General features: G+C 45.9%; 26 protein-coding genes across 37 annotated transcripts; 11 read left to right on the forward strand and 15 right to left on the reverse strand.

Annotated features, from left to right (window-relative positions):
* Positions 1–19,165: 19,165 nt before the first annotated feature.
* LOC122624002 (dual specificity protein phosphatase 3) lies at positions 19,166–27,840 on the reverse strand. Of its 4 annotated transcripts, none has more exons than XM_043803415.1 (7): positions 27,679–27,840; positions 27,282–27,516; positions 22,209–22,268; positions 20,761–20,930; positions 20,562–20,690; positions 20,044–20,168; positions 19,166–19,554 (listed from the first exon to the last, which is right to left on the reverse strand). In XM_043803415.1, the coding sequence occupies exons 2-7, from the start codon at positions 27,297–27,299 to the stop codon at positions 19,349–19,351; spliced, it is 708 nt and encodes a 235-aa protein (XP_043659350.1). In that variant the 5' UTR covers positions 27,300–27,516; positions 27,679–27,840; the 3' UTR covers positions 19,166–19,348. The 4 variants fall into 4 exon arrangements, with proteins under 4 accessions (XP_043659350.1, XP_043659351.1, XP_043659352.1 ...); XM_043803416.1 differs by having other exon boundaries at positions 20,044–20,141; positions 27,679–27,839; XM_043803417.1 differs by lacking the exon at positions 22,209–22,268.
* Positions 27,841–31,989: 4,149 nt separating this feature from the next.
* LOC122623887 (succinate dehydrogenase [ubiquinone] iron-sulfur subunit) lies at positions 31,990–33,721 on the reverse strand. Its single transcript, XM_043803256.1, has 3 exons — positions 33,343–33,721; positions 32,457–33,273; positions 31,990–32,403 (listed from the first exon to the last, which is right to left on the reverse strand). The coding sequence occupies exons 1-3, from the start codon at positions 33,569–33,571 to the stop codon at positions 32,196–32,198; spliced, it is 1,254 nt and encodes a 417-aa protein (XP_043659191.1). The 5' UTR covers positions 33,572–33,721; the 3' UTR covers positions 31,990–32,195.
* Positions 33,722–34,359: 638 nt separating this feature from the next.
* On the forward strand, positions 34,360–38,988 carry LOC122623886 (fl(2)d-associated complex component). The gene is made up of 5 exons (XM_043803255.1): positions 34,360–35,257; positions 35,314–35,956; positions 36,157–37,288; positions 37,554–37,968; positions 38,091–38,988. The coding sequence occupies exons 1-5, from the start codon at positions 34,558–34,560 to the stop codon at positions 38,681–38,683; spliced, it is 3,483 nt and encodes a 1,160-aa protein (XP_043659190.1). The 5' UTR covers positions 34,360–34,557; the 3' UTR covers positions 38,684–38,988.
* Positions 38,989–39,174: 186 nt separating this feature from the next.
* LOC122623394 (ubiquitin carboxyl-terminal hydrolase MINDY-3 homolog) lies at positions 39,175–43,696 on the reverse strand. The gene is made up of 6 exons (XM_043802534.1): positions 43,012–43,696; positions 42,073–42,206; positions 41,285–42,008; positions 41,032–41,191; positions 40,815–40,974; positions 39,175–40,756 (listed from the first exon to the last, which is right to left on the reverse strand). Exons 1-6 carry the CDS (start codon positions 43,370–43,372, stop codon positions 40,610–40,612), a joined length of 1,686 nt encoding a protein of 561 aa, XP_043658469.1. The 5' UTR covers positions 43,373–43,696; the 3' UTR covers positions 39,175–40,609.
* Positions 43,697–49,904: 6,208 nt separating this feature from the next.
* Positions 49,905–64,013, reverse strand: LOC122623025 (zinc finger SWIM domain-containing protein 8 homolog). 2 transcript variants are annotated; one of them, XM_043801912.1, is made up of 8 exons: positions 62,221–64,013; positions 56,307–56,546; positions 56,082–56,245; positions 55,637–55,947; positions 50,821–55,569; positions 50,404–50,742; positions 50,188–50,337; positions 49,905–50,106 (listed from the first exon to the last, which is right to left on the reverse strand). In XM_043801912.1, the coding sequence occupies exons 1-8, from the start codon at positions 62,498–62,500 to the stop codon at positions 50,040–50,042; spliced, it is 6,300 nt and encodes a 2,099-aa protein (XP_043657847.1). In that variant the 5' UTR covers positions 62,501–64,013; the 3' UTR covers positions 49,905–50,039. The 2 variants fall into 2 exon arrangements, with proteins under 2 accessions (XP_043657847.1, XP_043657846.1); XM_043801911.1 differs by having other exon boundaries at positions 56,307–56,549.
* Positions 64,014–64,157: 144 nt separating this feature from the next.
* LOC122623447 lies at positions 64,158–66,026 on the forward strand. Its single transcript, XM_043802608.1, has one exon. It carries the CDS (start codon positions 64,269–64,271, stop codon positions 65,727–65,729), a length of 1,461 nt encoding a protein of 486 aa, XP_043658543.1. The 5' UTR covers positions 64,158–64,268; the 3' UTR covers positions 65,730–66,026.
* Positions 66,027–67,043: 1,017 nt separating this feature from the next.
* Positions 67,044–67,794, reverse strand: LOC122624129. The gene is made up of 3 exons (XM_043803572.1): positions 67,765–67,794; positions 67,538–67,717; positions 67,044–67,486 (listed from the first exon to the last, which is right to left on the reverse strand). The coding sequence occupies exons 1-3, from the start codon at positions 67,792–67,794 to the stop codon at positions 67,085–67,087; spliced, it is 612 nt and encodes a 203-aa protein (XP_043659507.1). The 3' UTR covers positions 67,044–67,084.
* A 146-nt stretch (positions 67,795–67,940) lies between these two features.
* Positions 67,941–69,814, reverse strand: LOC122625034 (U4/U6.U5 tri-snRNP-associated protein 2). The gene is made up of 4 exons (XM_043804876.1): positions 69,699–69,814; positions 69,585–69,638; positions 68,376–69,528; positions 67,941–68,316 (listed from the first exon to the last, which is right to left on the reverse strand). Exons 1-4 carry the CDS (start codon positions 69,718–69,720, stop codon positions 68,061–68,063), a joined length of 1,485 nt encoding a protein of 494 aa, XP_043660811.1. The 5' UTR covers positions 69,721–69,814; the 3' UTR covers positions 67,941–68,060.
* Positions 69,815–70,534: 720 nt separating this feature from the next.
* LOC122625035 (L-xylulose reductase) lies at positions 70,535–72,095 on the forward strand. The gene is made up of 2 exons (XM_043804877.1): positions 70,535–70,912; positions 71,608–72,095. The coding sequence occupies exons 1-2, from the start codon at positions 70,605–70,607 to the stop codon at positions 72,026–72,028; spliced, it is 729 nt and encodes a 242-aa protein (XP_043660812.1). The 5' UTR covers positions 70,535–70,604; the 3' UTR covers positions 72,029–72,095.
* An 80-nt stretch (positions 72,096–72,175) lies between these two features.
* LOC122625032 (serine-rich adhesin for platelets) lies at positions 72,176–84,326 on the reverse strand. Of its 2 annotated transcripts, none has more exons than XM_043804874.1 (5): positions 83,962–84,326; positions 81,516–83,370; positions 72,974–78,154; positions 72,686–72,901; positions 72,176–72,620 (listed from the first exon to the last, which is right to left on the reverse strand). In XM_043804874.1, exons 1-5 carry the CDS (start codon positions 83,965–83,967, stop codon positions 72,430–72,432), a joined length of 7,449 nt encoding a protein of 2,482 aa, XP_043660809.1. In that variant the 5' UTR covers positions 83,968–84,326; the 3' UTR covers positions 72,176–72,429. The 2 variants fall into 2 exon arrangements, with proteins under 2 accessions (XP_043660809.1, XP_043660808.1); XM_043804873.1 differs by lacking the exon at positions 83,962–84,326 and adding an exon at positions 83,489–83,621.
* Positions 79,296–81,483, forward strand: LOC122625033 (sulfite oxidase, mitochondrial). Its single transcript, XM_043804875.1, has 2 exons — positions 79,296–80,505; positions 80,569–81,483. Exons 1-2 carry the CDS (start codon positions 79,596–79,598, stop codon positions 81,381–81,383), a joined length of 1,725 nt encoding a protein of 574 aa, XP_043660810.1. The 5' UTR covers positions 79,296–79,595; the 3' UTR covers positions 81,384–81,483.
* Positions 84,327–84,656: 330 nt separating the features above from the next.
* LOC122623094 (vascular endothelial growth factor C) lies at positions 84,657–94,852 on the reverse strand. Of its 2 annotated transcripts, XR_006326377.1 has the most exons (7): positions 94,601–94,852; positions 89,208–89,548; positions 86,958–87,036; positions 86,870–86,896; positions 86,285–86,775; positions 85,450–85,705; positions 84,657–85,254 (listed from the first exon to the last, which is right to left on the reverse strand). XR_006326377.1 is itself a non-coding variant. In XM_043802025.1 (6 exons), the coding sequence occupies exons 2-6, from the start codon at positions 89,481–89,483 to the stop codon at positions 85,162–85,164; spliced, it is 966 nt and encodes a 321-aa protein (XP_043657960.1). In that variant the 5' UTR covers positions 89,484–89,548; positions 94,601–94,850; the 3' UTR covers positions 84,657–85,161. The 2 variants fall into 2 exon arrangements, 1 of the variants encoding a protein (XP_043657960.1); XM_043802025.1 differs by lacking the exon at positions 85,450–85,705 and having other exon boundaries at positions 94,601–94,850.
* A 179-nt stretch (positions 94,853–95,031) lies between these two features.
* On the reverse strand, positions 95,032–96,680 carry LOC122623093 (zinc finger protein 343). The gene is made up of 2 exons (XM_043802024.1): positions 96,135–96,680; positions 95,032–96,071 (listed from the first exon to the last, which is right to left on the reverse strand). The coding sequence occupies exons 1-2, from the start codon at positions 96,613–96,615 to the stop codon at positions 95,494–95,496; spliced, it is 1,059 nt and encodes a 352-aa protein (XP_043657959.1). The 5' UTR covers positions 96,616–96,680; the 3' UTR covers positions 95,032–95,493.
* A 388-nt stretch (positions 96,681–97,068) lies between these two features.
* LOC122624040 lies at positions 97,069–114,277 on the reverse strand. 3 transcript variants are annotated; one of them, XR_006326435.1, is made up of 11 exons: positions 112,933–114,277; positions 107,240–107,518; positions 106,035–107,061; positions 105,878–105,974; positions 104,899–105,814; positions 104,333–104,836; positions 102,472–102,732; positions 102,254–102,406; positions 101,091–102,188; positions 100,792–100,995; positions 97,069–99,517 (listed from the first exon to the last, which is right to left on the reverse strand). XR_006326435.1 is itself a non-coding variant. In XM_043803469.1 (11 exons), exons 3-11 carry the CDS (start codon positions 106,722–106,724, stop codon positions 100,935–100,937), a joined length of 3,888 nt encoding a protein of 1,295 aa, XP_043659404.1. In that variant the 5' UTR covers positions 106,725–107,061; positions 107,240–107,518; positions 112,933–114,277; the 3' UTR covers positions 97,069–100,934. The 3 variants fall into 3 exon arrangements, 2 of the variants coding, with proteins under 2 accessions (XP_043659404.1, XP_043659403.1); XM_043803469.1 differs by adding an exon at positions 103,821–103,928 and having other exon boundaries at positions 97,069–100,995; XM_043803468.1 differs by having other exon boundaries at positions 97,069–100,995.
* A 105-nt stretch (positions 114,278–114,382) lies between these two features.
* Positions 114,383–120,238, reverse strand: LOC122625109. 2 transcript variants are annotated; one of them, XM_043805011.1, is made up of 14 exons: positions 119,959–120,238; positions 119,295–119,810; positions 119,156–119,205; positions 118,905–119,100; positions 117,811–118,834; positions 117,619–117,753; positions 117,338–117,549; positions 117,205–117,276; positions 116,855–117,132; positions 116,617–116,797; positions 116,309–116,557; positions 115,807–116,256; positions 115,566–115,742; positions 114,383–115,504 (listed from the first exon to the last, which is right to left on the reverse strand). In XM_043805011.1, exons 2-14 carry the CDS (start codon positions 119,328–119,330, stop codon positions 115,352–115,354), a joined length of 3,213 nt encoding a protein of 1,070 aa, XP_043660946.1. In that variant the 5' UTR covers positions 119,331–119,810; positions 119,959–120,238; the 3' UTR covers positions 114,383–115,351. The 2 variants fall into 2 exon arrangements, with proteins under 2 accessions (XP_043660946.1, XP_043660945.1); XM_043805010.1 differs by having other exon boundaries at positions 119,295–120,238.
* A 205-nt stretch (positions 120,239–120,443) lies between these two features.
* LOC122625110 (serine/threonine-protein kinase S6KL) lies at positions 120,444–138,322 on the reverse strand. 3 transcript variants are annotated; one of them, XM_043805013.1, is made up of 9 exons: positions 137,718–138,322; positions 136,182–136,285; positions 135,899–136,115; positions 135,713–135,836; positions 135,550–135,648; positions 135,335–135,493; positions 132,934–133,022; positions 120,780–121,067; positions 120,444–120,720 (listed from the first exon to the last, which is right to left on the reverse strand). In XM_043805013.1, the coding sequence occupies exons 1-9, from the start codon at positions 137,997–137,999 to the stop codon at positions 120,613–120,615; spliced, it is 1,470 nt and encodes a 489-aa protein (XP_043660948.1). In that variant the 5' UTR covers positions 138,000–138,322; the 3' UTR covers positions 120,444–120,612. The 3 variants fall into 3 exon arrangements, with proteins under 3 accessions (XP_043660948.1, XP_043660947.1, XP_043660949.1); XM_043805012.1 differs by having other exon boundaries at positions 120,450–120,720; positions 136,182–136,291; positions 137,718–138,321; XM_043805014.1 differs by lacking the exons at positions 120,444–120,720; positions 120,780–121,067; positions 132,934–133,022 and adding an exon at positions 133,274–133,646 and having other exon boundaries at positions 136,182–136,291; positions 137,718–138,318.
* LOC122625111 (protein bangles and beads) lies at positions 128,992–132,546 on the forward strand. The gene is made up of 3 exons (XM_043805015.1): positions 128,992–129,000; positions 129,176–129,319; positions 130,459–132,546. The coding sequence occupies exon 3, from the start codon at positions 130,460–130,462 to the stop codon at positions 131,804–131,806; it is 1,347 nt and encodes a 448-aa protein (XP_043660950.1). The 5' UTR covers positions 128,992–129,000; positions 129,176–129,319; position 130,459; the 3' UTR covers positions 131,807–132,546.
* LOC122625112 (autophagy-related protein 101) lies at positions 133,642–135,321 on the reverse strand. Its single transcript, XM_043805016.1, has one exon. The coding sequence runs from the start codon at positions 134,921–134,923 to the stop codon at positions 134,267–134,269; it is 657 nt and encodes a 218-aa protein (XP_043660951.1). The 5' UTR covers positions 134,924–135,321; the 3' UTR covers positions 133,642–134,266.
* A 226-nt stretch (positions 138,323–138,548) lies between the features above and the next one.
* On the forward strand, positions 138,549–140,530 carry LOC122624433. The gene is made up of 4 exons (XM_043803967.1): positions 138,549–138,784; positions 138,847–139,370; positions 139,427–140,168; positions 140,225–140,530. Exons 1-4 carry the CDS (start codon positions 138,705–138,707, stop codon positions 140,304–140,306), a joined length of 1,428 nt encoding a protein of 475 aa, XP_043659902.1. The 5' UTR covers positions 138,549–138,704; the 3' UTR covers positions 140,307–140,530.
* A 144-nt stretch (positions 140,531–140,674) lies between these two features.
* LOC122624434 (coactosin-like protein) lies at positions 140,675–146,913 on the reverse strand. Its single transcript, XM_043803968.1, has 3 exons — positions 146,458–146,913; positions 141,101–141,424; positions 140,675–141,043 (listed from the first exon to the last, which is right to left on the reverse strand). Exons 1-3 carry the CDS (start codon positions 146,506–146,508, stop codon positions 140,927–140,929), a joined length of 492 nt encoding a protein of 163 aa, XP_043659903.1. The 5' UTR covers positions 146,509–146,913; the 3' UTR covers positions 140,675–140,926.
* Positions 146,914–148,246: 1,333 nt separating this feature from the next.
* On the forward strand, positions 148,247–156,818 carry LOC122624563 (cholecystokinin receptor type A). Its single transcript, XM_043804201.1, has 5 exons — positions 148,247–148,968; positions 155,291–155,491; positions 155,565–155,858; positions 155,918–156,104; positions 156,190–156,818. The coding sequence occupies exons 1-5, from the start codon at positions 148,362–148,364 to the stop codon at positions 156,689–156,691; spliced, it is 1,791 nt and encodes a 596-aa protein (XP_043660136.1). The 5' UTR covers positions 148,247–148,361; the 3' UTR covers positions 156,692–156,818.
* Positions 156,819–175,257: 18,439 nt separating this feature from the next.
* On the forward strand, positions 175,258–177,072 carry LOC122624386. Its single transcript, XM_043803897.1, has 3 exons — positions 175,258–176,387; positions 176,447–176,500; positions 176,553–177,072. Exon 1 carries the CDS (start codon positions 175,299–175,301, stop codon positions 176,265–176,267), a length of 969 nt encoding a protein of 322 aa, XP_043659832.1. The 5' UTR covers positions 175,258–175,298; the 3' UTR covers positions 176,268–176,387; positions 176,447–176,500; positions 176,553–177,072.
* Positions 177,073–184,413: 7,341 nt separating this feature from the next.
* LOC122624652 (cofilin/actin-depolymerizing factor homolog) lies at positions 184,414–185,133 on the forward strand. Its single transcript, XM_043804310.1, has one exon. It carries the CDS (start codon positions 184,579–184,581, stop codon positions 185,023–185,025), a length of 447 nt encoding a protein of 148 aa, XP_043660245.1. The 5' UTR covers positions 184,414–184,578; the 3' UTR covers positions 185,026–185,133.
* A 13,524-nt stretch (positions 185,134–198,657) lies between these two features.
* On the forward strand, positions 198,658–216,341 carry LOC122624132 (gastrin/cholecystokinin type B receptor). Its single transcript, XM_043803574.1, is given in 6 exon segments — positions 198,658–198,902; positions 198,904–199,511; positions 211,263–211,463; positions 211,525–211,878; positions 215,569–215,860; positions 215,924–216,341. Coding segments are annotated over 6 exon segments (2,118 nt in total).
* On the forward strand, positions 199,567–200,326 carry LOC122622962 (mitochondrial import inner membrane translocase subunit Tim13). The gene has a single exon (XM_043801791.1). It carries the CDS (start codon positions 199,660–199,662, stop codon positions 200,017–200,019), a length of 360 nt encoding a protein of 119 aa, XP_043657726.1. The 5' UTR covers positions 199,567–199,659; the 3' UTR covers positions 200,020–200,326.
* On the reverse strand, positions 213,556–215,191 carry LOC122623993 (probable cytochrome P450 308a1). Its single transcript, XM_043803406.1, has 4 exons — positions 215,010–215,191; positions 214,431–214,961; positions 213,905–214,375; positions 213,556–213,841 (listed from the first exon to the last, which is right to left on the reverse strand). The coding sequence occupies exons 1-4, from the start codon at positions 215,189–215,191 to the stop codon at positions 213,556–213,558; spliced, it is 1,470 nt and encodes a 489-aa protein (XP_043659341.1).
* Positions 216,342–227,635: the final 11,294 nt, after the last annotated feature.

Here is a 227,635-nt window from a genome sequence, read left to right on the forward strand (position 1 = left end):
GCACACACATAGAAGAAAAGCAAAGAAGTTTTAAGGGAAAATGCGAAAAAGCCGAAATAAACTGAACAACGAACGGAAAACACGAAAAACAAGCTGCTGCTGCATCCCATTAATGTTTACAGCCAGGGTATGTAAGTGCCATAATAAAAAAAATACATTTAAATTATTAGATGGAGCTTTAAATTTGCTGTTTTTAATTTTATACTTTTAAATAAGTTAAAGGAAATGAGTATATAATTCCAAGGTTCTCAAAAATTACAAGTTCCTAATTAAAATAATGATGAATAATCCCTTAAACTATTTTTATAGGGCTAGAAATAACCTCCAGGAGTTAATCCGGTTAATGGGTAACCCAAAGTCTGCAAAAGAAGTGCCATAGAATTGCGACTTGTGTCGGTTTTGTGGCTTTATTTTTTGTGGGCAGGAGTGGATGGCTAACCGGTTCAACAGGATGCAGGAGAGCACTGCAAATCGCTACCAAAACAAAACAAAACAAAAGTGGGAAAAAGGAGAAGAGTTCCCAGGCCTCTGCCGTCTCAGTCGCACCCAGCAGTCGCCGTCTCGCTCTGGCTATCTTTTGCATTTTACCAAAGAGCAAACCAACCTGACAACAATTTTCCTTCCTCTTCTCTCGGCCAAATGCAACTAAAATGGCAAACAGAACCGGTTGAGGCTCGTTCGCCCAAGGAATGCACAAAAACAAGAAGAAATAAAACTAAAGCAGCACCACCAACAACAACTAAAACAACTACAACAACAACTACAACAGCAACAACAACAACAACAGAAGCAGTAACAGAAACAGCAGCAAAATGCAAGGCAAGATAAAATAGCAAAAGGCGCAAGGCAGCGACTTCAGAAGTACAGCTCGACCTCGATAAGTTGATCCCGTTGAAACTTTAAATAATAACCAAAAAAGTAACAATATATGAATGTTAAAAAAAGAATTTGAAGAGAAATGGTATTTCAAAGAAATACAAGTGCGGCCAACTTAGTCAGACCGCACTGTAATCCAGTGGTTTCGGTCAGTTGAAGTCTCTGGCAAGCCCCCTTCACCCCGCCGCGCTGGCCGTGCAAAATGAAAACCAAAAGGAATGACATAAATCTGCGTGGCAAACAAAAGACTCAGGCAACGAACGTGCCACAAAAGCGTGTTGCAACAAAAGCTCAAAAGCCTGCAACTGGATTACTGTTACACGAAATGGTGCGAAAAGGACGGCGATGGCGAGCAGCATGGCAACGAGCAGCCAAGTGCAAGGAAGACAGCAACACGGGGTCAAATGCTGCGGGTCCGCGAACTTTTGTAGGTGAATTGACTTCTGCTCGAGTCACCCCAAAAATGGTAAATGGGTGGGAAGCAATCAGCGGATGCGGCAAGAAGCGAGAAAAGGCGGCAAAGAGGCACAGCCATGAAAGACGTCTTCTGAAGAATGCAATGCCACGAAATGTAATCATTGCTAAAGAAAAAGTAAGTACGTTTTATAAAATATTTTACAAAATTTGTTTACAATGAATACGAGTGTCAAGCTAAATGAAAAAAGCTCACTAAAGTCCACCACAAATGCAGCGAAGCGTAATATTTAACGTATAATTAAACAGTAGTATAAACAGTATAATTAAACAGTAGTAACACAGTAGTGCCTAATTATGCAGGTTAAATGTGGTGACTAATGGCACTCTTAATTGGGGCCTCACATATCATATTTCGCTATGAGGCTATGAGAAATTATCTGGGCCAAAATAGAATCAAATTCAAGCTAAGCTTAACAGAAAGTGTAGTTGAACTAAATGCTCACGGTGATGCATACATATTTGTAATATATATACATAATATTAGTTCAAATTGATTGAAACTTATATGTAACTGTGTTTCTTTTAAGCCCGCACACTTTCCATATAGATAATATATATTAGGGCTCAAATGATTAATTGCCCACACAGCGATTTAAAGTTTTAACCATATGGACAAAGTCTCAATTAATCCACCAATCAAAGTGAGAAATTGCAGTTATGTGAACCGCACAATTGGCAGATATATAGATATATATATATGCAGCCCCGCCCCCTGCGCCTTCGATTCCCACCATTATTTTGGGTGACCATTAAAGCCCCATTTGGAGGCCGAACTCTGAACTTTATTGTTTCTGCTGGCTGCTATTTCATCGTATCACTCGACTCGAGTCGCGAGTCTCATTTATTGTTCTGCGGTTTTGTTTTCCTATTGACTGTGCCCCGCTGTTGTTTCGCTTTTCTTTTCGTTGGCCACTTAGAAGCCGCCACACAAAACACTCCGGCACTCCAGCAGTCCGGCAGTCGGCGCAAATTTGCTGCGCACCACGAAAAAATATGACCCAAAATGAGAAGGAGACAAGCGGCCAGCAAAAATAAACAAAATGAAAAAACCGCAAAATAAATAAGACGAAAATTATGCAAAGCGCAGACAAATGCGCAAATTTGAAAAATGCCACAGCAACAACAATGCCAGCAGCTGCGCTCCAAAGCAACAAAAGTGCGCAGAGTTTTCATCAGCGATTCATCGATACCCTAATCACAAGAATTTGCAATCCTTACATCTCTTATCTCTTAGTTTTCCCAAACTTCAGCGCCTTTTTATCCCCCAAAAAATAAAAACTACACAAGAAAATGCAGTTCGGTTTAAAAGATCAAAGTTTGTATTTTATTTTCAAAAACCATTTCATTAGCTCAAAAATCTTGTTGTTTGCAATTAAATATTTTTTTTAAATTTTATTATATTTGTAATGCCTTTACAGGGTATTTTAAATCGGCGCTAGTTCAATTTGAAGCGGCGCTTGACTTTGCTAATGGGTCTCATTCGCGGCTCAACTTCATTGTACCTCTTGGTCCGGTTCGTTTTCGTTTTCGGTTTCTGTTTCTGTTTCGGTTTTTTGGTTTGGATGTTGGCTTGCTTTGGGTTAACTTGGCCAAAATGGGCGGGGGCGGGCCGACAAAAAAGGGCGTTGCTGCTGCCGCTGCCGCTGTTGCTGTTGTTGCTGCTGCTGCGGCGGCCTATGTTGAACAAATATTACTCATGGCTCTTGGCCTGGCCCGATCATGTTGAACAGCATAGCTAACACCCAAGAACAACGTGACGAACAACGAACAACCAGCCACAGCAACGCTCGCCGATCGTCGAACGATGAACAACGAAAGGCGAACAACGAACAACGAACAACGTGCAACGTTCAATGAGCGGCAAAGTCGGCCCAAAGCTGACTGCAAGTTGTGCTGACTGATTGTCATGGCACGATAATGAAATAACAAAATAACAAACTAACATTTCCATACCCTCACCAAAGCCAGTCCCATATGACCTGTGATTATCCAGCCTATAACAGCCTACATATGATGATTGAATGGCAAAATACGAATGCAGTTAATGGTTTACTTAGTTTTGATTATAACTTTTTTTATATTTCAAGTTTCGCCTGCTTTTCTCATGTTTTTATGCTGCATATAGTTGGAGTATGTGAGTTTATGTGGCATAGTTTCTTGGACAGAGACCAGCTAAAAGGAACGTGCAGCAACGCAAGGGGCGTTCTTAATACGTTTTCTTGCTTTTTGTCAGTTTGTCAGTTTTTTTCCTTTTTTTTTGTTGTTTTGTTATTTTGTTTTTGTATTTGCTTTTGTCAAACGAGTGCGACTTTGCTGGCTCTTCGGGGTCTCCTCTTTAGAATGCAGGTTGCGCATGCGCAGGGGAAAATTCGGGGAGGGGGAGGGGGGTCTTACGTGCAATATGTGGTATCATAATCATATTATTTATGATTGTATTTGTTCTGCGCCCGGCCGAACGGATACGTCGCCTCTCAATGGCAATGTGGCAACGTAATTGCCGTTTTGTGGTTTCCACTCGCTGCTACATGATGTTCGTGTGGTGTTGAATGTTGCCAAGTGGCACAGTGCCACCTATTTTTGTAGAACCCCATGAAAATATATATCGAAATTAGTGCGGGATTTCTTGTTTTCAAATTGCAGAACTTAAATGTTAAGTGATAAGTAAATGTTTTCAATTTGCAGAATTTAATGCTAAGTGATTAGTAATTAGTAAATAAAAACAAATCATTTCCCATCGTAAATTGTAAATATTTTAAAAACAGTTCCAAGAATCGATATGAAACTTTGTACTAGCAATTTTGAGAACTTTTTCCTTATAAAAATTATCATAGTTTATTCGGAAAGACCATAGTTGCGCAATTTGAGTTGCTGCTTAATGAGCCCACTGTGGCAATGCTGTTGCTCATTTTGCCAGGCATCTTTTGTGTGCCACTCACTTCACTTCACTTCACTCCAGCTCACTCCACATTCACATCCACATCAACTTCAACTTCAAATGGACTGGCGACTGGCCACAAAAGAGCATGGATCGATGGATGGCTGCAGTTCCATGGAGCATGTGTTTTTGCCATTTTCAAGGGCACTCGGTGTCTCGCTTCACGGGTGAAGGGGGCCGGAGGGGGGTTGGGGGTTGCTAAGGAGGCGGGGGGGTGGTGGTGTCCAGTTGACTGAAGCTGTCCAGCCCGTTGAAACGCTTATCGATCGCTGCCTCGATTTCGATTCCGATGCCGAGCCTATGAATCATTTGTCAATTGTTCCAAACGAAATGCAAATTGCTTTGGGCCTTTTGCCCTCCCTCTCTCCCTCTCCCTCGCACAGCCTGTTGCTTTCTCTGTCCCACATCTGATGTGGAGTGTGAATCATATATATAGAAGTCTATATATATCTGCATACATAGTAAATACGTTCATTTACCTGCTGAATGCGATTACACGATTGGTAACATGGCGAATTATTCACTCTGAAATGGTCATTTGAATATATTACGTGCAATGTGGCAATATCACAGCTCACATTGTCGAAATGGATTTTCTTTGTTTATCTATAAATTTAAGTTAACCAAATAATTCACTGCCCAGCTGCTTGTTGTTTTCCACAGGCCATATAGTACATACATATATAAAGGCCAAAGCTAAAACGATATAAAAGAAACCGAAGATACGGTAAGTTATTGAGAAATGATGGGAAATATGCAGCAGAAGAAAATGCAGCCATGCAAATATGCGTGGCGATAACGGAGCCTTGGACTCGACACCGAGTTGAGAGGGCCCCACCTCAGGCTACACTGCGAGAAAACTAAAACTTCGAAGAGTTTTAAGTGCTATTATTTCTATAAACCTTCTATAAACCTCCCAGTGAGATTTTGTGTGTATGCTTAGGTATGCGAGGTTGCGAATTTCGAACTTTCGTTTATTTGCAATCAATTATTGTCATTTTTTTGTGCAGTGCATCGCCTAAGCGCATGGGAGAACTTTTCCTCTCTGGGCCACAATTCATTTAGTTTCATTTCCATGGGCCAGTCTGGCGATTGAAGGCCACTGAGCAATGCACGGAGATAACTCCGCCTGATTCCAGTCGCAGTTCAAGCCCAACTTTGGAGTCCAAGTCCGGCCAAGTGGCGGTCAATGTTGCTGGCCGATGGCATCATGCTGTTCACACAGCCACGGCAGTAATCTACAAACATTTTTGGATGCAAAGTATGTATTTCGAATGGGGATCGAAGGGGGTGGTTGCAAGGGGCCAAGATCTATGCATATTGGTCCACTCCACTCGGCTTGTGGCCTCAACCACGCACAGTGGGCCGTCGCCATTTAAATTAAAAACACATTTCAAATAAATAGAAGAAACACAAAACACAAAACACGAAACACGAAAATCACACTTAAAACCAAATTGAAAATTTAATTAGGTGGATAAGGCGCAGCTTTGGAGTGATGAAATCTATTTGACAAAATAAGCCCATTTAATCCAGATTAAAGTTGCCTAATGTGGCCATAAACAATGGCCAACAAGGCGAGTTGAGTGGAAAGATGAAATAGTTCAACAAAACGAGGCTTTTCAATACAGGAATAATGTGAAAAACTCTTTTACAAAAAGTCCTAAAATCTGAGACATATACTAAATTCTTGCAATGATATCAAGTGATATTCTTAGTCATCCAATTTATTGTCTTTAGTTGAAAATCTATTACAATAATGATCTAACATAAAAAACTGTAATCATTTTATTTATTCACTTTTTTCAATCAGCGTTGCATGGCCTTTTGTTGGACTGTTGGTAATCAAATTTCGATTGGAATTCAAGCCAATGTCGAAGGGTTTAAATGTCACTCAAAAATAATTTGCGGAAAGGCATTTTCGACCACAATCGCTTGAACTTTATTCGCGGTACTAAGAAACTGAGCAACTGAGTAACTGAGCAACTGAGTAACTGAGCAACTGAGCAACTGAGAAACTGAGCAACTGAGGAGCCTTCGGTGGGTCATGTTCAGGTTCTAGGTTGCCCACTGAAATGGCAAGAAAACCACTGTGGTGCGAAGTGAGTTCGTGTAATGCGATTCAATCAATCCGTTCATCGCATTTTCCACTGCAGTCGACTGCAGTTGGCTTCAGTTTGGGTTCAGTTTGGGTTAGCAGCTGAATTGGCCGCCGTTCTCCAACGGAGTTGGCTTATTCACTTGCGATCGCTATCGTGGCTGCTGTGATCTTGGCCTGGTTGTCAAGTTTTCCCCCCACCCCAACTCCTAAAAACCCAAGTCTGCCCTATACCCTAAAACTAAAACTAAAACTAAAACCATCTAATAGGTGATGAACTATACTGCGAACTATTTCAAAGCATTTGCTAATGTATGCAAAACGAATATTTAATTAGATCTGAAGATAAAAAATTAATTTAACGCTCAGAATTAACTGCTGATTTATTCAGAGCAAATATTCACTTAGCTGAACTCTCACTCCTGGTTTTTCACCTGTGTGCCATTCACTCGTCACGCCCACCATTCCAACCATATGATTATCAACTAAATTGTATAATTTACTCCACTTGAAGGCGGTGGTAAGAGGGGGGTTTTGAATGGCTTGTATTCACTTCAAGTCGCTCGGCAAGTGCTCCGAAATTTGCTTTCCGATTCGGTTTAGTGAATGGAACTAAGTGGAAACAGAAACAAAAACAGAAACCGAAACATAAATAAGTTTACCAAAAATAGAGGCAGTGACTGACAAGTTGTTGGTGTTATTAGTGGCACACGAAGCAGAAATCGTGAAATGGAAGCCCAAAATGTGTACAAAACGAGTCGCATGAATAATCGAAGCAAATCAGAAACTTCAGAGTGAGTGTTTGAATAATCACATTACCTGCAATTGTGTTGGAGTTCTTTTGCGAACTAACATTTCTTACAAGCACATAAAGTGGCAAATAAAACGCTTAGAATAGAGCTGTATATATCTATATATATGTATATATATTTGAACAGTTTAAATTCCAGTTGATTGTTGATTTGATTTCTGTGTTTTTTGACCTACCATTTGTGAGTTGCCACTGCTGCATTTGCAGTGCGCTTGCAACGCGAGTATAAATCAAAGGCAAACAATTAAACATTCTTCGGCTCGATTCCCAGACAATGTGTTGCACCAACCAGCCCCCTCCACCTCCACCTCCCTCTCCCCCTCCCTATTCCCCTACCCCTGCAAACACAACCCCCCCATCCCCCATCCACAACCCTTGATTATGTCTTGGCTTAATTGCTGTAAATGTGCGGCTGCAGTTGGAGTCGCAGTCGCAATTGCCTGCCCATAGTTGGGTGTTGCACTTGGACACACTCGGCACACACACACCAGCACGCCGATGCACGGCGAGAAATAGTGTGAACAAGCAAAGTTTCATTCATCAACAAGCAAAGTTTCAGTCATGATATATGAAATCAAGACAGTGCATAAATCTTGAGTATTTACATCATTTGTTTTATGCTTAAGTTCTTCAATCTTTGGGGATACATTCTGAGATAAGATATGTTTCTTTTCTTACAGTGTAAGTTGTGGATTGTGTCGCAGTCTGAAGTTGTCTAAAATTTGACAGTTGTATGAGATTTATGACGCCGCGCACTCGATCATATTTGACTTAATTGACAGCGGCAGCCACGACAAACTGCCATCGGCATCTGTCAGTCGTCGCAGCAGCCGCAGAAAGAGACGCAAGATGTTGGTGCGACAGAGACAGAGCCATGGCGTAGGAGGAGGGTGGGGGGAGTAGCGGTAGAGGGGCGAAGGCGCTGAAGTCTTATTTGTCCATCGCTGCTCTAATTTTAGTCTGTCTCACTGATTGTAAGCTCTACGACAAAAAAAGGTGTAAAGTACCGGCGACCCCAAAAACTTGCCGCTCTATAAACCTTATCATCTTCTTCTTTCCATGCTCACCCAGCAGCTCATATTGCATACCCTGTACGCCGATTGGGGGGTATTATTATGACTTACTTTCAACTTGAAGTCAGCAACATAACTCAATAAAGTAATGGAACAAACTCAACTTTAATTTAGAGTTAAAAAGTAAATTTTAGAAATTATCTTGGATCGTTTATTTATTTAATCGAAAGAAAATAGGGTATGGAAAGTACGAGGTATGCACTAGTCGCCATAACTTTCTTTACATTCGAAATGCCTCGCGCGCATCAAAGAAATCAATTACAATGAAATCAGATTTTTTCGTGTTGCTCTTGGTTATCTTTTTGGGTCCCAACACTCCCCCCCTGGCCCCTTCCCTCCTCATATATTAGCGGTGGGCCAGGGGGTTTTTAAGAGGGCAACTGAAAGGGGGGGAGGGGTGCAGGGTTACTGCACTTTGACTAAGTGCGTCCGACGAGCAATAAAAATAATAAGAACGAGACGAAAGAGTGCGAGATTCGTGGCTCAGAAAGCGACGAGTGATGGCAAGGGGAATCGGGATGTGGAGGGGGGGAATGTGACCATAGCCACCCCCAGCCCCCTGCCACACCCACTTATTCGTAGATGCCATTCGCCCACCATAAATTGGACACATTGTTGATAAAGCGCAACTTTATACGCTTTATATGAAGCTTTCTGTGGATTTGTGTGCGTTTTATATGCCTGCGGTCACGGAGAGAAAAACAACAGCATTACACAACTTTTTCAATCAAAAGTGTTTGCCAACACAATAATCGCAATTCTATCGATGGGAACCGCAGACCAAATGATATAGATTTTAACGATAATGCAACTCAAAAATGCTAATGATAGAGATTTTAAAGGTAATTCAACTGAAAAATGCTATTAAAATCCTAAACTTGGTGGTGTTTTCTTTGGTTAGATAACTCTACGCAAATGATAAAAAGCAGTTCTTTTTTTTGACAGTGTGTTTTAACCAGACGCCAGCATCGTCATGATGATGAACCCCATCGACTGCTTAATCATCGTCCGCCTTTGTCATCATCATCATCATCATCGACATCATCTCCATCGTGGACGTCATTGCTGCAGGTCCCGTCCCATCAATGGCTTTCATCATTCAACATTGTTATCAGTGTTGGCGCTGTATGGCAACAACAGCAAGAAGAACAAGAACAACAGCACTTGTCGTGCCACACATGCCACACAACTCCCTCTGATTTGCCACCCGTTAACTGGGCTATGAAATTACGCTGCAAAAATAGCGAAATAAAAACCAAAAACCCAAAAAGGGCGAAAAAAGACAATATAGGAAGCAGCCAGGAGACGCGAATAAATGCTGATAATGTTGAATGTGCCGCATAAAATGACAGCCGCACATATCCAGATCCAGAGATATAGCCAAAGCCAAAGCCAAAGCTATAGCCGCACTTAGATACAGATACTGCTGCTGCTCCCAAAGACTCTTAATGAACTGCGGCACAAAAAAGTTGCTGACATGGGGCAAAAGATGGATTTTGGTGGCAAGGGGATCTCACTTATACTTAGTAGGTGAGAAATGGATATCTGCTTGCGAACTACATTCTTGAGATGCAAAGTGGCATATTATCACGTATTAGATATAACAATCAAATATATAAAATGAGCTAAGAATAATAATAACAGAACTTTGAACTTTAAAGAGTAAGAAAAGAACACGGAAATAAATATAAATATGCGAAATATACATGAAATATCTATAGATAAATACCAACACGAAATAGTAATATTTATATATTTATAAATTGCCAAGAGATATTTATGTATATTGAAAAAGCTCAAATCCATATTGCCATTTGGCCATATGGAGTACCCATATCGAATGAGCCATATTTGGTGTTCACAATTCGCTCACTTTTTAATGGCCCAGCGCTTTGTTTTTCGATTTATTTCTGCTGCGTGATTTGGCTTAATAAATGTTTATTTGCATATTCTTCTGGCATTAAGCCCTTTATTTTTTGGCATTTATTTAATTGGTATATTTGTCACTCACACTCACACGCACACTCACACAGACGCAGACGGACGGACACTGAATACAAATTGTTATGGCCGAATTTTTTATTAATATTTACATAAATCCATTTCTGCTCAGTTTTCGTTTTTTTTTTTTTTTACTTTTTTTCGCTTTTTTTTTTGGCTGCCCGCAATTTTTTTCGGGTCGCTTGTTTATTCCATCATTCTGTGTTTTTTTTCTTCTGGTATTTATTTGCTGTTTTGTTTTAATTTTTGTGTGTGCAGCTCGCTTCCTTCTGTTTCTGTCTGCAGGCGTTTTGTCGGTTGATAGATTGCAGCTGGTCGAGGGTATCTGGTTGCCCCAACAGCTTGCATACCCATTACCATTGCGCTGCAGAGGGGTTGCCTTGACTCAACAGCTATTTATTGCATTTATTATGAATATTTTGCATTAATACTCAAAGTTAAGATAAAATACTTTCTACCCTCTATAAATTACAAATTAGTTTATATTTTAATAAAAGTGTGTGGGTAATAAGTTATTAGCCTTGAATTCTGTTGCATTGAGTAGCTGCCAACATGGCGGATGAGCATTCTTGTGCAGCACTAAACACAGCATCAGGCAATTCGATCAGTTTCCGCTTCCTGTCGCGCATTTCTGCTTCTTGCCGCGCTCTTTTTTATGCGTTTCTGCCAATTTTTCATACATGTGTGTGAGTCCGTCTGGCCGTGTGTGTGTGTGTGTGTGTGTTGGTGCGCTGAGAAAATTGCCCAGCTAATGGCTATTAAGGCAGACAGAAAACTTAAAACTGAAAACACACAAAACTGCGAGCTGGAAACTGAACTGTGAGTTGCAAACTGAACTGAACTGAGCTGCAAACTCGAATTGGGACTCGAAGTCCTCGTGAAATGCTGTAGCTGAAATGCTTTGGCGTTCCCAAATTGCAAATTGCATTTGTCGCTCGTTGAGTTCTTGTTCCATTTACAGTTCCAGTTCACATTTTGTTGCTCCTCCGACTCGCTTTTTTCTTAGCTAATTTATTATTGAGACTCGTTTTCCTCCGCCCCTTTCCGCCCATCCGTCAAACGAGCTGTCAAATTATTAAGCGTTACGCGGACATGGGAACTCTTCCAGAAGCCATGGTCAAAAGGATTCACCCACCAAGATTTGCAAGGCGCCCTATGTATAATTACTTTCAATGGGTATATACATACATATGTACATATGTGAAGTACTTCTACTAAATGCTACCAAGTAATTGATAATTAAATTGTTTAAATAATAATTAATTGTTTAAGGTTTAACTTAGATAGTCTTATACTCTGTTCTATAATATGCATTACTTTATTATTTTGTTAAACTTCTTTTGTATCAGTATAGACAGAGGTTGGTTTATACATATAGTTCAGTTAAAGGGTATGTGTTAGTGCTTATGAATATATTAAAGTCGTTATGTACGAGTGCTACGCATAGCAGCCAGTCAAAGCCACCAAGATTGATCACCATTAGAAGAGTCCATCCTTTTGCTTTTCTTTTCTTTTATTTTCTTTTCATTTCATTTCGTTTTATTATATTTTTGTATGCTTCTTTGCGCTTGTTGCACTTTTCAAAGGCTGAACGGCATTTTCAGGGGCAGCTTGGCAATTCGTCACAGGGGGGCGGGAGGGAGCGGGGGGGTGCGGAAATTAGGGGAAAAGGAGGGCTCACACTTGACCATAGACCATAGACCATAGAGCAACTCACACCCGCGCCCTTCTTTGTTCACACTCCGCATCGCAAGTAATTCATCAGCCACGCATTCCCATTGTTTCCCCCCCCCTGACTTGCCACCCCCCGCCCCTCAAGCTCGCCACTCCGCTGACGCATGACACCCCCACCTGTGCGCACCTCCCACCCCCCCGGGCAACACACTCCCCCCTCCGCTCCAGTCCACTCCACCAGGAAGACGGATGTGAACACGGAACACGCACTTGCCGTCGATTTGCTTAATTAGTGAGCGTAAGAAGGCCGCAGGGCTACACAACACAAATTTAACAACAATTTCATCAATAATAATAAATAATGTAAAATAATAGTATATAAAAAAGTTATATTCTCTCTACATAATTTGCTTAAATAAGAATTGCAAGCCTAACTTATTTGAATAAATATCACATACATACAACTATGATTTCCACTAACAATTTGTGATGCATTACAAATCTATAAATCTATAAAGACAGGTATTTGGGTATTTTTTCGCAGTGTAAGCAGCCTAGTAAAGCCTTAGGCCAAACATAAAATTAGCAAGTAACCTCAAAAGTTGGGTATTTTTTAAGTTTCGCGAGGAATACAGAAAAGGTAGGGTGCACTTTTGAAAGTCATTTTTCACGAAGCTCTCGAATGCTGCTCTATTCCTACGAAAACTTTCCCCTTTCTTGGCTTTGGTGATGTACTTTAAGTATTTAAGTATTTGTAGTTTCGCCTGAAGGGTCGACAAAGTTCTGTGTGATTCTGATTCTGTTTCTGATTCTAAGTAAAGCTAGATATCCATCTCGATTTTATGCACTCCGTGGTTTTCAGTTTCTTTGGGGCTCTTGTGTTTATGGGTCTTGTGGTTCTTATCTCGTTGTGTCGTCGATCAGAACTTCGCTGGGCTGCACTCACAACATCTATCTTGCTATTTTTCCATTTGGTGTGGTTTCTATGGCTATTTCCCTATTTTCCTATTTCCCTATTTTTCCCTAGTTTTTTCTATTCCTCCCTCGATTCTATATCGCTTTGTCGCACGCGTTTTTCATGGTCGAGAAAGGTGCGTGTGAAGTTTTTAATTTTCAACATTAATTCAGAGACAATTCGTTGTCTCTAACTTTTTTCCAAAGGCGACGAAGCGTGTCCAATTTTTTCTGTTTTTTTTTTACTTCTTCTCTACGAACTTCTGTTAGTTTAGAAATAAAAAAGTAAAAGGGAAATTAATGAGCTGTGCTAAATCCACAGAATGTCAGTGCAGAAATCAACAGAGTGTCAGACAGCAAAGGAGTTTGGAGTCCGCCGTCCATAATGAGTCCTAATGGCTGGTGCTCCACGGCCACCGGCAGCTGTTCCAGATCCCCAACATCCATCCCCTGTCCAGATCACAGAGTTTCCCCAACGAACGAAGTTAGGTGTCAGCAGGCTGATCCTCACCCAGGTGGGAGAGGGCGTGGCTGCAATTTGACTCGCAATCGGAGGACTCAGGTAGAATGCTCCACCAGTTCCATGCTTCCATGCCATGTGGCAGGCTCCTCCTCGCTGCTCCTGCTTGCCCCACTGCGTGCCCGATCGCCTCTCAGCCTTGGACACCTTAGCCTTGGGGCACGTGGCTATCATTTGTGTTCGGGGTCAATGTCTGGCTATGGTTTTGGATCCTGCTTTGCTGGTAATGTACAAAGGACTTTCGAAGCCAACAGGTACAAAGCTTAAAGTGGAACTTCAAAGTCCATAGAATGTTAACTTTAAGATGCATATACAATTTATAAAATACTTTCTATTGGCATTGAAAAAGTGTTTATATTTGTGATTTACGTTTGCTATGTCAACTAGTGTTGTTTAAAGCGTTTCGGTTTGGCGCTTAAGTTAATATTTCGTTGATCGGTTTTCTTTTTCACCCAAATTGTTTCTCATGTTTCGCTTTTTGTTTTTTTTTTGTTGCTCTTCTCTCTGTCAAACCAGCAGCCATTCCCCTTTTACCACTTCTTTCTCACCACATTGCACTCAGAGAAAAAAGGTGTTGCCATTTAAGATATTTTTGAACGATTATAACTAGAGACTAGCTGAAAACAAATCAAATATTAAAACTCGTATGCCTTTAATACTTTCTGACCGGGTTAACTTACTATCATATATGTGCTCGAACCAAAGTGAGCAGCATTTTTTCTCGGTGCACATCTGAGGACCCCCCTCGATCCCTCCCCCCCCGCCGCACCCCTCGCTCTTGTCTGGCACTTTGCTATCTGGCTGTAGATTTATTGTGTGAATTGGCATTGACAAAGTGCATTTGATTGGTTCTCGTTGCGATGCGTTCGGCTTGCGTGTCCGTCCAGCTTCCCCCCCCCCCAGCTCAGCCCCGCCCCCTTACGCCTCTTACTGCCCCCCCTCACCACCCCCCCTGCTCTCACTGCTCTCGCAGCCCCGCCAACCGACACTCACTCACTCATTCTGCTTGTCTGTCGTTTTTAATGTGTTTTGATAACAATTCCATTAAAAGTGAAGAAGTTTATAATAATAATTTCGAGTAGCCGAGAGGCTGGACGGCCTGTAGCTGCTTTTATTTCTTTTTCTCGGTCAGATGATGATGATGCTGCTGCTGCTGCTGCTGCAACGCCGTGTTCCTGTCAAATTGCATTGATTTTTCTGGTTTTGTTTCGCTTTTTCTCGTTACACTGCGAAAGAAATTATCCGCGGATAATGCAAGCTTCATAATAATAATTGCTTTAAAACCGCGTGTGGAATAAATAAATTACAGATGGATTTGGACAAATACTACCATATATTATATCACTAATATTTTATTAAAGTTTACTGAAGTTTACTGCAATTACTATTACTATAGGGTATGCTTTAGTCGCGCCAGCTCTGCCACTGCGATTACTCGTTCCATTTTTAATTGATTGTTGTCTGTCCATCACATCACACCGAGCAGATAGATGACCATATAGGATATAGCATAGCATATATCTATGGCTAAGTGCGTGCTTCCGATGGCAGAACATATATCTACATATATATAAATGTATGTATGTATGTATATAGAGTTCGTATTGGAACGGTGGCATGTACATGCTATATAAGTTAACCCACATGCCATGTGCTTTATTGCATTCAATTTTCTGTTGTTTGTCAATTAGTTGTTATTGCATTTGTTGTTATGTGCCTGCTCGTGTTCATTTGTTGTTGGCCAACGCATTGTTATTGCTGTTGCTGGTTGCTGGTAGCTGGTAGCTGGTTGCTGTTGTTGGTGTTGAATTTGAAGCCAAACAGCCAAAGTTTTAATTGGCTGCATTATTTATTGTTTTTCACTCCGTCGAGCAGCCACAAATTTCCCATCTCTGCTCCTGCTCCTGCTCCTCCTCCTGCATCTGCATCTGCATCGCATTCATCTGGCATTTTCCCTTTTGAATTTGCCCATTTTCGTTGAATACCCATAATGCATTTAATATTTGCTCAAGTTGCGTGAGTTTGTGCGCCGTAAGCCCATCCAAATTACGGCGACTCCCAAAGCTTCTGAGCTCATTAATAATTTCGCAAAAATAATATACAAAAATCGCTTTACAAAGCGCTCGAGTGTAAAAATGAATTGAAATTTTCTCAACATTTATTATTTTGTTGGTACATTTAAATAAACGCTGCCAATTGAACATTTGTGTACTGGACGCAAATGAATCCCCGGCATATTAATCACCTTGGACGGCCGTCCGCGTAGTGACGAAGCGCACCTGGAGAGCACCCGCTCCGACGAGAACGGTCACCAGCTCAAGGGAGCGTAGATGGAGATTGGATGCCTCCGATGGAGTATGTGCAGCAAAGTGGATGTCCAATCCTCGAGGATGATCATCCAGGAGAAACCTTCCAGCAGAATGACGGCGATGTCAAGGTAAAGTTTCTTACTTTTGAATTAAAGATTTATGCTTTTAAGTATCACGCTTGGGAAATTTTTAAAGAAATTTATAATCATTTTAATGACGAAACATAACATTTCATGAAATCAGCACTGTCGTATGTTGAAGGTGCGTTCGTCACTACTTATATTATCGCTTTAAGAGGACAAAATGATTGAAAAGACTTTAAAAAGACAATGCTGCATTGAGTAAATGCAAAAAGGGTTTAGCCTTCGATCTGATTAAAAAAAAACAAAAAAAAAACTCAACGTTACAGAAACCTCCATTGAAAGGAATACATTTATATTTACGCAGAGTACCATTTTGTATTGAAAAATGAAAATTTTAAACAACCATAGTGGGCTTGAAGCCGATGGATAGCTGCGCTGGCACGGATATAAATAACATTACAACACACATGCAGGTTCCGTAAACAATTACAGGTGCTCAAACAAACCAGTAACAAGGTAATTCCCCCCGTGCCAAACGGAAACCTGGACTCAACATGGCAATCTATCTGCTCCTGATTCGCCAGGACACAGCTGCTGGGCCATCCACTATTTGTAGAGCTTAAAAGGACAATGCGAGGGGCAGCATAGTGGCAAATGCACTTTGAAAAATACATATAAACAATATTACAATGTTTATGTTGTTCATGCTGTTTATCTTGCTTACTGAAGGCGCATGCACTGCTATTTACAAGGGGATATATAATATATTTAATTTGATATTTAATTTCCTCTACTAAAATTCTAGAACAGTGTGGCAAACTTAAATAAATATGTTCTAATTATGTTCTGTGTACCGAAGGGTTGCGATCCACACCACGCGTGAGTAGTGTGTGTACTTATAATTATTTAACTCTTTCGCATGTAAAATCCTCCCCCTGGAAAACCCTGCCCCTCCCCAATTCCCCCACATGATGTGTGGCAAACATAGCGCCAGATGAAGATTAATTATGCGAGAGGAAAATTCGTAACATTTTTCATGCTTAATCTTATAACGCAATTCGAAGGAACGAGCCAACTGGAGAGGTGGCACGTGGTATAGAACAAAACTAACTTATTAATTATAATAATTGTTTCATGTGCATAGAGTCCTCATCTATTTACCCACTCCTCGCTGTCCTTGTATCCCCAGCATGTGTCACCCTCTGGAGCGAAGGGACATGTGGATGTGGATTGGGATTGGGATGTGGATGTGGATGTGGCCATAGTTATGTATGGTCTATATCGCGGACCCGAGGGGCCAGCTGTTCCATGGAGTGCGGGTCTTAAGTGTGGGCTTTGAAAAATGATTTCCAGCAGCTTAGGCCGAGGCCTGGGAAACCGACAAACTAGTTTAGCCATGGACAATCCCGAAAAAGCCAGTCGAACAGACCAACAACGCCGCTGGACATCGTCGCTTTTGCCATTTGACCTGATCACCAAAGCAAGTGGCTCCTCTACGAATATGGAATGCTCTTCACTTACCTTTTGTATGTATTAATGAGAATATAATGTACATTGTATATTGTAGTTTTGTAGTGATTGCTTGTGGAATATCACTGCATTAAGTTAAAATCGTGACAAGCTTCTAATTTCACCAGATAGCCCAACACACGGCCACTGCCACACACAGTGCTTTGATTTACTATTTATAACACATTTTAATGTATTAGCACCCCGCATACCAATTTTCCCAGATATCGTATCAGCCAAAGTCGAGTTCCATCAGCCTAGTCTGCATACAAGAAGCATTTTGACTGTTTTTTTGGAGTCTTATGGCTGGCAGAAGTGTTTGTACCCTGCATACGATGTTGTTCGGTTGTTGTTCCATTTGTTGTCCAACGACTTTTAACAACTGCTACCTGTTTAGGGCTTAGAGGAATTCCATTTCGGTACCACTTAAGTGGCACCCGCTGATCCCGACCCAGCCGTGAACCCCGTAAACCCCGTGAACCCGAGCGGGGACATTAATTTTATTGTTTTGACTGTGCGCACGATCGAAATCTTTGTGGCTCTGGCTTCGTTGGATTCTGTGTTCTGTGCTGTGAGCTCTAGGTTCTTGGGGTTTCTGTGTTTCAGTTATTGATAGTTCCAAATTAGGGTCAACTATGCGGTTAGCAGCAGCCCCAGTTCCAGGTAGCCAATATCATCTGTTTTAATTACGCGCCGAGGTGAGCCTGGTGAGTCCAGAACCTCGATAAGACTCCGATGCCTCTGCAGGTGTTTCCAGGCAGTTAGCAGGCGCAGCTAATGTCCGAGACCCCACAACACCATCAAATCGGATGGGAATGGAATTGGAATTGGGATCCGGGATTGGGAAAGGTTGGGAATCCCTGGGGAAATCGAAATCGAATTCAATTTCCTTAACACTTCAATATGATTTAGAAACTGGAGCAGTTTCCCCTTCCTCGGAGGTAAGATTCATCATATTATATGGTTTATAAACCTAAAACCATTCAATAATTTTGTTCTTGTTCTTGTTTTGGTTTTTTTTATTATTAATCACTCCTTAAGTTTAGTTTTAGTTTTTAGTTACGCGTTCTGCTCATTTGATTTGGTTTAGTTATTTTGTTTTGTCTGCTCTTAAACATCGTACATGTTCTAGAAAATATGAATTTGGTTTTATTACATTGTCCACACTTGGTGTATATAGTATATATATATATATATATATATGTATATATATATATGGTATAGGTGTATATAACGCATGCTTGTATATCCGTTACACAGTTATATATCAGTATATATGCATCTGGTTACGTTTGTGTCCGCGAACATTGTTCATGATCTAGTTTCAGCTCTTCTTATATATAGACATACCATATCAGGATATGGGGATATAGGGATATAGGGGGATATGGAGGATTTTAGGGATTTGGAGGATTTGGGTTTGCTTTTGGGGTTTGGGGGATTGGTGTATATGGTGTGGTATGAAACAGAACGTTAACACAGATGAGAGCCTTAGAAAAAATACGCATAGATGTGGGTCCGGAATACATGTATATAAATCTGTACGTCTAGGTATAGGCAAGGTATATAGGTTGATCGCCTCGTATTGCTTCGATCGTGGCTCTACCAATCTAGGTCTCTAAGTGTGTGTGTGTGTTGGTGTGTGTTTGTGTGTGTGTTCGAGTGAGAGTGTGTAGATAACTTGATTCCCTTCTGGCTGGTTGTGTGTGTATATATATTAGTCCTACAATATGGGTATGCCGCGATTATACAGTTTTGGGGATGAACAGTTTATATATCAGAAGACCAAGTTACCATTATAAGTCGTTAGCTTTTGTAGCCTTCAATTTTTGTTTAGAACAACGATTTTCAATTTTCATTTCATTTCATAATTATAATCTTTTTTCTTTTCTCTTGTTTCTTTTTTCTTGTTTCTTTTGGTTAGTTGCAGGATCCACTCAAGAGCGAAGCCATTACCCCCCCGGTTCCTCTCCCTGGATCTTTGGTTGTCTCCTAGGCCATCGCCGTCAAGTCCCTCGAAGAATGCAACTAGTAGGGATACAGGTTCTTGCGCTTGAGCTCCATGTCCAAGTCGGCCAGCTGCTGCAGGAATCCGTCATTCGGCCGGATATCGCGCCTCATCCGCACCGTGCGTATCGCGTCCACCGCCGACATCTTCCGGCAGATCATCAGGTAGGCCAGCACACAGGTGGCCGATCGCGACATGCCCACCAGGCAGTGCACCAGGATCTTGCCTACGGAAGGAATAGCGGGATTAGTGGTGAGTCTTATGGGGGTTATCATGGTGGTAAAGGATCCAAGCTCGTTTCAAATGGATATGGGGATTTGAATTTACTTTGATTTTTAGAATAAACTAAAATTGGAACACGAGTAAGTTACAAGTCTGGGTCACCTTACTGCATATAGGAACTGCTGTACCTTCTGCAGCTAAGATGGGTTATTGAGAGCTATCATTGGTACCCAGAAATCAATATTTCTAGTAGTGAAGTCGATGAAGAAGTTTTATTATTCAAAATCAATAATATCTCATTTCAAGCAAACGATCTATAAACATTCGCGAAATACAGAGCCCTTCTGGGTCACCAAACACAGAAACCAGAAAAACCACACGGTTCCATCGTTTCCATTAGGACTTTAAATGAATTCCAATATTCTAATATTCTATATTCTGATAATATCCATTGGTTCTGCTTACTCTGGACCCAATATACCCCATCACTTACCGCCGCTGCTGATGGCGCTGTCGATGAACTTGGAGGCCACGTAGAAGTAGCGCGAGATGTCTGTCGTTGGGGCGTCGACCATGGGGAAGCCCATGTACCTAAAAACACAATCCTTATGGCTGCGTCTATTGCACAAACAAACACACACACACACAGTACACACAACAAACAGCAACAACAAAGTTGAGCCAAAATCGTGGTGATAACGGATAATGGTGATGATGTTTCAGTGCAATACAATAATGATAATGAAGAGTGCCACAAATATTGCATTTACAAAGGTGACGAAAAGGAAAAAAAAAGGAGAGAAAGAAAAAGAGAAAGAGGAATATTTTGTGAAAGAAATTTTGAAATGTGTGGAAGTGCAGAAACAAATCGAAATCAAAACAAAATATGAACAAATTTAGAGCGAAAGTTGGCGCAAATTTGCATTCCTTTTCGATTGTTCATGTTGTTGCCTCTTGTCGGTTCAGCAAGTTCATCAGGATCAGCAAGATCTGCCAGATCCTTGGACTAACCTGATGCTGGGCATATCCCGGTAGTAACTGTGTCCAGTGTCCACCTGGCCATACCGACATCCCTCGGCCGCGTTCAGCACGTGGGTGATGCCCATCAATCTCAGATACGTCTTGTTCTTGGCCGCCGCGCTAATATCAAATGTAAATATATCATATCATATCATATATATAATAACTTAACAAATATATATTAACTTACGCATCACCAATGTAGATGCCCGGATAGACCTCATCACAGTCAACGTCGTGGATGGCGCACTCGGCGCGCCTTAATCCTGGAAGTGCCCGGCTAGGAGCCATCGAGTAGTGCAGGACTCGCTGCAGCTGGCGTCCTGTGGTCTGTTCGGAGGTCTCCAGGCGGCTGGGCGACTGCAGGACGAACATAGGGATCACATTAAATGGATGGGCTCCAAGTATTCATGAACAGGCAGTGAAAGTGGGGTTTACTTTCCATATTATACGATACACACACAGGTGGATCAAGTTTTAGTAAATGACAAAGCTATTAGTTTCGACAGATTTTTGCAAACCCCATCAAATGATAATACAAATAATAAAGTCTATTTAAAGTATGAAAGCTTTGGCATTGAAAATCGATTCGGCAGCACCTAAAAGTCCTTCGGTAATTAGATTTTGTGGACATTCTTGGCAGGCCTCTGAAGATGCCCCCACCTCACATGACATCATTGTCCTGGCGACAATTGCCAAAAAAAAAAGAAAAAACAAAAAACAAAAAACAGGGAAATAAAATGCCTTGGCTTGCAGATTTATGGCAAAGGCGAAGGTCGCAATTTGGTTACAAAAGATGACAAATCAGACGGATTGAGGGGAGGTGGAATCGGGGCATTTCCTATATATAAATATATATATATATATGTATATATATATATATACCCATTTATATGCGATTTGTTGTCTGACAATCTCAGGGACAGAAAGTGAAAACTATGTCTTGCCTTTTGTGATGTCTTACATTCTGTTTTCCCTATTCGAGACCATTTTGTTGGCTATCGACTGTCTGACTTGTCATAATACCATCACCTGGGTATTTGGAGGGGGATGGGGGGAGGGGGGCCTAAAGGGTTTGGGGCCATTGGTGTTCACGTTTCGGAAACTTTTGCTTTTTGTCGCGGCATGCGACCCTGAAATTGAAAATAAGCAAAACACGTTGGCGGGATCGAGAGAATATATAAAGATATATATTATATAAATTTAAAGCATCTGTCGCCAGAGTTCTTTAACATTTTGCCGCTGATCTATTGTGACTGATCTATGGCATATACGTCTCTCTTTATATTTATACTTATATTATATATAGTATAGACCGCGATTGAGATGCTTTTCTATGCGCAAGGTGTGTGTGGGTTAATTGTTCTAAATCTGTTGATGAAAAGCCCCACAAGATGTGGACATTATTTATAGCATTATTCTCGCCGTGGCCCATATATCCGCCAGATACGAGTGTTATGTGCTGTCGCACCAGAAGTATGCGAAAATGTATCTTCAACTTTGGTTAGTTGCGAAATTCGAGCAAATCAAGCGTTTTCGATGTCACCAAACAGCACAATTTGAAGTTGAAAACACAGTTTGGATTCCACATTTAAAAAAAAGCTCATGCAAAGATACTTTTCCGGAGACTGGACAAACCTGATAATAGTGGGGACTATATCTATCGCCGATACTGCTGCTGTATCTGTCTGTGAGAAGCTGAAAAAGTATTTGAAAATAAATCATAGGGGGCATGAAAAAATGAAAAAGTGGTAAAGAAGTAGATGTTGCATGTTTGTAAATAACTAAAATTAAAGATATGAATGCATCCCAATTCCCTGTGAAATATTTTATACCAAAGCGTAACACAATACGAAATGTATCTGCAAGATAGCCTAAATATATCCCATGCCAAGCATTCTGGGCATCAGGTGAAAACGGAAACTAGTGGCAGAGCTTTTCCTCAGGTGAGCGAGTGAAGCTGCGCCTTGACCTTGTCCCGCTTGCCAAGAAAACTGCGCTCCCACCCACGCGCCCACCGATTTGCATCTAAAAATACTTGATAGAAACTAAATTACTCACCGATGTGCGATGAAAAACCGAACGCCAGTGGCAGTGGCAGTGGCACAGAGAAAATATGTATTGGAGCAAGTGGAACCCAGCAACGAATTTGTTGTCTGTGACTCATCCCACGCCCCCGTATCCCCAAGTATCCCCCTCTGTACTATATATTTATATGTATATATATATCCATTTGTGAGGCCCGCATGACAAGACAATTAGCTGGACACGACAAATCCAAAGGGGGCGGGGCGGGGGGTGAAAGGGGGCGAAGTACCAGATACGAAGGCACAACAAAATCGAAAAGCGAGTGAAAAACACTGGCATGATTGAATGTCGGAGCGGTGCCCCAACTAATCGCCAGCATACATGCACGGATATAGCCAGATAGCCAGATATATAGCACCATTCCATTCCCCCACCGATATTCCCTACCCCCCCTCTGCCATGAAGCCTCTAAGCGATTCGTGCGAGTGTATCTGCATCTATTGGCAACTTTGAAAGCGCTCGTATCTTATTATAGCCGCTTTGAAAACATTTGAAAGCAGTCAACAGACAGACACACAATACCTGCGAGGTGCCACTTGTAACTTTTCCACCAATTTGGCTGTGTGGCATGTGCACCAAGACTTGAAAAGAGCAAAAACCATTCAATAAAAAGTATTTGGGCACTGCATCAAAATCTAAATGCAATCTTCTTATGAACTAGTTCTCGCTCGGGTCAACCACACTGCAGTCATAATAATGAAGTCATAATCTCGTTGCGATTGCGATTGCGATGGAGATTGGGATTGATGTCCTTTGGCGCCGCTGGGTGGGTCAAGTCAGGCAGCCAGGCAGCCAGCCAACGATTGACCCACATGCGCTCCACATGTTGCGGCTTGCAGGTGGCAACAGTTGGGCAACTACTTGACCTCTGGGCCCCACACAGTTCCCTGCCGTGGATCCGATTGCCTGCTCCGACGGCAGGAAGTGCAGCAAACTAAATGGAAAATGGTAAATGGAAAATGGAAAAACAATGCCACTGTGCAACAAAGTGGGGCACGAAGGAAGGATGGCGGCTAGACAATGCAATCAGCTAAATAAACTCTACGAACTAAGGAAGGACGAGAAGGGAAATTATGCGGTCAGCCTTGCAAAGCTTGCCATTTGCTTTTGCTCAAAAGGATATAAGGTATAAGATATAACAAGTCATTCTATTATAATATAATAACCATAAATATCATTAAGGATATGATTTAATAATAATTTGTAGATCGAAATATTCAAATGTTATTAAGCATTTATACTTTAACATTTACTATTTAGTAAATATGGTAGTTCATCCATATACAAACTATGCCCATCCGCAAACTATTCCATCCGTATATTTATTAAAGAGTTTTTTTTTTGTAATTTATTCGCGATTTACTTGCTCGGCCTTGAGCACAGAAATTCCCAGAAATAGAAATACGAGAGCGAGATGAAAAACACGAACAGCAATTTTCCCAAATTCATTTTTCAAGTGTGAAAATGCTCGACAGAAAATGTTGGAAATCAACACAAACCCAAAATCAAGAGCAACAATTAATTTTCAAGCAAAAAAAAACCAAAGAATTTACATAGCTTTTTTCGTCTGGCCAACGGCATTGATAAATTCGTACATATAGATATGACACATACATATACATATATAATCTATATAGCTATATAGATGTATCTGCATAATCTGCATAGTTTTTGGGCACTCGGCAAATGCAAATCGCATTGACATGCAAGCCAGTATCCTGCAGTAACTTTTTTTGTTATTGATTAAACAGCCAAAGAACCAGTTTCCCCCCAAAAAGGAAAATGTAAACAAAATTCCCTAGATAATTATGAAAAAAACTGAAATAACTGAAAGAGACATTCCTCACTCGATTTCCCAGCATTGAAGGCGAAAAACTTTGGCAGCCGCGCGAATCAACGAAACGAAGCCAAAGCGATTTCCCACATTGCAAAACTACAACTAAATTTCAATTAAATGCGCAATTCATTCGATGCTTAATTTGCCTTTTAAGGCGGGCACGTTTATGGCTTGCGAATGATATTTACATACATATATACACATTCCCCATCAAAAAGGCGATCCACAAATTTATGCATCTGCCATGCAAATGCGATGGGCTTGAGAGGGTTAAGGATCGCCATTAAACGATTTACAACAATGAATTGTTAATAAAAGAAATTATAAAAAAGTAAATAATTCAATAACTTCGAGTATAAGGTATCAAATACCTAGATTGAACTGAATTTGGTACTTTTCAGTATTCAATATTATATCTATCTATAAAGATAATAAGCATATACAAGCACTGCACTGCAAATATGGCATTTATTTATTAAAGAATTTTGAATAGGGAAGTAAGTTAGTTAAATAATAATTTTCGCCATATCTACGCGAATATTTCTTCCATTTCCCAAGGCCGACAACAGATCGTCGATCGACCTTGAGCTTGGGGAAAACGCATTCCCCCGTTTTGGGTGGGTTTCCAGCTCGATCCAAATGGGGAAGCGCTTTCAAGTCGCCGCCATTGGCTTCAGCTTCTGCCGCAGCTGGCACAGAGAGAGAAAAAACTCAGATTTTATAACCAATTTTAGTTTGGTTTTTAAAAATCTAAGTTCTCTAAAAACATTTCTATGCAAAAATTAATATGTGTAGAATAAGAATAAATGCGCTGATCGGAGATTTTATGAAACTTTTCCTGCTTCGATGGGATTTTCAACATAAATGGCCTAGAACTCGAGCTGAACCCGACTTTTTCTCAGTGCAGCTCCCAGCTCCAAGCGCTTGCCTTTCGCTTTCTGCTCAATCAGGCGCAACAGCTGCGATGCGATGCGACGCGATGCGACACGCCCACAATCGGCACAAAGCGTCTATATATAGTATTTACCTACAATACACAACACACAACACACACAATATGTGGGCCTAAACGTTGCTCTATCGATTGTTCAATTAGCGCTCTCGATGGGCTTGACACTGAGCCAGCAGCTCAAACGGCGGCGGCAGCGGAAAACGGCGATGACATTGACATTTCAGCCAAGCTCTGGCTATATGTCTATATATATATATGTATATATGTATATAGACTTTACACCCAAGTCCATGTGGACTTGAGAGCTCTTCACAATGGCCATTACACGGAAGCCGGGCAATTAATTTGGAGCCAGCGTTTATTTGAAATCGCGAAAGAGCAGGCTGGAACTTAATGCGCTTCATTGCCTCCGAATTCATTAAGTTTTCGCCTTCGATTTGGTGGGTGTTTCAAGTTTGTTGGGTGTTCCTGCTGTTTGGCCCACTTCATTTTCCGTTTTATAATCAACTTAATTGGTCCACGCGGCGTATGAGTAATCTGCTTTAGCCAGCCCACAAAAGACAAAAAGCCAAAAGCCTATTACCAACGAACCGCGTTTTCTTTTTGGGTCAATCAAATCCAGTGCAGCGTCACTAATGCGGTTAGTCTAATGCTAATGACCAGTGGCTAAGCTTTTTGTTTTCAATTAGAGCAAGGGGTCTCCATTTAATGGCACATTTTTAAGTTTAATCGGGGAATGAGTGCAGTGCTTACAAGCCAACTATTTCTAGACAATGTGCTGTATTTTAGAAATAAAGTAGCTGCACAAGTTCTGGGAGCAGCAATTCCAAGGACATGGTGACCCAGCGCACCGTGCGGTGGTGACCCACAAAAAAGTAGGCGCCAAAAGCGAGTTAATGCCAGGATAATCGCCTGATAAAAGCCACAGACAAAGATGGTTATTTAACGACCCACATGTTGGGACTAGTTTGGTGGGCATTTTCGGTTGGTTGGGGGCGTTGGGTGGTTAAGTGGTTGGGTGGTGTGCTCGGGTGCCACGCCTTGGAAAGGCACTTGAACTTTGCATTTGCATTTGGAGGCCTTCAAATGGGCGGTGGGTGATGTGGGTGGGTGGTGTGCGGTGGATGGTGCACACATGTGCCAAGGCCTCTGTCCCACAGAAAATAGAACAAATTCTATTTTCCTTACACTGATTTTTTGTGTCGTTGTTCTCCATTCTCTGTGGGTTATAGGTGAAGTGGTGGGTGGTTGGGTGGCTTGGTTCGGTTGCATGGGATGGGCAAATTGGGTCAGCGGAGCGGTGGAACGACATGGCCAAAGATTGAGGCAAGTCAAGGTCATCATCATCATCGCTCGCCAACACCAACGCCAACGCCATCGTCATCGTCATCAGCTGTTTTTGACAGATGCCCGAAGTCAGCGTCGCAAAGTCTGCCACGCGGCACTTGACAAAGCAGCCTGCGCCACGCCCCCATCCACTCATTACACTAAGAGAAAACGCTTCAAATAAAGCTCTCTGTTTTAACAAATATGTAAAGATTGGTTGTTACTTCAAATTGAATCTATTTGAACTTATGAACTGTTGATGGGACTTACAAAATAATAGTAGTGACGAAGCGCACCACAGGAACCACTAGTACTTCCGCATTTTGTTATTCAAATATTTCCCAATAATATAATTATCTCAAACTATGCCGGGCTTTTCCCTCAGTGTTCTGTACACTTTATTACTACCCTTATCCGCCCACTCTTCCTGTATTTTTTTTTAACCCTACATTCCCCCCATTTTCCGCGGTCCCCACTTTCCCCATTTCCCCGTTGTCCTTTTGCTTACCGCATATCTCCATGACATCTTTGTGGAGTGTGTGTTTTGGGTTTGTTGTGTTGTTTCGCTTGTGTGTGAGTCCTGCCCCTGCTGCTGTCGTCACTCCTGGATTCGCTCCTGGATGCGCGGATATCTGGATTGTGTGGATGGGGATAGTTGGCTGGATGGACTGATGGATTGATGGACTGATGGAGGGGGTCGCACGTTTGCGGGGCAGCGCTGTCGTTATCCTCTCGGCGATATCCTTGATTGATTCGGGTAAATAGTGACAAGTATTAGGATCAAAGTGCAAACAACAAATAAGAGCAAGAAGATTCTGCCAGTCAGCCACACACTCACACATACACACACTTGGGCACACAAAAACACTCTCTCACTAAAAAAAAATCGTACAATTGTTAACTACCTTGATAGTTTTCCCCTAAACACTTCGATTTTTGTGGCAGCTCTCGCTTTTGGCTGCTTTGTGTCACTCTGTCACTGTTTCTATCTCGGAATCTATTTATTTATCTCAATTGTTTGCTGTTTTTTCAGCGTTCTGGCGACGGGCACTTTTTTGCGACTGATTCGCGGTGCCGCTTTGGGGTTGTTTTCTAGGCGCCAAAAGCTCGCCCGCCCCCCAAAAGCGACCCTGTGACGTAGGCGCCGCCACAAAGCTCGCCGCGCGGCTCTCTTTCGAGCTGAAGCTTTGCAGCGCTCCGCACGTGGCAATGCGCTCACTACACTCGCAGAAAACACTTAATAAGAACTTTCAATAAAATAGTCGCCATATTATGTAAGTGCTCAAAGCAAATCACTTCCAGCAAATAACAAACGATGTCAAGTATCGGTTTTCAGTATCAAATAGTTATCAAAAAGCTGAAAAGAAAAAGTTTTAAAAGAAAGGATTTTGTTTCTTTAGCAATAGATAATTTAAAGAAAGGATTTTGTTTCTTTAGCAATAGATCATTAAAAGAAAGGATTTCGTTTCTTTAGCAATAGATCATTAAAAGAAGAATTTTGTTTCTTTAGCAATAGATCATATACTATTATTATATGACATTCCTTATGTTTAAAGTGGTAAACAATATGCTTACCCCATTGCTTTCTCCAAGTGTAGTTCGTGTGTGGGTTGCCGACACCCACTTACGCATATGTAAATATTTTCGTAGTTACATTAGCTATTTACGAGTAATTCATTTACATATCCAAGCGATTCAGTCGGAGAGAATTGGCCAGAGAAAGGAGCAGAGAAGCGAGCAGAGAAACAGCCCTGACGGCGGCCAAAGCTTTGGGCCAAAAAGTTATCGGCCAAGTTCAGATGCCCTCGGAGCACCTGGAAAACTGGGGCTCGAATGCAACGGGACAGCTTATCGATAAGTTATTGCAACTCAGCAACAGTGTATCAACATTTATCGATCTCGTTTAGATGCATAACTGAGTGATCCAGAGCATTAATCATTGATATATTTCAACTTTCAACTCTGTATAAGTACTGATCGATAATTTCCAAAGTTAATTAAACGAAATTTTATTATTGTCAATTATTAAAACAATTAATCATCAGCGCATCAATCATATGTGATTCATTGAAGCAATATGCTCCGAGCAAAATGAGTGAAAAGCTTATTCAATATTATTCGAATTTCGAACGATGCTCTCTCCCTTTGGGCAAAATGACTGCGAGATGCGAAAATAGAATGTCAAATATATTTCAGTCTCAGGAGATTAAATAGCTTAGGGGTCTACACAGCTTCCGATTGTCGAGCGATGACTGATCATGAATAATTCTAGTGCGCACTGATTTTTAATTATCTTAACCCAATGTAAAGTAAGTAATACTCGTATAACCAACATAAAGATGATGTTATGATCAATGCAATCGAAAGGAGAGTAAACGAAAAGTGATTGCCAGCGATAAAAGGGGGAAAAGCACTAGGAAAGCCATCAAGACATAAAGTGGACAATCAGTGGTGGGCATTTTTCCTCATTGAAAACTTCATTTTACAAGTGACTTACTTGCGTCGACAACACTCCATGCCAAAAAGACAATTGATTTGTGCATCCGCTTTCGCGTCTGGATGCCAGCAATCAGCCAGATCCCAGCATGAATGAAAATTTAAAAGCCATAAATCTTGGGGACTTTATAACAACAGTAACTATGCCATCAAATGAACCATCCAGCAGCAGGAAACAGTTCCCATTATGCCGTGCTGCAAATTTAGCTGTTTTAGCAAAAATTTATTAAACTTAAATAATAGTAAACAAAAATCATATAAACAAAAATATTAAGTAAATACTTTGAAGAGAGAAATATAAGCCACCAGAGTCACCGTTAATCTGGTTGAAAGACAGGATCGGGGTCACCAAACTAATAAATAATCAACGTAATGTTGAACACATTCTAAAGTACATTGGGGTCACCATGCCAATTCAACTGGCAGTTCATTTCCATTGCTGGGGCTAGTTAGCATCATCTCTAGTTGCATGCATCTGAGTCATTTGGTCAGGCTCTGCTAGCCATCTCTTTCACTGCCCGACTCCCCGTCTCTTTCGCACGCGGCTAATTCCAGCACGCGTCTATGACGAAATGTGCCAGGAGAATGCCTGTTTCCCGGCACTCGGATGCTTCGATTGCTACTCCCCGTGCCACCTGTCAGCCGTCAGCGGCGGCGGCTTAACAGCTTAGCATCGTGAGCTAAGAGGAGAGGGAGGAGGAGTTGGGGGCATGCTCCACATTGTCAGCGGCCTCAACACCTTGGAAATGCGACAAAGGAGGAGCCAGCGGCTTTAGTCCAACATCATTTGCTCCAAGTATTTCGGAGTCTGCATGTGTGAGATGTGTTTATTTTTAAGGGCACTGCACAGTCAAATATGCACTTTTGGTAATCACGTTAAATAATAATAATACCTATTTTAAATAATAATATCAGGGTCTGTTGAAAATATGTGACTGATGTTGCATAGTTGCATTAACTGTTTAATGAAAATGAAGCACTAATTATTTAGTTATAAGTCAGAAGACTTTCAAGATACCAATTATAGCATGTAAAGATAATAATCAAGTGTGGATCTTCTTGTGACCCGAGACAGATAAGAGTATATATACATTTTTTTATTTTTCTTTGCTGTCTAGTGTAATCATCGTGCTCGACTGCCTCACTGTTGACAATGTCGTTTGTCGCTGATATCTGGACGGCAGGTGCAAACAGGCGCATTGCTGGAATTGCTGGAATTGGCTTTTAATTGTCTCCTCGCCTCGCCTCACGATTCCTGATGGGCTAAGCTTCTGGAGAATCGGCCGGGAGATGATACTCCATACTCCAGCTTCAGCAGAATGGGATGCTGCGGATCAACTGGCTTTGGTTAATCTCCCGGAGCTCTTGCCGCAGGCTTTTCATCTGATTTGTGCCTGTCAGCTTGTGTCAAGGCGATTGAGTGTTGTCGCCGTCCAAAGAAATAAATACGACTCTCTGTAACGAATGCCAAAGGCGAATAGTTCGATACTCTATTCCATTAAAAAATTTAAATAAAATATGTAGAGGCCCCAAAGCTCGTAAAAAAGGTGTTAAAAGTATGCTATAATATTTTGAATATTTCACAGTCCGAAAGTCGCGGGAATTTATTTCAAAACTGGTTCTCCATAAATTTAACAACTAATTAAGGATTTCTACAGAACTCGGTATTTTTTATTTTTAAATATAAATATTAAATATCTACATTTCCTTGTTTCCTGATATAGTTAATAATACAAATGGGATTCAAAGCGACGTAACCGTTGGAAGGGTATTTTTAGAGAACCGACTGAAATAAGATGAAAAGTGCAAGTTGTGTAAATGAGAGCGTGACAAGATTTCCCGCTTTTCCTGCTTTCATTTCCCCGTTTTCGCGACGGCTGCTGACAAGTTCGGAGGGCCTTGTTATTTTTAAAGAAAACAACATCGAAGTATTCCACACCGAACTCAAGTGACTCCATCTCCGATTCTTCTGCCCGGCGCAAGATTTGCGCTGGCTTATTTATAGACGCCCATCGAGACGTTTGGACCGTTTTCACAGTTGGCTTCATTCACTGCCCTCCAATGCTCCTGCTGCAGGCCAATTGGAAAACAAATCTCCTTGCCTGCACGGCAATAAATTTGAGGGCTTCAAAAAGACTGTAAAGTTAATCACATAATACTATATAAAGATTATGCAATGTAACAAGAAAGTTTAGTTTTCAAATGCACTGTGCAGCGAAGCACCACGTAATTTTTTCCAGTGTGGGAAGTGGCTCATTTCATACGATTCCATTCTTTATGTGATTTGTTTGGATGGCTCTGGTGCAGACACGAACATTAACATCCACATTGCAACAGCATTTTCCCACTTAATTGCAACGAGCGGCGCAGAAATAGCACACAAACACGGAATCGAGATCCGGATCGGAGTGGGCACTGGAAACGGGATCGGGATCGGCATCGGGATTGGGATCGGAATCGGGATCTAGGGGCATGGAAATGCTGGAGATTCATGGGAGTGTTTGGCGTGCTTGGTATCAGTTGCATTCATCTGCCCAACTGCAATCCATCTGCCAGACGATCTCTTTATTTCGTATCCATGCTGACATTTGTCAGATTGTTTTCCAATTGATCAATTAATAGACGACTTGAGCTTGTCCAGCATTCTCTGCCGGAAAACTCCATATATGATGGCGATACTAAGAATATTCTACTCCACCTCAATCGACTTTCAAACGAAATAGTTTCCATTCAGCATTTATTGTGCACTACCTAAGCATAGTAAAGTCCATAAAGTCCATTAAGTCCTGTGTTAAAATTTAGTGTAAATATAGGATGTGTCCTTGGTATTATTGCCCGCTGTGTCGGATTAGTGTATATTTTAGTTAGTGTTGCCTAAATATGTACATCCCATTAACGTTATGCCGACATCCCAGTGTGCACCTGCCTACGCCTTGCCCGCGAAGAGGGCGTCGGTCTTGAGCTGGGGCTTCCCCTTCTTCTTCAGGCCCACGAGCAGCTGCTTCAGCTGGATGATGGCTCGAGCCGGATTGAGGTGCTTGGGGCACGTGTTGGTGCAGTTCATGATGGAGTGGCAGCGGTACAGCTTCCACGGATCCTTGAGGAAGTCCAGTCGCTGCTCGGTGGCCTCGTCCCTAAAAGCGGAGGATCTTAGCACATTGGCAGCCAACTAGCAAGGCCAACTCACCTGGAATCGATGACCCAGCGATAGGCCTGCATGAGGACGGCGGGGCCCAGGTACTTGTTGCTGTTCCACCAGTACGAGGGACACGCTGTCTGGCAGCAGGCGCACAGGATGCACTCGTACAGCCCGTCCAGCACCAGACGATCGTCCACCGACTGCAGGTACTGTGCCGATCCAGCTTCGCGCTTGAGGTCCTTGCGCTGCAGCCACGGCTGGATGGAGCGGTACTGGTCGTAGAACTGGCTCATGTCCGGCACCAGATCCCGCACCACATACAAGTGGGGCAGTGGATAGATGCGGCAGCACTTGCTCTCATTCTGGTCGATGGACGACACGCAGGCCAGGGTGTTCGTTCCATTGATGTTCATCGCACAGGAGCCGCAGATGCCCTCGCGACAGGAGCGGCGGAAGGTCAGCGTGGGATCCATCTCGGTCTTGATCTTGATTAGGGCGTCCAGCACCATGGCGCCACACTGCTCCAGGTCCACCGAGTAGGTCTGCGTCTGCGGCTGATCCCCGGGCTTCCAGCGGTAGATCTCGAAGCTCTTCATTCGCGGCGTCTTGGCTCTCACTGGGGGTGCAGATTTGCCTGCTGGCGGTGGTGGAGGTGGTGGAGGAGGTGGAGGAGGTGGAGGAGCTGCTGGGGCATTGCCCGAAGCTGGCTTTCCGGTGGACGCTCCTCCGGGCTTGGCGGATCCGGCTGGGGCTGGTCCTCCGGAGTACTGTCTTCTTGAGGAGTTTCCTCCGGCTGCTGATCCTCCGGCGACTGATCCTCCTGTGGTTGATCCTCCGGTGGCTGATCCTCTGCGGGCTCTTCCTCCTTTCATGAATATAGAAATGTACTTATATGAAATGCCAACCTATCGACTACTCTTCCCTTTGAACTCACCTGCTCCTTGTCCACCTCCTTGGAAGCCGGAGTGGGTGCACCCGGATACCAGGGATACGGCGGATACGGGGGATACTGCGGATACTGAGGCGGATAGCGATAGGGTGGACATAGGCGCCGCAGGACGGGAAACGGATTTGGACACATCCCCGTTGGCCACCAAGTAACCCCTCAGCAGCCACGCGGACCGCTTACTCAGCAGCCGAGGCTGCCGGCGCAGCAAATTCATCGGTTTTCACCCGAATGAAACTTCTAGTTGGGGTTTAAAAAGCCGTTGAAAATATTACTTATAAAAAAACACACACTTTTAAGCTTTTAGTTGCGAGGGATTGTGAACTGATGTGTTGAGATGTCGAGCCATGTACCAAAACTGAGGAAAAGCCGGAAAAAAGCCAGTAAAACGACTTGACGCTAGGAGCACAGCCAGCTAGATTGGAAAACCTATTGGCAATGAAAACTTCAGCTTAACTAAAGTGGTAGCACGGCCTGCTTCCTACAATGTTTATAAATTTAGCGTTTTTAAGATTTAATTAGGGTTAAATGGAAATAAAGTATTGAACGTTAAGTTATTGAAACTATTAAACAAACAAAAAACAAAAAAACGGAAAGATGATGTTTAAAAATGTATCAGAAATCAGGTTTAAATCGGAGTATCTAATTCTACCCGGTTGGCCAAGCAGCTGCAAAACCGGGTAGATACGCTGAACCGGTATTTCGATATCGAAACCATAATTCGAATCAGCAACGAACTCATTTTAACCAGAAACTGTCAGAAAACAAAGAAATAAAAGTATCCAATACATTTATTAAAAATTAGAAATTAAAAAGAAATAATGTTACAATTTATTTGTCAATAAAATCCTTTTTAAGCAAATATTTCAAACTTAAATAGTTTGCTTTTCCTTCGGATTGACAATCGATATGTGCCGCCGTGCTGACCAACACTGTTATCGATAAGCGATAAGCGCGTGCTCGTGTCGATCGACTATCGGTCGACTGCAAACAAGAAGAAGCTGATGAAAATAAAGAAGAAGAAGTAAGGAAACGCCAACAAACTGACAACAAAGCAAGGCAGCGCCGCCGAGCAAGGACCTCACCTAACTGGATAAATCCGCAACTAGTTATAAGCCACACAATCGCCGTGTTGAACTTAACCCGGAGCACGAAGGGAAAGCAGCCAAAACGGAGGCGCGCAGGCTAGCGGAGATCGCGGCGATGGAGAAGAAGGCCAAGGAGTCGCTGCGCCGCTACAAGAAGGCCGCCCGCCACAGTGCGACGCACTCGAGCAGCTCGGACTCCACCTCGGACTCGGACAGCGGGAGCAGCTCGTACAGCAGCACGGACAGCGAGCAGGGCGTGGGCGGTGGCGGCGGCGGTGGAGGTGTGGGCGGACCTGGTGGCGCCGGTGGTCCCGGCGGCAGTGGCAGCGTTCACGGGCATCCACATCCCCACGGCCATGGACATCATCCGCGCTCCGCGGAACGGCATCATCGCAAAAAGAAGAGCTCACGGCGCGGCGGCAGCACGTCCGGAGATGAGCCATCGTCGTCGCGGCGCAAACGAGACAAACGGGATCATGTGCAAAAGAAGCTGGTGGCCAAGCGGAATCACATCAAACGGAAGCTGAAGGAGGCACGTCTGAAGAAACGGGCTGCCGCCGCACTCAGTGGTCACGTCCATCGCTCCCTGTCGCCCACGACGCGGGCCAAGCTGAAGAAGCTGGCCGAGCGGAAGCGGTTACGGGCCGCCAGCAAGGAGCAACGGGAGCGGGACAAGCTGCGCGTCGTCCAACGGGACAGGGAGCGAGACCATCATCGATTGGGCAGCAGCAGGAGTCCGCCGAGCAGCAGCACCACCACCACCACCAAAATCCGCATCCACCAGGACATCGTGGGTAAACGGCAGAAGAGTCCAGGTAACTATCATACCTAGTATAACAATCTAGTTCCACTAATGGTTATTTACATTCAGGCTTAGGTTCTGGTCTTGGAGGCGGCAGCAGTAGCTCATCCTCGCGCATGCATCACCAGCTGATGTCGCGGGAGAAGATCATCATCCAGACCCGCGCACGTGGACGTACTCCGTCCCTGGAACGGGAGCGCGAAAGGGAGCGTGAGCGAGAACGAGAAAGGGAGCGTGAACGCCACGATCTCTCCTTGCGGGAACGAGATCGTCGGGATCGGGAGCGCGAGCGTGCAGAACGTGAGGCAGCCAGGGACAAGGAGCGCGCCGAGGCCTTGGCTCGCTGCCAAGAACGTCAACGGGAGCGGGAACGCTTGGCTCGCGAAAAGTTGCGCCGCCAGGAGGAAGAGGATGGTGGCAAGCGCGGTGGTCCCGGTCGAGACTTGGATCTTCCGCCGTATGGCAGCCGCGAGCGATCCCTGGACACCGTCGAAAGGGAACGAGAGCGCGAAAGGGGCGGTCGTCATGTGCGCGATAAGCGGGAACTAGATCCCTACGAGCGTGAGCAAGAGTATCTGGAGGAACGACATGGCCACGGGCTGATCGACGAGATGCGAAGGTATCGGCGCAGAGACCTCAGTCCCCTGCCCGAGCACTATGCGCCCAGGATGCGCGATCCGCGGGAACTGTACTCCGAGGAGGAACGTGAGAGGTCAGTAAAGAGTCTGCATTTAATTATTCCACGAAAAGTCGATTTCAGAAACTGTACCATTTTGATAACTTTTGTTCGCTTACCTGAACTTGGTTAACTGTGTAGGTAGCAGAAGGTGAACCTTTTCTCATTTCTGTTTATAGCCCTGAAATCTGCATAACCTAATATCTAATCCATCACTTGGAAATTCCTGTTTTTAGGGCCTACAAGCGCGCCTATCTGGATGCGCGCTATTCGTCGCGGGAACGAGAAGCCTGGCTAGAGGCACGTGAGTTGCGGGAACGGGAGCTGCAAGGACGCGAGTACCGCGACCTGGAAACGGAAGACACCCTCTATCCGGATGAGCGAGAACGTCTAATCCGGGACAGGGAACGGGATCGGGAGCGAGAGCGTGACCGTGAAAGGGAGCGCAATATTGGACCCCGTGGCGACTTCCGACCGGAGTGGGAGCGTGAGTGGGAGGAGGATGGCGCTGGTGGCGGCCCAGGCGGACCTAGTGGAACTCCTGGTCGACCTGGTGGCTTTGCGGGCGGTCCCAAGCGAGGCAAGCCACCAACTCATTCGGGCGGAGGAGGACCTCCCTCGCAGCAGCAGCACCATTCCGCTTCGGAGCCCGACTGGGATGCGGACGAGCGGGAGCGCGAGCGAGAGCGGGAACGAGAGCGCGATCGGGAACGTGAACGAGATCGCGAGGATCGGCCGGACACCGGAAGCGGAGGCGCTGGCGGCGAGCGGCCGTCTATTAAAAACGAGCCCGCTTGGCTGGAGCACGATCAGCGGGAGAAACCACGCGCCTGGCAGCAGCAGTCGTCCAATACTGGAGGTGATTGGCGGGATAACGATGATGCCCCGCCACCACCATCGCATCCACATCCAGCTTCGCCGCACCACCATGTGCATCCGAGGGGCGAACGTGGATCCGGCAGAGGATTTCGGCGTGGTGGCCATGGTGGTCATGGCGATCACGGCGAGCGGCCCGGCTACCGATCCCATCCGCCACCGCTGATGACGCTGCCGGTGCAACCACCAGGCGGCTATTCCCGCGGATTTCCCCATAAACGATTGCCTTATGGAGCTGCCCGAGATGGCGGCGCACTGGGAGCCCGGGACGGCGGTCTGCCCAGTTCCTCCACCTTTCTCAAGAAGCACACGCACGCACCGCTGGTCTCACCGACGCAGACACCGCTCCTGAATCCACTCATCAATCCGGCCAAACCGAATGCAGCCGCACAGGCGAGTGCCGTGGCGGCGGCCACCACTGCAGTGGCAGCGGCAAAGGCGGCGGCCCAAAGCGCCGCCAACGCCACCACTAATCCCGGAATACTGGCTCAGGTGCGCTTGATTTTCGTTTACTTCGCTGCCGTGACATCGGATGCAGCGTATCATATCTATGGGCTATGGTTTCGTCTTTGTTTATAAGTATATGCATGCGTTTCTGTTAACTGAGTGCAACGTTCTTCCATTTGAAACCCATTGTTTGCTAACCGTTGTGCAATAACGTAGTCACTTTCTTCATAGCAAAATGGTAAAACCATTTCATTCCATTAGTAATAAATTTTCTTGTATTCTTTATTGTAATCCGCAATCGTTGTTTTAGGTGAGCAAACTGAACACTGTGTGCATCAAGCAGGAAGATGCGTCTGAGGACTCGGCAGGCACACCCGAATTGGGCGCCCAGGATTCGCCAACGCAGAATCTGAACCTGAATCAGTCGCTGACTTCCGAGGGCAATCCAGTTAAGCAGGAGCCAATCCGCACCAGCGCCGTCGAGGGTGAGCTGAGCGAGATTAGCGACAGCGACGACGACATACTTAATAAAACGGACAAGGTGCGGCCCAAGAGCGAGCTGCCAACGGAGACGGAGCAGGAAATGGACGCCAATGCAGAGGAGGTCAAAAACGAGGCACTCCACGGTGTGGCAGGGCATCCCATTAAGGGCGAGGAGGTGGACGAGGTGCTGGACTTTGAGGAAATATCCGATGGCGAGCTGGAGGAGGATGCGCGGCACAAAGGTGAGAAGATGCCAATAGTTTTCCTACCCGATGCTGCAGCTGGTGGTTCCAATGCCTTTTCAATACTATAGACTGTGATGAATACAATGTCATAAAATGTAATTTCCCCTCCCATTTCGCAGGCATTGGTGATGCTTTGGGCGTAGACTGGCAGGGATTGATAGCAGAGACGCGCCAGCAGGCCACCGAAGCACAGGCGGCGCAGCAGGGCGTGGACCGCGGCACATCCGCCAAGCAGAGATGGCAGCCACATCGCGTGCTCCTCGACATGGGCATATCGTTTGGCATGGCGGGCGAGAGCTACGCACGTCGCGTCATGGAGGAGGCGCGCCAGCAGTTGATCCAGGAGAAGGAGCAGTGCCAGCAGCGCGAAAGGGAGCGCGAACTGGATGGAGACCAGGAGCCGCCGGCTAAGATAGCCTCGCCACTGCTTGACTACCGCGAATTCCTGGCCAGCCAGCAGCAACTGGAGCCACTGGCATGCGTGCAGATGGGTCTTCGCAGCGCCGCCGTCGAACGCCAGCGATTGGTGGGCAATGTTTGCGGTCCGGGCAGTCGAGCCCTGAGCGCTCGCCAGGATTTGCGCTTGCGCCGCCAGCTGTGCGGTCTGCCAGCGCGAGAATGCGAGTTCCCGCGTAGTGTTCCCATTGTGGGCGAGGGACTGCGCAACCTGGCCATGCAAATGTTCCAGCGCAGACTCCTCGATGTCAAATGAGATCCGATGCCCGGCGAACGGCAGGGGCGGCACCGAAAGCCACGCCATTATCGACTGGATATACAGATCTTTATGGGCGGGCATGAGGGCAAGGAGCCCAAACGGGAGCGCTACTAGGTGGATTTTCAGATTAAGCTTAAGTTGTAAGGATTTAGTTCGTGTGGATTATTGATTGAATTGTAGAAATTGTGGATTACGAATTGAATCATGAAAATTGTGAATTATGAATTGATTATGAAAGTATACAAAATTGTGAATATCAACTGCATTAATACATGTTCTAATAAAAAGTGTCGTCCTATAAACAGTGTAGTGCGTTTTCATGTGCTTCTTAAACTCAATGCATTGCAGAAGTTCTGAAAAGGATGTGATGCGTGTGGCTTATGATGCAGCAAAGAAAGGAGGGGAAACATTTGGTATTTTCAATAGTAGATTTATTACATTGTCGTTGGAACAGTTTTATAAGAAACCTAGTGCCGAAAATAATGTTAAATTATTTGTTACTTCAATAAATACATTCAGAATGGCTATCGTGTGTGTTAGGTTATTCGTAATAAGCAACTCAGCCATCATGGAATCATCTGCAAACATTTTACAACTTAAGAGCTCCTAATTGATTAGCGCTACCCCATCGTCAGTCCTAATACCTACATATGTATGTGCAACGATCCTAGACTGAAACATTTTGGGTTTGGTGTTGGGTTATCACATGCGATGGAAAAGCTGTTGCAAAGGAACCAAGCAAGATATTCCGGACTTCCAGACTCTCTTATCGCAGCCAAATGATCGAGTCCACCGATTTACAGTGCAGTTAGGGTATACATTGAGTCCACCGATTTACAGTGCAGTTAGGGTATACAGCTAGTACTATGCAAGAAATGCTGGGAATAGGGACGCCTATTTGACACACTGAATGCAATATTTATGAGCACTTTAGGAAGAAAAGTGGGAAATCGTGTAGGTTTTGCTACAAAAAAAATGCACAACAGTTTGATGGGATTTTGGATTTTTCTTGTTTATTTTAAATAGAATTATTACTTTTGTTAATTTATACTTATTTTTTGTTTCACTTGAAGTAATCTTTGCTTTGCTCTCTCTCCCTCCCTCTCTCTTTCTTTCCCTGTTCCCTGTCTCTTTCGCTTTGCTGTTGGATTTAAATATGCCCTTTTCTGCGCCCTGTTTTCGTTTCCAATGCATCCGTGTTTATTTAATTGTATTAAATTGTTTAACACTACAAGTAATTTGTTAAAAGGCCAAAAACAAATTTTGTTCATACTCTCTCTTTCTCTCTCTCTCTCTCTCTGCGTTGTCTAATGCTCAATTACGATTTGTTCTTTTAGATTTTTAGTTTATTCATAAAGGTATATTTGTGTTGCCTGTATTTTTAGTTGAGTTTAGTTTTTGCAATGCAAATTTAAACGTACAATGTTCGAAATTAGATTTGAGTGTTTTGTTTTTCTTTAAGATGTATGTTCTTTCTTTTGCCCGCACGACTCCTGTTTTCCATTTCCATGCTGCATACAACTATGCATATATGGGAAATTTTCTTAGGGCGTTTTGTGTGGTTTTAACGCTTGGCGTAAATCTTCTACTCTCCTGCGGATTCTTCAACATGGCTGCAGCTTTTTCCGAAGCGAATCTGTTAGTGTTTAGCTGCTATTCTTCTTTTTTGTTTTTCTTTTGTTTTTTTGTGTTTTTTTGAATGTTTGTTAATGGGTTTGGTTGGTGCGTTCCACTCCAGCAGTTTCTCGAATATTTTCAAATAAATACAAAAAAAACAATTGAAGTGTGTGTGAAATAAAAACGTGCAATCGCGTCTTCTTGTATCTACAGCAGTGGCTCCTTCATCACAGTACCATGTCCATGGCGTACCATGCGACCCTGGTCAACCTTCTGCTGTGATTTTTTCTGACCCCCTTGACGGCGTCAATTCAAGGAGGGCATATGGGCGTCGTGCCAGTTTATCTCGATGTTTGGCCACTTGGTCTGCAGGCAGGTGACCATCGGGTTCGAGGTGCAGATCGATTTCAGATCGCCCTCCAGCAAAATGGCCGACCCACAATAGTAGCGCACCTGCAAAGAACAATAAATTGACCATCACAGTAGGCAACAAGATCGGCAACCTGCTTACCTTGTTGTTCTCATTGGAGCCCGGTATGCCGTTGTAGTGCATCAGCTCAAACGTATCCGGCGTGGAGCGGCGCTCCAGCGGGAAGAACTCGTCCATGAACGCATTCAGCAGTATAATGCCCAAGTTCTCCGGATCAAGACGTTTCTGCATGAGGGCCACACTGCAAATTGGAACGATTACAAACCGAGTTTAGGGAACGACTGTGGGTTAAGCTTACTAGGCCGGCTCGCTGACCAGATTCAAGGCGGCGAGAACTTCGCGCAGCATAGTGGTCGATATGAAATTGTTGCCCTCCGGGTCGTAGGATTTGAAGATGCGACGACCAGTTTCCGAGGGCGTCTCTGGCGAGACAAGCCTCTTTTCGTTGCTGAACAGAACTGGGGGAGAGATAAGAGCACTGCAATTAGTAAGAACCCAAGGCGAAGGCACACAAAGCGCTATCAATACGGGTAGATTATTGGATGACTAACCGGTTAAATGCGTATCGGACCCCATCACCCATACGGGATAGCGTGGGTTCTTGAAGAAGGAACCCACGGTGCAGTAACGCATCTGCTCCATCAGCGTTATAAAGCCGATGTCGCTCTGCTCACAGATGCCACGCAGCTTCAGTCCGCCAACATCCTGCTCATTATCCCAGACATGGGCGACCGCACGCCCAGTTAGCATCAGGTTAATCAGCGACTGGCCGCCATAGCCGTACGTGCTGTGTATCAGGGGCTCCGACGTGTCCGATATATCGGCCGCGACCAGCTCCGAGCCCTTGGTGAGGAACACCGAGTACATGAACAGCAGCACGCCGTAGGTGTGCGCCAGCTGGCCGTAGTTCTCCATATAGTAGCGGGCCACGGCGGCGATATCCTCAAAGTGCAGCGTGTGCAGGCGCTCGTGGAACTCATCCGGCGACAGTTCGCGGTGCATATCCTGATCGAGCTGCAGGTCCTGGGACAACTCGTTGACCGAGGCGGGAGTGGCTTCAGCCGCCACCTCCACCTCTTCGGAAGATCCTGCCGCTTGGCCAGCTGGAGCAGATCCTGCCTCGCCGACAGGCGATCGCTCTTTGGTTGATCCAGCCTCTGTAGCATTTCCACGACGGCGCAAGAGATGGACGATGCGGTAGCGCGGCGCCCGACAATTCTTCAGGATGTTGCACAATGCCTGGATCAGCAGGTTCTGCGATTTGTCGAGGGGAATCTGCATAATTGTGGAGATTAGCTAGATACGCGCTTTGGTATTCGTATAGTAGATGTTGACTCACCTCCGACAGCTTGACGCCTGGCAAGTCCATGATAATAATCTTAAGCAAGTACGCCTGCACCGGCGCTATCACAGCACAAGGACCGCCCTGCTTCTGCACCAATGCAGACGGTTCCACTTTACTAAACTCGAATCCTGTTGGTAAAATTAGTATTAGTAAAATTAATGTAAACAGTAGTATGGAAGTTAATTCAGAACCATAAGAGGAAGGGAACTACGGTAATCTTTACCATCCTTTATAAAACTACCAAATCATTTATATTCGTATCTATAATTGTGTGCACTTAACCAGCAATCTATTAGTTGTCTAATGAGCTAATCAATTTGAATAGCAGAAAAATCAAAAGTAGTTACTATGATAACAAGGAATGGTACTTGAAAGATAATATTTATTACTCTTATCTTAACGATAACATGGAACAAAGAGTATTGAAATTAGAATCATGTATTTATTCCAAAAATTGATGACAGGCAAACAGGCTTTAACTTGTCTTTGTCTCTAATCGTAGTCATAAATAACTATAACTACTTGTGGTAGTCAAATAAGTAATCAATTGATGGCCAATTAAAAAAAACTAAGATATAGAAGAATAAATAAGTCTTTGAAAATAAGTCTTGGCAGTGATTTGAAATTGAGTATTTACAATCTTTCTGTTTGTTTCTTGACAGAAATATTTTAAACAAAACCTGGGCTAAGTTGCTATTCTTAGCGAAAAGGAAATTTATTGTTGTTGCTCGAAAAACACGAGTAAATATGAATGAACATGACCTGGGCCAAGTTGAAGATAGAAGCGCCCATTCCAATTGGACGCAGCCTTGCCGAGCGCAAAAAGGGCGCGCTTTTTGCCCCACTGTGGGTGGTGGTGCATACTACGTGCCATGAGGGGGGATGAGGAGATGGGAGATGGGGGGGACGGGCTGTTGATTGGGTGGTGGTTACCTTGAGACCAACGCTTGAATACATCTTCGCGCACATTGTCGCCCCACAGCAACTGCTTGATTTCGCGCAGTTCGCGCATATCGGTGGCATTCAGCAGGGGCAGCTGCATCGGCTGCTTCTCCTGCCCGCTGGACGCCGATGCTGATGCTGATGCCGATGCAGATGGAGAGGATGGCGAGACGGATGCACCTGCTCCACTGGTGGGGGGGTTGCTACTGGCGGTTGTGATGGTGGTCGTCGTGTGCGATTCCAAGGCCGCCGAGGCCAACGTCATCGACGCCGCTGCCGTTGCACTTTTCGGTGAGACGGAGGATGAGGAATCCTCGCCGCCGCGCTGCTCCCGCACGATTTCCTCGTTCATGTCCGCTAAACGGTGAACTGAACGCTGAACACTGCTCTAACTGCTCTCCTCCGCTCCGCTCGCTCGCACGGTCGCTCCTCCACTGGTCCACTGGTGGTCAGCTGCTACTCCTACTGCTGCTCCTCGTCCGCGATTTTCTTAACTCTGGTTCGGATTCACTTTTTTAGCCCACCAACTTGGTTGGCATTTCCGGCTAACCCAGCTTTTATTCGCTCCGCGCTTCACGATTTCCTATGTACAAATCTATTTAATAAATTTTATTTTTTCTTGATTGATATCGATAGCAGGAGGCGTTATTTGACACAGCCTATCGGGCCTATCGATTGGCTAGTGCAACAGTGTGGGGTAGTGTGGCCAGAGTGTGCGCAAATCCCAAAACAATCGATTAGGCGGACTGCAAAATCTTACCAATTTGAAGAGAAAGAGATTCAATTTAAACCTTTTCTGGTATCCAAACCTTTTGCCAGAAAATAAATGAATTAAGATAAATACTACACAGTACTTGTACTGTCATATAGATAAAGCTAACTAGCTGAATAATCCGTTGAATATCGATAAGATAGTTGCGACTATCGGGGAATAGTCTCGAACAGAGTTGTCACCTAAGCCAAAGAGAATTAAAATTATGAAATGAAAAAAACGAACAGTTCTTATGTCTTTTTTTTCTTCTGTTTTTCTTTTTTATTTGAGTGTTTTTTTTTTTGTATTTTTTTCCGTTTCGTTTTCATTGTTTTAAAATGTGTTCATTTTATGATCGCCTTTGCGGTGTATATTTTTTTATTTTCCTCGTTCATTTATTTGTATTATTTTGGTTTTCTTTAAATATAGTAGATATATTGCATATTAAATTAGTTAATAATAATGCGCTGCTCTAGCTCTTCTCCTCTCTCTCTCTCTCCCTCACTAACTCTGTGTGCTGCTGCTTCTTGCTCTTCGGACCGTTTGAAAACGAACAAAATTCGAAAGAGACTGGTTCAAATTCTTTACATGGTTAAAAATCATTCATATACACTATATTTCGGTTCGTATATAATTTAGTTCATTAATGGTCATTTTGGTTTATTTTATTGTTGTATGTTTGAATATATAAAATAAGCTTTTTAATTTCCATTCTTGTTATTCGTTCTGCTCATCAAATCGTTATTTAATCATTTATGTATAATTAGTTATTTCCGTATTATATTCTTGTTTAAAATTTGTTGCTATTTTTTAGAGAAGATTTCGGCATTTATTTAGTTTTTATTTTTTCTGTCTGTATTAGCTTGATTTTGGCAGAGTTCTTGTTTTCTGTGTTCTTGTGTTTCGTCTGTTTGTAAAAAGTTTTTTAAATATACTTAAGAGAAACGTATTTTTTTTTGTTTAAAGCACTTTTGCATTGCTGTGTGGGTGTGTCTCTCTTTGTGTGTGGCAATAATTAAAGCTTTGCATTGTAGTGGTGTTGCTTTCATGGGGGGGGGCGTGGCTGGGGGCTGTGGCCGAATTGTGGAGACAGTTTGCAATTTAAAAAACAAAACACAAAAAAGCCCGCCAGAAAAGTGTGTTGCTTGATATTTACAGCGATTGTTAAATAAAACATGTATGCTTTTGTAAAATTAAATATTCAATTAAACATTTGTCGCTCTCCACTCTGTTTTTTGTTTTGTTTTTATATTCAAACTTTCAACTCGCCGCTGCATCTCAGTGTATAAATATTTTCTGTTGCTTAATTTAATATTCTATTTTCCGCTCTCTGTATTTATTTTGATGTATTTTTTTTTCGTTAAAAAGAACACTTTTGTAGCGTTTCTACGATTGGTTTTTTTTGTTTTATTTTTATTTCCGATGTCGAATAAAACGCTAAAATACGCAATGTAAATAAGTATTGTATATATATATATTTATATATGTATGTATATATTTTTTTGTATATAATAGTTTTTTTTTTGCATGTTTCTGTAGGCGTATATATAAATAACGTCGCTTCATGTATGTATATATTTTATGTTAAACTTTGCGCGTTTTCCATTTGTTTGTTTAAACTTTTTTAGCAAGCAATTTATATATTTATATGTTTAATATTTTATTTTTACAGTGCAAAAATGTACAAAGAGTCATGAGTAGAGAAGAAAAGTCAATGGGGGATTCCCCAGAATGGGAGATAGTCCAAACCCTCCAGTTCTTCACAAGGAACACCCCATTTAAACTGCACTTTTCCTCGGTTTTCCGGTTTCCCGGTTTCCCGCTTCCCTCTCACAACTGGAAAATCATATCTGCTATTCGTTTCACAAATGATAGAATTTCATAAAGCCTAAGTTCGATTGCTACAAAAAAATGGCCTATATTTATCGTGTATATGGTATATAATCTATATATTTTCGAGTGTTCTACTTGTAACTGTCTTCATAAGTTTTTAAAGTATGAGGTAATGTTTTATTTCCGACTTAAGATTAAATATTAATTTATGTCCGCTTCAATTTTAATATGTATCTGTAAATATATATATGGGAGTTGTCTATATATGTATGTTATGTATGTGATGCAGATCCGAGCGGGAAGCTGATTCGCAAGCTACATAGCTGATACATAGCCGCACTCCATCCACATCCCGATCAGCTCCGGGTGATCCAGTGTATGGCTATATACACGCCAGGGTGCAGAAATAATTGTCTGAATGCCTTGTGGGAGGGGAATCGTGGAATCCTACGACCAAATTGGTGGAAACTGAATCTTGAAATGAATACCTCTGCATATACGTGTTACTATCATTTACATTGGTATTACTTCTTAATATTGTTCTAAAATAAACCTAGTGTCAGTGGCAGTTAAATGATATGGGACAGATCTTAAGAATCTACTCAAAGTCGAGGTTTTCGATTTTTAACCATTAAAAAAGGGAATTAGTTGCAAGAAGGTTTTTAATTTTGAGATCTAAGTGGGAATTTTTTTCAAATTTAAAACTTTTCTACTTGAGATGACTGAAATAATGTCTGGGGGTTTTAACTTTCCCCAATAGGTGTAGGTGGTGATTTATGGATCTGTGTTTTTTGGGTTCGTGGAGTTTAAAAATTTAGTTTGGAAATTGGTTCACTACGCTTGTGTAAAATATGCGCTATATGTGATCTAAAGGCTAATCGGCTACGTTAACGTTATGTTCGCATTTATTATTATTATTTTAGATCGAATGTTGTTGGTTTGTTCGTTTTACTTTTTCAGTTATTGTTATTGAGTGGCTCAAGTCAATGGGTTAATGGTCTTCATCTGTCTGTTAGTTGCGTTGCTATAGTTATATTTTCCACAATTTGTTCTTTGATCGGTTTGCTAATTGGGATTATTGATATTTTACAAATATTAATCGTGAACAAAGCGAGAAATCGTCTGCCTAATCGTCTTTTCTAATTGGGTTTTTTCTTCTTTTCCTTTCACGGAAAAAGTTCAACTATAATGTAATTTAAAAACATGTTGTTAATTTTAATGTACAGATTGCGTTCGTTTTACATTATATAAATAGATTAAGTTCCTTTCGGTATTTTCTTTGCTATTTTCTTTGTATAAAACACTGCCTACTAAAAGTTTACAAATTACGCGATTGCTTACAGAACTCGAATCCGAATTCGAGTTCGAATCCAAATCGAAATCGAAATCGCTATGGACTCGATGTAATTTCATTTATATACGCATTATAATCGGATTCTGGTTGCTCTACTCGTAATTATACAAAAACACAAAGGAGTTACAATACTTATATAAGACGTCGTCCGTATTTACAACCTGTAAGCGGGGGGACTGAGGCCTACCGGCGGCTTCGATGCCAATCCACGGATCCGAAATCCGAGATCCGAAATCCCGAGGAGGTCAGGCCGCCTGCACTCGAGGAATCGTCAGGTGCTCGCGATCGTGTATAACTAGTTATTTATAATATTTAATTTATGTAACATTACTGAATCCTCAAGAAAGTGGCAGTTTTCTTTTATAGTTTTTGCTTGGGATGTACATCGGTTGCGTTGGAATGGAATGAATGGGATAGGGTTGCAAAACCGCAAAAGCATCAATTAAACTATTAAATAATAATAAGAACTTAAAACAAAAGATTAAGTTTAAAAATGATGTGATCTGGAAAAGAAACCAAGAAAAATAAAACCAACATAGATTATTTTGTGTGTTTTTGTTTTTTGTTTCGTTTTTTTTTTTCGCTTTTCACTGCGTTTTGAAATAAATCCAAAAAACCATATTTATTCAAAACAGCACTGTTTGTATATAATAAAAAAAATTGTTTGTTCATCTTTTTTTTCGTTTGCTTTTTGTATCTTTTGTGTATTAATGGTTTAATAATAAGAATGTTTTATATGCATGGATATAAAAACCATTAAAAAAAATAATTAAAAAGGGTTTTAAAATATAAACAAAATTTGTAAGCAAAAAATATATATTTTTTTCATTTGTTTTTGTAGTTTTTTGTTTTTTTTTTGTTTGTTTATTTTAAATGTAAAAATAGAAACTCCTCTTCTGATGATTCAGCTAAACTCGTTTGATTAACCAACAAAAACCATTTTCTTTCTTTCAATAGTTGTATATCATAAAAAGTGTGTGTGTGTGTGTGTGCATGTGTGAGCATAATGATTTGCGTTATCTAGAAATCTGTTCGATCTGCTGTCTTTGCTCGATCGTTATCATCGGATAAGATGGACACACATCGATCGAAGCAATCCTGGCAGTTTGTTTCCAATATTCGCTATCTATAGTTTAGCTTTATAGACCTAGATATACATCCATCAGATTCAGCTGTTTGTGGGCATGGCGCTGTTTCGAAATCGTCTCGATATCGCACTTTTCCGGCACTTTCGAAACGATTAGCAATGCTTTCCATTTTCACTGTACTTTTTAAGCAACTGATAAGTTGAGGATACTTTAGTTGAGATCGTTGGTTAGCTAGTTAAACATTCGAAACATACTGCTCAGCGGAGAATTTCTAGTGCGTCGATGGGGTTCGTGTGCATTGGATGTTGTTGGTCAAATAAATTTGAAAATCCTAAAAAATTGCTTAACCACAGGTATTAAATATGTATAAGGTATATAAACCGTTTCTTTTCTCATACTTAAGTCTACAAAATATATATATAGAAGAAGATTGGTATTTTTACGTTTTGCGAAGCTGGTGTTAGTGAAAATTATTTAAAGTTAGGTTTAGGGATCGTAAGCATACATGTATAAGTCCGAGTTTTTTTTTATAGCTGTAGGTGTAGAAAACTATTTGATAGATCGTCTATAAATACGTTAGTTTAACTGAACACATTTCTGAAAAATCAAACAGAGCTTTTCCATCTTGAATGGTTGTGGGTGTTGTTGTTGTTGCTGGGCGTGGGTGTGTGCGTGTGTGTGGGCATCGGTATTTGTTGTTGTTGTTGGCAGATATCTCAGTCTAAAAGTGCGCACACGCACACACGCGCACACACCACGCCAGAAAAGTGGCTCCATCGTGTATCTAAGTATAGCTTGATTAAATATGAAAAAAAAATGCCTAACGAAAACTGAAGATACAAATAAAAACTATGTTTAACATGAACTAAGTGCGGTGGTTCTCGGGAGGGGAATGGCTGTGGATGTGGATGCGGATTAGAGGAGCAGCAACAGCAGCAGCGGCACACCCAGGACCAACAGCAGCACCAGCAACACCAGCAGCCACAGCCAGAGCCAAGTGTCGATGGTTCCCTGGGCAGCCTCATCTCGGACAGGCACAGCTGCCGCTGGCTGCTGCAGTTGCACCTCTTCCTCCTCTTCTTCATCCGACGCCGTCGTGGCCGCTGTCGTATTGTTCTTGCGGCCGCCAAAGCGACGACGCTGCAGCAGGAGCAGCAGGCGCACCAGCCGCTGGTAGCCCGTGCCCGTGGGCAGTGCCAGCGACACGTTGTTAAAGTTGCTGATGGTAGTGGCTTAGCGGCTGCAGTTGGTACTGATGGGGGTGTGGCTGCGGATGCGCGTGAGGATGCGGATGGGGCTGCGGTTGCTGGTGGGGATGGGGATGCCCGTGCTGCGGTGGGTGCGCGTGACCTCGGGCATGGCCATGCATGTGCAACTGCCGCGTGCTGGGATAGTAGTTCGGCATCAGCGAGTGATATGCGATCGCTGCGGCCGATCGGCCGTTGTTGTTGCTGACCGCGGGCAGCGCTGGTGGTGCTCCCAGTAGTGGTGGTCTTCGCTCCGGTCGCTCGTAGCTAGCCACACTGCTTGGTGCTGCTGAAGTTGCTGCAACTGCAGCTGATGCTGATGCTGATGACGACGATGCTGCTGCTGTATTGCCAGCCGGTATTGCAGGCACTGGGATAGCTGCTGCTGTACCTGCTCCAGCTGCTGTTGCTGCTGCTGCTGCTACTCCCGCAGAGCTGCTGGCCGGTGTTTCCAGCAAATGATGATGCCTGTGGTGGTGGTGGTGATGATGATGGTTGTGTCCGTTCACAGTGTCGCTGATGCCGATGTTGATGTTGCCACTGTTGCTGTTGTTGTTGGTGGCGCCGCTGCTGCTGCTATTGCTGTTGCCGACGTTGTTTTGATTACCAGCGTTGTCGTTGCCGCTGCTGCTCGCAGCCACCGTTGTTGTCTTGCACTCAGCTGTGGCCGATGTCCCCGCTGCCGCCGTCGTCGCCAATGTTGCTGTAGCCACTGCCGTCATTAGATTGCAGGAGTCAAGTCTTTGTCATTTGGAGTTGCTCTGTAGGGCCGCATTGATCTGGGTCCACAGCTCTTTCTTGCACGATTTCGAACTGCAAATGGATGAAAGCACCCAAATTAGTAAGCATAATCACACGCATAAGCATAAGTCCACATCTCTCAGAATATCTTACCGCTTGATAGACTGCAGCCAGTCCTTGAATTGCGCGCTCCCCTCCGGTGTAATCTGGAAAGCGGCGCGTGCCGCCACCACAATGCTGGCAAACTCCTCATAGTCGCCCTGGGTCAGATGGTACAGCTTCTGGTGGATGCATTGGATGTACCTGCCACAACGTAAATAGTTCACATTAGCTCAAGATGATTCGTACAACAGCCGCCTAAGTACTCACATCTGCTGGCACTTCTGGACGAGAGGCGTGAGCGCAGAACGCAGGTGCTGCATCACCATCTGGTGGTTGTTCCTGCCCAGGTAGTGGGCGGACTCAATGGCCACGTCGTGCAGCACGAACGGACTCACGATCGAGTTGACCGCACAGATGCAGAACTGGTGCAGATACTGGGTGCCCAGTTTCTTGCTGATTCGCAGCAACCATTTCACATCCTCGCCGTACGGCGGATTCCGGGCATACTTCGCCTGCGGCCGATCGTCGTGGACGCGTCGCGCCAATGTCTCCATGGCCAGCATGCCTACGTTATAGGCAGCCAGCAGATATCGCAACTGGGTGGGTCTACGGAAAGGAAGAAGCAATTAATTAATGACGTCTTTAAGCTGACCACAAATGAGGCTTATGGTTGGGATAACTCACGTAAACTGATGCGGTTGTCGTTGTCGCACGGGTGGCTGCGAGGGCGGAGGTTGTTGCTGCTGCTGCGGTTGCGGCGGCGCCTGTTGCATGAAGGGGTAAACGGGATGTTGGTGCTGATGCTGGCGCATTGGCATCACGCCCACTCCAACGCCGACGCCCACGCCGGGTGGTCCGTTCGGAGGTGGTGGTGGGGGAGGACCATAGTAGCCCTGGGGCGGACCCATCGGCGGACCCGGAGGACCCGCTTGCATTGCCTGATAGGCCTGCGGCGGCAGCGCCTGGAATGCTCCAGGCGGTGGTTGCTGCTGGAAGCCAGAGGGCGGTTGGCCCGGATGACCTTGCTGCCCGGGGTGACCTGGTGGCGCCTGACCTCCCATCTGAACCGGCTGCTGTTGCTGTTGCACCACCTGCTGCTGCTGCTGCACCTGCTGTTGCACAACCTGCTGCTGTTGCTGCGGATTGGGCGGCTGCTGCGGCGGCGGCTGCTGGTAGCCACCGTATGCTTGCGGTGGCGGCGGCGGTCCTGCCGAAATGAACATCTGCATCTGACCAGGCGGATAGCTTAGGTTGTGATGGTGCGCATACAAGCCCTGGCAGAAGCTGTACGGTGGATACGGCGCCAGTCCGAGGGGAGCCAGGGAGGCGACGCCCACGGGTTGGAATTGCGCCTGTGGATTCTGCACAGAACCAACTACTGGTGGCGGCACTGCTACGGGGAGTCCGGGTCCGGGTCCCACGCCGCCTGGCACCACGGGATTGGGCATGCCAAGCTGTTGCTGCTGCTGCACCACCTGCTGCTGTTGCTGCACCACCTGCTGTTGCTGCTGAACGGCCTGTTGCTGCTGCACTGCCTGTTGCTGCTGCTGGAGCTCGTGCTGTTGCTGGGACTCGATCAGGGCGCTCAGACTCACGGCCGAGTGGTCCATGGTGTCGTCGTGCGGCTCAAATTCGCTGTTGTTCGGCGTGTTCCGCATGTACAACTCGTACCAGTAGCGGGCCACCTGGAACAGCACCTCCGGATAGACGCCGCCGCCCTTGGCAGCTGTCTCCACCGTGAGACAGGCGCGCTCCAACATCAGATCGCTTTGCTCCTTGCACTGCAGGATCGCACGCTGGATCTCGTTGGGATTGAGGGCAGCTGCGTGGGGCAGAACGGACAGAGCAAGCTCCGCAGCCGGATAGACCATGTTACTGTCCCATCCACGCGACGCGCGATCGGCCATGCCAGCCGCCTCGGGAGGCGTGAGGTGCGCCTCCCAAGTGTCGATCAGAAAACTTATCGCCGGCGCACCAATCTCCATGGCTTGTCCCAGGATCCAGGAGACGTGCGACGAGTACGTCCTCGATAGCCAATTGGGACTCACACAATTGTGCAGACCGAGGGCATATAGCCCCAATTGGAAAGCGCACATGTGGAGCGCACGGTGCGGTCCATGGTGATTCTGGCTGGTGCTCGCCTGGGTGAACAACGATGTGGAACTATTGCCGCCGGCCTTGGTAAGCACGTTCTTGGCCAGCTCGAACATGAAGTGGGCACTGGCTTCCGATGGCTGGTTAGGTATCGAGGGATATGCTCTTTTACCCTTGTAGCGGCTTTCCTTACTGCGGCTACTGGTGGAGCCTCCACCACCACCGCCGCCGCCTCCGTTGCCACCGCCGCCATTACCACCACCACCGCTACCACTGGGATTACCATTGGGATTCTGGCTCCCGCTGGCCGTCGTGCTGCTGGAACTGGGTGTTCCTGTGGTTCCCGCTGCATTCGGTGTGGGCACCATGCCCTGCACGCCACCCGATTGACTGCCACTGCTGGCCATGCTTAGGGCGCACATGCTCAGTTCCAGTTCGGCACTCGTGGAGCTGTGAGGTCGACTGTTTCCACCCACACTGCCGTAATCCGCCGGCAGAAGCTCACACAAATTGGCTACCGGATTGCAGTTGGAGGAGGCGCATCCAGAGCCGCCTCCATAATCGTGCTCCTCCCTGCGCGTTGGCTGATTACTTCGCGTCCTCACTGGCGGATTACTCGAGTAGTAAGCGGGCAGGAGTGGGGCATTCAGAAGCGTGTGTATGTCCCTGTCCAGCAGCTTATCCATGATCTTGGCTATCTTGCGGGGCTCATCCTTGTAATGGGAAAGCAATGTGAGGGCAAGATCACCGCGCTGCCGGCGGGTTCCTTCGCACAACAACGGATGCTCTGCTTCCGAGACATTGGCTTTCAGTCCCAAGGCAGCGACTGCAGCATCGAATCCAAGACTCTCATCGCTGTTGTGCTTGTAAAGCAGCAAACGTGCGCCTGGATTGACCATCGATTTGCCTGCCGCACTTGATACACCGCTAGAGGATGCCACTCCAGGGACAACTGTGGATCCGCCTACAGGACTAAGGGTAACCAGGGCATCGAAAATAAACGTGGCCAGGTTAATCGGCAACAGGGCCTCTCCTCGCGTCTTAAAGGTGCCGCTGCGCAGTTGCTCAGCTCGCTCTCGGATAACTTGTAGCTCCGCGGATCCCAGCGGCAGGCGCTTCAGTAGAGCCAGTATGTCCGCCTCCTGGTTGGCCAGCTTGACCTCCAGGGGCTTGGTGCTGGCTGGCGGTCGCGGCATCTCCAAGGCGAACAGGCATATCCGAAATCCGATGTGGTAGTGTTCAGAGTTCTCCGACAGCACTGTGCAGAGAAAAGCACACTTGGACAGCGTAGCAGAGGCCACAACTGTCAGCTGATGCGAGATGGGATTCACGTTTTGCTTCTTGCCCTTCCTCTTGGGTGCGGGTGGCAGTTCCAGCAGAAGGTTAGGCGGATTGGCCAGCATTTGCTCCGCCAGACGAACGGCCAGGATGCAAGCCTCACCTCCGTGACCGTGGGCATGCAGACCCTCGGCTCTGGCCAGCAGTATGTCCCAGGCGTCCTCTGTGGGCCGCACATTGGAGAATACATGCGGCTTGTCGCTGGAAGCAGCCACTGCAGCTGCCAGAGCTCGTGCAGCTTGCGCGGATGAGGTGCAAGGCTGGTCTGCCGAAGCACCCACACCCAGCACTCCCAAGCCTCCAGCGGCGTTGCTTGCGAGATGAGATGAAGTAGAAATCGCGGGCGCAGTGGAGCTGGCGGCCAAGGCAGCTCGGGCAGCGGCCGACGTACTTGGCACCGGCGTCAGATCTCCGCCAGCTGTTGATCCCGCTCCTCCCACTACTGCGTCGCCAGCACCTGATCCGCTTCCGGCGGAGGCCATAGCCACTCGACCTGCAGATCCACCCACGGCCCCTTGGTTGAACTCGTCACTGCTGCTGCTAAAGGATTCATCCTTGCTGAGGCGACGAGGTGTTTGCTGCACAGCGCCACCAACCCCAACAGTCGCCTCCTGTCCAGCCATCAGCATGGAGGAAGTGGAACTATTGGAGCTCCCCGAAGCTGTAGAAGCAGATGAAGATGAGGAGGAGGCCGACGAAGTGTCCGATGTGGAAAGAGCTTGTTCAACACCCACTGCCACACCCACTCCGACGACTGGTGGCTCATCCTTGCTCTGCTGCGACACTGCATCGAAACTACTCTGCGAATCCGACTCTGTGAGTGCCGATTTCTGGCCAGGCACAACCGCCTGTCCAGGTGGACAGTAGTTGTGACTGCTGCTGGTGTCGCCGCCGAAATCTTCATTCTCGCAGAATCCCTCGCTGCTGGCACTCGAACGATTGCCATCCGTTGCTACCACCACCTTGCCATTTGCCGCAGAGGCACCGACTCCCGCCGAGCCACTGGGCAGCTGCTGCTGCACGGCATTCACTTCGGAGGCCGCTGACCCTCCAACCGAGTTGTTTACTCCTCCGCTTATCTGACCCAAACCACCTGCACCAGCTCCTCCCACAGCAACGGAACCCAGTCCCGTGGAAAATCTGCCAGATCCTCCGGCCGCCAACGCTGCTCCTCCCTCCATATCGGTCGGATTTGTATAGAATCGCGACTCACGAAAAGGCCGGTCCAGCCTCTGCTTGAAGGCTCCAGCGTGCATGCCATGATCGCTGGAGGCACTGAAGTAATTGTAGTGCTTGTTGTTCGACATCAGCGCTTGGGTGGCATTCAGCTGGCCGGGATTGTTGGACTCGCCCTTGAGGTCCGTGTGCTTGAAGCAAGTGAACGGCGAGTAGTAGATGGGATTAGTGTCGTGGGTGTGCGTCACTCCCGGAATGGGGTAGCCCTCCCAGTCCAAGTAGCACGCCTCGATTGCCGGCTTAAAGCCGATGAACAGTTCCGTCTCGGATCTCGAGTTCTGTTGGTGCTTGTTGGTGTACGACGACGGCATCATTCGGCTCTTGACCACCCGGTCAAGAATCTTTAGATGCCAAGCCGTGAACTGCGCGTGCAGCATATCCCGCTCATCCGGCGCCAGGCCGGGATTGAGCGCTGCCAATCGCCACAGTGCCACGATTTCGTCGCACAGCGAACTGCAAGCATGCTGCAGAGCCGTGGAGTTGGAGTGTGTGTTGGAGTGCTTACCGCCCGAGTGTCCGTGGGAGCCCATCATCAGCGCCAGCTTGGTCTGGAACCACCAGATGAGTATCTGATCGCAGTACAAGCACTCCTCCGTGATGATCTCCAGCAGACGCACTGCGTTTCGATCGCAGCGCCTGTACATCTCGCGTACGATCGATAGCAGATTCCACATGCCCTCCGGCTCACGTCCTCGCAGCGGTCGGAGTAGCGAGCTCCACTCGGCCGCCGCTGGGGGAGCCGAGTTCGTCAGATAGTTCACATCGCTGTGGACATAAGCAAGGCGACAAATTACAAAGGAGTTTGGCTAGACAGTAGTACAAGAATGCTCACCTAAACACAATCGGGGCGGGCAAACAGAACTTGATGAGGATCCGTTTAATGTTGTTATGCAGCGTCTTCTCGTCCAGATACCAGCTGGTCTGGTCGTTGATCGAGGCCCCAGCCGTGGGATCGGGTGCACCGCACACAGTGTTGATCGCCGTTGGCTGGGCGCTGAGCAACTCATCCAGGAGCCGCTGGGCCGTCGGCAGGATCTGCTGAGGCAGCTCGCTGATCAGATACTGGGCGAACTTTTGCAGCTGGTCGCGCTGGAGGCGAGTTAATGACTCTGATACCGGAGCTCGCAGACAGACCTCCTGGGGCTGCAAGACGAAAGGATTTAAGTTACTTGAACGTACATATATATTATGCCCTTTGAACATGATTCCAATTTGAATGATACCGCTAGGGAGAGTAAACAAAAAGCATTCAATACATCTGCTCCCGCCATACTTACGCAATGGATGCGATGCAGACAAACGGCGACTACGTGGGAGCACCAGTAGGCGGACGACGTGCAGGTGCAGTTGCAAGAGGAGATGCGTCGGCGGTCAAAGGTGACGGCCACATTGAAGTATGCACGCGGCGTCTGATTGACCACGCTGGCCGATAGGTGAAAGCCTGCAAATGGATGGGTTTAGTTTGCATCTAGCATTAATCCCATGGAGCTGGACAAACTTACCTATTTGCAGCGGATCCTTGACAGCACGCAACCGAAACAACGAGTCGCCGCGATTGAACTCGTCCGCCGAGCTATTGGCCAGGCAGGAATAGAGCCGGATGTCCTCCTCGTTGTCCGGAAAGCTCCAGAACGCAATGCGCAGCTGCAGCTGCTCCGGCACCGGCGGATACACGTGCTCCACCAGCTCGAACGGTATGTAGGAGGCCACACAGCGGGCTGCCAGTTCGGCCAATGTGGATACTTCTGGAAGAAGGCGAACGGAATATAGAAGGCACCTGATACTGTGTGAGGGGCATATACTAAGTGCAGTGGCACTATTAAACTTTGACTGCTCAGTATATTTTCTTTGCTACACTTAAGTTCACTGTTTGAAGGATATTCGATTAGATAAATGTCGAAACTGTAGCATAGCATTAAGTCCAAGGAACACCAACCAGTTCAACAAAGGGAAACCATGACAATATATATACATTGAAGAATCTGTCAAATGACTAATGCCATATTTCTACCACCATAATTAAACACAAACAAAGCGCGGAAAAGCCACATGCATGCACACAGACACAACTTCCACATGTCGGGCATTTTATTAATTAAAGAACTTTTTCTGAAGCCAACGGCCAATGACCAGCGAAAGGGAGGTCAAACACGAGGTTTTCGCAGGGGTAGAAACGAGCACACAGCACCAACAGGTCAACAAAATGTAAATTAGATTGTCTGGCAAAATAAGCGTAATCATATTAAGTTTATGCCGCATCAATATTTTGGGGTAATTCGATTAGTGCAGAGTGCAAAATAATTTACGGATTGAGTTTCTTATAATTTCTGGTTATTTCGGTTCCAACAAAAACTATAATCCAATCATTTCTTTCCTATATCATATCAAATTGATGCCACATCCTAACTCGTTTAATGCAAAGTGAAAAGAATTGCTTTGTGGAGCTTTATGGCTCTTACTTCCCATTCTACATATTAAAGTCCCTGAAACATATGACTTCTGAGTATTATTTGTACTTTGCTGCTATTGCCCCTGGTACTTTGTTTACATATAGTTTTATATAATAATCTGTACTACAACTGCTATCCACTATCCATAAAATGTTAGATTTCCGAAGGGTTATCGCCTTTATGGACATTTAGGATTCAAACAGAAGATAATCCTCCGGTCGGAAACGTAATCCCTCTTGCAATGCGACTGTAAATAAACCATAGGTTTTCTGCGACGTGGTTGTCGTGGGAAAACATGGCAATCTTGGCCACGCAATTTTCCCCTGCGTAAACCAATGTCATTATCTTTGCAGCGCAATTGAGTTGTAGATAAACAGAAATCCACTGAATTGGCATGCAAATAAACAAATGGCAATGGAAGAGGGGACTTGCATTTTAAAGGTCTCGTTCCCAATGCCTTTAAAACGCAGAACGCAGAACACAAAAGACAAACAAACAAACAAACAAAAACAAAAAAACAATGACCCCAAAGCACAACAAAGAATAGCGAGCTTTGTTATTGTATTTTGTATCCATACGTACATACATACATACATACATACATATATATGTATATATGTATGGTGTGGTGTTGCTGATGATGCAGCCACCAAGAAAACAAAAAACAGGGTTCAAGTTCACCCACGCAAATCAAATATTCGAACAGGAGGAGAAGCAGATCTCACCGATTTCACTTTCAGTTATGTGACTTATTAGTAGGGTATCAAAGAATCATATCTATATTCAAAAACTATCCCAGTTTGGGCAAAAAACATAATATAATCATAATCAAAGTTATTTCAGTGATTAATCAACGAATGGCTGATATTAAGATTAATTCAAACTAGTTTTAACAATTAGACTTACTCAACCATAAAATATATATAATATTTATATGTATTATTTCTGGAAACATATGGTAAGTGGGCTCCATAAAAAAGAGCCAAATTGGCAGCACTGAGCGAAAGAGCTCATTGTTTTGTTTGTTTGTTTGTTTTCTTTTGCTCGTTCGTCGGCTCGTTGGCCCGCTCCCATTATTCGTGCTCCCCCCGCACCCCCCGCTATGTCGACGCTTAATTTTCAGACACTTTGGCACCATTTTATTCAAAGTCATTTTCCGCAAGCGCTAACTTATTGCTCATGCCTGTCTTTTATGCATACACACAGAGCTACAGCGCAGGCTAAGAAAATAGCAGCGACTGTTGGAATTTTTTGCAAACTGAGAAACGCTAAAGCTTTAAGACCCAATTATCAGCATATGATAGTATTTAAAATTGAAAGCATATCAACTTCATTTTTATTTTCCTTTTCTTTAAGTTGCAACAGTATGCAGACATATTACACTAACCGTCACTCTGAGTTACATTCGGTTTTAATTAATTTAATTCCATTTGACTGACGAGGAGAGAAAATGAGTCAAAAAGCAACAGCTTAATGCATTTGTAGGATGAAGAATTCAGTTAAAAAGGACTTCGTGGAAACCGAACGGCTGCATGAGTCAGATTGATTTGATTGGAGAAGGCTTAATAACTGATTCACGTACATACTCGTACATATATACATATATATATATATATATATTCAGTTTTTCCCATTGAACTTCTTCTCTTTATGGCAGATTCAAGGCTGTTGCTGCCCCTTCAAACTGGTTTGCTCCTTGCTTCAACAGGGCTTGCTCTTGCGTTCGCCTTCGCAGTTTTTATTTGCACTTTAATTTGTTTTCCATTTCCATGCGTCGCACTAACAAAACGTGCAACACTAAAAAGGGAGTATTTGCCACACAAAGACTCATGCTCTAGTTATTTGTGCCCCTCAAAGTTGAGCAAATGGTGCCGAAGTGGCCGCCTACAGCGAATGCATTCGTCACACTACCAACGACCTACCTATTAACCACTTCGATCGAAGTTGTTCCCTAAAACCTCTATATATATGTACATCATACCTATCAAAAGGATTTATTTCGTAAAGTAATACCCACACTAAATAAGTTATCGAAATGAATATGTTTTCTCAACTCAATACCATTTAACACATGGTCACGATAATTTACAAGTCTTTTGAAGACTCTAAGTGATAAAATTGAGATACACTGCAAGAATGAAATGCAGTTTATTTGTTTAATTATACATTATGTTATATCCCTATGCCCTTGTAAAAGTGTTGCAAATATGCTGAAAATTACAATTTTGCCATGCTCCCACATATTTTGTGTTACCAACGACAAATTCAGGTTGTTCGGCACAAAAAGCTCGCACGAAAAACAAATAACAAAAAAAAGGGGTCAGGTCAAAGTGCCAGCAAGCATTTCTGCACATGTGTGTGCTGCATATGTTGGTGCAATTGTTTTGGCTGCGGAAGTGCATGAAACCGATATGCACGGCGAAAAGTGAAAAATACAGCTGGTCGCTGGTATCTGTATCTGTAAAGTCACCGCCATCGGTATCGGTGTATCTGTATCTGTTTCTGGTTCAGTTTCAGTTCGAAATTGACACCGAGCGAGCCTCGACCCACTAATTAGATGATGACATGTGGCAACGCCGGCCACTCAAGGCACGCACACACACACAGCCCGCACACCTCTCACGGACACGGACACAGCACTGCAGCGTGACCATTCCACGGTTTCGGTTTATTCGGGGTCATTGCATCGCATCGCATCGCATGGACGTTCTGCGTTACACGTTCCACGTTTATGCGGGACGCACTTGGCGAACGCCCTTCATCTGCGATGTTCCTGTCATCCCCTGGATACCAGATCTCGATACGAGAGTTTTGGAATAAATGACATAGGTCATCAGAACCACCAAAGCCTATACATAGCTTCATACAAGTTTATATTTTAAAAATGGTGTTCTATTTTCCCTTAGCGAAATAGTAATATCCTATATCCAAGTATGCAATGTTCTCAATGGAATGTTGTCTTAAATCAATTTCAATTTCAATTTGAAAACACGCTTTGCCATTTGCCATTTAATTGAATCAGGCAGGGAAGCAATCAGTACCTTAATTAAATATATATCGATCAGGGTCACCATACTCTATTTTCCACCAAATACCCGTGGCTTATGTGCATTTCGGTATAAAATACATTTTCATTTGCCTTTTGAAGACAACCGACAACAGTATTTGATAAGGCCAACTAAACTTATATTCAGCCAAACACAAATCGGGTTATGAGATGTTTAATATTCGGAATTCATTTCGATTTGAAATATACTGTTTAACAATATCTAATGTCATCCGATTAGTAAGTAATTTGGATGCCAGTTAAACATGAACAGGTCGGGGTCAGCAAACCCCCTTACGAGCACACAATAATTTGGCTCAAATTATTTCAATTATGGCATGTTAAATGCTTGAATGCACAGAATTCTTATGACGTACATATGTACATACATACATAAGCCTTCAATCGCATCACAAGCCGTTGACAATTCTGGATCGAATCAATGGGCTTCTTCCGTTCCAACTATCTGAAGAACTACCATATCTGGGGAGCCATAGCAAACGCGGCGGAGGAGGAGCTGCAAGGTGCGAAGGGAATAATGGATTCTCGTCGTCCGTGTCGACGTCGTCTTTATTTTTATTACATCCCCTTGGGCAGGTTGTGGTGGTATCCTTGAAAAGGTTCTTTGACACAACAAAGCGAGGCTCTCGACGCCTCAGCATCGACATCGACGTCGAAGTCGAAGTCGGCGTCAGCGTGTTCAGCTGGCAGCAGCGACATCGTTTTGAGGCAATATAGTTTTTTGATGCGGTTATTATGTCTTTCGAGCATGAAAATGCAGCTGGCTTTGCCTCTCTGCCTCCAGCCGCAGGGCTAGCTCTTTGGCTATTTTCCCGCCAAAAGCAAGTAGCTTGAACTATTTGAGCTGGACTTTTAAGTGGAACACTCCTAACCATCAAGTTATACATGCCAACAGCATAAATAGCTATTTGACCAGCTTTTCTCTTTGAAGTAATACCAGAAAGAAGAAATTATTAAATTGTTCTGGTATTTGCTAGTACAAATTTAACATTATCAAAATATTTGTAAGTAACCTGGCAACCCTGGCTATCAAAGAATCCACAGAGAAGACAACTGGATGGTTAGAGGTTACTCTTGGTTTTGCCGCTCTGCTTAGTCCTTTGACCCTTCCAAATATAGTCCTTGTCCTTTTCCCCCCCACAGGAACATTGCTCAGTCGAACAAAGGGAACTAAGCAAACGAATGCAGTGGATGGGCAAATGACGAAGACGAATGGAGGAACGGAGAGAAAACAGCGTCGAGGACGAACTGCGCAGTCGCAGCCAGATATCCAGATATTACATGATGATAGTGCTGCGACGGCGCACAGGATACCGAAAACGTGTATGGAACGTCTCTTGGCAGACCCAAATACAACAAAAAAAAAAAAAAAAAACAATGCCCCAGCCACATGCACAAGCGTAATGAGCCACAGAGAAAAGACAAAGGGACGCAACAAAAAGGTAAAAAGGAATCTCGCATAAACGAATGGAAATAAAAAAAAAACGTTGGCAGCCAAAGTCGTGATTTTGACTTCAGCGATAAGCGGAGGACTTCGAGGAAATGCGGGGAAACGGAGAAGACAATTACAGACAGAGGGCAACAACAATTACAGCCTGCTCGTTGTTGTGCCTAAGCCAATTTTACAGAATTTACCAAAAGCGAAAAGGTCATGCGTATAATTATAGGCAGCTCAGTGTGGCCAGATGTGCTTTGCAAATAGCTAAATGTGACCGAGTTAGTATAAGCATAGAGCTGAAGAAATCACTCTACAGCGCTTAAAAAATGATTGCAAGTAATAACCTACAATACTAGATAGACAGTTAAAATTCGTATCTGTATTTTCCACAGTATTTTAGAGTCCCTAGGAATGAGTTCACTGCCACAAATCGCGACCTAGCAACATGAAGATGTACTCACCAAAATGTCTGCCGCAGGTGGATGTGTTGGCCATGGCCGTTCCACTGCCGCCCGGTGTGCAGGAACCGGAGGCACCTGCTCCTCCGAACGCTGGTGCTCCTGAGCCGCCGGCGACAGCCATGCCGCCCATGCCGCTCAAGCCGCCATTGCCTGCGCCGCTGCCCGCAGCGGGCTTCTTCCAGCCGCGCCAGTTGTTGCACAGCGATTCCGGTTCGGAGCTCCAGCTGCAGAGGGAGTCCTCCTCGAAGCGGATGGAGTCGTCGAAGCTGAAGCGGTCCATTTCCTCCGGATTCCATTCGTTGGCCGCCGCTCCTGCAGCGTCTCTGCCCGCGGCTCCGGCTCCTGCGCCTCCGCCTGCTGCTCCTTCGGCGCCAGCGCCGACTGCAGCCGCTCCTCCGCCTCCTCCATTGTTGTTGTTGTTACCGCCGCCTCCTCCTCCTCTGTTGTTGTTGCCGCCGTTGCGATTCGCCAGCGTGAGGCTGAGATTGTGTGTGTTTACAGTTGCTCCTTCTACTGCTGAAGCTGCTTCTTGTTCTTCTTCAGCTGCTCCCCCGTTTGTTTGTTTTCCTCCTCTTCCTCTTCCACTCTCTCTCGCTCACACTGTTATTTTCCTCTCTTTTTGGATGGATGTATAATGGATCTCTGCCAAACGCTCAATTTAAAATCGTGTAAAAGGCGAATTTCTTTTGAGCGTTCCTCTCTCCCTCTTTTCTCTCTCTCTCTCTTACTGTGCTCCTCTCCTTCACTTCTCCCCTTTCTCACTCTACCACTCCGCTTGACTCGCTTGCTTTTAATTAACTTATTAACTGTAGATTTATGCTTAGGGCTTTAGGTTTTACTTTTAGCTTTAACTTAAGGTTTAGATTTAGATTTGGGGAGTTTAAAAACTATTTTTGTTTATATGTACAAAATACGTTTAGTGCGCCGCGGTCTCTGTCGCTGCCTCTGCCCGCGTCGACTGCGACTGCGACTGCTATTGTTTGTTGTCGTTGTTGTTGCATGTGAACTTTTTCGTATCCCCCAACGAATGAGAGAGCGAGATGGGGCTATGCTATGCGACTGCCGAAATGAGAGGGCCAATTTGTAGTTGTAGTTCTTGTTGTTGATGTTCTTGCTGCTGCTGTTGTTATTATTGTTGATTTAGTTGATGTTGTTGCAGGGGACCCCCAGTCGTTGTTATTGTTGTTAGCGCTCCTCTTTTATCCGCTCTGCGCTTTGCACTCCGCTTTGCCGTTAATTATTTTTTCACTCCTTCGCTTTGTGGCTCATCTTCGCTTTATCCTGCGCGCACCGCACTCACTCTTTCTCACTCGCTCTCACTCACTCACACAGCAGTAGCAGCAGCAACAACAACGGTGCACACAACATCAATATATTGGATATATATCAACACTTTTTCGCCTGCGTGCTCGTCAGTGTGTGTGTGTGCATGCGTGCGCTTGTCGATTTTCACTGCCTTCTTTTCTTTGTGTGTGTATATGCGCTGCGCGTTGTGTTTGTCTGCGTCTGTGCGTGTGTTAGGTTAACGTGTGTGTGTGAGTGAACGAACGAAATGCGTTTAGCGAACGTTTTTTAAAAAAATCCTTAATTTTTTAGTGGATTTTGGCGATTACCGACACTTGAAACGGCACTGCACACGCGTCCTCAAAAACAACGGCACCTGAATTCGCTGGTCGAGTTACGATTTGTTTGATGCTACGCACGGTTTTCGGACACTTTTACACGGGGCTTTGTTTTTACCCATCGCATCGTCGACTCTTTTGCTCCTAAACGTTGTTGGTGTTAGTGGTCAGCGATAGTGCTCACACTCGATATCGGTTTTCGATCATTTTCAGCTGAATATTCGATTCGGTCAATAGTATCGGTTTTCCGTGTGCGATTTTTTATAACCATAATGACGGTCACACTGCATTTCGTGGTATCGCTTCTCGACAATCGATAACTTCTGACAAGTAACGCTCTTAATATCGAAAAACGATAGGTCCCGATAGGCCCATTTTGTTCCTGGTTATCCCAATCTTCTCGAGCTTTCCCAGGACCTGGTCAAGATGCCCATCACCGGGCTGTGCATCGAGCTGCGCCCCAACCTACGCAGCGGCGTGGCCTTCCTGCAATTCGACCAACAGGTTTCGCACAGCCACGAGACGCGCGTCATCATCCGGGACTACAATGTTTACATCAGCGAGAAACCCGAGAATCGAGCGATCGACTCGGATTCCAGCTCCGAAAGCGACAGCGAGGACTCCGACGAGCTGCTGCTCATCCGGCATGATCAGTACGGTATGGACATTGGCTGCCTGTCCACGTTCTTTGTCAGTGGCAGCAACATCAGTTTCCGCTTCAACTACAACCAGATTGATCTGACCAGCGTTGATGGAAGCGCTGTCGAGGTGCCGCTGGCGCCACTGCTCCTCACATGCCAGGAGAACGAGGCCATCACTATCAACTGTCGCGATTGCCGTGCGGAATTGGTGGCGGCCCAAAGCTATCGCAGGCTGAGGGAGTTCCCCAGCTTTTTGGTGGATCCCAGTGAGTTCTTTTGCCACAATCATGGACCAGCGGGCAAGACCCAACCAATTAGCTTGGTGCCCGCCGAAACGGATCTCTTCTATGGCCTCAACTATGTGGTCATAAACTTTAACGAAGCGAATTCGCGCATGCTCAATCGCGATGATCACTTGTACTGCAAGCGCTGCATGCGTTTTTTGGGGCTGACCATGTTCGATGGCGCCGCCGCTCGCATCTGGGCAGATGCAGTGCGTTGGCTTCCCGCAGGAGCGGCGGCCACTGCCCCCGACCGCCACTTCTTCCAGAGCTCCGCGCTGACGCAACTGGTCAAGCGTCTGCTGTACTCGCTGTGGCCTCAACCGTTGCCTCAGCTGTGTTTGACCACCAGTCGTGCGGTGCTGGTCACCTCGCTGCCCAACCGGAAGCAACAATACATGTTTTTGCACGTGGTGGAGTCACAGCTGCGTGTGCTGCGTCCCATTCGCCCGGACTCAAACCGACTGCGCTGCTTTCGCGCGTGCAAGCTGTATTACGGCGTTTTTGGAGCCAATCCACCGCTGCTAGAGAAGTGGCAGGCGCAGCAGACGCTGCCCCAGATGGATGTATCGCCGAACATGTTTCTGGAGCTTCAGCAGCGGCTCGAGACGAACGGCCACTTGATTCCGGACGCCTGGCGCGTGAACTGTGCGGAGGAGCAGCTGCAGCTGTCATACTTCTTCTATGAGAACGAGGAGCAACCTGACGGCGGGATCGTCACCTCGGATGAGTTTTCAGAACAAAAGAGTCAGCTGAATGGCAAGCAGCACAAGGAGGAAGATCCGTACGAGACGGATGCAGGACATGCCAGCGAGAGCGATGACGAGTACTCGGATACGGACACAGCTTCGGAGGATGCAGCGGTCCACTCGCTCGGCAAGCGGACACTTCTCAAACGCAGCCCCACGCCGCCTCGCGTCAAAATGGCCACCTCCTCCCCGTTCGCCTCGCCGGAGGACAAGTAATTCCGCCAACCTAATTCAAAATTCAAGCATAGCTTGTAAGTTAGAAACGCTGTACAAAGGCGATAGAATCAATCCTAGCCGACTTGGCCCAGTAACTTGTCGAGAAACACTGATTTTGGTATGATTTCTTTAAGTTCCCCCTTGATAATCAATTCCATCCAAAATACTCAGCTATGTCTTTGATTGAAGTCTTCATGTCCTTTGCTTGTATATAGTTTGTTGTATATAGGCTTAGAAAGAATTAACAGCGCGCGGAATTAATAACGCCAAAGAATACGTTTTGTTTTGTGGAGAAAAACTTGATTTGATTTTATTGCTTGACTCGATCGTTTCATATATATTATATATAGTTTAACAAACGTTTTGCAACAAGTATTAGCTGGATAAACGACTTCTAAGTGGTGGACAATGCTTCCTTATATGTATGTACTAGCTCAAAGGCAGTGCGTTCCGTGACTGTAAGCCCATTACGACGTATAATAGTCTTGGCCTTACAGCTGCGAAACGCACTGCACATGTTATGAAAAAAAAACTGATTTCTTCCTTTTGTTTAAACTTTTACGTTCCCTTTTAATTCACATAAGTTAACAAGAAATGTAATAGAGATTAGTGTAATAGTTTCAAAGTAGAATTGAAATATTGAAAATATTCAATTTTAATATATTTCCAAAGAACTAAAGAAAAAAGTTTTCCAAAATGTGACTTACCAAAAAAAATGTATAAAAACGAAAAAAAAAAAAAAGTTATTGTTTACTAAAAACATATTTTATGTATATATGTATATGTATATGCTTCAATTGGTTTGCAGGAACAAGATTAAAACAAAAAGTGTATGTACTATGATTTAGCCACGCAAATTTATCAACATAACCATTATTGTCCAACATTTGTAATTCTGTTCTTAACTACACATGTCAACAAATAGCCGCGAAAAAGTTCTATATTTTTGAAAACTCTGATGTAAACTATATAAAACACCTATTTATATGTATATATAAAGTCAACGGGATGAATGTAAGGAGGAGGAGCAGTGCGCGCCGGGACTGAAAGACGGTACTGCAGACAGTCGTCATGACACGCACTGTCTGCACACACTCGATAAATGTGATTGAAGACGCTTTGGGTAATCTCAACTTGTGTTTAGTTTAGTGTTTAAGCGAAACTCATGTGTTCATCCAAACAAAGAAGAGGACAGAAGGCTGCCCAGAAATCAGGCGACGGTTATCACCTGAAGAGTGAGGATAAATAAAGTTGGAATCATATACACATTCATTTCATGAAGCAAACGAGTGTTTTTTTCATGCGGGCCTCGCGGATTGGCAATGGATGGGCATCACCTGCTCGATGGGGGCACTTCACTTGGCCAGGCGACGCATCTGCTGGGTCTGCTCACTCATGGCTATCTGAGCGTTGTCCGCCTGGTTGATCAGCGCATCCAGCTTGTCCAGCTGCGAGTCCATGCGCTTCTGCTTGGCCGCCTTGGCGGCGCTAACCTCGGCAGCCGTCGGCGGTGGCTTGGCCAGCGGCTGTTCCTGGACAGGAGGACGCTCCTCCTGGCTGGCGATTGAGCCCGATCTGCCAATGCCCGCCGATAGATCCACCGAGCCCGAGCTGCCACGGGCAAAGATGTTGGTCAGACTGCCACAGGCCGTTTGCTTGAAGCGATTCAGCTTCTGCTGCGTGCTGGACAGGATGCTATTGAGCTCGCCCAGCTTGCCACCCACATTGCCCAGGCTCTCGTCTTGTTGCTCCAACAGCTGGAGAGCGAAATTTAGTGGCGATTCGTGTGGTTAGAGGTCAGAACATACCACCGCCTCGGCGGCCTCCTGCTCGGCCAACTCGTGCTCCAATCTCGCCTGCCGCTTGCGCTCGAATTCCTCGGGATTCGGCGGCTGGAGGCCCAGCAGCTCCGCCCGTTGGCACTCCTGCTCGTAGCTGGTGTTCTCTGGCTGCTCCGACATGCTTCCGAACACTCTGTCACCCAACGACTGGCGATGCCATCGATTTTTGCTGGTCGTGGCCCCAATCCACCCACTTGGTCGTGCGTGGAGTGGGCACAACGCATGCGCAATTTGGCTGTTTGGGGCCACAGCTCATGCTGATGCTGAGGCTTAATGCTTAGACATACACCGAGTCTTAAGTCTGAGTTAGTGTAAGATCAAAGAATTTCAAAGCTCAGCCCCTCCTTATGAAAGATGAAACACATTTGTGTATATTTCTCCTATTCAAGGGCCACTCATAGTCTCTATACTCGACTACAGCATATTTTACTTTTGGATCATGGAGTTTGTTAACCGAAATACAGCTAGGAGTAACTAAAAGTCAGGTGGATCACGAGGAGTCCGCACAGCGCTCGTAGATTTGAATGTACGACTCGGTGAGCGTGATCATCTGCGGCAGGATCTCGGTGACATGCAGGTCCTGCATCTCGTACCACTGCCCGTTGGCCTTGTGCAGGATGTGGGCACGATAGGTGCCCTTCTTGGGATCGCCGTCGTGCACAATATTGGCCACCAGATTGTACTTTGTATCCTTTACATCCTTGTCGCGCTGCCGCATGCCCAGAATGTCCCCAAAGTCCACGTTTCTGCAAAAATTAAATCAAGTTGCAATTAAAATAATAATATCTCGCGTTTAACCGCTTACTTGATGGGGAAGTTCACGATGGTGGGATTCTTCTCCAGGAAGAACGTGTTCTTGGTGAACCGCTTGATGTACAGAATGATGAACTGCGGCAGGCGGGTGATCTCGAAGCGCTTCATAAAGTTGTCCTTGTAGGTTTTGTACTCCTTTTCGGCGGAGCCATTGAACTTGCCCAGCAGCTGATACAAGTTCACCTGCGGTATGATGTTCTCACGGAACTCGTCGGTGAACAGCGGCGGCGGCGGTAGATCGCAGGTGAGGTAGATGAAGTTTGTGTGCTCCACCTGGTCCTTGTACTCCTCGGTGGCCAGCAGTTGCGCCTTGGCCGCGTCATCCAACTCAACAGGAGGTATCTTGCGCGTATAGATCTTCATCTCGCCGAGAAAGATCTTGTAGAGGATAGAAGAATTCGGCTGTTTGTTGCCCTTGAGGGCTCGGTGGAGGGTATTGAGGAACCAGGACAGAAAGTCTATGGGATCGCCTTGTTCCGTGATCTGGAAACGCTTGCTGGACCAAAGCACCACAGCTTGGAGCATTTCGTGCGGCGATACGTGCGACTTAAAGTTCCGCGGATTCCACATCTTACGCATTAGCTCGCCGAAACGTTGCACCAGCGTGAACATGGAATCCCCAGGTGGCCGCTTGACATGCGCATAGCTTTGCTCCCGCAGAAAGTAATCCCGAAGTGGACCGACGTGGGAGAGTGCATGCAGCACCACATTACAATAGTCGTTGGCTTTGATGTTGTTCAGACCCACGACGCCGGGTAAGTACAGAACACCGTCCACGGTTCGCGAATGCTTCGGCTGCAACTGATCCAACTTGCTGATCTCCTGGCGCGTGAACGTTGGATTCAGCACGTATTTGATGTCGTCCAGCGAGGAGTCGATGATCTCGTAGTTATCCGGCAGGCAGTAGAATCGCAGCGTGTGCAGATTGAGAAACACGTGATGCGCCTCACCCACGGAGTGCGTGTAGGCGTGGGTGTTGGTGCCACGCCCCTGGAAGTACTTGCCGCACACCAGGCACGCATAAACATTGATCCGCGTCAGCGAAATGGAGCACAGCTTCTCGAAGTCAAAATCCAGCAGGTTCCGGTTGATAGTGTCCAAGTAGGGACACACCCTGTACTTCGGATTGAACACAGAGGGCGTCTCTGTAGATGGAAACGTGGATTAATGCCCTGGAAACATGTTTACTACCAATATTTACCATCCTCCTCCACGGGATTCGCCGGCTTCTTCTCCAGCTTCATGCGCTTGGCGGCTAAATGGTTGTTTCAGACATGAAATGCATGTGGGCTTATTGGAATGACTTGGAACTTACCTGGTGCTTGCGTTTGCGCCATTTCTTCCAGCTGATTTAGTCAGCAATTCATTTATTCCTAAACTAAAATTAAGATTTGTTTTGTTGACTGCTTCTTCGACTGGTCGCAGTTATCGATTAATATGCGAATCGATAGGTCCTCTCCCAGCCGTGTAATAACTGTTTCCACTGCCACATTTCAAAACGTTCACACCGCTAAAATACAACAATTCACATTTTAATATGAATAAAAACAGTTTTAGCCGAAACTCAACATAACTTAGTTACTTAATAAGATTGTTTGATGAATTATATAATGTTATAGATCATATTTAATAGATCAAAGTCACCAAATAATTATTTCAAATCCAAATTTCATCATTTATGCTAACTTAATGGGTTGAAATGTATTAGAAGACCTTAGAAGCTAACTCACTAAAATAGGGAAGAATTTAATGCCGTATACAATTTGTTATTTATACATACTTTTTATTTATATATACGTACAAGCTTATTAGTTAGTTTAGCTCAGAAATTCACGCTTTCAAATAGATGCAAATTGACAATAGGAGCTTCAACTAATTGAGGAACAGGTTGGGCTTGAAGGAGCACCAGGCCGTTCATGAATCCGGATTCGTGGCCTTATCGTTGGCTCTATTAATAACCGAGAGTTTATCAGCTTAGGGGGCCACCCCACTGCCACCCCCTGGAGGAGATCCGCTGCAGATCGATCTGCGATCGAAGAACGACCTTAAACGCCCTACCGAAGAGAGCCAAAGCTCCCTGGCTTCGGAATCTCCGAAGAAAGCTCTGGACTGGCCGGCGATTAGTGGCCCCGATAAGGTGTAAAGAGTATTTCCAATTCAGTTCTCCCAGCGATCCCCTTGCACTCGGAACGGAACTTTCCAAGACCTAGCAGCTATCATCATGTGGGCAGATCTCGCGGGCAAGGTGATCTTGGTGACCGGAGCCGGCGCCGGAATCGGCCAGGCGTTGGTCAAGCAGCTGGCCTCTGCGGGAGCCACCGTCATTGCGGTGGCCAGGAAGCCGGAGCAGCTGCAGGAGCTGGTGGCCTTCGATCCGGTGCACATCCAGCCGCTCCAGTTGGATCTCAGCGGCTGGCAGGCGGTGCGCGAGGGACTGGCGAAGGTGCCTCTGCTGGACGGACTGGTCAACAACGCCGGCGTGGCCATCATAAAGCCCTTCGAGGAGCTCAGCGAACAGGATTTCGATACGTAAGTGGATGGTTACCCTATTGTCATCTAAGAAGCTATGCTAATATGCCTAGATTCGGGTTTAGTATGTTTTAACTGCTTAAACATCCATATTTATCAAAGAAATGTACTTTTACCTTGGATTTTTAAATGATAAATGAATAGAAAAGCGTTTAAGTTAATATCCCTAGAAAACGCAACATTTTAATTAATCTTATCTTATGTTTATAACTTTTTTATTGCCGGCACACGTATTTAGCTTTCTTCAATAAAAATAAAATAAAAAAAATAAACAAGAAATTTAGGATAAACGGTGGTTTATTTTATACTACTCTTCATATGAAGTGTATTTATCAACCCAGAGATATATATTTCTCAATTAATTAATTAAAAATCATCCTATTTGAAAATTATGTGGCTCATATTCTTATCAAAAATTAAGTTTGTTGTTTTTTGGAAGATCACGATCACCGAATCGTTGAACTATGATAACGATTATCATGATCAGATTATAAGAAAGGGCAACTGAAAACCCACTTTAATTGACCTTCAGTATTCATTTTAGCATTAAACCAATTATCGATACACATAATGATAATTGGTTTAATGCTAAAATGAATACTGAATACTAAAATGAATCTGAAATATTTCTTATTTAATAAAAAAATCAATGGGATCCAATTTTCACTAAATATATGATTTCAATTTCCTTATAGCCACTTCGATGTGAACATCAAGGCGGTGTTCAATGTCACCCAATCCCTGCTGCCCCGCCTGAAGGATGGCGCCTCCATTGTCAACGTGTCCTCGATAGCGTCGTCCCGATCCTTTGGCGGCCACACGGCCTATAGTGCCACCAAGGCGGCCCTCGATTCGCTGACCAAGTCCCTGGCCTTGGAGCTGGGTCCGCGCAAGATTCGCGTCAATTCCGTCAATCCCACCGTGGTGCTGACCAAGATGGGCGCCGACAACTGGTCGGATCCCGCCAAGAGTGGACCGCTGTTGGCCCACATCCCGCTGAATCGGTTCTGCGAGGTGCAGGAGGTGGTGGACGCCACCGGCTATCTGCTGAGCAGCAAGTCCAGCTTCGTGAACGGCCACCACATCCTGCTCGAAGGAGGATACTCCGTTTCCTAAGACTCCCACGTTATTTTAACTGTGTAAACCCGAAATTTGATACAAATTAAATATGATTGAATTAAAACTGTGGAAGTTCCATGATTTTATAACTCTTTCCATACACTAAAACACTACAGTGAGGTAAAAAAAATGCCATTTTGTTGCTTACGAATACATACATCTTATGAAATGTATTTATATAGACAATTTTGTGCTTAATCCTTAAGTTTTGTGGCTAAACCTAGAGTTGGAAAAAAAATCCATAGATATACAATTTCTATTCATATTAATCATATCATATCATCCGTTTATCAACGATCCGCAATAGGCTCTCCAGTCGGTCTAAGGTCGTTTGTATTTGCACAAGATTAAATAAGAGAGTCGCTGCTCAACGCATGCTGATGTGGATGCCATCCGAGCTAGGCACAGATCTTGCCCTGCTGTTGGCTATGCAGCTGTTGCTGCTTCTTCTCGCGCTCACGGCGACGCAGCTTCTTGCGCCGGCGATCGATGACCGCCAGTTCACCCTTGATGGTGTTGTAGGCCTTGCGCAGATCCTGGATCTGTTTGCGCAGGATCGTGATGCACTCGTCGGAGCTGAGCGCTGGATCTGGAGTGGAAAGCGGAGTGTTAAAACCAAAACCAAGCGGAGCGGGAAATTCACTTTGCACTTACCCAGCTCAACGAGGAAGTTGTACGGGCATGGACGCACGCCCGAAGAGTTGGTCGACTGGATACCCTGCTGCAGTTGCGTCTGCTGCTGTTGCAGCAGTTGCTGTTGCGCGTTGCCCTGGGGCATCATCTGTTGGCGGGCGCTCTGTCGTTGCTGCTGCTGCTGTTGTCCTGCGTTCGGCGCTATGTTATCCGAGTTGTCGTCGGTATCGGAGCCCGCTGAAAGTGAAAGCACGCGCCATTATTGGGCTGGATCTATTTGGTTGAGGGATAAAGTTAGCGCTAACTTACCGGTGGCGGTTGTGGTTTTCTGATTGCGCATTCCGGACACCTGGCGTCGCCTCTTGCCCAGGGATTGGAGCTGGGCCGCCACGGCTGCCGCCGTCTGGGCGCTCATCGGTAGAGGTTTGCGGGTGCGCTTGCGCTTGTTCAGCGCTCCCAGTCCGCTGGAGTCCTCGTGCTCGAGCTCGGCATTCTTCTTCGTCTCCTCGCCACTCTCATCCTGGCTGGCCGAGTCCGGCGAACTGTTGGGCGCCGAGGGATTGACCTCTCCCGCCTTGGCCGCCTGCTGCTGCTGCTGACCGCTTTGCAGTTGATGCTGCTGCTGGATGGCAGCAACTGGTACGGGTGGCGGCGTATCAGGCGGCAGGGGCGTAATGCCCACGATGGCTAGCGCCGAATTCACGGCGAGGGGTAACTGATCGGTGCCACCGTGAATGGGCGCCGGACTGCCCGGTATGGTTTCCTCGCAGAGCAAATTAATGGACTCGTTGTGAGGATCGCTGATCAAAGGCGAGCTGGCGGCAGGTGCGACCACATTGAACAGTTCCTTGTTCACGGGGTGCATCACAAATGGCCGAGCCACCACTGGGGCACTGCTGTTGGCAGCATCGGCCATCTCCGCGTCTATAACGTAACTGGCGGCCATCTCCGGGGCCGCTTGCGCCACGCCTGCCTGCTGCTGCTGCTGCTGTTGGGTGAAATTGGAGATGACAGTGGGTGTTCCTCCGCCGGCTGCTGCTATCACGCTTCCGGCTGGTACTGCTCCTCCTGCCACCACTGTTCCGCCCACTCCTGTATAGGCCTTCAGCAGCAGTCCACCAACTTCGCCCACTTTCGGGGCGGTCAGGAACGTTTTGGGAGAGATCAGGACGGGCGCGGGCGAGTTCGACGTGGAGCCAGGACTGTGACGCATCACTGTGGCGGCGGAGGCCACCATGAGGGCTGGCGTGGCCACCACAACAGAGGCGGGGATCTCGGGCAGCACAATGGGAATGCCGAAGGAGCTGATACTCTTCGACTGGCCCTGAGACTGACCCATCTCCTCTTGTTGCTGGAGCTTGGCCAGCGGTGGGGGTTGAGCCACACCGGAGAGTTTCCCAGCAAAGGAGCTACCCTCGGCGGGCTTCAGAGGAATGGGTGCTTGGATTCCTGGCATAGCCTTGGCACCCAGTTCCAATTTAACGGGCGCAGGAACCGGTGGCGTGGGTGTGCTGCTGCTGGTGCCCTCCGTTTCGGCGGTAACCGCCGTCGCCATGGTGGCCGTGTTGGTTTGACCCTCCTCTTGCTGGGATCCCGGACTCTTTTGCTCGCCAGTTGTTGTGGTCGTTGTGTGCTCTTCAGCTATCACATCCTCGATGACCAGACGCTGCTCGGAGTCGGTGCTGTCCATTGATTCGTCCGAAAATCCTGCTCCTGCGGTGGCCGTCGAGTTCGGTGTGTGGGCTGTGGGTGGTGTGCCTGCCGTAGAGCTGGCCAGCGAGAGGGCTCCACCGACTGGCGTCTTTCGCTGCTGGATGGCACACTCCAGTTTCTGAATCGTCTCGCTCAACTCGCTGTTCTTGGCCGGCAGCGAAGACTCCAGAATGGATTTGGTTTCCGGACTGCTAGTTGCCGGTCCGGGCCTGTAGAGTTCGCCCAAAAGTGGACCCGTTTGTATCTTGAGTGGTTCGCTCAACAGCTTGAGGGTGTCGAGCTTGATGGCACTGCTGCACAGTTCCAGTTTGACCGTCGGACTTGGCACCACCTCCTCACGCGCTGGTGTCTTGATGGCGGCGGCGGATGCGGAGGCGGATTCCACCGGTGGCTTGCTCTTGTTGTTCTCCACCTCCTCCTTCTTCTGACTGATGGCCTTCAGCACCTTGTCCGCTATGGAGCTGGTCTTCTGCTCATAGCTGCCGGCATCCAGGTCGAAGGGCCCCACTGCTCCGGCGAGCAGGATTTTCACGTTCTCCAGTTTCTCAAACTTGTTGTCCTTGGACTCGCCCGAGCTGTAGCCACTGCCCTCGTTGGAGGTGCTCAGCTCGAACACGTTCCTGGTCTCGATGAAGGGGCTGCCCACAATGTGGGGAGCAGGCGGCTGCTTGCTGGCATTGATGGCCTGCGGTGGTGTGCTCAGCTTGGGCGAGGCCAGCACTGGGTTCGCACCCGTGGGCGGTGTGCTGGGACAACTCAAGGCGGCGGACACAGCTGTGGGCGTTGGTGTGATCACTGGTGTCACTGCAGTTGCTGTGGATCCACTCGACGACACGGGCGGCGGGCCAGGCGTAGTTGGCGGCTGCAGTGCATCCGTTAGCGCTCGCGTGGTCTCTTGCACAGTCTGTGCCAGTTCCTCGTTCAAGGCGGTGATGTTCAGATTAAAACTGGGCGACTTCCTCAAGGCATCGAAAGGTGTGGCATGGTGCGGAGTCAGTTGGCTGTAAGTCGAAGAGCCCGACGCCTGGGCATGGCCGCTCGATGTAGTTGGCGTACTCAAGGGCGACATGGGCTCCGGTATGCCTGCTGTGTACGATTCAACTGGCCCTAGGGTGGGTGCGGTTAGCTGCTGAGCCTTCTGTTCCACCGGCTGCTGGACTTGCTCCTTGTCCAACTTGAAGATCTTCGACTTTTCCAGGCACAAGGCTGGCTCCTTCAGTGGAGAGCCCCTCTTTTTAAGCTTGGGCGCTGTTAGTAGGCTTAATGATGAAGTCATACCGCCGTAGCCACGCTCGCGACCAGCGGTGGGACCCTGGTGCTCCAGGATGTGCTGAATGGCGCTGGCCTTGAGCGCTTGCTTCCTGGCCGCCGACCCAACCACCACTGGGGCCGAAGTGGAGGCACCTGCTGCCCCACCTGATCCGGAGGCTGCTGGTGTTGGCATCACTGTCGTGATTACCGAAGCAGCTGCTGCAGTCGCCATTGCTCCGGCTGCAGTGACTCCGGCAGCCAAAGTTCCGCCCACAGAGGCCATCGGTGAGATGCGCTTCTCGAACTCAAAGGGCTCCGTGTCCTTGAACTCATAGACATCCGACGATAGTAGCTTCCGCATGCTTATTCCCGAACCTGCAGCAGCTCCTCCACTGCTGCTGTACTTCGACTCCTTGGCCGCACCGGACGAGCTGACTTGTGTGGCATTGGCTGACTGCGAAGGCGCTGCTCCCGGCGTCGGTCCGGGGACGGTGCCACTGCTGATCTCCAGCTTGCTCATATCCGGCAGGGAACGAGTGGCCGAACTCGAGCTCACCGCGGATCCTGTCGAACAGAAGGAACTGGACGAGGAGGAGGACGACGAGGGCGAGCAAGCTGCCGGCATTTCCACTTTCAAGCTTGCCACAGGCTCTGCAAACTTCTTTGACTCCTGACTGGTCAGGGAAGAGCTAGCAGCCGTTCCGCCTGCGCCGCCGGATTGCTTCTTGAGCAGCTCTGCCTTCTTGGGCACATGCTGCTCCACTGACTTCTTGCCGCCAATTGTTAGGGGCTTCTCCACGATCACCGATGTGTATTTGGCCGTAGTGGAGCCCGATCCGGATGAGCTGGCTGCTTGGGGAGCTGAGGTATTGCCGAATCTAGCTGGCGCTATCAGGGCGGTGGGTTTGATGTCTGCGCCCGACAGGAAGGGTTTGCTCTTGGATTCCTCATCCTTGGGCTCCGTTTTGGGTTCGATTTTCAGAGGCTCTTCTTTGACAGCCAGTTCTCTTTTGGACACTGGTTCATGATGCAATTTGGAGGGAGTGGCTGTGGGTTCCTTTTTGCCTGCTCCAGATCCCTTCGGTTGTTTGCGGTAGTCGGAGGACTGCGAGTCTTCGTCCGCATAAGATTCCGTTTCCGAGGACAGTTCCGTGGAGCTGCTCTTGGCTGACGACTCCAGTTTGGGCTCCTTTTTGATGTCCTGCAGCGCTGGCTCGTCGGATGGCTCTTTCTTGGCAAGATCCTTGCGCTCCTCGTTGGTCGCGGCGTTCGTCAGGAGCTTCGGCTGGAATCCCTTAAGCTCCGACCTAATCTCGCTGAGATCATAGTCACGTCCCTTGGCGGAAGCGGCGCCACTGCTCATGGCACGATTGCCGCCAGCCCGGGATCCCCGCAAAGAGGCAGCCTGCTGTTGCTGCTGCTTGGACGGAGCTGCTCTGGTCGCCGATGGTTCCTCTTCCTCCTCATCATCCTCGGAATCATCGCTGGGATGGGCAGCGGGTGCTGTGGAGGAGGCCCTACTGGCCACGCGTCCCTTGCCTGGCGGCGGCGCTTTGCCCGCTTGTGGTTTGTCCTTGGTACTCTGCCTCTTTGGACGCCGCACCGGCTCATCGGAGTCTGAATCGGATTCGGAGGCCATTGAGGCATCGGAGACGCGACGCGGAGTGGTGGTGCCGGGAACGACACGCGTCGGGCGCTTCTTCATCTGTTGCTGTAGTTGCGGCTGTGAAGCAGCCGGTGACTTGGTGCGACCAGAGTGGGTCACCACCGATGAGGGTGTGGTGGAACGCGGTGGCATGGAGTCGCTGCGTCCACGTCCGCGCTTGGCTCCTCCCGTAGTCGGGGTCTTGACCACAGTGGAGAGCAGCGAGGGTGTGGAGCTGGCGCCTCCCAGAGGTCCCGACTGCGATGGAGCTCCAGGTCCAGTCGAATTTCCCGATGAGGGTGGCATTTTGGAACAGCCATCCTTGCCTGGCTGATGCTTATCGGACACTCCCGGCGGCTGTGAGCCCTGCACCGAAAAGGAACCTCCACTTCCTCCTCCTCCACCACCTCCACTGCCGCTGTTGGCACTGCTGGTGCTAATGGTGCGAGTCTTCTGCTTGGATCCCTTGGTCAGGTTCTCGGCAATCCGTTCGCGTGGCACCCACTCATCGTAGCGATTGTTCCAGCCTGTGTAGTGGACCAGGTACATCGGCACTCCGCGCTGGACACTGATCTCGATGACCTTGGCCTCGTAGGTGCTGCCATGCGAGCTGGGCGACTTCTTCTCGTGGTAGTTCACCTTCAGCTTGTCACCGATGCCCACCACAAAGTCGCCGGTGTCGATCTTCTCCACGCTAATCTTCTCCTTCTTTCGCTTGCCGCTGCTAGCCTGCTTCTCCTCCTTTTCCTTATCCTTGTCCTTGTCCTTCTCCTTGTCCGCCTGCTTGCTCCGCTGGTGCTTCTCCTTCTTGGTGGACGTGGGCTGGGCGGGGGCAGCTGCTCCTCCGGATGTGCTTGTGCCGGCAGAGGGTGGTGCAGCGACTGGAAGAAGAAAGCATATTTATTAAGGTACTTTCAGAATTTTATTCTATTTTTTTTAATATTTAAAATAAAAATATTTTAAGCATATTCATATTCAATATAGATGAACAAATTTAAACATTTCTTTAAATACTTTTCTCAGCATTAATAGCCTTATCAGTCAAGTACTTAATTGCTTAGTCTAACAAAACAAAGTATTTAATCCAAAGAAATAAACAGCAAAATAATTAATATTTATTTACACACGCCCTCGCGCATTTTCGCCTTTTATTTATAAACATTTCTGAGACATCTTGGTGCGAAAGAGAGGGAAAATGCCAAGGAAATATGCCTTGGAAGACAATGAATAACTTATCAACATGAAAGCATAATCGTGCTTGTATTACTACAGATATATCCACGAAATACACGAAATTGTGTTTGATTAAAAAGCGTTTCAAAAAGCTTTTACAGTTAGAAAGAGAGGGCCGGTAAATTAATTAATTATTTAGCATAACCATATCAGTGAGCCATCAAAAAAACCAAAACAAACTTGCTGGTATTCAGCAAAAATAACATTTATAAAATATCTGTATATGGTTTACTTAAACGTTTTTCTTCTCGTTTATATTGCTTCTTCATAAACATAACACCTCGATTTAGAGGGAGACGGGAGATAAAACAATGTCTTATCAAATTATCATACCCATAAAACCAAACAAAGCAACAAGTGCTTTTGTCAGAGCTTTTTATCAGCAGATATGAGTGTTTCAACGAGCTTAGTGCCTCTATTAACTTTCATTTTAGTTATTCACTCTTGGCCGACTACTTTTGCTCAAGTATCGATACCGGAATCGATACTTTCAGGTGTGCCTGCGAGTACTTCGCGCGTGTTGAAAAAAGGGAAACAATAGAGTCGCATCTCACATACCCTCTAACTACATCAATATATAAATGTGTTTCAAATTATACTATCGAAACTGCAATCGTTTCTTAATAAAACTTGTGTTATTGGAATTTATTGAAATTTATAAAATTCAGCTTTTACTACCATATAAGTATTATTATATTATTATTTCTTGCTAGAGAAACACCAACGTGATGGTGAAGTGATGCTACCCTCTGCTAGGGTATAGAAAACAAACAACAGGGTTGCCAACGTCGTGAAATATCGCATGGGGACTGGATACAGTCTGTTGTGTTGTCAAGAAGCGGCCGGTAAACAGCCGAATTAGCGCTCCCAAGATTGCTTATCAATTAGTCCAACGCCGATTGGGGGCCAGAGGCTGCTGGGGCCAATGACGCCACTGGACAAACACAAGACATATCACTAGGAGGCCACATAAATCAGCAGTGAAGCAGACTCACCGGAGCGGCAAGAAGCAGAGCGGGGGAGCTTGAGATTGGTTTGGATTTATTTCGAAACGAATCGAGTGACTTACCGGTGGTCAGTTACATAACCATGCGCTTGGTCAGGCCCAGCTGGTCGGGATTGGTGCGCGGCAGGCAGCACCAGCATTCCCAGTATCACCGGCGTTTTCTGCTGACCACCGCCAGTCGCGGGAGCAACGGAGAAAGGGAGGAGCAGCAGCACAGCAAATGGAGTTCACCGGGTAGCAGATCGGAGCAACTGCTCTATGCTGCCTGTTGGGCAGGTGGCCTGACCCTGGGCTACCACTGGCTGAGCGACAGGAATAACCTTGTGCTGCTCGAGGGGCAGAGGGTGCCAAGCGAGGAGGAACTGGAGGCAACGGCCCGACAATGGCACGTGACCATCAGAAAGGAGCTGCCCAACTACAGGGCCGAGCAAGTGGAGCAGCACAACTGCGCCGAGAAACGCATTTGGGTCACCTACGGCCTGGGCGTATACGATGTCACGGACTTTGCCGATAATCATCCTGGTGGCGATAAGATCCTGATGGCCGCCGGCAGTGCCATCGATCCCTTTTGGGCCATCTACCAGCAGCACAATACGCTGGAGGTTCTGGAGCTGCTAGAGGGCTTTCGCATTGGCAATCTGGAGGGTCAGGTGGTGACCAATGCGGACGATGAGCTGGGCTCACCGTGGTCGCAGGAGCCGCAGCGCCATGCCCTGCTCAAGCCGGCCTCCAAGAGACCCTTCAACGCTGAGCCGCCCATTGGCCTGCTGGCCGAGCAGTTTTACACACCCAACGATCTGTTCTATGTGCGCAACCACCTGCCAGTGCCAGTGATCAATCCGGAGGATTACGAGCTGGAGATCGAGGGTGGTGCCAAAGAGACGACCCTCACTCTGGAGGGGATCAAGGCTCTGCCCAAGCACTCGGTGACGGCGGCCATCATGTGCGGTGGCAATCGGCGCTCCGAGATGACGAAAGTCAAGGCCGTAAAGGGTAAGTCGTCTGCTGAGGTATTTCTTTGATGATTGCCTTAGTTCCATTTGTGCTCGTTTTCAGGACTTTCGTGGGGAGCTGGTGCAGTGGGCAATGCCAAGTGGTCCGGAGCTCGACTGTGCGACGTTCTGAGGGAGCAGGGAGTGCAGCCGGACGAGAGCAAGCATGTGATCTTTGAGGGTGCCGACCTGGATCCCACTTCCCACCCGTACGGAGCGTCGATACCACTCGCCAAGGCACTGGATCCTCGGGGGGATGTCATCCTGGCCTACGAGATGAACGATGAGCCGCTGAGCAGAGATCACGGCTTTCCCATTCGCGTAATCGTGCCCGGCACAGTGGGCGCCCGCAACGTTAAGTGGTTAACGCGAATCGTGGTGGCGGATAAGGAATCGGACTCCCACTGGCAGCAGAACGACTACAAGGGCTTTAGCCCTAGCACCGACTGGGACACGGTGGACTTCAGCAAGTCGGATGCCATTCAGGCCATGCCGGTGACCTCGGCCATCTGCACGCCACAGCCAGGAGCCAGGGTGAAGGTGGACGACGATGAGGGTCACATTACGGTGAGGGGATACGCGTGGAGCGGCGGCGGCCGGAAAATCGTGAGGGTGGACCTGACCAACGATGAGGGTGTAAGCTGGCACGTGGCCGAACTGGAGCAGGAGGAGATACCCGATGGCAGACACTACGGCTGGTCCCTGTGGACCGCTCGTCTGCCCGTTTCCGAGGCCCAACGGAAGGCCGGTGACGTGGAGATCTGGGCCAAGGCCGTGGACTCGGCGTACAATGTGCAGCCGGAGAAATTCGAGCACATCTGGAATCTGCGTGGCGTTTTGGCCAACGCGTATCACAAAGTCAAAGTGAAGATTGTGTGAAGTGGGGGAGATTTCTTGCAATACTCAGATGGGAGAAGACATTGACACTAAGAACAAATCTTGTCCACAACAAAATACAGAAAAACGATTTTGGAAATCATCCGGAGAATATTCTACTTCGTTTCCACTTACCCGATGGTGAGGCATCACGACTGCGCTGCATCTCCGCGGAATTCGCCTTGCTGGAGGCGGAGGCACTACTGCCCGAACTGATGTTGGTCTCCTTTTCCATGCTGTGCCTGGTGGAGGCGGCCGCCACAGCCGCTGCCTTGATCTTGGCCAAGGGCAGATCCGATTCGGCATCCTTGTTCATTCCCGTAGTCGCAACAGCAGCCGAGCCTCCTGATGTGGCTGATGACGAGTTGGTCGGCGTGGAAATAGCTGCCGAAGTGGTTGGCACGGCTGTAGATGATCCGCTGGCTCCCGATGCGGCCACTGATCCAGACGATGTGCCTTGAACTGCAGTGGACTTTTCCTCGTACTTCTCCACCAGACTCTTGACCTTGCCCTGTTGACTGCTGGCCGCTGAGCCCTTCCTTTGCTTCTTAGGTGGCTCCACCACCACGCTGGATTCGCTGGTATTGCCCGACTCCTCAGCTGCGGACTGCGAGGCGGTGGACACGGCTCTGGCCGGCGTAGAAGCTGCCGCTGCTGCTGCACTGCTCGATGTGGAGGCCACCACGTTTGTATGATTGGGCTGGGCCAGTTTGCTGATGGTCTCCGTCTTCGTGGTCTCCATGGGCTTGGGTGAGGCCACTGAATTGGCGCGCACCAGGCTTCTACCCTTGCTGCGGTTGGAGTTGCGCGAGGTCATCAGCATGGAGCAGCCCAGCTTTCGATGAAAGTCACCGTATGGTTGCAGGAACTTCTTGTACGCCTGCTTCACCAGATTCATCACACTCACCGTGCAGGGCGTGAAGCCCAGGCGCATGGCAATGAGCTTCCACTGATTCTGCGAGGTAACGCGGTTGTAGCCACCTCGCTTCTGCACCGCACGGAAGAGGCGGTACAGATCCACATCGCGGCTTAGAATCGAGGGCACCTTGTTCAGCGGTGTGCCCCGGTCATCCATATACTTGTACAGCTGGGCCACGAACCGATCCTTCTCCTCGTGCGGCTCATCGTCGGAGGAGTCCGAGTCAATCTCGCCCTCGTCATCGCTGGAGATGTTCGTGAGGCCGAACAGCGAGTCCCTGTCCCAGTGGGCAGGCAGAACACTGCTGTCCAGAAACTCGAGGGCCGCCTGCACAGCAGGCACATCCTGCTTGCTCGCCACTTCGCGCGTGAACTCGGTGGCCTCCTTCTTGGGCACCGTGTAATAGCGGCCGTCCTTGAACGAGCGCACCAGGTATTCGTCCTTCACTCGGATGCGTACGGTGGCCTGTGCCGTGGGTGCCACCACCAGAGCGGGGAACCACTTCTCCTTGTCCTTCTTCTTGGACTCCGTCTCCACGCACACCACCTTGCCGATGTTCTCCTCCTTCTCGTTCACCACCTCCTTGGCATCGCTTTCGTCGTCGTCCTCGGAACTGTCCTCGTTCAGGTGGCCGCGCCGTCTGCCCCTTCGTCCACCCACCACGGGATTGCCAAAGTGTTCCGGATGGGTAAGTGGCAGCTGGTCCAGCGTTTCGCTCTCGTTAAAATGCCTGCCGCTCTTGAGGCACAGGGCCGTTCGCCTGAGAGTGGTGATGTCGCCATCGTCAAAGACCACCGTGTACTGCGAGATATCCTGGATCTTTGTGATGGTAGCCTCCACGAGCTCCTTGCGATCCGGATGACGCACCTCCACGACCGCACCGACGCGCAACTGGCCCGTTGGCGCTTTGATGGCATCATCGGGGACAATGCCGGATCCTAGGCCCTGCTTGTAGGCCACCTTCACCTTGATATTGCGCACCACCTTGCTGACCTTCGCCTCGCAGAAGGCGCCCTTGTACTTGGCACTCACCTCCGTGCCCACGGGCAGCGACGGCGGATCGTCCATTTGCTGAAAAGACAAAAGAGTTTAAGATTTGGATGAGTATGTTCCAGTTTAGTGTATAAAAGCAGAGGCGGACCAGCTTGGGCCACGGATATATGCTGATTAGAATGGCTAGCACCTATACCTGCTTCGTCTGCTCCTTACTCTTCTGGCTGCGCTGATATGCCAGCATAGCGATTCGCGAATTGCTTTGGTACATTTTGAATGCTTTGAACTTAGTCGTTGAAGGGAACAATATTCTGAATACGCTTTCTCTCAAAATTTTAACACTTCGTTAAGGCGACTACTGTGCTCATGTGCAACTAAGCAACTATGTTGGGAATTTCGTATGTTCACAGTAAAAGTGACAAAGTGAAAAAGTGACAGGAGCACATTGCTTTCCAAGTGCAAATGACGAGGGATCCTAAAGTTTCAGTTTTGGAGTAGAGTGCATGTAGAAACTAGGGTCCCATTTTCAACTACTTGTATGCTTCCATTCAGAATGAGTTGAAAGATAGATGAATGAATGAGTTATTATGAAATACATCCCACTAACTACGCGTAATTGGATCAACTGACTGGCACAGTGGGTGTTTTGTTTTGGCTCTGCCCGCTTACCTGCATCGTAATCTGGAGATTTCTGTGTTGCTGGACCAAGTGTATGGATCGCTCCCACTATCGCCCGCCTGGCATCTTGTCCAGGTGCCCGATTTAAATCCTTTTTTCCGCCTTTTCGATCCTTTTGTTTATCAATTGGGAGCGCAGCGTTGCCGCTCTTCTTCTTCCTGCGCTGCTGTACCACCCACAAGGTGGAAATTGCGTTTTTCCAGCCGCCTGCGCGCAGGATGCACTGCAGCGATTCTCGAATTGTGCGGGCGTCGGTCTCAGTTGCTGGTAGCGCAGTTTATTGGGCAGCTGGTCATTCTCGGCATTAACTTATCTCCAAAGATACTCGTTTAGTTTACGTTTTTGGCGCATGAAATTTTCGTGAAATTTTAGTGATGGCCGGATACCGATAGCCCTTATCGGCGGCAGTGGGTGAGAAACAGGGTTGTTGCATTTCTATCGATATACACTAGCCGTGGACGATAGATGGCGCTAGTTGCAAGTAGCATAAAGTGTTGGTTACTACCCATAGATGGAGCTATGTTCGTTTACTTAAAGTGCTCGCAGATGGCGCCACCAATAACATGGGCTTAAATAACATTTAAATAATACTGCAAATTTAATAACATTTTTTCGTACATTCAATTTTTTTTTAACTTGACACCAGTTTATCCCCCAAAGACGATGTGAATTAAAATACATTTGAATAATTCAATACTTTGTCTGTATTTTCTTTACGTAAACTTAAGTCTAACAGTTTTTTACAAAAAAAAGTTACATGCAAATGAAGTACGGCGGATTATTGGAAAGCGTTTAATTTGTGGACAACTCATTTTGGATGACTTAAAACTTAAACAAACGGAAATCAACAAGTGTGTACAGGGCCGCGACAAAGTGAAAGGCGCTTAAAAAGTTATATAAACAAATTCATAAAAATTAATGCACAGGATATGCGCAGAAATCTCTAAGGGTCTAAAATTCTTTTGAAAGTGTATCTGAAAGTGGAGATTTCAGCCGAGATTTCTGCGCAGCCATTTAAAGTTTTGGTTGCAAAAGGGGGTAAATACTGTGTGTTAAGTGTAAGGGGGATTGCAGTTTTAGCCTAGGTTTAATCGGTAACTATAAATAATATAAAGTACACGGTGCAATTCCCCGGCAATTGCCTTCTCAGTACTCGGGGATTCCCCGCTAGGAAGCTGGCGTTCGTACTCCTCAAACGCTGTACAGGGTGGTGTTATCGGGGTCCACCTGTACCGCCTGGACAATGAAGCGCTTGCGATCCAAAACATTGATGGGTGCAGCCGGCTAAGAAGGGTAAATCAAATTAAATCAAATTAATTAACAAATTAAAGTGTTTCATTGCGGAATAACTCTAAAAGCAGGAAATTGGGAAGGCGTTATCGAAATATTTGAATTTTTCAGGATAGATTAGACATGCAGATGGAGATATTAGCAATTCTGAGCGGGTTCAATAAACATTTAAGCAGGACAAGTACTCACACAATGCAACTCCCTTCTCCCTCTTTTTGCCTCAACTCAGCTATATTTATTAAATGTATTTTCATTTATTTGTCAATCCTTAACCAATCGCTAAGCAGAAGTTGCTAATTTAAAGTTAGTTTTTTTTCGTTTTTTTTCGAGAAAGTTAATTTAACAGTATCACAAGAGTTTTAGGACTCGCAATCGAACAAATTTGTGTGTAGTGTGTGTGTGTTGTGTTTTGTGGACTCTAAGAATAATACTCGACATTTTTAATCTAAAACGAAACACAAAAGAAACAGCGGTGAAAACATACATACATTTATAAAGTGACTTAAATTACGTAAAAGATATGGAGTGTGTGCCAGCAGTTGAACAAATAAACAATAATAAACGGTATTAAAACAGTCTACTCTAAGATTAAACGACAACCAAAAACGAGACAGTGGGACCTGAGTACTGTGAACTAATAGCTATTTAGTGTTTTTCGCTAACTACTTTAACTGCATTATTTGTATTATTTGGAAAATATAATTGGTTGGTTTAAAAGATCAAATCAAACGGAAACTCCTTGGCAGAAACTATAGTGCTAAAGAATTCGCGCAGAGCTTTTAAACTCTATTATTAAGTAGTTCTATAAATTGCTAAGAAACTATCAACTGTAGGGAAAAACTACAATAAATAAGCGAGGAACTTGTCGAGAGCGCTTAAGCTAGGGAGCCACCACCAGGAACCAACCGCAAACCAACCCTGGACGAGCACAACCGATCCCCAGACCAATCCCTGCCCGTGGAGCCTCAAGGGAGCCTCCGTGGAGCCTCAGGGTAGTAGTTGTGTCCTATCGGGAGCCACTCACGTCGGTGCACTTGCACTGCGTCTCATCGAAGACGGTGCCGGTGGTGCAGCTCTGGTTGTAGCGGCAGACGCAGGTGCAGTTGTCGTCCACCCAGTACTTGTTCTCCGCCTGCTCCAGGCACTTGTCCCTCGCGTCCGTGTTGTGGCACTCGCAGCGGCACAGATCCTTGCGATACGACTGATACACGTTGCAATCCTCCGCCTTGGTGCGGCAATCGCAGCGGCACTGCGTATGCTGCTCCACGGTGATGATGGTGAACGGCCTGCGACCGCTGGTGGCCGCCCGGTCCACCTTGCGCACCCGCAGCTGCACCTGCTCCACCTCCGTCGGCTGGCAGGAGATCAGCGTGGAGCCGCAGCATCCATTGCACCGGCTGATGCGCGTGCACGCTGGCATGTAGTAGTAATTGGCCTCATCCTCCGCCGGCGGCTTCAGCTCCACGATCGTCGGTTGCGGGGAGCAGCTCGCCGGCGTCGCATTCCTCACAGTTGCTGCAGATTGAGGATGGGGTTATCAACTATCTTGGTAGTGCGAGGCTCAAAGGAGAGTATATCAAAGCAAGAGTATTTGATTAGTTATGCTTACATTTCATGATGCTGCGCTTGAAGTTTTCTGCAAAGAGCGAAAGATGATTGGATATCGTGGATATGCCATGTGATGTCCCAGTACTCACCCTTGGAGGAGGGCATCTCGCCGGACACATCGTAGTCGGCGGTCACGTTGGTCAGCTCAGCGGACACGGCCAGTGGCAGCTGTAAGATGGATGGGACATGGTTTCAGCTCACCCGCACATTCATTTCCACTTAGTCATTGGCCACTACCACCATATACCACATAATACTACCGTTTGCCCATTCCGAATCGAACTCCCCGTCGATTGGACGCCGTGATTCCATTGAAAAACGGACGGCAAGTGCATAGAAATGGTTTGAATAAACACCAAAGCGACGCCAACGTGCGTCACCTAGCTATTTCGACTGTTCCCAGCGGCGGAGGAGCAAGTGAATCCGCCTCGTAACCACGTGCCGAGTTCTCAGTTTCGGCCAATTTGCACGTACATATGTACGTACGTATGTATGTATGTATCTGTAGCCATGCTCTGGGCCATGATTCATTAGCGACATTTGCGACTCCAGCCGCTAATTGTCCAATCTGGCGGAGATCGGCATATATATGTGTGTATATACATACATATGTTTATAGAAAAGAGCAGCAGCAACTGCGTCACAAAGCGGAGAAAGTTCAAGGGCAAACGACAAACGATCGCCGAGGAAATGGCATATTTTATGAGCCAACCAACCGCCGTGATAATCACGATCGTAAGGAAAGCAGCTGTGCTATTAGAACTATTTGTGCAGGCAAAACTTAAATTATATTTCTAACTTTTCCACCGAAAATGAATAATAAGAAAAAAGCATGTTCTGCATGCTTTTTAACTCAGTTTTTGACTATCAATTTAAAGAAGAAAAGCTATGAATAGCACCTTTTGATACAAATATTCCAACAATTAGCAGTTCCAATATTCCCATTTAATCATAACCATTTATTTACGCAGAACTAATTTCCAAAAGGAATGTTTACCGGGAATAATAGATGCCCCAATCCATGTACATATTTATTTATTGATAAGCTTCCAGGAAGTGAATCGCATTTCTACCACTAATTGCCATCCGATATCGGAACTGTTTTTGTTTCGACTTCTGTGCTTAGTTGGTTCACTGACTTGGTATTTGCCGAGTGCCCAGAAACCGATCCCCCCACTTGTTTACCCAGCCAATATGACTGCTCCACCGTAATCCCCCAAGAAAGCAAACCCTTCCACCATAAATATAAATGTATGTATCTACATAAAAGTATCTACATAAATGTATCTGCATTGCTTTCGCCGCCGGGGAAGGAAATCTTTTGTTGATCTGGGCAGCGAGGCAAACAAAACTTTTGGTTAGAAAGTGTATGTGGGATGTGGGGGTCCAATGTGAGTAACGCCCAATTAAAAGCGTAATGCGAATTATTTGTTTTGGAATCAAGGCGGCACTCGTTATCAATGCCAAAGACGCAGACAGAAGCAGCAAAGGCGCGCACTGAGAGAAATTTAGGCTGCACTATGAAGTGTTACTAGTCCGTTACTGTTAGTAATATAATGCAAAGTAATATATATATAAAAATAGCCATCTGTAAAGGTTTGCTTTCATTTCATTGCGTAAACAGATCAGCTTCGTAGATACTCAGTAAACTTCGTTTAGTTTCTACTCCTTTTTCGCTGCGTGAGAAGATGCCGAGACAACGGCGCCACTGTCCACCGGCTGCTCCCGATCTTTGGCGGGGTTTTGGGGTCTGGGGTCTGGGATTGGGGTCTCTGATCTGGGATCCGAGCTCTGGGATTGGGGATTGGGGATCGGGTTGGGGTTGGGGTTGGGGTTGTGCAGCGAGGCTGCGCCTTATCAAGCTGCAAACAAAACGGCGGCGATGACGCTGACCCAAATAGGCGATGTCTCTACGCGACACAGTGGCGCCACCTAGATGCAGCCCGATGTTATAGTAATATTTACTACATACCACACTGACTAACTAATAATGCGATTTACTCATGGGATTTCGTAGGATACATTTTTGACTGCAAAACTTTACACTTAGTAAAGTGACAGCAAATCAAAGTCACATTCTTGGTTTTTTTTGAGCAGGGTTGAAAAACCCAAAAATAGAGTAACTGGAATTACCCTCGAAACTCTAAGAAAACCCATTTAATTATATCACTCCAACCCGAATCTGATAAACATATGAAATATATGTACTTGCTCAAAGCAGTTTTCAAATATTTTAACTTGATTCTTACTCTTTTTCCAATAATATATGTTCATACTTATATCCCAATAACATATTACTTTTAAATATTATCGAAATTAGATTGTAGCATTTGTCTTACCGTCAATGGTTTACCGGCTTCCGCGGCTGCTCCTTGACAGCAGCTGCCCTCCAGTGCAGCCGGCGCCGCATTGGGATCGTCCGCCTGGCGCAGCAGGCGCACCTTCGTCTGCGTGGAGGAGGAGGACGTGGCGGCGGCGTAGAAGAACCGCTGCGATGGCTGCCTATTGTTCGGGGACACCAGGGAGCCCGCCGCTGCCTTGCCGTCGACCAGGAGGACGAGGAGCAGCAGTGGCAGGAGGAGCAGCTCCCGGTTTTGGTTTCCGATGCGGGACATGGCCAGGCGGATGTGTTGGAAGAGCAGCTCCCAACGGTTGAAGACACGGAATCTGTTACAATTAGCTAAAAGCAAGAGGAGAACCACTAATTAATATAAAGATTAACATACTTTCAGCTATTACAATTCATTAATAGTTTACTAATTCAATAATTAGCGCAAGTAAACAATTGCAAGGTGAGTCATATATGAAATAGTTCAGCTAAATCTGGTTTGGAAAATTCTTTCCAGCCGCGAAGATTCGAGATGACGAGGATTCCTATTCTTCTGATAGTTTTATTTGGATTTTTTTATATGGTTTTTTTTTATATAGTTTTTTTTTTTAATTCTGTATGCCGAGAGAGGTGTGAAGTCGCCCTTTTATTCCAGACTCCCTCTGACTGATTTACGACTTGGGGTTGGCAGATGTCAGAGTCAGAGTAAGATTCAGAGATTCATATTGTTTTCCTAGGCCACAATAACAATAACAATAACAACACCAGGGTCAATTCTTCGGGCAGGTGTGTTCTTCAGCTGTGGGTGGGTGAGAGGTGGGCGGGCAGGTTTTCCATTCGAATTGGGGTCACTTCGGTTGCGAGCGCGTTGTTGACCAACGATGGAGGTAGCAGCGAAAAAAACCAACTTGACATTGATACAAAAACGTCTTATCACTCGCGAGGGTACGAAACGGTGCGTCAGGCATATCAATGAGGCAATCAACCTGTCGCGGGCACAGGAGACAGGTGACCGGAAGTGCCGTACGTTAGTCACCAGCTGCACTAGATAAACACCCCTTTATTGCGATTGAAATCGTAAAGTTTTCAACAACTAACGCACAATGCCGATTAGACAATTCTAGAGGTGTAACAAAACAATAAAGTGATACATTGTGTAAATCAACCAATTCTGACTAGTTCAAGATGGTTACCAAACGACTGAGTCAACTAATACGCCCTCCCCTGCGCACTGTGCTTACACGGTATTAGACAATGCAACGCCACCACCACTTTTGGCCATGAATGAGCCGCGTTTGTTCGACGGCTCTTTTATTATGGCCATGCCCTGACTCATAAATCAGCTACACTTGTGTAGTGATGGCTTCAAGCCATTAAAACCCTTCAAGGCGACAGGATTCCTGTGTAATCGCCGGCAATCTGGAGGAATTCTTCAGTCTCTGTTTCCTGTCTTCGGGGCTCTATTTGGTCTATTTCGTATGCCAAGTGCGTATGCAGCTTAGTATTTCCTGCATATGAAAGTAGCATTCAGCGTTCTGTCACTGATTATGTTGCACTGGAAAAAATTATGCAATTTTGTGGAAAATAAATCTTAGGTAACATGAGCCAACTGAAGAATTCTCCCTCTGCTTGCGAACTGAAGAATTCGCGTTCTGCTTGCGAACTGAAGAATTCGCGTTCTGCTTGCGAACTGAATAATTCGCGTTCTGCTTGCAAACTGAAGAATTCGCGCTCTGCTTGCGAACTAAAGAATTCGCGTTCTGCTTGCGAACTAAAGAATTTGCGCTCTGCTTGCCAACTGAAGAATTTGCGTTCTACTTGCAAACTGCAATACGAGTTGGTAAGTTCATGAATTTATTTGCAGTGCAGGCTCCACTGCGGCTGTGGCATTTAGTGCATTTTATTATTATTTGTTCTTATTCTCGGCACTCCCTTGCGTTCGCATGTTCTTGTTCTTCTTTTTTGCGTACTGCTCAAATATGAAAATTCTTATTATAGGTCAGTTCGCGTTTCCCTTTCAGCTGCCCAGCCTGCGCTTCTTCTTCTTGGGCTGTCGATAACGTAACGCACGCCTAGTGATAGTGATAGGTCCCAGTAGTACATGCATACATACTATATGATATGATACATATATACAGATTTGTATATAGCCTTATAGCTTGCTGGTCAAGGCGCTTTATCAGCCTAGTGAATAGCAAGCAATAAAAAAAACACAACAAATAGATGGCTATTGTAAAATCGCAACAGTCGTTCATTCATTAAAATGCAAAACAAAAAATAGAAGACAAGGAAGTGGGGAAGATGTAAACATAGCTACATACATATATGCTCCCCCATGGATCGGAAAATATATAGATTGGGTCTGGGAAACAAGGTCTAACTGCTAGCATCGTTTTAAAGTCGAAAAACGTTTTTGCAAACCGTGTGTAAGATAATAATAATACAGATAATAATAATAATTTAAATGCATATGTCCGGATATAGATATAGATATTTAGATATCCAAAGTTTCCAACTTTTACTCATCCTAACACTAAGCTAAAGAATTTGCGTTGATCTTTGTGAAGTGGTCCTGATTTCGTGCAGTGCATGCGGGGAGACGAAGAAGGGCAAAGTGAGCAGAGAGAGTGGTGCAAACAACAACACAGGAAAGGAGATAGCAGAAAGTGTGGGAGCGGAGGTGAAAGGGGAAGGAGAGCAAGATCGGATGGTGTTAAAAATAGCTTTAAGCTCGCCATGTAACGGGACTCCTTGGGAGTTTCAATTCGTGTGTGTGTTTCTGCACTTGCGTTTTTAGGTGCAGTGGGTGTACAACTGTTTTTTTGTGTGTTGCAATCAACATACACACACACGCACACAGAAATCAGCTATCATTGTTTTCCTTTCGGGTTTCCTTACTTTTCTTGGCTCTTTTTAACAGTTAAACAAATGCCGATTGATATGACTGACCAAAAGTCTCTCTCTCTCTCTCCCTCTCTCTGTTGCCAGGTGTCACGCACACCTGTGTGATTCATCTTGACATTCCTGTGCCCTCTTGTTGTTGTTGTTCTGTGTTTCATTTTTGGCGGCTGCTGCACAAGCTTTGTGTGCAATAACAGCTGTTAACTTAACAGTGGATTGCCAAATTCGGGATAATTTCCAATTGGATTTTTGAAAGTATTCGAATAATTCACTAGTCTATCTGAAAAGCATTTTAATGGATCTTACTTTGGCTTAAGGAATTAAAGCGAACTTGGATGTTGGTTCTACGTGTGGTAAGCTGATGATTGCACAACCTGCCGCATCGAAGGTCTCTTCAACCCGATTCAACGGTTAACATTGCGCGTCTAGTCAGTTATCAGTTATCAGTAGTTGTTATTGTTGTTGTTGCTACTGAGGCATTTCGTCAGCGCAGATATTACAGATCGACAGGCAGTGTGAAAGAGAGAGAGGGAGAGAGAGAGAGAGAAAGAGAGACGGGGAGTTGGGGTGGGAAAGAGAGAGCGCGAGGCACTGACTGCGTACAGATTACAAAATTCAGCACGTTTTTAAATTATAAATATGAATGCGAATACTTATTGCAAAAGCGACAGGCTTGCGGTTCGCTTTTAATACCTCGTACTAAAGAGGTATGCCAACTTCTGGGACATTCTATCAACAATGCGTATGTGACCAGGTAGTGTACCAAACTAAGCAATAAGGTTTAAGGAGTAACCTTCATTTCTTAAAAAATGTTAAGGAAGGTATGTACCTATATGCAATTTCTATTCCCCAGGTATCATATAGTCGATAGACCTCACCTAAATGATCTGTATTAAGTTGGCGCAGGTGGCAGCTGTATTTACTCTCCCACCTTCGAGGCATTCCTTCCCGGTGCGTCAACCGAAGATATCAAATCATTTCCAGTAATCCCAAGGAGAAGGCGAGAAACCGAAAGGAATCATCTCGGGACCGCGATCCCCACCACTTGGGCGGTCCCAAATTAAGCGAAGGGAGTGCCCCCCAGCCAGGCAATTGCTCCACCCTCACCCCCCCCCCCCTGCGGCACAAGAATTCCAAAACAAAAGGAAGACTCGAGCGTTAATGATAAGCCTGCGGAGGCGGGGGCGTGGCAGATCAGGGAACAGGCCCAGAGCTTGTCTCCCCGTCTGGCTATGCGCCCAGGCAAATCAATTACAATATAGACATGATAATCATTCCACTGCATCCATGGGCCCCTGTGGATGGCGAGCCGCGGAGCAAACAACAAACAAGAAAAGGCAAAACTGGCGGCTACCGGAGGGCAATGGGCAATGGGCAGTGGCCAGTGGGTTCTACAAGTTCTACAAGATAAATTATGGATTTGCTCCCCAAAGGGCTACCAATAGCTTCCAAAGGGATCGGGTCAACGGCGCCGTCTGGAATGCGAGCTCAAGATTAACCGATTTCAACTTTCGGAAGGCGGAAATATTGGCAAGTTTTTGAAAAACTAGGACAGATCTTGATCTAGGAATGGTTTCTTTGTAAGACATACAATCCTTGCAAACTGTTGGTCCAGTTTTTCCATCCCATATAAGTTCCGATTTGGAAATATATATACTATATTTGCACACAACTTAATGGGGCATTTTAATGTTGCTGAACGTGATTGTTTTACAAAACAAAATGGTTAGAAAGTATAACAATATTAGATTAGGTGTGACTTTTGTGAGCCAACTTTATCATAAAACGTGTTACTTTTTAATAAATAAACCCGCAAATGTACATTAAAAACAAAATAATTTTTAGAAAACGGCCATTCAAAACATGAAATTTGGTTTGTTATAAAGTTCTATAAAAAGTAACTCCTTAGTTTGTTGAACTTTATTGAAGATTTATCCGCAATAATTCGATCATAAACAACTTGATATACGGCAATTTAAGGCAGCGACTACATTTAAGCCAAGTTCACTTGCATTAATGAATCACAAATCTTCGATTCGCACGCGATTTGACGCAGTTTGATTTGAATACCGATTAAGCCCGGCTTAGACTTTGTTTTTTAGCCGCTGGGGAATTCAAGCGCAACAGTTTTCACAGGGGTTTTCCACAGGCCCACTTGAATAACTCAACAGCCAGATCAAAAAACGTTAATTGCAATTGTACTTTTCTGTTTTCATTTTTTTGCTTGTTTTTTTTTTTTTTTTTTGCATTTGTTAATGATAAAACAGTGTTCTGGTTTTGGTCGAAAGCTATTTGGAAAAAAGTATAACAAAAGGCTGTGCGCTGTGGAGAGCTTTTTTAAGGCCCGGCTTCACTGGGGCAAAAGTGGAAAAACATATAAACAATAACAAAAAGCAGTTTCAGTTTAAATGTTAGTCGCAGTCGAGGGTCGCGCTGGTTTTGTTTGGTTTGTTTACGCTGCTGATTTGTGTTGAAATGATTTTTTCAACAGCCATCACTTACTCTATGGAAACACGGCTCGAAAATTCTGAATATTATGTTATTATGTTCTACACGAATATCACCAGCACACAAATGGTTTAGCACGTAACGGTAAACAAACAAAAAAAAAATTAAATATATAGGTGTGCACAACTAGGCTTTTGTATTTGGCGATTTGTGATATATGATTTGAGCGACGAAGTCGAAGTCGGTGGTGTTAGCCTCGCGGAGATCGGCGGAGCTGCGATCCAAGCACCAGCAAGTTCCGTTCAAAACTGTCGCGTCGTCGGTGTGGGCCAAGTTACTGCGCCCCTATCACAGTCCCCAAATAGCAATAACAATAACAATAACAGTAGCCGTAGCCGTAGCAGTAGAAGTAGCAGTAAGCAGCGGTCGCAGCATTACGCTCTCCGCTCCGCTCCACTCCACTCACATCCAATCCGCTCAGCGCTCTCCCGATCTTGGGGCTGCTCTGGGGGCCTGGAGCGGATCAGCTGGCAGCTAACAGCTAACAGCGGCTGCACGAGATCAGACCTACTGTTAACGCTGTGAGAGCGCCGTCGCGACTTTCGCATACCCTCGCACAAACTCGGTTCAAACAAAAAGCGATATATATCTTGCACTCTATAAAGTGATGTGTCTTAAATAACATTGGTACCTACTAAAACAATTTCAATTATTTATAGTATCAGTAAGTTCTAAGGGTGTAAATTAAGGCGTCTTGTAAGCAGTTATTATATAGAAAAAAATTAAGATACGATTTTCAAGTTCAAGTTCGCTCGGAAAAACATTTGCGATACCCCCGATGTGGACTTTAAAGAATAAATACCCAATATATTAAGCGTAATTCTAGGCGTGAAATGTTGTAACTTACAACACCGAAGATAGCTAGGATGCCCGCTAGGATGACTGCCTCACGGATGCTTCTCATACACATGCCGTTCGAGATCGATGGCCCGGAAGAAGGGCCACAGGCAGAGTTGGCAGACGTAGTTGCCTTGCCCATGGCCGCGATCCGTGGCCATGTGCTGGGTGAGGTGGCACCGCTGAGCGAATCTCTTGCCGCAGGTGGGACACAAATGCGGTCGGTGGTCCAGGTGCTGGCTGTTCACGTGCTTCTTCAGATGATCGGCGGTGGCGAAGTCCGCCTGGCAAATGTCGCACACATGACCGCGCAACAGAACGTGGACACGTTGCAGGTGGGAGCGCAGGGCTTCCCGGCTGCCATGGCTCTTGCCACAGTAGCAGCATTCCTGGGGACTGCGTTCGTGAACCTGTTCCAGGTGCCGCACTAGGCTCAGACTGCCGGTGAATCCGTTGGCGCAGAAGGGACAGACAAAAACGCTTGGCTTAGTGTCCAAAATACACGACTCCTTGTTCAGGTCCATGGGCCAGCCAAAGGTCAGATCGTCGTCCCAGTCGATGCTGGGCAGTATGTCCTCGATGTTCTCCTCCAGCATCTCAAGGTCCTCCGTTTCATCGACCTGGCTGCCTGCCGGGATTGTATTCAATATTAATATTCAACACCACAACAGTTTCTAAGCAGGATACCTACCTGCATCACTGGCGGTGGACTCCAGGGAACGCAGGCTATGCACCTCCTCGGCATGCTGCTGAAGCTCCAGCATCCCGCTAAAGGTCTTCACATCGTTGCAGTTGTCCGCGCACATGGCGCAGTAGAACAGCGACTGCTCGCCGTGCCAGGTGACCACATGGCGGTACAGGAACGTGGCGGACGCGTACCGCTTGCCGCACTGCAGGCACAGGAACTGACCGTCGACGTGCTTTCGCTCCCGGTGCCGCTCCAGCCGCGCCTCCTCGCCGAAGAGCGTCAGGCAGTGGCGGCAGACGAACAGCCGCCTCAACCTGGCCGCGCACTGCTGCTCGTGCCGCTTGGTGGCCAGATGACCAGGGAATCCCGCCAAGCAAACGCCGCAGTGGTACATGCGCTTCTTGGGCGGCTTCTTCGCTGCCAGCCGCAGGGCTCCGCGGTTGCCCGCTCCTGGTGCCTTCGGCCGGATGGCCACCGGTTCCATGGCTAATATTAGCTTGTTTAATTTAAATTGTATTTACAAACAAAACTACTAGCTGTCTATCGATATCAGAAGGCGCGATATGTTATCGATTGACGGCAAATGCCGCGAAACCAAAAGTGTGACCGTAGCTTGAAAGCTGCCGAATATATAAGTATGCGACCACACTAATTGATAAATGAAATTATTTTTATTACCGATAATATAAAGATTAATAGCAACAGTACATACAGATTCAGTTTAAATAAAGAACCAATCAATCATTTGACATATTCCCATTGAAAAGAACCCGCGCTCGTACATTTTCGTCACTTGAATATTTATTGTACTTCATTTAAATCATTTTGTATTTGAATTTTTTTTTACATACTTTTATGGTTTTTAATTTCATCAGCATAATTCAATAATATATATTTTTTGTATAGTATAATAATTTTATAACACGTTTTTCTGCACTGTGCAAATAATTTTCCCATCAACTTCTATTCAATTTGCGAATTTCCTTTTAGTTATTTGCGTGATGGAGTGTTGATATTCAAATTTCCTTGAATTCTTTAGTACAGTCTACATTAAATTGTTTTACATTTGATTTCATTTACCGACTAACATTTTGTTGTATATTCATTTCTTTTTTTTTTTTTGGGTTTCTTTTTCTCAAAATAATTCATGTTTTTAACACTTTTGTAATAGTATAAGCTGTATACACTTATAGTAAATGACTTGAATACATAATAACAAACGCCTCGGTTACAATCTTCAATCTTCAATCTTCACAACTGTATTCATGACCCAGAATTTACATGGCGTTACTAAAAGCTCTGGAATCTTATGTATTAAGCATATTGTTTTGCGCATTCCTGTCCTCTAATCAGTGATATGAGCACTAATTATCCAGAAATTAAAGTAAATATTTGTAGGGCAATCTCGCCCACCTGTCGCGTGAAGTAGTACATACTTAGGTAATTCATTAAACATACATTAGTTATCGAATTCTTTGTTCTTTGTTCTTTGTTGTTTGTTGTTTGTTCTTATTATCAAAATGGCGCTGTGGCGGCTCAATCAATCCATCGGAATTCGAATGGTTTCCTAGTTCTATGCTCACCCGATACTCAAAAATCCAAATAATCCAAATAAATAATGGTACGGTACGACTAAGTGCACAGGCAACGTTCTTGGCTTCGAAATTCCAACACTACAGTCGAAAAATCGCCCACAGTTCTAAAAAATCATTTCTGATTCATTATAAAATGTAGAACTTCTTTAAACTGAATATACGTACATTTTAAAGTTAAATACTTGAAATTATATATACATACATATGTATATTTCCTCTGTTTTTGTGAATGTATGATTTTGTATAGCAATTTTCTATCAACTGGGACGATTTTTGTAGAATGTAAACGTTTAAATATAGCGAAATTGAAAACAAATAAAATCAGTTAACAATTAAATACGATCTAATAACACGATTATCCATTAGCTAAAGTCGTTATCTGTTGCATCAATGATTCAATAAATCTATTCACTTTTTTCTTATTTGAACATTTTGAGTACCGGGCAGAGTAAAGTCGACAGCCGCGCTCTTGTGTTATATATTTTTGTGTTTATTTAAGATTTCTGTTTCTGTTTCGGCAAGGAACCCATAAATATGCATGGGAACACTTAGTGTAAGCGATTAAAAGATATTCACCATTGACTACTAAAAACATTCGGAACTTGTTCTTGCGATTTGCGTTTAAAGTAATTCATATCTTGCCTGCATTTGAATCATTTGTTTGTTGTAAACTCTTAGTAAACTATTCATTTTTGGCATATTTGACTTACAACAACGGTAATACAAAAAAGTAAATGTACATAAAAAACAACAACAATACAATTTTCCTCCGCATTTACTACAACTTCTTTTGGTGTTGTTCTAAAAGCTGCTATTTATATTTCGACAACAATTTCGGAACTATTGCTGCTGCTGATTTATTCTGCCTGCTTTAGGTATTCTTTTTTTCATTTTTCATTTTCCATTTTTCATTTTGCATTTTCCACTTTTCATTTGTATTTTGTATTCTGTATTTTTTATGATTTAACTCTTTAATTGCTCGGCTCGCATTAAGCAAAGTTAACGGTGGTTTCATGTACACATTTTGTACGCACGCCCTACACATCGGCACATCGTTCCTATTTTTCTATATGCTCTATATAAGTTCAATTTGCTCTATACTGATGCATGTACTCCCCCCCGTATCCATCGTAATGTTTCGTAATATCTATGCAACACTTGCTTTGATTTTTGGTACGCTCTTTACATTGGATATCAATTTTGTGGACCTACTACGTGTGGATCTCGGATTTTCATGTGTTTCAAGTGTTACAGCTTTGGATTTTCGTCTCGTTAATTGAAGTAGTTCAAAAATGTATGTTTAGCAATAGAAAGCACAAAGAGAATTCAGATATTCAGATATTCACATATTCAGATATCCCATATAAAGATTGTTTACCAGCAAAACGGGTTTTTTCGACAGTAAAGTAGCTAATTCATATGCACAATGAAAATAGAAATATATGTACTTAGATTGTAATAGTTCTTCGATAAGTTATCATCTTTCGATTCATATAAAGGTATTAGTCGCGAACAACCAGGATTTCATCTTAATTTGATTCTCTAATTTCTTTGTTTTATCTGTTCTCATATATTCATATATTCTTCTCGTCTATATCTGTAAGATTCACATTAAGTTAAGTTAAGTTAACACGTTCGAATCGAACAGCACAATTTGATCTTAAAGATGCGGCCCATCTCGCCTCCCATCTCCCCACTCCCATCGATGTTGGCTCTAAGTGGTTTGTGTAATTACGGCATAGCTCGATTTCTGCGATTGTTTGGGGTTTGGGCGGGCAGCTCAATACATTTCTAGTCAAATAGAGAAAATTACTAGGTAGTCGGTAGTCGATAGTCGGTAGTCATAGGACATACATATTATGTAGGTATATAATCTAAAACGCACAAGTTAATCGCGCAAGTCAGTTTCGCATGGGCAAATACATAATAATAATCTGGGATAGTAGATCTACACTTTTGATTGGCTACGTTGGCTCTATGCTAATCGCTAAATATTTTGCTAAATATTTGCGTTTTTCAAACTGTGTTTCATTTGCACTGCACATCAATTTGGGGCTCGTGAGTTCTGGCATGTACGCGTGAAATGAAACTATTAAACTAATAAACTGAGATTTCAAGTGGCAACTACTTGCGCAGCAACTTGTGCATTTAATTATCCGAGGGGCTTGTAACTTCCGTAACATTTTTAGCTTTATAGTTGGTGAATCGGAGCCACTTTGTACTTACTAGCTGAATAAATCTCGGGGGTTTTTTGAGTTGGCAGAGGGCAAGGATGATCCCCATCACAATTTCAAATAGTATTGTCCCCATTACTGACCGCCATTCGCAGGCAGGCAGCAGTTCTAGCTCAAGGCACCGAGAATACAATGTGGATATTTAATTTCAAGTACCAGGTAGCAGGTACTAGGTACCAGCTTGCCCTTTACCAACTCAGCTCAGCTCAGGGTTCGATGTCACAATTTTTGCTGGGATAACAAGAGCTTTTCCGGGGAAAAAATACATAGTTGATCGCAGATGCATTGTGAAAACTGTTCCCACTGCTGCTGTCCTAACATTATAATACAATTTATGGTCTATTTATCTCGATCTTGATTACTGTTTTTGACTTTGAGGGGGACTCTATATATGTATAGCTTGGAATTAACTATGGAAAATTTGTTTTTATGTGCAGAAAGATCATATACATTGTATACATTAAAGTGTGTCTGCTGCGCCGAATCTCATCTCCGTTTAATTATCGTTTTTTACAAGTGATCAGAAGGCGGCACTCGCGACTTTAAACACATTAATATCCATTTAGTTATCATCTGATTTTTCTCGTTATTCTAGTTAGCCATGTTAGCCACGTTAGCCACTTGGTTTTTGTAAATAAGTATGTACGTCTGTAGATAAAGTATGTATTTTTGTAGCATTCATAGACCGTTTTCATTTCATTTCATTTCATTTCAATTGAAATTGAAATTTTCAGCAATAAACCACTGCGCCTCGTTTGATTGAATGGTTTTAAGAACTTGAGAAGCATTTAACATTTACATATGCATACACTCAATTAATCAAATACTTACATTTACATAATATGTTTGCATGTGTAGGTATTATAATAGATACTCCGTATAATAAACTTAGCTACCCAGGCCTGGCCCTACTTCATCAATGGCTTCCTTTTCAGCAACTTGTTGACCACCGTCTTGAACAGATTGGGCTTTATTCATAAGTATCCCAGTGTGGCATATGTCTTCACGAAGGTGCCGTCGTTGGTGCTGACGTTCCTGTGGATGAGTTATTGGGAGTGGGAGTGGGAGGAGAAGGAGAAAGCGAACTTAGCCAGGATTATGGGTGGTGAAACTGATGGCTTTATACTAACTCGTCTTCCCAGGGACACACCGCATTGTGGTCAGCTGCATCCATGCTGCTGCCGCCGGCCTTTTCGCGCGCCTCCCTGTCCTTTTCGTCCTGCGAGCTAAGTTTCTTGCCCTCCGAGTTTCGCTTCTTGCGCCGCTTTCGCGCCTCCTCGTTGCTGGATGTGGGCGTGGCCGAGGCTGAGGCCGAGCCGGAGGCCATCACCAATTCTCTGCTGCTGCTGCTGGGCGGTGCAGGAGGAGGTGCTGACGGTGCTGGCTCGCACGGCTCGTCGTCCACGGTGTCCACGTCCAGCACGGCCAGGGGCGCCATGGATGGCGCCGGGGTGGGTGCCGGCGGTATATAGCCAACGTCTATGCTGTCAAAGTCGTCCACTGCATCCTTGGCATCGCCAAACTGCAGTCCCTCCTGGTACTCGTCGGTGGTTGGTGAAAGCTCGTCCAGGACCGTCGGTTCCATATCCGTGGCCATTTCTGTGTCGTCCACCCGCATTGCTTGATCCTCGGTGGTGATGGTGGTGGTGGCGGCGGCCATAGTGGCCGTGGTGGCCATCTGTTTCAGATCCTCGCCTGGTTCTGCTGCTGCAATCTCAGCGGACACGGGCGTAATTGCTTCTAGCACCAGGACCTTAATGGTGGGCGGACTACCTGGCTCTGTTTGGACACCACTGCTCTGCTCGATCAGTTCGATTTGGACCTCCTTGACCGTGGTCACAGTCGCCGGTGATTCGTTGAGCTGATTGGCTTGCGCTGAGCAGGAGCTTTCCGGGATCGGGATCTCGGTCGAAACGACCAGCTGCTCCGCCTGATTCTCGCTTTCTCCCGGCGGCGGCGTGATCTTGGTTATGGGCGGCGGGGTCTGTTCGGGGGTGGGTACTACTAGAAGCGGCGGTTCCGATGTCGAGGACTCGCCCAGGGATATTTTGTTGAGTTCCTCCTCCAATTCCGCATCGACATCCGAGCCGGATGGTGGATCTTTGGCGATGCCTTGGCCACTGCCGTACACAGCGCTGCGCGCCTGCAGCGGCGTGGAGCTGCTGGGCACCACAGTGGGTGAGGAGGTGGTCGTTGGAGTGCGTCCTAGCTGGAAATCCGGAGTGGGGCTGGCGAGGGAAACACAGACACTTTAGAATTTGAGATGGTATTGGGTATGATATTAATGGTTTACCTTGGTGTAAATGAGACTGAGGCCCGACGCTGCTCCGGAATGTTGGGAATCAGACGCTTTATGCCTGCTTCGCCGCTGTCCACGGTATTCTGATGGCGAATGCCCAAATTGCGCTGCATTCGATCATTCACATCGCTGTTGTCCGAGGAAGTGCTGCGCATAAAATGTTGATTACTTGCTGTCCAAACATCCGGAGTTTCTGGGTGCTGTGCGCCTACCTATTCAATCGCAGTGGTTGCCCGCTGGAACTTGGGATCTTCGACGCTCCTCCTACTCCAACTGCTGTTGGCGGCTCTGTGGCACTATCGAGTTCCCAGGGACACACGGATAGCTTTACTTGCGCTGGCGGCGGCGGGACTGGTTCGGCTGGCTCATCCCACGGGCAGACGGCACTGCTGGCCGCCGCCACAACCAGAGCTGTGGACGATGATGTGGACTCCGTGGCGTCGAGGACGGTGGTCTTCGTTTTTGGCGTTTCTCTGTGGAACAAACCATGGTACATACACATATACATTATGGCAATTTATATATTAACCATATGCTCTATACACTTAGACGGTGGTTAAAAGGAATGCTGGTGTTCAACACGTAGACTTACATATATATGCATATGTACAATTGGTAACAGAAAAGGGTAAGAGGCGCATGGGAGAAGCATCCGGAAACGAACAGTCAATATTCGGCCATATTTATCTTATGTCCAAATGGTACATAAATAGTACAGAGAACACACACACAATATAACAACAGCAAACATTCGAGCATAGCAACGATTGAAACTATGTATATTCGGAGACAGTTGGTAGATAAGTCTGGAAAAGTCTGGAAAAGAGGCGAGGCAAACAGGATCGCAGCGGTGGACAGTGGTGACAATACAGACTTCAGGGGCAACTGGGAGATCGCTGGACAGATGACAGGAAACAGCGAGTGGGAATGCCCAAGTCGGTGCATCCGACTTTATATGTAAATATATCCGGTACTCCATTCAAAACACAAGATCTACATTGTACATCCTGCTAGTAAGATCAATCGGACCGGGTTATAGTCTGAAATAACTCAAATGAGTGAAGTAATTGTACCTATTACTTCTTGGAACCTTTGTTTAAATTATTGAGTAAAAACTAAAGGCTGAAGTACCGGCTATATCACTGGCATTGCGGTGAAGTTAGACAACAAGTATGTAAGTTTACAAAAGAGTTTGCTGTCGCCCATTCCCCCATGCAATTGGAAGACATTCTGTTATCTTAATTAGATAAGTTTTAACTTTCAGTTGGCTGAACAGACCACAAAGCACTTCATTGCGAGGAGACGGCAGCTCAAAAATGGGCAGAAAAGGCGACAAGTCGATGGAAACACAAGGCAAGTAACGCAAATATTGGATGGATGTGGAGATGGGTCTTGGGGTCACAGATCGAACGATGAACAAAAGAAGTAGAAGTGTGGATAGGAACAAAAAACTAGCATTACGTTTTAGGTTTGGAAAGAGTTGAAGTTAGTACAAGTGGTAAGTAGTAGGTAGAGTAGAGTAGTAAGCGTTTCGCAAAACCAATCAATAAACATGTCTTACGGAAGTGCCTGCAAACTACTTTCGCGATTGCCGTATGCCGCATATATCCCAATATCCATGATCGCCATGTGGCGCTGTGGCATATCGCCTCGATAAATTGAATCGCTACTGCAGTGCGTGTGTGATGTAAATTGTATGGCATATATATGATATAATCAATTGTTATAGTATCAATTGTTCAACGGGGGATTTCGGGTTGTTTCTTGTGGTTTTTTTCATTTTCATTTGCATTTGCATTTGCATTTTGATTTTCATTTTCGTTTTCTAAAGGTCTCGTGCGCATCGTGAAAAAGTTAGTAGTATAGTAGTATATATAGTATATATGTATGTTGAATGTAAACCAAAAGCTTTTGTCGCCAAAAATCAAAACGATGTTTTCTGTTTAGCTTGGCTCTTTCAGGCAAATCAAACATTGCGAAAAATCAGAAAAAATTAGCTCGCTGAATATCGATTATATCGATGATTGAACTGACTCACTCAGCACCACATATCCGGTCGAGATCTTTACTTACCTGAAGGGGATTTCGCTGAGATTACTCTGGGAATGAGAGTGCGGTACCTTGGAGCCGGCATCCTTGTTCACACCGATCACGGCCAGCTCGTGGGCGGAGCCGGTGAGACTGCGATCGCTGCCACGACGACGGGCGAGATTCCCAGGCGGTGGAGCCTGCATCATCGAGCTGCCGGCGGATGTGCCGCTGGGTCCTTTGGCCGCATCCCCCAGATTCGGCTGGCTACTCAGCGCCGCTGTCATTTTCTTCTTGGCACCGCTGACGCCGCCAAAGTTGAAAAAGCGCTTCTTGTACGACGGCTGAATGCCGGTGTCCAGCAGGCGTTTGTAGTGCTCCGACCGTATGAATCTCGGGTAGCAATCCTTCTTCAGCAGCAGCATGTATATGTGCTCCGATGCCGAGTCAAATGTGAACCGCGATGGATTCTTCAGGCCCTTGAGCACGCTCTCCATGGTCTTGCCATCAATGTTAATCTCGCACGGTGCGCCCGGCTTCAAAAACTCCCTGAAAGTGATAAAGGTGATTAAGTGGGTGGAACACCCAAAATGGGCAGTGTTCATACGCACTCGTAGATTTCGTTGACCTTTCGCGCCACTTGGGAGTGGGCGGAACGGCGCAATCGATTGACTGCTATCCAGAAGCGGATGTTCTCGTGCGAGTACTCCTTCTCCAGGAAACTGGTGAACTCCTGCAGGCCAGTGGGATCGGAGACGAGCTCCTCGATGGAGATGGCCCAGCGCTTGACGCGCTTCTCTGTGGGTATGTCCACAAAGGTGTTGTTCAGCTGCCAGAAGGCAATATCCTCGGTGACCCACGGATTGGAGGGCAGTGCCGGCTGCAGAAAGAAATCGTATTCGGAGAATGTCTCCGAGTAGCAAACGAGCGACTCGCAGGCCTGCGACATCTTCATTCGCGTCCGATTGAGCGACTTGCCCAAGTAGTCAACGTCGCGCTGCATGTCATCGACAGTCTTTTTTTTATTGGGCTTGAGGCCCTGACGATCGCGCGAAGGCACTGGACATGGCTCCAACGGCGTGAACTGGCCAGGTGGTGGACGGTGAACTCTCCAGTAAGCTCGTTCCTGCGAGTCTCCCACGATCTTGTCACCCTTCTTGCGCTCCTTGGCCAGCCGCACCTGCTCCTCGGCCTGCATCGAGATGAAGTCCCACTTGCCCTTCAGGTTCTTGTGCAGCGAGGCCAGTGCCTCCGCCTCGTAGTCCTCCAGTGCATGGCGCTGCTTGTTGCGCAGCGATCGTTTGGCCAAATAGATGGCGTACTCCACATTATCCGGCGCCTTGTGCTGCCAGGGCCAATAGTAGGGCGTTTGGAAACGATACAGCGACGAGTCGTCCTTCACGGTCAGCGTCTTGGAGTCGTTGACCGGAAAGAAGTAGCCGTGCAGACACAGTTGATTAGCAATGTTGAGGGCCTCCGACTCCTCGATTTGCAGGCGATCCATCAGCCATTCAATCAGATCGTATCCTAAAAGTTAAATGGACAATGGAAATCATGGTCAAGAGTGAATGTAGGTAGGGGACCGCTTACCCATAAACGCATATGGTATAGAAGTCAGGAACATCTTCTGCTGCCGCACAGGCACGCCATGCTCCTGATCCTGCATCTCCCGCACCAGCATTTCCATCTAGAAAAAAATGCGAAATATTTGTTACTAATTCAGGTCATGGTCATATATGTGACCCACCTTATCGAAAGCCATGGGTCGCGATAGCTTCTCGATGGCCTGCTGTTGGTTGCCACTGCCGCCGCTGGAACCGAGCAGTCCGCCGCCTGACCCACTGACGGATATGGAGCCATGATGGTGGCTTTGTGGCGCTGTACTCGGCGCAGTAGTCGGATGCGGTTGCTGGAGCTGATGCTGGTGCTGTGGATGTGGCTGTGAATGTGACTGTGACTGCGACTGCTGTGGGGCATGCGGATGCGTATGCTGGTGGTGGTGCTGCAGGTGGTGGTGACCCACCGAGCTGCCACTGAAGGCAGTGGCTGCCTGCGTTGTGGCCGATATGGCCGTGGCGGTGGAGGCTAGGGCAGGACTGCTGCCGCTATTCGCATTCCCGCTGCTGCTGCTCGTGGCGGTGGCGGTGGCGGTGGCAACTGTGCTATTGGCATTGTTGTTGCCACCACCCGCCGATGGCGACAACTGTTGCATGGCCTGGAGCACGACATGCGGCTGAAGACTCAGACTGGTTGGCTTGCTGGGCACCAGCGACAACTGGGCTTGTGCCGGTGGCTGTGTGGTGGGCGTGGGCGTGGGCGTGCTGGCACCCGTTGCCGTGGGTGGTGCAGATACGACCACGGGCACGAGAGCCGCCGACTGATTACGCAGCACCAGCTGCCGATCCCTGTCCGGCGGCACACCGCCGGGTGGTTCCATGACCGCTGTGCCCGCTGGCGCGGCGGCGGATTCGCTGCCGTCTCTGGCCCGTCGGCCTCCTTCTCGTCCTCCTTCTCGTCCTGCTGTTCGTCCTGGTTCTCACTGATCCGCTGGGAACAGTTCGGTTCGGGTGCTATATATCAAAGTTGCTTCGTTCGAAAGTGTGATTTCATTTACGCGTTCTGCAAATATCCCTCATGAGCTTCATGATCTATAACGCGCTTTGTAACCGCTAAATGAAGTATGTGCGGTGAAGGTGGCCTACTTCTAGTTGTTTACGTTGCTCTCGGTTGCAGTTACCCGAATTCCATCATGTCCTTGTGTATGGAAATATTTGCTGAAAGTGGGCAACAAATGCAAATAGAATTACAAAACAGATACTTATTTTCACTGCATACTTTAAGATGTGCCTGCGATGTGCCTTAAGAATAGTAAACATTTCTGTTTAAATCGCCACACAGAAGAGCACCTTACATCGCTGATAACCTCGTCGTTGGACTAACAAGCAAACTTACAATGTTTCATGGTTCGATCGGGTTGGCTTCTCCTCTCCTTCCGTTCAAAGTGAGGACCCCAGTATCGCCTATCGCCTATCGCCGGCGAAGCCCTTCTGGAGTGGCCTCTTCTCGCCCAGCTTGGTGTAGTAGCAACCGCCGCAAGATGCTGAACTGGTGTTCAAATTGATTGGGACTCCTTTTACTTATGCCATCCATAAATAGCCCGCTTCCATGGCCTCCAAGTGGCGGGTAGTATTCAGCGTCAGCACTTTAAAGGCGCCGTGTGCAGGTGAAAACCTACAAAAGACGTACAGAAAATACATCAATTTATACTCGTATGCAGCAGCTATTATTTTGATAATTTAAAGCATTTACTAGTATTCTAAAAGGCATTTCAAGTGACTTTAGCAGTCCGGAATTTAAACGGAAATACGTTTTTCTGGGCCCAATTGAACAGTTTACCCATTTTTCCCGGTTTCAAGCTGGTTTATGTTATTTTCCAACTATATAATATAAGAAATTATTCTGCAGCTGCGAGGGTATACGAATTTTGGTTCGTTTGCCAAAGCAAGCTTTTCATTCCTTCCATTTGCACGAGTATGTGTATGTGTATGTGCGTGCCCGCGGCAAACTTGTATAACCATTTTGTCATTAACAAACGCACTTTGCCCTATCGACCTCTTTCCGCTCCAGTCAACTAGAAGTCGAAATGGAAGTGGCAGTGGCAGTGGTAGTGGAGCCGCTCGCGTGCGACTCCAATGTGGCAGCTTTACTGCGCCTCCTTTAATGATAGCATTTAAAAATAACAAAGGCCGTTGGGCTTACATACATACATTGGCGGAAATATGGGCGTGTGACACCAATATGGCAACTAGAAGATGCAGGCGAACAACGCCCCTAAAAAATATTCACGAGGAATGGGTTTTTTGAAGTACATAGAATATATAGATCGTTGGGGCCACAGGAAAACCAACTATAAAGGGGTCTTTAAAGTCTTCCAGGAAATTCCTGCCGACTGCGGGGCGATAAAGTCAATTCCACGGGCAATTTGAATCCAATCAATAATGCACTATGCGCCGTCTTTCCGCATCGATTTGTTCATTTGTCAATCAAGCGGAGCTCCAGGCACATGGACATCATTAGGTGGGCCACCTTATGCAAAGAGTGCTCGCTGCTGGCAAATTAAAAAGGATTTCATTAAATTATGTAAGATGTTCCCCGTGCGTACTTAGCGCTGGCAAACCACTCAAAGGACACATGCATTTGTGTACTTGTGTACTTTAGCAATTTGCTGCCTAACTCGGTGACTTTACGGAAAACTTTGAGCTTTCCAATTGCTTGGGTTTGCAATTCTGCAAAAATCTTCGCAAATTCAGGCAAACACAAATGTGTTTTTCCCATAAATGGAGGATATTTTTAGATCGGTTTCGTGGAATGACATATCAACAAGGAGAGCTCTAAACTCATATTTCTTCATCATTTCCTATTAGGTAGTTTGCTTCCAAAGTGGCTTAAACTTATACAGAAAACCCCTAAGCTCATAAATTAAATTTATGCTGAAAGTATAGAGTTCAAAACTAAGCGCGAAAATAATCAATTTCCCGATGCATTTGCTGAACTCTAGCGATTTCTCCTAAACATTATAATAATAATTGGCCCGCTTTATTCCAGTTACCGACCAGCAACGCGGCATTATAAGGGCTTTACGGACTTCCTGTCCTGGGGCATATATACAAGTATCTATATATAATATAATGTATGTATATATATATAATATATGTATGTAAAGGTAGAGAGCGCAAACAGCGAGTGGGAAAGTTTGCTTTACTATATTTAATTTGTTTGCCGAGATTTGCTGTTCTAATTTTGATAAGTAGCGCTGATTTTGTTGGTCTTTGTTGGCGCCGCTGCTGAAGCGTTTTTCACAAGCCCCGCCCACGTGAAGTGCCCGCCCCCGCCACCGCGCACCACCACCTACCACCCCCTTCACCCATTTAAATGTGACTTTTGTCATGCATTCGTCGCAGGCGGCTGCCCTTGTCGTTGTCGTCGTTACTGGGCCGGAAGTTGGTTTCAAACTGTTGGCAAATGAGTTTCCGTTTGCGAGGGAGGTTTCCTGCCTGCAGTCCTTGTTGTTCCTGTTGTTGTTGTTGCTGCTGCTGCCACTGCTGCTGTTGCTGTTGCCTCTTTGGCTGCCTTTTGCTCCTTTTTGCCTTTAGCTGCTGGTTTTTTGTGCCAATGTTACATGCTCGCACAGTTAGCAAAAGTTTATTAATTTGCTGCACATCGGGTTTGTCCACTTTTTGTATTACACACAAGGAGGGGGCGGGGGGGTATTATGTGTCTTTGTTGACCCGCCCAGCCGCATTTCACGTGGCATTGTCTCACTTTGGCACTTTGGCAGCTACTCCGCCAAAAATACACTTGCCATTTAGAACCGGAATCTTGCAGCCGATGAAAAATTGCCAAACATAATAAACAAATGTGGGTGTTTCGTTGGTCTGTCCACACCTGTGAACCTCTTAATAACCGATTGTGCAAATAAATAAGTACTTAATGAGCTGGTCGATGTGCAGGCGATACACGTTTATAATTGAATCCGTTTGTTAGATAGTCATAGTCATAGATCATATGCACATATACTATTTCTTATTTAACAAATCTGATTGCACCGAAATCCGGATGCTACAGCTGCCCTATATGCGCCGCAATGCAATGAACAATAAACCTTTAAAGTAAACAAGTGCGAGCCTCTTGGCCAACTTAACCAACTCGTAAACAAGGCTGAATTAACTATGAGAAAGCACACACACCACCCACACACACATATCCTTGTATTCTGGGGCACACACAACACGAACATGGGATGCAAATTGTCTTTGAAGCAGCATTTAGTCGTCTCTCACAATGCTGCCCCAAACACTGAGCTGAGCCCTGGGTACCGACTATTGGGTACTGGGTACTGGGAACTGGGTACTGAGGAATGCCTACGGTTCCTTATCTTTGCATTGATATTGATTACCATCTCGTGCCATGGTGCTGTGTGCTGTGTGCACGGCGCAATTGATGTGATTACAGCTGGGTGCTGGGTGCTAGGAGCTGGGTGCTGTGCACTCGAGTTGCCTTAAGCGGGGGGCTTTGTTAAAGGATTACTTTAAGATGCCCCATTGTTTACGTTCATTTGAGGATTTAGTCTTCCCACACATTACTTTGGTCAAGGCCACCGAAACAGTGACGCTACCGCCTACGCCCACGCCCACGTCCACGCCCACATGCACCTTGAACTGCAGCAGTGCAGCATCGAAACTAAGATAGAACTAGAACGCAGGAACGACATCCTAAAACTGATTAGATACACATCCTGGCATTTGCCTCTCGACCTGCGCTGCACTGGCATAACAATAGTTGTTAATTACTAAAGAAATGAGAAAATCTATTTTAAACGATGTCTAAATGGACAGTAATCTAGCTAATGGAGTACGAAATATAAATGAATAAATGAACTATATTTAAGAAACCTTCTTTCTGGACAGATACAATCCAAATTTGAGCAGACACAATCCGCAGCGGATTTGTAGAGCCCTCTGGTCATGTGATATGGGCGGCGTGGCCCTATTTGCGTGAACTGCACTGTCTACAGATGAGTACAGTGGCGATCGCTCCGCCGTCCGCCGTTTCCATCAAGATCTGGCTGAGTAATTACGCCGTAAATGCGAAAATAACAGTGTGCAGTGTAGAATGGGGAATCAACACTTTCACGTCTGGATTTGGTATGTATGTACATATGTACTTGTAGCTGGCTGGAGCCAAATTTGTTTGTACTCATTCGATATTCGGGATGCCATAAAATAAGGCCGAGCCATCAAACATATTCGGCCAGACATGCGATAATAGTCGTAGAAGTACCATGGATACTATTCACCATTCACCATTCACGATTCACCATTCACATCGATATCGAACTACTTATTCGTAATCGAACTTTAATTTAAGGGCAGTTCATGGATCGACTAGACGTGCAATCAATTTTACCCAGCGAGAGTAATTGGCTGTTTTCAATAACTTATGACTACGCACATATGAACTCACACATCACACATCTGGGAATTTGCTGAAAAGTATTTCACGTGCGTACGAAGAAGAAAAGATAAACAATACCCGTTGGGGATCAGTGTAGGGTGTATATCTAATGGAGACGATAAGGCACTGAGATAACAATTATTCGAGAGTTACACAGAAATTACCCATAATGGTGCGCGAAAGTATGCAACAGCATGTGCTAAGGGTGCGAATGTACTGCGGATAAGCTTCAAGAAACACCTTTTTTATTTTGATTTCAATATCCTGTCGATTTTCAAGGTTAAGAGGTAAGTCATCTTTGACCACTAATTACTATCGATAGCTAAAACTGACTACGTGATCCCAGATATCTAAATAGTGGGGTAATAAAGAAGTAAGCTCTTCGTGTCATGTCAAAGAAATCATACTGTGGCATAACTTTGAAGTAATAAGCCAAGAAAACTGAGTTCACATCAACAACAGTAGGCAATGAAAACAAAACACCAAGGTTAAGTTTGAAGTTCCCCCCGCCAACAATGTTTTGGTGCTTTGCCCAACTGAACCAGCTGTCACCCATTACACATTGTGATGTCCGCCTTCGTGAGTGAAGCTGACGTAAGGCCAAAGGCGCTGATCGACTTGGGCAGGCTCCACTGTAGATCGAGTCAACAAACATTTTTACAGACTTTCTGGCCAACTAACACCACTGTCGAATACTGGGGAATACAAGCTAATAAACTAAAACGGTACAGTATCAGAGAAAGTGTGGCCTATAGGGGGACCTATATATCTATGTGAGCGCGCGCGCGTGTGTGTGTGTGTGTGTGTGTGTGTCGGGTGCGGGTGCTAGTGCATGTGTGTGTGTGAGTGTGGGCGAAGAGAGAGCTTTGATAGGCGCAAGATAGCACACACACGCACACACTCTCCGCTTTTTCTATGGAGGGGGCGTAATTGATGATGATTTTGCGAGGGTGCCTGTGTATGTGCATGTGTGTGTGTGTGTGATTGTCTGTGTATGCAACAACAATATCAACAACCAGATAGCACCAGCAGCAACAACAAAAACAACAAAGGCAAAAAAAAAGAAAACTTTGCGCAAAAACAGTTATTTCACTTGGGGAGTTCGGGATTTCGCTGCTGCTGCGGCTGCTGTTCTTTTTGGTGTTTTTGTGAAACTCTCACACCTTTGGCGATTCGAAATTCGTTTGCAATAACATACAATAAACAAAAATCACCAAGTACACACATTTCCGTATTTTTATACAACCGTGTGTATACACACATACATATACACCCAGTGGGCAATTAAATATTTACGTCCACCGAGCCAGCTGGTTCGCAACTTCTCCCGGAACTCTCACTCTCTTCTCCGCCACACCACACCGCAGCACACACACCAAACAGTGTGTGTTGGTGTGCACACTCGCAGAACACACACTCGCAGCACACACACACACATACCAGCGTCTGGGTCAAGTGAAAATGTATTATTGGGCACTTTTCATATTTTCCACATGCAGACGATTCTCTGTTCTTCTCGTATTTTTTTTCAATTTTCACTGTCAATGCTAGCATAACTAACGGTGTTCGCACTTTCGCACACAAACAAATACATCGCTTTTTTTTTCTACTTTTTTTTTTTCTTTTGCTACCTTATTGCGCTGCCTTTGCTTCGTTTTCGCTTTTCCTTCTCCTTTTCGTTTTCTATGTATGGCCTTCTCCTTCGGGGACTCTCGCGATTTTCTACAATAAAATCGTTTTTGCGTATTCCCTTTCGTTGCACAGCACTTTCACCGAAATTGATGAAAAAAAGACGAGAAAATCTCACTAAACAAAAAGAAAAAACCAGGCATCTTCGGAAAATGCAACACACCACGAACACCGCAAAAGCACACACAGCACTTTATAAATCGATTCGAAATTCCAATTGTGCGATTGCAAAATACAGAGTTCTTCTATTCTTCTTCTAGTTTGGGCCTTCTTGTTATTCCGCCTAGCTGGTGGTTATGTTTCCATGTTGCCCGATGCGATGTGGATGTGCTCCCTGAACCCAACACAAAAAAAAAACACCGTCAGCGCGAGCAAACGACGCACGCACGACAAGGACGTCCGCCGCACACGATACTTTGAGCCAGTGTCCGCATGTAGGAAAATGGAAAATGGATTTTCCTGCGCCAACAGCGCCAGCAGCAGCAGTCTCCATTTTTCGGCGACCCGAGTGCCAACGAGCGAAACGAAACGAATCAAAACGAGAGCGGGAGAGAGAGTGGCGAGAGCAGCGGCGGTGGCAATAACAACGAGAGTGGGAGCAACAGCGAGAGCGAGAGCGCCAGCGCCAAGTTCCTGGGGTGGAAAAGCTGCGGTCAGCCCAATGGCAACGCATTCGGGAAAACCAGTGCCCGCGGCCCGCTGGAAAAGCGAGGCAGCCCCCGAAGAGGCAGCCACTGGAAGAGGAAGATTGCACGAAATCGCGACTCCTTACAACTATCACTTTTTCGGCCACCTCTATGGCGAATGCAATACTCGTTACATTTCAAAACTTCTTGCGATTTACTTGATGTAACTAAACTTTGGTATTTCTAACGTCAATTCCAGCCACTTATTGAATTTGTATCATAAAGCTTGCCTGTTCCGGAGTTAGATTAATGTAAAAAAAAGGGTTAGATTTATCCCATCTTCGATATCAATGTGTAATGAATCTTACTCGTTACTTTGATTCCGACGTTTCATAACGTACCACTTACGTACTTGGCCGTTAGAAAATTTAAATACGTGACCTTTGAACTTTACCTGTGTAATACTAGTTACTACGATGCTAGCGATTATTACTCATTCCAATGACTGGGCCGTTAGAAATTTGATTTTTACTCATCAAAAATGTGTTTGTATGACATGTTATTGTATGGAGCAACATTTTGTTGATAATCAGTACATCTTACCTGTCTTTTATATCATTCCATTCAGAAATTGCCGTTTAAACATATTTATTTCCATTAATACCACCCACAAACTGCTAAAACAAATGTTCTTTTACTGGCGTTACTTACATACGTACATTTTTATAATCTGTATCTAATAAAAAGAGTTAGGTTGTGATATGTTTTAAAAAGACAACAAGAAATGTATTGAATTAGTACAATAATGTAATTTACACATAATATTTGTACACATATTCTGTTAATTTGATACGCTTTCAAATCGAATGAAAAAATACACTGCTGTCGTTACATAAAATCCGTCGAATTTCCTCATAACACATGAGAATGCGTCACGTGGTAAATAGTCTAGTTTTAAATTTAATATGTGTCTATATGTCAAAATACGCTAGTTAGTTTACAATAGTGTAGCCAACAATCTTCGGTGAACCGAAAGTATTAGTATTATGCATTTTGTCAATATTACGTTAGTCCAATACAAAACAATTATTCACTTTGGCATTTCCAAAGGACTAGATTCTACCTACCCGTCATCAGAATATAAGTGTACAACTAACCTACGCCACAAGTGGACCACAAAACAGACAGAATTTCGAAATAAGGAGTGTTTCGAAAAGTTTTCCTATACTACTCATTTTGTGTATTTACATTTACACCTATTCTCGTTCTATACTTATTCGATCTTTTGCTGTTTGTAATCAAGCAAAATCCGACTGTTCAAATGATTTACACTTGTGGAAACTGATTTCCAACATAAATGAAAGAATTCGAGAGAAAACATTTAAATTAAACGCAAAAATCCTATCTACCTACGAGTGAATTAAGTAAAACTCATTAAAATCAGGTCATGTTTGCCCATATTGTTTGGCTTGATATTTGGGGAATATTCCTTCTGTTCCGGTGATACATTTTACCCAATCGGAGACGAAAGGCCGAGTCCTGGTCATTCCTGTATGTGAGATTAATGCAATCTTCGCGCCCTGTATAGTCTAAACTCGTGGCATAGATCGTCCTTGGTTAACATGTTCCACTCCCCGCCTTACTGACTATTTTATCCATATGATCTGGATAGCGAAGTCTTCTAAAATTATCACAAGAAGTTGGCATTCGTGTGTTCAATGGCGCTTTGTCGGCGTCACATGTAGGAGGGCGAGGACTTGCGCGATCGCGAGCGTGGCTTCGAAGGACTCTTTAGGCTGTGGCGCGAGCTGCTCCGCGGCTTGAATCCGCGATCGTTCCACGGCTCCGAGACGCGTCCGAACCAGTGTATCAAATCCATAACTTCCAGCTGAAACGGAATGTGCATTCATGTGATTATCGTTCATCCATATCCATATCCATGTGCTCACCTGAAGTGTTTGCGGCAATTCCTTGAATATCTCACACTTGGTCAGTTGCGCATGTTGCGAGAGAAAAGAAAGACATTTCGACTTTAAAGCAGTGGCCATATAGCGATCCGCTATTCCCAGTAGGCAGACCACGGAGTCCTCGTCAATAAGAGCGTATAGCGTGTTCTCGCACAATTCCTATTCGATTTACAGATGGTTATAGTAGCTGATCAAATGCTAAAGTACCCTAAAACTCTCTCACCTTAAGATCATCTATAGAGTAGCGATCGGCCAGGAGCATGAGTTCGCACACCTGTTCGGCACCAACTGTTGGATCGATGGGAGCGCCGTAGAGATAGAGCAGCAGACGTCGAAAGATCACGGGCGAGGTGTCTGTGATAATGACCTTCCGGTTGATCGACTCCTGCATGCCCGACATCAGGGCCTTCTTGAACCACTCACAGCGAGCGGCCACGATCACCCGATGTGCCTTGAAGCTGTGCACCTGCAGCGCCTTCGCTGCCGGCTCCGCGGCTTCGGCAACAGCTTCAGTGCCGCCTCCTGCCTTGCCGGCACTGGGCGTGGGTGCGTAGGTGTGAACCTCGAACTCCATGTCGGCCAGCTGGGTGGAGTGCAGCAGGCGGAGGGCATTCTTCGAGAGATTGCTACTGGCGGCTATGGGTGGCTCGCAGAGGTGCCGAATGAGGTTTAACTGAATGAGAATCGTTAGTGAGATGACTGCCTAGGATATGCAAATTCCTTACCTTAATGCTATTGTAATCATAGCATTGTTTGCGATCCAGATACATGGCATCCTTGTCGCTCAGGCCCTGATTCAGGTTGTTCTCATGATCGGGCATTTTCAAGTTGTTCGACAGCAGACAGGTGTCGTCCAGCAGCCCCAGCTCAATCACGGACTGGGTGAACTCCTGTTTTCGCACCAGCATACAGATCTGACTGATGGCGTCTCGCAGCGCGTCCTTGTGGTCCAGCAGCTTGGCAATGACGCCATTCTGTGAAGTACACGTTAAACTGCCGATCTTAGCCAACCAAGTGGACCCACTGTGCTTACTATCTGACTGGTGGCCAGTTTGAAGCAGAACTTGAACTCCTTCCAGCCGAGCTTGTCGTCCAGTCGATCGGACAGGTTCTCCACAATGAAGATGTAAGCGGGTATGTCCATAATCAGTTGCTCGAGGTTCTGGTTGATTGTGCTGCTCTTGCTCAGGAAATCCATTTCGCAGAACGTAGTCCTGTAACGTGGTTTAGAGATCATTAGTTGGGATAACCCATGTTGCATGCTCACCCACTTTTTGTCCTTGATTATTTCGAGGGCCGCCACAATCCGGCCGTAAATGTCGCGCATTTTCCGCACCTCGTACATGTAGAGCACGAACTTCAGGTCGTTTTCCGCGGAACTCAGGCGCTGCTTGTCCGAGAGATTATCGTAGAGCGTTAGGCCCACGGGAGCACCGCGACGAGGACGTGGCGATGGTTCGCCTCCATCGGCAATCTGCAGTTTCATGACAATAGCATCGTCCGCCTGTTGTTGTTGTAGCGAGAGATCCAAGTGGGAGCATTTGAGGTCCTAAGCAGTTCATATAGTTAGTATACAGCTTAAGGAACCCGAGATAAAGCCTTGATAATCTTGATAACTCACCTTACACATGATTTCCAGTGAGTTTTTGATTTTCTCTATCACAGCGGTCAATACAAATAAGGTTGATTCGATCTGTGGGTTAGATTAGATTAGTTCCCCAGGCGGCAATGTGGCCAGTTGCATTCGAACTCACTTCAGGTACTAGGTAATTCACCAGCTCGGCCTTTTCATCCACACTCAGACCCACAAAGACGCCAAGTACGTTCTGCAGCAGCTGCTGAACCTGCGACATGAAGATGGGAATGCGGGTGCGGATGTACTTGACGATCTCGTTCTTTTGATATCGCGTCATGTGAGCGGCATCCGTGATGAAGATATTGCAGAACTGCAGCACCTTGGCGCAGCCTAAAAAAAAAAGGTGCAACCCCTTATGGAAACTGGCTAACTGATATCCCAGTGGATCGGATCACTCACCTATGGCACACTCGCGCAGGGCATCCTGAAAAGTGGCATAGAGTTGCGCCGGATCGCGGGTAATGTTCCCGGGATTGATGCACTGGATGACCCGATTGAGAATGCCGTGCAGATCCATGGTCACATTGACCACAACTGAAAGCAATCGGTAAGGAGTTACTCCGATATATAGCCTCTGATTGTGATGCTTACACTTCTTGAGTCGTATTAGCCGCAGGTACTTGCGAGTCGGCTCCACCAGCTTGGTAAGCGAAGGCTGCAGCTCCGCGAAGCTGATGAGCTTCTCGCACACATCCTCGTCCAGGTCGGGAAGCAGAGACTCCGTGTACAGCCAGTGCAGGATGGGGCCCAGCAGGAAGTTGGGCAGGTTACACAGCACACCGACGGGCGTTAGGGGCGACGAGGGCGGCGTGTCCATGGAGCTGGGAAAAGGCGAGGGACTGCGGGCACGGTACGGCGATAGTGGTGGCCTCCGGATGCTGCAGATGGCCAGGCCAGTGGTCGGTGGCAAGGGCGTGGGCGTTGGCTGCAGCATCAGGTCCTGGCAGAAGTTAAAGATGTTCTTGCAGTGCGACTGCGATGTCTCCAGGTGCGAGTCCGAGTGCGAGGTGGGCGGCAGACGATACATCCCGCCACCGCCACCGCCTCCTCCACCGCCCCCACCACCACATTCGAGGCTCAGCAGACCCGTGGTCCTGACCACCGACTCCGAGTCACCGGCATTGCCGTTGCTCAGGCAATTGAAGCTGCTGCTGAACTGATGCACTCGCTGGGCGCCCAAGCCGGACGACGGCATGGTCTGGAAGTCACACGGCGGCTGCAGGTAAATGGGCGAGAGATTGAGGCGCGGCAGGGACTTGTCGTGCCCATCATCGTTGGCCGCCGGCGCCACGGAGATCCTAATGGGATTCGGGGTGTTCGGTCCACTGTGGCAGGACCTGGTCGCCGGACGTGCGGTCGCCGATGACGGGGCACTGTTCACGTACATGCTGCAATCGAAGCCATTGAGCCGCAGTATGGAGGCGTGCAGTGCGTACTCCAGGCCACTGGAGCTCTTCACCATCACATCGCTGAAGTAGGACTCCTGCAGGGCCTCGCCAAAGCTCAGTTGCTTCTCCTGGCCGGCGGCTTGGTTGTCCTGCAGCCGCTTGCACTCCACGGCATACCAGTTCTCGCAGTTGAGCACTAGCGTATCAGTCGGCGTTAAGGTGTTGGTCTGCGATTGGTCAAAGGTCAAAGGTTAAGGCAAAAGGGCGCTGCATGAGTTACACACATGTAATACTCACGCTAAACTCGATGCTGTGGCCGGCAAAGGCGCCGAAGACCAGGCGCGGATTGATCTCGTGGACATCGAAGGTCTCGCAGCTGAAGAGAACACTGGCCGATTCGCAGTAGGTGCCGCAGTCTTTGGATTCCGGCAGTGGGCTGACCAGGTCGTTGTACCAGGTAATATCACTGGTGTCATCCAGGCGGAACTTGATGCTAAATGGCAGAGGATTAGGATGGCTGGCTACGCGCCTCTGCAGGATTAGCTTACCCCTCCAGACCGGACAGCTCCCGCTTGCCCTCGAACGTGCAGCAGACAATCTGTGGATTTTCAGAGTGTGTGTATTGTGTGTGTGTGTTAGATGGATAACCGGATAACCAGGTAGTTGGAAGGCAACGAAGCCACTCACCTCCCAGGTGCCCAGGAATGTGTGCACCAGTGCCATGGCGGTTTTCTAGTGTCCTGCTTGCAGTTGCCTAATCTCGCGTAGCGCCATGTATCCTGGCCGTGTGTGTGGGTGTACTTCTGTCCTGCGATGCGAAACTGCAGTTTCCACAGCGGCAGCGGCCACAACCGCTTCTGGGATGCGTCGAGGAGTCGTGACCAGTGACCAGTGAGCAGTGTCCACTTTTTGCTTTTCCTGCCTCTAGAAAGGACCTCTTCTGGATACGGATATCGATGTGCGAGTGTGCATGTGTATGTATTTGTTGTTGCCAATAGCTGTAACTGCGCTGCCGCTGTTGCTGCTACCTCCGCTACTCCGCCGCCAGGACTCTCTGCAAGGATACCAGCGAGTCCAAAGTCCACGCTCGCTGCGAATCCTTCGCGTTCTCGCTGCCGCTCTCATTCGCTCTCGTTCGTTCTCTCCTCCCGGCTGTTCGTGTCCACATCCTGGCGCGAGCAGCAGCTGACAAAGCTGAGAAAGCTGCGGAAAAACGGGGAAAAGCTGGGGGAAAAGCTCCGGGAAATGCGGAAAGTCTACGTGGGTGGTTATGTATGACAATGCCACCCACGTTCGGCGAGCTTTCTATTTACTCTTCCATGAAATGTTTGGGCAAACACAACGCACGCACCTAATGACGTTGGACAGGAAACTCATTTGCCGTCACTGATTTTCACACAGCACTTGCTGTCACTCAAAAAAATAATTAGCAAATCATGAAAGTTTTTATCAAATATCATCAGTGCGTATTTAAGCTAATTTTAACACTCCAAGAAATTTATACATCAAATGCAAGTGATCAAAACAGATTTCAAATAGAACATCTTTCTAAAGTTAATATAGTTATTAATATAGTTATCAATAGAGACACATTTAATTTTTAGAACAAGGAAAACATTTATTTTGGCGCATTGGACTAAAATTACTTTTCGAGCTTGAAAATATAATACAAACATAAACATTCGAAATGTAATACAACTCAGTTAATAAATTTTGAAATTTATCACTGCACGCTTTTCGAAAACATTTTCATTTAACGCTCAATATAGCACAATATGGAATATAATTTATTATTATTATTTTAACAATTTTCAATTGGTTCAATTTTAAGGTATGCATGCCATATTCACTTTTCAAATTAAAGGCATTCGTAAATCGTGTCGAGAGTATAACATTTTTGTACAAAAATAGTAATTTAATGGAACGTTGCAGTGGAAAAAATAATACCGAAACCAGTGGAAAAAATATGGCTGATTTTGTTTGAATGGCTCTTCCAAATCGGGAGCTAGAAGTCCAGGAATGCATCGATGGCACACTGATTGGTCAGCTGATCGAACTGCCTGTCCTCGTAGATGCGGATGCCATCCCTAGCTATGATCTCCCGCGGCGAGAGCTGCAAATGGCAATTGGAGGACTATGCCATGGCAAGGTAAGCTGAATGTAGTGACTTACGCTTAGCAGCTGCTTGGAGCTCAGATTGTAGTCCTTGTAGAGGGCAATCCTCTGGAGCGCCATCACACTGCGGATGCGCTGGCGCGGCTCAATGGTGAGCAGCTTGCGCAGCACATCCCTGCCCTCGTGGCCGAGGTGCTGCACCTCCTCCGGCAGGAAGTCCTCGCTGTCGCCGTCACTGTCCTGCAGACAGCCGTTGATCTGGGCAATGGAGGGGGCATTGGACAGGCCGTCCTCCGGCTCCACACTCTCCCGCCGGCGCAGCAGGTGCCGCTTGATGTTCGGCGACTGCAATGGGGTATAGGGTATCATTCTCAGTTAATCCCGCTTATTGGAGCATACTTTTCAGCGACCCTGGAAATTAGCCAAGTCGCAAACCCCTTACTCCAAGTAACTCTTTCAAGTTATACAGGTATTCCTAGATAGATCTACAACTTGGAACCTGTGTGACTAAGCTTCTGATTGGAAACCACCAAGTCTGCAAGAGATCATGGCGATGATACACCATACAGCTCTGTTTATCTTCTCCGCCGCTCGGTCAACTATTCCAAAAAATAACAATTAGCGTCCGGTGACAACACGATCAACCGAACAACCAAACAACCGAACAGCCGAACAACCAAACAATGCTAATGGTGGCGCCCTGAATCATATCGAAATAACCAAACAATTTGGCACAGACGCATGAGCACGCAAATACGCAAATCACAAACGTCAGCTTATTGACAGAGCCAGCTAACCACATGGCTCGGATTTTTTTTCTTTTTATTTTTATTTTTATTTTATTTTTCTTTTTTGCCATGGAACCCAATAAAGTGGAGTAAACAGAAACTAGAAACGAGACTCTGTGCATCGGGCCTCAGTATTATGGTTTAAAATTCTTGTAGGAAATCGAGTATTTGTTTAAAATAGTTACACCACTTTTTTACATTTTATATGCTATGTTAACCACTAAAAATGTCACTTATCTATAATGGTGCAAACTAAAATGGGCCTACTTATTATTCACTTTTTTAAGACAGAACTTTGTTTGAACAATCGACTTATTACATATGCTTCGTTTTAATAATAACAACTAAACTAGCTATAGAACTATGCAGTTCTATTAAGAAGAATACAAGTCTAAACAGCTTAGGAAAAGGTCGAGGTATCCAATGAGTAACATGCTCCAAATACAAAACTAATATAGCTGAATCACAGTATTACAATGTTCTATTTTCTTTAAAGGCCAATATCACAAGCAAAAACTATAGCAATAATTATATGAATAACTATAGCATTAACTATAGCAATAACTATAGCAATAACTATCGCAATAACTATAGTAACTATAGTAAATAAATACTCTTTGGAACTTTTCTAACAATTTCAGCATCACTTCTAGGTCCCCATTTTAGTCAATCCCCTGCAATGAGTCTGCAAAAGAAGCTGCAATTATGTTGATTACAATGTGGACGGTGGATGCGGAGACGGTGGCAATCAGAGGTCTGAAATCTGGATACCCGACTTGGGTCCAGATTAGATCCATGTCTAAGATCGGCTGTGCCCAACTAGCCCAACTAGCCCGGCAAAGCTCAGGTCGGCTCCACGAGCGCTAATGCATGCAAATTGGATTCAATTAGCGCGCTACTACTTCTAAAATAGAAATAGACAATTTTTTTGTCCAGTTGATGGATGTAGCTATTGCTATTGCTATTGCTGTTGCTGTAGTTGTTGCTGTTGCTGGACTTACTGTCGTTGTCGCCATGGAGAGTGCTGTAATACTCGCACTCTCACTTGCCGAGTACGTACGTTCCACATCTGCGGTCACATGGCAGGAAGGGAATGATGGGGAAATACATACATATGTGGCAAATGGCAGATCGACGGGCGAATACTTCGCATGCCAACTCAAATGTGAGCGGAAAAGAAAGGGAATCATCATGGAAATCATGGTGGCACCATTGATATGTCGCAAGCTCTGGAGAATTTTATGCCGAGCCTCTGTTTGAAATGGAATACAGTAACTTGCTGTAGCAACAACTCCCCATTGAGTAGCTAAATTCATGCAAATCTAATTTGACAAACGCAATTGTCATGTAAGAGCCACTTACTGACACTGACTAGCTGCTAATTACAGGGGCTGCACTTGAATACTCGCACATATACGAGAGTATATATATAGTATATATGGCATGGGTACACATAGTAGACGGTGGGATAGATGCTGCTCATGGCGGATGAGCGTAGTCCGGGTTCGAGCAATGCACGCACTTGAACTTAACTTGCACTGCACCCGGACGACAGCAGTGGCCACCTCTCGGGCATGACCCAAAAATGGCATCTATGATGGGAGACTACTGACTACTGGTGGCGGCGGAGGCGGAAAACAGCAGGTGGCATTCGGGAAATGTCAGCGAATTGCTTCTTAGTCATTCCCAGACTCAAGGTGATAGATGACATACCATAGCATAGCATAGCATATATAGATAAAAGTCCAACTTGGGATGCATTGAGTGGTGGTGGTGGTGGTGGTGGCCTAATGCCGAGAGATTTCGAAAGGTTTGACCTGCATTTGGAGCAACAAATTAAGCTTAATCAATGCGGCTGCGACCGCCAACTGACAAACAACGAAATGTTGACAAAGTGAAACAGTTTGGGCTGTGCTTAGCTTAGAAAAATTAAATTAAATCACAGACGAGCGAGGCGGGGCGGGGCGGGGCAAAGGGAGGTAATGATCATCGGTGGGCAGATCGGGGTAGATCAGGCTATCAGCACAGTTGGAGCAGGCACCGGGGCACTGGAACTGGGACTGACTGACCATGCCATGCCACCTTCCTGGTTCGTTGATTCGAAAACAAGTTGCGAAATGAGATGAGATGAGTCGAGCGCTCCACTGATTCTGCTCTGGTTCCCGCAGACGCTGGCGATCTCCGTCCGTCCATCCAAACTGGCATATAGTACATATATAACATATCTACTTTATCGCTGACAATGTGACGCATGGTAATTGTAATTGCCGGCACGTGAGTTGCTGGACAAGCTGGGCCCGACTGTCACCACTCCATCGCAACTACACTACAATGGAAACTAGAACTATCTAAGCCAAGTCGCTCCTAATTACACTTCAAATGGCTTTTAATGGGGATAACCTTTGGATTGGCGAAGAAGATTTAGTTTAGTTAGCTGCAAGTGCTTGAAATCTAAGCTAGCTGAGCAGTATATCATTATATATCATTACTATAGTTTAACCAGTATCGCTAGAGTACGACACTCTTTCTCGCCGTGTAGTCAAATCAGCTGGAATCGTTTGATTTGGCTAACTAGATCACAGAAGCATGCACAGCTTGGCCCTGGCCCAGTCATGGATTGCTGGAGTCCATCTTCCGTTTGAACTGGCATAGGTCATCAACCGCCTTCCTTCTCCGGCTGCCATTCGCTCGGTTGGCCAATTATCGTCGCGACAATGTTTAGTGCGAGCGCAGAAAAAAACGCTTGATAGTGATTATTATTTTTATATTTCCCAGAATTAATGTCCAGAGATAATTGTCTTAATCGACTGACTGACTGTACATCGCATATTGCACAGTCAGCCAAAGCCGAAGCCAACGCCAAAACTACAACCAAAACCAAAATAATAAAAACATAAACCAAAACCTAAAAGAAAAGGAAGCCGACAAGAACGGATTGACAATACTTGAAGTGCGCAGCGGCAAAAACCGAAAACAATCTGCAAGATTACGGATTTCGGATTTCGAATGGCCATTGCCGATGAGTATATACTCTCAGTATATGAGTATGAGTATGAGTATGAGTATGAGTGCTGGTGGTGGCCTCCACCGAGCGAGCAGACCTAAACAAACGCGCCAGGAAGTGCTCTTCGACCTGGCCAAGATGTTTGGCAAGTTGGCTCAGAATCCATGTGGCGTAATAGGTTGCTCAATTGCCAATTGCCAGATTCGTGCTGCATTTATTTAAATGCACATGCACTTCTACAATATCTGGCCAAAGACCAATGCGATCTCGTCCAGAGGAGCCCGACTGCCACATGACGACCATGATGATGGGGATGGGCCCTTTTCAATTACAGTCATTAAAATGCGTGTCTACTTTAATTACAAATTTCAAAACAGCAAAGGCGAACGTCGCGCATAGATTTTGCAGTTTTTTTTATCCCCTGGAGGGGAACATGGAATCGCCACTGTCCATCCAGCAGTCCAGGTTCTCTAGTAGCCGCCATGCAGTGTCCACTGTCATTGTCCAGCAGTTGGACAGGCTGGATGGGCTGGACAGGCGGTGTATTATGCGACAATGACCTCTTTTCCGTGCTTAGGACATTCAAGGCCAATAACAAAGAGTTATGTATCCATGAGATACAAAAGGCGACTTCGGCGGCCGCTGTTCTGCTCCTCTGCCACTCTGCTGCTCTCCTGCTTTGCTGTCTTGCTGGCGATCGCAGGTCTAGTACTGGGTTGTGTATATGCGCACACGTATGTGCCTCGCCTGTGGATGTGGCATGCAGCAGCAAAGCACTGGGCAACAAGGTGGCCCACGTTGCACGTTGGATGTGCACATTTTGGCTGAGCCATAAAACAACAGGCCATGGTTGCGACTAAAGCCATGTTGTGTGGTGTAATTACCTTTGGCCAGAATGATAATGATAATGATGATGGTAATGCTCCTGCCTCGCGATCTATGCTAGTTCTCCCTTTTCGCCTTTGTGTTGACGACCAGGACAATGTTCATGTTGATTGCAACGCATGTGCATTTTTATATTATATTCCCTCCACGATACAATTCCACCCCACCCCACACCACCCCACAGCACCCCGTTCACCCAATCTTAAGAGGCTCTTACTGCACTCCAGTGCAAGTCCAAGTCCACATCCATGGCCAAGTCGTGTCCGCTGCGCACAAATTTATTGCAGTCGCCGCAAAGAAGCAAAGAGCCTGCAGAAAATCTACGTCCAGAAGTGGTTCCCTTTTGCGGGCCAAGGCAAATATTTATGCAAGTCAAGAGCATAAAAATGTCGCAAGAAAATGAGAAGACCAGTGCAGCCATTAACTGACCACTTGGCCCAGCAGCCAAGTGCTTTCGCATCCTGCCCTCCACCTCTAAGGCGCCGCATTCCCTCTCCTCCCTCTTCCACTTCCTCTTCGGATCGGACGACACGCGAGGAGGATCGCTGAATCGGAGAATCTGAGAATCCGAGAATCGGAGGAGCAGCTCACAGAGCAGCACCATCCCGTGCCCGGCCAATTTTCCACCAACTCCTCCAAAATGTGGCATTTGATTTGGCCCAGGCCGCTGGACTAGGTTTCTCCACATCTTGGATACCCTTACTTCTAGGAGGAAGTAACTCCTGCACAAGAAGCCATACCAATAATCAAAACAACAAGAAATTTCTACTTAAGATCTGCCAGTAAAGACAGAGTTTCTGAAGCTGATCAAGACTAAGAATAAATAGAATCTCAAGAAAGAGTATAACCATGTCGGTGTGCCCTATTCAATCGCACATTTTTAATAGCATCGCCTACTTCGGATGGGACTCAGTGGTTCAGGTTTTCCTCTAACTTGGTTGTCCTCCAGCAGAGCTGGGGTTTTTTTTAGATCGAGCTATTAAATGTCAGGTGGGGGGATATTCTCAACGGAGTGTGTAAGTAGTGGAAACATATATGTATGTATGTACAAGTAAATATGTATGCATATACAAGGACTTGCAAAGTGCCATGGCAAACCTGAGTTAATAGAAGCTCTTATTAAACTCGTAAAAGTGCGATTTAAATCTAAGCTAAGTTTAGACTATTAGCACGGTAGTCACACCATTCGACGAATACGTCATCTTTTTCCATGAACAGAGTTGTTGTTCCACAGCCGTTCATCCATGGAAATCATTGAGCAACTTAATAATTGCAATTATGCATGATTTTTCTAAACGCAAATATCTAAAGATTATGAGATTCATTTTCGTGACGAGACTTACAGATCTACAGACTACAGATCTCTATAGATCTACAGATCTACAGAACTACGGCGCTGTGGATCGACCTTCAAAATTGGCAAAACGACTGGCTGTTGGGTCATAAAGGTTTTCGGGTTCTGGGTATTTGGGTATATATTTTGGTTTGGTATTTTGGTTAGCCATCCATCCATTGATTTTGCATACACAAGTTACAAGTTCCTAGGTACGCAACAACGTGGCCAATCCAGCCTAAATATAGATTTGGAATGAAAAAAAAAAAAAAACAGGTAGACAGGCCAGGAGAGATAATCCATGGGCTCATAAAACCCCGAAAACCGAACCCAAAACGGGTCGTAAATAAACAGATGGGTCGCGTTCAAATATTTTCGACAGCGGACTTAATGCGGCTTTCCCTCGTTTATCTCCTCCATCTCGTTTACTATCTCGCACCACTTGTATCATAATGTGCATTCTGAAATCAGACTCTTTCCAAATCCAATCAGAGCACGTTTAACTTAAGAGCTCTCCCAGAACTTTTCCGCTAAACGATTGTCTGACCTTAGAGACGCGTCGACGCAATAGTATCTGGTATCTGGTATCTTGTATCTTGTATCTTGTATCTTCTATAAGGCATGGGCGCACACCCAAAGAGAAAAGTGGGATGATATGATGCTAGAGGCTCCATCATTTTATGTACGAACTAATAGAAATCTTCAATCTACTGTTTTTAAGGTCTGAAAGATATTATCATACGATAGAAATCTTCCATCTACTGTTTTTAAGGTCTGAAAGATATCATCATACGATATTAAGAGATCTATTTGGATCTAAAGTACACTTTATGATCTATTTACGAATCTATTAAATCAAAATCACTGGCTTGTATTGGTTTTTTTCGGGTGTATAAGCATTATACCTTTAGTAACACAATTTGGAGGCACCGCAGAGGTCGTGGATGTGGATTTTCATAGGCGACAACTACTAGTTTGTGTAGCATCACTTTCTGCCAGGCAATGGAACTTTCCATCGATCTAAACTCATCTATCCTTTTTGGGTGCTTGGGTACTAGTATAGTATGCTATACATATATCTGGTGGCAGTCTATAAAAAGAATCGGCAGGCCTGTTTGGAGCTGCCCCAAGGCATTTATCATTCTAAGATAATCAACGATCGGAAACCCCCTGCTTTGATTATGTTAATGATGTTCCTCGGCGGGATCGAATGCATGCAGCCTGGTCGAATGGTCTGGTCTGGTTTGGTTTGGTTTGGTTTGGTCCTCCTCTTCCAATGGCCACTGGCTTAGTTCGTCTTTGGCTCGATTGCTAAAGTTCTTGGTGGCGGTGCCATTGGTGGTGCTGGTGCTGGTGGTGGTGGTGGTGGAGGTGCTGCTGCTGGTGGAACTAGCAGGCATGTTGGCCTGCCCCCTAATCCCCCCGTCTCGTGCCCAAGTAGATACCGGTTTGTTTTTTTTCGCCAGGCCAACTCCTCTGCCGCCTCCGAGCTGCTCCGCCGCCAATTGCATTGAACCACAATTAAGCATTTTTCTTTGGCCCTGGCTGATTGCTGATATTATCATCGTCGTCGTACCAACTGCATTTGAAAATCGTGCTGCGTTTAATGACGCTTATGGCAATCGATCAGCGCGCCCAGCGATCCTGGCTAGTTCGATTTTATAAATAGATCCTACCAACAGTTGCCAGTTACCAGTTACCAAGTACCAAATACCAAGGTATCATACCAGGTATCTGCGGTCTGCCAAAGAAGTCGCTCTGCAGAAGACTTACAAATTGCATTCGCTTTAAAAATAGACAGCGCACGGTGAACAATTTGCCGTCTATTTATGGAGAAAGGGTTCTCTGGATGGGAGCTGGGATTGGAATGGGAAGTTCTATAGTTCTGGAGCTCATCCATTCCCGGCTTAGAATGCCGAACTAAAAATATCCATATCCACGGGATCCTTGCGCGACTCGCACGTACACCATCCCGCGCTGCCCCATCCTCCAAAGATTCTGCCTGCTGCGGCGACTGCTGCGTGCTGCGTCTTGTTGCGGCTGCTGTTGTTGCTGCTGCTGCTGTTGTTGCTGCTGCTGTTGTTGCTGCTGCTGCTGTTGTTGCTGCTGCTGCCGCCGCTGCTGCGACGTTCGTGCCTAGCACGCTGTCTATGGCCATACCGCCGATGCTCTGCCGACGTCGACTTCGGGCGTTCGTGATCCGGCGACGAGTGTATATAAACGCCCGGCACGCTGGCATCCACTCAAAGTGTTTCTTGAAACTGACCGGTGAGAACACGCGGCAGGCCAGTCCAGCAGCGCAGTGGATTAAGAATATACACATCCATACATACATACATATACCACACAAATCCTCCATATCACATATATCACATACTTTTTTTTTAAAACAAAAATCCAGCCTATTTTTTTTTAACTCTGTGCGTTGTGTGTTTTGTTGCAGGGCGCGAAACGAAATCCCAGAATATTCTCAAACTAAAATTGCAAAACCGCAAATCGGTAAAAATAAGTGTATCTGTGAGATACGCAGTGCCAAAGCAAACACAGTTTCTAAATCGACGTTCCAGCCGAGTCAATCCATCAAGAGGTGAGTGCTGGCCAAGGCCAAGGTATCGAAACATTCGTGCCAAAGGTACCGGGTCTGGTCTTGGTGACCCCAAGGAATGGGGGGTGGTGGAATGTGGCATCCTTGGAGCAAGCAAGTATAGGAACGAGCCTGCCTTATCTGCATCGCGTTGGGCTATCGAAGTGGCCAAATGGCTGAGCCAACCGATTGGGTTTCGCAAATCACCGCCAGCGTGTCTGTTAACGAGTTTAACGATTGCCAAGTCTTGGCGTCAACGTACATACTCTATGGTACCCCTAAATGCAGTTTTTGGCCAACAAGAGCCGCTCGTAAATTATAAAGATCGTATCTCTGGCATGGGGGAACCATGGGGGAACCATGGGGGAACCATGGCTTCTCGACCAGACATCGTTGCTTGCGTAACAAATGGCAGTGTGCAGCCAATACAATACGATATACCATATACCATATACTATTCGGGCATATATTCAAATGCACATTATTTATGTGGCTGGGCTCAAGAACCCCATTCGATTGGAATCCGTACCGTTATGGCTGATATGTTTCTTTCAATAAATTAGGGTCCATCGATGGCCATAAAACGGCCGCATTAATTAGCATAAGGAAATGAGCAGATGGCCGTCTTGCGGGGGCAAATTTGCAAGTCTCCGTCGTTATCAGATGGTGCGAGATGGTCGGAGATGGTCGGAGATGGTTGGTTTTAAACAACTTAAGTGATCACCGTTTAAGTGCCACATTTGAATAATTAAACGCTTTCAATGTGGGCCAGTCGCGGAGGCGGGAGAAAGGAGGCAGAAGCAGAGGCAGAGGCAGAGGCATCATTAGATGCATAGGCAGCCAGGCAAGTGGGATGCCCAGCAGGACTGGCGAACCGGGTCTACGAACTGCCGACGACAGCCAATTGAATTCAGAGGTAGAATTTCATTTAAACGAATTACAAAAGAACCAAACGAAACGTAATTCCACGGAAGACGAAACGATGATTGGGGAATTTAAAACGGAATAGAAAGTCCGGACCACTAAAAAAAAAAGAAATATACATATAACAAAAAAATCTCAGCGAGGGTCATTGTGCAGCCCGAGTGCTTTGTGGGTTCTAAATTAAAGTCCCCCGTTTGCCGTTTCCATTTCCATTGCAGAATGAAGTGCCAACTACTTTTCGTGGCCATCGTGTGCCTGGCCAGCGTTTGGGCGCTGCCCGTGCCCGACGAGGAGGTGGCCATCCAGCCGGACAACGGTGCCAAGGCCGAGCTCCTCACCAAGACCGTGCTGCCCACCGCCGCTGAGCCTGCCGCCTTGAAGCCCGAGGCCGAGAAGCCGGCGGAGACCAAGACCATCGAAGCCAAGGCCGCCATTCCAGAGCAGCCAGCCGCCATCGCCACCGCCGCAGCTCCCATCACTCCAGTCGCCGAGCCAGCCAAGGAGATCAACAGCGTGGAACTGAAGTCGAGTGCGCCGGACGTAGAGACCGCTCCAGCCATTCCCGAGAAGAAGACCCTGCCCGAGGAGGCCAAGCCCGCCCAGGAGACAGCACCCGTTGAGGCCGAGAAGAAGCAGGAGAAGACTGCCCGCACGGAGGCGGAACCCGCTGTCGAGCCCGCTCAGCCCCAGGCCACCAAAGCCATCGAACTGGCCCCCGAGGCACCAGCCGCCAATGCCGAGGTGCAGAAGCAAATTGTCGACGAGGCCAAGCCCCAGGAGCCCAAGATCGATGCCAAGTCCGCCGAGGAGCCAGCCATTCCCGCCGTAGTCGTTGCCGAGAAGGAGACACCCGTGCAGCCCGAGCAGCCCGCCCGCCAGGAGAGGATCAACGAAATCGAACAGAAGGAGGCCAAGAAGGACGCTGCTGCCGCTGCCCCAGAGGAGCCAGCCAAGGCCGCTGAAGCCGCACCCGCACCCGCACCCACCGCCGCCCCAGAGGCTCCCAAGTCGGATTCCAACATCCAGGTGATTGCGCCCGAGAAGAAGTCCATCGAGTCGTCGCCCGCCGCCGCGGCTGCTTCTCCAGCTGCCCAAGCCGCCCAGGCCAAGTCCGGCGAGGCCCCCAAGCCAGTTGACCAGCAGAAGAGCACCGAGACCGTGGCCGAGTCCGCTCCCGTCCTAAAGACCACTGCCCCATTCGCTCCGGCCGGTGCCACCAAGGTGACGGAGGCCGTCAAGGAGCAGGAGAAGGAACAGCCAGCCGCTGATACCGCTACCAAGGCCCTGCCCGAGCAGAAGAAGACGGAGGAGACAGCCGCCCCAGTTGGAGCACCAGAGCCCGTTGCCCCTGCTGCTGCCGCCGCTGCTGCCGTGCCCGAGGCCAAGAAGATCGACGAAGCACCAGCTGCCGAGCCCGTGGCCATTGCCCAGCCCATTGCCCAGACACCATCGGCCGAGCCCAAAAAGTCGTCGGAGGAGAAGTCAGACAAGTCCGAGTCCAAGGTCGATGGCTCCTCGGAGTCCAAGGAGTCGGACGAGAGCAGCGAATCGAAGGAATCCAACTAGGGATAGTAAGAGCTTTACATCTACCACCTTGCCTTAATCCAACACAGCACCGCTCGCACCACCCGCACCACCAACACCAACACCAACACCAGCACCACCAATCCTCCCGACCATCGCACCACTGCTAACGCCTTGGCAGCGTCTTAATATTACGATCGTAGTTAGTGGTATCCTTAGTTGTAAATGGAGCAGAACGAAATGACACACACAACCAAGCGTACAATGAGTATGAATATGGGCAGAACTGTGGAGAGGATGGCGCCCCCCAGGATCAATAGAACCAAGTGGATCGGATGGTAACCACGCGTAGGCTTAACAATTCAACACACACAACAAACAGGACAAACCGCTAAGATGGCATAAAGTAATACTTATAATTATAATTTAATTAATGTAATCTTAATTAAATCTTAGTCATTGCAAGACAACCACCCGGTAACCGACCCACCCCTACCCTCAAAAAAAAACTCATAGATCAGCCTACCTATGTCACCCATGTCCAAACCAAGACCAAGTTCATGACCAAGTCCTTTCGAAAAATAACACCCCCAAACGATGCCAGCACTCGATGAGTATCGCCTATGATACATTATAAATGAAAGAAACCTTTTTTTTTATTTGAGTTCTAACATAATGAAACTACATTTAATAACGATAGTGTTATAACGTATATATGAGAAGAAGTATATATGCTTTTATATAGACTGAGAAAATTCTTAAATAAAAATCGAAAAACTAAAGTACAACGCGCACTCTCTGGGGAATGGAATCCCAGCTTGAGGGGAATGGAATCCCAACTTGGGGGGAATGGAAACGTATAATCCTGAACATAGAATAGATAAATACAGACTTCGAATCGAATGCACAACACTTGATTACAGAGCTCTGATTCTGACGGCTAGGCCAATTATCCAAGCTTTATTGTGGACAGGCCACACCGAGTATTCCCCACAGATGCAATGCAGCAAACCAGTTCCCCAGTTCCAGATCTGCTGAGATTGCACTACGTGGATATAAGGCTAGCTAGAAATCGGTTTATCTGTTTGCCGAGATGGCGCATGCTCGCATTCTGAATTCTGAATGGCTATTACCGATTGAATTACCGACTACCGGATTTGGTCGCTTACCTTCTGCGTCAGCATCTGACAGGCAATAACGCCCAAGGCCCACCAGTCCACCGCATGGCCATAAGGTTCCCCGCACAGAATCTCCGGTGCTGAAACGATACGAGAGTGGGAGAACGTTTTACCCACCCGCAAAACAAATGGTGCAGAGGCAATGGTTTTCATTTTTCGGCGCGCCGAATTCGAAGGATGATACGTGGGCATACGGACATGGAGTGTGATATACGGACAAGAGATGCGGACAGCTTGGGGAACTTGGAACGAGACATGACTGGTCGAAATGATTGGATGGATAGATAATATTTGGGATAATGCTCGCAAAAAGGCCAATTACATTTCTACTTTGAACGTGTGCTTCAAAGGATTTATTCTGCTTAATTCGATATTACAATATTAGTTAAGTCGTAAAGTACATTTATCGATTACTTTTATAGCTTGGACATACAGATAAACATTGATTTACATACATACACGTCTATATATTGGATCCCCATGGATACATGGAGTCGGTACTATCGTTTAATCACTACAAGTACAATCACAATCTTTTATACATACATTTCTACCGCCTCAACGCCTCACCGCCTCACCGCCACTTGCCTCGATCTCAACATTAGGTTTAGATGGGTTCTGAATTCGTTAAGGTTGCTTTTCTTCTGCTCTTCTCTCGCACACCGCGTACAATTTCATAGCTTGCATCGTTTTCGTTATTTACACTGGCGATTAAGATATAATTAACACAATATATTTTGCTCGGCTGACAGCTAACGGCTTGCTAGTGGAGCTCAGAGCTTGGTTTTTGGAACGTTTCGCATGGATAATAAAGGGGCTATAGCTTATACATTTGGTGGGATCTGGATAGCTAATGGTGGCCTATGCAATCTACACCCATCTCCCTTTGGCTCTCCATGGCTATCTACGCAAGTTTCCCTCCTGCTTTTAAGTCCTGCCATGTGGACATGTGAGCCCAGAAGTTACCCATATCATGCTCTTGGGATAAGCGCGGTGGTCAATGGAACCTATTGGACATCTAGAGCAATAATAACAACTAAAAGTATTAAGGCAGAACAATTAAGATGAAAGCCTATACATATGTAAAACGATCTAGTTCAGCAGGGACGTGACATAAATAATTAATTACTTCGCATTTCATCTTATCACCCTTGTCTATGACTCACCCCTGGTCGTCATGGGCAACGAAACACCAGGCGTAAACGTTTGAAAAAAAAAGAGAGTACAAATAAATTAACTTGCGAGCAACTAACTAAGCAGTGGCCACCAAAGTGGCCCAACTACACAGTGGTGGGTGGAGGATCACGATTTCCCCGCCAGCCCGTCACATTGCGAGCGTCTCTTTGATGATCTTCTTCATGGCGTTGCCCATGGAGGGAGCAGCCGAGCCCGAGGTGGAGTAGTCAAACTTAAACAAATACGGCTGCACGTCCGGAAAGGATGTGTCGAAGATCAGGTCCAGTTCACTCTGGCTGGGCGTCTTGGGCACGTAGTCGTGCCGATTCATCAGCTCGGTGATGTATATGACCTTTTCGGTAAGGAGATCGGAGACATTCTCGCGGCATAGCTGCCTCTCATCCTCGTTTTCGTGCTTGATCAGATCCAGGTGCACCGTCCACACCTCCCACGGTATCGACTCCTGCGGGAAGGGCCAGCGGTTCTTCTTTTTCTGGAAGAACTCCAGGCTGATCTGGCCGGAGCCGCAGCTCTCGTTGGAGCGCAGTTTCTCGCTGAACGAGTTGATGGCCCGCTTCACCTTGTGCGTCAAGCTGTCCGAGGTGCAGCACACGTAGGTGAAGTCGATAAAGTTGCAATCGACGTCCGTGTAGCCGACCGTGCCAATCGAGTACTGGGCGTCGCCCGTGTACATGTACTTGCCCAGGCAGCGGTGGAATAGGACGGTGTGAAAGATGGTAGCCACCGCCTCGTCCACCTGACGACCCTCCATGGTCAGATCAAAGACCTGCGAACGCGCGTTCATCGCGATAACTTCTGCGGCTTGAGCTTGAGAGCTTAAGATTGGGTTTGTGTGTTGCCTATATACAGTGTTACGTCGGTATTGTGACTTTGGTTCCCCTTGTTCCCTTACTATCGTCTGCCTGCTATGTTATGCCTCTGAAGTCTGATCTTTGTTCTCTGATTTTGTTTACTGGCTCACAGTAATGTTCACAGTTGAATAACCTTTCTCATTAAATGTACATAGTTTTATAGCTTAAATAATAGTATCCTATTTTCCTATACTGCTCTGTTCCCTTTGCTTCTAAGTTACTTTTGCTGGGCTTTCTTTTCGAAAATGCCTTTGAACGATTCGGATTGCGATGGATCGGCGCGCCTCTTAACAGCTAAATCTATTACTTAAGTGTTTGTATGTTTAAGTTGGATTAGATCGTACCCATGTATTTGAAAGTGCCACACATGGTGCGCGTGTTTGCCCCCAGTTTGAGCCACTTGCTAAGGCCGAAGTCGGTTAGCTTTATGTGAAACTGTTGAGTTAGCAGGATGTTCTCCGGCTTCGCATCGCGATATATAATCCCAGCGTTGTGGAGAAAATCTAGAAACAGCGTACGTGAAACTTTGCTGAGTTGGCTTGCGACCTCTTTTACTCACCCAAGGCAAGTGCTATCTCGCCAATGTACAATCGAACCAAATCAATGGAGAAGTGGGTTATTTTTGAGAACAACTCGCCGTTGGGTACGTACTCCGATACTGCAGTGGATATAAGTATTGAGTAAACACACGAAATCGTTAATATAGTTTTATCACAACGTACGAATATGGAGGTTGTGGCGATTCTGCCACAGATCAATTTGCTTCACGATAAACGGATGATGGCCGCACACCTTCTGAATGTCCGCCTCGTCCTTAATCTGCCGGACGCTGTTGTCTTCGATGAGCTGTTAGACAAGTTATGGTGTTACTAAATCTCTGGAAGAACTGAAGCCGAATGCTTAACAACCTTTGATTTCTTCAGCACCTTAAGGGCGTAGCACAGACTGTTGTCGGTCTTGCTGGACACCTTGAAGACCACGCCGAAGGCTCCCTTGGCCACCAAATGATCAATACGGTACAGATCGTTCTTGCTGGACTCCTTAAAGTGCGAGTTGAAGATTGAGTTGGTCAGAGGTCGGTGCCACTGTGTCTTGCCACGACGAGAGCCATGAAGTGAGGTCAAGCTGGAAGGAAATGTTGGTATATAAAATATGGAAACTCAAGGAAAGCTATCTAAGCGATTCTAGTACCTCTTTCGCGTGGCCTTGTTTCGATGACGAAATGAGTTGCGGGCGCCGGAGAAGCTCCAGTTGAGTCGTCCTCCACTAAGGCTGCCAAGACTCCAGGTGGAAAGCTGTTGCTGGAACAAGACAGATCATTAGGTATTGGTATTCAGTACATACATAATTCTTGCCCTTCACTGCTATCTATCCCATGCGTGCGTATATACATACAAGACATACGATGTATGTAAGTTATTTATATATTGAACACGCGGCGGACTGCCTGTCTGCTGAATGACCAGCGCTGAAGCCAACAAAACGGCCTGAAAACGGGCTCAGCGGATTTATTGCGGCTTACCTGCGTCGTTTTCAACGGTTACCCTAGCCCTTTCCGCCGGGAACTTTGGCTAATGAATTCGCAGAAAACTGTCTAGCAGTCTTCGAATTTCTACGGAGGCGTAGGAGACGATTCTGGTTCTGCGATGTTCACTAGGCGACGACACGTGCGTTATGGCCTATGAATATTTGCAAACAAACAACGCCACCGATGATCGAACAGCTGGGAACGAATCGCAGAAGAGAGCGAGAGAGCGAATCGTCAACAGGCCATACAGTGGTGTCCACCAAAAGTGATCAGCTGTTTTTCGATATGCACTATGACACATTCTTGGAAAAAAAACGTCGTAGAAAAGATATCGTCTTTCTTCACGAAATTACTGATTTGTAGTTGTATTAACAAAGCTATTAAATACCAAATCGATTAATAAAGCGTATGATTAAGAATGCGCTTATCACTTATAATAGTCAACATGTTGATCTTATCTTTTTCCAAATTCGTTTGAAAAACATTGCACAGCTAGGTTTCTTGTATGTATATTTTTATCTACTAATATTGATGGCTGCTGTGAAATCTTTAATAAACTACTAATGAGAGTTCAATACGTTTTCGGTTATCTCATGTTTATTACGCTTTTGTAAAACCCGTACCAATATGCCTGCCCGCGACTGTGGCCAGCGTTTCTTTGCTTGAGGGTCACCATTCCGTATGGCTACACACACGCGTATGGAGCATAACGTACAGATCTTTGGAGCTGGATCTCCGTGTGGGCTGTGCGATCCCCAGATTCATACAGAGAATACAGTAGGGAGCACGCGGGAGGGCGGATTTGATAAGGGGGCGCCAGAATTTGCGCAGCGGGAGGCTCAATTGGCATGGCCATGAAAGTCGTATGCGAATGCGGAAATACTCGGGGCATTTGAAAAGTGCGGAAAAGAGCGCCCACACACGTGCTGCTTTTGGGTTTGGGGAGCCGCGAGGATGAAGGGGGGTTTCGTGCGGGGTCAGGGGTCAAAAGCCGCGGCGTAATTGAATGGGGAAAACGCGAGCCCAACACCCATTAATGACGCCGTATTTATTCGCGCTGACGACGGCAAACATGGCCAACAAATTGTATATATTTATACATATGTATGTAAGTATGCATGTGGGTTGCCTTATCAGCCTGTCCTATATACCACAACAAGCACCCACCCACTCCACTTGCGACTCTTCTTACTCATTACCTGCTGCGATTGTACAGGCTGTTCCTCCTCGCCCGGAGGATTGGACTGGGTTGGGAGATTGGTTTGGGCCTGGAACTGGATTCTTCTGGTGCTCGGTTGGTCCTGCTCCTGTTGCGGCTGTTGTTGTTGCTGCTGCTGTTGTTGTTGCTGTTGCTGCTGCTGCTGCAGCTCCTCCTGGTGGTAGTGGTGATCGGTGGCTGTGGCGCCTAGTTCCGCTGCGCCTTGTGGCCACTGGGATGTCCTTCTGCTTCTGCTTGCATTACGCGGTTGCGAGTTGCCCATCAAAAGCTCCACTCGTCCTAATCAATTCCCGTTGTTTCTGTTTCTGTTTCCTTGTCGTCCGTTTGTTGTTTACACACACACACACACTGCACACCACCACACTCGTTCCACTGGAATTGCGCAATCACCGTTCGTGTGCGTGCGCGCGTGTGTGGGGGCAGCCGAAAATTCGCAGTAAAAAGCGCGCACTTCGCAGCCAGAGAAGTTGAAATTCTAATATAAATATTTGGTAGCTAAGGCTGGCTCTATTTTGCTCTTTTTTCTGCGTGTTGTTTTTGTTGTTGTGCAGGTAGCAGTGTGGCCAGATGGCGGCACCTGAGCGCGAATGTTCTCGGTTGAGCGACTGGGCACACTGCGAATTAGGTACGCGTGGTGTATACTAAGTATATCATAGTATTACATTAGTAGACTTAGTATATTAGTATTAGTATGATTTTTCTATACGAAACGGTCACACAATTGGGAATATATTCCTGCAAAGTTTGATCATTTTGGTATTTTCAGTAACACGAAAATTTCTACGCGATAGTTACCATCGATAGTGCTGCGCGATAGTACAAACAGCCACCCCAAGTGTCACCAGTGAAACGCCAGCATTTTTTTTTTACAAACAGAGTACGAGTTATCAGGAAAATCTAAAGGTTTTCTCTTATTTTGATTCGTGCATAGCTTAGGAAAGGGTGTGAAAAGCAAAAGCCGGCAGCCATGGACATCGAACTGAGTCTGGACGAGATTATAGAGCGAAAGCGCGGGCACGGCGGCCATCGTCCCAGCGACAGAAAGTTGTAGGTGCATTTGCAGGACAGCCGAAAAAATGGCGTTGCACTCAATGCGTTTTCTATTGCAGCAATCCCAACTTCTCTAAGCCGCGCCGGCTGCTGAACAAGCCTTCCTTCAAACCATCGGGCGCCGGAGGATCCCTGTCTGATCCGCCAGCAAAGCGCACCTTCGATGCCAGGAACAAGATCATCCAGAAGACACGTGCCAAGATAGCTGATGCCCGTGACCTGATCAACCAGAGCATGCGAGACTCTGGCATCGATGCCCGCCAGTTGTTGCTGGAGAGGAAGAAGTCCCGTCCGGCGGGCCCATTACCTGATGATGATGAAGATGAGTCGGTGAAACCATCACGTCACGCCCGAGGTACGGGAGTACATATTGGCCAGTTTGCTCAGCGCACCATCAGCATGGCAAACCACCCAAACCATGGCCAAACCACGAAATGGGACACGGACGACGAGGTCGTGGGACTGGGCGACCACAGATTGGCGGGCCTGCGTCGTACCTTTGGCCCCAGATCCAATCAGCCGGGCAAACCCTTTGCTCCACGCGGCTATGTTGATCATGACAATATGCAGGATCTCGAAGATGGTTAGTTAGTGCCTTTTCCGCCAAGCCATTCTGTAAAACCACTCGTCCCATTTCAGAGGAGATCACTCGCACACTTCACTTTGGCAATTACACTGGCCAGCAGCAGCCGCCGCCGCGCTACACCTTTGGTGGCTTTGACCTGAACCGCGACGACGACGTGGAGATGTCAACGGCTCCACTAAAGAACAATATAGCCAACGATCCATTCTCTATTTACGAGGTGGCCCGCAATCGCATTGAGCGACCTTCGTTGCCCACCCCGCTGGTCGTTGGACGCACGGATACCAGCGAGAAGCTCTTCGAGCGCCGCCACCGCAGCACGGTAAACACAAGCAATCTTCCAGAATCGTTGCGGGCTCGTTTGTTTGGCGGTGAGCCGGATCGTCGCGTCTCCCATGGGATCTACGCAAACGAGAACCGTGGACAGGTCGCTGGTAGCAGTGGTGGTGGTGGTGGTGGTGGTAGTGCAGCTCCATCGATGTCCCACCCGATGACAATACGCCGTTCACCACCCACATTGCCGCTGGGTACGTCGAACAGCAAGGGTGGATATCGCCTGCTGGTGAGCAATCTGCATTCGAATGTGACAACTGCGGATATTCGCGAGCTCTTTAGCGACATCGGTCCAATGTACGACGCCCATGTGGTGCGTCCCGGCACCGCCGAAGTTATTTACAAGTCACTGGAACACGCCGAGATGGCCGTAGACGCCTATCACCATCGTGAGTTCGATGACCAGCCAATGCACTGTGTGCTGGTCAATCCGCACTCCTCCCACCGCTCGGCACACAACTCCAGGTGAGTGAAATGCCCTAAACATATCAAGCAGCATTGTTCAACGTTCCCGTCCGTAGCTCTCGCACAGTGACCACGAACTCGTCTGGCGTGGAGGTGGACATCGATGCACTTCACTCGGTACTCTTCCGGGACCGCTAGGAGGCGTCCGGGAATTAAGAGGCAACTAGACAATTTTCTAGACATACCACTCAATTCATCATCTCCCTAGTATTAAGTTCAACAACGTAAACCATCTTCACTTTAGGCGCGCTTGCCACCCGGCGCTTGTTCAGCAAACTAGACAAGTTTAAACCAAAACATTTGTTTAGTATAGACACTGTATCCAATTGAATAGACAAGAACATGGTACTATTCGAAAAATACATTTCTTTTTCTTTCGGGTACTTTTTTTTTTTACTTTCCTAACGCATAAGTTGTCTCTTCACTATATGTTGATCTAGTAAAAAACTGAGTATAACTAATGTATTATCATCAAAGCAATTTAGCAGTCTCACTATATACACAACTACTTGTATGGCATCTAAAATGATTTCACATCCGGTTTTGAAGATACCATTTCTGTCTTCTTATGGATGCAAATAGAAGAAAAACCAAGGTGGCCCAGTAATGTTACAATTGCTTGTATAATATTACATAAAATGTACAGTTTTTAAATTTCATAAAATTAATTCATAATAATTAAAGAGAAAGGAGCAGTTTCGTAAGCAGTTAAGAGTTGCAAAAAAAAAAATGTATATATAAAGTAACTTGGAGGCCGCTTAGTTATCCCGGATGCCCGTTCCGTAGTTGGCACCGCCGGCACGATTCAGAGCCTCCCTGAAGAGCTCAATGTCCAGTTCGGCCTCCACGCCCGCCTGCAGTTCCACGGCGAAATTCTGCAAGAGAGTAAAGATTAGAGGATCTATTTCGGCGTTTAGCAACTGGCTACACACATTAAGGACGTCCTTGATCAGCGCCTTGTCTGTGGACATCTTGGCCCGCTGGATGACGCCCACCTCCTGGCCGATCCACGTCAGGAAGATGAACTTCTTGCGCTTGGACATCTCATCGCCCATCTGGATGCGTATGTAGCCAAAGGCGCGTTCCGAGTCACCGAACTGCTGTCGGAATTCCTCGAAGCACTGACCGCGTGCATGGACAATGATCTGGGCGCCATCGAACTTGAATACCGCCCACTCGGTGTCCGTCAGATCGGAGCGCACATCCTCGTAGGCCTCGCGAATCGAGTCCTTCTCCAGCGACGTGGCCAGCGGCATCTGCGAACGAGCAAGGGGAAAGGAGGATTATAAGCAAGCTGTGAGGGGGATTATTCGCAACTTTCAGTCGGAAGTATAAAGTCTCAATTATTTATTCCAAGTCCGCCTCGTTCCGCCAAGACAAATCACCAACCACCATCCGCTTGGCCATCGATAACGAATGTATTGTATGCACTCAATGCGGGGCCAAGTACTCTTGACGGCGCCATCTATGAGTCAGATTCGATCGGTGCTTTCGCTTTCGATGGTATATTACATTCAATTCATTCAATTTCCGTGTCAGGCAACCACAAAACGCCCAAGGAAAAGGCACGCCATTGCATCGCCCACTTGCATTACTTTCGGGCAGATTCACGGAAAGCAATTTGTTGCCACTTTAGTGCTTCGCAAACATAATACCAGCGGGCCAGTGCAAAAGTAGCCATAATAAATCTGTAGTTATTTCAAATAAAAAATAAAGGCTTTACCATGATAAGCTTGGCCATACCTGCATATTATATTATATTACACCATTTTTTGATAATGATATCGAACGGGGTACCATCTACACTTATGAGGGTTCCGTTTAAAAGCCCAAACAAATGATGATTTATAAATATTGATATGTAAATGAATTTAAATTGCTTGATAAGTTTGATTGCTTGATAGTGAAATTTAAACGACGAATTTTGGTTAGATACCGATTACTTTTAATTGTGATTTATGAAGTTGGGTCCAGTTTAGGTGATTGGAAAGCGTGGAAAGCGATCGACCCAAGTGCGTATGGGTAGGGAAAACTGCCTCCCTTTCACAGAGTGCACTATTTTGTTGCCCATATTGTCTTAAGCGGATTGCCGCATTAAAATCAATTTACGCGTGACAATTTTCAATCAGTAGCCGACGGAAAGCAGGTCAGAGATTTGATAAGTGACTTGGGGTCGTCGGTGTAACTGGATGACAAGAAACAAAGAAAACCGAGCTGCCAGCCAAACAACCCGGGCTTAAAGTCAGGAACAAGACTCGCGTATAAATAGACATTGAAGCTGGGCCAGAGATGCGGATACAGATACAGCTAGATATACAGATACAGCTAGATATACAGATACAGATACAGATGGGAAGATGGAGATGGAGATAGAGATCGCTCTATAATGCGTTCAATGACCGGAGAGTACGGCGTCTGGTGAGAAAAATCAATTAGAAAAGCGACGACTGCCGAAAATATCAAAAGCCAAACAATTAAACCCAAAGATGATTCGGGCGACGACTTTCACAACGCAACGCAGTGAGAACTTGGAGATTGTATATGTATGTGTGTGTATTCTATACGTCGCATAGAACTATGGAACAGCTCTGAAGCTCCCGTTTCGTGGCTCTGAATTAATTAGTCGGAAGGCAAAAACACAAAAAAAAAAAGAAAAAAGAAGATGCGGACGCAAACTGTGCCAAAAAAGAGCGGATGGCTAAAAAAACCGTTGCAGCAAATGACCCACCGAAAATACCCAACAAATTTTCCCCCCAAACAAAAAAAAACAACAACAAAAAAACCAGATAACAGATAGCAGATACAAATGTATATATAATACAAATGTCGGCGCTCCTAATGCAACTTCCATGGGTACGTGAGCCAATTTGTTGGCTAAAATTAGCTGAAACTAAGTTTCCAACCGATAAGCCCGATAACGTTCGCACATATGTATATACACCTATATATAGGCCATATCTAGTGCTCTGAAACAATGACAACACGACAAATTAGATCACTCCAGTGGCGCAGGGACTGCACCCAAAGATCAGATAGGATAGGCTCGGATAGACCCTCCTCCGCAATTGACGCACTGCCATCTAGTTGGTCCCAAAACACACTGATAAGAATAGTGTCGCAAAACTACAAGAACTGAAATTGATTTATTACGGAAAGTTCTTGGGATCGCCCGGGCAATTAGTGCCATCCCCTCAGCAATCTGGTAATCGAGCTGGGCTCGACTGTTTCAATTTTACACACCATAAATATCCACTAGCAGTTGGCGCTTAGTCATAGGAATCGAGAGATTGGAGGGTTATGGAAAAGGGAAACTAGTTCCAAGGAAAATCACAGTGCGTCATGCTCGAGAGATTCGCATGGAAAAGCGAGCGACCATAATTGATATGGTTAATCGTGATTCTCGATGGAGAACGATGTCACCAACAGTCTCAGCCAGATTGATAAGTCACCTTGCAACGATGGCAGGAAATATATAACATCATTTGCAATAATATAATCAAACAATAATCATAATAACTCCATTGCATTAGCAGGAAAGTCATCTGCCAAACATTTCGCTCTACTCAAATGGCCTGTGGCCATGTCCGATAGATATGTATGTACATATGAATCAATGTGGACTCGTACGTAATGAGCCATATATGCCCATGTGTGTGCATTCATACAGCACGTTGCATTGCCAGTATATGCCAGCTATAGATATATAGCTACATATATCCATCGATATCTGGCAATGAGCGGACGACCGGCGATGCATCAAACGCGGCTATAACTGCAGCTAAACGTAACCAAGCATAGTACGGCAAATAAAAATTGCTAACGAAAACGAAACGAAACCGAAACCGAATCCCCAGAAAGCCAGGTGCTCAAAACTGACTTGCCGCGTAATGCCTCAAATCCGATACCCTTGTGAATGGTACATAGTTGCAGTTGCAATAACTGCATACTTAGAATACTTGCACTTTCACTAGAAATGTCCTTCAGCTAACAAACACATATTAAATCAAAGAAAAAAAAGAAAGCAGTAAGCGATTGAGAACCGAAAAGTTAGGAACACTAACTTTAAAGATATTTCCATATCTTTCTTTTCGCTCAGCGCGTATTATATCATTCGATGTGTGTGTATACCCTCATTATTTTCATATAACTCCGATAGTACTATATAGTATGTACGTATATATAAAGCGTGAGCTCATAAAGCAAATACTGATGTATGAACAATCAGAGTAAGAGTATTCACCAAGTATTCACCAAGTATTACTTTCGACTGCACTGCACATTCTGTGTTTTATTCGCTTTCGTTATGTGTGTACAAGTGTGGACCGAAAGTGTTTTATGTTGACTAATGAATTTCAGATAAGAGAGGGGAAAAATTCCAAATAATACGATCGGGGCATGGAATAAAGGGAAATAAAGGAGAGGCGTTGCAGATACATATATGAAATATGGCACAGTAAACGCTCAATATGCGGGATATCCTTGGGTCGCTGCCACTGACTCACTGCGCCAAATGCCGAGTGATCATCGGTCAGGCACTTGGAAAATAAGCAATAAATTGCAACGAATCGGTTATTAACCGCATCGCCTTGGCCAGGCCAAAAACGAAAATCGAAAAACCAAAAACGAAAAAAACATAAAACAAATAAGTAAATAAATAAATCCCGATGTAGTGACAAATTGCCAGTTGCTGCAGCGCAGTCGCAATGACGTACTTGCTGCGCGTCTGGGACCGCCGATATGTCAATGTTCTTTCGCCCAGCTCTACTTTATTTTATTCTCACTGTATTTTATTTTTTATTCAGCAGTCGTCGATGTTTCATTCGCGACTCCACAAACACACATACAGTGCAGCAGTGCAGGAAACAAAGGAGCAAACTGTTTTGTGGCTGCTCACGCCCCAGACGTCGGAGTCGGGGGCTTTTGGATGCCGGATGGGGATGGGATTGTGGATGGTCGAGGCATGGGGTACAGGGTACGGGGAGTGCGTGATTCATGCCGCCTGAAGGTGACGATGACGACGACGACGACGACGGCGACGGCGACTCGGGGAGTGGATGACCAAAATTGGCGCGTCAGGAAGCGATTTCCGAACATTGGAGGAGGGTGTGGAATGGCTACTAACGAATATACCCGCCGATGGCACATACTTTTTATTACGCTCCTTTTGTTCTCGCCACTTGCAAAACTCGAAATTATATTATTTATTGGCCTGGCTGCCAAGCAGCACCAGCTCTTTGTTTGGTGCCATAGAGATTAGGTCGACGAACAAGTGCTGTGCACCGAAAGTCACATGAATCGCACATCTCGCGATCAGCTGAACGAAGTACCACCCCCCCCCCCACCACCAAGATAATGGGGCGCTGCAACTGCCAAACAACCGTAATCTGGAAAGCTATACGTGTTTGCCAGGGAGACGGACTCCGCCGCATTAACCACAGCACAGCACAGCGTCTTCGCTGGGTATCGCTGGTGTCTCGAGACGCGAGACATGGGAGCAAGTGCAGCATTGAAAACGCACTTGAACTTGATATGCATCGCATCGCATCGCAGGCGTCGCATTCGGATACAGATTTGGGTTTGGATTCGAAGTCGGATTCGGAGTCGCCCCCGCAATCGCTGCGCGCCGGCATGATGCCCCTCGAGACTCGGTCCCTGTTCCATGTCCCTGCCCCTGCCCCTGCCTCTGCCTCACTGCCACTGGCACTGCCCTCCCAGCCAGAGCCATAAAAGCCAGCTGCCACCCCGCCTCCTGGACCTCTGGCCCTCTGGGGCCGGTTCTTGTGGAGCGGAGTCGCCGGCGAGCCAATGTCAGAGTTATTTACAGACACTCACGCATGCCCAGCGAGATACACACACGTCGCATGGGCCTGGGCTTCGGCAACTCCAGTGTGTACACCGAGAGAAAATGCAATGCTGTATGTAGTAGTATTTATAGTTATATATAATCTAGTCATTAGTTGGCCAACGAAACTTTCTTTCTTTAATTCATAATGATATCATATCGGAGTGACTGACTCGGTCTCAAAAGTGATCAGCATATTGGGCACACGTTTTCTTGCGGTGTATCTATAAGATATCTCCGCGGCCTGCTCTCTGACTCTCTGGACTCTCTGGACTGCTGGCTGCACCATCCAATCTTTTATAATTCTTAATTTTCGGTCGTCCCCTGGCTGCAGCCTGTGTATACACACACATTTCGTGGACCCTGCCCGCAGCAGGACTACCGACTCTGCAACTCCAACTGCAACTCCGAATCGCAGTCCATGTGTGTGCCCACCCCACTACTCACCCTTCTCGGCTTGCTCTCCACCAATTGCTCGACCTCGATGCCGTCCGACATGCTGGTGCTCTGGTGGCTCTGTGTTCTGGACGTGGACGTGGATGTGGATATGCTTTTAGATGCGCAGCTGGGATGCTGGTGCTCTTGGGAACCGCTGGCTGGGATCGCGAGTTGGTCTCGAATGGTGTATGGAGCGCTGGTCCGGCGGGAAGAGTTGACCGTTTGCCAGGTGACAAAGTGGCAGAGTGACAACGAAAACAAAAATACACAGCGCCAGGAAACAACAACACACACACACACACAATCAATGCAAGTGCACAAAAGAGCGAGGAACAACAGTACAGAACAGAACAGAACAGATCAGATCAGAACAGGACAGAACCAGCACAGTTCCAGATGATATCCAGTTAGCAGAGCAGCCGCTGAACTTCGTCCGACCACCACGAGTTGTAACTCACGAATGCGGCGTTGCCGGCGTCTGCAACTCCGAATGAAGTGCCGACGACCGTCGTCCGTCGTCCGACGACCGCCCGAAGTCGGCGGCGCAGTCGCCGTGGGTGCGAGCGAGATGCACTGGGGCAGAGGCCCCACGGCAGCTGATAGACATGCAGCAGTTGCGATAGAGACAGAGCGGCGTGGGGAGCGTGCGAAAGAGAGGTAGAGAGAGAGCGCAAACTGCGACGATGTCGCCGCATTTGGCTTTATTTTCAGTTTCATTTTCAGTGCAGGCATTTTCAGGAGCACCCAAAAAAAGCCAGATGTTGGCTAGTGTTTTGATCGTACACCGCGAGAAAATTGGGCGTGCCTTGGTGGCTCCTCTCACAACAAAGTCTTGGCATTGTTTACCTTAACAAAAACGCATTTACGTTGCTCACATTATGAGTGCAGAAATCAATGTGGGAATCTGGGAAGCGACTCATCAGTGTGACTCTGTGCCATGTTCCCCAACCTGGCCCACGTTCTCCAGGAGCAGCGGAAGCCTCTGCAGCAGACCAATCTGAGTGCAGTGCTCCTCTTCTTCGATGGCATGGTGGCTTTCTATGCTGATGCTCTTGCATCCCTTGGATTTCTTCGCCAGCACGGACTCCTAACCGAAGACGATCACATACCCCTCCAAAGGTAGTTTCTGATACAGGTGCTGATCGGAAACGTTATATACCTAACATATATACCTGCAAATATGGCCAGATCAGCACTGATCCCCGCCAGCTTGTCGGCTGGGAATGCAAGCCATGGAATTGGCGCAGAACATTTGTGCAAATACATAACGAGCCGAGATTATTTTCCCCGGGCACTCAAGTGCCATAGGAATGCGGCTGATTTGATGATTTGCGTGGTGCGTGGTGCATGTGGCGTGGTGCATGTGGCATGTGGCGTGTGGCGTGGGCCGAGCAGCCGCTGAAGACGTCGCGGAGGATGCAGTGCTCCGTTAATTTTTGCCAATCGGAACGGGAGGGGAACGTCCTCCGCGCGCAACATGGAAGTTGCCCGGCAACAAGGCTGCCCGACAGCACGCAGCATGCTGCTAGCCACATGTTGCCGTGGTGAGTTTGCGCCATTCGGCATCGCCCACGCAACATGTTGCGGCAGCTGACCCAGCGGAGCGTAGGTGTCGTCCTCGTCCGCCAGTCGTCAGTTGCCCACGACGCGTTACCCGCAACGGTAGCAGGCGAGCCCACTCCTGGCAGCCTCCACAGCCGCCAACTCGTGTGCTCGGATTACCACCGAGTTCCCCCCTATATCGAAATCCTCGAAATCCTCGCCAGCCTGCGCGCAAGCGTCGCCGTTTCAACTGCAATTGCTTGAAGCTATATACACTCGTATATATATTTTTTTTTCGGTGACCAAACAAAAGGGGACATGTCCGGCGGTGGTGGCCAGTGATTGGCACAAGTCAGCCCCGGTTAACCGGGATGTTCAACTACGAGGAGGGCAGCAATGCGGAGCAGGCGTCCATGGCTGCAGCGGCTGCCTATCGGGCACTGCTCGACTACTATGCCAATGCGCCCAGTGCGGCGGGTCACATAGTCTCGCTCAACGTGGGCCCATACAATGGAACTGGCCACGGAGGCAGTGCCTCCTTGGCGGGCAATGCGACAACCAGCTATGCCGACAATATGGCCAGCTATATGGACACCGAGCCCAGTGACTTGGTCACCGAAATGGCCTTCGCCCTGGGCACCAGTTCCAGTTTCGGTGCCAGTTCCACTTCAAGTCCCAGCACCGCTCCCGCTTCCAGCTCCAGCTCCAGCTCCAGTAGTTCCACCACTGGCATGCCCGTCTGGCTGATACCCAGCTACAGCATAATCCTGCTGTTCGCCGTGCTGGGCAACCTGCTGGTCATCTCGACGCTGGTGCAGAACCGCCGGATGCGTACCATTACCAACGTGTTCCTGCTCAACCTGGCCATCTCGGACATGCTGCTGGGCGTGCTCTGCATGCCCGTCACCCTGGTGGGCACCCTGCTGCGCAACTTCATCTTCGGCGAGTTCCTCTGCAAGCTCTTCCAGTTCTCCCAAGGTGAGTTAAGTCCTGCTCCCTGCTACCTCCTCCCTGCTCCATCTGCCAGAGAGCAACCACTAAATGCCTAAACGTCTGGCTTATTTAACGACCTGTCCCACTGGAGCTGCGTTCTCTGACATTATAAGTAACCGCCTAATATTAGCTAAGCTGCCCCAATTCCCCCACCTTTTGCAGTCTTCAATTAGCTGGAATTACAAATACATAAGTTGAGGGCCCCATTTATGGCGCATGTGAGTGGGGGCCACACGGATTCGTAGTTTCCTTGGTTCCTAGTTTCCTAGGTTCCTGGGTTCCTGGCTTTTTAGGTTGCTCGCTGGTGGGGCATTAAAATAATTTTTTACGATTATCGTCGCATGTGGATCGTTTTATTGGCCCTGTCATGCGGGGGAGCTCATAAAGCGCGCCAAACAACAAGTTGTGTTTAACGTGGGCATATTATACACATATATTGTCCTGGTTTCCGTCTCCTACCAGTTACCCCTTTCATTTCCATAACCCATATCCCTGCGTGCGTGTCGCATTTTCTACCCACCTGTCCCGGAAATTTCCAAATGGAAATTAAAATCATGGAAATCATAATGTTGCCCCATGTTATTGACAGCGTGTGCGCCATTGTCTGTGGCCAGGATGCGGATGCGTATACAGGCAACAGGATACCGTGTGCAGGATTCAGAGTCCCATGGCCAGCACATAACTTCAAATCAGGCGCGTTGGCAGGACAACAGTTGGACGTGATTAAAATAACATTTGGGGGGCCACGGACAATTATGTGGGTTTTCTGCGGCGGAAAACTGCTGGAAAACTGGCGGAAAACTGGCAGTTCGTTCTTTATGTTTATGTGAAATGGCGCATTAGCAACGGAGTGTGAATACATATTTTAGGATTTCGGTAACTGTTGTCCATTGCGTCCTGTGGCAAAGTTGCGCGTAATCCCGACCCCCGACCCCCATTCCCATCCCCATCTCCATCTCCATCTGCATCCCTGTTAGTCACTGGGATAGATGGCCCCCGCGTTAATGGCATGCTGTGGATCTCGGCTGGCAAAGGGAGGCGCCACACTGCTTTGGGGCAGAAAGCAAACGCAAATGCGTAGCATACTTCGCTGCGCAATTTAAAGCGGCTGTGTGCAGCAGCACTGCATACTTTTGGCCCCAATCTACAATCTCCAAGCCCCAATCCCCAGTCCCCACCGCAACAGTCGAACAGGCGAATTAAATAACCATTTTCAATTGGCGCAGCGTCCCGTGGAGGAGGCGTACCAAGAGGCGGGTTAAGGCTAGGATGTGGCAGCTCCCGGTGGCAGGTACAAGCGTCACGCACCTGGGGAACATGCAACATGCAGCACAGCATGCACATGTGACATGGCCCGCGGGGGGATGGGAATGTTGATGGGGAGGCGAGTGGATAAGGAGGTGGATGAGGAGGTGGATGAGGAGGTGGATGAGGAGGTGGATGAGGAGGTGGTGGGGGTTCTACAATTACAGGCGGATCACAGTCTGCTCCTCCTAATGGCGCCTGTTGATGCCCGTGGGAAATGTGGAGCCCGGGCACTAAAAAAAACAAGAGGACCGGAGTCATTGGGGTGTAAACGGTGTGTGTTCAGTGTGTGTACGGTGTGTGTGTGTCCACCGGAGCTCCGCGGAGGACGGACTATTCCACAAACCGTGCTGCCAGGGAACTCGAGGTGGTCAAGAGGCGCCTTCCTGGCTTCAGGCTTCTGATGGCTTCTATTTTCGTCCTTAAACGTTTACTTAAGAATCTCTATAAACATCTTTTTTCAACGTTAACTAAGCAAGGTTTTACTTTAGCAAACTGAAATTAAGTTTAAAACAAATATTTAGCCAAGTTTAAAAAATAAATAGAGAAACTTGTTTTTAAAATTAGCTCAATGAAAATCCACAGTATTAAGCAGATGTTTTTCTGTTCTTCCTTTAATCGCCTGTGTTGTTCGACAATCATTAATCTTGCTAACTTTTTTAACTATAACTTTTTTCGAATGCCTTTGTTTTTAACTCATTGATTTGAATTTATTCATGTTTTGTTCGACATTTATAATTGTGTTTGCCCAGCTTTTCAGTTGCCAGTTGTCCAAAGGAACTTTAACGGGTGGACGCTGGACTTTCGGGCAGGAAATCTGGCTGTTTCCATGGAGATCGTATGTGTATATAAGGTTTTTGTCGACTTGAGGCTAAACACAAGGTTCTAATTTAGTGTTCAACAAAAAAAAGCAATTCCGACGCAGCATGTTTTTAACATTTTGCCATAGCATTTGTTGTCCTTGCGGCAGGTTCGTTGTTTTAGGCTGTATAAGCTGCGAAACATGTGTTCAACAGCAGCATTTGGGGCGTTATGTACATATGTACATATGTATGTATGTACACATGGTGCGAGGTGCAAAAAGTGTCGTTTTTATGATGGCCATACACACGCAGGATGTGCCACCTGGTCGTAAAGGAAGAAGAGGAGGAAAAAAGGGGTGTTGCAAGTTACTGGTCAGCCAGTGGAGCACTTTGTGCTGATTAGTTTTTGGCCAGCGGGCGAGATTTTCTCACTGCTCCTTGGCTAATTGTTGTTCATAAATAAGAGCGGAGAATATTTCCGAGAATAAAAAAGAAAACTCCCCTTTGCAGCCATGGCTGCTGCTGTGGCACAAAACTTTGTCGCTTTCGAGGGCTTTGTTTTGGTAAAGTTTGCTGCCTTTTGGGATTTGCTAGGCATGAAGTTTTTTAATTAATGCACATTCGGTGCGGCAAGAGGCAACTTCCACTTTACCCGCATGCCAACTGCACGTGGCATGGAAAATGTGAGATCTAAAATCTAAAGTTCGCAATGAAACACTTGAAAACAATATTAATATCACTAAGAGAGCTACGCTCGGCTGAGCCTGCTGCAGACACGTTGGGCTCCATGTCCCCATTCCACTGGATGATATGGGAGCTTAGCCAAGCCAAGTTGGGCGCCCACCTAGCCACCTATCCACCTGGCCACCTAGCCACCCATCCACCTGGCCACCTTGGAGTACTTAATTCGATAAAAAGCTACTTTGTTTCTTTTGCAACTTAAATAGAATGTCTGGGCAAACTCTGATTTCGTTGCTCGTCAAACTTTGCCATTGGCGTCAGGCTTTCGAGTGGCTACTCCACTTGCCACTCCTCCACTCAGCATTCCATACTATGTATGTATGTATGTACATCGCGTGTGGAAATCCCCGCTTTACAACGAAATGCATTTTGTTGAATTTAAACGACTTTTGCCCCGAAAAGTTGTTCGTTTGTTTGTTTTCTTTGATATTGAATTGAAAGTCGCCGTCTTTTCCCGAATTTGTATTTAAAAGCTAGCCATTTAAAGGCCATGATCCAGTCCGCTGGTCAGGTCATGTCAACCCAACTCCGAACTCCGAACTCGCAACTTGGGAGTATTTTTCCGCCCTGTCACTTTGCCGTCAGCGACCGCATCTGATTGTCAGTCACTCGAGATGATGATGCCCAACTAATTTGGGAACTTGGCCCCAGTCGCAAGAACAAATTACCGAGCATTTCTAATATCAGCCGCAATTTTGGCCAGGTTTCCGTGCAGCACATCCAGCCCCACATCCTGCCCCACATCCTGCCCCACATCCCCCGGTCCGGGCAATATGTTTCATCATCTGCGAGGAGCACTCAATCTGCTTAGTCGAGCGACAGGCGACAGGCGACAGGAACCTGGATCGCCTGCAGCTGTAATCACAGGACCAAGGACCAAGTTCCTCAAAAAGCGACTGGCACGCAAGCGTTCTCTTTCACTTTGAGACTGGTCAAAACACATTTTTGTGGCCTTTTTGTGCCCCATGCCCCATTGCTGCTACTTGCTACACCCAAAGAAATTAGCCAAGTGCCATATTTCAAAACAGAAACTGGCCGAGTGATGCACACATACAGCACATACAACACAGCTGTCCACATTTCCCCCCCCAAAACCATCTGAATTTCCTTTTTGAAAAAGGAAAACTTTGTATTTGTATTCCAAAAAATAAAAAAAAACCCTTTCAATTTCGCCTAAAAGTTGCTTGCTTCTATCGAACTTGGAGCTATGCAAACTAGAAGTCAAAGTAGAACATTTTGAAAGTGTTGCAAACATTCAGGAGACAAATGATTTAAGTATAAAAGTATAAATATAGAAAGATGCATTTAAAGCTACCAACTCAGTTCCACTTTGGACAATTAAAGTGGCTTTGTTAAATGTTGAGTGGCAAAAAGGAATCTCTCAACTCTCAGTGGGAAGTGACCTTAGTTTTTTGCTGAGTGTGCTCGTTTTTATTTGCGGCAATCAAATTTTATCACCCAACTGACGCTTATAAATTCCGGCCTGTCAGAGTCGCATATTTATGCGGGGCCCGAGGACTGCGTGTCGTATGCGTAATATGCTCAACACGTCTGCCTTTCCCCCCCAACTCCACCCCCTTCCCTATCTCCATTCAATACCATCCAGTGCCATCCTTGTTCATGTCCTTTTTCTGGCCTCAAAGGCGTGCTGCTGCCCACTCTGCGCACAAATCAAATTCAATCAGTTGCCAAAAGAAAAACATCATGGGCGTGCAGAAAGGGGGAGGGGTGGGGGAGAGGGGGGCGTGGCATCGAATTCAATTTGTGTTCGTCATTTGCCGCCGACGCCGCCTTATTTGCCGTCAGTTTTGCATTTGCCAATTGAATTACGCACCGTGGACGCCAAAGGGGCGTAAATCGGGTGGGGTATATAGTATATAGTATATATACATCTATACATATATATATGTACATATATCCATGTAGTATGCAAAGTATTTCAGCACATGCAAATCTCTGGCGGCTTGTATTGGCATCTCGAAATGATTTAGTTGTCAAGACTCAGTGCGCGAATCAATCAAACTGCTTAGCCGAAAAGCCTTAAAGTTGAGCGCCCCAAAAACCAAATGCAAATGGAAATGGCAATGGAAATGGATGAAAATGGATGGAAATGCTGTTTGTTTTAAGTTTAAGCGCACATATGCTAGTATTTCTGGCTTAGAGCATCGCACCGTCAATCAAAAGTAAACTTCAATTTCAGGGGGTTAACTCAGCAAACGCGACACAAATGTGACAATGCAGCTGGAAGACAGTGAAAGACCAGCCACATTAGGGTGGACCTTGGTTGCCTGAACGCCCAAACAGGTGGATGCTATCAATCCTCATAACTCATACTAGTTTGCATGCCTAATTAAAATATAAAGTAAACAAGTAAACATGAAAAATGTAATGTAATACAATGCAGCAGAAGGGCAAGCCACATTAGGGTGGACCTTGGTTGGTACTTGTAAACAGAAGCATATTTTCATTTCAAAGGTAACTAGGATAGAGGCTGTCTTTATTACTCATTTCTTGACTCAATTTCCTTCTTCAATTAATTGCTTTTGAATATGAATATATACATATTTAAAAATATACCTTCATGAATATATACCTTTATTAGTAAATATATCTGCAAAACCACAAATGCATCTGCAAACACAACAATTTCGGAATATTAATAATTGCATCGCTTATCGCATTGAAGTCTAAAATGAAGTCTATATGAAGTCCTTATGAACTAATTTATTTGCGAATTATACAAATGTTTTGGTGAACCATTAATTGCACATATACCCATACAAGCCAGCCAATTATGATTTCATTTGATCCATTTATCATCTTTATCAGCTCTAGGTATGCACATAATATCAAAATCGATTCATAAACTAGAAAATATTTACCTCTCCGGTTAAAGTGCCCAGTTTTCCAAGTGCACAAAGCGACTTCCAATACTTCGCCACCGCAGTCCACCCTATTGACTTGCATATGGCACCGCACTTGTGTACTAGTTAGCCACCATCGATGCTCCTGCAGGACGAAATGGCAGCCAAGGGAATTTGAAGGGGGAGGGGAAGGGCGTGGGAGCAAATTGCTTTACAATGCGAAAGCAGCTAACAGGCTCACGTGAAATGGAGACTGCACTGGAGTGGGGAAAGTGAGTGAGAAAAGGAGTGGCTGGGGAATTGCTTAATTGCACTTTCTGCAAATTGCATCGTGTACTGTTTGTCACTATCTACTATCGTGAGAAGGGGGAGAAGTGCGAGGGTCCTTCTGTTTCGTCTGCTCCTAATATGCAAATTGTGTAATTAAAATGCAACGAGTGCGGGCGCAGGACCTTCTAATGAAAGCGATTTGACACGGCGCTCGACAGCAGCTGGGTGTGTCCATCGTGTCCATGGTGTCCATGGTGTCCATGGTGTCCATGGTGTCCATCGTGTTCAGCTTGTTCTAAGGTTATGCACTTGCGAATCTTTCAGCCGCCTCCGTGGCCGTTTCGTCCTGGACCTTGGTGGCCATATCCTGCGAACGCTACTACGCCATCTGCCATCCGCTGCGCTCGCGATCCTGGCAGACCATCAGCCACGCCTACAAGATCATCGGCTTCATCTGGCTGGGCGGCATCCTCTGCATGACGCCCATCGCGGTCTTTAGTCAATTGATACCCACCAGTCGACCGGGTGAGTGGAATAGCCATCAGTCATCAGTCACCAGACTGTTTGTTGTTATATAACCCCCTTCGTTTGTTTGCAGGCTACTGCAAGTGCCGCGAGTTTTGGCCCGACCAGGGATACGAGCTCTTCTACAACATCCTGCTGGACTTCCTGCTGCTCGTCCTGCCGCTGCTGGTGCTCTGCGTGGCCTACATCCTCATCACGCGCACCCTCTACGTGGGCATGGCCAAGGACAGCGGCCGCATCCTGCTGCAGCAATCGCATCCTGCCGTTTCCGCTGCAACAACCGGCGGCAGCGGCGCTCCCAATCCGGGCACCAGCAGCAGTAGCAACTGCATCCTGGTCCTCACCGCCACCGCCGCCGTCTACAATGGTAAGAAATTCCTGGTCGTAACTCTTTAAGGCCTTTTCAATGCTAAAATTTCCACATAGAAAACAGTAACAACAATAATGGCAATTCAGAGGGATCCGCAGGCGGAGGATCCACGAACATGGCAACGACCAGCTTGACAACGAGATCAGCGGCTCCCACTGTGATCACCACCACGACGACGACGACGGTGACGCTGGCCAAGACCTCCTCGCCCAGCATTCGCGTCCACGATGCGGCACTGCGCAGGTAGGGATTCGTCTCTGACATCCTCGTCTGCCAAATGCCAAATACCCCATTCCCCCATTCCCCTTTGTCCACATCCAACAACCAGGTCCAACGAGGCCAAGACCCTGGAGAGCAAGAAGCGGGTGGTGAAGATGCTGTTCGTCCTGGTGCTGGAGTTCTTCATCTGCTGGACGCCGCTGTACGTGATCAACACGCTGGTCATGCTGATTGGCCCGGTGGTGTACGAGTACGTGGACTACACGGCCATCAGTTTCCTCCAGCTGCTGGCCTACTCCTCTAGCTGCTGCAACCCGATCACCTACTGCTTCATGAACGCCAGCTTCCGGCGCGCCTTCGTCGACACCTTCAAGGGTCTGCCCTGGCGACGTGGTGGTGGTGGTGCTGGTGCCGCCGGCGTTGGAGGACTCTCCGCCAGCCAGGCGGGCGCTGGGCAGGCGGGGGGCGGCTATGCGAGTGCCAACACCAACATCAGTCTGAATCCCGGCCTAGCCATGGGTATGGGCACCTGGCGGAGTCGCTCGCGCCACGAGTTTCTCAATGCGGTGGTGACCACCAACAGTGGCGCCGCCAACAGTCCTCAGCTCTAAGCTGTAGAGGATTCGCCCCCCCCAAAAGAAGGACCCCATCATCCAGGATTTGCCCATAGTCAACGAGATGCGGTGTAAATATGTATGATAAGCGAACTGCGTGTGGTGTGTTTTTTTTTGAAGTAAGTGAGGGGTATATGGATTTTTTTTACCTACTTGTGATTATGATCGTACTCGTAAAATAACTTAAAATAACTTAAAATAACTTAAAGTAACTTAAAATAACGTAAATTAACTCAGACGCTAGTCTATTGGTGTTTCAATTGAACTTCCTAAGGTTGCTGCAAATAAACAGAGTAAAACTTAAGCCGCTTTCCTGGACATTTTAATAGTGGGCATCCCCCATTTGGAATGGGAGTACCTGGCCATGAAGTGGAGTAAGTGGAAGGCTGTGACATGCACTAAAGTGCTGGGACTTTTTATTCTTTTTTTTGGATTTTTCTGCCCCAGCCCTCGTTTACAATTTATGGGCCACGAGTGGGTATTTTAATTGCAAGCTAGGAGCAGAGCAGCTCCGCAAGGCGACAGTTGAGTGGAGCACAAGCCGCTTATGTCCGAGTACGGGTCCAAGTACGGGTCCAAGTCCGGGTATGGGTCCAAGTCCATCCGGTTGTCATTATGGAGCTGCAGGGCACACGGTTCGTCGCCTTCTCGAGTACACAGTTCACAGTATACAGTTCACAGTACACAGAACAGCAACTGAGTCGACAATTAAGGTCCAAAGCCGCCGCAGCCTGGCCAAGAACAGTGGGCCATGATGATTATTTTAAAGTGGAAGTGGGCGCAGTTTTGGGTGTGGGCGTGGGCGGCAATCCCTTCAGCACTTTACGGCGCTGGAAAGCTGTAAAGGTCCGGTCCGAGTGAAGGACTTACCGCCCTCTTAATTTGTGCTGTAATGTTCCTTATCAAATGTTGACATTTCGGTTTTCCAGTCTATCAGCATCCCAATTACTCATTCAATTAATCAATGAGCTGTGATGAAAGTTAAAGTAAATCAACATGGCTGCGTTAATACGAAAGTATTTGCGTTTCTTGTTCCTTGTTTCCAAGTTCATTACTAAAATATTTATTTATTATAATTTTTAGTTTTCATGAGCTAGCTTGCTTCCCTTTTAGCAGCAGTGTCCATCCAGCTAATAGAGATTGAGATACGAGATGAACACGTTAATTATTAGCGCATTATGCAGCAGCGCGTTGAAAGATGTGCCGCTCAATTTTTCATGTCGACAGCCTGGCAGCCACGTTAAGGAATTGGCCCAAAACCAGAGGCCCCGAGTAATGAAGCGGAGCAGAAAGGCAGAAAAGCAGAAAAGCTGCAATTTGTTTTATTCATGCACATAACTTTGGCCAAAGGCAAATGTGCACTGACAGGCAGGCAGTCGGCGAAAGTGCCGTCGTATGCAGAAAAGTCCGCAAGACAACGCCTCCTCCAACGCCTTCTCCACACCCATCTGCTCGAGAAATCCCGGATCGGGGATAGTCCGGAAGTCAGCACTCCGTACTCCGCGTTCCGTACTCCGCACTCCGTATTCCGGAAGATGTATGGGCTCTAAACGAGCTGTTGTCAGCCAGCTCGGCTCGGCTCGCAAATCTGCTTTGGGCTTTTGGGTAATTTAATTTATGGCAAATCCTCCGCAGCAAAGGCGGCTGCTCCTGGACAGCAAAACAAAAAGAAATGCGGAAGGGGAAAAACATGCGAGCCACAACCTTATAATCAAGACGCAGCTACGTATGTCAGTTCGCCGGGGTTTCGAATGCGGGATACCTAGTAGGGCCATCTGCACTTGGCTCATGCCACTGGGTAGCTGGCTGCCTAGTCTAGAGTTTGGCCTTTATTTAATTTATTTTATTTTATATTCCGGGCCCGACTCGTACATATGTACATGCCATATGTATGTAGCTGTGTGGCGACTTTGACATGTACCAATCTCATCTGATGACAGGACAAACTACTCGCCGCGTTTCTGTGGTTGACGTGCGGAGGATGAAAGGGGGATGAAAAGGGGAACTGATGATGATGATGATGATGAGTTGCTTTGGCGCTGCTCTTTTATTCATGACTCCTTATGCCACAGCGGCACAAACTTCCACAACTCAAGGATATGGATGTGTGTGTCCTTGCTGTCAAACTGCAACTGGCAGCGTCGAATCGTTTTGACAGAGGATTACCCACCCAGTGAGGAATTGTTAGGTGACTTAACTTAGCCACCAACTAGCACCCAAACACCCATCCCAAAAACTAAAGACGGAATAAAACTGGGTCATAAGATGCCACTCCGGGCGACATCCGCCAGTTTGGCCAACTTATGGCGACCGCCGCTCAATTATAGTGTCCGTTAAACGATAAATTTCGAGGTCGTCCGCATCCGGGGAGTGGATCCAATCAAACTTGCAGATGTTCGGGCATCCACGCTCCTCCCGTGAGACTCTAATCAAATGGGTATAAATATTCACGACACGCTCTTGACCTGCCTGCCCGGATGTGAGCGTGGGTTTTGAGTGTGGGCGTGTATTTGGGGTGTGGATTTCCAGGATGGCCAGGATGATGTTGAGTAGCCATCGGCATTCGGCTGCTGCACAGACACAAACAGCTCAGCCGCTTGTTTTGCTGATGATCCATTCAGCAGGAGGACGAAAGGTGCCGACGATGATGATGATGATGATGATGATGGGACAGGGTCAAGTGGTGCAAACAATCAAAACCGCACCCAAATTTCACTTTCGATGGGTGTGCGTGAAGGCCCTGGGGATTCCACACGCAGGATTCGGCGTGGGAGCCAACGAGATTCTCGACTATAAAGAGCTGATTAAAGGCGTCCTGCAGGACAATGGCAATGGTGGCGAAAGAGCAGCGCTTGGTGGGTGGAAGAGCCTCTCGACGAAGTGAAGTCCTTTGGATATCTACTTGGCCCCCAGTTTACCACTAAACGACTAATTGGGCGTGGGCCATTCGTTATTAACTTCATTACCATTCATCGACAGAAAATCGATTTTCAGTTTCAGTATTTTGATCAGAACATTCGAAATATTGGTCCGAATATGGAAAGTCATATCTCGTTGAGTTCGTAATTAAATTTCCAATCGGACTGTGTTTACCAAAAAAAATATTTTTTTTTTCAAATTTTTTCTAATTTTTGAGGATGGTTTTTAGATTTTGGCCGAAAATTGATTTTCTGTGTTTTTCCGATTTAAATATCAGTATTTTGATCAGAACATTCGAAATATTGGTCCGAATATGGAAAGTCATATCTCGTTGAATTCGTAATTAAATTTCCAATCGAACTGTGTTTACCAAAAAAAATGTATTTTTTTTTCAATTTTTTTCCAATTTTTGATGATGATTTTTGGATTTTGGCCGAAAATTGATTTTCTGTGTTTTTCCGATTTAAATATCAGTATTTTGATCAGAACATTCGAAATATTGGTCCGAATATGGAAAGTCATATCTCGTTGAATTCGTAATTAAATTTCCAATCGAACTGTGTTTACCAAAAAAAATGTATTTTTTTTTTCAATTTTTTTCCAATTTTTGAGGATGGTTTTTGGATTTTGGCCGAAAATTGATTTTCTGTGTTTTTGCGATTTAAATATCAGTATTTTGATCAGAACATTCGAAATATTGGTCCGAATATGGAAAGTCATATCTCGTTGAATTCGTAATTAAATTTCCAATCGAACTGTGTTTACCAAAAAAAATGAATTTTTTTTTCAATTTTTTTCCAATTTTTGAGGATGGTTTTTGGATTTTGGCCGAAAATTGATTTTCTGTGTTTTTGCGATTTAAATATCAGTATTTTGATCAGAACATTCGAAATATTGGTCCGAATATGGAAAGTCATATCTCGTTGAATTCGTAATTAAATTTCCAATCGAACTGTGTTTACCAAAAAAAAGTATTTTTTTTTTCAAATTTTTTCCAATTTTTGATGATGATTTTTGGATTTTGGCCGAAAATTGATTTTCTGTGTTTTTGCGATTTAAATATCAGTATTTTGATCAGAACATTCGAAATATTGGTCCGAATATGGAAAGTCATATCTCGTTGAATTCGTAATTAAATTTCCAATCGAACTGTGTTTACCAAAAAAAATTAATTTTTTTTTCAATTTTTTTCCAATTTTTGATGATAATTTTGGATTTTGGCCGAAAATTGATTTTCTGTGTTTTTCCGATTTAAATATCAGTATTTTGATCAGAACATTCGAAATATTGGTCCGAATATGGAAAGTCATATCTCGTTGAATTCGTAATTAAATTTCCAATCGAACTGTGTTTACCAAAAAAAATTAATTTTTTTTTCAAATTTTTTCCAATTTTTGATGATAATTTTGGATTTTGGCCGAAAATTGATTTTCTGTGTTTTTCCGATTTAAATATCAGTATTTTGATCAGAACATTCGAAATATTGGTCCGAATATGGAAAGTCATATCTCGTTGAATTCGTAATTAAATTTCCAATCGAACTGTGTTTACCAAAAAAAATGTATTTTTTTTTCAATTTTTGATGATGATTTTTGGATTTTGGCCGAAAATTGATTTTCTGTGTTTTTGCGATTTAAATATCAGTATTTTGATCAGAACATTCGAAATATTGGTCCGAATATGGAAAGTCATATCTCGTTGAATTCGTAATTAAATTTCCAATCGAACTGTGTTTACCAAAAAAAAGTATTTTTTTTTTTCAAATTTTTTCCAATTTTTGATGATGATTTTTGGATTTTGGCCGAAAATTGATTTTCTGTGTTTTTGCGATTTAAATATCAGTATTTTGATCAGAACATTCGAAATATTGGTCCGAATATGGAAAGTCATATCTCGTTGAATTCGTAATTAAATTTCCAATCGAACTGTGTTTACCAAAAAAAATTTATTTTTTTTTCAAATTTTTTCCAATTTTTGATGATAATTTTGGATTTTGGCCGAAAATTGATTTTCTGTGTTTTTCCGATTTTAATATCAGTATTTTGATCAGAACATTCGAAATATTGGTCCGAATATGGAAAGTCATATCTCGTTGAATTCGTAATTAAATTTCCAATCGAACTGTGTTTACCAAAAAAAATGTATTTTTTTTTCAATTTTTTTCCAATTTTTGAGGATGGTTTTTGGATTTTGGCCGAAAATTGATTTTCTGTGTTTTTGCGATTTAAATATCAGTATTTTGATCAGAACATTCGAAATATTGGTCCGAATATGGAAAGTCATATCTCGTTGAATTCGTAATTAAATTTCCAATCGAACTGTGTTTACCAAAAAAAATTAATTTTTTTTTAAATTTTTTTCCAATTTTTGAGGATGGTTTTTGGATTTTGGCCGAAAATTGATTTTCTGTGTTTTTGCGATTTAAATATCAGTATTTTGATCAGAACATTCGAAATATTGGTCCGAATATGGAAAGTCATATCTCGTTGAATTCGTAATTAAATTTCCAATCGAACTGTGTTTACCAAAAAAAATTAATTTTTTTTTCAAATTTTTTCCAATTTTTGATGATGATTTTTGGATTTTGGCCGAAAATTGATTTTCTGTGTTTTTGCGATTTAAATATCAGTATTTTGATCAGAACATTCGAAATATTGGTCCGAATATGGAAAGTCATATCTCGTTGAATTCGTAATTAAATTTCCAATCGAACTGTGTTTACCAAAAAAAATTAATTTTTTTTTCAATTTTTTTCCAATTTTTGAGGATGGTTTTTGGATTTTGGCCGAAAATTGATTTTCTGTGTTTTTGCGATTTAAATATCAGTATTTTGATCAGAACATTCGAAATATTGGTCCGAATATGGAAAGTCATATCTCGTTGAATTCGTAATCAAATTTCCAATCGAACTGTGTTTACCAAAAAAAATTAATTTTTTTTTCAAATTTTTTCCAATTTTTGATGATGATTTTTGGATTTTGGCCGAAAATTGATTTTCTGTGTTTTTCCGATTTAAATATCAGTATTTTGATCAGAACATTCGAAATATTGGTCCGAATATGGAAAGTCATATCTCGTTGAATTCGTAATTAAATTTCCAATCGAACTGTGTTTACCAAAAAAAATGTATTTTTTTTTAAATTTTTTTCCAATTTTTGAGGATGGTTTTTGGATTTTGGCCGAAAATTGATTTTCTGTTTTTTTTCGATTTAAATATCAGTATTTTGATCAGAACATTCGAAATATTGGTCCGAATATGGAAAGTCATATCTCGTTGAATTCGTAATTAAATTTCCAATCGAACTGTGTTTACCAAAAAAAATGTATTTTTTTTTCAATTTTTTTTCCAATTTTTGAGGATGGTTTTTGGATTTTGGCCGAAAATTGATTTTCTGTGTTTTTGCGATTTAAATATCAGTATTTTGATCAGAACATTCGAAATATTGGTCCGAATATGGAAAGTCATATCTCGTTGAATTCGTAATTAAATTTCCAATCGAACTGTGTTTACCAAAAAAAATGATATTTTTTTTCAATTTTTTTCCAATTTTTGAGGATGGTTTTTGGATTTTGGCCGAAAATTGATTTTCTGTGTTTTTGCGATTTAAATATCAGTATTTTGATCAGAACATTCGAAATATTGGTCCGAATATGGAAAGTCATATCTCGTTGAATTCGTAATCAAATTTCCAATCGAACTGTGTTTACCAAAAAAAATTAATTTTTTTTTTCAAATTTTTTCCAATTTTTGATGATGATTTTTGGATTTTGGCCGAAAATTGATTTTCTGTGTTTTTCCGATTTAAATATCAGTATTTTGATCAGAACATTCGAAATATTGGTCCGAATATGGAAAGTCATATCTCGTTGAATTCGTAATTAAATTTCCAATCGAACTGTGTTTACCAAAAAAAATGTATTTTTTTTTAAATTTTTTTCCAATTTTTGAGGATGGTTTTTGGATTTTGGCCGAAAATTGATTTTCTGTTTTTTTTCGATTTAAATATCAGTATTTTGATCAGAACATTCGAAATATTGGTCCGAATATGGAAAGTCATATCTCGTTGAATTCGTAATTAAATTTCCAATCGAACTGTGTTTACCAAAAAAAATGTATTTTTTTTTCAATTTTTTTCCAATTTTTGAGGATGGTTTTTGGATTTTGGCCGAAAATTGATTTTCTGTGTTTTTGCGATTTAAATATCAGTATTTTGATCAGAACATTCGAAATATTGGTCCGAATATGGAAAGTCATATCTCGTTGAATTCGTAATTAAATTTCCAATCGAACTGTGTTTACCAAAAAAAATGATATTTTTTTTCAATTTTTTTCCAATTTTTGAGGATGGTTTTTGGATTTTGGCCGAAAATTGATTTTCTGTGTTTTTGCGATTTAAATATCAGTATTTTGATCAGAACATTCGAAATATTGGTCCGAATATGGAAAGTCATATCTCGTTGAATTCGTAATTAAATTTCCAATCAAACTGTGTTTACCAAAAAAAATTATTTTTTTTTTCAATTTTTTTCCAATTTTTGAGGATGGTTTTTGGATTTTGGCCGAAAATTGATTTTCTGTGTTTTTGCGATTTAAATATCAGTATTTTGATCAGAACATTCGAAATATTGGTCCGAATATGGAAAGTCATATCTCGTTGAATTCGTAATTAAATTTCCAATCGAACTGTGTTTACCAAAAAAAATTAAATTTTTTTTCAAATATTTTCCAATTTTTGATGATGATTTTTGGATTTTGGCCGAAAATTGATTTTCTGTGTTTTTGCGATTTAAATATCAGTATTTTGATCAGAACATTCGAAATATTGGTCCGAATATGGAAAGTCATATCTCGTTGAATTCGTAATTAAATTTCCAATCAAACTGTGTTTACCAAAAAAAATTATTTTTTTTTTCAATTTTTTTCCAATTTTTGAGGATGGTTTTTGGATTTTGGCCGAAAATTGATTTTCTGTGTTTTTGCGATTTAAATATCAGTATTTTGATCAGAACATTCGAAATATTGGTCCGAATATGGAAAGTCATATCTCGTTGAATTCGTAATTAAATTTCCAATCGAACTGTGTTTACCAAAAAAAATTAAATTTTTTTTCAAATATTTTCCAATTTTTGATGATGATTTTTGGATTTTGGCCGAAAATTGATTTTCTGTGTTTTTGCGATTTAAATATCAGTATTTTGATCAGAACATTCGAAATATTGGTCCGAATATGGAAAGTCATATCTCGTCGAATCCGTAATTAAATTTCCAATCGAACTGTGTTTACCAAAAAAAATTAATTTTTTTTTCAAATTTTTTCCAATTTTTGATGATGATTTTTGTATTTTGGCCGAAAATTGATTTTCTGTGTTTTTGCGATTTAAATATCAGTATTTTGATCAGAACATTCGAAATATTGGTCCGAATATGGAAAGTCATATCTCGTTGAATTCGTAATTAAATTTCCAATCGAACTGTGTTTACCAAAAAAAATGTATTTTTTTTTTTCAATTTTTTTCCAATTTTTGAGGATGGTTTTTGGATTTTGGCCGAAAATTGATTTTCTGTGTTTTTGCGATTTAAATATCAGTATTTTGATCAGAACATTCGAAATATTGGTCCGAATATGGAAAGTCATATCTCGTTGAATTCGTAATTAAATTTCCAATCGAACTGTGTTTACCAAAAAAAATTTATTTTTTTTTCAATTTTTTCCCAATTTTTGAGGATGGTTTTTGGATTTTGGCCGAAAATTGATTTTCTGTGTTTTTGCGATTTAAATATCAGTATTTTGATCAGAACATTCGAAATATTGGTCCGAATATGGAAAGTCATATCTCGTTGAATTCGTAATTAAATTTCCAATCAAACTGTGTTTACCAAAAAAAATTACTTTTTTTTTCAAATTTTTTCCATTTTTTGATGATGAATTGTGGATTTTGGCCGAAAATCGATTTTCTGTTTTTTTGCGATTTAAATATCAGTATTTTGATCAGAACATTCGAAGTATTGGTCCGAATATGGAAAGTCATATCTCGTTAAATTCGTAATTAAATTTCCAATCAAACTGTGTTTACCAAAAAAAAGTAATTTTTTTTTCAATTTTTTTTTATTTTTTGATGATTTTTGGATTTTGGCCGAAAATTGATTTTCTGTGTTTTTGCGATTTAAATATCAGTATTTTGATCAGAACATTCGAAATATTGGTCCGAATATGGAAAGTCATATCTCGTTGAATTCGTAATTAAATTTCCAATCGAACTGTGTTTACCAAAAAAAATTTATTTTTTTTTCAATTTTTTCCCAATTTTTGAGGATGGTTTTTGGATTTTGGCCGAAAATTGATTTTCTGTGTTTTTGCGATTTAAATATCAGTATTTTGATCAGAACATTCGAAATATTGGTCCGAATATGGAAAGTCATATCTCGTTGAATTCGTAATTAAATTTCCAATCGAACTGTGTTTACCAAAAAAAATTAATTTTTTTTTCAAATTTTTTTGCAATTTTTGATGATGATTTTTGGATTTTGGCCGAAAATTGATTTTCTGTGTTTTTCCGATTTAAATATCAGTATTTTGATCAGAACATTCGAAATATTGGTCCGAATATGGAAAGTCATATCTCGTTGAATTCGTAATTAAATTTCCAATCAAACTGTATTCACAGAAATAATTCAATTTTTTTGCAATTTTTGATGATGATTTTGGAATACCTGGATGCATTCTCTGGACGCATTACCTGCATCCCTAGTTGCGCTCCCTGCAGGAGGAGCAGGAGGTACTGGTGGTTCTGGCGGAGCCACGTCCGCTGTTTGCCGCCTCATGGTTCCGGATGAGGTGGCTCCCGGCTGCTTGTGGCACTGACGTGCTTGTGTTTTGTTTGTGCCAGCGTGTCTGCGCTTTGAGCTGCCGCCACGAAACGCACATTGCCAGCGAGGTGGAGGAGCCCAGGCTCCTTCAGATCCTGCCGTGGAGCCACAGCTGACAGCCGTTGGCGACGGGCGACAGGAGATGGGCGACAGCAGACAGGAGACAGGAGACAAGCGGGGATTATGTATAGCCAAAGCCTAAATAATGCGGCCTAATGTCTTTGGGCTGACACCAACAGCACACAGGACAATTGTCGGCTTCGGCTTCGGCTCCGGATTCCAGCATCCCCACACCCATTTGGCCACCTCTAATAATAAATAGAATAAACACAGTAGAGTGAAATGGAATAACTTTGGTGCCTGCGGGCGGGGTCACACTTGTCGCATGTTCGCATTTGTCGTTTTGATTGAATTCAATTGGAACAGCTGCCACATTCCGCTAAACATCACTCCCATTTTGCAGCCCCACGGCATCGCATCATCAGCTGCTAATTATCATCTGAATTTGCTGAATTATGTTGGCCTTTCTGTCGGGGATTTTGACCCACTGAGGACGGAGGTTGTTGAACCAACCAGAGACTGGTGTCTCCACTGATGAACCCCAATTGTTGCCGCGGATCGTCTAGCCCAATGATGACCAAGTGGCCACTGGCTGCTCCTCGGGGCATCGACTTCCATGCAATTTGATTCGCATTTGTTGATTGTGCACTTGACTCCCATTCCCATTCCCATTGCCACGCATCTTGTTGCCACGTGATAATGACGGGGGTTTTCCACTTGAGAGGCCACGCCGGGGATTGGTTTTTAATTTACAATCCCAGACGATGGACAGCGCATCCTTTTTGTTTTCATTTTGTCAACGCGAATCGCTGTCACTCTTTTGCCACCCCAAAAAAAAGGAAAAAATGGGAAAATGGCAAAACCCAAAAACTTGCCCGAGAATCCAAGTTTTTTTTTTTTTGGTCTAACCGATTGTCGGCATGAATATTTTAAGTCAACAATTTAATAAAGCGCAAAATTGGATCAGGCTTTCGCAAGTTTTCGGCGCAAATACGATTTATTCAAAGTTTTTTTTTCGCTTCGACTCGACGCTTCCGGTCCAAAACTGAGGGAAATGCTGCCGATTCCGAGTAGTTTGGCCTCCGGCTACCCAAATACACTACTATATGCTACTATATATATATACAAGTATGTGTACGCGTAGTTTCTACTTTTTTGGGAGGCGGTCTGACCACAACAAAGTCAGAGTCAACAGAATAAATGAAATTCCAGTGCGACAAATTTGTACCAAGATTGAGTTGCTGACACTGTGGGGGGCGGTCCACACACACACCCATCGGGTATCGGCTTGTATTGCCGCAAGGACATCGTTTTAATATATATAAAAATGTACACATGGAACTGAACCTGAACTGCTGCTGAAATATGTGCCTGATCGACATGCCAGTCAAAGGAAGGCTGTCGACCTGGCTGCTCATATTGCTCGCCTGGCCATAAGTGTCCTGGTAATCAGGGCTATTATGCAAGTAGTGTAGCTGCCATCAATTGATTACCAGATAAGTTCAAAGGATGAGTCTCTTTACTCGCAAAGAAACATAGCTTGTAGAACAGCCTTCTATAGATAAAGACCGCAAACACTGGCAGGACATGCCCGCAATTGTTAAAGTTTAGGTCCAGAAGTTGCTGCGTCGTTTGTCATTCTTACGTCACGTTGTAGGCATTTAGATGATAGTTTCTTCCGGAAGACACTCACACCCACACTCACACCCGCACACCCACAGCCACACAGCCCGTTTTGTTTTACAACAGTTTTATGTGCTTGGGCCAAAAATATTTCGCACAGCCAACGAGTGAAAGGCAGCGAAGCGGAAACGGAAATGGCCGAAACCAAGTCGGCACACTTGGCCAAGGATCTAAGTTTAATCAAATTTGATAAAATGCAGCAACAATAGTTGCTGTACACATTCGCGCATTTTTACGCACTTTTACTGCGTGTCTACGCAAAACTTGGTGTTATGGCCAAGATAAGTGTTAACTTGGCCTTTAAGCAGTGGATTTTACAGCCGCACATTTACGAGCACAGACCAATGTGCGGCTTCCTGGGACATTGACCAGCAAAAGCGTCGATTCGGCCGCTTTGGGCATTTGACACAGGCCAGCGGATGCTTTGTGTACCCAGTTCCAGTTCCAGGGCGATAAATCAACATCAGAGGACCAGAGGACGAGCATCCTGGGCTTGCTTTTGGTACTGCTACTGCTGTTTGTGCCACTGCTGCTGTTGCTGTTGCTGTTGCCACAACATCACAACATCTAATTCAACATCGACATCAAATTTGGTATTTGGTATCAACATCAAGTTCAACATCACTCAACAGCAACATCATCGTTAACATTGTCTGCCGAATGAAATCGTGTCGATATTTTTCACTGCCTCGGTTTTCATCAGATTTTCACCATTTTCACTCCGCACCAGCAGTGCTTCCATTTCCGTTCCATTTTCACTTCGCAGGACTTTAATGTGCGCCTGTATGTGTGCGTGTGTGTGTGTGCATGTGTGTGTGGTGTGTGGCAGGACTTAAACGAGTTGTTGGCGGGATACAATTTATTTTCATTTATTGCGAGCAAATGGCCGAAAACTGAATGCTGAAACAGCCCGCGGCCGGCGGCCAGCGAAAGCAAACAACATAAAGCTGCATTCTTTCGGAAATACTCAATTTTTTTTTATATTTTTATTCCTTTTTTTTTTTTTTAAATTTATTGAATTTTTAATGAGATCCGCACACGAGTCGCGATAAATGGATTGCGGGCCATGCTTCAAAATGGAATGCCATTTAATTGTGCGGTCGGTTGCCTTAATTACTCGTACTACAATCCTTCATCCTTCATCGGTGGGCAGTGTAAGTGCAAGTGGAAGTACCGTCGATGTTAAGATGGTTTTTTCCTGAGAGCACATGCTTCGTGGCACAATTAATTGCGAAAATCCCCTGCAAATCCGCACAATGATATATCAATTTCCACATGAAGCCCAAGTGTGCCATGAAAAAAAAACAACAGAAATACCTTCACTCAACTGGGCAAACACACATCTATATATATATATATATATATATATATAGGTATATATACTAGTAGCCCTTGGGGAAGTCGATTTTGATTTGGCCAACAATGCACACAAAGGCCCTTCTATTTATTATATTTACAATATAATAAATATTTCTGGCGACTGCCCACGGCTGGAAATGTCCTTTGCCACCGAAGCGGCAAAGCCAACGAGAAAATCAAAAAAACCAAAAAACAGTAAAAAAAAGTAAAAAGGATATAAAAAAGCACAACAGAGAAGAACAAAGAAGGCGGCAGATGTACAAAGGCGTCAGGAGGAGCAGCTGAAATCAGGGTCAAGGAATGTTTATTGCCTGTTTGTCTAGCTGTCGGCGGTGACAGTTTCATTAAAGTTTTTTTAATGGAATCGAGGAGAATCGAGGAGAATCAAGGAGAATCAAGGAGAATCGAGGGAAATCGCAGGAAAATCGAGGGGAATCCAGGGAAATCGCAGGAAAATCGAGGGAAGTGCAGGGAAATCCAGGGAAAACGCTGGCAAACGCAGTCGCACGGAAATTAACCGACTTAAACCCACTGGGGCATTGAAAAAAGTAGTTTCTTTAACTTAATATACATTTGCTCTGCAAACAGAGCTATTGAAACTATTTCGAGCAAGATGTACAAAGAAGCTATGAAAGCCATAGAACCTACTCAATACTCAGCTTAAACTAAACCAAAATCAAAATCAAAATCACAGTCGCACAATCAAAATCACAATCACAATCAACATCAAATTGAATATAAGAGCGTTTATTGAACGCTCTTGGCCACGAATGAAATTTCAATTGGCCAAATTTGGCGGGCTTCGGTGGCCAAGTTGTGCGGATTGTGGGTTATCAGTTCTGCCGACTTCCATTCGTGTTGCTGGCAATCGTTTAATTGGCTTGTTGTCAGCACGTGTGCTTCCGGTTCGTGATCCCCGACCTTTAACTTCTGACCCCTGACCCCCCACCTCTAAGCGAAAGCAAGGAAAACAAACTTTTTTTTTGCTGTTTTTTGTGTGGCAATTGTTTGCAGCACAGCAGTCAGCGGCAGACAAAAATACGGGATTTAGATTTTAATAATATTAATACACAGCAGCAACTCCAACGAAGAAGTGGCATGGGGATGGCAAGGCGGATGCGGATGCGAATGCGGATGGGAATGCGGATGGGGAAAGTGGGCTCATCCTGCCCAATTCAGCATTTGCTGTTTCTCCCTGGGGAGGCCGCAATTATGCCAAAATTACAAACTTGTTATCTCATTTAAGGCGTCAGCTGGGAGTATTTTTGATTTCCCGCTCTGGAATTGAATTTGAAGCCCCCAGAAAACCCCCCTTCCCCCCCAGCTGTACAACCAAAATAGGTGCACACCTGTCGCTGTCAGATTGAAAATATATCGGGCATTTTCATATTTTCATAAGTATAATTAAAGTGCTGCGTATGCTCAACTGAAGAAGGGGAGGCCTTTAAGTTGGCTTGAATCGAAGAGATGCCATGTGAAATATCAATGTGAATATCCAAATGAATATTTTTGAATCCAATGGCAAAATAGTTGTAAGAGCTCCTCCTTTGATCGTCGCTATGCAAATAGAATTCTTTTTGCTACAACCAACTCAGATGCTTTTGGCACGATAAATGCTTTTGCCGAATTGCAATGAATGTCGAACCGAAAAACTCATTGGCAAGCTCAAACATTTAAATATGTGCATTGCGTGCACTGACAAAAACAATTATTGTGTTACGAGTAACTACATTTTCAGGCAGAAAAAACACTTCATATGCTGCAGTATACATACACTTATATTATATGTTTCTATCTTAAAATGTTTCTTTTAAGTAACCATCAGTATACATGCTTAAAAGATTACTCACAAGCCAACCATAAATTCGTAAATATATTAGGTGCCATTTTTTGCGAGTGTAGCACCCGATGAGCCTCCTGCCGATCTTTTCACGTCGACCATCCTCCTGCAGCCGTAAGGACATTTGCTGTGGCAGTGGAACCAAAACGAGTTCATGGTCCATCGCACAATGGATTTGTGGAATGCCACGATTGCTGGCCAACCGATTCCTGGCAGCCAAGTCCCATGTGCCGCAGTGCATCCAGTTTAAATACAATTTGCTGTGCACAAACATGGCACCATGGCCTCCGTTGTCCCCGTGGAATGCAGCTGCTGCAGCTACACGGAGCAAAATGGGTAGCACATTTACTAATTTGAATCAATTCAAGGAAAGAGCTGATATCTAAATAGTTTATAATAATATGTTTTAGCTGAAACTGCCAGATAGCCAAGCAAACTGTACTGATTCTCATATTACGTATACGCCGTGTTGCATTTCTTACTGCATTTGTACTTGTGCCAAAGTCTGTATATTTTATTCACATCTGAACGTTACTATTAGTAACTAATACCATTTTATAGCTGACACTGCCAGATAAAGAAACAAATTCTGTCAAGCTCGACTGTTGCAGTGATGCTCATATTACGTATACGCAGCGTTAAACTTGTTTATCTATTTGCCATCCATGTTGGTATGAACTACCCCTCCCCCCCCCGTTGAGATCGGCAGCCAGAGTGGTGCTGCCCTGTGGGTCCTGCGCAGGATCGCAGTCCCTGTTCCGCGTGGAGTCGCAGTAAGTGTGGCAGCACTTGGGGCTTCATTTGGAAAGCGTGGCTGGTCACGCGTGCGGCCAAAAAGGTCTCCCTCCTCCTCCAATGACTCGAACATGGCGACCCGATGGTCGTTAGGCAACTGGGTGGTTATGGGTCCTAGTTCTGCTCCTGGTTCTGGTTCAGGTCCTGGTTCTGGTGGTGGGCACTCGGTGGCTATTTGCGGGCAGGACCTTATTTACATGCTGGCAACAGATGCGGCCGGCCTGTGGGGCGCCTGACACTCGACCATCAAAACTCAATTACCGGACTGGGTATCCGCTCGAGGCTGACTTTATTAAATTTTCGTTTGTCTATGCGGAACTGCGGGGTGCAGGGGGATTTCGGGGGGTTTACAAGAATGCGCACAACCTGGCGGTCGAATTATTGGCCAAAGTTCTAGCTGCAAAGTCGAGAAAATATACAAAATAAAAGTTAATAAAAACTGGCAAGTCCTGGCATGGAATTCGGCATAAAACACTACTTAATTGAGATGAATAACTGGCACTATAAGCCAGCGCATAGTTTTTGATAATAATAATAAATGCATTGTGATAATAATATTGGCATTTGAAAAACTGTAGCTCTGCAAAAAAGCTTTTAAAGTCAAAATGTTCCATTTAAATGGCAAAACAAATGGCATGTGCTCCATATATATTTTTGCAGTCCGATGGTTTTTTGGCTCTAATAAATTTGGAAATGAGCAGCAGCTCATCCAAATGCTGGCACTCGAAATGCATTTGAATTTGCCCATCGGAAATTGTCGAGAGCATTAATCTAAATGTTTTTGGCAATTAAACTCTTCAAAAGGAAGTGCTTTTTAATCCGCTTATGAGAGTGAAACCGCAAAATACAAAAGTCGCATTGCATTGTGGCATCGTAATTAATTGGAAAAACTAAATCTGATGTAACTGACTAATCAGTTTGGCTTTTGGGTTTGGGTTTTGGGCTTTGGGATTGGGTATGTGTTCAAAACCGACCGCAACCCGCTTTTTGCATTCCCTCTATCAGTTTCGCCCACTTAATCCGGTTTACAAGTTCTCTAATAACATGGCATAATTAGTTCCTACGACTTCTTGACTAACTTTTTTCGACGCCGTCAATGCCACAAGCTGCACTAATCACTCTTGTCCCTAGTTTGACCCCCCCAAACCTCCCACCTTCCATTCATCCTTCGGCAGGACTTCTGGGGACTTGCCCCTTATTCTGGTATCATGCAGTGCCTTAAAACGCTTTAATGTTGAAATGTTAAAGCACATAGTGCTACATACACTGGGAAAATTTTGTTGAAATTTAAAAAAATAACAGAAATAGTTCCATTTGAATTTAGAGCCATTTAAGTATTTCAACCAAGTAAGATATTTTAAAGAGAAAGAAGATTAAGCAAAACTTTGTTATGTATTTTCCAAACATTCATTATAAGGAGATCTTAAAATCACAACACTAAAGTTTAATATAGTACCTAAATCATGACCCCCGATTTCTGCAAGTGTATTTTTCCGCGTTGAGCGACAAACTTTCTTGCAGCTGTGGGCAATTAGTGGAGTCCTTCGCAAAGCGATCAAATCAAATGCTCCGTGTTTTTCCCGCCTGATGGGGCTCCCCCTTTCCCCTCTACCCTCGCCCCTCTCCCCTTGCCCCTCTCCACTTGCCCCCCTCCCCTTTGCCTACCCTTTACCCAGCCAGCCGGAAACTGCGATGGTTTGTCCAATATTCATTTGTTGAATTATGCAAACGTGCGATTCCCAACGCCAATCAGCCCTAATTACTCACGTTCGTTAGGCGGCACAATTGCAAAATGCGGCGTTCCAATTCCCCCCGGGCACCTTTGCGTTTAATTGGCACGCATTTTGTTTATTCAAATTCGGCGCAAAGTGCGTAACATTTGCATTTGACGAACGAGTCGCAATCTCAGGCCTACGCAGTTTAATTCGTGGATATTTCAGAGACACAGCGCCATCAGCACCAGCCATTCATCCGCGTCTGGGTGGCGAAATTAATTAAATGCCCTTCCGAACAAAGGGAATTCGCAGTCGAGGAGTAGTCACCGGACACGCATCCTGCAGATGTCAATGGAGGCAGGAGTAGAAGGAGCAGAAGGAGCAGGAGCAGGAACAGGAACAGGAGCAAGAACAGGAACAGGAGCAGGAACAGAAGCAGGACGACCTTACGTTGACGGATTTGGCCTGAGCTGCGATTTAATATCACTAAAGTGGCCCACCCAAGTGAGTGCCAGAGATGTCCCCTGCTGCACTAATCCGCCAGGTAAAAACTATAAATATTCCTGGGAAAATACATACCTTACAACCTAGCAATCCATTTCAGAAACAAGGGGTACTCAGCATTCGAGCATATGTATGCCTAATTTTTAAGCAATTATAACCAGGCAAGATGCCCTAAACTCCAAAAAGGAACTCCAAAGATTTCCAGAAATCGGCTGATAAATTTCTGTCGACCATTTGCAAAGCACTTTGCAGTTTCGAGAATTTTTCGATGCAGAGAGCTGCAGAGCAAGCTAAGCGAAAAGGATAAACTGGCAGCACTTGCGAGCGTCCTTCTGAGCTCTGTTGTCGCTCAAGTGGCATGCCCCTTCGTATATCCATGCCCCATGCCCCAACCCACCACCAACCCAGCACCACCCACTTACTTGTGAGTGCAAGCCGTGTCCTTTGTTGCAACTTTCATGAGACGCATTTGCTTGCGTCTCTGCCGGTGGCCCCTGCCACATGCCACAGCCCAACTGCCGGGGCAACTATGCGGTTGCAACATTTTGATGCCTTTGAGCCGCCGCCCATCCTGCCCGGAGCACAAATTATGCGGATGCACTGAAGCATGTGAGTGCCGACATCGAGTGGGGGCCAGGCATTCCTGGCCAGGCACATCCTGGCCGGGCTAAAACCCTCTGCCGCAAGCCAACCTGGGGATCCAAGTCGTCAGCAGCCATAATAACAGCTGACAGACTTTAAAAGCTAATATTTCAAGGTTTTCAAGGCTTCCATCGATAGATTTCCCGATGGAACTGAAGCGAAACGGAGCAGGCACTTGGCTACACTTCGTTCATCCGGATAGACAGACAGAGCTCCAAAATGATGGAGACACGGCGTCTGGAGCGCCAGAAGCGTTTATTGGCCATGCGGCAAGCGGCATCCTCACTGCCCTCCAGCCAGGAGAAGGCATTCAATTTGCGCCTGGTCGACCTGTACAGGGAGCAGCCGTGTCTGTGGAAGACCTCGCTGCCGGCGTACAAGGATGCGGACATGAAGCGCACATCCTGGCAGCAGATTGCCAGCCAATTGGGCAGTCACCTGAGTGCCGAATTCATACGCTGCCGCATGCGCCACATGCGGTATCAACTCAATGTGTACAAGCTCCAGATGATCGAGCATCAGATGACCAGCGGTGGGGGCAAACCGCCCGAGAAGCCCTACTACATCGATCGCTTTGACTTCCTGGAAGCAGAGGACGCAGCTGAGCAGCCGGCTGACCAGGCATCCAGTTCGCAGGCAAAGGAACAGAATATACCGAACTCCGAGAAGTTCGCGAAACTCTGGTCGGACTTTAATCTGAAGTCGCTGATAAATCCGCTCACAAGGGAACCCCTCGACGCCAGCAGGGAGAGCCATCGTTCGGGGCAGCGGATCGTCGACATGGTCAAGATGCGCATGGATGCGCAGCTGGAGCCACTGGAGTTCGACAGACCGCGTCTGAAGATGCCAGATCTTAAGCAGCACATCAACTGGCAGCGGGGATTGGGTCAGCGCCCGTCCACCAGCTCCATGGGAGCTCTTTCCGAGACTGTGCCCACATTGCAGGCACGCCCCGGGGATTCCGTATCCAAGACCAAGATGAGCCAGAAGCATGGGGATGGCGGTGAGCAGCCGACGAGCTCCAGGAGGGCACAGAACGACGAGTCGGAGGACGAGGAGCTGTACAATGTGCATTGGAATGCGCGCAGGGGTCAGAGGTCACTGCGACCTGGACACGATCGCCTGCTGAAGCTGCCAACGCGACTGCGTCCTACGCAGCCCAACGAACCCACTCCAGATATATTTTAACTTTGACCACTTGCAGCAAAAAAAGTTACTAAATTGATTTTAATGTGTTAAGTAATAGTATAAAACTACATACGTGATACTACGTTAGAAAACTACGTGATGAAGAATACAATATTCCAGGTAAATGCATATGAAGTAAACAACCAGATATATAAATATAAAATATTAATTACCTGCAGCCAAACTCATTGACCCTCTTGCTGTCTTCCTGTCCATCAAAACGAAGGTCAAAGGTAAGCGAGCATTGAACTATGAATGACTAGCACTACCGAATACTTCCTTTAGATACACTTGCCGTCCATTTGACCTATTGCTGTGCCATTGACAGCCTGTATGAATACACCACTACAACATGTTTGCTAATCCGAAGGACATCCACTTGGCCCAAGTGGCCACCAAGTTGCTGAGGGCTCCTTGCAAGTTTGATTAATTCTCGAGTCTGGGCAAATGAGGCGGAAAGATACCGAGTCCGGCAATGATTTATGAATACTTCTGTATGATGATGACAAACAGTCTGTAGTATGCTAACCCCAAGTTGTGAACTCTCGTGCCGCAAATCCAAAAGCCACCGACGAAATTAGTTTTTGGCTGCCAAGGAAAATTACGAGAAAATTACTTCCACAAATTACACACACTCTCGTGCAGTTTAGCCCCACAGACACAGACACATTCCAGACCCAACCCCATCACTTTCACCATTCCCCATCACCATCAGCATCCCCCATCTGAAATTCCCACACCAGTGCTCATTAGCGTGAAAATTTAATTTAATTTCCCCCAATAAACCCCTTAAGTGCTCGCCTTATCTTTTCAATCGTTTCAATTGCCCGGCTTTCGCTCGCTAACTTTTGATTAATTGATTGATTAAATGAGTGGCGAATATCCGCAAAATGGACACCGAACCGCAGAGACCGCAGCTAAGTTTGGGTATCTGCGATACAAGTAATTACTGTTTAGATGAGGAACCAACTTGGTACTGTTACCATGGTAGTAGTTACCATGGCAGCAGCCACTTCCTTGGGCTCCATTTGGTCCTGCAATTCGCCGAATGTCCTTGTCCCTACGCCCGCCAGCGCCTACACTTCGTCCTTCGTCCTTGAGCAAATGCAAAATGATGTGAAAATATGCAAACTGCGTGCGCGTTGTCGAAAACTGTGAGCACGTCCCGCCTTCGTCCGCTTCTGTCCGTATCCGTCCGTATCCGTCCGTATCCATCCACATCCACATCCCCGTATCCATCGGCATCCTTTGGGGAATGAGCATTACTCCCCTTGGCTTTCGCCCGGGTCATTAGCATTCACATGGCATTCGGCAGGGGAGGCGTCGTTGGGCCCCCGATTAGCCCTCGACATTGCTATTATGACTTAATTAAAAAATAATATTTTTGCATTTTATTATTTCCGCCTCGCCTCGTCAAATGGCCAGGGAATGCTCGACCATTCCAGACCACGGGTATATATCTATTTTAATGGACTACAGGAAATGCTATCTAGGAACCAAACATGTTAGCTTAGTGAGTACCTCTCTTTTTCTTCCTTAATTCACCAAATAAGTATGAAGTTGAGGGGAAAAGTGTATATATACAGGGTAGGTGCTTTTTGTATACTCTACACATTTAAAATTGCAATAGGGTGTCAATTGGCAGTACTTAAATTCAAGGCAAAATTAAAACTTCTAAACAAACATCATCTGAAGGTGGCGAAAAGTATGCCGCAATAAAGTAACTTTATATTTTTGTATATTTAGTTTTATTAAAGCGACGAATCCGTACATGCACTACTAGTAGTAACCTTATAATTTGTAAATAGTTTCTTTGGCCTCCTATAAAACTCGATAAAAAAACAGGGCATTTGCCAGTCGAATACTTTCTGTAGGACTGCAGGACCACTGCTCTGCGCCTGGCATGTTAATGGCTGCAGAAGTGAGCTACTGTCGTAGTTACATGACAAAGGCAGAGATGATTTTCATGCGAATGAGGCGGATGAGGATAACCACTGTATACACAAGTATATATATGTATTTATATATATATATATATCTACCGTAGTTGTAGTGTTTGCGGCAGTCACTAAACTTGCCGTGTCATCGCCGTGTCATTCATTTGCATACCAGAAAAAGTTGGCATCGCGGTTGGCAATGGCAAAAACGCCGGCGAACGGAGGATGATGTGCCGAATAAACGGAACGCGGCACATATTCGCATTCGGTTTGATATTCATGAATACAAATGGAAAAGCAGCAACTCCGTGTCTCCGTGTGCCACACGTTGCGACTTTAATTGCTTCAGAGCGGTTACATTTTGATTAGCTGCAGGGGATGATGGGTTCAGCGGCATCCAGGAACACAGGAATCCAGGTATCCAGGAATGGAGAAATGTAGAAATGGAGAAATGGAGGAATGGAGCAATGGATGTAATGGATGAATGCCGCCAAAGGAGCGCGACTAATGGATGGCATGCCTGCATCCACTTGAGCACCGCCGCTCGATAATCGAGAGCCATCTGTTGCGTCCTCGTCGATTCGCTGCAGTTGATGGCTCATTTCGAGGCGATTAAAGTATTCACTGACATTAATCACCGCTTTCGTTAACGCACTGCAATTTACTTAATCGGATGTGGGATGTGAAGCGGCGGCACTCTTACAATCAACTTGCAGCTTGAGCCAAGAAATTCATTCATTGAATTCATTGAATAGTTTCCCAATTTCACTTAAACGAAGTACTTGTCACTTCTGTGATGGGTAAAACATTTGCTGAAGAACTCGCGTATTTTTGTTGTTGAAAGCTTGGCACTTTGGGATTATATACTTTGTATTTGTTGCATTTCTTTGTTTGTTGCACAAGATTGCAGATAGCAGTTTGCAGATGGTTGGAGTTCGATTCTTTTTGCAGTGCATACTTTTCGCTATTTGCTCTTGCCAAGAAGCAGTCGTTGCATCACCGGACGAGGCAATAAGTCTGCAGAGGGGAGGCACGCCCGGGTGGCAGCCAGGTGGCGTGCCACTGCAAGGGGCAATCGATCGGAAGGAATGCCAATTATAGGATGCCCCAGTTGGGCAGTAATTTGCATTGCTGGTCAAAGCCGGAACACACTCCAGTTGCAGCTTTAAGCAGTCGCAATCGGATTGGGCAGCAATTTGGGTGTGGGCCCAACTGTGATTGGTTCGCAAAGTTTTCAAAGGCCATGTAGCTACATATATAGTTGGTGCAAATACTCCAAACTCTTGCAATTTCTGTGGCACTGGAGCACGTGTCTCGGACTTGAACTATTTGCAAATTGCTCATACGCACTGTTGCGCTTCAATCGTATCAAAATGTGCTGTCGTTTTATTTTTTTGTTTCTTATTCCTGATCCAGCAGCATTCTTGTGCCTCAATCGGCTGTGTCATTTCGCCCATCTATCCATTCATCAATCCATCCAGCCATTCATCCATCCATTCATCAATTTGTCGCCAAGAAGAAGCAGCATTATGCCCAAAATCGATAGCAGCTGCTTTCTGGCAATTGTGAATTGTAAATTGCGAATTGTGAATCGTTAATTGCCGTTTCTCATTTCCCGCGCATCATTTGCACCCTGCAACCAGTGACAACCTTTGGCAATTTCGCATTTCACGCATTGCGCAAGCGGAAGCGGAAGTGGAAGTGGAAGCGGAAACCGGAGGCAGTCGCACAAAAATAATGGCCCAAAGACAGGAAAGAAATCCACGCGTAGATGGTGGAAACATGCGATTCACTACCCACGTTTCGACTTTAAAAGCCCACGAACACTTGTGGGTAATTTATGAGTTGTAAGCCCCTGCAGATGCGCTTTGATGTCACCGCACGGCTTTCCATTCGACAAAATGGCTGTGCCCGATACATAAACGAGCATAAACACTCACTTTGACCTGGCCCCGTCTGCAGCGACCCGTGACTTTCATTGTTCTTTGTACCGGTAGGACTTCCTCGTTTCTTTACAATGCTGTGGGTAAAAGTGTTGGCCAACTTGCGACGTGGCCAACTGACTTTAATGGACGACAAAGAGGCGATAGGTGAGTTGCTAAGGTGGCTGAGTTGCTAAGTGTCGACAAGTAAGTAACTATGCAAGTGCACAACTCCTGACCAGCTGGAACTGCAGCACCACCTAGCCTACTGTCTTTCCACTCAAGTGCCACTGGATACTGGGATGCAGGGATACTGGATGGTAGGATAATGGGATACTGGATGGTGGGATAATGGGATACTGGATGGTGGGATACTGGGATACTGGATGGTGGGATACTGGGAAACTGGATGGTGGGCAGTGGTCTTTAACTTTCAAGGCAAACTTTGCGCCTCTGCCATGCAGCTGGCACAAGTTTGCCACATCCTAGTCATCCGTAGTATCGTAGTCATTAAAAACTCTTCAGTTGCTAACGCCCCAAGTAGCAACATGTTGCGGCAGCATGTTTCCACAGCCTTTTGTTGGCGTTTCCTTAACTAATTGGGTTTGAAAATGGCACAGAACATACATACATATATATGCATATTGTTGTGGAACAAAAGCATATGCAAACCATAACCCTTGCATCTTTCATTCCCTTCCATTTCCTTCTTCTCACTCTCGCAACCCTGGGTTACCATTATTTCACTTACCAAGCAAATATCAAAAAACAAATATCAAAAAACAAATAGCAAATAGCAAAATAGCAAAAAAGCAAAACAGCAAACAGCGAAATGAAACTAGAGCTTTTGAAATCAATAGTCTTAAATATGGAGGGTGATTCGCACGCGCATGAATGGCACCGAAATAATTAAATCAAAAATGTGCTTTTCATTTCCCTGCCTCTCGGCCCCCCTGCCACGCCCCCTAAAACGGCAAAACACGCTCTTTCCATTAAAATAGTTTCCACGAGACTCCATCCATCAGCGGCAACGAGCAATCGCAATGGCAATCGCAATCGGAATCTGAATCTGAATCTGAATCTGAATCCAAAGCTGATCCGGAATGGGTGCGATGGGCTGGCCAGGAAGAGGAGGAGGGCAAGGACGTGGACAAGGACGGGGACGAGGACTAGGACTAGGACGAGCATAAGGACGAGGTCGAAGGCGTCAGGACCTCCAGTTCCCTGGTGATTGCTTCGATTGCTTGTTAATCATTCGCGTGTTGGTCAACAATGTCTGTTGCCTTTGAAGGCAAAAGCGACGCCTGCCAGCCGTAAAGCGATTTTTATCGCACAGCTTAGCAGGAAACTTGGGCACAGTGTACACAGCGAACAAAGAAGGTGGCCCAAATGCTTGTTTAATGGCACCCCAATGTCATCGCCTTTGTGTATCCAGGACAAGCAATCGGATGGCTAACACAGAAATATCCTGGAAAGGAGCTTAAGGTTATGCAGCACTTTAATTTGCATCCAAAATGACTTTGTGTGTATCTTGTGGGGATTATGAAATTGATGAAATGTTTAACTAAAGTATATCGAATTCTTCGATTTCCAGCTAATTTTACACTTAGTGAATTAGTGAAAGTTCTCAATGTTGTCTACTGCCTTAATGTATTTCCTAGAACTCTGACAAAGTAACAATAATTTGTATACTATGCCCGTTTTCTCTGGGTGCTGGGGGTGGTGGGCGAACCTCCCCCCTGCTCATTTCCACCGCCCCTTGCCCCGCGCAGTTGGTCGACATTCAACGACAAATGTCTTTCATTTACGCGTAATAAAAACGAAATCTCCGCTGAACAATGGCCGCCGGGCGGCTTTCGAGGCTCCGGGTGAGAAAGTGGGCGTAGTACGGCGTATAGCAAGCAAGCCACCATGCCCATAACTTGTTGTTCTTCCCGTTCCCCTCCTTGTCCCCCTCCCTTATACTTTGCGGTTGCCTCAAGTGTATTTTACGTTATTTTATATTTAATTTACAGCCCAACCTCCACCCCAAGGGGACGCTCTGTGTCGATGTGAAAGTGTTTTGCTCACCATTTTCCCGCTCCAGGAGATGGAGCTGGATGGAGATGGATGTAGATGGAGCTGGAGATGGTGGGCTCTTAATGGCATAAAAGTATAAGCCATACATGTTGATTACACGGCAAAAGCGCTTAAATATGCATGAGGCCGGGCCGAAAGCGCATTGAATTTAAAACGCATGGAACGCGGATCCTTGCGAGTCCTTCGAGGAGTGACTGTGCGGCGTATCTATTCCCAGATGTTGTCGAGTGTCTGCGGGTAAGTGCCGCCAAGCGGTTGAGGAGATGGGAATGAAGTTTGCCGGCTTTTTATGGGCCAAAGTGGATAAGTTAAATACATTTCCACTCAGCAAGGATACTCATTTGATGGCGGAATGCCACGACCATGTACCACGACCATGAGCCGCGAGTCACAAGGACCTCAATGTTTATCTGGGCGGCCCATTCCGCAGATTAATTAGGAAATGAAGTGCATGGCAAACGCAGCACTCGAGCTCTGTGACATTTTCCAACTCAATCGATGGCAAAATGGGCCATTGTCTGTCGCTTTAAAGTTCAAACAATGGACAAGCCAAATGACATATAAAATTTAAAGTACAATGGCTTATGAATCTGGAAATCTGGCTCTAAATCTGGCAACTCTTGTTATTTTCCGCACTAATGGACATTTATGTATGTCCCCTTATTCATTGAGCTCCGTGGGCGGCCCTTTAAGCCATTAATACTCATTGCCAGCGGGCACTGGATGATGGGTGTGCCTGCCCCTCAAGCATCCTTGCTTCCTTGCATCCTTGCATCCTTGCATCCTGCGGCCCGCCGCCTTTGTGTTGCTGTCAGTCAGCATGTCGTAAGTACTTGCCAGCCAAACACAGATGTGCACATATGTGCAACCCGTCGCAGCGCCTTGCCAGTCGGAATAAAATGGCGCATTAATTTCACCACAAAGGATACGATTTTCGTAACGCCACGCCCATGCCCCTGCCCATGCATCCACATATCCACACAGCCACACAAACTGGACATTGTTTCGGGCCACAAGCGGCATTTAGCAGATTTGCATGCGCAAACACGCGTTGCATCCACTGGGATCCACTGCCGCATCCTTTGCGTCCTCTGCATCCTTTGCATCCTCGCATGGACAAAAGTGCTTACAAACAGTTCTAAATTTATCTCTATTTGATTGGGTGCAGGAAAGTGTGGGTTCTGGGCTGTGGACTCTGGGTTCTGGAGCAGAAGGTGCCGAAGCCATAAATATTCATGGCCCAGTTGAGCTGCACAGTGGAGTATGCAGATCGTTGGTGATTTGCTAGTGAGGCAGCTGCATTGCAACAATATTTACCCACAGATTGACGTTTATTCATTATTAGATTGAGAATAGCACAGATATAGGAATATACACAAATAATATACACAATAATAATAATATACACAAATAATAATCACAAATAATAATCACAAATAATATACACAAATAATATACACAAATAAAATACACAAATAATATACACAAATAATATACACAAATAATATACACAAATAATATACAGAAATAATATACAGAAATATATATTGTGATATTTCTAGATATTCTGTATATTTCTTTTCCTTTCATTTAACTTTTTTTTAAACTTTTCATTTAACTTTTCATTTACTTTTCATTTACTTTTCATTTAATTTTCATTTACTTTTGATTTACTTTTCATTTACTTTTCATTTACTTTATATTTACTGATCATTTACTTTACATTTACTGATCATTCACTTTTCATTTACTGATCATTTACTTTTTATTTACTGATCATTTACTTTTGATTTACTTTTCATATACTTTTCATCTATTTTTCATTTACTTTTCATTTAATTTTCATTGACTTTTCATTTAATTTTCATTTACTTTTCATATACTTTTCATTTACTTTACATTTACTGATCATTCACTTTTCATTTACTGATCATTTACTTTTCATTTACTGATCATTTACTTTTGATTTACTTTTCATATACTTTTCATCTATTTTTCATTTACTTTTCATTTAATTTTCATTGACTTTTCATTTAATTTTCATTTACTTTTCATTTACTTTTCATTTACTTTATATTTACTGATCATTTACTTTTCATTTACTGATCATTTACTTTTCATTTACTTTTCATTTAGCTTTTCATTTACTTTTCATTTACTTTTCATTTACTTTTCATTTACTTTTAATTCACTTTTCTCTCTGTGTAAAACTGGATCACCCAGCTGGCTCTGTCTAAAGCATTTGGCAAGTTTCCGCCTGGATTTCGTGCATATCCCAGTCAAAATTTCAAAGTATCCATTATCCAGCTGAGATTGATCCCACTGGCGGCCAATTGTGGAACAACTCCTGGCACTGGCTGCCAAACTCCAAGAATGGCATCTGGCATCGATCTGAGCCGCGAGTGCAAGCACGTGTTCGAGCAGATCCGGAAGCTGAAGCAGCATCGCTACGCGGTGTTCGTCATCCAGGACGAGCGGGAGATCAAGGTGGAGGTGCTGGGCGTTAGGGAGGCCAACTACGACGACTTCCTGGGGGATCTGCAACGTGGTGGACCCCATCAGTGCCGCTTCGCCGTCTACGACTATGCGTATCAGCACCAGTGCCAGGGCACCTCGTCCACCTGCCTGAAGGAGAAGCTATTCCTGATGCTCTGGTGCCCGACGCTGGCCAGGATCAAGGACAAGATGCTCTACTCCAGCACGTTTGCGGTGCTCAAGCGGGAGTTTGCCGGCGTCCAGAAGTGCATACAGGCCACCGAACCGGAGGAGGCCTGTCGCAATGCTGTCGAGGAGCAGCTGCGCTCCTTGGACAGGGAGTAGTCCTCCCCCTCCTGCTCCTGCTGCTGCTTCTGCTCCTTCTGCTGCTCCTGCTCCTGCTGCTCCTTCTTGAAATATAGTACGGCTCATTCAGTCGGCCGTCGATTTAAATTGCCCCTGGTGTCGGGTTTTCTTTTTGTAGCTTCAGTGTCCACCAGCCACACCATGTCCACATCCTCAACCTCATGCTCATCCTTATCCTCATTCTCATCCTTATCCCCATCCCCATCCCTGACTCGTTCTCGTCTTTCGTTGCCAGGGGCCCGGATTTAATTTGATTTTGCCCAGCATCTAATGAGCCCATTTGGCATATGGATGCCTCTTGAAGCTTGCCACGAGTATCAGCTATAATTTGTTATGTTCCCAGCCAGCTTCCTTCATCGCTCATTATCCTGCAGCCGCCCGACTAAAAATACTTTCGCCCGAGTTGCGAGTTGCGCGGCTGTTTGGCTGGTTGGCGAGGGCAAAGTTTTGGCATTCAGACTTTTTTATCTCATCCATAAATCACGGCCAAGTTAAAGAACGCCCCTCCCCCCCTCCCCGCGCTTTCCGTCGCCGCGGCTTTCCATATCATTGGGCAAAAGTCTGCGAATTAATCAAATTGACGAGGAGCACGTCACCATTCTCAATTGCTACACTTCACTTCAAACAGGATTCTCAATTGAATGTGCTGCTTGTATGGCGTATTGATTCAATGATTTCAATTGGATAGCGAATAACCCATTATTCGAGTTTTTATCCTCCCATCTATCCGCCATCCCGCTATCATCGAGTGCATTAACTGCAGGACATCGTCCTTGTCGTCGAAAGTATTGTAGTGATGCCATGCGAATTAGTTATAGTAAGTTTAGGATATTATTTATTTAGGATATTACATGCCAGGCCATTCCTATCACTTAATTTAACTCCAACATTTCTTTATGGACTGCCAAGGAATCTATCTGAGCCATTTAACAAGTTTATGGTTCGTAATTATGTAAATTCAACTAGGATGGATATTTGGCATGTACTCGCACAGGGGCTTCCTTTTCAGCAAGGACACACCATCTGAGGCAGCATTTGGGGCAGCAAAAAGGACGACTGGGCAGCACTTGGCTGGTAATTTTATCGGCGAGCCCAAACTGTCGTTGGTGACGCTACGAGTATCCGAGTATCCGAGTATCCGTCATATGCCTGGGAAACGAGATGTAAAGGAGGAGCAGATATCACTTGGCAGACGAGATGGAAAGGGAAGGGGGGGAAGGGGACACTGACAAGGACGAAAGCAAGGATGTCGCTGGAAGTAAAAAGGCGGCAGCGGGTGGGGTGGGGATGGTGGAAACAAGGAAAATCGAGACGAGCAAGGAGGAAAGGAAAAGTTTTCCAAATGAAGCGAGTCAAAAGCAAACAGATAGATAAAAAACGAGAAACCTCAAAGAGATGCAGTCATAAATTTGCCACCTCCTTCCACATGCCACCCACTTTTTTTTTTCCGGTGCCACAACAAATGTGGCAAAATCAAAGCAAAGCGAAGCGAAAGCAGCGAAATAGAATGGCGAAAAACAGGGCTAAAACGGAACTGGCAAGCAAAGCAAACCGGGGAAATTCACGCAAATCTAGTGGAAAATTAAAATTTTTGCCAATTTATGCGAACGTCAAGAGGCGAAGCCGTTAAGAAGTGACAGCAACGGGCAGACTTCGTGTCTCCGTTGCAAAAAAAACTGGCTGGCAAAAACCCTTTTGATTTCTGGCCAACGAATCCGCGGTGAACCACGCACGCTCGCAGCGGAAATGAGTTTACCTTTGGATTTTGGGCCGGGCCAAAAATGGGGAAATGAAGCTTTTTTGCCCGACACCGAGACCGAGACCTGCATGCAAATGCATACCCATCACCCATCAGCCAACTCCATTTGCTGTTGCAGCCCTTAAGTTCACCGACTAATAGCCACTCTTTGCATCTGCCGCCTGCAGACCGACAAAAAGAAAAGTCCACTTAAGCTGCGCACTTTTTGCACCTTGACTTTGGCTAATCGGATGGAGTCCTTGGAACACCACACAGACCACCACTTGGGATGCACTCCATGCAGCTGCATGGAGGCGAGTGTGCCACATCTTGTCGGGAAACTACGTAATTATCCATGGGATGCCTTTGGATGCCATGGGATGCCATGGGATGCCTTTGGATGCCGGATCACGACGACGATTTAACTCTTAATGGCCAAAACTTTTACGTTTTTCGATTCTCTTTACAATTAACCACCCTAGCCACCCAACCCTCCATTTCGCCCAGTTGTCGACGGCTAAGCGGCTTAGAACGTGGCCAAAATCCGAGACAGATGTCCGTGCTGAAGCTGAAAGTCGCGCATTTCTGGCGGATTCCTTGCTGGCCTGATTCCACTTCAGTTTCGCTGAACAGCAACACTTCGCCGTGTTCTTCACTGTGTTCCATTTAATTATGCTTGTTGTGCTCATGAAATTGAATTTGTTAAGCCACGTCGATGTTTGCTGTCAAACTTGCGAACTTTCTTCTGCTGGCTGGCTGGCTGGCCAAACTTACAAGGCTATTTAGTCATTAATGGCCAATTCCCCAGCCGTGACTTGGAAATGGAATATCCTCCTGGTTGAACGACTTTAATGGCCATGTTCTTGGCCCCCCCCCAAAAAAGTTGCAATTGCTTCGTGGCAGCCACGTTTACCCGTGTGGCACGGTTACTCCCTAATCTGGGGCATCCACATGTCATCGCGGAAAACTGCGAAAGTTGCAGGATGGCGCGGATTCTGGCTTTTCTAATTTCGAATGCAAACAACATGATGCGATTTTTGACGCTACGCTGGGGCCTTTGTGTGTATGGTTTTCTGGACAAGCCAGCTGGAAATTGTTAGTTGGCTTAGTTTCAGTTTTTCCACTTCCGTGGCCTAATTGAAGTTCTTGAAAGCAGAAAACCCTAGTCAACATGCAGTTTATGTACCCATCCATGCCAATTGTTGCCATACTTGTATATACTTACATAGTTCTGATTAAACCCACGTATAAACTGTGGAGCTGCCTTCAAGGTCAGGCTCAATTACACTTAAATTGGCTGCCTGTCGAACGCTGCAAACTCCTGTCTCCTGTCTAAGGACGCCTCCCTCTGCCAGGATCAATTTGCGAGCGTGATCCGCTCGGCCATCGAAGATACCAAGATGCGATGGCGAATGCGAATGTGAATGTGAATGCGAATATGCTAAGTGTATGCAAAGTGCCACGACAGGCAGCTACGGAATTGTTTCCTTTGGAGGATGCGTCTTACCGGGCACATTGGACTCGAACCCTGAACTCTGTAATATCCTGCAGGTTATTGTTGGCATATTGAAAGATATCTATTCATTTGATGAGTTATTAGGATATTTAATCAATAGCAGCAGCTTAACTAAATTCAATGCAAACTGTGATAGGCTTTAAACATTGCTGAGATACTTTAATGTAGAATACTAAAGATGCTAGAAGTGCTAAGAAAATTTACCTAAGATATATATTTAAGTGCAGTTTAATAGCCAGCTAAACTGAAAACTTTCTAGGGAATACTACATATTTCGAAATCACGACGGAAGTTCTGGGTTAAGCAAAGGCTTAATTTATGTACAACAAGTTCTCCCCTCCTGTGAACCCAGGGAAACAACACTACAGCCCAGTGTGCAGTGCTCGTCGGGCATGGAATTCGGGGCAGTTGGGGCACCCTTGGACTGCCAAGTGGCAGACCCGAGATGTCCAGGTCCAGACACTCGTCTGATGCCACGAAGAGAATAGACGCGTGGAGCTGCTCCGCAGCTTAATTTGAATTGCAAAGCGATGGCAGATGAAAAAGCTACAAGAGCAAGGACGAAACCGAAACCAACAGCCAGACATACATGTGTTCTTTTTCTTTTCTAAATGGCTGGTCGAAAGGCAGCAAGCTCATTTATGTATTTGAAAATTGGCATTTTTACGGCTTGACGCTTAAATATTTAATATGCTGCGCTGCTGCCCAATTTTTGGGAATCCGCTCATGGATATGGATGCCTAAAGATGCGGTCACCGCTCCACTCCTCTCCACTCCACTCCACTCCAATACATGGCGATTAGTGATGGGGTCTGTGAACCATGGCTGCCCCTTGGGGTCACCAAACTGTCTGCCGCGTGCCCGAGTCGACGGACGACCATGTGGCGCCCCCTAGGGGCCGCAGGCGCTGGCGACCGCAGGCCAAGTCGAGTAGAAATTGTGATTACTGGGTATTCCGGGGCCTTTAAGGAACAGCGACCCCCAGAAATTCCCCAGAAATTCCCCGGGAGCTGTTGTCTCCGGGGATCCGTGAGCAATTAAACTTTTATCCAGCATATGCAGCCGCACAACTCCGCAGAAACTTTACTTGCCGAACTGAAAGTTCTCGTTCGTCACGTGGTTTTTCATCGAAAATTTACATGGGGTGGTGCAGAAGATTAATGAGTCACGAAGCTGCCAAAGGAGCCCATTGGCCACCAACTGACCGCTGAGTGCATACATACGTAACCGAGCTGCTCTGGCTGCCAAATGGAATTGTTGCGTGTCCATGAGTCGGTCAGTTGGGCCTGCGTGCCCAGAAATATAAATAGACCATCATTCGGGTGCGATTTGAGTAATGCCACTTCTGACCCGGACTACGGACTCTGGAGTTGGACTGCCGACCCAGTGGCTCCAGTCATGAAGCTCATTGCGCTTGAATTGAGTTCCCGATTCCCAAAATTCCCACTTGCCAGATAGATGGCCGCATATCCATGTCCATGCCCATGTCCATGTCGTTTTGTGTTGTGTGTGGGAATGGGCAAAACTTAAAAGTTAAGCAATTTCATAGGCGGCAAGTGCGTCGTTGCTTTTTATTTGATTTCTAATTCTCAAAAGCAACAGCATTGCGCTTATTCCGAGAGGAATTTAATTAAAATTTAACAAATTGCCGGCCCACAAGACCCTCCCGTCATCCGGCATCCTTCATCCTTCATCCGGCATTTGGCATTTGGCATTTATCTTGACGGGCACACATGTTCGCTGGCTGGGAAAACTGCCTGCCTGCATGGGAAATCGTAGTGGGAATGGGAAAACTGGCTGCTGTCTTCAATTAGCAGGGAGTCAACAACTAATTAACTTTGCTGCTGGAGCCAACAGAAATCTCCAACTTGCGAGTGGCGAATTGCGAACTGCGACTTTCGGCAGTTGGAACTCCGCCGTCAAGTGCGGTGACACGTGCCAATCGGAATTGAAGGCATGCACTTCATCGGCATTTGCTACTCGTCGCCACACAAGGAAGACCCATAAGCCGCTTACAGGTTTAATTATACGCACCGCACTAAGCTGCTCGCCTGCCCTTGGACTTCTTGCGGCTCCGGCTCCGGCTCCAATGGGGATTCTAATGTGGACTCCCATGGGGATGCTGACTGCCACCAGTGGGCTGTGATGATGCAATGTCTAGCCGGAGCACTGGACGCAGGATCCTGGCGATGATGCGGAGGGCTACATACTCGTAGATTATTCACGGGTGCAGTGAAAGTGCACTGATGGCTAATCGAATGGGGATGACTAATTAGGGGTCACTAATTGGCTTGTGGGGTCGCAAACACAAAGTCAAATGTTAATTAATTAAAAGCGGATTTATCGTCACAAAGGGGATATGCATAGCGACATTACCACCTGCATTCCCCTAATGGTCCGCCGAATATTCCCTTCCGAGAGGGAGAACTCTCCTTTGACACTAATAAAATTTGGTCTTAAAAAGTTACAAGTCCTTTCGGCAGTCGCTTCCGGTTTTAATAGCTCTTGTTTTTGGTTTTGCGTTTGTTTTTAGGTGTGCAAGTGGGTGTTGTGTTGTTGCAGCGCTGTTTAAACATTGATAAGACCGCCGCTGGAGTTGCAGGCTCGGCAGGAAAAGCGGGGAAAGCGAGGAAAGCGGGGAAAGCGGGGAAAGCGAGGAAAGCGAGGAAAGCGAGGAAAGCAGGGAAAGCGGGGAAAGCGGGGAAAGCGAGGAAAGCTGGGAAAGCGAGGAAAGCTGGCCAAGCTGGAAAAGCCTGAATAGCCGGAAAAGGTGGCACTTGGTCAAAGTTTTATTGCGCTCCTTATGTACAGACATTAAATTTATGTTGCCAAATATTGCACTTGAGTGTTCCGAGTTGTTCGCCATTGTTTGCAGAACAGCAGCGCCAAGGAGCCTCGCCTCGCCTCGTTTCACGGAACTTTCGAGAGAGTGCGAGTGTGTGTGTGTGCAGGATAATGATAAGGATAACAGCGATAACGTGGGAGTGGGAGTGGAGTGGTGAGTCCACCTCCTTGTTTATGCCAGCTGAGCTCTGCTCGATTGTGCGCTCCTTTGCTTTATTTTTTAGCCGAGATGAAAAAGTTATGAATCGAATCTCAAACAAAGGCCGGAAGAGACTTGGAAATGATGCAGCAGGCTCTCGGCTGCTCTGTGCCCGGATTCTTTGCCAGGACTCTGTGTCAGGACTCCTTTGGCAGGACTCTGTGCCAGGACAGACGGAAATTGAAATGCACTCTGAAGGCGGCACAAGGATGCTGATTGCCAGGATGGGAATGTGTGTGTGTTGCTCCAGATGTGCTGCCTGCTAAACGGTTTAAAAATCCCACTGCCAGCACTCAAACTAATCGCATTAGCGAACGGAGAGCTCCACTTGGAAACGGGACAGAGTTGGATGTGCATGTGGGATTGTCATTCGAAAATTGTGATTTCGAATTATTCATTACTCGAAACAAACATCTTGCCAAAGGCTACGAGAAACCCCCTTCTAGCAAAGGCAGCATTCTGTTAATACAGAGATAGAGATTCAATACAGAGATAGAGATTCAACACAGAGATAGAGATTCAACACAGAGATATAGATTCAATACAGAGATATAGATTCAATACAGAGATAGAGATTCAACACAGAGATAGAGATTCAACACAAAGATAGAGATTCAACACAGAGATAGAGATTCAACACAGAGATAGAGATTCAATACAGAGATAGAGATACAATACAGAGATATAGATTCAACACTGAGATATAGATTCAACACAGAGATAGAGATACAATACATAGATAGAGATCCAACACAGAGATAGAGATTCAATACAGAGATAGAGATTCAATACAGTGATAGAGATTCAATACAGCGATAGAGATTCAACCAACTTGGATTGCTTTGACATCGAATTGGCTCAGGTTAAAGCGCAGCGTCTGCAATTGCAGAGCACAAATTTAGAAATTTAGAAACACCGGTTCCCACTCTGGGCACGTTCCAGCTCATAGTTGTTGTCCCAACCTGATCCCCCCCAGCAATGGAGCCACCCAAAGGTCACACATTGCTGAATGGTGCCCCACATTGCTCCACATTGCCCCAATGAAGCAGTGATGATGATGATGGCGTGCTCCGGCGCTAAGCCAGCGGTGCTGCGTTTCCTGGCAACTCCCTCCTGCGCGAGCTGACTGTATGCTCTACTGTACTGTATTCGCTATACTGTGTACTGTGTACTGTATACCGTGCAGTGTGTACAGTATACACCAGTGTCATCAATCAAAATTAGAATCAAAGCACCCTTCGATGACACGCGTAAATGGCTGTTGTTTGTTTGTCTTTGGCGTGGGTTGCGGCGGCGTCCTCATCCTCATCCTCATCGTTGTCCTCGTCGTCGTCGGGCTTTTGATGAGCTGTCATTTCTCCGGTGACACCTGAGTGGGCCTTTGTCTTTTTCCCATACCCCATACCAAATACCCCCCCATCAGATATGAGATATATATGTATGTGCGATACTATATTTACCTTCGACGGGGGAATTGGAATGCTAGACTGCCTGCCCAGCACGAGCCATGATGTTGCAGGCAACCGTATCGAATCGAATCGAAACGAAACGAATTGAGGCAACCATGAGAGTCTCGCCACACGACCTTTGCCACCATAAATTGCTTTGCTTTTCATTAATTTTGAGCCCGAAATTTATGACATTCGCTCTCGTTCTCGTTCGGCAAGCTACGAGCTAATGGCCACAAATCAGAGCATCGCATAATTTGGCTCATGGCTGGGTGGCCGTTGCTGCTTTGATTTATTTCAGCCACATGTCGCACACATTGTAATTTTTTACCAAAAATATGAAAGCGAAATGCAAATGACTACCATCACACATGAACTGTGTGTGTGGGCGCAGTAGGCGGTATCCTGGGAATTCGCATTCGCAGGCCCAACAGCCACTTGCGGCCCCATTCATAAGGATTTCAGTGCGTGCCGGCTAACGGGGCGGATGCGTAACGTCAATTTAAAGGGCTCGCAGCAAACAAAGTGGGCTCCATGTGTGAGTGGTGCCGTGGTGCCCTGGTGCTGTGGTGCCGGCATCCTAGCCGGATGCTACTCCTCCCATGTAGGCCATCCGGACGTGTCACGCCTGCCAAGTGGCCAGTCGGCTGGAGCATCAGTGCTGCTGCGTTGGCCGGGAAAACGGGGATATTTTTCCAAAGAATAGGGATAGTTTACATATCAGTTAGTTACATATCAGTTTTGGATCTGCTAATGCTTATTATCATTTTTTTTTTAGCCGTGTTATTTATTTAACTTGAATTATGTATTATTTAAACTTGAATTATGTTTTATTTAAACTTGAATTGTACTATTTAAACTTGAATTATGTATAATTTAAACTTGATTTGTATTATTTAAACTTGAACTGTACTATTTATTTAAACTTAAATTGTGTTATTTAAACTTGAATTATGTATTATTTAAACTTAAATTGTATTATTTATACTTGAATTGTATTATTTATACTTGAATTGTACTATTTAAACTTGAATTATGTATTATTTAAACTTGAATTATGTATCATATTATTAAACTTGAATTGTTTTATTTAAACTTAAATGGTATTATTTTAACTTGAATGTTATTATTTAAACTTGAATGTTATTATTTAAACTTAAATTGCAATATTTATACGTAGACGTAATAAATTAGCCACATCGCTGACATGGCCTATCCCCAATTTGTTCCGGTTAAATCCATTTTCCATCTGCCGGAAAACTGGGAAACTGGGCAACTGGCTGCACAGCCCAGCGGAGCTCCGTGGAGCTCAGTGGAGGAGTACGGCATTCGATGCCGGCTGGAATCGGAATCTGAATTAGAATGGCTCCCTTCTGATTTCTGAGGGGGCGGCGTGCACAAATATTAATCATTCCGCCGCAAAAAGTTGGCAAAACAGTAAACAGTAAACGGCAAATGGTAAACGGCAAATGGCGATGGCGATGGCTTAAACAGAGAGTCCGGAGTCCGGAACATAGAACAATGGCAGGATGAGATGGGCACTGAACTAACATTTACCTTGGCTTGCCCAAAAATAAATCCTGAGAAAAAGGAAACAGCTTACAAATGGCGGCCATATCGCAGGTATTAATACATTTTGCCAACAGGCTGTCCTTATTTTTAGAAAGCAAAATGTGTGTGTGTGTTATTTTTTCTCTCTCTCGATTATTTGTTGCCTTTTTTTTTGGGGGGTTTCCAACTGGGCCAATTTATATTTTCTGTGAAAAACACGCACTCTGATTGACAGACAGTCCGACTAAGTAAGCGATTGGGCAACTGCCGCAGTGCCGGAAACCTGAAAACCTGGAAAACCTGGACAACCTGGACAACCTGGACAACCTGGATCCTTGGGGGCATCCTGATTGCTCAATTAATATCTATCTATGCGCAATTCCATTCGATTTTGCAGCCAGCAGTGCTTGTTTACCAGATGCTTTGAATTATTAAACGGACGGACGCTGGAACCCACAGAAACCAGAGGAATCCTATTCATTGATTGGGTTGTGTGCGGTCCTCCGCCACTGAATGTCCTTTTGCCTCCTGGCCGCTGGCATTTGCATAGGAATTTTAGGAACTCAACCGTGGGGGTTTCATATTTTGTGGGTTCTATTTTTCGAATCAATCGCCGAGGAACTCAGCTAATTAACTGGCTAAGTGAGTGGTTTTTCCTCGGGCGGATTTCGGATTACGGATTGCGGATTGCAGATTGCCGGTTGCCTTTGTTTCGCTGGAAAAGCTTCACTCGATTTATGTATTTAGCGCAAAGTACAAAAACAACAGAAACAAGGAAAAAAATGAATGAAAAATGAAATAAAAGCAGCAAAAGACGAGGGCGAAGCTGCGAATAAGCCCCGAGATTGCTCATTTCAACGTAATTCGAGTTTAGAACAACAAAAGGCTCGTAAAATATTGCAGCCAGCAGCCAGCAGAAAGCAGCCGGCAAGCCAAGTTAAATAAAAAGTTTCTCGGCGTTAAGAAGGAATTTCGAGTGAAAGCCAAAAAGGATTTTGGGCCAAGTCAATAAAGCAAAGGTCCAAAGGAGTCGGGTCTGTTCACTGTTTTGTCTGTTAGCCTGGCTAACCTGGTTGCAAGCTATTGACTTGGAACTCCCTGCGGACGCTGCTCTCCCTGGAGATGCCTAATTACTTGGCTGCGTAAATATATAAAATTAACTGCCTAATGATATTTACTCAGAAAATGCCATATCATTAACGTGCCACTCCAGGACGACACACCTTTAAACCGTTTCTAGCAAACAGTTACTAGTAACCAGTAAACAGTGACCAGTAGCTGGCCCAAAGCCAGATGTGCGCTCGATTAGGCCAGCTTTTGACCGGCTTTTGCCCAGCCGGCAGCAAAAATTTAATATCCATTTGTGTGCTGCGGAAAATCCAAAGCATTTGCCATAATTATCTCGCCCTGCCCGTCCGATTGCGTGTCCCTAAGCCGCCTGCCACCAGGAGCCCTGTGTCCATGTGTCCGTGTGTCCCTGTGTCTCCTAATGCTGATTGTGATGCTGAGCATACGCAGCAGTGGGCTGTCATGCCTCCGCAGCTGGGACAGCAGCAATTGAATCCCCGGATGCTCATCCCATGCCCTTGCCCTTCACAGCGATGAGCAGGAGGAGGATGAGGAGGAGGAGCAGTGACCCCGCTCCTTGGGCGTGGAATATTCCGAGCTCTTTAATGCGGCAGGGGTCCAATTATGGTCACGAGCTTGGGAAAGTCCATTTCCACGTTACTGCAAGAACACTTTTCACTTTCCCAAACGTTGGCTAAAAAACGCTCCTTGGACTTTTCTGTTCAAGACTTTCCTTTGCAATTGCACTAGCTCTGTAGCTCCATTTCCACGTAACTGGAATTCGATTAAAGCCCAACCTCCTTTTTTGTTTTTGTTGTTTGCCATTTCCCCCTCAGTGACCTCTGAACTTCAAGCGTTTGTGGATGTCAATCGGGCAGCACATCCAGGTTAGACATGACTCATGAGCACAACTTTGTGCCAGCAGAGAATCAATTTACAATTGGCAAACTCCGGGTACCTTTGTTTATTATAGGTTTGTCCTCGCACAAACACAACTCGGTAACTGAACGGAACAGGACAGTGTCCTGGCGGGATGTCCTTGAGTGGGTGGGTGGTTTGGTTTGGTTGGGTGGTGAAATGTCTTTGGTAATAAATGGCTTTGGAACGCGGGAACTAGCAGCTGAACTGGACGATTAATTCATTATTCAGGGGCATTCCCCGACATGCTCATTATGCATTCACAGTATATCTGTTGCTTCTGTTCAGTTCGGTTCAGTTCGGTTTGGTTCTTGTGCGAATCAGTGGCCTTACCCATACTATCTGTATCTGTATTCATATCTGTATCTGTATCTGTATCTGTATCTATATACAGACCATCTGTAGCTGGCCATTAGCGACGGCAACTGTAATTTTCGGTTGCCTGAATTGCATTAACGGCCGGCAATCACTGCTCCATAAAGTCGAAAAACAACAACGGAGCCGTTGCGAATGCAAATACAACAATTAAAATTAATTAAAGTCCAAAGTAAATAAATAAAATGTAGGCTGAAGTGCCAAACGACCGACTGCCAGACAAAAAACAAGCGGAACAAACGAAAGAACTTGGCATTTCGATCCGCCCAACGCTTCTGGCCACTTTAATTAATGTTGCAGCATTATTTATGCGCCCGACAAAGTTTGTCTTTCGCGGCAGTTCGCCCAAAGAGTTAAATTGAATTAATCAATTTAGGCAAACGCCAACCCACCAACCCACACATTTTTTGGCTGAAACGATCTGCACTGGGATTGGCGAACTGGCGAACTGGCAGATAAACGCAATCCGTTGGAAAGTTTTCGAGCGAATCCGTCTGCAGTTAATTTGGTCCAGCAAAGTCGATTATTCGCGTGAACTGGAGCCCAAATAAAGTTTGCAACTTGCAACACAACCTGTTGAGGCCACCGAAAGGCGCGGCAAGCGGCACATAAACCACTCGGGTTTCACTTTATGGCTGCTCCAGTGCCGCGAAGTGCTGCGTGGTGGTGCGTGGTGGTGCGAAGTGATTTATAAACTCGGGTCGCAGGGCAAACAAACGGCGACAAAGTCTTTAAATAATGAGCCAAGGGTGTAAGCTGGAAGATGGCACCTGAACGGAGCGCCGGAATCACCGGAGGTTCGCTAATTAAGTTGACAAATGTGGCCTTTCGTTGCCTCTTCCGCTTTGGCAGGAATCACTGATTTTGCAGTTCCTCGGGGAGACATGCTAATTACTCAACCAGCCACTCCACTCACTCCACTCACTTCCACCGATTGCCAAACATTGTACGGCTCCATCATCTCGTTTGCCCCCAAATGTATGCTATGCTATCCGGTGGCAGCGATTTGTCCTGTTCGCTGGCAGCTCTGTAGGTTTATGAATGGATTTAGCTTCACGAACGAGATCTACATACATATATCAGAGAACTGCAGCAAGCCAGCGGCACTCTAACTATTAAATAATATTTATACCTAATTAACATCATTCTATTTCTATTGTTCTAGCTGGCATTCAAAGTGAAATTATAAAGTTATAAGTAAGATAGCTGAAAGTATTGCGTTACATTAAAAGGGAATGATAAATAATGCTAAATACTAAATAATACTAAATAGTAAATACTAAATAATACTAAGTACTACATACTAAATACTAAATAATACTAAATACTTAATACTAAATAATACTAAATACTTAATACTAAATAATACTAAATAGTACCAAAATATAAGTGCCCTCCTCTGCGCTTCTCAAAAGTCCTACGTAAGCAAACCACTTTTTCGATGTTTTTTTTAAATATTAATTGTTAGTGAGTGGTGCAGTGAAATGTGATTTGTGGCAGCAGAGGATGGATATCAATAATATGATCTTGACCTACTGGAGGAACTGGAAGGAAGTGCCTGAGCTAGCTATTTTCCAGGAGCTACAACCAGTTGGCAGCTGACGTGGCAAGAGCTTTAGGAAAGCGGTGAGTACCTGTGGGGGGGAAATGGGGAGGGACGCTTAACTTTCTTTATCATTTTAAAAAGAACAATGATACATTTATAAAGTTAAATATGGGAAGCAAATATTAAAAATTATAACAAAGCTAATAATACGCCATAATTGCGTGATTTCGAATGGCATATGACGTTTTTTCTTAGCATATTTGTGGAATGTAATTAGGGAAACAATTGTTTCTTGTCGTATTCATATATGTAAAGCTCGATCGAGGTGTGATCGAATAGCGACGAGTACATACCCTAGCTTCCAACAGCGAGCGCCGCATGAATATATCAACAAGTCGCGCTGGCAACATGTTGCCATGCCATGCCTGTGGTGAGTTGTGCCACTGTGTCCCTTGGCAGCATGTTGCGGTCGCCGGGCGCCGGCTGGCGGTGGTCACAAAAAGCGCCGACGTTCGCCGTCAGTGCTTCGCGAAGATTGCGAGGCGCGACACACAACGCGGAACCCGAACTCCATACGGCCGTGCCGACACTCGAATTCCGGCCTGACCCCATTTTTGTTGCGTGAAAGTGGACGAAGTGTGTGGACAAAGTGCGAGTGGTGTTCCGGGATCAGAAACGAATATCCTTCGGCCTCACGATTGACGCCTTCTACCGCTTCCTGCGCCAGGCGCTGCCGCTGGCCAAGGAGGTCGCTGCCGCGATCCATCTGAATGCCAGCAACGAGATCGCCGGTGCAGTCAGCATCACTGGCTCGCCCGGCGATCTGCTCAACTACAGCGTGCTGGAAATGGATCTCGGACTCGGTCTGGATGTGGATCTGGGTCTGGCTCTGGACGTGGGCCTAGCCAGCACACCCAGCACACCCAGCAGCAGCAGCAGCAGCAGCAGCACACTGGCGCCGGTGGCAAGCGCCAGGACACCGGGGAACAGGAGCGTGGTGCGGGTCAGTGGCGATGTGCCCATCTGGGTGGTGCCGTGCTACTCGGCCATCCTGCTGTGCGCCGTGGTGGGGAACCTGCTGGTGGTGCTGACCCTCGTCCAGAATCGTCGCATGCGCACCATCACCAATGTATTCCTGCTCAACCTGGCCATCTCGGACATCCTGCTCGGCGTATTCTGCATGCCGGTGACCCTGGTGGGCACTCTGCTGAGGCACTTCATCTTCGGCGAGCTGCTCTGCAAGCTCATCCAGTTTGCACAGGGTGAGTGATGCAGGCCAGTGGGCCAGTAGGCCAGTTCATTTATGTCTGGCCCGTGTCCAAATTAAAAGGTGATCCCAAGCGCACAACTGTGAATCCCACAATCCTAAGTCCCCCAGCCGCGCGACCGAGTCCCAAAATCGCTCGTCGAATGGCGCCCAACCAGCACGACCTCGAGCGGATTCGCCAGCAGATCGTGTTGGCCAACATCCAGGAGCTGATCCAGAAGATGACGCGTCGCTGCTTCGACGTATGCATCGCCATGCCGGGACTGGAGTTGCGCTCCACGGAGCACGATTGCCTGGCCAACTGTATGGATCGGTTCATGGACTCGGTGCAGGTGGTGTCGTGCCAGTACTTCCGACGCCGGCGTCGCCATCAGCAAATCCGTTTGGCCCGCTCCTCCCCCGCAGCCACATCCGCATCTACATCCACATCCATACCTAAATCCCCAGCAACCAGCGCATCTGAACCCGCACCTAGTGCCTCCAATGAGGAAAAGGTCAAATGAGGCTTACAGCTAGACAGATGTCCATGTGTGGAGTTCATAGCAAGCCCAAAACGAAGGCAAACCCAGATCCCCAGTGCACCTGGCTGATGGCCACTTGTCCTTGATGGTCCCTGAAGCTTTCGAGGATGATTTAATACTTGGCGGCCTTTTGGGAGGGCGAGAATGGGTCGTCTAACTGGAAATGAAAGTGGATTCTCTACAGGAGTGGCCGTCGATGATGTCTTCGCGTTGGTTCCTAACAAATCCTAGTAGTGTCTGTGCTAAATGCCGATGCGCAGCAAATAAAGATGTCCTTTATGTCCTCAAAGGCGCTCTTTAAAAAGGCAAATTCTTGGCTCATTTTGAAATCACTTAGCTGACGAAAAATATAATATACAAAGTAGGGGGGTAGGAAATAAGTTTTAGATGAACACACTGAGTATTTTAGATAGTGCGCTTTTCCACTTTGGAAAACTGTGTCTGCCAGCGATTTTACGCACAATTTCCGCGCTTATTTATGGCCTAAATCATATTTTGCTGGCACAAACGCACTGTATCTCGTCGCCCAATCTGCATCCGCCCGGGAATGGCCGTATTTTATGATGGCCCGCATCTGCGTAACGACAGTCGGGGTTTCCCCGAGAGCAGCGGGCAACGGGTTATGGGTTCCTCACGGGTTCCTTGAGGGTTCAAAAGATTAAATAGGCCCACACACACACACACTGTAAACATGTGCGGGAAGCTCTTTAAAGCCATTTCAACCCAAAACTCAAGTTTGGCCCTTGAAAAGTCCAGTCAGTTGGGTAAACACACATTAATTTGTGTCTCCCAGCATCCAGGAGACGGAGACATGGGCTGATACTTATCCGAAGAGCCCGGCTCAGCCATCTGTGATGTGCTTCAGCCTCGACGTGATTGCATGTCCTGCTGGCGGCAGAGAAGTGGTCCTGACACCTGTCACAAGTGCTCATCAGCATTTCGGTTGCGGCGGCTGAGTTGCAAGGAGCCGTGCGGCATTAATTTGCTCATTTAATCAAAGTGCATGCCATCGGACATTCTAATTACTTGCTCAACGTTTTCCCCTCCTTGCCAGCGCCTCCAAGCGATAGATGAAGCCGAGTCCTGGCCAGTAGTCGCCTCTATGCGAGCAAGTTTAATCCCGGCTGATCCCCATTTCCAATGCAAATCACTCGCCTGCCGGCCGCTCTTCTCCTGCTCCTGCTCAGCACTCGGGTCAATTTCCATATGCACACGGCGTCGATCCGGAACCTTCTGCCTCCTCCTCCACCTCCTCCAGCTCCTGCAGCTTTTGGTTCCCCTGTTCGCTGGTTCCTTTGCCAGTGGGGCACTTAAGTCGCAGCCTAAGCAGTGCGGAATTGCTTTTAACCGTGGCAATATTGCGAAAATCACTCTGGTATGCAGCGTCACGTCGCCATTTTCTTGTAGTGTTCCGAAGCTCCTCCAGCTTCTCCAGCTTCTCCAGCTCCTCCAGCTCCTCCAGCTCCTCCAGCTTCTCCAGCTTCTCCAGCTCCTCCAGCTCCTCCAGCTCCTCCAGCTCCTCCAGCTCCTCCAGCTCCTCCCGCTCCTCCAGCTCCTTCAGCTTTCCCAGCTCCTCCAGCTCCTCCACATCCTTTGCATCCCCTCGCTTGCATTTTCATGACTTGTTTCCAGTTTCCTGCGTTTCCGTTTCAGACGCGCTGCTAATGTTGTTTGTTTTGCTGCAAGTTTGTTTTCGGTACTTCCGGAACCGCTGTTCCCCCCCCCCCCCCCCTCTCCTCCTTCTGCCATATCCTGGCGTTTCCTGGCGTAGCCTGGCATTTTGGCCGCCCCCGCACTAACTTATTAACAACATAATAACAATGGCTGGCAAACAAGTTGAGCGCTCCGGCACACACATGCCAATTTGTTGAGCAAGCACTCGGCGCTCGCTCTCGAGGCGCAGAAAAAAAGAGCCAACGCTCAGTTGCCAAGGACTACACATCCTCATCCTTAGCGGCATCCCCATCCTCATCCCCATCCCTATTCGCGTTCCCATTCCCTTCCATCTGTTGCACGGGTCGTAAATCTGAAGATGTCATCGCTGCGGCACCAATTTATGGCCATCATCACGTCAAGGTGCAGCGATGTCCTGCTACATCCTTCCTGGTTTTTAGTCTTCCTTTTCTGACCCGACTCCTTGCAGAGTGGGCGTGACCACGCCCTTTGATTTATGGTCGTAATTATGCATTTGCGGCCAGTGCCAGTGGTATTTGCATTTGCATCCACCCACTCATCAACATCGATTTCATCAACCTGCTGGCTAAACTGACGCAGGCATGGGCCATTACTTATGCAAATCGAGACCGAAGGATAAAGGATAAGCTCCTGTAAGTCCTGATTGGTTATAGCTTCTCTATCAACCGAGAATTGCAACAAATTCACAGGCGAAGCAGCACTAACAAGCTCAAAGTTGGTCGGAAATTAGGGAGCTACTAAAAACACATAGTTGTTGACTCTTGGCTCAGAACTAGAGCTAATAAAACAATTTCCTTTCTTTTTGGAAGAAATTGCGTCTTTAAAACCAAACATCTTGGTAACAAGACTTTAAAGCAGGGAAGTAAGATTAACTTTCTTACCATAAGGATGTAAAAGGAAAGTGAAACACTTTCCTTTTAAAGCAGGGAAGTAAGATTAACTTTCTTACCATAAGGATGTAAAAGGAAAGTGTTTTTAATGATACATCGTAGCTTTTCCTAAGCTGTCGTTGCTTAGCTGTCGTTATCTAATTAGCTGGGTTTGATATCCAATTAAAGCACCAATGTGCTGGCAAAACAAAGAGAAGGTTTCTTAAAAAGGACATTTGGGTGCGCTAAAGGTTAACACTGACATCCTCAGACGCAAGTTTATGTCTGCAAGTCTTGGAATTTTCACTACACTTTACTGCGCGACCTGGTTGCACTTTTTTTGTCCCCAGGCAGGACGTCCTTGAACCCTGACCTGCGGATGGGCCACCCATTGTGCGCGTCCAAGTCCTGCAAGTCGTCCAAGTCGCTGACAGCTCGACAAATTAATGATTAATTGAATTTTCTTTTGCTCCCTTCTGTGTTGTTTCTTTTTTTTTGTTGTTTTGTTTTTTTATATTTTTTTCTTGTTTTTTTGTGCCATTATTTCTTGTTTTCTTGGCAACACAAATACGAATCAGCGCCACGCAGACGTAATCATTAATTAGGCTAGCCAGCGAGCTGAGGTGTCTCAAAAAATCCGGCCGCAGTGCAATGCTATGTAGCTATGTAGTTTCTCAAGGGTCAAAGGCACTCGTAATGAGCAAATTTATGCACAGGCACACAGTTTCCACAGTTTCCACCGTTTCCACACAGTCTCTGCAATGGTTGGAACTTGGTGAACATTAAGGGGCCAAATGGCATAAGTAGGGAAAACGAATTGAAATATGAACTAACCGCGCTGCTCTTCACTGGCAACTCGTTTTATTTTCTTTGCTTTTTTTCTGAGTTTTTGCTGTTTTTTTTCTGTGTTTTTTTCTGTTATTTTCTGTGTTTTTTCTCATGTGGGCGGTACATGTTATTGACGCCCAATGACCTTGCCGCCCACTCTGTTTGGCTCCAAAGTTTGAACGGCAGCTGCAGAGAAAGGGGGCGGGGTCGGCAATTATTTGAACTTATGTACACACAAGTGCACATATATATTTCGCTGTGTATGCTGGCCATACATGTGGTTTTCGCCTCTTAATGAGAGTTAACTGGGCGAGAAGTGGAAACTCCGCGACCAGCGCTGAATATGAATGCGCCACTCAACTTAATGCCACTCAATCCACTCTGAATCCGGAATTCTGAATCTGGAATTCTGAATCTGGAATCCTGCATCCCGAATCCACCCAATACTTTTTGTTAATAGTCCTTTGCCAACTTTATATTCATCTACGCCATCAACTGGCGATCTGAATGTGTGTATGGCATGTTGAAAACGACACTTTATGGCGCTCGGCAATGGTTTTGTAAGCGAAATAATGGAAAGTTATGACACCCAAGGTTCCACACAATGGACATGGTTATTGATTTTCAATTATATAAATATTTGCAACTAAGGAAAAAAGCCTCTGTGTCCTGTGGAAAAAAGCAGGCATTTAACTATGCTTTTTATCGACAATCTGTGCGCTGCTGTGTGCTTTCAATTTGCATACACCTGCAAAGGTGATGAGTTAAATGCAAATATGTTACTAATAAATGCGAGTATATATATTTCTTATCGGTTCTCCGACTCGGAATTGAAATCTAATGGGAGCGTGGAGCGGAAGAAGGTTATATTTGTCAAGATCAAAATCAAAGCTGTCGGCCATTAAATGAAATACTCAACGAGCGCAAGGAAAGCCATTAAAAACTGGGCAAATTAAAGCGATATTTAGCGCCACTTTTTCGCGTGTGAGTGTTATTTGCGTGGGAAAATGAAAAATACTCCTGAGCTGAATTAATGAGACCACGGCGGCTCTCAGGGGGAAAGTGGAAGTGGAAAAGTGGGTGGGCTTTGCGGACAGGCGTCTTAAGGGCACAAGGACATTGTGAACATGGAACCTGGAGCAAGGAACATGGAGCAAGGAGCATGGAGCATGGAACATGGAGCAAGGAGCATGGAACATGGAGCATGGCACATGGGCACAAAGGGAATACAAATGAAAGGTGATTTTTCAGCTCCTTTTCGCCTTTTGAGGATTTCCATGGGGAGACCGTAAAGTGCGGTTGACAGCAGGGCCTAATGTGAAATTAACATGGCTTATGTGCAACGCATACTGGCCTGTTGCATTGATGTCAGCCACATACAGCCACCCATATACCTATACAATGCCACCTCAACGGTCAGTCTGTTGCGGCGGGTCAAGTTGCCATCAAGACCCAACTCGGTGACTCCTCTTCGCCAGTTCCCCAGTTATCCAGTTCTCCAGGCATTGGAGCCATAACACCAGCCACCCACAACCTGCCGCAAATTTCCTTGGACCCAATTTATTTTGCAATTTATCGCTGGATAAAAAATGACTGCGAAAGGCATTTCAAAGCGGAGGCTGAAAGGCAGGAGATTGAAAAAACAGTGCCATGGCAACAATTACGGCGCGTTTAAGTAGCCCGACTGGGCGAAAGTCACGCCGTGGACCGCCGCTTTCTCCCCACTTTCTCTGGATCTCATGAAAGATGGGTTGTTTATAGTTGGCATCGGCATCAAACGGAAAAAGACTGGGCAAATGTCGCAGATAGCGAAGCGTGCACTGGGGGAAATCGGGGTCACCAAATGCCGCTCCTCGCAGCTCAAAGAGCTCAGTCAGCCCAGAGATTACGCGGTATTATTGGATCAAATGAAAGCGGGACAACATAAGTAGGCAATATAGTTAGTAGCTGTTATCTGCAAAACAGGTGCTCAGGGTAACCAAACTACAACTTCAAAGTATCAGTTCAAATCCTCAAAGATTTATATTTCTAGTGGGTATCAAATGAAACTTTGCTTTAACTTCACAACAGTTTAATTCTGCATCTCAGCATTAATCTTAGAAAGGTGCTTAAATTGGAGAAATTGAAATTGAGCATTGCAAAAGAGTGCATACAAACATGCATTACTCAGGCTGAAAAATGTGCAAATTATTATTTGAAAATGATTAAATCTCGGCTGAGCGATTACCATGCATTATTCATTCGCACATATTTTATGCAAAGCACTCGCAAACTGTGTCGCATTCAGCGCATTTCGAATTCGTTTAATTAAAGTGCTCAATAAATTAACGCTCGAACTTAAATGCATTTCAAACGCCGCACAGTCCACAAAGATTCTCCATCAATTTCAAAGGAGAAGCTCCGCCAGCTGTGAACTTTGTCGCCATGAACTTTGCACCGGCACGCGGTGAACGCGAAATTTATTATGCACTTTTATGTCTTTTTTGTTCCTGAACTGCAGCCAAGGGCGCCAAGTGGAAATCGGGTTGTAACTTCAGAATCTTACGGCAATAGCTCCGTGTTCTCTACTTGACCAGCTCCCAACTCCCATTTTCTTGCTCCCATCTTCCAGCTCTCATCTTGCAGCTCCCATCTTGCAGCTCCCATTTTCCAACTCCCATTTTCCAACTCCCATTTTCCAGCTCCCATCTTGCAGCTCCCATCTTGCAGCTCCCATTTTCCAACTCCCATCTTGCAGCTCCCATTTTCTTGCTCCCATCTTCCAGCTCCCAACTCCCAGCTTCCAACTTCCATCTCCCAGTTCCCAACTCCCATTTTCCAGCTCCCATTTTCCATCTCCCAGCTACTTGGTGATGCAGTGCAGCGGCCATATTTGACAGTCGGTAAATGGAGCGACATAAACAGGTCAGCCAACAATGGCCACTCAGTGGGTAATGTGCAAGTGAGCTGCCCACCTAAACCAGCTCGGTCATGTCGTGCATGCGAAATGGAGTGGACTCCAAGTGGCAGCGGCAAGTGAATCTTTAATGGATTCACATCGATTGTGGGCAGCACGGCACGGAGCTGCAGAAACTTTCGGCTTTGTCGATAAATTTGTCCAATCAACCGAAAAATATGCAACAGCTTTCGGGCTCCAGTCTCCGCTGCTCTCCTCCACTCTCCTCTAGTTTTCCAATTAAAATGCAAAGTCCTAGAGTATCGCAAAGCCCATTCGAGTATTTTCCCAGCAACTTGCAACTTCCGGCTGCTAACCAATTCGATTTGGCCATAGAGTGTGTAGGACATTTTAATTTGTTGTGTTTTACAATTTGCAACCCCAACAGCCCACATGCAAAATTCATGTCGATTGAGGCTCTTTCGCCTGAGTCCGCTCAGTTTATGCCACTTTTATAACTCACATGTACATACATATGTACATATATATGTACATACATATGTACATATATATGTACATATGTATGTACAGACAACCAAGCCTCCCCGAGGCGCTAAAAAGTTGCTCCTTTTTTGTTCGATGGCCTTAACTCAGCGTATCAATATGTTTGAGGGGGCAAAAAACAATGGGAAGCAATTTTTCAAATAATTTCATGGGCGAAATCAAGAGGAAACAACAGCAAGCGGCGCATCGAACAGCAGATACCTCTTATCTAGCAAGTAGATTATTATCAAGCAGAGGGTAGCCAGCTGTTGATACCATACACTTCTAGCCAGCAAAGAAGAGCGTATCTGGCCATCTTGCCACCGAGCGTGGAAAAGGCCAAACTTGGGCACGACCGTTTTTTATTGTTGACTCAAATTTGGAATTATTTTTATTTGAGCACGAGTCCATAAAAATCCACTTTCAGTTATGTGTGGCAGTGAATATACGAGTATGTAACTGGAAATGTGGAAAGATGGACGATGAACTTATTGTCATCGCATTTTAGGGGCTCTAAATCAAAAACAACCAAAGACCAGAGGGCAATGCGGAATTGGATTGCTTTCGAAATCTCGGATTTCGCGGTGCGGGCGGGGGAAATGGAAAATGATTGAAAATGATTGAAAATGGGCCATGTTTTGGCAATCGATTTGCTTAAAGTCATTTCCAAACAACACACATCGATACACATAATGCATGAAGCCGTTTTGTATCGCAATTTTCGCATATAAATTACATTAAATATTTACGTGAGCCGTGAAAAATACTAGTGCGAATCCTGTGTGTCCTTTGTGCTATGCGCATATCCTTGTGCAAACAATACTGCGCTAGTTGATAGCCAAATATTTGCACGGCAAATGAAAAGCATTCAAATCCGGTCGCAGAGGTTAACCGTAATAGTTTTTAAGCCCCATGATCGCCGCAGCAGGCGAACTTTTCGATCCACTCTCGCATTTAGCAGCAATTAGTTGCGGCGGCATTTCATTGTGTTCGCCACTACTATTTGCACTAAACTTTACACTCGTTAAACAGGCGAATTAAAAATTAAAAACTATTGCAGCATCTTTAATCCGGGATTAAAGTGTTGCAGCTGTTTGATGATGATGATGATGAGATGATGAGATGATGATGAAGCGATGAGCGAGTCCCTGATAGGCGGCAGCACTTTTAATTGGTATTCAACTTTCTGCTTTGACCACAGAACTCAACCAACTCAACTTGCTAGTAATTTACCAACCAAACAAGCGACTTTTCCAGCTCCGACTTCCTTGGTCAGCACCTCAAAAGCTGAGAAGTCTGTTCCGTAGTCCAAACCGCACTCAAAGGTGGCCTTTATTTACCTTGGCTCTGCCGTCGAGCTGAAGGCAAACAGAGATAAATGAAATGTTACATTTGTGTGCCTTGAAAATAGCCAGAAACCATATCCATAAATTCCACACTCGTTTTTAATATAGAAATATAGAGTTAAGTAGACTTTAGACTTCTTTTGATACGTCGATCTTGTGTTTTCACATTCCAACTATCAGTTCAGATATCGTAGCATACTTTTAGACTTCGCTTTTCACTTATTTCCACCACAAGATTTTCGCTCAGTGTAGGTGCGGTGGGTATTGCCAAAAGTTTAGGCAAATTGCCCGTGGCCTTTGGCTTGCCAGCCGAAGTGCAGCTAGTTCTTTGGGGCAAAGGCCAGTTATACTTTTGCGGTTGTTAGCTTAATTTAATGTAACTTTCGACATGACCACCAGATGAAGTCGAAAGGTGAGCGGAGCGGATCGAAAAGCAAATAGCCGGCTGGCAAATGTTTGGCCACAGCCCACGGAGAATCCACTTGGCTTGCCGAGTGGATGGATGATGGATGGAAACCCGAGCACCTGGCCACCTCCACCTCCACCTGGCACACAACACAATTAGCAGTTATGAAAAGTTGAAAGTTCATTTTGGTGCAGCAGCAAAAGAAAAGTTCGCACTGACCTTTTGGAAATTTTCCAGTGTGCACGAAAAGTCGGAGGCATATTTGTGGACCACTTAATTGCAGTCCAAGAAGCTCATGAAATACTAGCAGTAGCCACAAACTGGATGCTCTGCATCCGCAGACCAAAAACGAAATTATGGGTTTCATTCGTTCTCGCAGGGAATGTGTGCCATGCCACAAAGCAACTAAAATGTGAGATTTTCCATTTGAAAGCCCACACTTTCGCTTTGATTCGCCACAGTTTGCAGCATGTACATACATATATCCTGCCAGGATATTTCTGCACAGCAGAACCATTTCAGGTTTGTCACTCGAACACGCACCCAAGTGCAGAATGTCCGGATGCGAGGATGCCGAAATGCGAAAATGCCAGGACACGCGGAGGATGATGGTAGCTGCTGGTGGAGGATGGTGGAGGATGGTGGTGGTGAATGGTGGTCAAGCCACGGGGGGAATCGAAACTGGAACCCGGCTCATTGTCATTTTTCAGCCCGAGTTGGCATCGAGCACCTGAGCACCCGAGAACCAGTCGACCAGTCGACCAAATGTGGACACAGGCTCCATTCGAGATGGCTGCTCGTCAACACGGCCATCAAATTGTCATTTTGCGAGCAAACCGAACAAACGCGTCCGAAAAAGCGCAAAAATAAGTGTCCTTCTTTAAAACATCCTTTAAATTCAGTGAAGAACACCATTCATTTGTTAGTAATAACTGTGTTGGGTAATAATTTATGCGCAACTTATACAGAATTAATAACTTCTAAAAATACAAATATTTTGAAATAATTTTAAGTAGTTTAAATGGATTTCCACATAATCCCAATCCCTTGGAGCACCAAACTAAACGTAGTAGTAACCATACATAGATCACAACTTATCACTTGGGGAAACCATTAGAAATGCCATTTAAAAGCAGACAAACAGATTAGGCCAACTGATACATGGCTGCTGGCATCAGCATTTGGCTCCTTCGGCGATCTGTCATGTTTTCGCACAAGGACCTCGACAGCCACGTCTGTCAGCTAGGAGATGCATATTTAATAATTTTATTCCTTCACTCAGCAGGAGCCCCCGAGGAGCTTAGCTTGTTTCACGACTGCGACACAATAATCCTGGGGAGAAAGTTGGAAACGGAAATCAGGTTCCAAGTGGGCAGCTTATCGGGGATACAGCTGCGATTATGAAAAGCTCGTGTGGAAATGGAAATGGAAACGGAAACCTTGGCCCCAAATCATCAAAACAAAAAAAAAACAACAAAAATGGCCAAGTCAAAAGTGCTCGATGTTGATGCCGATGTTGTTTGCCTTCAATCAGCGATTCTATTTGCAAGTGCCCAAATTCGACACAGTTTTCCGCTTAGCCATTTGCCACTTGCCACTTTTCATCCACGGCTGCCACGCCCCCAGGAACACCGCGAAAAGGGGCGTGCGAGTGTTTGCCTTTCGCTGAATTCATTGTGGGCTCACATTGCGGTCCGGTTTCTATTTTCAGTTTATCCATAAAATTAACATTTTTGTTGCGGACTCGCAAAATCACTGAGCCATGCGCCTTCCCACGGAAATGGGCAAAGGGCAAGGGGAAATGGGTAAAGGGGTAAAGGGGGTAAAGGGGGTAAAGGGGTAAAGGGTGCGTATATGGCGGCGCCACGCGATGGAGCTAAATTTAATTTTGTTAATGAGCTCGGCCCGTTCCGTTTCAGCATCCCGCCAATGGAGCCAGCCACACTCTGCCTTTGGACCATTTGGCATTCGCAACCCGTTTTTGAGGTGGTCCGTGGTGCCAGGATCCAGGATCCGAGTGCCAGGATTAGGCCGTGGATGGGGAGTGAGATGGGGAATGGGAGTGGGCGTGGGAATAGGGGATTACCATTGGGATGGCGATTAGAGCGACAATGGACCATTGCCGGAAACACTTGAAAACTGCGTGTCGTGTAGGCTGGGGATTTTGATTAAAAGCGGCGCCCATTGCTATCATAGCGACATGCCGAAAAGCAGAAAAAAATTAAATAAAATGAAATGAAATAAAATGAATGAAAATAAACAAGTTGGAACTGACAAAGAGAGAGAGAGAGAGAGAGACATTAACATTTTAATTGTGCAATGGAGTCGGTCGGCGGCCCAAGCGGAACAATTGCCAATGAGTGAGCCGAATAAAACTTAATGGCGGAAGGCAAAGGGCAGGGGACAGGGAAGGGGAAAATGGCCATTAATATTGGAGCCATAAAAGTCGAAACTTTGCGAAGGGTGGCCAGTGGCAGGCGGGGATTAGCCATATTTCCCAGGCCATTACTTGCCACTGAGATGATTATGGCGAGGCAGTAAAGAAATTTCTCACTGGTTCAAAGTTTATTTACAGCAAGTTAAAGCATATATATAGATTTAGCTATATGTAGGTATTTTATTTTATTTTATTTAATTTGATTTGATTTTCCAACCCATTGCAGCCGCCTCCGTGGCCGTTTCGTCCTGGACACTGGTGGCCATCTCCTGCGAGCGCTACTACGCCATCTGCCATCCGCTGCGGTCGCGCACCTGGCAGACGATCAACCATGCCAACAAGATCATCGCCATCATCTGGCTGGGCAGCCTGGTGTGCATGACGCCCATCGCCGCCTTCAGCCAGCTGATGCCCACCAGTCGACCAGGTGAGTGTGACCTCTGCTAATCCGGAATCTATCTATATCTATATACCCCACATCTCGCCAGGACTTCGCAAGTGCCGCGAGCAGTGGCCGGCGGACAGCCTCAACTACGAGCGGGCCTACAACCTGTTCCTGGACCTGGCCCTGCTCGTCCTGCCGCTCCTCGCCCTTAGTTTCACCTACCTGTTCATCACGCGCACCCTGTACGTGAGCATGCGCAACGAGCGGGCCATGAACTTTGGCAGCAGCGGGCCGGAGGTCACCGCCTCGTCCGCCGCCGCCGCCGCCGTCGCCGCACCTGGCAGCCAGCGACGCCACAACGGAAGCCATTGCCAGTCCCTCGACACGATTGTGCCGCACCAGCATAATCCGCACCAGCAGCACCAGCCGCACCTCCACCACTCGCAGTACTACTATGGTAAGAGATCTCCTTGTCAGTCAGCTGGGTCAATGGGAATTCTGGGTTCAGTGGGCTCAGTGGGTTCAGTGGGTTCAGTGGGCTCAGTGGGTTCAGTGGGCTCAGTGGGTTCAGGCGACACTCGGGATTAGCTCAACTACTGAGCTTATCCGCAGACCCAGAGCCAAAGCCCCCGCACTGCGTCACACACAATTTGCACGGCAAAGTTTCCCACGCACGAGGAGATTCCACTGTCGACGTCTCTGGCCCAAATCGCGGAAGTGAATTGAATGGGGGTAGCTTACAGATAAGGATGGGGATGAGGATGAAAGGAGGCTAAAGCCTGGAGGAGCACTCTGTCCAAGTTTTGCAAGTGTGTGTAGCAAGAGACAATAGCAGGCGAAAGCTGCCGGCGTTTTTACTTTCATTTGCATTCGCATCGCCGGCTTTGAGATGGCTCCTCCACCTCCACCCCCATTCATGGCCAATCCTCGCCAGCTGCGGATGCTGTGAATAATCCCCAGATTATGGGCACAAAAATTCTAGGCAGCCCAAGGCAAGCCGGCTCAAATCAATTCTGCTAATTCGCCTTTAATGCCATCTTAAAGCGTGGGAATACACTTATACATTCTATATATAATATATATACATGTATTTATTTAAATAAATGCGGAATATAAATGCTCGGCTGCAGCAGACAGGGTTGGCCGTAAATATAGAACAGTCCCAGTGGAGAGCCTGGCTGTGGAGGAGGAACCTCCTCGAGTTCCGTGGATGCGAGTTGATAACGTGACGTGTATGATAAGTATTAAATGCACAGCCACAAAGCCAAGCGAAGTCAACCGCAGAGTCCCCGTGGAAATCACAGTGAGCCCACCGCGCAGCGGACTTACTTTAATCTTCGATAATAATGCTCAGTCTCCGGTCCAATTTATGGAGGAGGTGGTGGCACAGGAAGAGGTCCTGCAGGAGCAGCAGTGCTCCCCGAGCGACTCATTTGCATGAAAGGGTTGGTGCCTCCAGGTGGTGCCTCCAGGTGGTGCCTCCATTCCTTTATGCGAAATGGAAAGTGTGCATTAGCATAGGCCTTCCCACTTGGCACACTGAATTATCGCCGCACTCGAGCGATTCATTTCCTGGGCGCCACTGACCCCGCTTGACCCTTGGACGGGCTGCCAAAAAGGTCAATTTAAATGCCGTAAATTATGCACGAGTCGAGCATTTAAGCGCTCGTTAAAGGTCCTTATAGCATTTCGAGGATTTTCCACTGGCGGCGACCCAAGGCACTCAGTTTCACACATCTCCTTCCTTACTGACAATAAATTTGATTAAATTTTTAGCTTTCCCGTGCCGTTTAAGGCCATCGTTTGACATTAGCCTGTCATAAATTTTGCCGAGTATGTCGGAAATGTCCTATCAGCGCACAAGCTGAGCAATTTCATGGAAATTGCCATACTATTAGCAGCTCCACACAGCCGCCACTATTTGTGCCAGGAATTCGCATGCCATCATCCATCCTTCCAGCCGCAAACTGCGCTTTTGATGGCAATTTAAATTATGCTCAAATTGCAATTGCGTGGTATTCGGTCTCATTCCGGAATTAAGTACACATTTCCCTAATATTACCTTGTATCTACATACAGATCTATAAAGTGTTACACAGTTTTCATCTTATTTCCCATATTGAACCTCAATGCCCTATGAAGTTGTCCTTCGCTGGAAACGCAGCCAAATGCCCCTCCTGCTGGCGGTGAGGAAGGTGAGCGGCGACACCTGCACCCTGCACTGCTCCTCGTCCGCCAGCAGGACGCGGTGCTCCTGCAGCAGTGTGGCCAGGGCAGCCTTCGTCTGGAGCAGGCCCAGTCGCCAACCCGGACACATTCGTGGTCCAGCACCGAAGCCGAGGAACCGACAACCCATCGGTGGCTGATTGAGAAAGCGATCTGGGCGAAACTCGTTGGGTGCCGGATACAATTCGGGATCTCTGCAAGGCAAAACTGCTGTAGCTCTGGGTCAATCTAAGGTATGAGGAGGGGGTGTCACCCACAGATGAATGGCCTGCACGGGCAGCACCAGCACAGTGCCCACAGCCACATGGAGTTCGCTGTTCGCGCCTGATTTCTGGGCAGGAAGCGTGAACGACTTGGTGCAGCGCTTCTGCAGCGCCTGCATGGCCGGGTGCAGACGCAGTGCCTCCAAGAGCGCAGCTTCACCATAGCGTAGCTCAGCCAGAGCCACCTGGTTCAGCAGTTGGCCGGCGTGGCGCTGAGCCACTGCATCCAATTCGCTATGCAGACGTTGCTGGGCAGCCTCATTGAGCGCCAATTCGTAGAGGACGAAGGCCAGCAGCATCGCCGAGGTTTCATATCCCTCAAGCAGCAGAGTGGTGGCATGGCCTGCTAGCTGCTCCTCTTCCAAGCCCCTCTTGCTCTCCGCCAGCCACTGGAGCAGGTTGTCGCCACCACTTCTAGCTGCCACCAGCTCCCTGAACCAGCGCTGCAGCGACAGCGGTACGTATCTACAAGGAGTTAAGGGATCAGAGCCAACACATTAGGAGGTGCCACTTCACCCACCGGTGGCCAATGAGTCGTGCCAAGCGAGGCGAGTGCAGCAGTGACATGGTCTCCAGCAAACTCCACGCACTCGGCTGAAAGAGCGGAGCCAGCCACTCCAGCCAGCGACTTGGTGGCGCCACCCTGCTGTGACTGCCCAGGCAGTGAGCATCCAGACCGAAGATCGCCGAGGCCACCACTTGCAGCGTATAGCGCGTGGCCAAGTCCTTGGCCTCGAAGCGTCCGTGGGGCACCTGTTGCCGCAGCAACTGACAGGCTTGTGCCACATGCGGCAAGGTCTGACGCATGCGACTGGGTGTGAAGAGTGGCAGCAGGTCGGCTCTCAAGCGGCGCCAGCGATCGCCGTTGGCGAGGAAGGGATTGTGGCTGGCCAGGACATCGCGCTGGTGGTCCACATGGACGGCGTTGTCCGCACAGCTGGCAAAGTCACTGCCCACCAGGATCTGGCGCAGCAGCTCCTGGTCGCGCAGCAGAATGGCGGGCTCGTTGAACAGGCGATAGAAGCCCACATACTTCAGGTTCGGGTGCTGACTGTCAGAAAAGGTTTACTATATGAGGGAAACTTTACATGGAGCTTACGTGTAGATTTGCTGGTAAACCTCGCCGTAGGAGCGTCGTGCCAGGGCAAAGTGCAGCATATTCCCAACCAACGGCCAGCCAAACGGCGCCTCCAGTCCCAGGCGACGCCAGTGATTGCCCCGCCATTTGCAAAGCAGCAGCGTGGCGGCCAGAAGGATGAGTAGCACCAGCAGCAGCGGCATCGTTGGGCTAGCTATCTAGAAAGCTGGACAGGCACAGTGCCACTCGAGTTGCATTCACAGCTGAATTTGCAGCTGAAAAGAGCTCACAACAGCTGGGAGTGAGCAGCAGCACGCTGCGTGATGCCATGACTGCGCCTCATTAGCCTCGCAATTGCTGGGTATCAATTAAATGGCTGGAATGTTTCAATCACGCGAGATTCGAGGCAGCAGCCATGGGCATTGAATTGATTTCCATACCCACTATACTATAGGTTCCCCTCAATTCAACTTAGATGCATTGAACTTGAGTATCTGTTAAGATGCGAACTAAAGAAGAAGTTCTGTTGCACCTTTCTTCCTTCGGCGCTTAATAAACCAGTTAACTTTCTGTCTTGCAGCGGATTACGGCCACGGTGGCAGCAAGCGGCGGTTGATCGGCGGCGGGGCAGCTGCCTGCGAGGGCAGGCGGCATCTGTACTGCATGCGGAGCGCCTCCGTGAAGTCCGTGCGGCATCAGCAGATCAACGGCGGCGGTGGCACTGCAGCGGGAAACGGCGAGTGCTGCAGCCGGATGCACAGGATGCGCCAGCAGATGCAGCTGCAGCAGCAGGGCTACGTGAGCGACAGTGAGTCGCGACGCAAGTCCTTGTCGCAGCCCAGTCTGCGCATCACGGAGGCGGGACTGCGAAGGTGAGAAAGGATTCTTAGCCACATGACCAAGCCCATTTCAAACTCACTAACGATGACTTGCAGATCGAACGAAACGAAGAGTCTGGAGAGCAAGAAGCGGGTGGTGAAGATGCTGTTCGTCCTGGTGCTGGAGTTCTTCATCTGCTGGACGCCGCTGTACGTGATCAACACGATGACCATGCTGCTGGGGCCGACGGTGTACGAGTACGTGGGCTACACGGCCATCAGTTTCCTCCAGCTGCTGGCCTACTCCTCCAGCTGCTGCAACCCGATCACCTACTGCTTCATGAACGCCAGCTTCCGGCGCGCCTTCGTCGACACCTTCAAGGGGATGCGGGTGTGCGAGCGCCTGTGCGCACCCTGCTGCTTCTGGCGGCGACGCGCCAAGAACGAGACGAACCTCTCGGTGGCCGGCAACTCCATTGCGCTGGCCAACTCGGTCATGTCCAGCCACACGATCCTCGAGAGTCCGCGCCTCTGAGCCAGCCGCCGCCGCCGACCGCAGATGGCCGAGTCGGAGTCGCTGTAGATTACCACTAATGGTTAATGGGTATGGATCGGGTGCGCCAATATGTGATGATGCAATGTGACTGCAATAGAAACCGTGGTTGTCAACACTCGACATTCCGCCGCGTTCTGAATGTGTGTGGAAGTGGATAAGTAAATGGATGGATGGATGGATGGGTAGGTAGGTGGTTGTATGGTTGTATGGAGGAGGTTCCAGATTTCTATTAATATGTGTGTGTGTGTGTTTAGAGTTGCGCTTAAGCGCGTTTTTCAGTGTGAGTTACTAGACTTTGACCCCGTGTTCCATGTGTTTACACCCCACAGTGGGTGCGAATGGGTGAGACGAGGAATGGAAAATGCTCAGCTGGACAGAGATTTAGAAAAGGAACAATAGGTTTAGCAGCCAGCACAATGGTTTCATTCGTCCCACATGTCGTATGAGTGATATTTACGCCAGCTATCCGACCATTGTGCTATACTTAGTACTTTCATTTGCACACTTTACCTGGCAGAGATCAAACCGAAAAGTAGAAGGTACTCTGAGTGCATGGTTTCAATCAAGAATCAAGAAGCATTTGACAGCAGGCTGATTTTACAGGGTACACAAGGGAGTCCACTCCCCACAGGGACTCCCATCGTTCAAAAATGGTTGTCAGACGGAGCTGCTGGAGTGGCAGACACTCCCGGGCTCCACAAACTAAATTAAGATCCAATTTTATGTAGTTCTCAACTAGCTGAGAATGCTGAGAATGCTGAGAATGCCAATCGGATATAATTTCTCGGGCGGGATTAGCATTGTGGACATTTTGGCACACTAAGTAAATGGCATAGTATACAAACAAGCGTTTCACTTTAGCTCTTCATCCACTTCAACGAAAACCGGCAATTGCAATTAATAATCTGATATTTGTATGTGTATAGATCTCAGTGTTTTTATGTAAATAAGATGAAATCAAATCGAATAAAAGAAAGCTATCTTCGCGTTCATTCAGCCAAGTGTTGTATACTTTCGGGCCGCTGTTTCTTCATTTCAGCAACTTGTAAACCAAGGAGTCCAAGGAGTAGTCCATGCCGGAGGCTAATTGATGGCCTGCCAGTTGGGCTTCACCTCGGCATTAACTTCGGAGCTTCAACAGTATATTTTGGGGGGTCAAAGTGCAGGAGAGTGGATGCAAATCGCACACATTGTTGACCATTTGCTGCTAATGACTGGGGCATTAATATCGCTGCTGCATGCGATGGTCTCGCTGCCGAGTGGACTGGCATCCAGTTATTGAGCTGTCAGCCGCAGAAGAGTGTGTGCCAGGATGAGGATGAGGATGAGGATGAGGATGAGTTCTATTCCTCCCACGTTAAGCCAATTCAAAGTGGGAATGAGTCGCAGATTGGATCGATATGAGCACGGGCCATGGGATAAATCAATTGCCACTTGGAGGACGGCAAATGAATTCGAGCGCTGATTGATGAACTGCGAGTCCGTAGCAAATTCCAGCACCCGAGTCCTTTGGCCCGTTGCGGTCCGCCTGGCAATCACTCATGATTATCGAATGCCTAATTGCCGGTGTCTGCCCTCTGCCCTCTGACCTCCGCCCTCCGCCGTCTGCCTTGTGCCATCCCATCCACTGCAACTGCATGCGTAATCGGCTTGGGTGTAATCCTCGGGGTGCCACCACCACTCATCCACTCATCCACCCATCCACTCCACGCACGGCACATGGGCGAAACGAGCGCCGTCGACGGAGGAGCAAGTGTCCTTTGTTGGCCCATCGTTGGCTACGTGACAATTACCGCAGCTATTACACGTAATAAACGGAGCTGGGCATCATCTTCCGGCCTCAGCTTCAACTCCCACGAGCCTTTTAACCAGATCACGGTCAACTGGGTCATGGCATCTGGCATCTGGCTGGATGATGGGGATCCTGGGCTATGCCTTTCGGGTCACGTACATATATCCCGTCACCGGTTGGCGAAACTAGCGCAAAGTAGTCGGCCGTAGCAATTCCTAATAAGCACAAAGTCCACCGGAATGGCAGGAAAATTTATCAAGTATTTATTATGGCGCCAATTGGCGGACGGGGGATGGCTGTAAATCGCAGATGACTCTTCACGTGGAGGGGAAATGCCAGTGTGGAGCGTTTTTATTGATGTACTCAACTCTGGCTGGCAGTTGGGGAAATAAATGCCTAAGCCCTTGTAACAGATTGCCCAACATAATCCGATTTATTAAACGAATAAAAATATTGACAGCAGACACAACCAAAATCGCTTGGGATAATGCGATAACGCTGGGCGAACGCGTCTGCACATTTCAAATGGATTGATATATATGTATAATATATATTTTAAACAGATATTCGGTTATTTCGATCGGCTAAATATTTACACAGAGCGAACATGACAGTTTTCAATATTTCACCCAGCAATCAGTGGCATTTGAGTTGGCAAATGACTAGTACGTGACGAAGGCCAGGTGAATTGCTGGGGGGCACATAATTAACTCCCTCAAAACCTTTTACGCTCTCATTTCTCATAATTATAACAGAGAGGCTGGTCCTTTTTGGGCCGCACTATGTGGCCCACAACCCACAACCGCCCACGCAATGTCACTTGGCCAACTTAGCATATACCATACACCATATATCCCATATCCCATGTCGGCCAACTCCGGAGCCACACGTGTCTGCCCGAAAGATACACAGGTACACAAATGTACAGAGGAGCCCCCAAAAATGAAATTACGAGCACGCAGCCAAAGAGCTCGGCGTGGATGTGATTATGCAACCCCCCGCATGGCAAAACCCGGCGAGCCAACGATGGTGGGCAAGTAGATTCAATTTCAATTTCGACATTTTTGGAAATCCACGCAGTGCGATGGCCATATGAGGGGGGAGGGGGGTTATTGATTTGGCTACTAAAACCATGCTTGTTAAGTGGGTCCAGGACATGGGGGTGTTTGGCCTTCGTCCTCCGCAATTTGGATGCTCCATGGGCCATAGTCCATAGTCCATAGTTGCTGCTCCATGCAGAGACACTAAGCGCCAAAGGCGACCACAATCGAATTGCAGGCTAATTGAGCCGCCGAGCTTAGAGCTTAGGTGTCTGGCACTTGGAACTTGACATTTGCCAGCTGGCTATTTGTATCTGCAACTGTAGCTGTATCTGTATCTATAACTGTATTTGTAACTGTATCTGTAACTAGGTGTCTGGCGCTGGCACATAGGGCTGCTTGAAGCCAGAGCGACCTTGACCAGATTTCGATTGTGCGGCAGCACCTCTTCGCCTCTTCGACATTTTTTCGACATTATTTAATTGTATTTTATTTTCTTTTAACGGTGAAGGCAACTGCAAAGACCGCATGGCAGCGGATTTGCGCAATGCACACACCACACACCCCAAACACACACACCACACACACACACACACACACCACACACACGCCCTTTTTGCCCGAAATTATACAATTGTCGGCGGACGAGCCGTTTACTTAACGGACTTCAGTTGAAACGGGTTTCGAATTGTATATTAATTATGCTGTTTATCTGGCTTAATTTCGAAACCTTATCGTTTCGTGCCTTTTTCTTTTTTCCCCCTTTTTTCCTCTTTTTTTCATTTTTTTTTTCTTTGGCTTACAGGGAGAAGTTTCGCGACTGTACTCCTGACCTTCGAACGAGCGAAATTGTCGACAACCCACTGTACAGTGTACACTGTGCATACAAGCATAGGTATGTATGTATGTATATTTGGGTTTATTTTTAGTTACTACCCATTATTTGTCGTCTTTGATCCATGAATTCCGAGTGCTTGTCACTTGAAAAATTCGGTGAAAGTTTTTTAAAGCCTACATGAGGTCGGCCTACAAGTATTCATTCGGCCAGATAAACCGGGCAGGTAGAGCTGCCTGCCAGGTGTGGCATTGCATAAAGGTTCGACAAAAAATGTGTTCAGAAGAGTGACGATTGGGGAAACGGATTTCATCGGATTTCAGGCCAAGAATCCCAGCAGTGGCGCCCCCTGGCGATCGGATGGGGCATCAGTGGTGATCGTGTGCAGCCGAGATCAGAACCAATCTTTACGAGTTAAGTGGAAACCCCTCTTATATCTACTATCCTACTATCTATACAACATCATTGTGGGATTTTGGATCATTATGGATTATAGTATCAAATTTTGTTTATAGTCGTACACTAAAAATGTATTTTAGTACAAGCACCAAAGATAACTTATAATCAAAGCATAGACATAATATCACTTATAGTATTTGACCACGCAAGTCTGCAGTCTGTAAATATTATAAAACCATACATTTGTACCGATATATTTGTATACCAAAATATTAGAAATAATAATTAGAAAATTCCACTTTGAAAGATATTTAAAGCTATTACTTAGGTAGAGTACCTTGTGCATTTCAAGAAAATGTTGAACAACTTTAGCTGATAAAGTTATTACCCCAATGCACAAGATTTACGCTGGAAAATCAAAAAAAAAAAAAAAGAGTAAAAGCAAGTATCTGCGAAACCAAAAGCCCAGCAAATCCATCGGCGAATCGAAAATGTTCGTTCATCTCGCAACGAGTTGTTTGTTTTGGTAACAATATTTGGACAGAGAGTGTACATGAAATTTACATGCAAAATAAATATGAGCGATGCAAGTTATTTCAGCTCCATTCTGCTTGATTTACACATGTACAATGCCCCATTTGAGTTTACAAAAGCCGCCGGAGTGCAGGGATTTGATAAATGTAATGTGGAATCTGGCAATTCATTTTTACACCTACGCACCATTGTGTATTCAGCTGGCTCCACAGGCTCACTGCTCACTGCTCACTGCTCACCGTTGCGTATGAGTGATGTTGATGGACAAACCTTTTAGTCCCTTTCTTTGCGCATCAGCATCTCGGCCACTTTTGACCACTTTTGGCCAGCAAATAATGGTCGGCAGGAGGAGCAGCACTTAAATGGCAATTAAAACCACACTTCATTTCCATCAGGATCTGAAACCATTGAAGCAGCTGCGAGTCCTTGTGCGTCAACTTGGTGGTGGTCCCTTGGCAGTGCTAAAAATGTCAGCCATAGAAATTTAATTAAACTGCATTGTGTGCATTGTGGACAAGTGCACATGTCTATTTAATCCGATTAGCACAACAATAAGGGAGCGGGAATGTTTAGTTTAAGTCAGCAAAAGTGTGCAGCTTGCGATGCAAGTCGCTGATAACTTAGTTATCTAGCCTAGAACTTCGGGGCATGCCACTTCATTCTGTTGGCCTCTTGGAACTTACCACATACATATTGCATGACGCACTTGCCCAGTTGTTTTTAGCACTAAATAGCACAGATAGTGGCAGCAACGAGATTGCATGTGGGTGCCTCGTATTACCGAGTCCAAGTTCAAAGCCAAAGAGCTGAAAATACTCGGAACACACGAACACGACGAGTGCAATCAGACACTTTGTGCTGTGTCCAGCACTTTTTCCCCAGTGACTAGTGACCAGTGGCCAGTGACTAAGGGTCTATGTAGTTTCCAGAAGCCAGTATGCAACTGCGTCATCCCAGGGCCATGATTCACATGACTCATCAGCAGCGGCGACTTCCCTTTAATGGGGCTCAGCACCAGGTGCCTCCTTTCCATTCAGATTTCTAGTTTCCCCCCCTCTCTCCCTCCATTCCCAGAGGCAACGGAATCGCATGGGGAATTGAGGCAAACAACAAGAGCCAAAACAGGCGGCCAGAAGCTAATTTGCATGCCTGTAAAACCAAATAGGTCAATGGACATGAAAACAAGAGTAACCTTGAATGCCGAACAATTCGATGATCCCCAAAAACTATCAGAACCAAAACGTAAACAGTAAACACTCCATATCAACGTAAACGTATGCATGACCATCATCATCATCGTAATCATCACCATGATCGTCATGATCATCATCATGAACGGCGATCGTCGTCCACGCGGTTTCTGTTTTGGTCTCCTCGCAGATAGTGTTTTCAAGTTGTACATATATAACTTCTTTTTTTACAACCCAATACGAGAGGTTTCAATGGAGCACGCACGCCGCCAGCAGATCTAGTTCCGCGCCATGGCATCCAGGGTATGTGGGGGGGATTCTACGACGAGTGCCATTCAAAGAACGGGGCGAAAAAACCCATCGCTCGTTTCAGTCATCTTTGCCATTTTGGCGGGCTCGTCACATGGCTGCTTAGCTAGCTAGCTGGCTGGCCATTCTAGAATGCTAGACCAGCATGCTGGCCAGTGGTAGTGACACCACCTGCTGCCCGTCGACCAGGTCGTAATCCGGAAATCTACAAACAGGCAGGCGGGCAATCGATCCCATTCACAGGCGGTGCTTGGTGCCTTAGCCAAAAAAAGCTTGTTTACTAATGTCGCGTTTAATGGGAAACAGGAATGCGCGTTGAAATTGAATTGTGATTTGTTTTGGCAAAAAACCAAGAAAATCAAAAAGTTGAATAAACGCAGAGAATTTGCATTATATATTCTCGATTAGACCATACAACCCCCCCGTGATTATCCGATCGCTGCCTTTGATGAGATGATATCCGTGTGTGTGTGTGTGAGTTTGGGGTGTTATTCGCATCCATTTACGCAAATCGATCGGAACGGCTTACAAACTCTGCGGAATACTTAAATTTATGCGCGAGGAGGCTGCGTGCCACCCCAGAGGTGCTTGAACCCCACATAGCCAGGCTTCGTAGTCCCTGGCACCACCACCGAACCACCGAGCCACCGAGCCACCGAACCACCAAGCCACCGAACCACCGAGCCACCGAGCCACCTAGCCACCTAGCCACCGAGCCACCTATCCACCACGCGAACCCACAGATACCCACTCCACCCAGAACCAAACCCAGACCCAGCCCGTTATGGCGCAATAGCAATAGCAGTGGCAATAGCAATAGCAATGGCAACAGCCAGAACCACGGCAAGAATGCTAAACAAACCGCTTGAGATCGAGATTGAGTCGGAGATTGGGCATTGACGTGTTGCCAACTCTGGCGGGGCTATGGGGCTATAGCTTGGCCACAGCACAAGCCACGGCAACCACCACCACCACCACCACCAACAGCACCACCAGCACCACCAGCACCACCACGATGATGCCTGCCTGGTCCGGCTCCGTCTCCGTGTGGAGGTGTCAGCGTCCGCGCTCAAGGCCGCGCGTCTATGGAGTCGTGGAGTGGCGCATCGCTCGTCATTATATAATCGGCAGCAGTTCATTTGGTAATTATAATGAGACATTCGGGTCGAAAAAGCGCGGGAATGCGCGACGAACCCGTTTGAATAATTACGCGAATGGCCAGTTGGCTTAGGGGGTGGGGCGATTTGTTGGTTGGGCCTCACTACCTCACCACCCCCCCACCCCACAGAGTTCATTGCCACCCAGCCACGCGCCCCTAGAACCTCAAAGTCATCCGTTACTACGGAAAATACCCGTGGATCCATCCAGTCTTCATGCATTTGTGAGGGGTTTCCTGGTTGAATCTGCAGGTTACTGGGAGTGTCCTTCACTGAATATCTTTGCTATAGTCCTGGCATATATATCCCATTTCCATTCTGGATTAAGATCACTCCTTTCATATTAACCGTAGTCAGAGTGTTGAGCTTGGGGTGCAGATGGGCAGAACTTTCTTTCAGCAGCACCTTCACTTTCTTCGCGGGGCTCGCCTTCTGCTTCTGAGCCAGGGCGCGCATCTGACAGATACATAGATACACAGATACAAAGATGCAGAGATCCACAGATACATAGATACATAGATACATAGATACACAGATACATAGATACATAGATATAATACATAGATACATAGATATAATACATAGATACATAGCTACATAGATACACAGATACATAGCTACATAGATACACAGATACATAGATACCCAGATACATAGATACACAGATGCTGAGATACATAGATACTCAGATACATAGATGCATAAATACATAGATACACAGATACGTATATACACAGATACTAAGATACTGAGATGCTCAGATACGTGGCGATTCAAGGCCATTCGAGGGCTGTGAACGGACGGCTGCCCCGTGACTCATGACTCAGCCTCGCGGCGGCAACAACAGGTTGAGTGACGTCTAGAGTCATCTAAATACCAAATATTGAATACCCCCCTCCAAAAAGAGGCCCTTCTACCAATTCCATTAATTCTAGCGATCGAAATGTCGCAGTTTTGTTTACGGTTTCGGCCGGGCCCTTAAAGCTGATCAACAAGCTACATACTTATGTAGTTGGCGCTGTCAGTTTAATGAACCGCATATTCTGGGCGGCATATTTACGAGCGGAGGGCTCTGTTTGCTTGCTATTTGTTTGTCGCTCTTTTTTCCACTTTATTTTCATTTATTTTCATATATTTTAATTTATTTTCAGAACGCGAATTGTGGACGACGCAGTGGATCCCACCCCCACCACCACAAGTTTTTGGTTGCATAATGCAGCGCACACAGTTTATACATTTACTTTCCAGCTCCAGACGGGTTCAATGAATTGTGGGCATTTTCACACGTATTCCCTGCTAGCTTGTTTCAAAAGTAAAATCCAAAAGGAACAGAAAAGTAAAAAAGAAACGAAACCATAGCTTTGCAAAAGTGCAAGGGTGCAGGAGCAGATTCCGATGATCGTGCGCTTTTGTTTCCCCACTCGGATTCGGATTCGGATTCGGGTTTGGGTTTGGGGTTTTAGGTTTGGGTTCTTTCACGCCGGGCATGAATGACTTGGCTTATGTAAAACAACAACTCCACTGCGACTACTACGCGCTACGGGCTGCGTTTTGTTTTGGCCAACGAATGGGGCGGCAGAGTGTCCGATTTCGCTTGGCTTTTGTCTTGGGTGACAGCTTGGGAAATGGTAATACAAGACATGGTGTTTGCGCGAAAGCGTATATTCCAGGAATCATTTCCTATGCCAAAAGTGCTGCAGTCCACAGGCCTAGTAACAGGCACCTGAGGTGGCATGGCATCCTTAGAAATCAGAGCTTATCCTTTTGTCTAGTAATTGGGGTTGCAGGATATGCCGCTTAATCAATCTCTTATCTATTTATAAGTATATACGCCATGCCACACCAAGACATCAATGCTATAAATATTTCTGTGTATCCATGACAGGATGCAGGATATGTGGCTATTATTTGCCATGACACGATGATAAACCATACACCTGCGGGAGATCCATCTCCGAATAATAACAAGCATATAACCAGCTTATCGGGCGATAATTGGCAGTATTGGTAGTATTGGCAGTATTGGCAGTATTGGTAGTATTCTACGCGAGTGTTGACGATTGTATAATCGCCGTTTCGCACCTGACGACATGCCAGCACGAAGCTCTTCACATTTCTCGTCCGCTCAATTGCCGTGAAATGCTCAAGACGTCTCGAGTGGCGGCGATTTTAGAATTCTGCTTCTGGTGGTGATGATGATGGTGATGGTGGTGATGGTGGTGGTGATGGTGGTGATGATGGTGATGGTGATGATGGTGATGGTTATGGTGTTGGTTATGGTGCTGGTGAATGGGAACTAATGAATGCTCAAGGCCACAAGGATGAGCTGGACGGGCAGAGGGGGTGGCAGTGATAGCAAGGGGTGCGCTGGGGAATATATGTAGATGAGACACCCAAGCCACGCCAGTCCATTCCATTCCATTCAATACGATTCCATTCCATGCGATACGATTCGATACGATTTTATACGATTCGATTGGATTGGATTCAACTGGATTGGATTGAAGTGGCGATGCGAGCGGACGACTGATTTATTTTTGTTATTGTCGCCGATTTCATAATATTCCACTCGATTCGAATCCCGTTTCCCGTTCCGCGGTGTCCCCAAGATCAGAAGCGACCGACCGACCGACCGACGGACCAGCGACATCTTCGGCGTTGTCATGTGGCTCTGGCATTTATTTTTGTATTTTTGTATTTATTTGTGTGTTTCTGCTCTTTTCTGTTTAACTCTGCGTTGTTTATGATTTTGTTGCTTACCGCTTACCGCTTACCGTTTACCAGGAATTCGAGTCGCTTTTCAAGTTCAAGAGCACCTCGATAACGAAGTGCTGCTGCTTAGCATATTTTGGGCCACACAACGCAGTATTCATTGGACATTGGACATTCGGCATTAGGACTACACTATGGAGAACTTTCGGGAAGCACATGAAAATCTAAATAAAAAACTGTTTACACCTGTCGCCCTTTGGTGGTAAATTCCACAGGTCATCCCCCTGGATTCCAGGCTTATACACCGGAATGGGTGTTAAGCTCCTTATATTTGAAACTATATTAATCTTTAATGAACTCGCGTAACAAAGGAACCATTTGAGTGGAAAAACCGCTTGCATATGCTGTTTTCCGTTTCGATGAGCGCCTTTTGTCTGGTTTATCATCACGATGAGCCCACTGTGCCCATTCGATAGTTGAGCTTTGCATTATCCTGAAACATCCGATTTCAATTACAGATCACATCTTTGCCATTTTAATTGCTGCCTAATGGCGCGTAAATGTAAATTATACGCAGTTCAACGCGAAAAAACTATTTCTGCATATTAGAAGCTGCTGATGCAGTTTCAAATTACATGCTATTAGCGTTTTGTTTTTTTTTTGCATTTGGAAACAACTCTGACATGCAAACACAAATGTGCAGTAATCCACTCAGCTTTCATGCCGCTTAATTAAATTTAAATTATATCATTTTAATGAGGCCAAGTCTTTAAGGTAAGTCTTTAAGGTATTTTTGAAATGTTAATCATTTTTGAATGGTAGATGATTTTAATGGCCTTACAGCGTGAAACGCACTGTAAGTGCAAAGTTGGTCCACAGCACAACTATCAATCGATGTTTGTTTATTTTTTGGCCTTTGTGTATGCTTCCCTGCGAACTGCACGTATTTTTTTGGGAACGTTAAAGGCCCATCCCCATCTCCATTCCCATTCCATTCGATTCCGCTTGACTCCACTCCATTCGCATCCATTTGATAGCATCCTATCCCCATCCCCATCCCCATCTCCATCCCCATTCCACTTCCAGCCCCATTCGCAGCCCCAAACTGCGCTTGTGGTAGTTAATTCCGAGTGTGTTTCAGTCTTTCGCATTTGTTTTTTTGGCGGTTGCAAATTTGTTATTTATTGCGAGTTGTGCTTAAGTATAGAATGCTGCTTTGTTCGCTTTGCCAAGGTCACGCCGCGCATTAAGGCAGCGCCGTCAGCAATAGAAATCAATTCGAAATATTGCATCACGAGCCAAGGA

Source organism: Drosophila teissieri, chromosome X (genome assembly GCF_016746235.2).
Source record: "Drosophila teissieri strain GT53w chromosome X, Prin_Dtei_1.1, whole genome shotgun sequence".
Classification (NCBI taxonomy): Eukaryota; Metazoa; Arthropoda; class Insecta; order Diptera; family Drosophilidae; genus Drosophila; species Drosophila teissieri.

Coding starts and splice junctions, on each gene's coding strand:
- LOC122624002 (XM_043803415.1), bottom strand. Junction 20,691..20,760: donor GGCATCTACATTGGTGATGC/GTAAGTTAATAT, acceptor ATTTGATATTAG/CGCGGCGGCCAAGAACAAGA. Junction 20,169..20,561: donor CGGGATATGCCCAGCATCAG/GTTAGTCCAAGG, acceptor TTTGTGCAATAG/ACGCAGCCATAAGGATTGTG.
- LOC122623887 (XM_043803256.1), bottom strand. CDS start 33,571: ATGAATTTGCTGCGCCGGCAGCCTCGGCTGCTGAGTAAGCGGTCCGCG. Junction 33,274..33,342: donor AGGAGGTGGACAAGGAGCAG/GTGAGTTCAAAG, acceptor TATTCATGAAAG/GAGGAAGAGCCCGCAGAGGA. Junction 32,404..32,456: donor CGCTGGGTCATCGATTCCAG/GTGAGTTGGCCT, acceptor CTCCGCTTTTAG/GGACGAGGCCACCGAGCAGC.
- LOC122623886 (XM_043803255.1), top strand. CDS start 34,558: ATGGAGAAGAAGGCCAAGGAGTCGCTGCGCCGCTACAAGAAGGCCGCC. Junction 35,258..35,313: donor TAAACGGCAGAAGAGTCCAG/GTAACTATCATA, acceptor ATTTACATTCAG/GCTTAGGTTCTGGTCTTGGA. Junction 35,957..36,156: donor TCCGAGGAGGAACGTGAGAG/GTCAGTAAAGAG, acceptor TCCTGTTTTTAG/GGCCTACAAGCGCGCCTATC.
- LOC122623394 (XM_043802534.1), bottom strand. CDS start 43,372: ATGAACGAGGAAATCGTGCGGGAGCAGCGCGGCGGCGAGGATTCCTCA. Junction 42,207..43,011: donor ATTCAAGCGTTGGTCTCAAG/GTAACCACCACC, acceptor TTTTACCAACAG/GATTCGAGTTTAGTAAAGTG. Junction 40,975..41,031: donor CTGGTCAGCGAGCCGGCCTA/GTAAGCTTAACC, acceptor TCCAATTTGCAG/TGTGGCCCTCATGCAGAAAC.
- LOC122623025 (XM_043801911.1), bottom strand. CDS start 62,500: ATGGACCGCTTCAGCTTCGACGACTCCATCCGCTTCGAGGAGGACTCC. Junction 55,570..55,636: donor CCCGCCCCGATTGTGTTTAG/GTGAGCATTCTT, acceptor TTATGTCCACAG/CGATGTGAACTATCTGACGA. Junction 50,743..50,820: donor CGACAACCGCATCAGTTTAC/GTGAGTTATCCC, acceptor TCCTTTCCGTAG/ACCCACCCAGTTGCGATATC.
- LOC122623447 (XM_043802608.1), top strand. CDS start 64,269: ATGCCCATCACCGGGCTGTGCATCGAGCTGCGCCCCAACCTACGCAGC.
- LOC122624129 (XM_043803572.1), bottom strand. CDS start 67,794: ATGCGTTGTGCCCACTCCACGCACGACCAA. Junction 67,718..67,764: donor CCCACTCCACGCACGACCAA/GTGGGTGGATTG, acceptor TGGCATCGCCAG/TCGTTGGGTGACAGAGTGTT. Junction 67,487..67,537: donor AGGAGGCCGCCGAGGCGGTG/GTATGTTCTGAC, acceptor TTCGCTCTCCAG/CTGTTGGAGCAACAAGACGA.
- LOC122625034 (XM_043804876.1), bottom strand. CDS start 69,720: ATGGCGCAAACGCAAGCACCAG. Junction 69,639..69,698: donor GGCGCAAACGCAAGCACCAG/GTAAGTTCCAAG, acceptor ACAACCATTTAG/CCGCCAAGCGCATGAAGCTG. Junction 68,317..68,375: donor ATCGTGAACTTCCCCATCAA/GTAAGCGGTTAA, acceptor TAATTTTTGCAG/AAACGTGGACTTTGGGGACA.
- LOC122625035 (XM_043804877.1), top strand. CDS start 70,605: ATGTGGGCAGATCTCGCGGGCAAGGTGATCTTGGTGACCGGAGCCGGC. Junction 70,913..71,607: donor AGCGAACAGGATTTCGATAC/GTAAGTGGATGG, acceptor ATTTCCTTATAG/CCACTTCGATGTGAACATCA.
- LOC122625033 (XM_043804875.1), top strand. CDS start 79,596: ATGCGCTTGGTCAGGCCCAGCTGGTCGGGATTGGTGCGCGGCAGGCAG. Junction 80,506..80,568: donor GAAAGTCAAGGCCGTAAAGG/GTAAGTCGTCTG, acceptor GCTCGTTTTCAG/GACTTTCGTGGGGAGCTGGT.
- LOC122625032 (XM_043804873.1), bottom strand. CDS start 83,563: ATGTACCAAAGCAATTCGCGAATCGCTATGCTGGCATATCAGCGCAGC. Junction 78,155..81,515: donor TCGTGATGCCTCACCATCGG/GTAAGTGGAAAC, acceptor TTCTTCTTCCAG/TCGCTGCACCACCCTCTGCC. Junction 72,621..72,685: donor CAACTTCCTCGTTGAGCTGG/GTAAGTGCAAAG, acceptor TTTCCACTCCAG/ATCCAGCGCTCAGCTCCGAC.
- LOC122623094 (XM_043802025.1), bottom strand. CDS start 89,483: ATGTCCCGCATCGGAAACCAAAACCGGGAGCTGCTCCTCCTGCCACTG. Junction 86,897..86,957: donor CGAGATGCCCTCCTCCAAGG/GTGAGTACTGGG, acceptor CGCTCTTTGCAG/AAAACTTCAAGCGCAGCATC. Junction 86,776..86,869: donor CAAGCGCAGCATCATGAAAT/GTAAGCATAACT, acceptor CTCAATCTGCAG/CAACTGTGAGGAATGCGACG.
- LOC122623093 (XM_043802024.1), bottom strand. CDS start 96,615: ATGGAACCGGTGGCCATCCGGCCGAAGGCACCAGGAGCGGGCAACCGC. Junction 96,072..96,134: donor GTCCACCGCCAGTGATGCAG/GTAGGTATCCTG, acceptor CAATCCCGGCAG/GCAGCCAGGTCGATGAAACG.
- LOC122624040 (XM_043803469.1), bottom strand. CDS start 106,724: ATGGAACCACCCGGCGGTGTGCCGCCGGACAGGGATCGGCAGCTGGTG. Junction 105,975..106,034: donor GACCCATGGCTTTCGATAAG/GTGGGTCACATA, acceptor ATTTTTTTCTAG/ATGGAAATGCTGGTGCGGGA. Junction 104,837..104,898: donor AAGGTCAACGAAATCTACGA/GTGCGTATGAAC, acceptor TATCACTTTCAG/GGAGTTTTTGAAGCCGGGCG.
- LOC122625109 (XM_043805011.1), bottom strand. CDS start 119,330: ATGGCACTGGTGCACACATTCCTGGGCACCTGGGAG. Junction 117,133..117,204: donor CACTGGAAATCATGTGTAAG/GTGAGTTATCAA, acceptor TGAACTGCTTAG/GACCTCAAATGCTCCCACTT. Junction 116,798..116,854: donor GAAATAATCAAGGACAAAAA/GTGGGTGAGCAT, acceptor ACCACGTTACAG/GACTACGTTCTGCGAAATGG.
- LOC122625111 (XM_043805015.1), top strand. CDS start 130,460: ATGAAGTGCCAACTACTTTTCGTGGCCATCGTGTGCCTGGCCAGCGTT.
- LOC122625112 (XM_043805016.1), bottom strand. CDS start 134,923: ATGAACGCGCGTTCGCAGGTCTTTGATCTGACCATGGAGGGTCGTCAG.
- LOC122625110 (XM_043805012.1), bottom strand. CDS start 137,999: ATGGGCAACTCGCAACCGCGTAATGCAAGCAGAAGCAGAAGGACATCC. Junction 135,837..135,898: donor AGGTGCTGAAGAAATCAAAG/GTTGTTAAGCAT, acceptor CTTGTCTAACAG/CTCATCGAAGACAACAGCGT. Junction 135,494..135,549: donor CGAGATAGCACTTGCCTTGG/GTGAGTAAAAGA, acceptor CGCTGTTTCTAG/ATTTTCTCCACAACGCTGGG.
- LOC122624433 (XM_043803967.1), top strand. CDS start 138,705: ATGGACATCGAACTGAGTCTGGACGAGATTATAGAGCGAAAGCGCGGG. Junction 139,371..139,426: donor TATGCAGGATCTCGAAGATG/GTTAGTTAGTGC, acceptor GTCCCATTTCAG/AGGAGATCACTCGCACACTT. Junction 140,169..140,224: donor CGCTCGGCACACAACTCCAG/GTGAGTGAAATG, acceptor TCCCGTCCGTAG/CTCTCGCACAGTGACCACGA.
- LOC122624434 (XM_043803968.1), bottom strand. CDS start 146,508: ATGTCGGACGGCATCGAGGTCGAGCAATTGGTGGAGAGCAAGCCGAGA. Junction 141,425..146,457: donor TGGAGAGCAAGCCGAGAAGG/GTGAGTAGTGGG, acceptor GCTCGTTCGCAG/ATGCCGCTGGCCACGTCGCT. Junction 141,044..141,100: donor TGATCAAGGACGTCCTTAAT/GTGTGTAGCCAG, acceptor ACTCTCTTGCAG/AATTTCGCCGTGGAACTGCA.
- LOC122624563 (XM_043804201.1), top strand. CDS start 148,362: ATGTTCAACTACGAGGAGGGCAGCAATGCGGAGCAGGCGTCCATGGCT. Junction 155,492..155,564: donor GATACCCACCAGTCGACCGG/GTGAGTGGAATA, acceptor GTTTGTTTGCAG/GCTACTGCAAGTGCCGCGAG. Junction 156,105..156,189: donor CACGATGCGGCACTGCGCAG/GTAGGGATTCGT, acceptor TCCAACAACCAG/GTCCAACGAGGCCAAGACCC.
- LOC122624386 (XM_043803897.1), top strand. CDS start 175,299: ATGATGGAGACACGGCGTCTGGAGCGCCAGAAGCGTTTATTGGCCATG.
- LOC122624652 (XM_043804310.1), top strand. CDS start 184,579: ATGGCATCTGGCATCGATCTGAGCCGCGAGTGCAAGCACGTGTTCGAG.
- LOC122622962 (XM_043801791.1), top strand. CDS start 199,660: ATGGCGCCCAACCAGCACGACCTCGAGCGGATTCGCCAGCAGATCGTG.
- LOC122623993 (XM_043803406.1), bottom strand. CDS start 215,191: ATGCCGCTGCTGCTGGTGCTACTCATCCTTCTGGCCGCCACGCTGCTG. Junction 214,962..215,009: donor GTTTACCAGCAAATCTACAC/GTAAGCTCCATG, acceptor CTTTTCTGACAG/TCAGCACCCGAACCTGAAGT. Junction 214,376..214,430: donor GCACGACTCATTGGCCACCG/GTGGGTGAAGTG, acceptor AACTCCTTGTAG/ATACGTACCGCTGTCGCTGC.